This window comes from Cervus elaphus, chromosome 1 (genome assembly GCF_910594005.1).
Source record: "Cervus elaphus chromosome 1, mCerEla1.1, whole genome shotgun sequence".
Classification (NCBI taxonomy): Eukaryota; Metazoa; Chordata; class Mammalia; order Artiodactyla; family Cervidae; genus Cervus; species Cervus elaphus.
The window spans coordinates 71681973-71970330 of record NC_057815.1 but is presented as its reverse complement, the minus strand read 5'-3'; the positions used below and the strand labels follow the sequence as shown (position 1 = coordinate 71970330).

Below are 288358 nucleotides of genomic sequence, written 5' to 3'. Positions count from 1 at the left end.
ACTCTAATTCAACAGAGGGATTCTGCTGATGTCACCAGCACTTGAGCTGTGTGTTCCAGTGTGGGCTTTTTAAGGGTTTTGGTTGTCTTTTTTTTTTCCTTCCACAAACAGCCATAGAGCCTTGAGAGTTAATTCAGCCTTGTAGTCACTCCAATGCCATCTGTTGTTCAAATTAAAATACATATTTTTAACTTTAACCTTTCAATCTCTAAAGTTTTAAACCTTTGCAATAGAAACAGTCATTTTTGCAACAGCTTTTCAGCTTCCTGATTCAGTGACATCAATGAAAGGGTAATGTCAGTTTCGAGGACGTCAGTAAGGAACTTGGCAGGGCTGACATCGGTAGGGGGACCTGGAGAATTTACCAGGCTATTTTCTGTTCTTGCATGACATGGTAACGTGCTCTGCTCTTGTTAGCTGGAGTTAATGGAAACTCTGAATAGATTTCATGAAGGATAATTTAAGAATTCACATTTATTCTGAGACATTAATAAATAAAGAATGATCTAGAAAAAACACTGCAGAATTTAGGCTCCTTTGTTAGTTCTACTAATCTGTTGGTGTGTTCTAGGGTAGACACCAGAATAAAATGTAACTGAAATGTTAATTTCTTTGTGAATGATTTTTATTCTCTTTTTAAAAATCATGCATGTTTAACTGTAGAAAATATGAAAAATGCATAAAACTACAAAGATACTCATAATCCTGCTGTCTAGAGATAAATGTTTTTAAGGTCTTGGTATATTGTATTTGTATTTTAAGAGATTAATTTAAATGCCTTCTGAGTGCAGAGATGACGGGGTTCTTTGTAACCTGTGGTGCAATGTATTTGAAGTGAAAGTGAAAGCCGCTCAGTCGTATCTGACTGCTTGCAACCCCATGGACTATACAGTCCAAGGAATTCTCCAGGCCAGAATACTGGAGTGGGTAGCCTTTCCCTTCTCCAGGGGATCTTCCCAACCCAGGACTCAAACTCAGGTCTCCTGCATTTCAGGCAGATTCTTTAACAGCTGAGCCACAGGGGAAGCCCAAGAATACTGGAGTGGGTAGCCTATCCCTTCTTCAGCAGATCTTCCAAACCCTGGGATCGAACCAGGGTCTCCTGCATTGTAGGTGGATTCTTTACCAACTGAGCTATCAGGAAAGGCCCTGTATTTGAAGATGTTATTGCTAATCCCTGACTAAAGAGGCATATGTCTTGAATCTATTTATCTTATTTCTTCCAAATACCACATCCACCAAAATTCATGATTTTTTGTGCCGTTCCATCTACTTCATCTGCAACAAATGGATAAATTTGTTATAACTATTTGAAACAACACAAATTAAAATGGTCTACTACCATTCTCAGTTCAGTTGAATTCAACAACCCTTTTTACTTACAATAGTTACTGTGTGTTTTGCACTGTGCTGGGTGAAGTGTAAGGATGGAGAGTGATAAGGATATACAAATTTTATGTGTCTTTTACTTTTATTTATTTGTTTTTTGTGGAAACAGTGACAGATTTTATTTTCTTGGGCTCCAAAATCACTGCTAATGGTGACTGCAAGCCATGAAATTAGAAGACCCTTGCTCCTTGGAAGGAAAGCTATGACAAACCTAGACAGCATATTAAAAAGCAGAGACATCACTTTGCTGACAAAGATCTGTATGGTCAAAACTATGATTTTTCCAGTAGTCATGTACAGATGTGAAAGTTGGACCATAAAGAAGGTGGAGCACCGAAGAATGGATGCTTTTGAATTGTGGTGCTGGAGAAGACTCTTGAGAGTCTCTAGGACTGCAAGGAGATCAAGTCAGTCAATCCTTAAAGGATATCAATCCTGAATACTCATTGGTAGGACTGATGCTGAAGCTGAAGCTCAAATACTTCGTCCACCTTAAGTTGACTCATTGGAAAAAACCCTGATTCTGGGAAAGAATGAAGGCAAAAGGAGAAGAGGGTAGCAGAGGATGATGTGGTTAGATAGCAACACCAACTCAATGGACATGAATCTGAGCAAACTCTGGGAGGTAGTGAAGGACAGGGGAGCCTGGCATGTTACAGTTCATGGGGTTGTGAAGAGTCTGACATGATTTAGCAACTGAACAACAAGATACAAATGTGCAGACCACACAGTTTCTGACTCTGGAAGCTCATAAGTATTTATTCATGCAATAAATATTGATTGAACACCTACTATATACCAGGTATTGTCCTAAACACTAGCAATATAGTAAAGAAAAATAAGAATGATGTTCCCACTTCCATGGGACTTACCTTCTATTGGAATAGGCAAAATAATGCATCAATAGATGAGATTATTTCAAGATGTGCATATTAATGATGTTTTTTGTTTTCTGTGCCTTATGATTTTTTCCTTTTAAAATTGATTAATTTTTATTTAGGTATAATTGACTTATAAGATCTTGTTAGTTTAAAGGGTACTACATAATGATTTGTTATTTGTACATATTGTGAAACGATCACCGTAATAAATCTAATTGCCATTTGTCATCATAAGTAGTTATAAATTTTTTTTTCTTGGGATGAAAATATTTAAGATCTGCTCTCAGCCTCTTCAAGTATGTATTACCGTATTATTAAATATAGTCACCACGCTGTACATGATATCCCCAAGACTATTTATTTTATAATTGGAAATTGGTACCTTTTTTTTTTTATGCAAACCATTTTAAAGTCTTTATTGTTACAATATTACTTCCATTTTTTTTTTTTTTTTCCTGGAGTAGAAATGGCAACCCACTCTAGTATTCTTGCCTGGAAAATTCCATGGACAGAGGAGCCTGGTGGGCTACAGATAGTCCAGGGGGCCGCAGAGTTGGATGTGACTGAGCATACATGCACACTTCTGTTTTATGTTTTGGTTTTTTGGCCATGAGGCATGTGGGATCTTAGCTTACTCCCTGCATTTGAAGGTGAAATTTTAACCACTGGACCACCAGGGAAGTCCCTGGTACCTTATCTTATGGTGTTGTAGTATCTTAAAAATCACTCAGTGTAGTATCTTAAAAATCACTCAGTCACCTCCAGAAATTAAAATCATTGAGACACGGTGATAAGTGCTATGAAAGCAATAAAAAAGAAGTGTTCCAGAAAAACCGGAGGTGTGCCACTTCCGAGAGACAATAAGGAAATATTTTGCTGCTGCTGCTAGGTTGCTCAGTCATGTCTGACTCTTTGTGACCCTATGGACTGTAGCCTGCCAGATCTCTCCAGTCAAGAATACTGGAGTGGGTTGCCATTTCCTCCTCCAGAAATATTTCGCTAAGAAGGTGTTATTTGTTATTGAGGAGTGAGTCAGCAGAGAATGTTTAGAACATACTCTATAGCACAGGGAACTCTCCTTAATGCTCTGTGGTGACCTAAATGGCAAGGAGGCCTGAAAGGGAGCCCATATGTGTATATGTGGGCTTCCCTAGTGGCTCGGTGGTGAAGAATCTGCCTGCAATGCAAAAGATGCAGGTTGATCCATGGGTCAGGACGATCTCCTGGAGAAGGAAATGGCAACCCACCTCAGTATTCTTGCCTGAAAATTCCCAAGGACAGAGGAGCCTGGTGGCCTACAGTGCATGGGATCTCGAAAGAGTCAGACACGACTTAGCGACTAAACAACAATGACAACTATGTATGCGCACGGCTGATTCATTTTGCTGTGCCGTAGAAACTAACACAGTGTTGTAAACCGACCATAAAAGACTGATTTAAAAAAAAGAAAAGATTGCAAGTGTAAATATCCTGAGGCAAGACAAGCTTTACTTCCCTTGAACTGGAAGGCCTGGCTGGCTGGAGCGCGGCAATCTGGGGCGGAGTGGGACAGAAGAGGTGGGAGGGGGAAGTGGGGCAAAGTTCACGGAGGGCCTTGGAACCAGTGGGCCATATATACATGCATGTAAGTGTTCCCATGTATTGTGAACAGTGCATGATATTTGCACTTGCCTCAAAGTCTTTGCAGGTACTAGTGAACCTAAAGGTTTGGATCTCAGATGCAATTCCAGGAACCAGAGCATCAAGGAGAGTGACGGTTCTAAGTGAATGCATTTGGTAGCAGTCCTTAAATCTTACTCTGGCCTTCCTCTTATATTTCTTATAAAGTGGGCCTTTGTAAGTTGAGAGAGGATCACCTTCATCCAGCCAGGTTGAGTGAAGTTATAAATGTCATGATGTGTGCATAAAAAGGGCAAGAACCAAGTGCTAGGTGCAATTCCCATGTGAGTGAAGTGTGGAGGAGGGGTGGTTTTCTTTAATAAAGTTTTTGTTGAAGCTCAGCTTACCACCTGTTGGGTTCAGAGCCTGCAGGTGAATCATATTCACTCATATTCCCCAGCTAGGCTTGAATCCTGATTAGAATGACAGCTAACTGGCTTAGTCCTCACAGCTTTTTAAAATCAGACACCAAGAGGTCATAGCCACCTTTTTGGTTTAGAATGACATAATTGTGTTTTCATTTACCTCTGAAGGTCCTAAGAATATTTAATTTCGAGATTCAGAAAACAGACTTCAAATATTATAGGGAAAAATTTCATCTAAATTCCTCTTTTCACATAACACAAAATATTTTCTTTTGAGCCATGCTCGGGTTGTAGATTTACTCACGTGAGAGGGTGTGGGGGGGGGAGTAGTTTATTAATGAGAAGATGGGTAAGGGTGCCACAGTTTAATACCTTTATTATTAGTAAAACTTAGTTTTGTAGCTGCTATTATTTTCCCCACTTTGTAGATGAGAAAACTGAGACTCAGAGAGTTTAAACTGCCCAAGACCAAACAAGTAGTGTGGCCCCGGATACCTTGGGGAACTGCCCTCAGTTAGGTCTGTTTGCCTCTAGCCTGTGCCTCCCACCACACACGTCTCCCAGGGCCTGCTTTAACCACCCGCCCCAGAAGAGCAGGCCTGCCTCACCTCACACAGGTGTGGGTAGGAATTGAGAAGGCCAATCAGGTTTGCCGAGGACTCTACAGGTGACGATTGTAAAACAGAGAGAGTAAAAGGAAGCCACACATTGGGCTGCACCCCCTCACGGACAGACCTCACCTCAGAGGTGGGGCAAATGGCTCTCCTGGTGCTGAAATAGGTGAGCCCGCTCCTTCTGGGGACAAGGACTCTGCAGCAACTCCTGGTGAATTTTCCTTTTTACAGAACTGGGTGAGGCATGTGTCTCAAGGTAAAGGAGTTCCCCAGTTAGTAGAGAAAGTAGCACTTTTAAAGTGTTTACAGAAAAGCCTAGATCAGAATATAATATAGTATAATAGATTCTATAACATATTCCCTAATATATTCTTTCTCTAATATAGTCTCTATACAATATATTTTATATGTAATGTATTCCATGCATAATTTATTTTCTGTATAATATATTCCATGTATAATTCCCCTAGTATGTTTCCCCAAGACAACAGTAATCATAACTATCCATTAAGTATTTTGTGGCTGTTTATATTTATTGTACATCATATTTCAAAAAGAGTAGGATGCACCTTGAAATGTATGATTTAACATTATACAGAAGATTGTAAATAAGTTTTGACATAATACAAAGAAAATTAAAGGCAGGAAAGTAAAACTGAAGCAGAGATGGGTCATATTACCCCATATATGTGCTTTAAAGCCCTTCATCATTACTAAAATTTATGTGCATTATCCCATCTGATCCTTGAGAGAGTCCTACAAAGTAGAAAGTTTAGGCATTTTTAACCCAGTTTTACAGATGAGAAACTGACATATGATGAGCTTAAATGATCTTCCCAAGGTAACTGAACTAGTAAAGATGAGCCGGGATCAGATTAAGGTTTCCTAATATGCAGATGGCACCACCCTTATGGCAAAAAGTGAAGAAGAATTAAAGAGCCTCTTGATGAAAGTGAAAGCGGAGAGTAAAAAAGTTGGCTTAAAGCTCAACATTCAGTAAACTAAGATCATGGCATCCGGTCCCATCACTTCATGGCAAATAGATGGAGAAACAGTAGAAACAGTGACAGACTTTATTTTGGAGGGGGCTCCAAAATCACTGCAGATGATGACTGCAGCCATGAAATTAAAAGACACTTACTCCTTGAAGAAAAGTTATGACCAACTTAGACAGCATATTAAAAAGCAGAGACATCACTTTGCCAACAAAGATCCATCCAGTCAAGGTTATGGTTTTTCCAATAGTCATGTATGGATGTGAGAGTTGGACTATAAAGAAAGTTGAGTGCCGAAAAATTGATGCTTTTGAACTGTGATGTTGGAGAAGACTTTTGAGAGTCCCTTGGAGTGCAAGGAGATCCAACCAGTCCATCTAAAGGAAATCAGCCCTGAATATTCATTGGAAGGACTGATGTTGAAGCTGAAACTCCCAATACTTTGGCCACCTGATGTGAAGAGCTGACTCATTTGGAAAGACCCTGGTGCTGGGAAAGATTGAAGGCGGGAGTAGAAGGGGATGACAGAGGATGAGATGGTTGGATGGCATCACCGACTCAATGGGCATGAGTTTGGGTGAACTCCGGGAGTTGGTGATGGACAGGGAGGCCTGGCGTGCTGCAGCCCATGGGGATGCAGAGTCGGACATGACTGAGCAACTGAACTGAACTGACTGAATATCTAGCCCAGCACTCAGTGAATTCTGATGCCTGAGGCAGCCGACTGGGGGAGATCCCAGGGGACGCAAGGTCAGCCCACTGGACCTTTTTTCAGCCTGTTTCTGGGTATCACCCAGGTCTCTCCTGCTGCATGCTGGCTGCCCGCCCCACTGCAGAGCTGTTGCCCCCGCCGCTCCCGCAGGTTACCTCTGCCCAGTCTCGTTTAGACCTGTTTCCTGCAGCAGCCTGAACCCCTCCTGCATCATGGAAACCACCCCACCCCATTTTCAGGTCCCTTTAAATCCTGGCCAAGTGAGGACCAGCTGAGTACATATATTTAGGATTAGATATGTATTGTGACTGAAAAAAAATGCACAATCTGAAACTTGAGAATTAGGTTTTATTTGGGGGACAAAACTTTGGACTTGAGCCTGGGACACAGCCTCTTAGATAGTTCTAAGAAGCTGCTCCAAAGAAGGGAAGGGAGGGCCCAGAATATTATAGGAGTTTTTGCAACAAAGACCAGGTAGCCAGAAAGAAGTTACAGAGTTTAGCACTTTTCTATGTATGAGAAGATGCAAGAGTCTGGGCTCACTGAAATCATTTCTTTGATGTGCACCTCAGCTATCTAGGGCCAATATCCTGTGCTTTCTCATCCTGAGTCTTCTCAGGGTGCATTGTTGAGGGACGGGGTTGGCTGCAGTCACTGATGGCTTGATGGCGGGCATCCTGTTTCCATCCTGTGTTCCTTCAGGGCTCACCATTGACATGTACCATGATGGCTTGATGGCTGCAGCATCCTTTGTTCACTAATATGGCAGGCAATATTTTTCATTCACAGTATGTTAAGGCAAATCACAATGCAAAGGCGATCATCACAGAGAGTGATGCTTCATTCTCAATAAAATAGACTCTTCTAACCACAGGGCTGACTCCCATCCTGGCATCAGCTCCTGCAGAGGATGGAAGCCACTGGACAGTGAGAGGTCGCCTTGGCCTCTACCAGTTGGATTAGATGCCTCTGAACTTGCTTCCAACTTCTCCAGAATCTAATGGCTTCTAGGGGAAGCTGTGTTGCTGTGTGGCTCTAGCCCAGCCTCACTCCACCCTAGCAATCGTTTCACAAGAGCTTTTTGGAGTTAACACCCTCAATCAAAAGTGTGGCTGCACGTGGGAGAATTCCCCAGGCCTGCTGCAACAGAAGTTGGAAAGACTTTTAACACGCTTTAATTATACGTGGCAAAGTCATCAGCCTCGTCTAACCTCACCTCCTGGGACAACCTGGCTCTCTATACAGGTTCTTTGCAAAGCTTCTTTTTTTAGGTTGGTGTTTAAAGGTTTTCCCTCCAAGTGTGGAATTGGATCTCTATTTTTTTTTTAAGTTTAAAAGCATTTCTCAGTGAATTTGAATATTGGGAAATGTCTGAACGTTAAAGCAGCCATAAGCTTAGACTCCTCTGATACCACAGTGCTTGCCCCTCCAATCCCCCTGCCAAGATCAGCAGCGAGGCTAGGAGAGGAAGGAGGGGAGAAGAGAAAGCCATTCCTCAGTCTGTGTGCTTCCTCCTTGCCTGTTTTAGGACAGTCAGCCCTCCTATCTGGTGTTCATGTCTCCAGATTCAACCAACTGTGGATTCAATGAACCGTCTACGGTAAATATGGGGGGAGGGACCAAGAAAGTTCCAAAAAGCAAAACTTGATTTTGCCTAGAGCTGACAACTATTTACATTGTATTTAGAACTATTTACATAGTATTGACATTGTATTAGGTATTATAAATAATATAGAGATGATTTCAAGTATATGGGATGTGTGTAGGTTATGGGTTTCCCAGGTGACACAGTGGTAAAGAACCCACCTGCCAATACAGGAGATGTAAGAGATGTAGGTTCAGTCCCTGGGTTGGGAAGATACCTTGGAATAGGAAATGGCAACCCGTTCCAGTATTCTTGCCTGGAAAATTCCATGGACAGAGGAGCCTGGCAGGCTACAGTCCACGGGGTGGAAAGAGTTGGATACAACTGAGCATGTGTGCACACACAAATTAAACGTACCATTAATTTTTTTAATGCATACCACAGTTGAAGACAAAAAATCAAATACTTTTAGGGAGCAAACAGGTAGCATACATATTTCAAATGACAAATGGGTATGTTTGTGGCAACCAAGAGACTGTATCTTGGAGAAGAAAATGGCAACCCACTCCGGTATTCTTGCCTGAAGGATCCCATGAACAGAGGAACGTGGTGGGCTACTGTTCATGGGGTCACAAAGAGTCGGACACGACTGAGTGACAAGGCACATAAGCACAAGAGACTATAGGCCTGGCCTGAAGGCATTCAGATTCTATTTTTAAGAAACCCTAACTAAACAAATAAAATATGTCCTCAGCCTCAGTTACCTGGAGGCAGCATTTAGTCACATGGACATCAAATGTTACTGGTTGGGTAAGAGGGCCTCACAGATTTGCCTCCAGCTCTCTAGCAACTACTGTGAAAAGAGCAAGTTAGCCAGTTACACAGTTCACAGGGTGGTGAGATCAACACCAAGCAGTTATTCAGAATTGTACTTGCTGTGGAGACTGAGATAGAAAAGAAATTTCCCCTGAGAATCTCAAAGAACACAGAAATGTAATGAACAGAGGTTAAGACAAATTCCCTGGGCATTTTTCTCATCCCATTGCTCAATGAAGCCCTTCATTTCATAGAGCAGTGTCACAAAAGCAGTTCCCCCAAAGAAAATTGGGTCCAGGGAGAGGCAAAGTGGTGCAGAGTGAAAGGTTGAGGCAACACACACACAGTTGGTGTTCAAAGGAGGGCCACTAGCTGAGGGTCCCTCAGTAGGGAGAGGCTATCTAAAGGCTGGGGGGCAGCAGCTTAAGCTTTTGGAAAGGGGGAGTTAGATTCCTGTCTGGTACATAGTAGATGCTCAGGAAACTATTGTTGCATGATGAGTGGGTAGAGAAGAAAAATGCAGGCATTTCAAGGCCAAAGGTCTAGAGAAGTTATTCTGGGGAATGATCTGGCTGGAGGATATTAGTCAGAGCTTTCTTGGTGGCAAGTGGTAAAAATCTACCTTGACCTTGGTTTGGCAAAAATCAAAATGTGTTGACAGCATAATGGAGTGTGTCCCATAATCAAAAGAAAGAGTTGAACATCAAGCAGAAGGAAGATAGACTGAAGATGTGCCTCTGGTGGACCCAAGATGTATGGCCCAGATTCCTTTCAAGGAAGGATGTGTTCCAGGTGCTGGCAGTGTGATCTGTAGGGAGCCTTCAGCTGTCAGCTTCTTCTGAGCTACGCAGAGTTGCCTCACCCAAGAACATGCAATTTTCCTGGGCGGCCCATGTCCAGTGACCAGTCACTGTGGGAGTATAAAGCCCAGGCCACCTCAGCCAATGCTGGACAATTCCAAGGGATGACATACGTTACAGAGCTCTCTGGGGTCAGCCAGAGCTTTCTTAGACTTGAGTTGCAGTTCAGTTTCTCCCTCCACCCAATCCTGCTTCTTCCCCTCCTTTCTATAAGTGATGCTTCCTAGTCAATGTACTCCACCCCAGCTCCATCTCAGAGCCTGCTTCCATAGAAGGCAACTTTTGACAAAGACATATATAGAACCAGGGGTTCAAAGGCCACCAGGATGCTTTTTGTCTCTCATCTCCCTTTCTCTCTGTGTCTTTGCTTCTATTTCTTCCACAGTTTTCACCCACAGAAAAGGACTGATTGTTACTGTATTGTTTGTTTTTTAAAAAATGTTTTAAATCCCAGGAAAGGATAATGAAGAGCTCAGCTGGAGTCAGGTGCCCAACCCCAAACAAATCAACTCTTGTCTGGATGTCCAGGATTATAATTGGCCAGGCTTGACTCAAAACCTGTTTCTCAGGGATAAGATTATATAGGAACAAACATGGCAGCCGTAGGGCCATGGGGTTTAGGGGAGGGTTGCTGAGCAAAAAACTGATGTTATCCTCTACATTTAATTTTAGAAGGTTTACTTGAGGATCTGAATATAAGAGATAAGACATTTTTATCTAGTTCATTGATTTTCCTTTTTAAAATTGGAATATAATTGCTTTACAATGTTATGTTAGTCTCTGCTGGACCTTGAAGTGAATCAGCCATATGTATACATATATCCCCTCCCTCTTGGACCTCCCTCTCAGCCCACCCCGAGTCCATCCATCTAGGTCATCACAAACCACTGAGCGGAACTTCCTGTGCTTTATATCAGGTTCTCACTAGCTATCTATCTTACACATGTCATGTCAATCCCAATCTTCCAATTTATCCTACCCTCCAGTGACAGATGAATGGGTAAAGAAGATGTGGTACATATATACACAATGGAATATTACTCAGTCACTATCAGGAGCAAAACAGGGCTATTTGTAGACATGGATGGATCTAGAGTATGTCATACAGAGTGAAGTTAAGAAAAAAACAAATCTATATAATGCATATATGTGAAATCTAGGAAAATGGTACAAATGAAACTGTTTCCAAGGCAGGAATAGACACACAAAGTTCATTGGTTTTCAAAATAAAACAAAAAATTTGAAACAATAGGACTCTTTCAAACAAAATTTAACTTGGGACTATCAACATAATTAGTAGATAATGAGGGGGCTTTTGATTTGAGAGGAAATCGGGGGCCCAGATTCCAGTCTCTTGGTCTTCCCTAATTCCATTTCCTGGCAATGAAGAGTCACTTCATTATTCATTTATTTTAGTAATTATTATTGGACATTTATCCTGCCCCAAGTATTGTGCTAGATGCTGGAAAGACAATGGCTAAGTAAAAATAAACACAGTTTTTAGTTCTGGAGCATACTAAGTGTATTACTTGGCACACAGTTTGAAGCCTGCTTGTTCTGGGCCATTTTGTGGGAATAGGGAGAAGGAGAATATGGCGTTGAGATAGAAGAGTGACATAATTAAAGAGATGCTTTAGAAGTACTGTCTTGGAGGCATTAGGTGTGGTCAGTTTGATTTGGTGAAGATTGACATGTTGATTAATTGGGAGACTATTGCAAAATTCATGCCAAGACATGAAATGTTGGGTTTAAACTATGGAAAAGGAAGAGGAAATGAAAAAGAAGCATGGATACAAGAAATATAATGTAAGAAAAATTGATGAGTCTTGGTGACAACCTCTTAATGGATCTGGCTAGTGTCTATTAATACATGATATTAAAACAGACCCATGTACACGTATACATACTGGGTTCCCCCTACACACACGCTTTTTCCACTCAATCAAATGTGCGATATGTTCTGATCCACATCACTGCACTTACACATTAATCATTCATGCAATCTTGACAGCCCATTTCAGTTCCATTCTTTCAGCACCCGGACCACTCACACGTAATTCTCATGGCTCCAAGCATAACACACTCTCCTGATTGAAAGCAGCCCATGCCCTTCCTTATGTCTTTCTTGTATTCAACTGTAATCATCATTAAATTTCTGAATACATACAGTTCAACTAATATCAACTACTCCTTTCTTTAGCCAAGATATTGTTCTCTAGTTTCTCAGGGATTTATTTTGTGTTGTATGAAAACTTCTTAAATATTCCTTTTACATGTCTTAGGTTCACATATAGTTCAATATGTGATTATGTGAGATATAGTCCATTTTGGGGGCAGCCTTGTGATGATGTGTTTTTGAAACATCTTTGGGCTGAAAATGCTTGCTCACCTATTCTCTTTGTATATTCACCTTGCAATTTACATTTTCTAAGAATTTTATGAGAAAGTTTCTTATCAGTCATTACTCCAGTGTCCAACTCCACTTATATTCCACAGATGAGGAAACAGAATCCTGGAGAGGTTAAGAGACTATATCCTGGACTTTATTTCAGTCCTATGTTCTTTCACTACTAGAAGATTTTTTTAATTTAATTTTTATTTTACGTTGGAGCATAGTTGATTTATGTAATGTTAGTTTCAGGTATAGAGCAAAGCAATTTATATATATATCTCCATTCTTTTTCAAATTCTTTTCCCAGATAGATTGTTACAGAATATTGAGTAAAGTTCCCTGTGCTATATAATAGGTCCATGTTGATTATCTATTTTATATATAGTAGTATGTACATGTTAACCCCAAACTCCTAATTTATCCCTCCCCCCACCTTTCCCCTTCAGTTCAGTTGGGTTCATTTGCTCAGTCTGTCTGACTCTTTGGGATCCCATGAACCGCAGCACACCAGGCCCCCCTGTCCATCACCAACTCCCGGAGTTCACCCAAACCCATGTTCATAGAGTCGGTGATGCCATCGAATCATCTCATCCTCTGTCGTCCCCTTCTCCTCCTGCCCTCAATATTTCCCAGCATCAGGGTCTTTTCAAATGAGTCAGCTCTTCACATCAGGTGGCCAAATTATTGGAGTTTCAGCTTCAAAATCAGTCCTACCAATGAACACCCAGGACTGATCTCCTTTAGGATGGACTGGTTAGATCTCCTTGCAATCCAAGGGACTCTCAAGAGTCTTCTTCAACACCACAGTTCAAAAACGTCAATTCTTCAGTGTTCAGCTTTCTTTATAGTCCAACTGTCACATCCATACATGACCACTGGAAAAACCATAGCCTTGACTAGACGGACCGTTATTGACAAAGTAATGTCTCTGCTTTTTAATATGCTGTCTAGGTTGGTCATAACTTTCCTTCCAAGGAGTAGGCGTCTTTTAATTTCATGGCTGCAATCACCATCTGCAGTGATTTTGGAGCCCAGAAAAATAAAGTCAGTGCGGCCAAGAGGAGCTTCCCCACGTCCAAGGTAAGGGGCGGCGGCTGCGCTTTGCTGGAGCAGCTGTGAAGAGATACCCCACGTCCAGGGTAAGAGAAACCCAAGTAAGACGGTAGGCACCGAGAGAGGGCATCAGAGGGCAGACAGACGGAAACCACAATCACAGACAACTAGCCAATCTGATCACACGGACCTTTCACCTTAGGTAACCATAAATTTGTTGTCTAAGTCTGGGAGTCAGTTTCTGTTTTGTAAATAAGCTCATCTGTATCATTTTTTAGATTCAAGTGATATAAGATATCTCTCTTTCTCTGACTTATTTCACTTTGTATGATAATCTCTAAATTGATCCATGTCGCCGCAAATGGCATTATATTTTTTTTTTTTGTAGAAGAGAGCAGTTTTTATTGGTCATGGAAGCACTGGTCACAGGCAACTCACTAGGAGCAAAGGTTTAAACTTTTTACCTGCTGCGAAGTCTCTTTTGAGCTGTGTATTAGAGTTTTGTGTGTTCCTAAATATCCACACCTATGTTGCAGGCTACTTGAAGGTGGAAACCGTATGTTATGTGTCCTGATACCTCACATGCTACTTTACTGGGCACAAAAACTCTAGGCCACATTTTATTCATTTATTTGACAAATATTTATTGAGTACCTAGTATGTTCTAGACACTATTCTAAGTGTTTGTGATATAGCAATAAGTAAAGAAGACATAGTCTTCACTCCCAGGGAACATATTGTATAATAGGAAAATAAGACATTGAACAAGATGATACTTAATAGGTCTAAGGGAACAACTATTAGAGACCACCACCCATCCCTCCCCTTTCTTCCCAACCTGCCTCTTTCCCTGCGTCAGACCTCCCTGGATCCATGAGTGAACCTGGCATCAATGACAAAAAACACGAGTGTAACTCCCATGACTTCTGTGTCTCCTGGGGTCCCGTTTATTGGTCACCTTGGAGCATGTGACCTGAATACTAAATTGACAGTGGCTTCCAGAAGGGAATAACTGAAGAATGACAAGCTTGCATGCATTCATTCGTTTATGCAGCAAGCGTATATTGAGAATTTATTCTGTACCAGGTACTGTGAGCAAAACAAACAGTCATCACCATGAATGGGCAGCACTCATGGTGAGGGAGACTTTTAAAACTTTTTAAATTTTATATCAGAGTACAATACCCAGTTATGGATGTGACGGGTGATAGAAGCAAGGTCTGATGCTGTAAAGAGAAATATTGCATAGGAACCTGGAATGTTAGGTCCATGAATCAAGGCAAATTGGAAGTGGTCACACAGGAGATGGCAAGAGTGAATGTCAACATTCTAGGAGTTAGCGAACTAAAATGGACTGGAATGGGTGAATTTAACTCAGATGACCATTATATCTACTACTGTGGGCAGGAATCCCTTAGAAGAAATGGAATAGCCATCATGGTCAACAAAAGAGTCTGAAATGCAGTACTTGGATGCAATCTCAAAAATGACAGAATGATCTCTGTTCATTTCCAAGGCAAACCATTCAATATCACGGTAATCCAAGCCTATGCCCCAACCAGTAACGCTGAAGAAGCTGAAGTTGTATGGTTCTATGAAGACCAACAAGACCTTTTAGGACTAACACCCAAAAAAGATGTCCTTTTCATTATAGGGGACTGGAATGCAAAAGTAGGAAGTCAAGAAACACCTGGAGTAACAGGCAAATTAGGCCTTGGAGTACGGAATGAAGCAAGGCAAAGGCTAATAGAGTTTTGCCAAGAGAACGCAAACACCGTCTTCCAACAACACAAGAGAAGACTCTACACGTGGACATCACCAGATGGTCAACACTGAAATCAGATTGATTATATTCTTTTCAGCCAAAGATGGAAAGCTCTATACAGTCAGAAAAAATAAGACCAGGAGCTGACTGTGGCTCAGATCATGAACTCCTTATTGCCAAATTCAGACTTAAACTGAAGAAAGTAGGGAAAACCACTAGACCATTCAGGCATGACCTAAATCAAATCCTTTATGATTATACAGTGGAAGTGAGAAATAGATTTAAGGGACTAGATCTGATAGACAGAGAGCCTGATGAACTATGGACGGAGGTTCGTGACATTGTACAGGAGACAGGGATCAAGACCTTCCCCATGGAAAAGAAATGCAAAAAGGCAAAATGTTTGTCTGAGGAGGCCTTACAAATATCTGTGAAAAGAAGAGAAGTGAAAAGCAAAGGAGAAAAGGAAAGATATTCCTATTTGAATGCAGAATTCCAAAGAATAGCCAGGAGAGATAAGAAAGCCTTTCTCAGCGATCAATGCAAAGAAATAGAGGAAAACAACAGAATGGGAAAGACTAGAGATCTCTTCAAGAAAATTAGAGATATCAAGGGAACATTTCAGGCAAAGATGGGTTCAAAAAGGACAGAAATCGTATGGACCTAACAAAAGCAGAAGATATTAAGAAAAGGTGGCAAGAATACACAGAAGAACTGTACAAAAAAGATCTTCATGACCCAGATAATCACAATGGTGTGATCACTCACCTAGAGCCAGACATCCTGGAATGTGAAGTCAAGTAGGCCTTAGAAAGCATCACTATGAACAAAGCTAGTGGAGGTGATGGAATTCCAGTTGAACTACTTCAAATCCTGAAAGATGGTGCTGTGAAAGTCCTGCACTCAATATGCCAGCAAATTTGGAAAACTCAGCAGTGGCCACAGGACTGGAAAAGGTCCATTTTCATTCCAGTTCCAAAGAAAGGCAATCCCAAAGAATGCTCAAACTACGGCACAATTGTACTCATCTCCCACGCTAGTAAAGTAATGCTCAAAATTCTCCAAGCCAGGCTTCAGCAATACGTGAACCGAGAACTTCCAGATGTTCAAGCTGGTTTTAGAAAAGGCAGAGGAACCAGAGATCAAATTGCCAATATCTGCTGGATCATCGAAAAAACAAGAGAGTTCCAGAAAAACATCTATTTCTGCTTTATTGACTACGCCAAAGCCTTCAACTGTGTGGATCACAATAAACTGTGGAAAATTCTGAAGGAGACGGAAATACCAGACCACCTGACCTGCCTCTTGAGAAACCTGTGTGCAGGTCAGGAAGCAACAGTTAGAACTGGACATGGAACAACAGACTGGTTCCAAATAGGAAAAGGAGTACGTCAAGGCTGTATGTTGTCACCCTGCTTATAGAACTTATATGCAGAGTACATCATGAGAAACGCTAGGCTGGAAGAAGCACAAGCTGGAATGAAGATTCCTGAGAGAAATATCAATAACCTCAGATATGCAGATGACACCACTCTTATGTCAGAAAGTGAAGAGGAACTAAAAAGCCTCTTGATGAAAGTGAAAGAGGAGAGTGAAAAAGTTGGCTTAAAGCTCAACATTCAGAAAACTAAAATCATGGCATCTGGTCCGATCACTTCATGGGAGATAGATGGGGAGACAGTGGAAACAGTGTCAGACTTCATTTTTTGGGGCTCCAAAATCACTGCGGATGGTGATTGCAGCCATGAAATTAAAAGACGTTTACTCCTTGGAAGGAAAGTTATGACCAACCTAGATAGCATATTAAAAAGCAGAGACATTACTTTGCCAACAAAGGTCTGTCTGGTCAAGGTTATGGTTTTTCCAGTGGTCATGTATGGATGTGAGAGTTGGACTGTGAAGAAAGCTGAGGGCCGAAAAATTGATGCTTTTGAACTGTGGTGTTGGAGAAGACTCTTGAGAGTCCCTTGGACTGCAAGGAGATCCAACCAGTGCATCGTGAAGGAGATAAGTCCTGGGTGTTCATTGGAAGGACTGATGCTGAAGCTGAAACTCCAGTACTTTGGCCACCTCATGCGAAGAGTTGACTCATTGGAAAAGACCCTGATGCTGGGAGGGGTTGGGGGCAGGAGGAGAAGGGGACAACAGAGGATGAGATGGCTGGATGGCATCACCGACTTGATGGGCATGAGTTTGAGTAAACTCTGGGAGTTGGTGATGGACAGGGAGGCCTGGCGTGCTGCGATTCATGGGGTCGCAAAGAGTCAGACACGACTGAGCGACTGAACTGAACTGATAGTTGATTTACAATCTCTGTTAGTTTCAGATGTACAGCAAAGTGATTCAGATATACATGTACACAAATCTATTCTTTTTCAAATTCTTTTCCCATTTAAGTTATTACAGAGTACTGAGTAGATTTCCCTGTGCTATACAGTAGGTTCTTGTTGGTTATCTATTTTTTATATAATAGTTTGCATATGTTAATTACAAACTCCTAATTTATCACCCCTCACCTTTCCCCTTCGGTACACATCAGTTTGTTCTCTAAGTCTATGAGTCTGCTTCTGTCTTGTTAATAAATATATTTTTTAAGATTCCACATATGAGTGATATCATATGATATTTGTTTTTATCTGTCTGACTTAACTTCACTTAGTATGACACTCCCCAGTTCTCTCCATGTTGTTGCAAATGGCATTATTTTCTTTTTTATGGCTGAGCCCACTGTGTATATGACCCACATCTTCTTTATCCATTCCTCTGTTGATGGACATGTAGGTTGCTTCCATGTCTTGGCTATTGGAAACAGTGCTGGCATGAACACTGGGTGCATGTGTGTTTTTAAATTATGGCTTTATCTGTATATACGCACAGGAGTGGAGTTGCTGGGTCATATGGGTAGCTCTATTTTTAGTTTTTTTAAGGAAGCTCCAAACTGTTCTCCATAGTTGCTTTAGGTATAAGGTAAGGTTGTTTATTTGAGATTTTTCTTGTTTCCTGAGGTAAAACTGTATTGCTATAAACTTCCCTCTTAGGACTGCTTTTGCCACATGCCATGGGTTTTGGATCATCATGGTTTTGCTTTCATTTGTCTCTAGGTATTTTTCTATTTCCTCTTTGATTTCTTCAGTGATTCATTGGCTGTTTATTAGCATATGGTTTAGCCTCCACATGTTTGTTTTTCAGCTTTTTTCCTTGTAGCTCATTTCTAATCTCATAGTGTTATGGTTGGAGAAGATGCTCGATGTGATTTCAGTTTTCCTAACTTTACCATGGCTCACTTCCCCAAGATAATCATAATCATAATAATCCATTAAATATTTTGTGGATGTTTATTCCACATCATAATCATATTAAACCATATCTCATATCATTTATATTAATAAACTCCAAATGGATTAGGTCTCTAAATGTAAAATAATGAAATCATACAAATACTGACAGAAACCACAGGTAAATTCCTCTTTAACCTCAGTGTAGGGAAAGGCTTTGTATGGATTATTCAAAACCCAAAGGCAATAGCATAGATGCTGTAATCTAGTTAGTAAAAGTGTTTCTCACAGGGGTAAGGTCTAGAAATTCTGAAACAACTTTATGCATACACCAGAATTTAACAAATAAGTAGATAAATTGTAAATGAGAACTGTGTTTCTTACTGTTGGGAAAAGAAGTTATAAATAAGGACAAATGAATATAAGAATAAATCCTGTGGTTTGGACTCTCATCAAGGGTATCAGCATAGATTCATGGGCTTTACTATATATGTAAGCAAATAAATACAGAAATATATGTATGTATGTTGGTTCATAATAAATTTTCTAGCTCTGTCTGCTGAGAAGGCCTGGAAGCAATAATAGCCCAGGACAGAGGAGCCTGGCGAGCTCTAGTCCAGGGGGTCACAAAGAGTCAGACATGACTGAGCACACACACCATGGAATAATGAACACACCCATTGCCCAAATCTTGATCTCTAAAAACACAAACTCTTAGGAGAGCAGTTGATTTCAAATTGGGGGCAGGGTAAACACAAGATGATCCTGGAACTTATGGTGACAGCTAGTAAGAAATTGTTGAAATTAAGATGGGAACATATGGAAGAAAACAGGAGGCAACTTGAAGAAGCTCCCAATGGCTAAAGCATAATTTGAACAACAAATAATGATATTGTTGTTGTTCAGTTGCTAAGTCTTGTCTGGCTCTTTGTGACCCTATGGACTGCAGCACACCAAACTTCCCGGTCCTTCACTTTCTCCTGGAGTTTGTTCAAACTCATGTCCGTTGAGTCCGTGATGTTATCTAATAATGATATTCGGTGCTCAGTCACTTCAGTCGTGTCCAACTCTTTGTGACCCTATGGGTTGTAGCCCACCAGCCTCCTCTGTCTGTGGACTTCTCCCAGCTAGAATACTGGAACAGGTAGTCATTCCCTTCTTCAGGGGATCTTCCTGACCCAGGGATCGAACTCACATGTCCTGTATCTCCTGCATTGCTGGAGGATTCTTTACTGCTGAGCCTCCAGGGAAGCCCAATAATGTTATTATTAGATTTTAATCCATAGAATAAAATAAAATACCTATGTCTCCATACAGACATAATAAATAAACGGCGGAATGAGCTTGCTGTCTCTCACAATAAACTCCAATTGATAAACATGGAAGGAAAGAGGAAAATAATAGAATCACCATTAGACAAACATCAGAGAAATTGTTTCAGACAAGACACACTGATGGATGCCAAAATTACTGGGCAAAAGTTTGAGGAGGAATAAAATTTGCATAATCTGAAAGTATCTCTCCCAAGATGCTTATTAATTACAAAGGGAAAGATAACAACTTGACAGTGAAAGAACTGGTCAGACACCAACTTAACCAAGTAATCAAGGTAAAAATGTCAGGAGCAATAAGACATATTGACATCATTGAACCCCTTGATAGGATGCACTGAGAAAAGATACGAAAGCATTTTTGTAGTATTCTTGCCAAAAATGCATGGCCTCAATCTAATCATGGAAAAACAGCAGACAAATTCAAATTGAGTGACATCCTACACAGCCGCTGATTAGTACTTGTCAAAAATACCGAAGTCAGAAAAGAGAAGGAAAGACCAAGGAACTGTTACAGACTAAAAGAGATGAAGAAGTACCAACTAAAGAGAGGGTGGGATCATCATCAGGATCCCTGGGACAGAAAAAGGACATTAATGGGAAAAATTGTTGTTGTTATTGTTTAGTCATCCAGTTGTGACATTCAAACAGGGTCTGACAGTTGAGCTGCCAGTATAGTGCTGGTGATAATACTCTGTTCTTGATCCTTATACTATGTTATATAAGATGGTTATCTTAAGAAATGCAGGGTGAGGGGACTCTGTATGTGGTTGCAACTCTTCTGTAAATTTAAAATTCCTTTAAAGACTTTTTCAAAGAACCCCCATGGTAGACAGAGGAGGCCTTTACAGATTAGGAATGCCCAGCAGGGCAGGTATCGCAGTCCTTGGCAGCCTGTGGCCTTCTGTGCCTCTGTGCATACACAGAGCGTCAGCCTGAGCCTGTCGTGGTGTGGAAGAGCATTGCCTCAACTCTAGTGGGGCTGGAGCAATGGTGAACCCTGGGCTTCCCTGCTGGCTCAGTGGGCAAAGAATCCACTTGCAATGCAGGAGACACAGGAGATGTGGGTTCAATCCCTGGGTAGGAAATATCCCCTGGAGGAGAAAATGGCAACCCACTCCACTATTCTTACCTGAAAAATCCATGGACAGAGGAACCTGGCGGGCTACAGACCTTTAGAGTCCAATGGTATTAAACACACATACAGGCTCCCATTTACTGTTATGCATCATCATGACCTTGAATAATAAGAAGAACCTCTTACTCCACTACTGATTTATAATGAATGACCATTTGACCTGAGCTGAAATTTTACCATATAAAGATTTTACTAAGGAAATGTGAAAAAAAAAAAAATACTTAGCTCATTTTTTAGGTTAAAAAAAAATGTGTTGCAGCATTATATATAATAGCCAATGTGTGGAAAAGATTACTGCCCAAAGCTAAGGGACTGGTTAATAAAACTTATGTTATATTCATATATTAGAATGCCAAAGAGCAATTAAAAATAATATTGTAGACTATTCAATAAAAATCTCTCATATTCCCCAAAAGCTAAATAAATAGGTTAAAAAATAACATGTGTGTGAAAAGTGTGTATATATACACACATAAATTCTATTTATCAATATACTTATAGATAGAGAGATTGAAAGAAAATTTGAAAGAATGTTCTCTAAAATCTTAACAGAAGTTTAGACTGGTAAAATTAGTAATTTTCCCTTCATTTTTTAAAAAATTTTTCTGCATTTTCTAACATTTCCATAAGGAGCATACATTCTTTTATAATTTATAAAAATATTATTTTAAAAATAAAAGCAAAGAGACTTCTGGTTTTAAAATAGAGGAGTAAAGGACTTCAGTGTACCTTGTTTTCTGAGAAGTTGCCCTCCAGCAAGAAATAGGATAATAGGAATGCAAGTTCCATCTCTGACAAAACTAGGAAACAGCTAGAGATCTGAACCAAGATATGTGAGGAAGGGGATTCTCAAAGCAAAAACCACCAGGGAGGCCAGTAACAAGATAAGGCCAGGACCCACCTGGAAATGCAAGCTAAGGCAAAATCTTAGAGCACTGTTCTCCTAAGAAATGGGAGACCCTGAGGAGAGAAGCCAGCAGTTCCTTGTTTGAACAATAAACATGGAACATGCAGGCTTGTAATGGAAGCTTCTTTGGTCCTTCATTTGTCAGCTTGGAGAAGTAGGGAAATGGGCTGAAAGCAGAACCACACAAATGTGACCTTTTAACAGGAAGCAATATATGGTAAGATGAAGCAAAGTAGAGAAGATGTAAATGGCCAGCTATCAGCTTTTCCTAGCAGTGAAAAAACAAAGGCAAAATCTACTCTTGTGCATAGCCACATGCATTCATTCTTTCAAACCTGAGGGATGTTTTACTACTGTTATCAATTAACATAATGCTCAGCTATATAACAGAAACCAACTTTAATATGACAGATGATTATTTCTTTCTCATTTAAAGAATTTCAAAAATAGTGTTTGTACAACATCTTCATGGTCTCATAAGGGAACCTGGTTCCTAACTTTCTGCTCTGCTTCCTTCTGTGGATTTTGTCTTCAAGGTATCTCATGGTTTAAGATGGCTTCTGGAGCAGCAGTCATTACATCTATATTTCAGGCTACAGCAGTAAGGAAGAAGGCCTTATTCTCTTCTCACTTTTAAGGAGCTTATCTGGAACCCACACTCAACACTTGCTTTACATAGATAGAGCTTTCGTCTATCTGTCTGACCATAGCCAGCTATAAAGAAAGCTGGGAACTTAAGAGTTTTGGCTGGGCACAATGACAACGAACAGAATCTGGTTCCTGTTATTGCAGAAGAAAGAAATGGATGTTGGAGAATGCAGTTAGTAGTTTCTACCACAACTGTGAACTAGAAAGAATTCTTTATAACTCAAAAATATAACCTTGTTTTGTCTCTATGAACCTCCTGCAAGTGGCTAGTCCAGAAAGAACTGAATCTTGTTCAGAGGTAACTAGTCATTAAAAAGGAACCAGCACACAAACAACATAAAGATATTACAAGAAAAAAAAAAAAAGGAAAGAAAGAGAAAAAAATGGCAGATGACTATCACTTACCAAAAAAGTTGCTATCAAGCAGATAAACTTATGATCGAACATATTGCCATATACCCCAAGAATTTAATGACTTTTAGCTATCTTAAAGCAGAATGCAACAGTCAAGGAAGAAAAGAATAGATAGAAATATTGTGAATACTGTTGGGTATACTGAGGATGGGGGTAAAAAATGAGCAAAATAAAATAAATTTGAAAAAAGACAGCACCATAAAAGCCAAAGTTAGATAAAAATGTGTATAATTGGTCTTTTTGGATTACAGATGTTCAGTTCTGTATACAAACAAGATAGCATTAAAAAAAATAAGCAAAAATGAGTCAAATATAGTATTCCAAGAAAATAAATCTTAAAAACTGACACCAAGACATAGCCTAGAATTTACTGGATTTCAAAGAAAAGTATCCTTTGGGCATCCAGACAAAAAAGCCCAATCATGTAGGTAAAGGAAGTGTGGATGGGAATGAAGTTGACCTCTGACATCCCCACAGCATCATTTAACATTAGAAGATAATGGAGTAATGCCTACAAACACCTTGCTGATCAAGGAGTTAAAACCAGCTAAAGGAGGGGTCAGAAAGCATTTTCAGTAAAGGACTAGTAGTAAATACCTTCAGCTTTGTGGTTCATGCAGTCTCTGTCACAACTCTACTCTTATGCCTGAAAGCAGTCATATACAATATATAAATGAATGGGTTTTGTTGTGTGCCAATAAAACTTTATTTACAAAAAGCCAACTGGATGTGACCCATGGGTCATAGTTTGCCAACCCCCAAGCTAAACTATCACTCAAGCATAAAGGTAAGAGAAAATTATGTTTGAAGTTGTGAGATCTTCAGGGATACAATCCACATAGTCTAAAGTGTTAAATGACAAACTTCAGTGGACAAAAAAGATACATAAAGAAATTGAAGCAAAAGCTCTGGCAAGAAATGAAAAGCTAAAATATGCTCTACTACCTGGAAAATGAAAAAAAGAGACATACCTTCCGGCTCTTTGGCAGCAAGTGCCTTAGAAGCCCCATGACGCGAAAGGATAATTCAAGAAACCAAGACATCTGTTGAAAGCCATAAAAATTGTGATCAGTTCTAAATAAAGAAGGTGATGTCACATTCACAGAGCCCTTTTGAAAACCTCTCACAATTCACAGGGATATGTGGATTGTTAACCCACAGTGACAGATGAAGTAAGAGGGCCTCAATTTTCTCAGGTGGAAAATGAAAAAGTTGAATGAAATCAGAGGTCCTTGTTCCCAACCGTTCATTTAAATCCCCCCGGGCATTTTTTTTTTTTTTTTTTTTAATGTCTATGCCTGGGACCCATCTCAGACTGCTTAAATCAGAATTTCTGGAAATAGGAAAGATGGAAGTAATTTTTAAGCTCCCCAAATATTCAGCTATGGGTTTTCCCCATGACTCAGCTGGTAAAGAATCTGCCTGCAATGCAGGAGACACAGGAGACACAGGTTCGATCCCTGGGTCAGGAAGATCCCCTGGAGGAGGGCATGGAAACCCACTCCAGTATTCTTGCCTGAAAAATTCCATGGATGGAGGAACCTAACAGGCTATAGCTTACGGGGTTGCAAAGAATTGGACACGACTGAGCAGCTGAGCACACAAATATTCAGCTATGCTGCTGTGTTGGAGATTAAGATGGTTTGGGGGGTACATATCAATTTAAACACTCTATTAGTATATATGTGAATATAAAGAATCCTCCTAAACTTAGAAGTCTGGAAATTGCTACACAAAAGAGGCTAAACTACTTAGTTAATTTTTAATGTATGTTTCTATAAAAGAACTTTAAATTACAGTCCTTGCTGGACCAAATTACAGAGGCTTTTCAAAAGAAGCTAAGGTTTCATGTAAAGAAGCTGATAATTACTCGTGAATGAAGAAAGAAGTATTTAACTCCTTCTGACACTATAATCAATTCTTTATTTTAAAAAGAAAAGTGTCCCTGTCCAGTAACTAATGAAATGTCAAATGTTCCTCATTTTTGAATGTCTAAGGCCCTTGGAATGGTTCTTTGTTTGCTTTTAAAGAGCACTTCAAAAAGTCTGGTCCTTAACCTATTTCTTAAATCACTCGTTTCCAAAAATTAGCAAAGTCCAAGAGAGGCAGCAGCCGCAGCAGCAAGAGAGATGTAAACACATCAAGAAAAGTAAATGAATCTCAATGGAAAGTTTTTTTCTTAGAGGAACCAGATGATCACCAATGATTAGGGTAACAAATACTTCCAGTTTACCCAGCAACCTTGACGGGTACCTGTTACTCCTGAGCAACTGTTACTAGTGCTTCCTTTCAGTCTCAGATATTTCCTAGTGGAGGCAATACATTATATGGTAACTCTGCCATTGATGTTAATAGTAATAAATGAGCTGTATTTCTTCATTAGAGCAGATACAAGAACACAGGCTTGGGACTATGCTAATGCTTAATACTGTACCCTCACAAGAGGGGACTGAATTTGTCACAAGAATGTGTGATCAGAAACCAGTCTTCATCTGTAGCGTGGGAGGAGGAGCTAACTCATGTAGTTGGGTCACAATTAGTATTTTTGCAGAAGGATGCCAAGAGATATTTAAAGATAAGTTCTAGAGAAAGAAACTAGAGCTGAGAATAGAACTGCAAGAGTTTAGAAATCAGAAAGGACTTGATAAAGATGCTGAGAATAGCAGGTCCATGAATCAGGGTCCCAGGGACCAAGCCTGATCAGGAACAATAGGTGGAGGAAGAAATCTGAGACAGGGAGGATTTGATATGACAGTTTTGCCAAGGAACTACTTACTGTTTGTTTGTTTGTTTTGTTTTGTTTTTCTTTTTTTTGCTTACTGTTTCCTCCAGCTTTTATTGACCTTGTCTCACCATCAGGGTGTCTTAAAGCATTAGTTTTTTGGCACTCAAGTAGAGTTGGAATTTGTACCATCTAGCTTTTTTAACGAAGTTTACCCTTACAAAGATTTCCTTAATTAAAATCTTTAATTCAAACTGTTAAATTATTAAAAAAAAAAACAACAACAAAAAACAAAAATCATTTTTTTTTCAAATCAGGAAGCCTCGTTTTCAAAGAAAAATGATTTTCTAAGATAATTATCCTGAACTAGTATTATTTGATCTTCTAAGACTTTCATGCACTATATGGAAAATTAAGATCTGCAGGAAACACAAAGATTCAGTGCCAGATCAGTCAAATAAATCCTGTCAGTCAATGGAGTGACGAATGTCACTGTCACATCTTTTTGACATCCAAGAAGGAATATGCAACAGCACTGTAATAGGTATAACATTTATTTATTCAACACACATTTATTCAGTATATATTAGGTAGATGACATTATGCGTGTTATTGTTCAGTTGCCCAGTCATGTGCAATTCTTTGTGACCCCATGGACTGCAGCATGCCAGGCTTCCCTGTCCATCACCATCTCCTGAAGTTTGCCCAAGTTCATGTTCATTGCATCGATGATGCCATCCAGCCATCTCACCCTCTGACGACCTCTTCTCCTTCTGCCCTCAGTCTTTCCCAGCATCAGGGACTTTTCCAATGAGTATCCTGTTTGCATCAGATGACCAAAATACTGGAGCTGAAGCTCCAGCATCAGTCCTTCCAGTGAATATTCAGGGTTGATCTCCCTTAAGGTTGATTGGTTTGATCTCTTTGCTGTCCAAGGAAATTTCAGGAGTCTTCTCCAGCACCACAGTTTGAAGGCACCAATTCTTTGGCGCTCTGCCTTCTTTATGGTCCAGCTCTCACAACCATACGTGACCACTGGGAAGCCATAGCCTTGACTATAGGGACCTTTGTTGGCAGAGTAATGTCTCTGCTTTTCAACACACTGTCTAGGTTTGTCATCACTTTCCTGCCAAGAAACAATCGTCTTCTGATTTCATGGCTGCAGTCACCATCCGCAATGATTTGGAGCTTAAGAGGAAGAAATCTGTCACTACTTCCACCTTTTCCCTTCTATTTGCCATGCAGTAATGGGGCCAGATGCCATGATCTTAGTTTTTCGAATATTTAGTCTTAAGCCAGCTCTTTCACTTTCCTCCTTCACCCTCATCAAGAGACTCTTTAGTTTCTCTTCAATTTCTGCCATTAGAGTGGTATCATCTGCATATCTGAGGTTACTGATGTTTCTCCTGCCTATTTTGATTCCAGCTTGTAACTCATCGAGCCCGGCATTCCTCATGACGTGCTCAGTGTGTAGGTTAAACAAACAGGGTGACAGCAGACAGCCCTGTCATACTTCTTTCTCAATCTTCTATCAATCAGTTGTTCCACACAGGGTTCTAACTGTTGTTTCTTGACTTGCATACAGGTTTCTCAGGAAACAGGTAAGATGATCTGGTATTTCCATCTCTCTAAGGGCTTTCCACAGTTTGTCATGATCCACACAGCCAAAGGCTTTAGCGTAGTCAGTGAAACAGAGATAGATGTCTTTCTGAAATTCCCTTGCTTTCTCTATAATCCAGCAAATGTTGGTAATTTGATCTCTAGTTCCTCTTCCTTTTCTAAACCCAGCTCAGACACCTGGAAGTTCTTGGTTTGCATAATAGTCAAGCCTAGCATATAAGATTTTAAGCATGACCTTACTAGCATGGGAGATGAGTGCAGTAGTCCAATGGTTAGCACATTCTTTGGTACTACCCTTCTTGCGGACTGGGATGATGATTGACCTTTTCCAGTCCTGTGGCCACTTCTGGGTCTTCCAGATTTGCTGAAATAATGAATGCAAAACCTTGATGGCATCATCCTTTAGGGATTTGAATAACTGTCCTTTAGGGATTTGAATAACTGTTGGAATTTCATTGCATTCACTAGCTTTATTAACAGCAGTGGTTCTTAAAGCCCACTTGACCTCGCACTCCGGAATGTCTGGCTCTGGGTCACTAACCACACCATCATAGTAATCTGGTTCATTAAGATCTTTTTATACAGTTCTTCCAGGTATTCCTTTCATCTCTTCTTGATCTCTTCAGCGTCTACTAGGTCTCTACCATTTTTATCCTTTATTGTGCCCATCTTTGGGTGGATTTCTCCCTTGATGTTTCCAAGTTTCCTGGTGAGATCTCTAGTCTTTCCCCTTTTGTTGCTTTCTTCTATTATTAAGCACTGTTGATTGAAGAAGTCCTTCTTGTTCCTTCTAGCTATTCTTTGTAAATTGGATGCATCTTTCCCTCTCTTCCTTCCTTTTTACTTCTCTTCATTCTTCCACTATTTGTAAAGCCTCCTCAGATAACCACTTTGCCTTCTTGCTTTTCTTTTTCTTTGGGATGGTTTTGTTTGCCACCTCCTATACAATATTAAGGACCTCTGTCCATAGTTTTTCAGGCACACTGTTAACTGGATCTCATCCCTTGAATCTATTTGTTTCCCCTACTGCAAATTCATATGGGGATTTGATTTAAGTCATACCTGTCTGGCCTAGTGTTTTTCCCAGTTTTCTTTAGTTTAAGCCTAAATTTTGCTATGAGAAACTTATGATCTTAGCCACAGTGAGCTCCAGGTCTTGTTTTTGCTGACTGTACACAGCTTCTCCATCTTCAGCTACAAAGAATGCAATCAATCTGATTTTGGTATTGCCCACTTGGTGATGTCGCTGTGTAAAGTGGCCTCGTGTTGTTGAAAAGGGATGTTTGCTATGACTCGCACATTCTCTCGGCAGAATTCAGTTGGTCTTTGCCCTGCTTCATTTTGTTCTCTATGGCTGAACTTGCCTTTCTCTGGGTATATCTTGACTTCCTACTTTCCAATCCCTGATGATGAATAGAACATCTTTTTGAGGTGATAGTTCTAGGAGGTCTTCTAGGCCTTCCTAGAACTGATCAGCTTCTTCAGCACTGGTTGTAGGGGCATAGACTTGGATTACTTGATGTTGAATGGCTTGCCTTAGAAATGAACCAAGATCATTCTGTAATTTTTGAGGTTGCACCCAAGTACCAGATTTTGGACTTTTGTTGATTATGAGGGCTACTCCATTTCTTCTATGAGATTCTTGCCCACAGTAATAGATATAATGGTCATCTGAATTAAATTCACCCATTCCCGTCCATTTTAGTTCATTGATTCCTAGGATGTTGATGTTTGTTCTTACCATCTCCTGCTTGACCACAACCAATTTTCCTTGATTCATGGACCTAACATTCCAGGTCCCTATACAATACTGTTCTTTGCAGCATCAGATTTTACTTTTGTCACCAGACATATCCACAACTGAGCAATGTACCTGCATTGGCCCAGCTACTTCATTCATTCTGGTGCTAGAGGTAATTCTCCTCCGCTCTTCCCCAGTAGCATATTGCACATCGTAAGACCTGGGTGACTCATCTTTTGGTGTCATATGTTTTTGACCTTTTATACAGTTCATGAGGTTCTCATAAGAAGTGTGCTGGGGTGGTTTGCCATTCCCTCATCCAGTGGATCACTTGTTGTCAGAACTGTCTGATATAAGCCATCCATCTCGGGTGGCCCTGCATGACATGGCTCATAGCTTCATTGAGTTACACAAGCCCCTTCACCACAACAAGACAGTGATACTTGAAGGGGGACATTATGCATATCTAGTAAATTATTGGAGGTCGTGAAAAATTAACAATGATAAAAATATTCATTTACAAGAATAATGGAAAAGCATCCCATGAGATCTTTGAACCATTCTGAGAATGGCTCATTGGTTTTGGCTCCTATAAAAGCAAAGGACCTAACCACCAAGTTAGTAGCCCGTAACCCCACAGAGATAGAGAGCAACTACTTGTCTCTTGGTTTTGCAAGTGCTGGTTTTGGACCCTCAAAAAGTTCAGCTTTACTTCTTATCCTAAGTTTTAGTGAGCCATTCCTGTTCCCTTCCAATAAGCCTTTTCTTAAGCAATGTGTTAGTTGCTAATAAATAATATTGACTAAAACAGATAACAAAAATGTGATTTTTAAGAAAGTAATTATAACTTATAGGCATTCTTGATATTTGGTAAAACACATGTCAAGAATATGAGAGCCAAAGGGAATATCTTCTTGGAAAGAAATGGATGAAATATAAAAGGAAGGGAGAAAGTCCCAGGATAAATGAGGCACAAGATTAGTGGGGATTCTTAAACTTGACAGTAGAAGAGGGAAAACCATTTCAGTGAGGATAATAAGAAACAATTGATAGTTTTGGAAGCATGCTATTACTTGCTTAATAGAATGGAAGTTACAGGTAATTATGCCTTCTTAAAATAAACTAGCAACCCTGGGTTTTCATAATTACAGTTTGAGACTCTTCACCTTACCTTTATATGTTGAACTTGGACATTTATCTATGAGTTTTACAACAAATGTTGCAAGCTATCACATTGCCTGTTGGTTCACCAAAACAGCCTAGTTTCAGCTATGTAGCCACCTTTGCCCTTACTAGAGTGTTTGTGCAATTATTTGAGTATTCTATTATATCTTTGTGGTTATCCTCTAAAATGTGAATGGGAAATAGAAAGATTAGTATCAATGCTACTAATAAGTATATTTCTCATAAGCTTAGCACAACTAAAACCAAGATTGAAGCCATGAATCATTTCAGAAAAATAGCAATTCTTGGACTTCCCTGGTGGCTTAGTGGTAAAGAATCTGGCTATCAATGTAGGAGACGTGGGTTTGGTCCCTAATCTAGGAAGATCCCACATGCCACAGAGCAACTAAGCCCATGTACCATAACTATTGAGCCTGTGCTCTAGAGCCTAGGGGTGCAACTTCTGAGCTCGTGTGCCCTAGAGCCCATGCTCTGTAACAATACTGCAATGAGAATCCTTTGTGTGTAGCTAGAGGGTAGCCCTTGCTCACTGCTGCTAAAGAAAGCACATACAGTGAAGACTCAGTGCAGCCCAAAAATAAATAAATAAATAATTTTTTAAAGTAGCAGTTCTTTGCATTCAGTTGAGATCATGGGGATTAAGCTCTCCAGTTGATGCTTAGTTGTAAAGGAAAAAAAATATTAAAATATGTAAGAAAGCAGAAACGCTCAACTTTTAAAATCAAAAACTGTGGTATAATTAAGAATTTTTTATTATTCTGGAAATAGTCCTCCATTTTAATGTCCAAGTCTGCTGTTTAATATCTGTCCATCTGATTTCCTGCACAGTCTTAGGGAACTATCATATACTAAAATGATGGACTGCCTCCATGACAAAACTCACACAGAGGCAAGTTTTACATTGATGAGAAATCTCAACTCTCTTGACATTTACTGGGATTCTTTTACAGCTCAAAGTAAGGTGGTTAAACATTGTTTTACTTACCGAAAGTATCTCAGAAATAACAGAAACAAAGAGACTAATATTTTGGACCACCTTTTCTCTAACAAGGAAGAACTAAATGGTTACCACATCATCTTGGAATTTGTAATAAGGGAAGGAAATACAGGGAAGAGGCTGATGTGCACTGAAGATTTTAAGAAGCAGATGTCAAAGCTTCAAAGGAAAAGAAGGAGTTATAGCACAGAATGTAAGAACTCTGACTACAGACTCAAGAAAAATATAGGTTTGGATGCCAGGTATGCCATTTGCTAGTTGTGGGACATTGAGCAAAATGTTTAACCTCTCCAAATCTCGGCTGTCCTTTGCAAAATGAGAATAGTATGAAAAGCACAAGGTGCCTGGGAAAATCGTTTAACTTCTAAACTTGTATTTAAAAAAAAAAAGAGGTAGTAATTATATATGCCATAGTTTTCTTGGGAGAATTAACTAAGAAAATTCATGTAAATTACCTAGTACTGTGTTTGATAAATAGTAAGCATTTTTTAAAATGCACACACACACACACACACACACATTCTCAAATTCTAAGGAAGAAGTAAGTTCATGAAAGAAACTAGACAGCTCAGATTTAAAATGAATAGAACGTGGAATAAAGGAGGATATGACTAAGAATGAAAACGAAAGGCTATCACAAACCTCTAAGGATGGAGTTTTAAAAGGATAGTGCTCAGAGGAAAATAAGTTATATTTCTAAAGATAAGATTTCTTCAGCTACATTTTTTTGGGAAGAAGATGTGGAACAGAATACGTGTGCTCTTTGGGGACTATTATACAAAGTTACTGGGCTTACCTGGTGGCTCAGACAGTAAAGAATTTGCCTGCAACCCACTCCAGTATTCTTGCCTGGAGAATTCTGTGGACAAGAGGAGCCTGGTGTTGCAAAGAGTCGGACATGACTGAGAGGCTAACACACACACACACACACACACACATACAAAGTTACCAGATGAAAAAGAGAAGGCAGAGCTGTGTGTTTTCTCTTTGAAACCTACATTTCCCAGCAAGAATGGTGTTCAGCTGGAAAGAGAAGAAGAAGCCAGGCCAAGAGAGTATGTACCAAAAGATGGGTTAGAAGAGAGATAAGACATAGTTCCTACTTTACATGGACTCAAATCTCCAGTTCCATTGACACAGTGTTGTGTCAGGTTTTTTTGAGGATGATAAATGCAATTGCTTAACATAAAAAATTTGTTGCAGAAATCAATTGCTGAAGTTATTCTGACAAAGAAACACTGATATGAAGATAGAGATATGCTCATTTAAATAAATTGGCAATCCACGTCTTTATAGATTTTATTGTGTTTTATAAATCATATGTAGTTTACTTTGATGCTTTCTTGTGAAGAATATTTAATTATTTAAGCCAAATAAGGTGCTGCTGAAGCCAGTCAACCATTAGTAGACATCATCCACTATAAAAATTTGCTTTATCCCTCTGAAGACAGACAAGTAGGCCAATGAAACTACTTCTTAATCATCCAATAAGGATTTGAGCATTTATTATGTGCCTAGTGAACTGAGACTCTAAAGATGACCCCTTCTTTTTATACAGTGAGGAAGACAATCATGTGAGCAGGTTGAAGTCCAAAATATAGTTTGAAATACTAAACATAGGTTCAAGAAAATTGCTACAGGAACACAAAGAGAGGAAATAATAATTTTAAGTTAAGAGATCAAAGAAAGGGAAGGACTGTAGGTAGGATTACTAAAACCACAACCACCTATACTACCAATCAGAACAGACCTCTGATAAATCAGAATATACACAGTCATTGAATATGCAGTGTGGTGATAGCAGTGGGTGCCAGCTAAAGATTTCCACTGGTCAGAGGGAAGGTCTCATAAAGGCTGAGCCTCAAATAATCTGTGGAATTTGGATAGCTGTAGAATGGCAGAAAGAAAATAAACACTGGAAAAAAATGGATTGCCTAATATGAAACCAAGAATTTCAAGTACATTGATTAGACTGGTGTGGCTGATGAGTGTAATTTGTGGAAAGATATAGAAGGAAATGTGACTGAGAAAGTTATTGAAGATCATCAATGACTCTTAATACCAGAATAAGGAGTTTGGATTTAATTTGATAATAACCACAATGATAGTTATGAACTGAGCACACATAGCTAATAGAAACTATATGCATTATCTCACTTAATTCTTACAATAACCCTAGAAGAATGATATAATTAGGATTTCCACTTGGCAGACTGAGACTTAAAGAGATTTATTAACATACCCAAGTTCACACAGCTAGTTAAATGTGAGAATTTAGATTCAAATCCGGAGTTCTCTAAATCCAAAACCTATGGCAAAAGTGACTAAATTGTACATCCTTGATTGTGGAGAAAGTGGGAGCAAGGAACATTTTTTGAGAGGGAGACATAATCAAAACTTTCTGGAAGATAAAATATAGGGGCAATAAATTTCCTGGAAAACTGAGAAGCTGATAGCCGAAAGACTAGTTAGGAAGTCCTTAGTTCAGATGACAGGCACGAGGTCAATGACAGTACAGAAAAGGGGATCAGTAAAGACATTGGAAAGGGAGAATTAGAGGAACTGGGGGATCATTTTCTCTGCTGTATAACAAATTAAGGCAATTAGTTCACTTAAAGCAATACCCATGTGTTATCTCAGTTTCTATGGGTCATGAGTCTGGGCATGAGACCCAGCTTAGCTAAGTCTCTGCTCAGGGTCTCACGGGCTACGGCTGAAGTGTCAGTTGGTCTGTGTTCTTAGCTGGAGGCTCAATAAGTTCTTATCTGGGAAAGACTCTACCTCTAAGGTCACCTGGATTGTGCGTCATCCCTTCAGTCTGTCTGACTCTGCAACCCCATGGACTATAGTCCTCCAGGCTCCTCTGTCTGTGGGATTCTCTAGGCAAGAACAGTGGAGTGGGTTTCCATGCCCTCCTTTAGAGGATCTTCCCAACCAGGGATCGAACCTGCATTTCTTATGTCTCCTGCATTGACAGGCAACCACTAGTGCCCCCTGGGAAGCCCTGTGCCAATATAATGTAAGCTAATCAGTGGAGTGACATCCATCTATTCATAGGTCCTCCCTACACTCAAGGGATTATTGTGACTTCCCTGGTGGTCCAGTGGTTAAGATTCCACACTTCTACTGCAGGGGCGTGGGTTCAATCCCTGGTCAGGGAACTAAGATCCTACATCATACATGCCATGTGATGCAGTCACAAAAGAAAAAAAAGGGGGGAAAGGGTAGAGAATGTGTTACACCATAGGATAAGAGTTGGGCCTGCCAATGTGCCTACCATGTTTAACAGCTGATTTAAAACAGGAGACAAATCACTCAAAGTTTTTAGCCTCAGCAGTGAAGAGAATGGTGATGTCATTAGCTGATTTGACACACAAGAGAAAAAATTTTTAATGATAAATATGAATCTTGCTAGGAACTGCCCATCTTGAAGTGTCTGCAGTATATCCATTTGTCCTAAACTAATTGCATCAGTTTCAACAGCATCTAATGTTTTATTAAATGGTGTAGAGGAGTTTCTGACATCTGGAAGTGATTCTATCATAAAGTATACATTTTTTTTTTAATGTTACAAATGGCCATGAACTTGAGAATCAATTAGCAAGTTGATTATGTTTTAGATTCATGTCTTCTTTTTATCTCAGCAACCAATCACAGAGATTTTTTTCAATTGTTTTGATAAACGTTCCTTTTGGACTCTGTTATTTCTGAGAAATAGCCAAACATCTTTTTTCCTCCATGAGTGTTTATCTTAAAATATATCCAGTAATAGCCAAATGAGTTGTTAAGCAAGCAGATAAATGAAACACCCCCAAGTAACCAAGGAAATAGTAAGGGCTAGTGCTAATAAAAAGTAGAATATGTATTCTACAGTCTAATTTTAAACTATCTCAATTATTCCATGGCATTGGGGTTAATGCAGATCACATGTTCCCTGGCACACAGTGAAATGCAAAATATTATTTCTTGGCATAGTGTAGAAAAGAAACAGTTACCAAGTATCTTCCTAATGCCAAGCCCTATGCTAGAACTTTCAAGTATGCTGTCTCATTTCAACAATCCTCAAGTGAGGATAATATCAGCCTCATTAGATAAGGCAGTTAAGGCTGAGAAGTCAAAACTTCACCCAAACTAGGCAGTGGAGATAGGCAGGTTTCAGACCTAAATTTATCCTATTTTTCAGGTCTTATTCTTTCCACTATCAATCTTTCTTCAGTTCTCAGATTAGCTGTAACTTCGTCTAAGAAGCCTTCCCTGACCACCCACTGGATCTTCCAAGACTGTGTTAGCTGCACATTCCCATCACCGTGTTTTCCCGCACAACTGATTAGCGTCAAAGTTCTCAAATTCTATGACTTCTCAGACAGAATCCAAATTCCACGGGCCAAGATCCAAATTCCAGCTTGGCACTTGCTAAGTGCATGAACTTGCAAAATTGATGAAACCTCAAGCTTTTCACTAGTAAAATAGGAATAGTATTAGTCCCTGGCTCAAGACATAGTTGAGAGGATATTTAATGAATTTAAATCCTTATTGTTGTTATCATTATCCTCATAAGATGCTGTTCCACTTATTACTCTGGGTTGCAGTTGCTTACTTATTTTTCTGTATTTCACTCTGGATAATAAAAATTGTCCCTTGGACAGAGCCTGAATCTTGTTAGCTTTGATTTCCCCAGAGCCTAGCATGATACCTATCCACCACGTAGCTGGCACTCAAAAAGTTCTGCGGAGGGAGGGAGAGAGGAAGGAAGGAAAGAAGACGGATCATTACATCGGTGTCCTCCCCTTTTCCTAGCACAGCCTTAATAGAGTCCTGAGCTGCCGTGTTTCTTGCAGCATTATTTGAAATATGGAAACAAATTAAGTTTCCATCAACAGATGAGTGGACAAAGGAGATGCGGTATATATACATACAATGGAAAACTACTCAGCCATGAGAAGGAAGGAAATCCTGCCATTTGCCACAATATGGATGCAACTTAAGGGCGTTATGCTAAAACTTAAAATAGAACTACCATATGCCCCAGCAATTCCACACCTGGGTATGTATCTGAAAAAAACAAAACAAAACACTAATTTGAAAAAATACACACACCTCAATGTTCCTAGCAGCACTATAAACAGTTGCCAAGATATGGAAGCCACCTCAGTGTCCATGGATGAACTTGGAGAGCATTATGCTAATTGAAATAAGTCAGAGAAAGACAAATCCTAAATACTGTATGATATCACTTACATATATATGGACTCGAAAAAAGCCAAAGTCATAAAAACACAGAGCAGAGTGGTGGTTTCCAGGGACTGGGGAGATGAGGAGATTTTAGTCAAAGTACAAACTTTTGACTAAAGGTTAAGTGAAAGTTATAAGATGAGTAAGTCCTACGATCTAACGTACAGCATGGTCATTATACTTAATAATACTCTATTATGGGTTTGAAAGTTGTTAAGAGAGTAGATCTTAAATGTTTTCACCACAAAAAAAAAAAATGGTAATTATGTGTAGTGATAAAGGTGTTAGCTAAACCACAGTGGTAATCATTTTACAATGTATAAGTTATCAAATCAACACCTTAAACTTACACAATGTTACAGGTCAACTATATCCAAAGAAAACTGAAAAAAGATAAATAAAGGCATGAGAATATACACAGATGAAAATAAACCACTACTTTCCTTGAATTATATTTAAGGATCAGAAGCCTTAGAAAGCAGAGTTCATTACAACATCCTTAATGCCTGGAAATTAACATCCCTAACATCTGGAAATCCTAACACTTACATTGTGCCTAGAAAAAGCCAAAACCCAGGCAGTCCCTTCACAAGTGAGCATTCTCCTTCTGCAGGAAAAAAGCTCGTCACCCTTACCCCTACAGCCTGAGAGTAATGTGCTCCAAGGAATGACCTCCCTATAGCATCAAAACCACTCACAGGACAGTAGGCAGTTCCCAGCCACACTTGCAGCAGTACTGTTTTGAGAAATGCCCCAGGCTCCCACTATTTATTTTTTCCATTGTTTCTTTCTAATGTCAAACAACCAATTATTTTAACTTAGATGTAATTGACACATAACATTGTGTAAGTTTAGGCTGTGCAATGAGTTTATTGGATACATCTATATACTGCAATATGAGTACAGTTTTACCACTGTAGCATTAGGTGTTGAGAGCACTTAAGGTCTAGTCTCTTAGCAACTCTAACGTATACAATATAATATTGCTGACTATAATTACTATGCTGTGCATTAGATCTCCAGTGTTTATCTTCTAACTACAAATTTGCACCCTTTGACCAACATCTCCCCAAGGCCCGACCCACCAGCCCCTGGTAACCACCATTCTACTCTCTGTTTCTATGTGCTTGGATTCCCACTTTTCATTTGCTCCATCTCAGCTACACCTGTTTCCATTTTGTCACCTTCAGCTCCTAGCAGGCCAGTGCCAGTTTTTATTCTTCCAAGCAAAAGAGCACATTTGAACTTGACTGGATATGACTTGTATATTTGAAGCCCTGCATTCAAGTGAGAACAAAATACCCAAACAAGCATTTTAATTAACATAGGATCAACCAGTTTGGGCACTATTGCACCATGGTCATAAGAGAGAATTCTTCATATTTTCACATTTCTTATAATAAACCCAAAGTCACAGGTGAAAATGCAAATTAGGCAGAAGTAACCACAGGAAAGAGAGATGACTATAAAGCCCTATTCATCTGTGATGCAAAATCCATTATTAAGAGCAAATCTCCTTGGACAGCCTGTGGATACTGCATAATTCACTGAGCCCAACGGTACTTCGGAGGTGATGGTTAAATATTGAAAATCTGATTGGAAGACAGAGGTGGCTTCCTGCTCTTTTCTGTAATTGCCTTGTCTGATTTTTCTCATGAACAATGTATCACTGGAATTTTTGACTATGATGGAGTGTACCCCCTCCCCACCCTTGGAGAGTTCTTTGCCCTGAAGGCTAGGGCTCCAACCCCATGAGACTCATCTGATGGAGGACTTCATCTGTCTCCACTGCACCTGTCACCCCCTCTTCCCTTGTCAAGCCCCAGGGTGTCATGTGGAAATTACAAGCCTCCCCCTTGCCTGCCCACACCCCACCCCTGCCACCACCCTCCTGCCTCTTGCACTTTACAGCCGCCTAATGAGTTGAAGAGACAGAGCCAGCCCTGGCTTCTTATTAAAATCACATTCCATTTTCTTCAAATAAACCCAACTCAGAACAAAAGCGGGGCCTTCTGGGCACAGCCTTTGTTGTGGCTGTTTAATCATAACATTTTGGTGGGACCCAGAAAATTATGATGATTGCTTTCAAGCAATTTGTGATATACATGCTTAGCAGATGATGTAACTGCATGCTACTTTTTGCTATGACACTCTACAAATGCAAACAGATGTATTTCCCATGACCTGGACCCTGACAAACAGAATTGTTTTATGTACTTCCCAGTTAACATTTTTTGAGAGCTTCACAAAGCGGGCTCGCAAGGTCTCTCAATACTGTGCTTTTTACACTTCTAACTATTTTAGGTATCTCAGGAATGTGATAACGCTAATGAGGTATTAGGGTAAGAAAAATAGTGAAAAGCGTGTCGGCTCCAACTTTTACAAAAGCTTATTTTAAACATGTAGGTTTCCCTTCAGTTTAGCTCTCAATTAACTGACCAAAATGATAGCAAAGAGCTTTTTGAAGCATGATATTGTAACAAAAATAATATTCAAGTGAAGACTGCCTAGAATAAGGTGTTGTATGAATATAGATGTGAAAACCTAGCAAGAAAAATTCATAATACAATATGAGGTCATTCTACAAGGAGCAAATGGGATTTATCCTCAGAGAGTTGGTACATAAAAACCATCCTACCTCAACTGCCATAATTGTCTCAAGCAACCATTTCCTCTTTTGTGCTTTATTCTCCTAAGCTCTAAGCAGACAAAAAGAATGTTGAGTAGCTAGGACAGGCCTTTATTTCTGCCTCTAGGTACTTTCCCTGCAGATATTTTCTAGTGTTAGATAGCAGATAAGAGCAGTGGTTTTCCAGGTTTGAGACTAGAACATTTATAAAAATTTGTTACAATTGATTTTTTTTTTAAATTACAGCTTCTTATTTTGGAAAAGGTTTACACTTACAAGAGATTCTAGAAGCAGTGCATAGAACTCTGATGTACCCTTACCCAATTTTTATCTTACATAACCATAGTGCGTTACCAAAACCAATAAATTAACATGGGTACAACACTATGCTCAGGAAAATAACTTATTTGGATTTCACCAGTTTTTGCATGGACTTGTGTGTGTGTGTGGAGGGGTGGGAGGTGGGTACAAGTGTGTGATTCTATCAGTGATGTAACCATCACCATGTTAAGGATACAGAACAGTTCTGTCAATACAAAGAAACTCCCTTGGTTTATGCCTTAGGTTAGTCATATCCTATCCCCAAAGCTAACACCTGGCAAACACTACCTGCTTCACCATTATGATTTTATTGCTTCAGGAATATTATATAAATGGAAATTCAACATATATTGCCCTTTGAGGTGGGCTTCTTTCACTCAGCATAGTTTCTTTAAAATTCACCTAGATTGTTAAATGTATCAGTAGTTAATTCCATTTTCTTGCTGAGTATTATTCCATAGTATAAGCCATACCACAATTTGTTTATCCATTCATTTGCTGTAGGACATTTGGAGTTGTGAATCTAACTTTTCTTTTGCTGAGTCATATGGTTTGTATATGTTTAACTTGACAGAAAGCTGTCAAACTTTTCCTGAAATGTCTATACCATTCTATACTTCCCATCAGCATATGGCACTATTGGTATTATTTGTTTTTGTTATTCTGATATGTGTGTAATAGTGCATAAAGCTTTAATTTGCAATTTCAAAGAGGCTTATGATGTTGAACACTTTTTCAGTATGTCCTCTTCAGATAAGTGTCCATGCAAGTCTTTTACTGATATTCTAATTGGATTGTTTCTTTTCTTACTGTTAGAGAGTTATTTTTGTATTCTGAATACAAATTCATTAACAGAGATGTGATGGGAAGATATTTTCTCTCAGTCTGTGGCTTGCTTTTTCATCCTTTTTAGCAGGCATTTTACAGAAAACAAAAAACTTTATTTCTGATGAAATGAAACAACAATTTTGTTTCCTCTCTAGTGCAAGACAGGGATGGAGGTCAGGGTTCCACAGACAGGTTCCACTGGGGAGGGTCACCTCTTCATTACTGAAGAACAGTGTGTGTTATGGACTGAATTGTGCTCACCCACAACCAATATGTTGAACTCCTAACCCTCAGTATAATTGTGTTTGGAGATAGGGCTTCGATGGGGTAACTGAGGTTAAGTGACGTTGTAAGTGTGGAACCCTAATCCAATGGGACTGTGTGCGTCAGTCGGTCAGTCGTGTCCAACTCTTTGTGACTCCATAAACTCTATCCCATCAGGCTCCTCTGTCCATGGAATTCTCCAGGCAAGAATACTGGAGTGGGTTGCCATTCCCTTCTCCAGGAGATCTTCCCAACCCAGGGATCAAACTTGGGTCCCTGCATAGCAAGCAGACTCTTTACTGACTGAGCCACTAGGGAATCCGATATGACTAATGTCTTTTTAAGAAGAGGAAGAGACTCCTTTTCTCTCTGCACATGCATGGAAGAAAAGTCATGTGGAGACACAGTGAGGAAGGCAGCTTTCTGCAAGGCAGGAACAGAGACCTCCCAGAAACCAACCCTGCTGGCATGAATTTGCACTTCTAGCCTCCAGAAGTATGAGAAAATAAATTTCTGTTGCTTAAATCACCCAGTCTGCAGTATTCTGTTATGGCAGCCCAAGCAGACTAATAGAGGGGTGAAAGTCCAAATTCTACCCACAAGTTTGCAGGGGAAGACCACTGCCTCCTTATTGCAAGGTGTCTGGACAACAGGGTCCTGCCCATGGACTCTCCCCTGCAGTGCCCGTCAGGGTAGAAGAGGGGCATGGGTTGCTCAAGGTATGCACCTTGAGAGCAGACAAATATGGGCGAAGGTTTCTGACCCTCAGGCCTTAGTTTTCATAAAGAACTTTTCACAACTCTTTGGCTGGAAAGTCCCAGCTGCACTTGAGGCTTTTTTTTTTTTTTTGTCTGCACCTGTTTCCAGGTTGTAGGCTTTTTCTAGTTCCAAGGACAGGACAAATAGGAGGCAAGAAAAAGCCACAGGGGATTCACTTTCAGGAAATTCCCCAAGTCCTGAGGTCCCTAGGCAATCTACCATCTCTTCCTCCATTTTTCAGGCTTATATATTTTTTTCTATTTTTCTAAGTCTTTATTCGATTTGTTACAATCTTGTTTCTAGGATTTTTTTTTTTTTAGGTTTTGGTTTTTTGGCCACAAAGCATGTGGGATCTTTGCTCCCTGACCAGAGATCAAACCCACACTTCCTGCATTGGAAGCACAAAGTCTTAACCAGTGAACCATCAGGGAAGTCCCAGGCTTATGTATTTTGTCAGGGTTTCTTTTTTGTGACTAGTGGGAAGAGTAAAATGCAATGTCTCCCCTATCATATCCAGAATTGAAGACTACAACTGATTTTTTTAAAAATAGAGTTAAAAATAAGATTTCAAGAGAGTAATCACAAAATTCTTAGGGTTTCTAGAAATGTCTTTGACTGGAGGACATCTCCGGGATTTATTGACTCAGTCTGATGTAGAAGAGGAAACACTGGACTTGGTAAGCTTAGTTCTCTGTTTTTATGTGACCTTGGGCAAGTTGCCTCACTTTTCCCTGTTCCAGCTTCTTCCTCTGTCAAAGACATAATTGGACTCTATCTGGATTGGTAAATAGGTTTCATCTCTCAAGCCAACAAAATCAAATAGGAAGACATGTTGAGAAGTCCTCTAAGACCATGATTAGTGAGAAGAAACACTATATTTAATTAGTAATGTCAGCCGTAAGCACAGGACAAGATCACAATACTGTATTTGCTTTGCTTTTTAATCCCTGGACAAGAATGTGCCTAAGAATTTTCCCAGGTCCAAAATTCTATGATTTTAATACAAAAAGAAAATTAACTTGAATATGTAGATATTTAAAATGAAGGTTAAAAAGATGAAAATTTATTTTGTAGAAGGAAAGACAAAACATATTAGGAACACAGGATGAAATAGTTGAGAAAAAAAATTTATCTTGGCTTCCTGACAGCCATGGAAAAAAGGGAAACACTGGTTATCTAGCTCTACCCTTTCATTTTTCTTCTAGTTACTCTGGTTACCTTTCCTACTTTCTGATGAACTACTAAAATTTTGTTTTCTCTTTTTTTTCTCAGTGAATTTGAAAGCTGTCAAGACTATTTCATCCCTTTAATTCAGTTCAGTTCAGTCGCTCAGTCATGTCCAACTCTTTGCGACCCCATGAACCACAGCATGCCAGGCCTCCCTGTCCATCACCAACTTCTGGAGTCCACCCAAACCCATGTCCATAGAGTCTGCGATGCCATCCAGCCATCTCATCCTCTGTCGTCCCCTTCTCCTCCTGCCCCCAATCCCTCCCGGCATCAGGGTCTTTTCCAATGAGTCAACCCTTCACATGAGATAGCCAAAGTATTGGAGTTTCAGCTTCAGCATCAGTCCTTCCAATGAACACTCAGGACTGATCTCCTTCAGGATGGACTGGTTGGATCTCCTTGCAGTCCAAGGGACTCTCAAGAGTCTTCTCCAACACCACAGTTCAAAAGCATCAATTCTTTGGTGCTCAGCTTTCTTTCTTTCAGTCCAACTCTCACATCCATACATGACTACTGGAAAAACCATAGCCTTGACTAGAGGGACCTTTGTTGGCAAAGTAATGTCTCTCCCTTTAATGGTAGTTCTTAAATTTTAAAGATAGTTTATAAGTGTTTCAAGAAGAGTATAAAATCATTCAGCATCAGTATCTTTATCCTCATTTCAAACAAGACAAAAATATTATTATAAAACACCAAGTATCCAGTGAAGATTCCATTTTCTATTACTGTTGTTTACAGATTAATTTCACTTTTTTGGATTCTGCTTCATTGACTCTTTTCAGTTTCTCTGTTTGCATCACAGTCTTCCTCTCTGAGTTCAATTTTCTTCTTGCTAAATCATATCTTTCCTAGTTCTTTCAGGATGGCTTGTGAGTGAAAAATTTCCTTTATCTTGGTATGTAGAAAAATATTTGTATTTCTTTTTAATGAGTGTATATTAGCAGTGATCACAAGTTAGGAAATCAAACTCACATAACCCACATAACACAGTAAGATTGAATGTATTGTTACATTTATTTAGATTTATAGAACAATTCAGGAGAGATAGTTTTCTTCTCATTGGGGAGGCCCTGAGCTATATATGTACATAGCTTCTTATTTCTCCTCTTACCTGAACAGGATGTGTGCAACAAATAGGGGTACCTTCAACATGCATGTGGTTTAACTTGGGTCAGAGAGGCTAGTGCCTTGGTTTCCCATCGGTCTTTTATTTTGTTCCTGTCACACAGACCCAAGGCTTGTATACTCATTTACAGGAACCTCAGTCCAGATGGACTCCCACCAATCAAAAATTTCACAGTAAATAATGCAGATAATTGTCTCTTAATATGTAACATTCCACATATATCTTAACTCAGCATGTATCCAAGGGAATGATGCTGTGAGAAGACATTACTGAGAAGGAAATTTTTTTCTTTCCAGGAAAGTCTTTTTTTAAGCAACTATTTTTATTAGAATTATTTACAATGTGTATTAATTTCTACTGTATAGCAAAATGATTCAGTTATACATAAATATATGTTTTTTTCATATTTCCATTATGGTTTATCAGAGGATATGGAATCTAATTCCCTCTGCTCTACAGTAGGACCTTATTATTTTTCCATTCTCTATATAATAGTTTGCATCTATTTGCATCTCAAAAATTGCATTGGCCGTATGTATCATCTCAAATTTGCATCTCAAACTCTCAGTTTGTCCATCCTCCACCCCCCACCTTGGCAACCACAAGACTGTTCTCTATGTCTGTCTATTTCTGCTTCATAGATGGGCTCATTTGTGTTATAGTTTAGATTCTACATATAAGTAATATCACATGGTATTTGTCTTTCTCTTTCTGAATTACTTCATTTAGTATGATAATTTCTAGGTCCATTCATGTTGCTACAAATGATATTTTTTATTCGTTTTATGGCTGAGTAGTACTCCATCTGTACCTTATTCTCATCATCTATTGCTCTGTCAATGGACATTTAGATAGTTTGTATATCTTGGCTATTTGTAGATAGTGCTGCTTCCCTGGTGGCTCAGAGGTTAAAGCATCTGCCTGCAATGCAGGAGACTTGGGTTCGATCCCTGGGTCAGGAAGATCCCCTGGAGAAGGAAATGGCCACCCACTCCAGTATTCTTGCCTGGAGAATCCCATGAATGGAGGAGCCTGGTGGGCTACAGTCCATGGGGTCGCAAAGAGTCAGACATGACTGAGTGCCTTCACTTTCTTTCTTCTTTCTTTTCTTTCTGCTATAAGAATAGCAGCTTTCTATAAACATAGAAAATTATAGTTTTCTCTGAATATATGCCTAGTGATTGCTAAATCATATAGCAACTCTATTTTTATTTTTTTGAGGAACCTCCAGAATGTTTTCCATAGTGGTTATACCAATTTACATTCTCACCAACTGTGTAGGAGGGTTCTCCTTTCTCTATATCTTCTCCAGGTGATACCTCATTGTAGTTTTGATTTACATTTCTCCAATAATTAGTTATGTTGAGCATCTTTTCATGTACCCATTGGCCATCTGTGTGTCTTCTTTGAAGAAATGTCTATTTAGATCTTCTGCTCATTGTTTGGTTGGGTTGCTTGTTTTTTAGTCATTGGGTTGTATGAGCTCTTTGTATACTTTGGAAATTAGGTCCTTGTCAGTTGCATCATTTGCAAATATTTTCTCCTAGTCTGTAAGTTGTCTTTTGGTTTTGTTTATGGTTTCCTTTGGTGTATAAAAGCTTATAAGTTTGAAGAGGTCCCAATTGTTTATTTTTGCTTTTATTTCTATTGCCTTGGGAGATTGACATAAGAAAACATTGGTACTGTTTATGTTAGAGAATGTTTTACCTGCGTTCTCTTCTAGGGGTTTTATGGCGTCATGTCTTATATTTAATTAATATATTACAATATATAATATAATATATTATATATTTGAGCTTATTTGAGTTTGTTTTTGTTTCTGGTGTGAGGGAGTGTTCTAACTTTATTGATTTACATGCAGCTGTCCAGCTTTCCTAACACCATTTGTTGAAGAGACTGTCTTTTCTGTATTGTGTATTCTTGGCTCCTTTGTCAAAGATTAATTGGCCTAGCTGTGTGCAGGAAAGTTTTATTGTGTTTAGGTCTCAGAACTGATGTTGATATTTTACTCTCAGGTATTTTAGCCAGGCATGAGAGTCTAGATTGAGAGTGATTTTTTTTTTTTCCTCAGCAATTTGTAAATATAGCTCCACTTTTACCTGGTATCTGTAGTTGCCAGTGGGAAGTCAGCTGCCTATCTAATGGTCATTCCTGTAAGAATCTGATTTTTCACTAATAAATTTTATTATTTTCTATATATTTTTAATTTTGTTACGATACATCTAGGCACACATTTATTTTAATGTATCCTTCTTAGAACATGGATTACATTTTTAATCTGAGGATTTTCAGCACTGAAAAAATGCTTACCAGAATCTATTCATCTATTGCTTCTCCACTCTTTTCTCTATTCTAATTTTTTTGGAGCTTCTTCTAGACCTCCTCAGTCTACCCTCCATTTATTCAAACTGCTTTTTTCCACAAATTTCTCAGTTCTACTTTTTTGCTTTACTACTTAATGGCTTTGATTGTGCCTTCTCTAAAGATTATGCAATTTTATTTCCAGAATTTCTAATAGACTGTATTTAGATATGACTGTTATTGTTTCAGTTCAGTTCAGTTCAGTCGCTCAGTCATGTCCAACTCTTTGTGACCCCATGAACTGCAGCACGCCAGGCCTCCCTGTCCATCACCAACTCCTGGAGTCCATCCAAACCCATGTCCATTGAGTCAATGTTGCCATCGAACCATCTCATCCTCTGTTGTCCCCTTCTCCTCCTGCCCTCAATCTTTCCCAGTATCAGGGTCTTTTCAAATGAGTCAGCTCTTCACATCAGGTGGCCAAAGTATTGGAGTTTCAGCTTCAGCATCAGTCCTTCCAATGAACACCCGGGACTTATCTCCTTCAGGATGGACTGGTTGGATCTCCTTGCAGTCCAAGGGACTCTCAAGAGTCTTCTCCAACACCACAGTTCAAAAACATCAATTCTTCGGCACTCAACTTTCTTTATAGTCCAACTCTCACATCCATACATGACTACTGGAAAAACCATAGCCTTGACTAGAGGGACCTTTGTTGGCAAAGTAATGTCTCTGCTTTTTTATATGCTGTCTAGGTTGGTCATAAAAAACTTTTTCAGTTGTTCTATTATTTTCACTTCATCTGGAAAAGAATGAATGGTTTATTCAGTATAATTATCAATATTTTGATGGCTATCTTTTCTTAGCATTTTTTTCTTCATGAATAATGAAATTTAGGTTTTCAGGCTTCTCTTGAGTAGGAAGAAGTTTTGTCAGTTATTTAGGAGTTTCTTCCTCCTTCTGTCCTTCTTTATTCCCCTACCCTCCCCCTCCCCCACTGCTGGTGGTTTTTCAATTGCCCCCACCCAATCCTGGTAAGCTTCCAAGCTAGAGCTAGATCTTTATCTAGATCAAGATACATCAGGTATTTTGCCCTATAGGGACATACTAATGGGATAGGGGTAAGCACTGGTCACTGAGGCAAAGGTCTTTTTGGCTAACATCCTGGCTTCAAAACTGTGTCTGCATCTTACTTTTCTGGATACTCAGGTGGTGGTAGGCAAGATGGGTTATTTTTGTAAGCTTCCTTTCATGGAATGATACCCTATACCTTAACTTGAAAGAATGACCCCAGGTCTGATCCCCCTTGCTTGACATCTTAATAGCTTATGACTCCATGGGAGTTACTCCAGTTGCCTCTGCCTTTTTACAGAGCTAGAATTCAGCAGAACCTCAGGAGTGGCCGCACCTGTTGGTTTGTATTTCTGTTCTCTTTCTGATCCAAAGAAACATTTCTTTGATTCTCTAGAGTGTTATTGTCATTTAAATTTTCTCTTTTACTATTTTTTTTTAATAACTGTTACTCCTAGAAGAAGGGAGTGGATCAAAGATCAAAACTTTGTCTTGAACAGAACCAATATAGCTCTAATTACTTAAAATAAAAAAATTCCACTTCTTTAGAAACATTTTTTTGTTAATGAAACATTTGTAAGATAATTGAAAAATACTTTAGAGGTGGATCTTCAAAAGTAGACATGTCTTTACCATCCCTGCCTAAAACCAGATAGCATATTACTTAAATGTTATCCAGTGATGACATTTCTAATGAAATTAGAGCTGTAGTCCAAACAAAATTTTAACTTGGTTTAAGGCTAAAATGTAGAGACTAACCAGCTCCAAATATCCCTCAAATATCACTCTTCTCAGCTAAGCTTTTTGACAGGGCTGAGTATCAGTCAGGCCAAGATTGAGCTCTTTAGAGGAAGTGAAGACACTGTGTTGATTGAAAAGAGATCCATATGCTTTAGGCATATGTTTTAGGCTGTCAGGTGGCAAGACTGACATTCCGTCATGAAAATTCAGGAGCCTGACTTGTATTCTCACCCCAGCAGAAGGCCTTCCCACCTCCCAAAGTGAGCCATAACAGTGCTTGTGGAAAAGCTACAACTTTTTATTTTAAAAGAGCTTCCAATCTTCTCAGAATCTTAATAAAAACCTCATTTGAGGGTCTTCCATAGCAGAGGTCCTCCACCCCTAGGCCATAGATCAGTATGCCAGTCTTCAGCCTGTTAGGAACGGGGCCACACAGCAGGAGGTGAGTGGCAGGCAAATGAGTGAAGCTTCATCTATCACTCCCCATCTCTAACATTACTGCCTGAACTGTCTCCCCCACCCACCCTGGATCTGTGGAAAAATCGTCTCCCATGAGACTGGTCACTGGTGCCAAAAAGATTGGGGACCACTGTTCCATAGCACTGGAGGAATTCTCTAAAACCCAGAAGGAAAATATTGATAAGAGAAAACCTTAATTCAGAAGGAGTATCAGAAGGAAGAGACACATGCAGCCCTGACTGTCCTCTTTATTTAGAAGTGAATGTATATTCAACAAGGAATCTCCATATGGCCACCTCACATCAGTTCCTAACAGAGGATAGGAAGATGATGGTCAGTTGGTTCTTTCCTTGAAGGATTAAGTCATAACAAGACTAAAGCAAAGGGAGAAGCCAGGAAATGACTAGTCATTGTGAAACCTAAAAAGACTGAACTAAGGAAGGAAGAATGTAGGAGAGATAAGGAATTTTAAAAATGTATTTAAGAGACAGAATCCTGATAGACTGTAGCATAAAAATATAGGAAGATTTTATGACTTCAGGATGACTCTCACACTTTTGCTTATTTGAAAAGGTGATTGATGGGGCCATTCATCAGTACAGAGAATATGGGAGGAAGAAAAGGAAAAGGAGCAATAAAGCAAATGGTTCAGTTTTTAAATAGATTGGACTTTAAGTATTTGGGGAATATCCAACTGGAGAAATTCAGTGGGCAGTGAATACACTGTGGATTACAGGATGGAAACTAAATTTTGGAATCATCAGCACACAAGCATACAGGATGAACAGAGAAAGAACTCTAGAGGGGAGAGTAGGAGAGAGTTATTACCTCTCATTCCATGAAAATATCCTCAAAAAGTTTAGATAAGTGGAAAAAAGCACAGAATTGGCATTTTTAAGATCATGAAGCCACAGGATAGCTACCTACCTTTCTTTATGTTTGTTATATCTTGGAATTGGCTCAGCACATCTTAAGTACTGACAAAATAACCATGTGAACTGAAAGGAAGGATTTGGAACTAAATTTGTTCTCTAAAATATGGACTGATGCTGAAGCTGAAGCTCCATTACTTTGACCATTCAATGCAAAGAGCCGACTCTCTGGAAGAGACCCTGATGCTGGGAAAGATCGATGACAAAAGGAGAAGGGGACAGCAGACGATGGGGTGGTTAGATAGCATCACCAACTCAATGGACATGAATTCGAGCAAACTCTGGGAGGTGGTGAAGGACAGAAGAGCGTGGTGTGTTGCAGTCCGTGGGGCCGCAAAGGGTTAGACACGACTTAGTGACTGAACAGCAACAGAGGGCTTATCTTGTACAAGAGTCCTTTCTTTTTTTAGTTCATATTGTGTGGGGCTGACTCCAAGTTCAAATTTCAATGTTGGCCTTTGACCCCCAACATGGTCAGTTAGAAAATGCTGTTCCCTATTCACAGTTACACAACTGGGAAACTGAACAACAACATCATTTCCTATACGTAGTACTTCTCCACTGATGGTCACAAGATCATAGACGGGCCAATGGGAGCCTTCCAAGGACTTCTGCTGGAGTGAAAATGAAGTCTTTATGGAGAAAATGTAAGTTAGCATGGAGAAGTTTAAATTTGAGATCTACCTAAATATACAATAATAGAAGAGTTGTTAAATAAATAATGAAAACCTTTGAAGCAATAATATCTCTGATTTCAATGTTCAGTCAATAAAGTTAGTCATGTTTTTATATGAAAATGTTACACAGATGTATATGTGTATATGTAATTCAAATTATGTTTATGTAGATATGATACATAAATGGATAGATAGTAAGGTAGATGACTGGTAACAAAACTATTAACATGATTGTGTTAACATTATTGCTCATTCATACAAAAAGTACAAATAACAAGGTTGCCATCGATAAGACTGAAAAGCACAGCTTTTAGAAAAATCATCCATTTTCAGAATGAGATTGTTAAGTGGCATCCATAAGACAAGAACATACCTTAGCAAGGAGGAATATAATTTTCCACTGAAGGAAATGATGCTCATACTGGGCTGAAGTAACTCTCCAGGCAGAAAAATGGCAGACCTAATGACTAAATAAAGAGCTGGCCAACTTTTTCCTGTAAAGACTCAGATAGCAAATATGTTTCGCTTTGCAGGCCGCACTGCCTCTGTCACAACCTTTCCATTCTGCCACTCTAGTGCGAAAGCAGTTATAAACAATATGTAAATAAAGGAATGTAGCTGTACTCCAGGAAAATTTTATTTACAAAAAACAGACAGACAATGGATTTGGCCCCTGAGTCATAGTTTGCTGACGCCTGGACCACAGCAATAAAAAGCTTCCTCTCTTTCTGCAGAGCCAGTTGGACTGCAATTCTTTGTGTGGAGACAGTCAGAGAAGTTCCATTGCTGAGAGCAAGTTGCCCTGGTACAAGGCAGGAGGCTGGGAGAGGGTAGGAGGCACCTTTGCTTTCAGTGGGCATCTGTGCTGGTACTAGTTACATCGGCTGCAACTGTAGATGCAGAGGGCAGATGATGGTAGCTGGCGGGGAGGCCCAGCCCAAGACCACCCTCTAATCTCAGGAGGTAATGCCGGTCTTCCAGTACAAGCAGGAGGCAAATTATTTGAGCCTTTGCACCCAACAGTAGTGATGCTGACATGACCAATGGGGATGAGCGAAGAGAGCAGAGGAGACATGAATGATGGGAAGACATCAAGGTGGTGGTGGGGTCGTGGAAGATGGGAATGGACAGAGTTGGGTTGGAGGTGAAGGGAACCAGAAGGGAAGCAGAGCAGAATAAACAGTGTGGAGACAAGATGAGAAACACAAGAGACCTATCCTGTTCCGATGCAAACACTCAGAATAACTGGATGTATTTTGAGTAGGGCACTTTTCAAGCCACAATTTGTAAAGCAAAAGGAGTTGCAACTGTATTTGTTGTCACAGGCCGATGAGGCCAAAGACAGAGGATTCTTACACATACTAACTCAAAGCTCCTAACAACTCAGGAGTCCTTTGAAATGAATTTTAGTTTTATTCATTATAGTATCTTTATTTGTTTGAAAAAATAATACATAAAAGTGAAGAGTGTTATTTATTCAGACTGATTGGTGTCCAAAATAGTTATGTACTTACGATAATCCCATGTCCTCCCCCAAGCCTGCCACCAGTGACTCAAAGGTTGGTACCATTTTCTGTAACAAAAGACCCAAGAAGAGAGCTTGCTGATGCTATTTAGGAGGGAATCTGCTGATGGAGACAGGTAGGTCTAGCTGAGGAAGTGGAAACTAGCCCTCAGGAACCCTCCCAATCTGTCCTTTGCTACATATTTTAGCCTTAACTCACACCAATGTCATGTGGCTTCCCTTGCTCTAATCTTACCAGCTTGCTGTTGGATCTTGGAAAGCATCAGCTTCCTCCTTCCTCAGGGCTTTCCAAGGGCTGTTTCTTCTGCTTAGAACACTCTTCCTTACTCACACTCGCACTCCTAGACAGTCTCCAGACCAGGAAGTGCTGTTTTAGGTCCCTAAAGGCATTAAGACACAGAGAGATAGCCCTGACCTGTAAGGTGGACTTGTTTCTAGTCTTGGACCAAATTCTATCAAGCTGCGTACTTTGGGTGACTTTACCTTCTCTGAAAATTAATTTACTCATTAGGAAAACAGAGCTAAAAATATCAGCTGCACCTCACCCACAGAGAAGTCAGAGGATTGCATGTTATTGCAGTAAGAACATGCATCAAAGAGCACAAGGCACTATCTTTGGAAACCTCCATGAGAACCTTTCTATTACTCAGCCCAAAGCTCCTTCCTAGCCTTTCCTTACATTCTCTTTCCTCTTTACGGTAGGGGCCAGAGATTCAACCTGCTTTCCTCTCCTGTGATAACTGTCACCACCCACTCCATCCTTTGAATCATGTTGCTTCAAGGATAGTCACTCTCCCTGCCCACAATCATATTTGGTGACCTCAAACACACAAGTTGTTTGACTGCTAATTAGCTCCAGGAAACAAACAGAGTCAACTTGGTATTGTGAGTCACAGAGCTCCGGAGACTTTTTACGGTTCTTCATCCATGTTTCATTTCAGAGTAACTGAAACACCCTCTGTCTTCTAGCTTCCTTCTCAAGATGAAGCTCAACAAAGCTTCTTTATCCTTTGACCCTGATAAGAGCAAAACACTAAGATCTTTTCCTCCAGGATGCTCTTCTTCCCTGACTGAGAACGTCATCCAAGAAGAAAGATGATCTCCTTGTCCTAGATACAATTTGCAACTGGAAGCCTCCAGCTCAGGTAATTCCATGAAATTTTGACCCACATGGGAATGGTCTGAAAGAAGAGAGAAAACACACAGCCTGTGTGCTCCCACTACCCATAACAATACCCACACTCAAATGGCTAAATGAACACAGTGTTCTTTCCAGCTGATCCCAGTCAGGTCCCAGAGTTCTACCCAGGCTAGTCTTTTAGACAGACATCATCAAGCAAGAGCTGGCAAATGAGATGAAGCTGATTAGCTGTAAACTCCTCTGAGGCAAAACCTTTCTTCCAAAGTTCATTCTTAAAGGCTTGGAGCAACCTTGTCCATAAAACCTTCTGTTATACCAGAATTGGAAATTGCCTCAACTCTGTAATTTGTACTTACTTATTCTAGCCCCCTGGTGTCCAGTTCAGGTTGGTAGATTGCTCTAAGAAAAAATTATGAAATGGAGCAATTCTCTTTGAGTTGACAATTTATAGGCTGGGATGACCCTTCTGAAGTGACTTAGTCTTTCCAAGTGGCTCAGTGGTGAAGAGCCAATGTAGGAGACACAAGAGACATGGGTTCTGTCTCTGGGTCAGGAAGATCCCTTGGAGTAGGAAATAGCAACCCATTCCAGTATTCTTGCCTGGAAAATCCCATGGACAGAGGAACCTGGCAAGCTACCGGCCATGGGATCACAGAGTCAGAGAGAACTGAGGACAGCACTCACACCAAAGCAGTTCTGTGCTTTCTCTCCTCTGATTTCTGTTTAGGTGCCAGGAACAGAGGATTTTGCAGCCATCCTTGAGGACCTGCACAAATCCACTTTCATTTCCTTCCTTGTTGGCTGAATCAGATTCCCCTTGGGTATCCATAGGGTTTCATTTGCTCTGATTAGGCAGCGTCTCCATTCTGATTGGTAGGTGCCAGGCTATATCTGATGCTGAGTATTTTGAATAGCACTCTTGTTTTTCACACTCCATAGAAAAGGATAAGGGAAGGAACTCCTTACCCCCAAGGAATGAACTACAGTTTGTATAAGACAATCTAAGTGACATCATTCCCCTTGTCAGTGACTGGTTTAGGTTTTAGCAGGTAGCCCCATTCTGACCAATGAAAGAATAAGTCTAGTGGGGAAATTTCTGGGAAAATGTCTTCATTCTTAAAAAGAGATGTCTTACAGGATTCTCCATAAAGTTGGTGGATTGAACACATGTATTCACCACTGGTTACTTCCAAAGTCCCACTAAAAAGACAATAATGAGGTACTTCCCTGGCTGTGCAGTGATTAAGACTCTGTGCTTTGAAATCAGGGGGTTCCAGTTGAATCCTTTGTGGGGAACTAATATCCCACATGCCATGTGGCATGGTCAAAAGTGTCAGTAAAGAAATTTTCTTTAAAGGATAAATCTGTAAGAACAAGGAAAGTAGGATAGAAGACCAACAAAATTTTAAATGCTAAACATTTAAAAGTAGGAACCCACTGCACATCTAAGAATCCTAAGAATCCTAAGCCATTAGTGGAGAAAGTTAAGAAAAAAAATCAGTTTCACAAGAATTCTCAAAAACATCAGAAAAAGGAAGAAATTCTGGTCATAGAGGTAAAGACCAGGCTGAAAACAAAGGAAGTTTGAAAAATCTGTTAAAGGGGGAAAAAGAGACATCTAAAATCCCCTCTGTACATCTAATTTCCTCTCCCTACACTAACAGGTTACTTTCCAGAAGGGGACAGAGAACCTCTCATTTAGGGAACACCAAGCAAAGTTGAAGATGGGGGTGAGGTGGGGCATACCAAGGAAATCAAGTGAAATTCTACATACTCATTCTTGAGAGTCTCAGACCTCTTCCACAAGTAGTGTTCCCAACATGCTGGTAGCCCCAGAATTATAACCTCCAGGCAGGATTCTTCTCTGGGTAATCTATCTTGCCAAGAAAAAGGGAAAAAAAAATCATATTATCAAGGATTCCTCCAGTAAATCTTCCCTGCCAGATCACACAGCATTGAAGCTCTCAGTTAATAAGATCCAGTTATGTGTAAAGAATTTCAACTAGCTTTTTAGCAGCCCACACTTAACTAAGCTTAGACTGTAAAGGCAATGGCACCCCATTCCAGTACTCTTGCCTGGAGAATCCCATGGATGGAGGAGCCTGGTGGGCTGCAGTCCATGGGGTCTCTAAGGGTCGGACACGACTGAGAGACTTCACTTTCACCTTCACTTTCACGCATTGGAGAAAGATATGGCAACCCACTCCAGTGTTCTTGCCTGGAGAATCCCAGGGACGGGGAGCCTGGTGGGCTGTCGTCTATAGGGTCACAGAGTTGGACACGACTGAAGTGACTTAGCAGCAGCAGCCTGTAAAGGATCATAAGAGGAAGTCTCTAACATGAAGAACAGAGTTCAAAGCAAATATGGAAACACAGTTTGGAAGAGACAGCTATGATACAGGGAGAAAACTTCGAGGAACTGTAACTGATGTCCTCAGAGAGGTAAGAGTATATTTTGCCTCTAGATAAAAAGAACAAAATTCTATTTTTTACGAAAGAAATGAGGGAGAGATTCGAAGGACAAAAAAATACCTCTTGAAAATTAAAAGTGAGAGAGTTTTCAATAAAAGGATTAGATTTTAAAACTGAGGAAATCTTCCTAAAAATAGAGCAAAAAGTGAAACAAAGGTGGACAGAGGAAGGGCAATAGTAGAGCAAAAAATGTACAGTGCCCAAATAACAAAGTTCTAGAAAAGAGAAAGAAAACTGAGTGGGCTATAACATGAAAGAATAACTTTTTAAAAAATCCCATTATCAGAGGTTATAAGTTTCCAGGGTCCTGTGCTGGGCTGGGCTGGGCTGAGTCACTCAGTCATGTCCAGCTCTTTGTGATCCCATGGACTATGACCCACCAGGCCCCTCTGTTCACGGGGATTCTCCAGGCAAGAATACTAGAGTGGGTTGCATGCTCTCCTGCAGGGGATCTTCCCAACCAAGGGATCGAAGCCAGGTCTCCCACATTGCAGGCAGATTTTTTACCGTCTGAGCCACCAGGAATACTGGAGGGGGTAGCCACCAAGAACACTGGAGGGGGTAGCCTATCCCTTCTCCAGAGGATCTTCCTGACCCAGGAATTGAACCAGTGTCTCCTGCATTGCAGGTAGATTCTTTACCAGTTGAGCTACCAGGGAAGTCCAGTGTCCTACTAAGTGCCAAATAATAAAAATAGGTCCACGCTAAGACATTGACATATCATCATGAAATTTCAAAGCACTGGGGATAAAGAGAGTTTGTTATAGAGGTGGAGGAAATCATATTATATATTAAGGAACAAGAAACAAAATGACATTAGATTTCCCTACAGTAACATAGGAAGCTGGGAGGTTGTAGAGTCTTCAAATCTCTCACTGAAAATTACAAACTGTATACCCAGCCAAACTATTAAATATTAGAATACAACACAATATTTGCAACTATTCAAAGTCTCAAAAAATGTATTTCCCATGTACCCTATCTCTGAAAGCTACTAGAGGATTTACTCTACCAAGGGAATAAACCAAGAGATTTGAAGACAAGAAATCTGGAAAGCAGGGTATTCAATACAAAAAATAGACCCAGGACACTCCAGGATGATGATGGAGACAGACTTCAGGATGGCAACTGGGTGGGGGAGTCTAGAGAGAAATTAGTCCATATCGGTGCCATTTAGGAGGTTCTGGAGGATTTATCTCTGAGAAAATAAGGTTGATAAATGGTGCTGTTAAAGGAATCTGGCATCAATGATGGAACAAGGCTTGACATTCAACATCAAGCCAAGATGTTGAGTATAGCAAATAGCTATACTATGTATTCTGTCTTTGTAGAATGAAATTCTGTCTATGATGACATCACAGAACCATCCCTAAAAACATCCTGGTCTCCAGACATTGTATTATGTGAGATAATAAATAGTCCCTAGCTTAAATCAACTTCAGTTGGCTTTTCTATTCCTTGTGGCCAAAATCATCCAACTGATACAGAGACTCAAGTTCCTTCAGGAGGAAGGGGATAGGGTGCTTGACAATAGTCTGGAAAAAGCATCGTGAATTAGGAAGCTCTCTCAGTCACATGAACACTCTTATTCCTTCATCTATTCAAACTCCTTTTTTTAGCCATCATTTCCTCTGCTTACTCATTGCCTGCTTTTTTTCTTTTTCTTTTTCTTTTTTTTTAAAGTAAATGGCTGTCCGGGAGTTGGTGATGGACAGGGAAGCCTGGCTGCTGCGGTTCACGGGGTCGCAAAGAGTCAGACACGACTGAGCGACTGAACTGAACTGAGCTAGAGAACTGAAGCTGGAAGGGCTGTGTTTGTGAATATTCTTTATGAGATTGAGAGAAATTCTGAGGAAGTTGATATCTGGTTCTTTCTCAATTTAATTTTATTTAGATTTAAATATATTTAAAGAAGCAGATTCACAGCTACAGAGAGCAAGTGGTGACCAGTGGAGGAGAGGAAAGGGAAATGGACAATACAGGGGTAACAAGCTAAAGGTACAAACTATTATACATAAAATAAACTACAAGGATACATTGTACCAAAAAAATAAAAATAAAGTAAATGGCTGGTCACAACCCTCATCTATTTAATGGCTTCTTTTCAACTTCTGCGGCCATTGTTAAAATGCATGTCTTCTATTGTGTTCTTTTTTGCCGTTCATAGTTGTTTTATTTATTGTTTTCTTTTTAAAATTTTATTGGAGTATAGTTGCTTTGCAATGTTTAGTTTCTGCTGTAAAGCAAAGTAAATCAGTTACACATACACATATATTCACTCTTTTTTAGATTTCCTTCCCATTTAAGGTCACCATGGAACAATGAGTAGAGTTCCCTGTGCTAAAGAGTAGGTTCTCATTATTTATTTATTTTATACATAGTAGTGCATAGATGTCAATCCCAATCTCCCAATTCACCCCCCTCCTCTTTCCCTCCTTCATGACTGTGAGTTTGTTCTCTACACCTGTGTACTTATTTCTGCCTTGCCAATAAGTTCACACTGTACCAATTTTCTGGATTCCACCTATAAGCAATATTATACGATATTTGTTTTTCTCTTTCTGACTTACTTCTCTCCATATGACTGTCTCTCAGTCCATCCACATATCTGCAAATGGAACTATTTCATCCCTTTTTATGGGTGTTATTCCATTGTATATATGTGCCACATCTCCTTCATCCATTTGCCTGTCGATGAACATTTAGGTGCTTCCACGTCCTGGCTATTGTAAAGAGTGCTGCAATGAACATTGAGGTGCATGCATCTTTTCAGATTATGTTTTCTCTGGATATATGCCTAGGAGTGGGATTGCTGTGTCATATGATAGCTCTATTTTTAGCTTTTTAAGGAACCCCCATATGCTGTTCTCCATAGTGGCTGCACCAAATTACATTCCCCAGCAGCAGTGTAGGAGGGTTCCCTTTTCTCCACACCCTCTCCTGAATTTTTTTGTTTATAGACTTTTTGAGGATGACCCTTCTGACTGGTTTCAGGTGATAACTCACTGTAGTTTAGATTTGCATTTCTCTAATAATTAGCAGTGTTGAGCATCTTTTCACATGCTTTTTGGCCATCAGTGTATCTTCTTTGGAGAAATGTCTATTTAGAACTTATGCCCAGTTTTTGATTGGGTCATTTGTTTTTTTGATATTGAGTTGGTTGAGCTGTTTGCATGTGTTGGGGATTAATCCCTTAATTGCTTCATTTGCAAACATTCTAGCAATTTCTTGAGAAAGTAAATAGGATAGGTCCAGCTCATATTTTAATGCCAGCCCACATGATGTCTCAGACTTTTCTGATTGGTTCCCCTTGGTTACTATTCCCACCTCTGATCCCATCAGCTGGTGTTCCTGGGGGACAAGAAAATAGTACCAGGGTCATGGTGACATAAAACTAGCCTCCTACACCCACCCACCACCTCAACAGAGATTATTGAGAGAAGGATGGAGACATTTCTTCTTAAAACAGAGCTGCAGAATAGGCTGACTTAATTAATCTCAGATAACTGATTGCCTTTTTGAGACAGAAAAAAAAGAGAGAGAGAGAATACATAAATTCCTTTTATGCTACCTCACAGGAAAGGCATTTTAAAGCCCAAACCACAACTTCCTGCTACAATCATGTTCTTGTGGCTTCATTGGAAATGAAATACAGCAGCTTCCCACCACTTCTATAATATCCATTCTGGAAATATTATACCCCTCGGGTAGTTTCATCTTCAGGCAAAAGAAATCCCATTTCCTTACACTGTCATTTTAAGGACTGAGGGGGAAAAAACTCATTTATCACATTTATAAAACTTATTTCCCCAAAATGAATGTATAGATCAGTTTTTATTCAAAAATCATGAAGGCATTATGTAAATGTCAAAGGCTATATTTTAAGTTATGTCATTTTTATTCATAGACTATGTACTGATGCAATTTAAATATATAAAATCTTTTGTACTTGTATTGGTCATAAATACACAGACCATTTCCTGTGGTAGCCAGAAATTCATGATTGGTGAAAGAATAATATATAGATTTACATATAGACATATAGTACATTTTAGAGAGATATACCTAGATAAAACTCATGTGGCCTTAAGTACATATAAAATTGATGATAGCTTAGTATATGTGTATCTACTTCTAGATAATGCAAACATGCCTTGTGCATATATAGGAGATTTGAGTGTGTATGTATACATGTACATATGTTGACAGAGGATGATAAAGCAACATTTTTAAAGGCAAGTATTAATATGTTCTAAAAATATGTTATCATTGTATCTTTAAAATATATTTTGATATGCCTTTAGCTCTGTGTCAGCCCCACAAAAACACAGAATCAGCCTAACAATGGGGTCATGGCAGACTTATTAAGGCTTATTCAAGTGTAGGGACTCTCTCACTTGTGCTGGTATATGTCCAGTCTGTGGTTAGTAATAGCTCCTGTGTACCAAGGCTCTACCAAATGTTAGGGATGGTGCCAAGGGCTTTTTATTTCATTTAATTTAGCAAAGAACAGAGGAAGCTGGCCTATATCCAAATGTGGTAAAATCTTCCCTTACATTCTCATAGTGGGCCCTCTCTCCCCATCTGAGCCCCCATCACCCCAGGCTGACCTGGTCACCCCACACCACACCCCTGTGCTGTTCTGCTCCCCTCAATCCCTCTCCCCTGCCATTTCCCCCTTTTTTTTTTCCCTCAGTGACTACTCTATGAGATCTCACATCAGCCCTTGAGTTTGGGGGGACAGACACTGTCTTCCTCCCTACAGTTCTGCCCGTTTTCTGTATGGGGGAAAGAAATCACTTGAAGAACATGGGCTTAGCAAAATCTGAATTCCATCATTCCTACTCTGGGTGTTCTTGGCTAACCTGGCGCGAGCTTCGTCATCTGGGAAGTTACACGAGTAGGCAGATGATTTCCAAGATTCATCTTCAACAGTCAAATTCTGCCCTCGCCAAAGCTCACCCAGTCTCCACTCGTGGGGTGGTAGTGACTGTGGGGAGGTGAGATTGGGGAAGTTATCAGCAACTCTTCAAGGTATCAGCAGAGGCCCACCCCTTTGAGATACACCATTCCCTTTGAGATACACCATTCCCTTTGAGAGAGGGGTCATGGGGGCTTTCTGGTTCCATCAGTTTGGGAATAAGCTGATCTCCACATACATAACTAAGACTGGTGTTCCAGTGGCTAAGACTCCCTGCTTCCAATGCAGGGGGCCTGAGATTTTATCCTTAGTGAGGGAACTAGATCCCACATGCCACAGGGGAGGCCTGGCTCAGCCAAATAAAGTATTAAAAAAAAAATTTTTTTAAACATATACAACTAAGAAGCGTATATCAATACAAAGGAGTGAGAATATGTTCTCATTTTAGCCTACAAAGTTAGTAAGATCAAGCACTCCTTATTTCCTCTTCTCACACAGGACAGGGTATGCCCTCAGACGATGCAGCCTTGAACTCATCCTTGGCTTCTTAGCTGATCTGAACGCCAGTTGGTTTGGGAGAAGGGAGTGTGCTCATTTTTATTAATATGATTGTTTACATCGATTGCCCAGTCAATTAACATTACTGTGTTTTCTCAATCTAATGTTGAAAGGCATTTTATAGGAAGATGTTAATGCTCTACCACCACATCCAGTTCTCCCACAGGATGCTTCACTTTCGTGTTTTAGAGTTTAATTTATTTATTTATTTTGCTGCACTGGGTCCTTGTTGCCATGTCCAGGATATCTGTTGTGGCCTGTGGGCTCTTAACTGTACCTTGTGAGCTCTAGTTCCCTGACCAGGAATCAAACCTGCACCCCCTACATTGGGAGTGCAGAGTCTTAACCACTGGATCACCAGGGAAATCCCCACTTTTGTGTTTTAAAGCAGAATACTATTTAAAAAATAAAGTAGACATATATAAATTTGCCAGCCCTCCTTATCTTTTCTACCCATTTCTTCACTACAAAGATAGATGTAACTTCCAAGGGTGGGGAGTTGACAGGAGGAAGAGACCTTGTGAACCGAGCAGCTGTTCCTAATTACAAATCATTAAGGAAGAAAGCAGCCTATTAATTCAGAAAAACTGCAAAAACCAATCATGGAGCATAAAATCCCATCTTTCTCTGTCTTTGCCAAATTAAGTCACTGTTCCAGACTCTCCATTCTAAATCAGGGTGATGTTATGGATCTGCCTATGATTACCTTCAGAGAAAATTCTAAGTAGCTCAGTTCAGTTCAGTCGCTCAGTCGTGTCTGACTCTCTGCGACCCCATGGACTGCAGCACACCAGGCCTCCCTGTCCATCACCAACTCCCGGAGTTTACTCAGACTCATGTCCATTGAGTCAGTGATGCCATCCAACCACCTCATCCTCTGTCATCACCTTCTCCTCCCGCCTTCAATCTTTCCCAGCATCAGGGTCTTTTCAAATGAGTCAGTTATTTGCATCAGGTGGCGAAAGTATTGGAGTTTCAGCTTCAACATCAGTCCTTCCAATGAATATTCAGAAATGATTTCCTTTAGGATGGACTGGTTGGATCTCCCTAAGCTGTTACTGTAAGGTAATTTTACCTGTGGAATCCATCCACACAGGTAACATATACAAAATGAGAAATGTGAGTTACTTTAAACACGAAGTGAGTGACTCCACAGAGCAATGTTTTCATATAAATCTCCTTTAGATTTCTATAACTGTGTTTGACTCAACAACATTTTTCTCATCATAAAAATAATATTAAGATTTTTTCTCATTATAAAAAACAATCTATGCTTGATGTAGAAAATGTTAGGCCTAGAAGACTATAAAAATCATCTTATTTTCCATCTTATCATCTTACAAATGTTACTATTTTAGAATATATTCCTCCACTTTTTTCTATTTATATAATGTCCTTTTTTACAAAGTACTCCTCACTGTACATATCACATAACATCTTTCTTTCTCTTAATGGAATTGTATGCATCTTGTATGTATTAAGTATTTCTCATAACCTTATTTTAATAGCTGCAAAGTAGCCCATTAAATGGTTGTATCATAACTTAAAAAAAAAAACCTCCCATTGTTACACATTTAAGTAGTTTACAATTTTTACAATTAACGTTAAAAACATGGCTTCAGTGACTCATGGTTGATAAATTTTTGCATGTATCTAGGACCATTTCCTTCTGCCCTGTTCTTTAGAACTGATATGCTAGGTCAAAGTTTGCAAAATTTTAATACTCTAAAAGTTATTCAGGGAAGATTCATTATACCAAGAATTTTGTTGTAAGAAACAGAAATGTTATGCCAATTCTATTTTTTAGAATCTTAGATTCTTTGAGTAAATTAAAGGAAATTACTTCTGGAGAGTCTAATTTAAATGTTCTGGAGGGGAGCCCAGGCCAGGCACATATTTTTTTAAAGTTGTAGAGCTGAGTTTACAGTCCAGTTAGGGCTGAGGACCACTGGGGCTTCTTAATGAGCTCCTGATCTACCCAGGAACTTTACTTTGAGGGGAGAAGTAACTGTGCTGACACACAATTTTTTACAAATCCCATAAAAAAAAACTTAAAAAAACGTGACTAGGCCAGACATTTTTCTGAGCAATGCAACTATGAGCCCTCATAAATGAATTTTGTAGAACATCTTTTGTCCGGGTACATCCATATGTAAGCACACATACATTAAACTTCCAAGAGAGAGCAGCGATTGATGAAAAGAATACAAATTTCACTCCCTACCCCATCACCTTCCTACTTCAGAGTCCAAGAACAAATCTACAGCAAACACATGAAGTGACCATATTCACCTCTAATCTTGTCACCTTAGTTTTCAAGGAATTTTTTTAAAAGGAATGGATGAATAAAAAGAATTGGAAAGAGACTTCCCTGGTGGTCCGTGGTTAAAACCCCATGCTTCCAATGCAGGGGGTGTGGGTTCCATCCCTGGTTGGGGAGCTGAGATCCCACATGCCTGGAAGCCAAAAAACCAAAACACAAAATGGAAACAATATTGTAACAAATTCAATAAAGACCTTTAAAAAAAACTGGTCCACATAAAAAAAAAATCTTAAAAAAAAAAAAGCACTGGAAAGGTGGCATCCAATGCCATAAATTCTCAGGGACAGGAAGATGAGATCTGGCTACTTTCTCTCTGGAAGCTGGAGTGATCTCTTAGAACATTATAATCCTCATCATCCTAAAGAAATTAGATCAGCATCACCCTGCTCTCTGCTTCCAGGCCTCTTTGAGAGTAATAACTGCCACCCCATCTCGCCTCCTCCTGCTGGCCCAGTCTACTGGGGACATTGATGTTATGTGTCAAATAATGCCTCTGCCCCACCCCCAGCCCCCTAGTAGAGTGTCTGTCCATTTATATCTTTAGTATTCTCTCATCATTTATCCCATTTGAGCTCAGGCTTTTGTATTCAACTCTAAATACGTCTCCAATTCCCAGTGAGAAGCCTAGCCATGCCAACTTAACTCACATAAAGATCCATTACAAAAAACAGGAACTATTTGTGTCCAAAAATGTTGGCTTATATCATCTTCAACCATTTCCTACAGAAGAGAGCTGCAGTCCTGATTAATAATAAAAATAAAACCTAATATTCATTAAGTCAGTCATTTAATAAGCCTGGTCCTATATGAAGGACATCCTATGTAGTCTTTTCAGTATTTACACATTATCTATGTTATAGCAGAGCAAACTGAGGCTTAGAGAGGTCAGGACATTTATTTAAAGTTATGCATCTTGTAGGCACCAAGGAACTCAAGCAAGAGATCCACCATTTAACTTTAATTCACACGTGTATTCACTACACTTATCAATATAGTCTGTCATTGAGGGTTATCCATTTCCCCTCACCAAGATATCTTTTAGCAAAATTCTTCCAACAATGTTCCCCCCAAATACTATTTGGAATTGCATTAAAGGAACAACCTCTCTTATGAGAGTAAACCACAGAAACTTTCAGTGTTTTAGCAAAGATGGATAGAAAGATAGTATCCAGTTAGGGGGAGAATTGGAGAAGGAAATGGCAACCCACTCCAGTACTCTTGCCTTGAAAATCCCATGGACGGTGGAGCCTGGTAAGCTACAGTCCATAGGGTCGCGAAGAGTCGGACACGACCAAGAAACTTCACTTTCACTTTTCATTTTCATACATTGGAGAAGGAAATGGCAACCGACTCCAGTGTTCTTGCCTGGAGAATCCCAGGGACAGGGGACCCTGGTGGGCTGCCGTCTATGGGGTCACACAGAGTCAGACACAACTGAAGTGACTTAGCAGCAGCAGCAGCAGGGGAAGAATCAAATATCTGTTCATGTATACATATCATTCACAATATTTTTCTGCCAAAGGCCTTGTTTTGCTTTCAAAAGGCAGTCTGGGAACTTCCCTGAGATCCAGTGGTTAAGAATCTGCCTCTCAATGCAGGGGACACAGGTCCAACCCCTGGGTTGTGAACTAAGATCCCACATGCCACAGAGCAACTAAGCCCACGCCACAGCTACTGAGCCCACACACCACGACTAGAGAGAAGCCCGCACACTGCAATGAAGAACTTGGATGCCAACGAAAGATCAGGCATGCCACAAAAAAGATCCTATGTGCTGCAACTAAGACCTGGCATGGCCGAATAAATCCATCAATACATATTTTTTTAATATTATTTTTTATGCTTGTCCATATCCTTGCACAAGCTTACCCCATCTTATTACACTTTGCTTTTTGCACTTCACAGATATTGCATTTTTTTTTTAATACAAATGGAAGGTTCATGTCAACCTTGCATTTTCAGATGATGGTTAGCATTTTTTATCATTAAAGTGTTTTTTAATTAAAGCATGCAAATTTCTTAGACATAACGCCGTTGTATACTTAATACACTATAATATAGTGTAAACATAACTTTTATATGCATCAGGAAACCAAAAAGTCATGTACTCACTTTATTGTGATATTTACTTTATTGTAGTGATCTGCAACAGAACCTGCAATGCTTCTGAGTGTACCTGGACCTCTTCTTCCTGTTGATACCAAGTCTATGAATCCATCAGGGGCTTCCCGGGTGGCTCAGTGATAAAGAATCTGCCTGCCAGTGCAAGGAATTGCGGGTTCGATCCCTGGGTCGGGAAAATCCCCTGGAGGAGGAACTGGCAACCCATTCCAGTATTCTTGCCTGGAGAATCCCATGGACAGAGGAGCCTGGTGGGCTACAGTCCATGGAGTTGCAAAGAGCTGGACACGACTGAGCAACTGAGCATGCACCCATGAATCCATCAGGACTACACTCATGCCCTGTCCACACTGAATCTGTTGCCCATTTACTGCCAGAGACAGTAATCCCCTTTTCCCATAAATTTCTGGTTCACCCAGCTACACAAAATCCACTTAGAAAAGGACCAAAATAGGCTATGAGTATCTACTGTATGTATATACTATACTTGTGGTGGAGAAGAGCGTTATGTAAAGGGAAAAATATAAGAACTAGCAAAATACATAGTGGGAGAGGAGGGAAGCAGATTAAGCACAGTCTTGGCCAAATTGCTTCATTTCTGAGTCTCCGTTTCTTCATCTTTCAAGTGAAGAGGATAGGTTAAACAAACTGGGCTGTAATTTCTTGTACATCTTTAACATCTTTCATTGTCTGCAACACTGTCAGTGCTCAATTAGCAGTGCTGAATTGACTGCTAATTCAGGAAAAAAAAGAAAAGGATTGTGTCTAAACCCTAAACACACATAATTATTACTTGGCTTCATGTTTTGCCAGAAATGCAAAGCTTCACTGAAATTCTGATTTAGCTTGGCTTGGTGATTTGAGATGAGAGTAATCTTCACACCAAAACCTTATTCAAGAATCCAAACTGAAGTAAGCCAAGACTTTCTGAAGATGCTCCCTTACTTTTCATTCACTCCTAAAGCTATGTCCCTCTGGCTCTTACTCTGGAAATCTTTTCACATTACAGTGATGTCCTAGTTGTCGAACACAATGTTGACTTTACATCCTGCAATCTACTTAAATTCACTTACTAGTGTAGGAATTCTTTTGTGGATTCCCCTTGGAATTTTCTGCATGGAAATCTTGGCATCTGAAAATATGCTTGCCTTTATTTCTTACCTTATACTGACTAAGATATCCAATACAATGTTGAGTATTGAAAATGAATATCTTTCCATAGTTCATACTTTTACAGGGAAAAGCATTCAGTGTTTCACCATTAAGTATGATGTTAGCTAGGCATTTCTCTAGGTGCCTTTTATTAGGTTAAGAAAGTTTCCTTCTCTCAACATCACTCATTATCAGAGAAATGCAAATCAAAACCACAATGAGGTACCATTACATGCCAGTCAGGATGGCTGCTATCCAAAAGTCTACAAGCAATAAATGCTGGAGAGGATGTGGAAAAAAGGGAACCCTCTTACACTATTGGTGGGAACGCAAACTAGTACAGCCGCTATGGAGAACAATGTGGAGATTCCTTAAAAAACTGGAAATAGAACTGCCATATGACCCAGCAATCCCACTCCTGGGCATACACACCGAGGAAACCAGATCTGAAAGAGACACATGTACCCCAATGTTCATCGCAGCACTGTTTAAAATAGCCAGGACATGGAAGCAACCTAGATGCCCATCAGCAGACGAATGGATAAGGAAGCTGTGGTACATATACACAATGGAATATTACTCAGCCATTCAAAAGAATTCATTTGAATCAGTTCTAATGAGATGGATGAAACTGGAGCCCATTATACAGAGTGAAGTAAGCCAGAAAAATAAAGACCAATACAGTATACTAACGCATATATATGGAATTTAGAAAGATGGTAACAATAACCCTATATGCAAAACAGAAAAAGAGACACAGATGTACAGAACAGAATTTTGGACTCTGTGGGAGAAGGCGAGGGTGGGATGTTTCGAGAGAACAGCATCGAAAGCTGTATATTATCTATGGTGAAACAGATCACCAGCCCAGGCTGGATGCACGAGACAAGTGCTCGGGCCTGGTGCACTGGGAAGACCCAGAGGGATCAGGTGGAGAGGGAGGTGGGAGGGGCGATCAGGATGGGGAACACATGTAAATCCGTGGCTGATTCATGTCAGTGTATGACAAAACCCATTACAATATTGTAAAGTAATTAGCCTCCAACTAATAAAAATAAATGGGGGAAAAGAAAAACAGAAAGTTTCCTTCTATTCCTAGCCTGCCGAGAGTCTTTCTTATGAATGGATGCTGAATTTTGTCAAATGCTGATTCTGTATCTGATATGATCATATGATTGTTCTTCTTTATATTCAGTTTCTTAATATGGTATTTTATGGAGCTTTATTGCATTTATGGTCATGAGGTATATTTGGCCTGCAGTGGTTTTTTGTTTGTTTTATTGTAGTACTATCTTTGTCTAAGTTTGGTAACTTGGTAATGCTGGCCTATAAACTGAGCTGAGAGTGTTCTCTAATTTCTGGAAGAGATCGTATAGAATTGGCATTAATTCTTCTTTAAATATTTGGTAGAATGTGCCAGTGCAACCATCTGTGCCTGAAGATTGCTTTTTTTGAAACTTTTAACTATAAATTCAATTTTTTAAACTTGTATAGAATTACTTGAGTTATCTATTTCATCTTGAGTGAGTTTTGGTAGTGTGTTGTTTTCAAGGAATTATTCTATTCCATTTACGTGTTCAAATTTATGTCAGTAGAGTTGTTTTTAGCATCCCCTTAATACCTCTTTAATGTCTATGGGATCTGTAGTGATATCCCTCCTCTTTCATTCTTAATATTGATAATTTATGTCTTATCTATTTTTTTTTCTGTTAGTTTCACTAAAGGCTTGTCAATGTTACTAATCTCAGCAAATCAGCCATTTTTTTTTAGTGTCTTCCTCTATTTTCTGTTTTTAATTTCATTGATCTCTGCTCTTACCTTTATTATTTCCTTCTTTCTGCTTTCTTTGGGTTTATTTTATTCCTGTTTTTCTAGTTTGTTTTTTTTTTAACGAAAGTCTAGGTTATTGATTTGAGAACTTTCTTCTTAGATGAGAATATAATGCTATTTGTTTTTAAAAACTTTTGTGGAAAATTTTGTGTGGTAGAAAAATACTCAGACCTGGTCTTAGGGTGCATCATATTTAATTTGAACACAGGCAAGATACTGGTAAATTAATGAACCCATCACCTCATTTGAAAGAGGAGAACAAAGTGATTCCAAATGGGAAAACTCTAGATAGTCCAGTGCAAAATTAATTAGAGTTATAATAGATAAGAGTTGTTTGGGAGCAAAGGACAAAGCATTCTCTGCAGCAGAGTGGTGGCCTCGTCTGCAAGGCTTTCTATCTTTTTTACGAAAAGGCACTCTGGTAACCCCATGTATGATCTTCAGTCACACACACTCCTACTTTTATGTCTCTTCTACTAGGAAACACCCATATTCATTGTGAAAATGTCCATGGTATGTTGTTTGTAACTGTTTCAGTCGCACACTTTGTGATTCACTCAGTAACTATTAATAAATATTTCTGGTGTGTTTGAGGCTACAAAAGAATTACTTTAAGCCTTATGTTTTAATAAACTTAAAACAGTTCCTTTGGCGGAAACACAATATGTATACAAATGAAATCTACATCAATCAGCAATAGTCATCCTTTATTTAAAACTTACAATGTGTCAGACATTGTATGTACTGGGTACATACATTTAATTTCTGCCACTATCCTATAAGGTAGTAGTCCCCAACCTTTTTGGTCCCAAGGACCAGTTTCGTGAAAGACAATTTTTCCACTGACCAAGGGGAGGAAGAAGGGTTTTTGAATGATTCAAGGGCATTACATTTGTTGTGCACTTTTACTTCTGTTATTATTACAACAGTTCCACCTCAGATCATCAAGCATTAGATCCTGGAGGGTGAGGAGCCCTGCTGTAAGTTATAGATAATAGGGAGGATAATTTCATAGAAATTATAGGCGTGAGAGTCAAAAATCAAATTTGAATCCCTGCTTTCTCTCTTAACATGGCTAAAGCCAGTTACTTGATCTCTCTGAACTTCAGTTTTTTAAACTGAAAAATGGGGATAAAGTCATTGTGAGACTTAAAAGTGATAATGCATATATGAGAAGGGCCTAGTTGGGTAGGGGGTTTGACGTCTAAAATACTTTAAATGCCAAATCACTGCATATTAGCTATGAGACTATCAGCAAATTATTTATTCTGTATTTTGATCTCATATATAATATTGATCTTATTAGACAGATAGGCAGAGAGATAGAGACAGACACATATCATCTTCCTTTTCACCACAAATCCTCTCTGTTGGGTGTTTTCATCTCAATTACTGGCAACCCCATCTGTCCATCCCCTCAGCTGTTTAGATCAAACAACTTGGAGTAATTTTTAATGCTCCTAATGACCCAGTCAATCTGAGAGCAAATCCCATTACTTCTACCTTCAAAATGTATCCAGACTTCTTCCTTCTCTACTACCTCCACCTCCTCCATCGTCATGGTCTGGGCCACCTGTACTATTGACATAACTTCCTAACTGGTTTTCTCACTTCCACCCCTACCCTCCCATCCACTGTTCTTATCACACAGCCAGAAGGATGCTTTTAAACATCAATCAGATCCAGTTCTCCAATGGCTTCCCACGTCAGTCAGAGGAAAAGGTATTATGAGTCAGGTACTACTTTATTTAAGAGAAATAAGATGTAATCTGTGTCCTCAACTCATTGTGTAGTTTGCAAAAGAACCCAGGAAATATATAATAGATAAAAGCAAGGTATTCACACACACACAAATATTTTACTTAGTGAGGAGGGAATTGTAAGAGTTTTAAAAATATATCTGATGTGGTCAAGACAAAGCTGGCAGTAACAATCAGAAGACTAATAGCACAGTATGCGTTTGGTGCAAAAGTTTCCCCATCCAATGAATCTAGGGGGTTGACCAAGATGATTCAAGAGTTCCTCTGACACTGAGTCATCCATAATTTCAGGATTGCATTTGCCTGTGTTTGCCATTATGAAATGATACTCACGCTACCATTCCTAATATTAGAAGATTCCATTCTAACCAGTACAAATTGTTAGGCCAAGGAGTGGGTGTTTATGGTATGGGTTTATTTGTTCTCTATTTGTTCTCCAGTGGGCCTGGGTTACAGTGAACTCAGCATTTACTGGATAATAAACACATACTAGAACCTGCCCTAATTTGCTGAATGGGACTAAACAAGAGGTGTTTGGGGGCACATTCAGGGGAACTCGAGCTAGATGGAGAATTGGGGAAGGTGAACAGTGATAGCTAAAGTGTTCCTGTATTATGAAAACAAAATTGCCCTTCTGAGTAAACATTTAGCAAACTGGCAGATTCATAACTCCAGTGTGCTGAGCATGCTGACAGCAATAGCGAAAAGAAGCCTGGAGGACATCCTTCCAATCTCCAAACCTTCTTTTATGAGTGGAAACTTACACAGATGCAGCTCTGCTCCCTAGAGGTCTAACTCTCTGTAAGGTTGAGGATGGGCCCTTCAGACACAAAGGGAACAGCTGGTGAAAAGAACACATCTTTAAAGGCGCTCTTTGGAAAGTGATAGGAATAGCTGATAACTGGTGGTACCTTGTGACTTCGTGCCCATTATCTCATCTACTTCCCCTTGTATCTCTGCAAGGAAAGTACTATCATTTTCTGCATTTGATAAAACAGAAAACTGAGACTCAGAGATGAAGTGATTTTCCCAAAAGGCAGAAACAGAACTTGAATGCTGGTCTTTTCACTCCCGATTCTACACTTGTCTTTCCCTACTTGCTGTGATGAAATTCAGGGAAAAAAGAGTTTGTAAAATTCTGGTCTAGAGTAGTGTTTCCCAGGCTTGGTGGCACATTGAAATTACCTGGGAATATTTGCAAAACCTGATGTTGGGTACCAACACTAGAACTTCTGTTTTGATTGGTCTTGGGTACAATCTGAACAAGAGGATTTATTTTTAAAAGCCTCCAGGTGATTGTAAAGTTTAATCAGAATTGAGAACACCTACAGGGAAATTATTTTAAATGACAGATTCCCCGAGCTCCAGTTCTTTTGAGTTAGAGGCCCCCAGGTGAGTTGAGGTAATTGCATTATTTTATAATCTTACAAGCCTGTTCTAGTGAATAGGCAGATCTGAGGACTCCTGGGATCATATGACCTTAAATGCTGCTCAAGGTGAGTAATACCTGAAGATCCAGGTACTAGTCCCACCTCGGTTCTTGTCCTTGTGCTCTTGGGGAACTGATTCATCAACAGCATCTCTGTTGTTTCTTCACCCTAAATGAGGCTATCGATATTTGTTCCATCAATCTCTTTGAAATGTACAATGGAAAAGTGATGAATACCCAAGTGTTTTAAAAGTTATAACACATCCTACCCTTGCAAGGTATTATTACTGCTCCCCACTGGTACTGTTGGTTTTCATCTCTAAAACTGACTGCCTTTGGAACAAGCTACCTTCATAGGAGAAGGATTCTCATCTTTACTACCTACTCCTCTTTTGCCTTCTTACAACTCACAGAGAGGCAGCCTATAGCTAAAAAGAAGGGTCACTGCCAGTTTTATCCCCATCGGAGGAAATAATACATAGAGGTCACAGACTTAAAGAATGAACCTATGGTGACCAGGGGTAAGGATAGAGGGAAGGTGTAGTTAGGGAGTTTGGGATGGACATGTACACATTGCTATATTTAAAAATGGATAAACAACGAGCACCTGCTATACAGCATGTGGAACTCTGCTCAATGTTATGTGGCAGCCTGTATGGGGGGTGGGTTGAGGAGGAATTTGAAGCAGAATGGATACATGTATATGTATACTGAGTCCCTTTGTTGCTCACCTGAAACTATCACAACATTGTGAATCGTCTATACCCCGATACAAAATCAAAAGTTAAAAAATTACATAGAGGAAGCTTGTTCTGGTGAGGGGAAATGGAAAGAGATGAGAATTGTGTAGCCCCAAGAGCCAGCATTTGTTGTTAAATATATAGATTCAACCAAAGGACTGAAACGTTAGCCAATATGCTTTCCCAGCACTCAAATTCAATTCAGGAATGAGACTGCCCATTACCAGTAATGTCTCATCCAATCGGAAGCATTCAGCTTCTTTGCTGGGGCTACGCCAGGGCTTCCTGTGTCTAACTCTATAATGGTGATATTAGGAGCGACTGGGGGTGCAGGCAAGATACTTAAAGAAACAGGGCATTTTACAGATGCTTTCTCAGTTCAGACCCAACCCTTCTAATAGGTCACTACTCTTCACATTTTCAGAAAGATGACTAAGTGGTTTTAATTCTTTCAACCCTAGGGAAGATTTTGTAAATCACTAATGCCTGGTGTCCAATCCCAGAGATTCTGACCTAAATGTTTCCAGGCGGCATCATGAAGTACTTAAACCTCCAGGGAGATTGCATTGGGTAGTCAGTGCTGAGACCCCAAGGAGAAAGGGTGGTAAAATCTGAGTTCACAAAAGCAATATTTTTTTAATAAATATTTTTCTATGATATGTCATTATGAATACCTATGTCATCTAAATTTATAAATTAAATAAGTAGAAACTATTTCACTCATCTCCAAATTTTACATATGTGAGCTTCCCTGATAGCTCAGTTGGTAAAAGAATCCGCCTGCAATGCAGGAGACCACAGTTTGATTCCTGGGTCGGGAATCTCCGCTGGAGAAAGGATAGGCTACCCACTCCAATATTCTTGGGCTTTCCTTGTGGCTCAGCTGGTAAAGAGTCTGCCTGCAATGTGGGAAGACTTGGGTTCGATCCCTGAGTTGGGAAGATCCCCTGGAGAAGGGAAAGGCTACCCACTCCAATATTCTGGCCTGGAGAATTCCATGGACTGTATAGTAGACAGTATAAATAGACTCATTATTTTGCTCATCTCCAAATTTTATATATGTATGTTGCCCCAAATCTTTTTAAAAACATTTTCATGGGGAAAATGAGGAAATTCCTCATGATTAGGCATAAATAGAAGAAGGGTTGATTCCTACATTACGTTAGAGCCTTAAATGTCTCAAATGCATTATGACTGCCTAATGTGAGAAAGGAATATAGCGTGGTATATTTCCCATGCTTACTTGACCATGGAAACTTAATCTACAAAAGACAAGAAGTCTGCAGAATGCATATTAGAAGACACTGCTCTTGCCCAAAAGGATCCAACTCACCTCAAAAATACACCGTTAGCACCTTCCATTGATCTTGAAGCACAGTGCCTTCATGAGTGGGTGCCATCTTAACCCCCACCATAATGAAGCTACCTCCTGGTGAGCTAGTACATTTTATCCAAGAGAAACTTGCCCTTTGTTCTCTGTCATTCCCTGGGATACCAGCCTTACTGGGTGACTGACATAACAAAGGAGCTCAGATGATGAAACAAATATGAAACAGATGTGATCCTAATCCCTGCAAGAGAGAATGCTCTGGTCATTTTTAAGCTCAATGATATAATAAACCCCTAACTATACAAGATCCAAACCACCCCAAAATCATACAGCAAGGCATGGGGAGTCAAGTAACATTTCTGCTAGGTGATGTGTGAATATATTGATACAATGATGGACAATAATATGAATTGTAATTATAAGGAATTGATCATCCCCTCGGCTGTGATACCAATTTTAAAATGAGTAATAATAACTAAGAGTGATATTAATGACCATGTTTGGAGTATATATTATATGGTGGACTCTGTACTAAGCTCTTAACATTTAATTCTCACTATGATGATCCCCACAAGATTGGTACTGTTATCTGCATTTTGCAACTAACAAAACTGGGGTGAAAGTCAACATAAATTGTCCGAAATCACATAAATACTAAATAGCTAAATTCAGCTACTTAACCCTCTTGTTTGCTTGCTTGGTAAGTCGCTTCAGTTGTGTCTGACTCTGTTTCCCTATGGACCATAGCCTGCCAGGCTCCTCTGTCCATGGGATCTTCAAGGCAAGAACACTGGAGTGGGTTGCTGTACCCTCCTCCAGGGGATCTTCCCAACCCAGGGATCGAACCTGCATCTCTTAGGGTTCCTGCATTGGCAGGTGGGTTCTTTACAAGTAGTGTCACCTGGGAAGCTACTTAACCCTCTATGACACTGCGCTTCTCAATGTGATTTTCCAGGGTTTATCCCAAGCTATTTGTAGGCAAAGGCAGTCTAGCTCCATATTCCAGCATTATACCTTGACGTCTAAGTGACTGGCTTTTATACAGTAGCTCCAGCTGACGGCAGAAGGGAGAAAATAGAATGAATTGGTAAGAGGCCTATATAATACTAACCAAGAACTTCAAAAAAGTCCAACAATGGGCTAGAAATTATTTCCATAAACATTTTTTATTTTCATATTACTATTTTTAATTGAAGTATAGTTGATTTATTCCCTGATAGCTCAGTTGGTAAAGAATCCATCTGCAATGCAGGAGACCCTGGTTCGATTCCTGGGTCAGGAAGATCCACTGGAGAAGGGATAGGCTACCCACTCCAATATTCTTGGGCTTCCCTTGTGGCTCAGCTGGTAAAGAATCTGCCTGCAATGCAGGAGACCTGGATTATAAAGAGAGAGATACACAGGAATATGTATGATATATATGTATTCTTTATATATGTGTATTCTTTTTAGATTCTTTTCTATCATAGGTTATTACAAGATACTGAATATAGTTTCCTATGGTACACAGTAGGTCCTTGCTGTTTCATATTATTTTCAAAAGTTACTTGTTCTATCGTATTTGATAACTCTTCTATGAAGAAAATCCTGATAATTGTTCCCCCCCAACGAGGAACTACTGATATATATACCTGTAGCAGAAAAATACTACTGATCTCGGTTAAAATCTGGGCCTCCATATAACTTTTGAGTGAGATATTTAAACCACTTCTTGTTGAAAAAAATGGGGATAATTATATCTTCCTTGCAGGATTGTTATGAGATGTAAATCAGGTAATGTCATTTGGAAAGCCAGGCACGGAGTATTTGTGCAACAAATTATAGTTTTCTCTTCCCCTCCCCAGGAAACAATTGAAAAGGTGGTAGTCCATCTGCTTTTCTGCCCTTCAGTTTCTAGGTACAGGTGTCATTTGCAAGTTTCCGCTAGCGGGTGACGGCTCAGTGCTCAAAGTGGTTAAGTGGCTCGGATTTGACTGAAAAAGATAACACTAAGGGCTTACCTTGAGCAAAGATAATACAACCTTCTCATCTGGGAAGAGGCAGATACAAACACTGCTGGGACTTCAGAAATGAAGGCTTCAGACCGCAGGACTGTCTCTGTACTGCCTCAGTGTACTCTCATCAGCGTGCATTCTGGTAGTTTCCCAGCCACACGGGAAACTTTGTACCCAGGGAATCTTTTAATTCAAGGAATAATGATAAGTACTATTGCATACTCTATTAAAACCATAAAATGCAGTCTGAAATATTTAATGTGAATCATAATTAAAATGGCTAAGTCTTCACAAAATGATATATGCAGGACCACTAATATTTTGTCTTTGTATTTGATGAAAAATTATTAATAAATTATTTGTATTACTAGCATTTTTGCAGATTTATATTTAACTTTTAAAATATAACTTAAGTCTCTACTTCTTGCTCCTTGGAAGAAAAGTTATGACCAACCTAGATAGCATATTAAAAAACAGAGACATTACTTTGCCAGCAAAGGTCCATCTAGTCAAAGCTATGGTTTTTCCTTTAGTCATGTATGGATGTGAGAGTTGGACTACAAAGAAAGCTGAGCATCGAAGAATTGATGCATTTGAACTGTGGTGTTGGAGAAGACTCTTGAGAGTCCCTTGGAATGCAAGGAGAGCCAACCAGTCCATTCTAAAGGAGATCAGTCCTGAATATTCATTGGAAGGACTGATGCTGACACTGAAACTCCAATACTTTGGCCACCTGATGCAAAGAACTGACTCATTTGAAAAGTCCTTGATGCTGGGAAAGATTGAAGGCAGGAGGAGAAGGGGACAACAGAGGATGAGATGGTTGGATGGACACGTGTTTGAGTAAACTTTGGGAGTTGGTGATGGACAGGGAAGACTGGTGTACTGCAGTCCATGGGGTCGCAAAGAGTCGGACATGACTGAGCAACTGAACTGAACTGAACTACTACTTTGTAGACGGAGGGTATACTTTTTTTTTTTAAATCAAAGACAGTGGGGTCTGTCAAGTGGGGAGAGATGTAACTATAATTTTGAAAAGATTAGAAATAGTTCAAAATGTAAATGCCATAGACCAGAACATCTAGGGAATTAAAAATTTCATAGGTAGAGAAGTCCTAGAGATGTAACTTACTAGCCTCAGTGCACTTGTCAGTAAAATGAAAATACTTTTACATAATTTGTGGAGTTGATGTGAGGATTAAATAAAATGACCTGTCTAATGAGCCTAGCATGACCCCACATAGAGTAGACACTGAGAAATACCGCTTCCTTGTGCTTTTTCTTGTGTCAGAACACACTTCACCCAGCAGATCTGACTTGGTAGAAGTGGTTAAATATTCTTTTCAGGACAGAGAATGAAGCTTTTAGCAGGTAACTCTAAGTCCTCAGAAACCTACAGTGAACACTAACCAAAAATAAAGTAAAAGTCAGCGTGAAAATTGTAAACATAGCCTTCATTATACTTTATCAAGCTTGTAGAAAACATTCAAAATGTGTAAACGAAGAAGGAGGTGAGAAGCTGTCATAGCTCAGCCAATAATTCTACGGCTTTGGAGACTTTACATTCATCTTCATGCCCTCAGTTTATCCATCTTCCACAAGGGGATAAAATAGAGAAAACAAAGAATATGCTACAATGGCTCAGAATGCTTCCCCTTGAAACTCATTGGTATGATATAAAAGCAGCTATTTGTAAAGCAATGCTTAGAATTCCTGTTGCTATATAATTAGAACAAATCACATTCTGTTGTTCTCCATTTATTGAAAATCAAGGGGAAATCCAATTTTGAGTGGTGGCCATTTGGATGGAAAAGCTTGATCCCCAAAGGACTTATGATGCTGCCTTTTATTTCCCAGTCCGGGCAGCCACATTCAACCCATGCCTGGGTGAAAAGAATATAAATAACATGCATAGTAAGTGAATGAACCATGCAACAAGAAGTTTTTTTATTTGCTTTCATATCTGGTCCTTTTCTCAGGGCTTTGAAATGGCCCTCAACTTACCAGGACCCATAGAGCTTCCGCCTTTGTAACACAAGGTAGGCTACATCATGGAGCTAGTGTAGGTGAGCAAAGTTTGCCTCCTCAAAGTGTTTCTTTGGCATGTGGATTATTTCACATGAAAACCCAAAAGGCTCAAGAAGAAGATTTGACCTTTCCCCTAACTGCCGAAAGAATGTAGATAGAGGACCTTTTCCAGGAAGGGAGCGGTCACAATATAATACTATATAGCTGTGGTCCCCAACCATTTTGGCACCAGGGACTGGTTTCATGAACAACAATTTTTCTACAGAACGGAGGGTGGGATGTGGCGTGTGGTTCAGGTGGTCATGGGAGCGATGGGGAGCAGCAGATGAACCTTCATTCTTTTGCTTTCTGCTCACCTCCTGCTGTGTGCCCCCCATCCCAGTTCCTAACAGGCCAAGGACTGGTACCCATCTGTGGCCCAGAGGTTGGGGACCCCTGCACTATAGCATAAATTAAATATATAGACAGAAAGGAACCAAGCAAAGTCTGCCTGTTAAAATCCCTCGCTGTATCCCATCTTCTCTTCATGCCGAGCAAACATGGGTTTACCAAACATTTGCTTTTCCATCTCCATGTCAGTTGTCTTCTTCCCCTTTGAAGTCCTAAACCACTAACCCCAATATGGTCCTTTGTCTTCAGCTGAATATGTTATTTAAGGTAAGAGTTTCAGCCATTTTGCAAGTTACCCAATTCTCTTGGGTCTCTCCCACGCATTTGTTGTTGTTGTTCAGTTGCTAAGTCCTGTCTGATTATCTGCAACTCCGTGGGCTGTAGCACGTTAGGCTTCCAGTCCTCCACTGTCTCCCAGAGTTTGCTCAGATTCCTGTCCATTGAGTCAATGATGCTATCCAGCCATCTCAACCTCTGCCACCCCCTTCGCCTTTTGCCTTGAATCTTTCCCAACATCAGGGTCTTTTCCAATGAGTCACCTCTTCACATTAGGTGGTTGAAGTATTGGAGCTTCAGCAACAATCCTTCCCGTGAATATTCAGAGTCAATTTCCTTTAGGATTGACTGGTTTGATGTTGTTAAACTTTTATCTGATTTTCTCCCATTAACCTGTCTCATGTCAGTTTAATTCTTAGAATAGCTAGAAGAACCCCAGAAGGGTAGAGGAAAATTTCTTCCTGTCTAATACTGGCTAACAAAGAACAGTAAGCAAATGATAGTGACAGTGGTTTACATTTGTAGAAATAAAGCACTTTCATAGCCATGATCTCATTGGATCCTCAACAACTCTGTGGCATGTAGCATGCCAGTTATTTCTTATTATCCCTGTTATTCTTATGAGGAAACTGAGGCTCAGGTTGTAAAGCAAGAAAGTATGAATGGGAGGGTGTGGTAGGAAAGGGGAAGTGTTGACTCCCTCTCAAAAGAGGGAGGTGATGGGCAAGAATGATATTAGCATCTCATCAGCTCTCTGTGACAGGGGTCCCCAACCCCCGGGCCATAGACCAGTACTGCTCTGTGGCCCATTAGGGACCAAGCATACAACAGGGGGTGAGTGGCAAGCAAGTGAAGATCCATCTGTATTTACAGCCACTTCAATCACTCACTTTACTGCCTGAGCTCCACCTCCTGTCAGATAAGCCAGGGCAATAGATTTTCATAGGAATGCAAACCCTACTGAGAACTGTATGTGCAAGGGATCTAGTTGCACACTTCTTAAGAGAATCATTCCCAAAACCATCCCCCTTCCACCCACCAGTCCATGGAAAAATTGCCTTCCAAGAAACTGGTTTCTGGTGCCAAAAATGTTGAGGACTGCTGCTCTGTGGGGATGGGGCAGTATGTAAGAAATGCAAGTGTTTAGCAAAGAAGGGAGTGGCTAATATGGCAGCAGTGACATCCCCATGCAAGCCCTCTTCCAGGGGATTTTTGGCTCTCGAACCTGGAATGTTTTGCAGTTCCTTACAAAAATGTAAGCACAAGGATGCAAGCGATTTGATCCATTCTGGCATCATTTAAACTCTAAGTCCAGCTCAGATGTAACGACAAAGGAAAATATGCCACCAGCCTGGCTGAGTTTGGTGAATATAAAAGCTGATCACCCAAAGCTTAAAAAAAAAAACAAACCTTAAGTGGATTGCTTTTCTTACCCCACCTTTAGGGAGTGTTGGCTAAAAGAACTTACCTATTGTATTAAGGAGCAGCAGAGAAGGGGAAAAACAGAGCAAGGCAACCTAAAGGCAAAATCAACAGCCTTTGTGAATCTGAGCCATGGACTCTTTGCCTGAAGGGGATGAGGGAGGAACAGAGTTTCCACCCTCTTAATGCAGAAATGAGAGTAATTGTTGAGAGAAAAAGGAAAATCTTTTCCTTTCCTCCCTCCTCAGAAAACGCATGATTAAATAACAGCATAATGGGGCTAGTCCAAACCCCCATATCCTAATAAGAAAAAAAAAATGGCATGCTTTTAAAAAGCATTAAAAAAATAAATAAAAATAAAAAGCATTTTTATACACATCTCAGATCCCAAATGATAACAAAGTAGGGTGTCTCCAAACTTGGATCTGCTGTGATTACACTCTGTAATTAACTATGAATTTGTAACCGGCTCTGTTGGCTCTGCTCCGATGCCAAGGATCAGAGTCCAGTGGATCATCATTTGTGGGTGTAGATCCCTAATCTAAAGGCAATGGAACTTCTCGGTGATGAGAGATGAATTCCAAAGGGCTGAAGAGACTTAAAGGAAAAGAACAAGCCTTTTGAGACTGAAAACCAGCCAGACACCTGGGTTTCTATCTCAGTGCCAAAATGTCATCCTTCTGGTCTGCAGACATCTATGGGATAGAATCAAACTCAAACCCAGCACATGCAGCAAAGCTGAGAGTCAGCCCAGTCTTCAGCCCTCTACCAGGCTGCTATTAGGCCTGAGGACATCTGTCCCAGCCAGGAAAGGAAGAGTGCCAGAAAGCTTGGATTCAGCCTGCTGTCCTGAGTTTGCTGGGACTTGCAGCATCAGTATCAGCAGAGAGAATTTTGATGCTGGATGGCAAATCCCTCTAGGCTTGGTTTTGAACAAGGCTGAGCAGCAAGACTTTCTTAATGAAGGATTTGGATGATGGATTATGGTCCCGTGATAATCAAACTGTTTCAGTCATTCCCACACAGAGGGATCACATCACCACCCGTGGATGCAGGCCAGCTCTGGGCCAAATTAAAGACCAGGTCAGATCTGTCTCTGACATGCTCAAGGTTGGGGTCTCTATCCACTTTTCTCCTTTCCACACGTCCCACCTTCCCTGACTTCCCCCTACCTTCCACCTGTGCAAGGCCAACACTCTCTCTACTACCTCTGGCTCTTCAAGGTCCCTTTCAGTAAATCGCTTATCTGAAGAGAGGTCTTGCCCCACACCGACAACAGTTATTGAGTTTCAATTAAGAGACAGACAAAATGTAAACATATAAGAAAGACAAATATGTGCAAAAATTGCTTTTGAGCCTTGATGAGTAGAGCCTTATAATGCACTTGGCAATACACATTGAGTCTTGATATCACTTTGCCGACAAAGGTTTGCTAGTCAAGCCTATGGTTTTTCCAGTACTCATGTATGGATGTGAGAGTTGGACCATAAAGAAGGCTGACTTCCGAAGAATTGATGCTTTCAAACTGTGGTGTTGGAGAAGACTCTTGAGAGTCCCTTGGACTGCAAGGAGATCGAACCAATCCTAGAGGAGATCAGTCTTGAATATTCATTGGAAGGACTGGTGCTGAAGCTGAAACTCCAGTACCTTGGCCACCTGATGCAAAGAACTGACTCATTGGAAAAGACCCCGATGCTGGGAAAGATTGAAAGCAAGAGAAGGGGATGACAGAGGATGAGATGGTTGGACGGCATCACTGACTCAATGAACAGGAGTTTGAGCAAGCTCTGGGAGTTGCTGATGGACAGGGAGGCCTGGCGTGCTGCAGTCCATGGGCTCACAAAGAGTTGGACACGACTAAGTGACTGAACTGAACTGACTACCAACTGAACAACAACAAATTTGAGCAGGACACAGTGCTGGGCATGGGGGAGGATAGAGAGATGAGGAATATTCATTTTTGACCACCAGAAATTGCTTGTACTCAGGAAAAGACTTAGCACAAAACAGGTAGAGCTGTGCCATGGGAAGAGCCATAAAGTCTTAGCCAGTTACTGGAAAAGCTTCTGATTGTTCTCCTTGCTTTTACTTTCATCCCCTATAATAAGAATAATGACAATAATTAATGTAATATAATATAAATCCATTCACCACTTAGGAGCCAGAGTTTTCTTAGTGAAACATAAATCAGATCATGCCACGTCTAGCTTGAAACCTCCCAGAAGCTTCCCAGTGCACGTAAAACAGAACCCCAGCTCCTCCACCACATCTGACGAGGTGCTGGATGGCTGCCCCCACCCCCACCTCCATCTTTCCATTGTACTCACCTCAGACGCATTGTCTGTTTTTCTCTTCCTCAGACGTTCCTGCCTCAGGATTTTTGTTTTCACAGTACCCTCTGATGGAAATGCTTTTCATTCAGATTTTTGCTTCATCATTCCAGACTCAGCTCAACTGCTCCTGACTCAGAGATGCTCCCACTGATAAGCCCACCCAAGGAGCACCTCCCTAGTCATTCTACAGCTGTTCTCTTTTTTCATGACATATATCACTATTTGAAACTATCTTCTTCTCTTTTCTATTTGTCTAATAGAAAACTCACACTTGACAAATCCAGAATTGAGCTACCAATCTGCCTTCTCCAAACATGCTCATCTTCAGTTTCCCTTCCCCTTGCTTAATGGTCTGTCCTTGCCATTCTTCCAGCAGCTCAGATCAAAAACCCAGGAGGGACAGATAGATTGGGAGATTGGGATTGATATATACATACTACTATATATAAAGTCCCTGAAGAAGGAAATGGCTACACACACCAATGTTCTTGCCTGGAGAATTCCATGGATAGAGGAGCCTGGTGGGTTACAGTCCCTGAGTTTGCAAAGAGTTGGACACATAAGTAATAAAGGACCTACTATACAGCACAAAGAACTCAGTACTCTGTAATGACCTATGTGGGAAAATAATCTAAAAAAAGAGTGGATCTATGTATAACTGATTCATTTTGTTGTACACCTGAAATTAACACAACATTGTAAATCAACTATACCGCTATTTAAAAAAACGAACCAAAAAAGTCCAGGAGTCACTCTGGTCTCCTTACTTTCTGTAACATCCATCTGAAAATCGTTTTTGTTCTACCTTCAAAATATAACCACTTGTTATATTTCCTAAAGTATAATTTCCCCAGTGTCCTCCTCTTTTTCAAACATTTAGCCTCTTACCTGATCTATCTGGTTCCTCCTGGCTCCCATCTAGTCTATTTTTAACTCAGCAGCCAGAATGATCTTCTACAAAAAAATCAAGTTATTTCCCTCCTTGAAACTTTCCAATGACTCTTCATCTCGCTCAATAAAAGCCAGTATTCATCATCTATGGACAACCATGCTGTTCAATACAGTAGCCACTGTGGTTACTGAGCCCTTAAAATCTGGCTTGTCCAAGGGATAACAGTGGGGAAAAGGGGTAAATTAGAAGTTTAGGATCGACATAACACAATACTATGTATAAGACAGGTAAACAACAAGGACCTACTGTTGTTGCAAGGGGAACTATATTCAATATCTTGTAGTAACCTTTAATGGGAAAAAATCTGAAGAGGAATATATATGAATCACTTTGCAGTACACTTGAAACTTGTAAATTAATCATAATTTGATTAAAAAAACAAGTCCTTAAAAAAATATGGCTCATCCAAATTGAGATGTGCTCTAAGTGTAGAATGCACACTGGATCTCAAAGTGTTAATATGAAAATAGGAATGGAAAACATCTAAATAATAATTTAAGATTGATTACATATTGATATGTTAAAATATTGGCCACAATTTAGCTAAATAATATATGTTATTAAAGTAATCTAACCTGTTTCTTTTCACTTTTTTAAAAGAGGCAGCTAAAAAATTCAAAATTATATCTAAAACAATTTGTAGCTCACATTCTATTTCTATCAGACGATGCTAATATAGCTTAGGATGTAGTTATAAGCCTGTAGAAGATCATCTAGACAGTAAGAGTAGACAAAGAACAAAAGAAGTTTAAGGGTAGAATTCTAGGGAACCTACAAAATTAACAGCCCAGGGAGATAAAAAGGAACCATTAGGACTTCCCTGATGGGGCGGTACATGAGAGTTTGCCTGCTGCACCCTGTAATAAAGAGTAGCCCCTGCTCGCCACAACTAGAGAAAGGCTAGCAAAGCAACAAAACCCAGTGCAGCCAAAAATAAATAAATAACTTTTTTTTTTTTAATTTGCCTGCCAACACAGGGGATATGGGTTCAATCCCTGCTCCAGGAAGATCCCACATGCTGAGGGGCGACTAAGCCCATGCACCACAATGACTGAGCTCATGATCTATAGCTTGAATGCCACAACTACAGAGCCTGAGTCCTGCAACTACTGAAGCTCATGTGTCTAGAGCCTCTGCTCCACAACAGGAGAAGCCACCACAATGAAAAGTCTGTGCACTGCAACTATACAGTAGACCCCGCTCTCGGCAGCTGGAGAAAGCCTGGATGTAGCGACAAACACCCCTCGCAGTCATAAGCAAATAAATCTTCTTTTTTTAAAAAAGGGGAACCATTAAAGATGACTGAAAGGTGTCCAGTGAGGTCAGAGAAGACTCCAGAGGTGATGTCCCAGAAATCAAATGAAGAAAACATTCCAAAAAAGGGAATGGTCAATTGTTTCAAGTGAGATGAGGGCCGAGCATTGACAATTAGCTTTGACAACATGAAAACTGCTGAAGATATTGACCTGGGCTGTTTTGGTAGAATGGAGTAGGGGTGTGTGTGTGCGCGCACGCACACGTGCACATGCCTGCCTGTATGCTTAGTTATATCCAACTCTTTGCAATCCCATGGACTGTAACCCACCAGGCTCTTCTGTCCATGGGACTGGGAATAAGAGAAAAGGGCAGGTGGCTGGAGGGAAACATTGAATCAAGGGAGAGCATATTAATATGAAAAGTATAACATGTTTATATGCTGATGGAAATGCACTTATAAAGAAGAATAGAGAGCATTTCCAAAACTTCTGGAGAAAAATTACCAAAGTAATCTCCTTGAGTAGATATGGGGTTCTGAGACTGGTGGCTAAGGGGAGGGGTATGCTCAGAGTAACGGAATGGCAGATGGAACATGCGCATAGATGCTAGTAGGTTGGCAGAAGTGGTGGAAGCAGCACATGGAAAACCACTTCTCATTATTTCCATTTTGTCGGTGAAAAAAGAATCAAGGTCATTAGATGAGAATGATGAAGAAAGAGAAAGTGTTGAGCGTTTGAAGGGAGAGAAGGTTTGAAACCTTGTTTGTGAAGTAAAAGTGAATAGGCTGGGGAAATGAGTTAGAATTGCTGTGCCCACTTGAGTTTACTGATTCATGAATTTAAAGTAAGACCATGCAGCAACACTGGGTGTTTTCCTCTAGCCAAGTTCAGCAGCCAGGGAACAAGTGCAGAGTGGGAAAGAGTTGTAGATAACCAGGACTGGAGTTTTGCCGAAGACGGACAAATAAGTAAGAGAAGTGTCCAGGAGCTGGTGTGTAATATAAGTGGTTATTAGGATAAACTATAAAATCTAGGATGGATGAAGAGGTAAATTAGGATATGTGGGGCATGGACAGTGAGTAGGACAATGAATTATCTGGTCTAAGTATTTTCAAGTCAGAGTGGGAGGGACAGAAAACTGAAAGGATATGAAGTGGGGGTCCTAGAGTGGGATGCTTGGGAGTGAAATATGGGAGATAGCAGTTACTGCTAAGAACAATGTCTAGGGGAGGGAATGAGAGGTCCATTCTGGGGGGAGGGGGTCGGAATGAGTGAATGAGGTTGAGAGAGAAGGAGGACATTAGAGGAGAAGAGGTCATGGGAGTCAGAGGCCAGAGTATCAAAATGATCATTTACTTGGATCTAAGAATTATGATAGGCTTATTATTGGAATAAGCGAGGGTGAGCTCAGAGCTTAAATCTGTAAGGAATGTGGGAAGTGTCCTCAAGTCAGCAGATGACAGCAATAATGAGGGGTACCTAGTAATGATGTCACAAACTTCACACCAAAGTTATTTAAGGGAAAAGAAAACTTGATCTGGTAGAAGCAATGACAACGCAAGAGACATCTCCCCTACCTCTAGCTCCAGAATTCCACTCCAAATTCACATTCCAAATACAGGTTGTTGATACCACAAGAGTTATACTCTAATCCAAAAGGCAGGGATATGACTAGAGGCTTCATGCTTTAACTCAGTGGAAATATTTGTGTTGAGACCAGAGAACCTGCATGCCACCAGTGGGGAAAGATGTTTTGGGAAAGGGTCTTCAAAAACCATACCTGGGCACTGTCCCAAAGGTACAGCAGCTGTTCCTATATAGAACCTTCTTTACATCATCAACAACAAAAATACATAAAAATCAGCCCATGGATAAATGTTTACTAATGATTAGAAAAAACAAAATTTTACCTACTACTCTGAATGGGGGATATTCAGCCCAAGCTCATTGAGAACCAGCAAGATGACTCAGTGGCTTAGATTTGTAGAAATGTTCTTAATGATTTTTACAATCGTTTCCTTAATAATGGGATCTTAATAAGCAGGTCGATGTTAAATTAATAACACGAAAGCTTTCTAAAAAGCATATTGAAACATGATTTTAGTCCATTCACTCAGGCTTAACACCATACTATGGGTTTTTTCCCCCTGATAGAATATCATCCATTGGAAGGAAATATTTAAGCTGGGAGATGAAGTTCAAAACAGAAAATTAATAAGAAGGGAAAGTATCATTTTAACAACAGCCATGTAAAAGCAAGCTAGGTCCAGAGCTACAGTCTTTCTACCACTCACCAGCCTCACCCACATTTCATACAATGAATGATCACTGAGCTTGGGTAACAAGACAGATACTTTGCGACCTGCTGGAGAGTCAAAGAAGAATGAAATACCATTCCTATCCTCCTACTGAACCTAAGCATTAACTATCTGATTGGAGAAAACAAATATGTTGGTAAACACAATACAATATTGGTAATGTAAAAGTGCAGTACCGGGACTAGACCTTTAGAAGTGGGCTTCAAAGGGTGATCAGAGAAGAAAAGCAAGTCATGGAGAAAGAAGGGCAGGTAAACATTGGACTGTTAGGGGAGCATGAGCAGATGTGAGCAGCAAGACTATAGAACATGAAAGGAAGGAGTGGGCAATGAAATTGCTTATTACAGAGGCATCCAAATCCTTTGCCCCTTTTCTAGCCACTGGGGTCCCATTCTCACCATCCTGTGCTTTCAACCCCCCCAAAAGTCATCTTCCACAGGAAATCCAAAGGTAACAAGCATGTTGTGATTTTTGTAAATATTACTGTAGCTTCAGAAGCCACGGGGAAGGATTTCAGAGTAAAAAATTCAGCAGGGTCTTTCTCCCCCACCCTTTTGTCCCTTCTCATCTCACTGCCCATCCTATATCACCTCATACCATCTCACCCTGGTCCAATTATGTGGAATCTCTCCGTTCTTGCAGTGTTGGCACTTTCTAAAAATCGGAGCTTGACAGACAATGCTCAAAGGTGACCCTCTCAAAGGAATTTTCTTACTATCTGCTATGAGAATATAGGTTTCTTCCTCTGTTTATATTTCTAAAATATAGTTTTAATTGTAGTTGTTCAGCTTTTAAGATCTTCTGATGGCTCACTCTAGCTCAAAAAATAAACCCAAGCATTCAGGAGCCCCCACAATCCACCTCAGCCTAAATCTGAGTGAGGAGCGGCCATGTGGCTTGCAAGATCCCTGTGGCACAGGGATCAAACCTGTGCCCCCTGCAGTAGAAGTGTGGAGTCTTATCCATTGGACCACCAGGGAGGTCCCCACCTCAGCCTAAATATTAGCCCTTATTTTCTTCCACCCCCACCTAACCCCAGGTGCATATCCATACTCCCACTGAAGCCCTCCTCATTTCCTAAACAGGGAGTATGTTTTCTTCCCTGCCTGACTCTGTTCACATAGCCCTCTTTCATTCCCATTCCCCATTTACCCACTTGTCAACATTCTGATCCTTTCTCAACAAACGCTTCCTTCTTGCTAGAGCTGAGTTTCTCGGTCTCACACCATTCACATTTTGTGCTGGATAATTCTTCATTGAGGGGGCTGTCCTGCACATTGTAAGATGCTAAAGCAGCATCTCCGGCCTCTACCCGCTAGATGCCAGTAGCAATCTTCACCCCCATCCCACCATCTGCAGTCGTGACAATTAAAAATATCTCCAGACGCTGTCAAATGTTCTCTGGGCTCCAAAATAGCCTCTGTTTGAGAACCCCTGCTCTTCGATTTTTTTTTTTTTCTGGTTATCCTTGATGAGAAATCACTTTATCCCACTCTTTACTATACAACATTACTCTATTAAAACCCATGCAACTAAAGCAATAACAGAAATGATAATATTTAGGGAACTTCCCTGGTGGTCTTTTCATACTGTTCATGGGGTTTTCAAGGCAAGAAAGCTGAAGTGTTTGCCATTCCCTTCTCCAGGAATTGATGCCTTTGAGTAGGAGAAGATTCTTGAAAGTCCCCTGGACTGCAAGGAGATCAAACCATCAATCCCAAAGGAAATCAATCCTGAATATTCATTGGAGGGGCTGATGCTGAAGCTGAAGCTCCAATACTTTGACCACCTGATGTGCAGAGCCAACTCACTGGAAAAGACCCTGATGCTGGGAAAGATTGAAGGCAAGAGGAAAAGGGGATGACAGAGGATGAGATGTTTGGATGGCATCACTGACTCAATGGACATGAGATTGAGCAAGCTCTGGGAGTTGGTGAAGGACAGGGAAGCCTGGCGTGCTGCAGTCCAGAGTCACAGAGTCGGACACAGCTGGGTGACTGCACAACAGCAACAACCTAGTCTAGGTCTGGTGGCTAAGACTCTGCACTCCTAGTGCAAGGGGCTTGGTTCAATCCCTGGTCGGGGAATTAGGTCCCATACATCACAACTAAAGATCCTGAGTGCCACAACTAAACCCTGGCACAGCCAAATTAAATTAAGAAGGAAAAAAATGAACTGAGAGGAGGCCTTATTACAAAAAATAAAAACATTTAGCACCATCTGTCTTTTGATTCTGGGTTTGATCTGAAATCTATGCCGATATCCCATTTCATTGGGTTTTGTGACCTCTGCGAAAGCAGGATGCATCTTCCTGGTATCTCTAGGACTCAGTATAATGCCTTACTATAGTGCCTTGTTGTTGTTCAGTCACTAAGTTGTGTCCAACTCTTTGCAACCACATGGACTGCAGCATGCCAGACTTTTCTGTCCTTCACTATCTCCCAGAGTTTGCTCAAACTCATGTCCATTGAGTCAGTGATCCATCCAAACATCTCATCATCTGTTGCCCCCGTCTCCTCCTGCCTTCAATCTTTCCCAGCTACAGGGTCTTTTCCAATGAGTCAGCTCTTTGCATCAGGTGGCCAAAGCGTGAGAGCTTCAGCTTCAGCATCAGTCCTTCCAATGAATATTCAGGGCTGATTTCCTTTAGGATTGACTGGTTTGACCTCCTTGCTATCCAAAGGACACTCAAGAGTCTTCCCCAGCACTCCAATTTGAAAGCATTAATTCTTTGACTCTCAGCCTTCTTTATGGTCCAACTGTCACATGCGTACATGACTACTGGAAAAACCATAGCTTTGACTATACAGACCTTTGTTGGCAAAGTAATATCTCTGCTTTTTGATGTGCTATCTAGGTTTGTCATAGCTTTTCTTCCAAGGAGCAAGCATCTTTTAATCTCTTGACTGCAGTCACCATCTGCAGTGATGTTGAAGCCCAAGAAAATAGAATCTGTCACTGTTTCTACTTTTTCCCCTTCTATTTGCCATGAAGTGATGGGACTGGATGCCATATCTTAATTTTTTTCAATGTTTAGTTTTAAGCCAGCTTTCCCACCCTCCTCTTTCACCTTCATCAAGAGGCTGTTTAGTGGTAATCGGGACATGTTTGCAGACTTGATGTGATAAAGGCTGTAGTCCCTAACTAGCCATTTGATGGACACATCAGTTGAAAGATTGAGAAGCTAATTATTCTCACGCTGTTTTGCAAAGTTCTGTCCATACCTAATGAGTTAAAAGAAGTTTTACAAACAATGGATTCTGGAGAGTTTGGGGTTTTTTTTTTTTATTTGTTTTTAAGTCTTCACATTTTGGAATGGTTTGTGATAGAATAAATGTTAATTTTCAGACTCAATTTTTGCTAACATAGTAATGTGGTTCATTTCAATGAAAATTTTAGTTTAAGTCAGTTTGCTGACTAAATGATTTTTTCAAAGCTTAAATGTAAATATATAGTGGGCCAAATCGTAAAACATAGTGCTTCAGTAAATGCTGGTAGAAAGCGTTTCTGGATTGTTTCATTTGTGTAGATTTCATTGTCCAAATTGCTTGAGAGTTCCTTGAGGGTAGGAGCACATCTGACCTTTTTTTCTTATATCACTTGCTGAGTAAATTCTTTTGAATTAATTACTAAATTGAATTAATTATAAATTTTCTAATGGGGAAAAAATTAATCTATCAACCCAGAATACTCCGGGAACTAAGTTTAAAGTTAAGTTTTGAAAGTTGCGGTATGCTTTGGCAAATTTTCCAGCCTAGGGGTCCCCAACCTCTGGATCTAATGCCTGATAATTAGGTGGAGCTGATGTAATAATAATATAGACCGCACAATAAATGTAATGCCCTTGAATCATCTCAAAACCACCCTGCACCTCTCAGTCTATGGAAAAATCATCTTCCACAAAACTTGTCCTGGTGCCAAAATGGTTGGGGACCTTTGTTCTAGAGGCTTATCCCAGCACTTTTTCCTCTTTTTCCCAAGGGGACACAGTTGAGATTTTTAACTGGGCCCTTTGTCATTCAAAATAAAACACTTGCCCCAAATTACATATTTCTGGATTTCTTTTACTTACTTTAAATGCACAGCTATTTTGAAGTTTTGTGTTTATATGTAGCTGCACCTATATTAACTAATACATATTCAATTGTAATTCAACAATATTTTTGAATAACTACTATGCATTAGTTCAGTTGTTCTCAGGAAAGAGAACACATTACAAAAACCACCAAATAAAAATGTTCCTTTTGTACTTGAGACTTTCTGAATCAAAATTTATGTGATAGGCCTCTAGCATTGAAAAAACAGATATATACACATACACACACTCATCCACACTGTTATACATATCATAAATTAGCTAAATTAGATGGCATGAATAAAGATATTATTTCTACATAATATACAGTAAGTAAATATGTATATGAATAGTTGTTCATAGTATTCTCTTTACTCTTTTATAAGGTCGATGGTAATGTTCCCTCTTTTATTCTTGATTTTAGTAATTTAAATCTTCTCCCATCTTCTCCTATCAGTCTACCTAAAGGTCTGTCAACATTCTTGATCTTTGCAAGGAGCCAGATTTTCATTTATTTTATTCATATATATGTATATATATATACATATACATGAACACATATGTGTGTATATATGTATATTTTTAATTCTCTAATATTTATTTTTCTTTCCTTCTACTTACTTTGGATTTAGTTTGCTCTTCTTTTTTGAACCTCTTAAGAGAAAAGGTTAGGTTTTTGATTTCAGGTCTTTCTTCATTTTTAACATAAGCTTTTATAGCTATAAATTTCCCTCTAAGTACTGCTTTAGCTACACAACAGATGTACTATTTTTAAAGCCCTGCAGATAATTCTGATGTGCAAACTTGGTATTTCTTTGCCAACATAAATTTTTGTTTTTCCATCTCCCAGCAGGGTTGCTGACTCTTTTGTGTCCACAAAGCTTTTCTTATAAAGCAAAATGTCTTGGTTTTGGTTTAGTTTTGAGTTTGCTTGCAGCTCAAAGATTTGTTTTCAGAGACTGATCAAAAAAGTAAGGGCATGTTTGTTTTCAATGATCTTGTCTGTGAAGTGAAGATTTAGTTTATATAGGACCTTCTTACAAAGTCCTTTTAGTTGGAATTTTCCTTCCCAGCTTGTATTTCTAGAGTTTATTCTTGGCAGCCCTGACACAATGTTTATGTCATTTGAGCAGAGGTCAGCTAATAGTGAGAGCTTCCTGTGCTACCTAAATCCTCTCCCCTGGCCTCTGTACTTTGTTATTTGCCTTTCTTTGTCCATAACTTGGCAGCATTATCACCCAGTCCACGTGACAAGTGACATCATTGCTATAATGAGAATTCCAAGCAGCACCACTGGATCCAAGCCCATCTGTGTGCTTGCTCCCACACTTGAGAAAACAAATTCCAAATTCATTCAGCATGCCGGTGCCATTTAGTCACTGTGACATATCCCAAATTTTGGACTCTATGCAAAAACCGATCTGTGCCCACAAAATTAATCATGGAACACATTTTATGACGTTTGACAACAACTTAAAAGGTTCTTATCTTTGGCAGGTGGCTCTGCCAATCTGCAAGTTTGTGCACGACAAATTCTGAACAATATATTGTGTGCCTGAAAATACATTGTGCAGGATGCATACCCTGGAGAGAGCCAGAGTGAGTCCAAACAATTCTGAAGTCTGTCTCAGTGACACATAAGCCAGACTGCTGTCTTGTGAAGGAAAGATGATGGCCTTAGGTACACATAGAACGCCAAAGAAAAGGCAACAGCTCATGTGCCAGTAAATGCTGAGAACATTGGCACAATTGCCTGTGTTGGCAGGACCAAGAGTGAGATGGCTAATTTAAGCGACAAGATCCTGGCAAACAGATTTATTTAGGGCAAGGGTGCGTCAGGAAGATGCCAGAAAAATGCATCAATCTGTGCCTTTACATGTACTGTAGAGTGATGATGAAACAACTGACATTAAAAAAAGTAAACCCTTACATTTTAATATAATCTGCAACTCATTCTAATAACAAGTAGGGTTTACCTTAGATTTCTGGTACTCTGAGATGGGGTTTTTGTGTTCTGAGCTAAGATCTGTGACCAAGAAAAATTCCTTTCTAAAAGTATTCTTGAAGAGATTTCCCCATATTGTGGTGTTTAATTGATTAGACCAAGTGTTTTCATATATTGTTTATTTAAAATGCAAGCTATTTCACATATGACACTTCACATTCACTTCAAATAAAGGAAGCCATTTGTCTAAAATTTTGCTTTTCTGAAGTGTGTATTATAGAAACTCAGTTAGAAAAAGAAAGAAAACTGAGACTTTAATTGTACCTATAGAAGCCTGAATAGGTCGCTTTAAGTAAGAGTAACGTTTTACTCTGTAATAAGATGTAACTCTTTTAAATATGTATTCTATATAGTAGTGCCTATTTGTATACAATTCAACAGGCAACGAAAAAGTAAAACCTTCCACTGGGAGTGTCTGACTTCTTAATACTACTTTCTACTTTCCTAGGTTCCCCAGGTAGCCTCCCATCCCCAATGTTCCCACCCACTCCAGCTTTCTCTTAATTGATGCCGTCTTAGTACATTCTTCTTGCAGTGTCTTAAGAAAGTTCTCATACCTACAACCTACTTAGGACTTTCATTTCTTATACAAACATGATATTTGCATAACTTAGCTTTCACTGGGATTTGTCTAGACTCAGACTTCCTATTCTAATTTGAGTGTTCCTCTTCATCTGTAAGACAGGAAGTAATGTGAGCAAGCAACAGGTGATGAAGAGTGCTTCCACAGGAAGAGTAATTCTTGATTAGGAAGCTGGCTGATTTAATAATCAGCAGAACCATAAGAACAAAAGCAGCTCTGCCTCCTTCGCGATGCAGAACAGTGATCAGTCTTCTCTTCGGTAAAGTGTAGGAGTTGGAACTCTTTAGACCTCTCCTAACTCTAAATCTCAAAGATATATGAATTAGGGAAGGATATTTTAGAGCCTCACATATTAACTGATCCTTTCATTTACTTTGTGTGTTGAATATAAATGTGTTAATTAATTTGAATCATAGTTTCTCCACTCAGAAGTAGCTCCTAATACTTTTTCTTCCTTATCTATGCTTCAAATAATTAGCAATCTGTAGTGTTCTGAGTCCCAGGTCTTTAGAATGTGACTTTTTATTCCTTTCATTCTCTCTGAAAACTTTGAGGATCTTCTACTTATCCCTGGAATTCAGAAATTTTATGATGATGATATGTTATTAAGAAATTACCAAGGGCAGGGAATCATTCAAAAGGAACAAGGCAAACCAGCCACAATTCCAGCTCATGCGACTAGTTCCTACTCCTGCTAATCTCTGTGTGTGTGTGTGTGTGTGTGTGCATGCGTGTATGTGAATGCGTGCTCAGTCATGCCCAACTCTTTGTGACTCCAGGGACTGTAGCCTGCCAGGCTCCTCTGTCCATGGGATTTTCCAGGCAAGAATACTGGAGCAGGTTGCCATTTCCTTCTGCAGAGGATCTTCCATACAGAGGGACTGAACCTGCATCTCTTGCATCTCCTGCATTGGCAGGCAGATTCTTTACCACTAGTGCCACCTGGAAAACCTCTGCCAATCAGAGTAGAACCTCACAATTCATGTGGCATGAGGTAAAGAACTTAGAAGGGTATTTATTTCCTCAGAGGTGGAACACAATTAGCCCTTCACAAAAGACTGTACTGGTTCCATTTAACAAAGCTTAATATTAAGCCTCAAAAAACAAAATTATTTTTAAGTGTCCCATCTACATTTCAAAACAAATCTCAAAAAATATTTATACAAATATAAAAATATCTAGCTGCCCCAAATGTAAATTTCACAATGTTTAGCCTTACTTATTTAGTGAGTTACCAATCATGCAAGAGGCAAGAAACTATGGGCTTCCTAGGTTTGGCTAGTGGAAAAAGAACCTGCCTGCCAATGCAGGAGATGGAAGAGATGAGGGTTCAATCCCTGGGTCAGGAAGATCCCTGGAGGAGGGCATGGCAACCCACTCTAGTATTCTTGTCTGGAGAATCTCACGGACAGAAGGCTATGGTCCACAGGACAGCGAGAGTTGGACATAACTGAAGCAACTTATATGCATGCATAAGCCATAATTAAGAGAAAAATCAATAGAAATAGCACAGATGACAGACTTAGTAGACAAAGACATTAAAATTGTCATTATAATTTTACTTTTATATGTTCAAGAAGCTAGAGGAAATATTGAGCATGTTAAGTGAGTACATGGAAAATCCAAACACACACCACACACACAAACCCCTAAATCAAACTGCTGAAGATAAAAAAGACAATATCTGAGATTAAAAATGAGCTAGATGGGACTAAGAATATTTTATGTTGAAAAAAGGAAACAGAAACCCTGAAAAGCTAAAATGAACAGAGTATTAGTGAGCTTTAAACAATGTCAGGCACGGGAATATACACGTAAATAGAGTTATCAAAGGAGAGGAGTTAGAGGATGGAAGAAAAGAAAATCTTTGAATGTCTGCATTTGTCTTTCTCCACATAGCATTCTTAGTACCTAGCAAGGTGTCTGACAGACATTAAGCATTTAATAAACATTTGTTGAACATTTGTGACAACAAATAACAACAATGAATAAGAAATAAATATGTGAATGCTTTTGCAGGCTATAAGAGCCATTAGGAACCAATAAGGAGAAGAGGATGGAGAAAGGGAAACTTAGTAGAAGTGACATGTCTTCATAGCCCTGGAGGATGGGTTCAGTCTGAGGATGTATATAGCCTAGAGAGCCAGAGGAGATGGGGAAGGGCAATCCATTTAAGAAAACACAAATGAAGACTTGGAAACAAGGAGAAACATGGTTTTGAATATTCCTCCTCTACTGGAGTGTCTACTCCATTTGAGGGATAAAGAAAAATTAGGTTTGACAGATGAATTAGGCTCATAGTACACAAAGCTTTGGGCTTCCCAAGCAGTGCAGTAGTAAAGAATATGCACGCCAACGCAAGAGGCATGGGTTTGATTACTGGGTCCCAAGGATCCCCTGGAGTAGGAAATGGCAACTTGTCCCAGTATTCTTGCCTGGAAAATTCTGTGGACAGAGAAGCCTGGCAGGCTACAGTCCATGGGCCTGAAAAGAGTTGGACACGAATGAGCACACCCACAACTTTAGAAACAGGAAACAAAGGTAGAAGCCACTGAAAATTTTGAAGGGGAAAACAAAACATGTGATGGTGGCATTCAGGATGGACTAGAAGAAAATATTATGTTGAATGGAAACAGTGGATGGGGGCAACTAGGAAGTTGCTAAAACAATCCTGTCAAGAACTGTTGAAAAGCTGTTTGTGAAAGCACCCAACTGATTATCAGCATAGACTAGCACTCGAATAAATGTTAGTGGAATCTAAATACTGAGCAAATTAATATATCACTTAAGGACTAAAGCTTTCTTGGTTCAAGAAAATTTCAAAAGTGGCCCTAAGAATCTATAATGTATTAAGAATATTACTTGATTCCCAATATGTCATTTTAGGGGCTTCCCTGGTGGCTCAGTGGTAAAGAATCCAACTGCCAATGCAGGAAGCTGCAGGTTCCATCCCTGGGTGGAGGAGATCCCCTGGAGAAAGAAATGGCAACCCACTCCAGTATTCTTGACTGGAAAATCCCATGGACAGAGGAACCTGGTGGGCTACAGTCCATGGAATTGCAAAGAGTTGAACAGGACTGAGCAACTAACGACCACCCAATCTCATTGCTTAAGAATGTTAAGAACTCAGACACAGAACTCCTATGTAGGACAGAGGGATAAACTGAGGCCAAAAAAAAAAAAAAAAACGATAAGTGAGCACTCCAAGCTCACAGAGCCCCGAACAGTCAAGCTGGAACTAGAGTCCAGACTCTACCTTGTGAAACCAAGGGTTCCAAGGGAAAAGAATATGGCTCGAATCCCCAGGAATGGGGCAAGAGCCGGGAAAGGGACTCTTTTCAACTATACCTGGCCGATGGATTTCAGAATCTTAAGACTACTTACGTGCAACACAAGATTAGCCTGGGAAGCCCACTACCCACCCATTCTCTACCTCGGGAAGACTCGACGAGGCCCAGAGCCACCTCTCCCGCTCTCGCGATACTGTACGGCCCTGCTCCCGGCTCCGCTAGGCTCCGCCCCTCCACCGCAGCCCCTCTGTCGTCACTTCCTGTGGGTCTGCAGGCAGAGGGAGAAGATGGCGGCCCTGGGGGAACCCGTGCGACTGGAGAGGGGTGAGTGGGGCCGAGCCTGGGACCGACGTGGGCGGAGGAGGTAGGGGAGTGCCTTGTCGTCCAAGCGGGCGAGTGGACCAAGCTCCGAGACCCCGAACCAGGCTTTCCCTCGCTCTGGCGCCTGTGGCCACAGATGTCGATGCGCCGGGCCTGGGGAGGGGGCTGGACGCTCTTGCCTGATCCTGAGACCCCCTTTGTGTTCACATGGACTGTCCTGGAGTACAGCATAGCTCACCACCACCTGTCTGCATTCGCAGACACACACTGTATACCCGCTCCCTGGGTTGTTACGGCCTACTATGCGTTCAGAGACGTGTCAAGCTGAGCAAATATCCCACGCCCAGTTCGGGCAGACTACCCGCCCTGCCCGTATTGACGCGTTCATACACAGTGTCCCCGCCTTCACTCACCCAGCCGGAACACGCAGCGCGTTCCCACCAAACCCCCTCTCATTTAGGCACAAATGCCATCATTACTTCCACCACAACCTCGCTTGTATACATATTGGGGATATTTCCTGACTGTGGTGCCCCTCCGGGTACGGAGAAGGTGCTTTATAAACAATCCTTCTGCTGTGGTCCTGGAAAGAAGGTTGCATAACTAGAAAGAATAGTAATTGTAAATTACGTTAAAGTGCAGCAGCATTCTTCATTACAAATCCTAAGATTGCTAACTGGTTGATTGCTTGCTTTTTAGAGCAGGCTGTCAAGGAAAATAAAACCTGTTCTGCTAAGTAATTAAAAACCGAAAAGCCAGTGAAGTAAAAGACTATGAGCCTAAAAGCGTACTGATGCAGTTTTTTAGCATTCCACTATTCCCCAAATTCTTTATTTCATATAATTTCAAGTATACTCTTGGCACCTGCATTAGAAGTCATCAGTAAGAGTCAAAAAGTAAAACTAGACATTTCGAGTACTAGTAGTAAACAAAGTATAAGATGGAGATGGACAGTATCTTGTAAATATTAACATTTGCATTTACAGTCTGAATATTTAAGTAGCTTCTGCTCTAAAAAGAGGTACATTTTTAGAACTGAATTTTGGAGTCTTTCCTCATATCTTTACACAGACCCATGCACACTTAACATTATTTATTCCTTGTGGTATTCACTATTTGTAAGTCTCTTTACAAGTAATGTTTTCCTCCAGCCCACCAGACCATTAATTAAAGTATCCTTTTGACAGAGTAGCAGCTTACTCTGGGAAGATTTGCTAAGTTAGGCCTAAGACTGTGACATGTTCTTCCAAGCACAATGACACTGTGCTTTGTAGATGGGAACAGATTTGTCTGGTGTTAACTGGAGTAGGTGTTTTTCTTTGAAAACTAGTTGTAGAATTCTAGCATGTTGGCAGTCTTTTGTATTGTTAAGTACAGTACAAAATGTGAAGCTTCACCTCTGGCATTTAGTTTTGGTAGTCATGACTTTTTGTTTTCTCCTGTTTCAGAGTTCATTTCAGTTGCACAGTAAGAGTGCTTAGAACCTGAGGATAAGCTATTAGTGGATGCCATTTAGTAGGATAAGAAAGATTACATCCACTCTGATTCTGACTTAGCATTCTGTTTAACAGATTCTATTAAGAAGCTCTCCCAGCAATCCTATAGTATAAAATTAGTTCATATGATCAAGATCCTGAATGCCTTCACAGATATTGAAACAAGATTTAGTGGAACACATTTGAGAACATACTGGGTACAGCTTAGGTTCGGTAAAGACTATTTTACTTTTTCAATTTTTTGTTAGTTGGAAATTTTCATATAGCTTGTGTATTATAATTTTGTAGGTCAGAATATTTGATGAACCAGCACTCCCCATTCATCAGCTATTCTGATGGTGGGAGATGAGAATGGGGAAAGTTTTTTTCCACTGCATTGGATTAACATCAGTTTAAGCTTCTGTTCGGAGAAGGCAATGGCACCCCACTCCAGTACTCTTGCCTGGAAAATCCCATGGATGGAGGAGCCTGGTAGGCTGCAGTCCATGAGGTCGTGAAGAGTCGGACACAACTGAGCGACTTCACTTTCACTTTTCACTTTCATGCCTTGGAGAAGGAAATGGCAATCCACTCCAGTGTTCTTTCCTGGAGACTCACAGGGACGGGGGAGCCTGGGGGCTGCCATCTATGGGGTTGCGCAGAGTCGGACGCGACTGAAGTGACTTAGCAGCAGTGAGCTTCTATTACCTGAAATTGAAAAATCTACTTCTTGCTTCACTACATTTATTCCTAATTTTCCAGTTGCAAACAAAGACAGCCATACTGATTCTATAAAGAGAAGAGTTCCAATCCTCTAGTATAATAGAAAATTTGGAATTTCTTCCGCTTAATACAAAAGGAGGGAAGGAACTTTAGAATAATAAGTACTCTAGCCCCCTGTGGTACAAACACTGTTAAAAAAAAAAATCAGGGGAGAAATAGTATGAAACATGATGAATCTTGTAAAAGTTTCTTAATTTGTAAAACACTTTTCCTGACACTTCCCAATGAGAACTGCCTAACATGCTTAATATATGTCTATAAAAGTGTAGAACATCTTAATGTTTCTTATTAATTGGTGCTAATGTAACATAACATTTATGCTTGCCACATGCCAGGCCCTTACCATGTTTTTTTGTTTCATTGGTCATGTAATTCTTATAAAGGAGATACTGTTATTTCCATTTTATAGTGGAAAACAGACACAAGGAGTTTAAGTTACTTGCCCAAGATCACCCAGCTGTTACTGATACCAGACTCACAAACTAATTGCTTTGTATTTTGTAAACATGTATTTGATTGAGCTTGTCTTAATTAAAACACTGTGTGATGATCCTAAATTGAAAGCAGACCAGTTAGTTTTACTCATTTGTAGCATTGTTTTAAATTGTGTTGCTGCCAGTAACTAACTGCACATGTGATTGAAGAGTTTTTGTATGTACATATATATTAAGTTTTCTTTTGGGAAATAGTGACTTCATTAGCACATGGCGTTTTATACTGCTCAGCACTTTGGTTACTATTGATGGTAGGTAAATTTTTACTAAGTAGCTTTTGATAATGCTGTCAGCTTTTCTGAAGTACTACAGTGTTCATGTGTCTGTCACATTTGAGCTCCAGTTCTTTCCTGTGACGTTTAGGACTTTATATTTGTTTTCCTGTGTCTCTTAAAGATATGGTTTTTCAGATTTTATGCATGTTCAGCATCAGTTTTTCTTCCTAATCTGCTGTAAAATTTAACATTCTTCTCAGGCTTTACATTCCCACCCTCCATACATGAACCCCCATACACACAAGTTCATACTCTTAGGCTTTTTTTCCTCTGTGTTCTATATATTTTTTGTTAGCCATTGAGGAACAAATCCTAATGCTGCGCTGTTACAGAGGCATTTAGAGAAAATTGTCTATCGGTGTGTGTTTGTTTAACTCTAGATATTTGTAGAGCAATTGAATTGTTGGAAAAACTGCAAAGAAGTGGAGAGGTACCACCACAGAAACTTCAGGCTCTACAAAGAGTCCTTCAGAGTGAATTCTGCAATGCTGTAAGAGAGGTAAGTAAATGGGATTAAAATTGACTATAAACTTGCATTATTTAGGGTAAGATAACATTCTGCAATTTGAGTTTGTAGTTTCTTAAAGTTAACTTTAGAACCTACCCTTCTCATTTTTGGAATTTCTAACAGAAAAACGTGGTACAAAGATGCATAACTTTTTCTGAAATTTTGACACATTCATTAACTTTAAAAAGAACTCAAGCGTGTTATATTTTGAGATTTAAAATCACAGTGATACCTTTGGGTTTTGCAGGTATATGAACATGTCTATGAGACTGTGGACATCAGTAGCAGTCCTGAAGTAAGAGCTAATGCAACTGCGAAGGTACATTTTTTTCATTTACTGAAAGTGAGAGGATTCATCACAAATTAGAGGTTTAAAATGTGAAGTTATTAGTTTCATAATAGATTTATTTTAAAAACTTGCCTTTCAAGCTACACTAAACTCAATTACTGAAAAGCAGGACTTTTTAATTGGCTTTACAAAACACATTTTATGCAGTCTAGATGATACATTAAAATATATTTGCACACAAATAATACATATATAATATGTGGTTGCTGTAGGTAATATATATCAGTTCAGTTCTGAAGTTCAGTCGCTTAGTCATGTCCGACTCTTTGCGACGCCATGAACTGCAGCAAGCCAGGCCTCCCTGTCCATCACAAACTCCTGGAGTTTACTCAGACTCATGCCCATCAAGTCGGTGATGCCATCCAGCCATCTCATCCTCTGTCGTCCCCTTCTCCTCCTGACCCCAATCCCTCCCAGCATCAGGGTCTTTTCCAATGAGTCAACTCTTTGCATGAGGTGGCCAAAGCATTGGAGTTTCAGCTTCAGCATCAGTCCTTCCAATGAACACCCAGGACTTATCTCCTTCACGATGCACTGGTTGAATCTCCTTGCAGTCCAAGGGACTCTCAAGAGTCTTCTCCAACACCACAGTTCAAAAGCATCAATTTTTTGGCGCTCAGTTTTCTTCACAGCCTAACTCTCTCATCCATATATGACCACTGGAAAAACCAGAGCCTTGACTAGACGGACCTTTGGCAAAGTAATGTCTCTGACTTTTAATATGCTATCTAGGTTGGTCATAACTTTCCTTCAGAGGAGTAAGCGTGTTTTAATTTCATGGCTGCAATCACCATCTGCAGTGATTTTGGAGCCCAAAAAAAGTCTGACACTGTTTCCACTGTCTCCCCATCTATTTCCCATGAGGTGATGGGACCAGGTAATATATATATCATTATGTAAATATTCATCAAAATTCTGAGGTATGGATTATTAGTCTCATTTTATTGGTGAGGAAGCATCAAATTTGATTACTTGCTTCAAATCACACAAATAGTAAATGGTAGATCTGAGGTACTCCCCTATGTTGCCATTCACTTAACCTTAACTCTGCAAATAGCAGGTTACCTCCTCAGAGCTACAGGGAGCAGGTTTTATGTATTTTTCTGTACCAGTGTTTTTCCTCAAATAATTCAAGCACTGATCTCTGTCCATCATCTGTGGTGGTGGTGGTTCAGTCACTCAGTTGTGTCTGACTCTTTACAACCCCATGGACTGTAACATGCCAGGCTTCTCTGTCCTCCTCAACCTCCTGGAGTTTACTCAGATTCATGTCCTTTGAAGCCATGATGCTATCTAGCCACCTCATCATATGTGGTTAGAATAAGTTACTGTCAGTAGTAGGTGACTTATACTAAAACTAGTCATTAGCAGGTAACTATTCATTGATAGTTAACTGATTCACAAAAGGCAATATTGGATTCTCTGTTGAGTCATGTGGGTATTGTTTGACCGAGTGGGAAAAAACAATTAAAACTTGGGTTTAATTCCTGACTTTCACAGCCTCCTGAACTTCTGAGCCTTAGTTCCATTATCTATAAAATGAAGCCTCTTTAAGAGCTTAGAGTATTCAGCAAATCTTGATTTTCTCTCTTCCTTCCCATGTTTCTCATATACCCTGATCTAATACACAAAAAAATAGTACCAGATTACTGAATTACATTTAAAAGCAAAATGAAACCCGAATCCTCAGCCTTGTGTTAGAACTCCTCTGAATTGGTCTAGATTTGAAAGATGCTGCTCCGTACGGGTTCATACACAGTGGGAATAGCACCACAGCCAGAATGACTGCATGAAAGGGCACCTGCTGCATTCAGGTCACACACAGGTTGTGCCAGCCCACACCCCTGAGCGTACCAGGCCGACCAGCCCGGAGGGTGGCGGCCTGTGAGGAGAGGGGTTCTCCCTGTTAGCGTGCACAGTTCATCCCCAGCGAGGCCTGCTTGCCAGGCACTGCACAGCAGTTCTGGGCACCGGCGGGACCGGGAGTGATCTGAACGACCTCAACACTGCATAGTCCCAGAGGAAGCTTTCCAGTCGTCCTCTTAAAAACACTATCTACTTAGCTTACATTCACTCTCAGTGAATTTGTGGACATTCAGACATCAAAAATACTTACTTCAAAAGTGGTTTTTAATTTGATACTGATTTCTAATTATCAGTATCACTGTGATTCCATAGTGATAAGAGAACACACTCTTACAATTTCAGTACCTTTAGACCATGAAATTTTTATATTTTGTTTTATGTCCCTGGATATATTTCAGTTGTCTACTGGTTTATAGTCTATGGGAACTTGAATAGAATTTATATTCTGCTATTGTGTGAAAATTGTATAAATCTTAATTATGTTCAATCCATTCATAGTGCTTTTCAGGTCTACTATCTCCTACTTTTCTATCATTTTATTAATTTTTGAGAGGTTGATACTGAAACTTCAACTAAAAATCTTAATCTATTTTAAAAATATATAGTGGGACTGTATGTAACTTGGTTCTATATTTTTCAAATCTGTTGTAAATGTGTTACCATACCCGCATAATTTAAAAAAGAAAGAAGAAAAAGTGGTTTTTTAAAAGGGACAAAAGAATGAAGTAAACAAAGGTCCTATTTTTTTAAATATATAAAATTTTCTTTCAGGCTACTGTTGCTGCATTTGCTGCCAGCGAAGGGCATTCTCATCCTCGAGTTGTTGAGCTACCAAAAACAGAAGAAGGCCTTGGGTTCAATATTATGGGAGGCAAAGAGCAAAACTCTCCAATCTATATCTCTCGAATAATTCCAGGTGGAATTGCTGATAGACATGGGGGCCTCAAGCGAGGAGATCAGCTCCTTTCTGTTAATGGAGTGGTAGGGATGCATTTTATTTCTACTTGACCACTTGGGGGTGCATTTGAGTTATAGAAACAGTTGTGCCCGACTCTGTGACCCCATGGACTGTAGCCTGCAACACTCCCTGTCCATGGGGATTCTCCAGGCAAGAATACTGGAGTGGGTGGCCATGCCCTCCTCCAGGGGATCTTCCCAACCCAGGGATCGAACCCAGGTCTCCTGCATTGCAGACAGATTCTTTACTGGAAACTCAGAAGCAGGACATGCAGGGAAAGACCAAGAAGCTTTGTAGTTTAGAAACCCCTTGGAAGACTCTTAGGCACTGCTCTTTAGTGAAGTGATACTTTTTGAAGCACTTTGTGTGTGTTTTGCTTCTTTCCAATGTAAATTAGCAGTGCTTAGTGTGATTTTTATGAAGTTACTAAGTTCTTTAGTAGTTAAGGTAGTACATTGAATCGGAAGCCTCTCCTCAGTTTAACTTTATCAAATAGCAATTGCTTGATTTACTTCTTGACCTAGTGAAATAATACGGCATGTAGGTTGATATGCTAGGTATTTGGAACTTAAAAACCGGTTCCTGGACTGCAGACAGAATATGATTTAGCAGACAATTTTACACTGATTAAAGTGACAAAGCAGGACTACTTCATAGGTTTATAGTTTGAAATGCTATAACATTAAAATTTTTTTACTTGTATGTGTTTTAAACATTTTTCATTTTGAGTTAACGTACAAAACATAGATATTAATTGTGTTTCTGTCTGTGGTTTGTTTTTTCGTAGAGTGTTGAAGGAGAGCATCATGAAAAAGCTGTAGAACTGCTGAAAGCAGCTCAAGGAAAGGTTAAATTAGTAGTGCGGTACACACCCAAGGTCTTGGAAGAAATGGAATCACGCTTTGAAAAAATGCGATCAGCAAAACGCAGGCAACAGACCTAATGCAGTTAAAACCTTTCTGTTCCATTTTGCTTTTAGCTAGAGAAGTTTTACTTGTGACCTACTGATGGCCACAATGCCAATGATTGTAAAAACAACAAACTTCCCGTGAAATCCTCCTTGCCATTTTATAAATACCTATTTTAACATCATTTATGGTTCCAGAGATGCATACACTTTTTTCTGACTAGAAAAAGTAAAAAGGTAATGAGGGCAGTTCTGTCCTGCTGTTTTTACAGGCCTTTTTCAACAAATGCAGATTTTGTCATAAAGTTGTTATAGATTTTTAAAAATGCTTTTTTAATATTAAAATGTACTTTTACATTCTTAAATCTTTTTTTAGGAAAAAAGATTTTCTTTATTTGCTTATTTAAAAAGAACAGTTCTCCATTCTTTTTTTTTTTTTAACCTGTAACATTTCTTTATGCTTTTCCAAGAAATTACACGTAACAGTCTCAGCAGTTCATTACACTATCAATTCATTGTTAACATCACTGCTGCGTTTTGTATTTGAAACACGCACATAATATAATCAATGGTAAATTATAACTCAGCACAGTGGAAGTTTTTTACTTTTATTTAAACATAATATATAATGAATATTTGTTTGTACTGATTTATAAAAGTTTTTAAACACTGATACAATCATTGCTAAAATATGTATTCTTTCATAATATTTGAGCAGTGAGGCAAGAGAATGTAATTTGATTGTTTGCATTACTGATTACATCTTTCTGTTTATATTCAACTATATCATAAATTACAAATGCAAAAAAGGTTTAGGTTTCTTTTGCAAATTTTTTTAATGCTATTCATTGTTACTTAAATATATCTTATTTTTCATCCTTCCATTCCTAGAGATAAGCCAGTTGGTTTGTGATGGGATATAGCAAAGGAGAAAAAATAATACCTTTAACCTCACTAGCCTCAAGAGTTATAGCTCAATTTAAAGAATTGATACTAAGTAAGAAAAAGAAAGATATGTCTAAGATATATAGAAATTATGATGTGATGCATTTCATAAGAATCTGCATATGCTTTGTGAAAATGAGTAAGAACTCATTCACATTAAAATTGTTGGATTAAAGTCGTGATTCTTATGATTGAAATGTAATGATGAGAATTCTGAGATACTTGCATTTGTCCACTGGATGTCACTGTTTTACTGAAAGGCAGCTATCGGTGGATGACTGTGACTGAAGTCTTTAAAGGCAGAAATTAAGAGTTAAGGAACATATTCAGACACAACTTATAGGAACATTTGGCTTTTAAAAATTTTAAGTGACAGGTGCTAGAAAGAAAATAATGGATTGAAATATATAAGGACTTTAGAATAATTATCAACCCTGTGTAAAGAGTGGGCATTTTGTGACATTCCTTCAGGAAGAATAGAAATGTGTATCTTTTTCTGCATGTTTGTGAGCACTGTGAGTCTTAAAAAGATTATTCCAGTTTTCAATGATTTCAGAATTAAAATCAATCAGCATTGTTATTTATCTTTTAGGTATTGAACACTGGATTGCATGGTTGAATGTGTCTTTAGTCCACTACAAAATGTGCTTGTTATTGATAGGATCATGTTGTTGAATTGTATATTTCCAAAATTAATTGATGTTTTTAAAATGTTGAGACCAAAGTAGGGTAGAAGAATTATGGGCTTAATTTAAATGTAAAATTATTAGAGGTATTTGTTGTAGAGCTTTATATATTAGAGGTATTGGTGCATATAAAAACTAATATTATTGTTGTGCTTGTATTCTTGCATTACAGGGTAAGTAAACCCTGAAGAAATCTTATTTTAGTATTGCTACAGCTGCAGTAGCTTTTAAGGGTGTGTCAACATTTCATTATAAATTATAGCTTCCTGGTTCAGTATCTCAGCTGTTTCAGAACTTTCAGCCAAGTTAAATCTTTTTTGGTGTTGAAACTTAGTAAGTTGAGTAAGCTATTTTTTGTTTCTTCTACAGTAATCCACAATCTGTTCTTTGTGTGGGTTGGCACTTATTTATAATTTTTAAAATATGGATAGCTTAAAAGAGCCAAATACAGTAGTTTTGCCTGCTCCTGTTGAGCATGAGTAGCAGTAGTTTATTTTCTTTAACGCAGTTTTCATAGTGTATCCCAGAATTTTAAATCATGACCATAGAAAAATGCAGTCATTCAGTGGCAAAGATGTATGGTAGTGGTTTAGTATGATGAGGAAATGAGGGGAGTTTTCATCTTACAAATGTATGGTTTGTGAACATAACTAAGACATAGTAAGTAAATAATAGGTATTTGATTTATAAATTATAAATATAAATTATCTTCCCTCCCCAGTTTCCATTTATTTTCTTGGTATTTCAAAATGAGTTGACTTAGTGATTCTCAACCTTAGCTGCATATTAGAACACCCTGCAGGCCTTCAAAAAGGCAATGACACTTGAGTCCTACCCCATACCAACTAAATTGTAATCTCTGAGGTGGGGCCAGATGCTTATTTTTTCAAAGCTTTCCAAATGGTTCTAAAGGATATCCAGGGTTGAGGACCACTTGTTGCCCCCTTTTAACATGCTTTCATTACACTGGACTCTGTTTGGAAGCGTCAGAATAATTCAGTTTACAGCTACTACTAAACAGCTGCACAGGTAAGGGTCAGTTGTATTTCTCAGTCGTCTCTTTAGGAGTAAAAGGTACTTGGCATTCCTTAATGGGGAAGTCACTACAGCCTAACTTTTTCTTTCTTTTTTTAAATAAAATCTGCTAGTAGTTTAAATGTAAGTTTTTAATGTCTGGCACCTTTCTGCCCTCTTTGCCTTTAAAACTTTCAAAAATAAATGTCTGTTATTTGAGAAAGCATGTTTAAAAATTGCGGATGATATTTAATAATATTTTCATTGATAATTACAAACTGTCTTAATATGGCCATTTTATCCATTAGTATAACACTAGGTTACAGTGGCCTCATTCTTTGGGGTTTGATGATTCAGATGTGTTTTTTTTAAAATCGTTGTCTTCCTTCTAAATTTTTGAAAGTTACTTTGCTCAAGTACTTAAATAGTTTGGCTCAAGTACTTTGTTTACAATATAAGTGGATATTATAGCATTTAATAGAAGAAATGGCTATGGCTTATCTGAAAAGAATGTCAGCATGACTTGGTGTAGACTTACAAGACTATGTGTTGTGAATATTTTATTATGTGGAATGATCATTGAAATATCAAGGACTCTAGTAATTGTATTTCCTGAATAAATGTACATTTATGAATTTTCTAACTTACATTTTGTTGTTCCTTTGTTAACAGTCTGGTTTTATACTTTTTATTGTCCAAAATGTCACTAATAGTGTTTCTTCAGAGGTTGTTGTAGTTCTGTAATGATGAAATAGTGGAAAAGTGCTTGTTCATTAATTTTCAAGAACTTCCAAACTAATTTGTATATGGATATAGTTTTTAAAAGCATCAATAAACAATATGCTTCTACTTTAAGTTTGAAGTAAAGGAATATAGTAGCCAAAATAGATTTAACACTTTTTCAGTGGGTGACTTCATTTATCAGTTCTGATTCTAGGGCTTATTAAAATAAATTTATATTAGTTATATTTTTGTTCTTTGGATTTAAAAAAAAATGATGTAACTACACAATCATCGTGTTTCTGAAAGATACATATACAATAACGTAAAGGAGATAAAAGCATACTCAGGTGGTTACTGGAATGAAACTTAAAATTCCTACATTTTGCTTTGCCTTTCCTAAAATATAACTGGAGAGAATAAGGATTCTGTTGTATTATTTTAAGAGAGCTGTCTGGCATGTGATTGAAGCACAGAATCTAGAGCCTGACAACCCTGATTGGAATTGTAGATTCACCACGACTGTAACCTTCTGCAGGTTACCGCTCTGTGCCTTATCAGTTCCTTCATCTGTCTGTGTAGGAGGATGCCTGTGTCCTATTGTGACCTGTAAGGCCCTTAGAAAAGGGCCTGCATAGTAAGTGCTGTTTCTGTTTGCTGTTACTTTTGTGTATGATAGCTTTGGGGCCTTATCTAGCTAAGGGAGACATTGTGGCCAAATAAATTTTTTTTTCATTTATTTTTATTAGTTGGAGGCTTAGTATGGTTTTTTGGCCAAATAAAAGTAGCAAGTTCTTAACTTTTTTCGGTTGCTCTAGGTGTTCATTGCCTGCGCGCAGGCTTTGTGTAGCTTCCAAGAGCAGGGACTGCTCCTGGCTGCAGTGTGCAGGCTTCTCATTTCGGTGGCTTCTCTTGTGGAACATGGGCTGTAGAGCACCGGCTCAGGAGTTGTGGTGCCCGGGCTTAGTTCTCGGCATGTGAGACCAGGGATCAAAGGACCAGGACCAGGATCTGATCAGACCAGGGATCAAACCTGTATGCCCTGCATTAGCATGTGGATTCTTAACCATTGGACCACCAGGGGAGTCCAGCAAGTGCCTATTTTTGATGCCTGGAAGATTAGATAACCTTTAAATTATGCTTGAAAGTAAACAAGATTTACAGGATTTTCAGATTTCACTCTGATCAAAGAAACTCATGGAATTCTAAAATAAAGTGGAGTTTGGGGGATGTAGGGTTGAGGTCACATTCAGAATGAAACTTGTAAGAAATAAGTCCAGTAAGAGATTGGTTAATCAGAAAAGCAATTTGTAGGGAGGATATGACCTGAAGATAAATGAATTGCTGGAATGGGCCTCAGACAATACAAGGCATAATTCACCATAGTGAACTTTTTAAAGGCATAAAAATATACGGGCAACCGAGGGTACAGTGAACACATTGTTAGCCCTCAATTTCTTCAAAATTTCAGTAGACCAGAATAGTGTTCTCTATAAATCTTTAAATTCTGGTTCTATTATGTTCATTATCATTGATTATTCTACCTTTAATATGATGAAGTGGTGACCCAGTTTTTTTTTACATTTATTTCTTTGTTGGCAAAAAACCTGATGAAATATTTAGGACTTACTTTATATACAGAGCAAAAGTAAATTCATACAGATTCCATTTGTCAACTTTATTTTGATTTAAATATATTTTAAAAAGCACAAGCACTTCACACCAACAAGTTGTGTGTAAGCTCTCCTGATTCTTTTCAGCTATAAAAACGTGTGTTTTGGACACAGTCAGGATCTGATTTGGTCCTTTTAGAAGTTTAGGAGAGAAAGCTTGGAAGGATTCTAAGTCTCTCCGGAATTGTTCTAAACAATCGGATTAAAAAATTGTAGCCATTGGTGACACATGAGTCCCTTTATGTGACAGTTACTGCATTTCATCAGAGAGTAACAAAAACTCAAACCTTTAATTTTGTTTTTATTTGGCAAGGAAGTGCAAGCTGAAAGCATGAAATAGCCCTAGGAAAATTTTTATTTCTGGTATCTCTCATTTGATGTACATTGAACCCAGAGTTTAGATGCTAACTTTTGACTTTATGTTATATTATGGATTGAATTGTCTGTTTTCCCTACCCTCAAAAGATATGTTGGCACCTTAATCCCTCAGAATGCAATTTTATTTGGAGATAAGGTCTTTAGAAATGATTAAAGTGTGATGATTGGGGTGGGCCCAATTCCAGAATGGCTGGTGTCCTTATAAGGAAAGGAGAATTTGGACACACACAGGGAGAACACCATGGAAAGATGAAGGCAGAGACTGGGGTGATAGTTCTATTAATACAACTAACCACAGAAACAAGGAGAAGCATGAGCAGGGTCTCTCCCTGAGCCCTCAGAAGTAACCGACTCTGGATACCTTGATCTGGGACTCCAGCCTCCAAAACTGAAACAGTAAATTTCTTTAAGGCACCAGGTATGTGGTACTTGATTATGGCAGCCCTGGAAAGCAGATACATAAGAACCCAGATTCTGGTGGCCTCGCTATTAAAAATGGGTGCTGAAGCAAAATGTGGCTCCTCTGTACAGTCAGAGGGTCTCATTGGAAATGGTTTTGGTGAAGAAAGGGTAAGACTCCTGGCCTCTGGGAGCGAGGGAAGGGGTTCTCTGCTGTGGTTGAAATGCTTTCTTAAAACATGTATGCATCTGTAATTGACCTGTGCCTCAAGTGGCCTGGGCTCATCAGCCCCTCAGAACTTGGGTTTTTCCCCATTTTAGGTTGCCAGTTATTGCATTGGCTGTATCTTTCTCAGTTCAAGGACTTTCCAGGAGTTTGCAGTGGCAAAATATTCAGCACTGAAGAGAGGCATTTCTGCATGGCCCTTGTTCTGATGGGAATGTGATGAGCATTTGTCTCTGGCCAGGGGTGTTTCACCCTGTAAAGGTTTGTGCTGGCTCCTTATGCATGCCTGATGCAAAGCATTATTTCAGTCATAACTGATTGCGTTCTTTCCTTAAAACTTTCTGTTGTGCTTAGGATAAAATCCAGATCCCTTGCCATGATTTAAAAGGTCTTGCATAATCCATTCCCTCCTTCCTCTCAAATCTCATCTCATCCCAGCATTGCAATTGCTCTATTCCATACCAGTTCCCTCATTGGAAAGCTCACTCTCTGGTTCTTCTCCTGGCTGGCTGCTCCTCATTCAGGTATAAGCTGGAGTCACTATCTGTTCCATCTAAAGGTAGGTAGGTTCCTCATCCTCTGCTAATATGGCAACACTTTGTTTCCTTGTTTATTATTGTTGTTCAGTTGCTAAGTTGTGACCAACTCTTTGCAACCTCACAAACTGTAGCCTGCCAGGCTCCTTTGTCCATGGAGTTCTCCAGGCAAGAATACTGGAGTGGGTTGCCATTTCCTCCTCCAGGGGATCTTCCTGACCCAGGGTTTGAACTCGTGTCTCTTGCATTGGCAGGCGGATCTTTTAACCACTGAGCCACCTGAAAAGCCCTTCTTTGTTTATATTATGTGCTTCCTCATGCTTTCGTATTAGAATTTAAGTTCCAGTGACAGCAAGAAGGATCACTACTGTATTGTTCACATTTATTCCCCCATCTCCTAGCACAATATGGTGACTTGTATACCCTGGTGAATTGACTGACTTTTCATAATTCTGCAAGTAGAAAAAGAACTTACCCTGGAACCATATAAAAACGATAACAGTGATGGCATGCATTAAGATAGGTGCACGTAACTTTCACAGAATCAGCTCAAATAGTTTTTCCAAAATCATAGTTAGTGATCAACATGGCCAAGATTCAATCTCAAATTTGTTTTCAAAGCCCATACTTTTTCCACAGCACCACAAGTGCACTTTTAACTGGTTTTTTCCTCTCACCTATTCTTTCTATTTTGACACACCACACGGCATGCGGTATCTTGGTTCTCCAACCAGGGATTGAACTCCTGCCCCCGGCAGTAGAAACAGAGTCAGCCACAGGACCACCAGGGAAGTAAGCCCCCTCCTTACATTCATTTTTAGAAAAACTTATTGTAGTTAATTTACAATGTTAATTTCTGCTGTACACCAAGTGATTCAGTCATACATATATGTAAAAAATTTTCATTCTTTTCAATCATGGTTTATCACATTGAATATAGTTCCTGTGCTATATGGTAGGATCTTGTTTACCCATTCTATATACAATTTTTTTTTTTTTTTTTTGACTGAGCCATGCAGCTTGCAGGATCTTAGTTTCCTAACCAACCAATTGAATCTGGGGCCATGGCAGTGAAAGTATAGAGTCCTAACCACTGGGACTGCCAAGAGAATTCCCAATAGCTTTTCTTTTAATTGAAGTATAGAGTAATGTGGGCTTCCCTGATAGCTCAGTTGGTAAAGAATCCGCCTGCAATGCAGGAGACCCCTGGTTTGATTCCTGGATCAGGAAGATCCACTGGAGAAGGGATAGGCTACCCACTCCAGTATTCTTGGGCTTCCCTTGTGGCTCAGCTGGTAAAGAATCCGCCTGCAATGCAGGAGACCTGGATTAGATCCCTGGGTTGGGAAGATAGCCTGGAGAAGGGAAAGGCTACCCACTCCAGTATTCTGGTCTGGAGAATTCCATGGACTATATAGTCCATGGGGTCGCAAAGAGTCGGACATGACTGAGCGACTTAAAAAAAAAGTTAATGTACAATGTTGTTAGTTTCAGGTGTATAGCAAAATGACTCAGTTATACATACATATATATCTTTTTTTCTTTTTTGAGCTGGAGTCCTGTGTCATACACACACACACACACACCCAGGAACAAGAAAGCAACATACTTTTGGGTGGTAATCAGTGTTAAGAAGTCCAGGAGGGCAAGAAGGATGAAAGCCAAAGAGAAAAGACTCAGCAACATTAAACCACTTGTTGAGGTTCAAAACCATTGATGCTACCATCCCTTCTCTCTGGGCTGTCCGAGGTGGGCTGAGAGACATGGGCCCACCATACCTAAGCAGCTAGTTTTTTAAATTTTCCTTTGAACTTCTATACTGCACCAACCTCCATACAGTATTTCACATAATGCTTGCAATGACTGAGTACTAGTATTAATTTTTAAGCACCTGCTCTGTACTGATGATCCTCTTCTATAAAATTACCCTTAACATAAACACTGACTCCCCACCATAGTTAGAATATAAATCTAAGCACCTCACCATAACACCCCCAGTCCATACTATATGCCTCCCTCTGAAGTCCTCCACTCTTTCCCCTCTCCATTTCAACCCTTCCCTTTCTTCAACATGACAGGCCTTTACACTTGATGTTCCTTCTGCCTGAAATCTGATGACGTATTTGTCTATTTTGTCAGCCCACTACTTCGGCAAAATCATAAACTTCTTGAGGGCAAGGTAGGCCTCTGTTCTGTTTCCTCCATATACTCAGCTGAGAACAGTGCCTGGCATGTGGCAGACAGTCCAATCCATACTTGCCGAGAGAATGACATGAAAGAACACGGTGGTGCTATTTTACAGAGAGGACAGGAAACGCCTCTCTGAAGAGATGACATCTGAACCTGAATGGTGTGAACTGAAGAAGTCACCCATGTAGATATCTGGGAAACTAGTGTTTTGATAGGACCCAGTAAAGAGTGTTTCTTTTCCCCTCTATGGTTCTGAATGTGGCAGGAATTAAATGAATTGGCAGATGTGGGCCAAGATACCACCTTTATTATTTATTTGTTCTTACTTCACATATTTATTGAATATCTTCTCTGTGCCAGTCACGTTCTAGAGGGTAGGGGTGCAGTCGAGAACAAACACAAAGCCCTTGCCTCCAGGAGCCTACTTTCTGTTAAATACGGGGCAGGCATACATACCTTAGGCTTAAGAAAATGTGCTTCTCAAATTCGCCACATCAACCCTCTGCATCTGGACCATGACTGAATTCTCATCATGACCATTCTTCAGGGGCAGAGCTTGTTTGTGCCCTAGATGCCATCCCCAGAAGGGCAGATATGAGATAGAAATGCTTCTTCCTTCTTCCCACTTACCAATCTCCCATGTTGTGAGTGCTTCCAATGGAAGCAGTTAGAAGTAACCACTAGAGATAGAGGTAAAACCTCGAAAGTGTGGTGTCATTCTAGCCAGATAAACATGTAAACACGTAAGTAATGTTGGAAACAATTAAAACACAACATTTTAAACCATGTTAAACAATTAATTCTTAAAAATTGCAAACATTGGCAAAATTTGAATTTTTAAAATCCGATGTGACACTTTATAATATGAATACTTTGATTAAGGGAGTCATTAACACACACATCCCTCTTTTTTTCCCCTCCTTCTGTAACTAGAACCTTTTCCTCCTACCTTTTTATGTTCTACCACAAGGTGGCACCAAAGTGCTGTTGATACTATTTAAGAATTTTCTAGTATTAATAGTTATTGCTAACTAAAGATTGGTGAAGTGAAGCACTGGGTCATATCCGATGACTCTCTGCTACCCCGTGGACTGTTGCCCACCAGGGTCCTCTGTCCATGGAATTTTCCAGGCAAGAGAACTGGGACAAGTTGCCATTTTTTACTCCAGGGGAATCTTCCCAACCCAGGGATCAAACTCAGGTCTCCCACATTGCTGGTGGATTCTTTACCATCTGAGCCACCAGGGATCAGGCCTAAGTTTTAAAATGTACTCAACCTTTTCTTTAAAGCCCAGATTAGTATTTCTATGTATTTTATGAAATCAAAGCCTTGTGGGAAGAAAACTTTCTAAACACATTCTAAAAGAAAACAAACCTAAATAAATTACATAAATATCTACTCTTCAGTATAGGTTTTCTGGGGTGGGAGAGGATTACAATTGATTCAGCATTGTTTTGATCCTTCTACTAAGTATGAACAACTTTAGTTGGCTGGAAATTATTTTCAGCTTTACAACTTTTAATTATCTTCACCCAAATTCAAACAGCATGTTTAATCAAAAGAAAAGTTATTTCAGGGACTTCCCTGGTGGCTAAGATTTCACACTTCAAATGCAGAGGGTGTGGGTTCAATCCTGGGTTAGGGGACTAAGATCTCACATGACATGAGGTGTGACCAAAAGATTTTTTTTTTAATTCATTTCAGAGGCACCTGGTAAGTTCCTTTAAATAAATCAAAAACTGAGGTATTGCGATTAACCTGCTTTGTATGACACTAAATTTTTTTTTTTTAATGTTCTCCTTTCCTTGCAAATTAACAATACATTGTCAAGCCAAATATAGAGTGGAATGAGCAATTGACCTAGATATTAGCTCCAGTTCTGCTGGTGACTAGGTATGCTGCCTCTGGTAATTCAGTTATCCTTCGTGGGTCTGATTTCTCTCTGGTAAATGAGATTTAATTGGTAATCTCCAAAGTTCCTTCTATTTCTGAGGATTTCACAAGTATCAAGAAGAAAGTTTGGCACAACATAAGACAGAACTTTCTAACAGCCAGAACCATTCAAAGATGAAGTCAACCCCCAATGAGGATGTGAAGACGCTGACCATGTGTGAGGTGTTAGTCGCTCAGTTGTGTCCAACTTTTTGAGACCCCGTGGACTGTAGCCCACCAGGCTCCTCTGTCCATGGAGTTCTCCAGGCTAGAATACTAGAGTGGGTTGCCATGCCTCTGTCTAGGGGAATCCTCTGGACCCAGGGTCTTCTGGATTGTAGGTGGATCCTTTACTGTCTGAGCCAACAGGGAAGCCCTAATGCTGACTCTAGACATACCCAGAAGAAGCAGAGATGCTGTTGAACATTTTTAAGCCTTAGGTGCTTAAACAGATGTTAAGGTCCTTTTTAAGCCTAAATTTCTTAATTCTATAAGTTGAACTGTAAGCTGCTTAACAGGTGGGACTCCAAATCATACCTTCTATTTTGAGGCTGCCAAGAAAATGCACCTTACCAATCTCTGACCATAGGGAGACTAACTGACTAACAGTCCTGCTGGGAAGTTCTTCACCATAGTTCCTAGAGGCTGGTCCCAGTCAATGACTGAGTGCAGCAGAAATACTAAGGCAGGAGGCACAGGACTCCTCTGATGGGTGAGTTGGTCTTAGGGTCTCCCCATTGGACTTACGGAGCTTTGATGAAACTGCACCGCCATCAGAGACTCATCCAACCACTCTTCCTTCCTTTCCTCTCTGACCTGGAGTCAAACTTGCATCATAAGATCTCAGGGCTCTAAAAGTCTCACGTACTTCCCTCCCCATGTTTCTTCACTAACATTTCCCCTCATGAATCTTTTGCATAAGCAATCCTATATGTGTGTCTGCTTCTCAAAGGACCCAAACAATCCTGTAGCAGAGACTCATAAATTTGGGTGGCAAGTTACATCAGAGTCGGAACTTTTAAAATACTGAGACTCTCAGGCCCCATCCCAGACCTACTATATCAGAATCAATGGAGGTGGAATTTGTATGTCTGAAGTCTTCTCCAACTGACTTACCTGTGAATTGTTCGAAACTGCTCAGTCCCGAAGACAGTAGAGTCTGAGGTGTTAGATGTATGGTAACTATTCCTTGCGGGGGGGAAACTCCCCACAAATGTTGAAAAGCTTGACAAGTTTGTGTTATTTTGGACTAAAAGGAACAAACTGGAAAAGTGAATATAATGTGTTTCCCTAACACCTCAAGGTCCTCCATTTTCTCTTTCATATTGAAAATTTTTAACTTTCCTCATATGTATTCTATGAACTGAATTCATATATTTTAACACTAACCTGAGGCAAAAAAAAAAAGTGTGTAATAAATAGTGCCAGATTTTATCAACCAGACCCCAAGAAAGCATTTTTGTCATCACCCTAATGTCCAACCCCCTCGATCCAGTCTCCAAACCCTCCCTTGCTTTGCCTCTTTCCAAGGTAATCTTGAGAATTATAGATGGTTGGTAGGTTGTCTGAATTTTTAGAGCAATTTTCTCAGAATTTTTATTTTTGAAATTATTTTAAAGACATTTTCAGAAACCTTGGGATTGTTAAAATTTTCATTCTGATTGCCACTCCTTTTAACCTGAAGAGAGTGATAGTAGCTGTTGTTAGACAAGAAGAAAGGAAATTACCTAAGATGTGTTTACCCAAGAAGTGTTTTTTGAGACAGCATTAGGAGCCAGAACAGGAAAAGAAAGACAATCTACAGAATGTATTCTTTCCACCTCTTCCCACAACTTCTCCTGAGTCTACAATCTCTCACTGCCTTCTTTCCTAGATTTCTTCGCATATATGTTCTTGTAGACAAGGAAGAGCTTTCGAGGATACACTTCAGCAGTAGAACTGTCTTCAGCCCCACACCCCACCCCAAGTGCTGGTTTTCTGTCCATGTCCTTTATGGGTTTCAGAGACTTTGCATGTAGTTCTTTGAAATAATTGTCTCATGTTACGGTCTTTCCAAAATATTTCAAGTTCTATTTGGAATTTTGAGGGAGTGAAAAGGAACCACATTCTATGTCTGAACTCTGTGTTCAAACTTTGGCCCGACCAAATGCTCAGCATGACTAGGTGATACTCTTCACAGTTTTCTACTCTGATATATCTCCCTTTACTTTTCTGTGATAATGCCTGGCTGCTTTAATGCTCATTTAATTTTTTTTTTTTTTGCCTCATTTTGTTTATCATTAGTAGATTATGTAGATTAGTAGATTATTATTACTCGGACCTCGGGATCTATGAGCAGTTGTGTAATTCAGAAATTGTTGCACTGACTCTCATTCTCTTCTTGGGTTAGATTTGAAATGGAAATACCAGGAAAAGAAAATCAGACTTAGAAAGGGTTAAGAATATATATTAGGTATATTATGTATAGGAAAATATTTCTGATACTTGTCCTAATATTTTGAAGTTTAGGGTCAATACAAGTCTTTTAAAGTACTGAAAAGGACATCTGACTTCAGGATATTTGACCAGGTCAAGAAACTAAGAAATTTTGGGGTGACGTTTTGAAAAGGGCTGGTTTCAAGAATGGTCTTCAGTCACACCAGAAACCTTACTGCCAGTTGTCACATGCCAAAGTCCATCAGTTCTACACAGGTGCCAGAGGAAGGAGGTCCCAGAAGCCCAAGTCTGACCACTTGTATAGCTTAAAAAGATATTTTTAATTTTTCAACGATTTGTTATTTTTATTTTCTGTGTGTGATTCAAGATAATCATTGTAGTTTAAAATTATCCCTAAAAAAATAGATGCTATTTCCTGTGCAAAACAGGACCACTCTAGAGACATTTGAGACTCCAAAGAAAAGGACAAGTAAGTGAGACACTAAGACTGCAAGTCTCTGGGGCCCATTGTGGGAGTTCCACCAGCCCAGAGCCCTAGATGCAGATGTGGAGGCAGCAGAGCATAGAAACAAGCATTTACCTTGAGGACTCAGTTGTTAGAGTAGGGACATATCAGTTGTCTGAGGGGTAGGGATTAGACTTGATATTCTTTCCTTATTTCCTGAATCTATTATGTTTTGAAGTGTTTATGTATGTATGTGTACATATTAAAAACCCATAAATATGTATGTGTAGATACATACATAATTTTAATAACATAAACAGCTTCTGGGGCTTCCCTGGTGGCTCAGTGATAAAGAATCTGCCTGCACTGCAGGAGTTGTGGGTTGGACCCCTGGATTAGGAAGATCCCCTGGAGAAGGAAATGGCAACCCACTCCAGTATTCGTGCCTGGAGAACCCCATGGACAGAGGAGCATGGTGAGCCCAGTTCATGGGGTTGCAAAGAGTCAGACATGACTTAGCAACCAAACAACAACAACAAAACATTGGGTGTTGCTAACATTGGGTGGTGGGTTTGGCATGGATGCTTTCATAAAGTCAACAGCTTTTATTCACCCATCATGTGATTGCATCAGGTCAATATTTGGGGTGTCTTTTGGATGGGAGGTACGATAAACCCTAAGCATCCAGGACAACTTGTACACCATTCATTCTAGAAAGAGGGGCATGTTTAAGCTTGCAATGGACTCTTCAGGGCTCATTCTGCAATATAATCTTCACCATGAGCTCACCACGGAGACTAGAAGTTTAAAAGTGCTTAATGTCAACAGGCAAGGAAAGATGGTTACATTTGAGGTGTGTCCTTCTGAATTTTACATAATCCTACAAATGGTTTTAAAAAATAATTAGATTTCAATAAAGGATTAGCACCTATAAAACAGGGTTGGGAAACTATATGGCCCACGGGCCAGAACTAGTCCAACATGTGTTTTTGCCCAAAAAAAAAAAGTTTTATTGGAACACAGCCACATCTATTTGCTTACGTATCATTTATGGTTGCTTTTGTGCTACAATGGCAGAGTTGAATAGTTATGACAGAGACCATGTGGTCCACAAGGCTCCAGATATTTACTATCTGGCCCTAAACTAGAAAAACAAATACAAGCAACTCAACAGAAAACAAACAGGCAGAGGAAACGAATAGGCAGTGCATAGAAGAGCACACCAAATGCCCAATAAATACATGAGAAGATGCAGCTGTAGTCAGGGAAATTCAATTTAAACTACACTTTGATTTTATTCGGTGTGCATCAGATTCACAAATATTTAAGTCTTAAAACATTATTATTGGTAGGAAGTAGAATAATGGGGTCTCTTATTCTCTGCTGAAGGAAGGACAAGTAAGTACAGTCACTTTGGAAAGCCATTTGACATCCAGTAATGGTGAGTGTGTGAGTGTCCCTAAGCTGCTGCTGCTGCTGCTAAGTCGATTCAGTCTTGTCCGACTCTGTGCGGCCCCATAGATGGCAGCCCACCAGGCTCCTCTGTCCCTGGGATTCTCCAGGCAAGAATACTGGAGTGGGTTGCCATTTCCTTCTCCAATGCATGAAAATGAAAAGTGAAAGTGAAGTTGCTCAGTCGTGCCCGACTCTTAGCGACCCCATGGACTGCAGCCTACCAGGCTCCTCTGTCCATGGGATTTTCCAGGCAAGAGTACTGGAGTGGGGTGCCATTGCCTTCTCTGGTACCTAAACTATGACCCAGCAACTCCACTTCTAGACACACACACATATATAAAGGAAAATACCTTTTAGAGAATCTCTTGCATATATGAAAAAGGAAACTTGAACAAGAATATTCATGGTAGTATTGTTAGAAAAAAAACACAAATAAGTTTAAATAGAATGGACAAATAAATACTCAGTATATTTTTAAATGGAATACTATGTAGTAATGAAAATGAATTAACAATAGCACATAGTTCATGAACATGGACAAAGCTCACAGGTTGAAGAAAACAAGTTGCTGAAGAATACAGAATGATGTTCTTTTTAGGGATGCACACATACAAAAAGCATGAAAATATGCATGGGCATTAATGATGAAGTTTAAGCAAGGGCTTACTTCCCAGGGAAAGAAAGAAGGAAAGGAATATGATTGGGGAGGAGTACAAAGGGAACTTCAACTACATTTGTAACACTGTATTTCTTAAGCTGACTGCTGTGAACTTAGATTTTTGTTCTTTTGTAATTTGGAAGCATTTTATAAAAAGTGAAATTCTGTACATTCGAGGACTTTTAATTCAGTCGTGATTGTACTCCCAGAGAACACTCACAATCTCTCAGTTTTTGTTTCCTTAATAGAGCAGCCTGCAGAAGCATACATTTGAATAGGTCTGTATTTGTAAGAATGGGTGAGAGTGTGAGTGGGACCAAAGTCCAGCTTGCCCATGAGTCAACACACCCTGTACCCTTTGCCCAAAAGCCCCAAGATAAGCATCACCAGGAAGGGATGCCTCCTTCATTGCTCCACTTCCTCTTATCAAGCCAGTGGATGCTACCTAGTTACTCATCTATGGCATGAAAAGCTAGAAAGAAGAACCAGTCTGCAGGCAGAGTCTCTATTAAGTTTATCTCTTGTCTGTCATCAAATTTTGGTTCATCTAGATATCTTTCCAGGTCCTTAAGGGTTATGGAAAAGCTGATCATTTTTCTCTAGTTATCTGGGATAGTATCTTAAAAATCAGGGTGTGTTTTTTTCCTCTCTTGGGGCATCTTATCCAAGAAGCAAAGACTAATTGGCTAGTTTAAAGCAAAGCATACATAATGTAGCAACTATACGAAACACTAAGACTTTAACATATCTTACCTCTTTTTTTTTTCTCTATCCATGTTCTTTGTTCCTGGTATTTTGTCTTCTTGGACAAGCTGCAAATTTGAATCGTCTTTTCTTACCTTCTTCATCTCCTAGATAATAGAAATGTATTTGTCAATAAAATCTATATCTCTCCCTTTTCCAAAATCCAAATCTCTCTTTTCACTTATGTTCCCAGCCCTAAGATCTTATTCTGTGAAAGCAAAGGATAAAGTTCCCAACTTGACATCCATCAAAATGTTGATTTCGAGGCATCAAAGCCTATTAGGATGCTTTGCAGTTTTAATCAAGTTTTGCATGTGATTCTTATGCTTACCAAAGTTTAAAGAAAGGAAACAAGTTATTTGGCCAAAATAAGATCAATCAGTATAACATATTATTGTTATTAAAAAAAAGAGAAGATAATGATATCTTGGCAAGAAAATTCTGTTGTAATGAAAGAGAAGTGTTAAAGGAATCAAAGAAACAAAATTAACAGTTTTCACTTGCTCCTGAGAGTTGCCAGCAAATAATGGAAGTTATTTAGACAATGGAATCCAGTTTAGAGAAGGCTCCAAGGGTACCATACAAGGAACCAGGAGCCCAGGAGCTGTTCTGTGATTATATTGGACAGAGCACAGTACCTTTAAGCTTCCGATTTCTTATCCATAAAACCAGAGGGTTGTCCATCTACCTTTAAATTCTCTTTCAAACCTACAACTATAGGAAACAGGTCGTTCCTAAAACTTAAATTCAAGGCATATCTGTATTTATTTGACTGTCAAGCATGTCAAACAAGAATTTATTGTTACTCATATGCCCAACTGGCATTATTTTAAAAGATAAACTCCTGAATGTAAAGATGATGGAAAATTTTCATGTAAACTTCTCAGGTCTGCATCAACTTATTTCCAGTTTCTTTAATTTTACTTATATGACATGAGTAATCAACTTGATGACTGAAATTTTTAACTCTGCCTACTTTAAAGTATTTGTGGGAAATGTCTTCAAAATTGAGAAAAAATAACTCAAAATCATAGTGGACAGCAAGAAAGGAGGTGCCTATAAAGCAGTAGTTGGTACAAACAACAATACTAATAACGTGGGGTCTATTATGCCACAAAAGTCCAGAAGAGGAAGGAATGCTGATAATCACTTAACACCAAAGTTGTTGCTGGCTTCTCAAGGGTAGTTACTAGCACTCAAATGTTTCGTTGTCTGGAGAAATTGTCCAGTGTTCAGAAACATCACTTCTGTTGACTCTAACAAGATTCCTGTGTTCCAGGATTTTAAAGCAGTCTGAGTTGGGCGTCACCAAAACTCTATATCGTGGATGGCTAATTGCTAAGACTTAGCTACCCGGTGCATATGGAGATAGGTATCAAGATGTTAGGTGAAGGGAGAGGTTCGTGGGGGATACACTGTTTTAATTTTAGTATATAGGTGAAACTTAAATATTTATGCCAGATTAAGAGAAGCTTTTTCCCTTCTCTTTAATCTTTTTCCCATTTGCACAGCTCCCAGAGTCCTCACCATTTGGAGCAGCACAGAGTCATTTGAAACTTAACAATGCTGGAGTCAAGTTCTACTTTTCAGGTCGTCCAATTTAGGAGATCCAATTTCTGCAGGGGGAAGAAAACGAGTGGGGGAGGGAAAACCCAGATTCTACGTCTTCAGATCCTTCTACCTTCAATCCATAACCTGCAACGCAAATCGAGCCAAGTCAGGGATTTCTGCGTAGAACCACCACCACCACCACCTTGTCACTCACGCCCGATAAACACGCCCTTCTGGTCCACTCTCGGCCAATGGCGGCTCCCCTCCTCGCATAGTAATGAGCTAGAGACCTCCCCCGGCCAATGGCGCTCCGGGAGAGGGGTTAGTTTTGCATGTACCTAAGTGATTTGCATAACCCAGCGGCTGGGGGCTTGGGAACCCGAGCGTGCAACCCTAGAAGGGAAAAAGGACGGGAGGAGATCGAGCCGCGGCTGCGAGAAGAGCGAGAAAGAGCCCGGGTGTTTGTGCGAGAGCCGGGCGGGGGCTGGGGCGAGGGGCCGGCATGGCTGAAGTCTGCGCTCCGCAACCTTGAAGAGCGGCTGCGGCGGGAGGCCGGGGACCGGGAGGCGGGTGCGATGGCAGAGCGCGGCCCCCGCAGCTGCGCCCGGCCGGGCCGGCTGGCCTGAGCCGCGGGAGGACCTGGGGCTGCCTCTGCGCTTCCATGGAGCAGCGGGAAGGGCGAAACTCCGGAGCGCCGCGTCCCTGCGCTGCTGCGGCGGACTGTTGAAGGAGCCGAGCCCGCGTGACTGCCGAGAGAGGAGAGCCCCCGGCCCAACCCGCAGGCCTGCCGCCCGGGGCGGCGGGGGGCGTCGGAGGGCGGCGGAGGCGCGCCGAGCGAGCTGCGCCGCGGGAGAGGCCGGCGCGGGTGGCGGCCGCAGCAATGCCGGGCCCGCTGGGGTTGCTCTGCTTCCTCGCCCTGGGGCTGCGCGGCTCGGCCGAGCCCAGTGGCGCGGCGCCGCCTCTCTGCGCGGCGCCCTGTAGCTGCGACGGCGACCGTCGGGTGGACTGCTCCGGGAAGGGGCTGACGGCCGTGCCCGAGGGGCTCAGCGCTTTCACCCAATTGCTGTGAGTGCGGGCTGAGGGGGCGCCGGGGGAGGGGGCGCCGGGGGGCGGAGCCAGTGTCCGATCGCATCCCACCCCCCCACCCCCATCCCGAAGTGTGCCGAGGTGGGGCGGGGGGCGCCGGCACCTCCTTGGCACTCACTCCGGCGCCACGGGTTTTCCAAGCTTTGCCAATCCGGATCCGAGACCTGTGTAGCTCTTTTTCCCAGACTTTAAGGGCACGATCACCAGCCCCCGCCCCCCCCCCCCCAACTCTCAAGTGCATCTGGGGCCGAGGAGGAAAGAGGAATCTGGAAACGCTTGCCCTTGGCAACCTTTCCACGCGACTTTCTTTTCTCACCCGGGCCCCCTGCTCAGCTGGCAAGAGCTTTGCAAGCGTTAGGGGTGAGGGCGCCTCGAACTTGGCCCGAGTCTGAGACCGAGGCGGTTTTCGTGGGGAAGCACCTGGAGCTTCCCGGGTTCCAGCATGTGGGGAGAAGAAACACCTGTACGGTAGTCAGGGCCAGTGGCCTTCCTGTTTGGCCCTGTCCGGGGAGAGCAACCTGGCACCTGGGTCCACTTACACTCCGGACTCATCAGCCAGCGCCCTGGGTTCTGGAGCGCGCGGGGAAGCCAGGCCAAAACAAGGGAGAAGGAGGGGAAATTGCAGGTTTCTCTGGACGTATTAGTCTTCTTACCCAACAAGGCCTTTTAGAGAAGGAATGCTGACCTGAAGTACAGGATATTGCAGGAAAATGAAAGTGCCAGAGCATAAGCTCTGCCCGTCTCGAAAGGTAGCCGTTTTCTGTTGTTGCTTAACCAGGAGAGTTTTTCTTTGGAGCTCTCGGAGGTTGGGGAAGTCGCTCAAATGATTCTGACTTCCACAGACCCTCTCCGCAAATGGGGACAGTCTCTGCTTTTAGACATTCGCTTCAGAAAAGAAGAATCTGAAATAGGTGCTGGAGGTGGCGTTGGCAGATGGCCCCCGCAGAGAAAGAATAGGATAATTGAACGCTGGGGTTGGTGTAGGCTCCTGTTCTTCCTTGTGTTGTGCTGTGTGGCAGATTAAATCAAGGGCAGGGAAAGAACTGTTTGAGAGAGAAAGGGGTTCTGAAAGGCCTTGGGTAAAGGGGATTTCCTTTTACCTTATAGCTCCGGAGGGAGATCTCTTAGACCTAGACAGTTGAAAAGAAAGAGCAGACCCCCATGGAGAATCCTCTCTATTCAGGCCAGAGTATTGCTGCCTCCAGGTGGGTGGTGGGAACTGTTCTGCTTGCCCGTCTGCCAATGGGTGTTTTTGCTTTGTTTTTTGAGTATTGTGGCCAGTTGCCTTGGAACCTGTCTCATTCTTTGGCCACCACCACCCCCTTCTCTTTTTTTAATCCCCCTCCTTTCAGGTTGAAGTTACATATTTGAAGTCATTTTCCTGCAATAAGGTGAAATTTAACTTTTCAGTGAAAAATGTTCACTTTGCAGTGAGGAGCATTTAGCCTACAAAAGATACATTATGTGGAAAAGTCTGGGAGGGAGTGGGGAGACCAGAAGGAAAGAAGACTAGGTGGAGGGGATGGGGCTGTTTTTATCTCCCCAAGACCTCTTTAAACTTTTAGGGAATTCATTGCAGAAGAGGTGCCTTTCCCTGAAACTTCTTTCAAGCCCCAGAGAGAAAAGCATAATTTTACAATTTTGACCAGTTGGAAAGAACTTGTTGAGCAGATTCCTTGAGTTTTAATGACTAGACTTGCCTGCTCTGTAAGGAAAAGGGCTGTTTTACATTATTACCTAGAAAGCACAAAGAAATATCACATTTTTATGAGAGCACACTCCTTGCTATAGAGCATCAGACATCTTTCTTTAGAATTCACCATAGGTAGTGAAATGTTCTGTTTTTGACTTTGAGCCTTATGCAAGTGACTGTGGATGGCTTGGGAAACATGAAGATAATTGGCATCAGTCCAGATCAGATTGCCTAAACTAGCAACATCATAGCACTTTCTGAGTTGTGGTAGTGGGCACTTGTGTTACATTTTCTTCTTCCCTTCCTGACCTGTAGAGTAGTTATACACCCGACAACTCCTTATTTCACCTGAATACTCTCCATTTCATCCTTAAAATTATATGTTATATGACCAGTGCAAATAAAGGGCTTCTCGAGGGCGGTATATTTGCATTTTGGAAAATCAGTGACCTCAAAAGCCACACTGGGGAGGGGCGGATGCCATGATCTGCCCGTTCCAGTTGATCTTACAAGACATCTTGCAATTACCTGTGGTCTGTTTGCAAGTACTTCTGATTTGCTGTCCCATCACAGCTTTGGTGAGCCTAAGCTACACACCAAGGGACTAGATCAAGTGTCCCCAACTTTGATTGACCAATTTTCTAATTTCTGGAGCAGGGGCACCAAGGCCTATTTGGTTATCCGTAAAATGGTAATCACAAAAATAGAAGTCAAAATGATGAGACTCTAATTTTAAATCACTTCTTGTATTTTCTTGTCCCTCCTCAGTGGTGTCTCATCTTCACCTCACTCAGGGGTGTACACATCCCATATTGGAGACTCTTGGTCGACAGAGCAGGGATTTTATTTTATTCAACTTGGAGTGCACAGAGCTCAGAACACAGGAAGCTCTTTAAAAATGTTGCAGTGAATAAATAAGGACTTCAGGGCACACCAAGGGGCAGAATTGGGGATTGGAATTCAGCCCTCATTCCCACATGGGATTGCCAAACTCCGCATTCTCAGCATTTAGCCTTTTGTCCAGATCTGAGAAGGCCCCGGAGTGAGGCTACCTGCTTCTTCTCCTTTAGGCTCGTTTAAACTTGTTCAGTCTAACAGTGTCTATTTCCTGCCGAAAGCTGCTTTATCCAAGTCTAGGGGCAAAGTCAGATGTAATCCTCAGCATTGTTGATGAGATTCTTGTGTTCACAGCATCGGCTGCACCTGTAGTGATTATTTATATTTCACAGCAGCAGCTCCCCATCCTGTGTCACAGTGCAATGGCTTGGCACACTTCACCCTGAGATGTTTGAAAGGAAGTCCTCTGACTAGTATTAAAATTCCAACGTGTATTTTTAATCAAAAAGATTCAAGGTTATTCCTCTATTAGATCTAATAAGGTCCGTCTTAGTCACCTGTGTTCCAAGATTCTTGATGGGGAGATAAAGAGATGAAGTCACAGTGGAGGTGGGGAAGGGATTGTGAATGTAAGTTCTCTGGTTTGTGTGGCCACAAAATTTGAGACCTGTAGGGACACAAATTTCCACATCCTACATTATATCTGGTGCATAGTTTTAGGATTATAAAGGCTGTTTCTGGCTTTGTGGAGAGAGTGGTAGGTTTGAGCCCTTGACTGTAGTTCTTACCATGCTACTCAGTAATTGGGTGGCCTTCGGCAAGTCATTTTACCTTTTTTTTTTGGGAGGCAGGTGACAGTTTTTCATTTGAAAAATGAAGTCACTGGATTCGTTAGGTCCTATTTAGGCTGCTTGTAGCTTCCAAATGTTCTGTGATTTTTAATCCTTTCACAATTTTAGGATGGCAAGGTGACTATAGCGTTCTGCTGCTTTCTTGAAAAGATCCCAGAAGGATCTGAATATCTTTCTAGTTGAAGTTGCACAAGCCTATTTATTGCCACTCACTCTGAGGAAGAGTTCTTTGTGTTTAGAAGTGTGTGTTAGGAAATTTGCCATGGAGACTTGTTACAGAATGCCTGACTAGCTAAGGCACTTTGCTGGGGTAGAATAGCCCCGCTTGTTTCCTGTCGGTATGGCTTCCCACTTGGAAAATAAAATCACCCTGTTTCAGTAATTTGGATACTGTACAAAAAGTTACTCAACGTCCTCACTTCCATGTAATTAGTCATAATCTCTCCAGCCTTCTCAGTGTGTGTACCCTGTTCAGAGGCAGGTTAGCCAGCTTTCTGTATAAAATTGATGGTTACCTGAGGGGCTTTGAAGGGTTTTAAAAAATAATCTGTTGTTTTTTCTTCTTTGGGAAGCATCATCTCAAATTCTTCCCTAAGGTGTACCTTTTTCATGATACCAAGCACCTTTCTTTTAATAGTATTATTTGAAAGTATTTTCTTATGTTTCCTCTAACATTAGTTGTATTCCCCGGCAGGTCAGTAATCAGTGGCTAAATGTTTATGCCTTTTTTGATGGTCAAGTCTTGCTATCTTGATGTCTCAATTACTGTCTGTAAATTTCACTGTTAGCTTATTTTCTGTGGTCTGTCTTTCTAGAGAAGTATTTGTGTTATATACCAGGGAATTCTGTTCTAAACAAGGGCAATATATGAATATCTTTAAGTACAAGTCCTTCATTTCACAAACTAGTGAACTGCTGGATTCTCTTTCAATTCAAGAGGAAAGAGCATTCTGGGAATACGGAGAGTTGGTTTCCAGATCTGTCAGTAAATCACACAGGTGACCTTGAGTAGTGACATACTTAACCCTTCAGGGCCTTGGTTTCTTCACCTGAGAATAAGGAGGTAAACAACTCTTACTGCCAAGAGTTTTCTTTCTATCTGATTTGACTTTTTCCCCCAGTATATTTGTCTCATTCCCTCTCTCCTGTTAAGAGCAGTGTAGGTGTCTCAATCCTGGAATCTTCCCCCCTCTCCCCCCTAGAAAACTTCTCCAATTGTCCAACTTGACTGGAATGTATCCATTGACTGGGAAACTCACTGCCTCACAAGGCAACAATGTGCTGGGTGTGGTCTGAGTTGTACCCAGGATTTAAACCAGTGACTCTCCTGGGGCTCCTGAAGGCTTGTGGTAACCACGAATATTTTATGATTCTCAGTCCAACTCGATGCTAATGACAGTCACGGTATCACAAGCATTCAATGTCCAGGCACTTGGCTCTTACCAGTAGAGTCATAAGGTAACATTTGACAACTTAATCTCTTAGGGAAGATCAAAGTTCTGTACTAGGAGGTGGATCCAGGCAAGTTTGGGCATTTTCTTGGCCTCTGTCAGGTTATCTCTCGGATTCTTATTTTAGTCATCTTTATAGTGGTAGAAAGCACTGAGATAGCCTGCAAGTTTGGATTTCGGTCTCTGGTCTCCTTGGTTATGCTCATTTATCCTTTTATTCCCATTTTTCTTATCAAGAAATAATGGATATTGGTGACTAATGGCTCTCACTGCTTGCAATCTCTCTGAATCTGTGTAGATTATCAAGCAAGTAAAGTTGTAAGACTCTTTTAGTGATTCTTTGAAATTTTCCTAAGACTGTTTCTCACTTTTTCTCTTTAAAAAAAAGATATATTTCCATAAAAGCTCAGTATTTATCAGTACACCTGGGTTAAAAGTTTTAAACCCTCCCCAATGTGCCTTTAACTCTGAAAAATGTAACTAATGTAACTTGATAAGACAGCTTTTCTTTTCTTTTTCTTTAAACTAGAGATCAAGGTTTTGAGTTTAGAAATGTATTATCTAGCTTGCTGTTTAATTGCCTCCTGCAGCCTTCAAGTTTTTGGCAATGCCAAAAGCCTGTTTTTCTATGTAGACAAGGGTATGGCTAATTTTTTCCTCCCCACCCCACCCCCCCAGTTATGTTCAGTGAAGTGTAGTTTTTCGAAAGATTCATTGAGGATAATAAAATACTTTAGCTTTAAAGTCTGTCAGTGAAGAAAAAAAAAAGCTAGGGCATTTAACAAATCAGTATTCTTACACAATAACTAATTTTTTTGCCTTTCCAGACATTTCTTTTGTGTTTCAACACTTGATGGGCAGACAGCAGGCCAGGTATCTGCTCTGTTGTTTGAAATTGAATGAATTAAAAACTGAGTTTAAAAATGATTTTCTAGTTCATATACATTTAGTAACATCTCAACTTTCTAAAGACTTGAGTAAGTTACTACTCAAATACCCCCTTTAAATGGCAAGATGTGGTTATCTTGTAGTATACTCTGAAATCACTCACCCATAGACAAATATTTGTGATTAAACTTTGTATATGGCTGGGACTGTTTTTAGCAAATGTATAGAAGTATTGTGTGTCATGTACAGGCAGTTAAAACTCTGAATGGGTGGTTGTTTTTAGTCTCTAAAGCATGTTTTGATATCGTTGCATATTTTACTAGTTAAAAGAGCATGCTAGCCTAGTCCCTCCACCCCTGCAGTAAGATTTGTCATTTGGCATCTCTTATTTTAAATGCAAATGATTGGGGTTCAGGAATGCCCATCTAAGAGTATAGGTTTCAAAAACAAACATTAAAAAAATATATTTTTATAGTTCTCTTAGCTTTACTGTCCTGCAAGATCTTGTGGGAAAAACATTGAACCACCCCTCTTGGCAGAATGTTGGCCCATTAAGAATATAAGAATATCCTTGTAAGGAAATGTAAACCATAGATATTTTGGGAGGCAGCTGGACCAAGGCTGGGTATACGTTTAGATCCCAGTCTCGTCTGCTGTCTGTGCTAGTGAGAAAACATGTAGTGGGAAAGCATATTTAATCTATTATGGGATAAAAGTTAAGTAATCCTCTTGAGTTAGCTTCCCCCGCCCCCCCCCCCTTTATTTTTACCCTAGGAGAATATAGCTTTTTAAGAACAAAGTTTTAAATATAAAGTTAACCATTAAAAGAATGGAAATGCACACTTACGGCAGAATATTTTTATTCTTTGAATCTGAATTTCAGAGCCTGGGATCCAGAAAAATCATAAGTTGGATTCTCCCTGTTCCTGTATATTTTTAAAGTTTTCTGTGGGGAAATTTTCCTTCCCAGGTAGAGCAACATAACTGTGGCAAGGAGATGGCATCTTTCCCTTGGTGCTGTGGGAAGCATGACTAAGGAATGGGCCCAGGATTGCTTGGGGCCCCACTTGTCCATTCCCCCCAGGGTCTGAGCGCCCACATGGAGCTCTCAGTACAGGCCACAGAGTCACCGAATACAAGTGACATCTGACTGCCCTCAAGAGCTTGACTGGAGCTGTTTTCCAGCGAGGTAGACAGTTGGCCATTAGAAGTTTCACTCTTATTCACGCTTCTTGTTTGGAAGTGCAAGGTAGGAGGTGTGCTTCCAATTTGTCAGTCTTCTCTCTGAAACAGTGGGGATTGGGCTATGATGTTGATTAACTTCTGGCTTTACCTATTTACCTACCGGGTAAGCTTCATGCTAAAAGGCCCTCAGAGAAAGTATATAAATATATAAATATGGATACTATGAGAAGGGCTTGGCAGACTAGATTTTTCTCAGGAGAGAGGAGACCTCCTCTTCAGGCTCTCCTTATCTCATATCAAGCATGTACAGAATTCTACAATTTGATCAGAGTTAAGACAGGAATATTCAATGCATTTTAACATTTAGTATCATGTTTTAAAGCTTGATTTCCCTGGTGGCTCAGATGGTAAAGAATCTGCCTGCAAGGCAGGAGACCAAGGTTCAAACCCTGGGTTGGGAAGATCCCCTGGAGAAGGAAGTGGCAACCCACTCCAGTATTCTTGCCTGGAGAATCCCATGGACAGGGGAGCCTGGTGAGCTACAGCCCATGGGGTCTCCAAGAGTCAGTCATGACTGACTGGCTAGTGCTTTCACTTTTTATAAAAACATTACACGTGGATTTACTAACTGGTACTTAGCGGTTTATCATAATCCCACTTCTCATCTATTTGGTGCTACTGCTAGTTCATCTTGTTTGATTAGTGGGGTGTGTTTTAAAATCTTAATGTTTTCTTATCTTTGTCACAAAGGAAAACTTTTCAGGTTGGCTTTCTGTTCTCCCCCAGGTCATTTTGAATCCGTGGTCTCGTAATCCAACATTTTATGTCACTGTCTACTCTCCAGTATTCTTTTTATGCACCTATTTTTATGAACAAGACTTCAAAAATGGTTTTATTTTTGAGAGTGTGGTTTCTAGGAATCAAGACCTCTAAGATCCTCAATCTGCGCACTTGGAGAGATCACTTTTTTTTTTTTTTTAAGAATTTTAAAAAAATTATTTATTTATTTTTGGCTGCACTGAGTCTTAGTTGCTGAGTGGGCTGTCTCCATTTGCAGCAAGTGGGGGCGACTCTTGGCTTCTCTTGTTGCAGAGCACAGGCTCTAGGCATGCATGCTCAGTAGTTGTGAAGCACAGGCTTAGCTGCTCTGCAGCATGTGGGATCTTGCTGGACTAGGGATCAATGTCCCCTGCATTGGCAGGCAGATTCTTTACCCCTGGAAGCTTCCCTGATATCCACCAGGGAAGTCCTGGGGATATCACTTAATCCCTTGGGACATCGGCTTTTCCATCTGCAAAAGGAGTTCACTTGACTTCAAGTGTCATACATAAGAAATTTCAGCATAACCTATTTGAGTGACTGCAAGAGAATCCCTTGGACTGCAAGGAGATCCAACCAGTCCATCCTAAAGGAAATCAGTCCTGAATATTCATTGGAAGTAGTGATGCTGAAGCTGAAACTCCAATACTTTGGCCACCTGATGCGAAGCACTGACTCATTTGAAAAGACCCTGATGCTGGGAAAGATTGAAAGCAGGAGGAGAGGGGGATGACAGAGGATGAGATGGCAGGATGGCATCACCGACTCGATGGACATGGGTTTGAGTAAACTCCGGGAGTTGGTGATGGACAGGGAGGCCTGGCATGCTGCAGTCCATGGGGTTGCAGAGTCGGACACGACTGAGCGACTGAACTGAACTGAAGGACCCATTACATTATGTTGTCATTTCTTTGGGGAGTGACTAAGCAATTGTCTATGTGTGCTGTCCCTTTAAGTCATTTAGATTTAGAATTCTAAACTCTGCTTCTCCGGTTCTTTGAATGTATATCCGGTTCATAGCCTGTTGGAGACTTCACAGTGAGCCCTCATACTAATGGGAAAACGTCTCCTTGGCTGGCCAACTTTTCATCAGGAAACTGTAAAGATCCTGGTGGAGAAAGAACAGTGCGTATGTTTTTATCAAGATCCCTTCTTGTAGGTGGTGCTGTTCCCTTTGCAACAAGAAAGCAATGGTTGGAGGTTACAGTGTCTCTAGAGGAGAGAGCGCAGGGAAAATCATGCTTTTCTTGCCTTAGTCTCTGGCTGGCCATTGCTTCCCTGAGATGGCTGGTCAAGTCAAAGGATGCTCTCCTAATAGGGGGACACCTTGTTTCTCCTCATAGCAAATGGGCAGGTAGCCTGAGACAGTGTCAGTGTGATCTTTATTTCTGTTTTAAGATTAATTCATTATTGGCTGCAGGGCCTTCCTTGCTGCATGAGGGCTTCCTCTAGTGGGGGCTCCCTTTGGTTGTGGTGCGTGGGTTTCTCACTGCAGTGACTTCTCGTGTTGCGGCCTGCGGGTTCAGTGGTTGTGCACTGTGGGCTTAGCTGCTCCACCGCGTGTGGAATCTTCCCAGACCAGCGATCCAACCTGTGTCCTCTGTATTGGCAGGTGGATTCTTAACCATTTGACCACCAGGGGAGAAGATGTAATCTCTAGACACTAATTTTCTACTTCCAGACTTCTGAACACTGAGCATTTTCATGCAGGAACGCTTAACTTGTTAAGAAACCTCATGCCAGTGAGGGCCCAAGCAGTTTCTCATCACTTTCCATGTTAGGGATGGATAAGATTTGTTCAGGTTTGACAGTTAAGCTGGATTCTTGTCTCTTCATATCACTTTGGAACAATATGCAGATTATAAGATTACTTTCTCTTTTAATTACTTTGATATTTTACTTGTTATTGGATACCCGTGTTTTGTTTTGTTTTTTTTTAATGTTTGAGACCAATGCTTGTGTTTTATGGATAAAGAAAAGCTTATTATCCTTGAAGTAATTTTAGAACTAAAATCCCTTCCTTAAAATCTTTCACACATTGCTCAAAAGTTATATGACATTCTTGGTAAGCACACTTAAATCTTTCTCAGAAACCTTAAAAACTTTTCTGGGTTTCAGTTTAGCTCTGATTTGAAAATGAATTGTAAAGCCAGAGCAGCAGCTAACACATGCAAAAGTGCTAACAACCTATTTAGATTGGCTGAGTGTTTCAAATACAGTTGTGCATTTTCTACCCAGTCTGTTTCTCTAAAAAAAAAAAAAAAATGTTTGAGATGTTTTTCCCATTACCATCTTGACATCTGCCTGGTTACACATGAATAGCTTGACCCAGTCCCTCAGCAGGGAGACTACCATGGCCTTGCTTTCAATAGCCATGTCACTGACAAAGAAAACATATGGAATATTTCATCCCTGCCCTTTGCAAACAGTCTGGGGCTGTGAGGGCATGCAGCAGAAGGCTTCATCCTTCATGGTAAGTTGGCAAGTTTGTGTGCTAACCACAGGCTCTGCTGTTAGCAATCAGACTGTGTTTTCCAAAGTCCCATTACATTCTGTGGAAAGGAAATCTAGTGTTTCGGATAAATCAGTGTCTAATATTCGTTTGAATTAAGTTTATATGACCAGCTTCCATAGTGGGGTTTTCTACTGGATCAGTTATTTCACCAAAGGGAATCTGTGTGTGTGTTCGGACTGTTTCAAGGCTGTTCTCCCAGGTTTGATATGTGGCGTCCGTTTGATGGATGGAACGATAGAACGTGCCTTGAGGACTGTCTGCCTTGATGTTTATCTTCTTGTCAATCTGCAGAAGGAGGTCCATTGATCATTCTCCTGCTAGCCAAGGCCCACCACATTGACCTTTAAGGTTTCTGTTGCATAGCGCCAGCTTCTACTGAGGCCTTGGTCTCAGTTCAGCGAGCATTAACGGCTTTGCTTTGTAGCATCTGAATCCACAGTGTGGAGGCTTGTCAGCAGGTGTAGCAGGAGAGGGCCAAGAATGTGGAAAAGAGGGGTAAATCAACTGCTGTCTTTTTCAGGTCTTCTTCTGCATTAAAAGAATTTGCCCTTGGCACTACCCTGGCTGATGTGGCATTGCAGAAGGGGGTTGGAAAACAGCAACACCCTATGACACCAAAGATGAGAAGATTCATGAGTTCGGCGGAGGAAATAATGACATACATTTCATCAGGGTCCTTTCCAGCCCTTAAGTTACCCGAGCTTGAATTTCTAGTTCTATTGTTTCTTAGATGTGCTGGCTGGTTTTGTCAAGAGTGGATGATAGCTTGAAAAGGAAGTGAGTTTTATCCCTGTTTTATCCCTGATAGAGGCAAATGTTTAAATGTATACATCTCATCTAGAAGATATTTCCTTTTTAAAATTTTTTTTTATTTTATATTGAAGTATAGCCAATTAGCAATGTTGTGATAGTTTCATGTGGACCGCAAAGGGACTCAACTATGTAGAAGATATTTCTGATGGTTCTTGCGCTCATTACTGAACATTTGCTGTAAAACAGCATGCTAAAAGACATTTCTGCCTCTCACATTTTCTTATATTAATTCCTTTTGTAGTTCTTGATTATAATAGATTTCCTTTAAATTTGGAAAGTTACATTTAAAAAGTTCTTGGGAGCTTATATTTTAAAAAGTTTTGGTTTTCCGATTATTCATGTATGAGTCTATTTGAGGTTCCCCTTGCTTTCTGTTAGTGACTCTGTATGTTTCTTCTAAAATAACTGGTATAACCTCCAATGTTCCGTTGTCCTTCTTTGACTGCTTAACTGATCTTCATAACTGTGAATTCATAGGGAAAACTCTCCTAAACCTCTCAACCTTAAAAGCTCACCCTTTCTAGTATACAGGAATACAACCACCAACACTGTTCAGATCTAGAACATTCCCGTCACTCACCCCGTGCCCTTGGTAGTCAACCTCTCTCCCCACTTCTGGTCCCTGGCAACTGATGATCTCTCTTCTGTCTTGGGTCGCATATTATTTTGCATTTACCAGAACATCACATAGATGGAAAGTAACAGATTATAGTCTTGTGCCTGGCTTCTTTGACTTATCATAATGCATTTGAGATTCTACCATGTTGTTAGCGTCTTGTTGCATATCTATATGTAATATTCCTTTTTATTGCCAAGGAGTATTCATTATATTTAGTAGAGTAGTGTATTAGTCACTCAGTTTTGTCTGACTGTTTGCAGCTCCATGGACTATAGCCCGCCAGGCTCCTCTGTCCATGGAATTCTTCAAGCAAGAATACTGGAGTGAGTTGCCATTTTCTTCTCAAGGGGATCTTCCCGAGCCAGGGATTGAACCTGTGTCTCCTGCATTGCAGTAGATTCTTTATCATCTGAGCCACCACAGCTTCCCTGGTATTCCATTATATTGATGTACCACAATTCTTTTATCAATTCCACAGCTGTTTGTCCAGTTCTTGACAGTAAGGAGAATAAAGCCATTATGAATATTCATATAGAGGTTTTGTATGAACATGTAGAGGTTTTCATTTCACTTGTATAAATACCTAGAAGTGAACTTCTGGGGCATATGGTAAGTATATGTTAATAAGAAAACATTGGTCTAGATTTTAATGTCTTAGAGATTTGATATCCCTAATTACTTATAGCCTCAATATATTGTTAACATGGTGTGTATGTGGCATTTGCAGAAGTCACTAAAGATTGGTTATGTTTAAATGTCTGTGCTTTACCAGAGTAGAATTCTTAGCTTTCTTTTTGATACCCGGCAGTTAACTATGATACCCCAAGGATTCGTGTAGAAATGAGACCAAAAGTGGAGCGTTTTGCTGACAGTGAAAAAACTTTGCATTATTAGTGCATTTGTGTTTGGAAAGTCTGATTCAAAAAAATGGAAATTTGGTAAGGAATTGCTAGGCCTTCTTGTGTATTTGGCATGTTACACGTGGCTTGGTTCCCATTTTATGGCTGAGCAAACGAAGTTGGGAAGGGTTAGGTAACTTGTGCTGACATCCCAGTTCGTGGGTGGTAGTTGGTGTTTGGTATTTACTTGTCCATCCTGTAGTTAACTTGGAGAGTTCACAGTTTCAGAAAAGGGAAAGGTTAAAATTTATAAGAAATGGTGAGAAGCTCCAGATTATTACTGGGGGAAAAAAACAGAATTGAAAATTAAACATCCTCAAAAAGTGTACACATGTACATGTGTACATGCAGTGAGAGACTGTCACTTAATTTAGGAGTAACTTATGTTCAGAAGTCAATTCAGGACTTCCCTGGCAGTCCAATGGTTAAGGTTCCACACTTCCACTTCAGTGGGCATGGGTTTGATCCCTGGTCAGGAAACTAAGATCCTATATGCCATGCAGCTTGGCCAAAAAAAAAAAAAAATCAATTTACCAGGTAAAATTATGTTTTATTCATAGCAGAATTTAAAAAAAAAAAGTCTCCCTCACTTGGTCTCCTTGCTTTTTGTACATCTTTGTTTAAAAGCTTTCACATCGTTTTCTATGTTAATAGTGTTTTTCCATGTCAGAAAAATAAATATTAGTTGTGTGTCTTTTGGCTTGATCATTTTTTTGTGGAATTCCCTCGAATGGTATATGAGGATCAGATCCGTTAGCATACTCACTTTTTGGTTTCTTAAGGAGAAACAAATTTCTGAGTGTGCTTCTTTAAACCAAAACCCTGAAGTAAATTAGAAAGCAAAGTGTGCAGTATGATGGTTTCCATATAGCTGCCCCCTTTCACTCACTGGAATTTCCTGCCTCTCCTGTTGAAGATGTTTTTATAGGGAAGTCAGCATAAAAGTGAATCACCCATGAGCCTTTTTTTCCCCCCTCAAGGCATTTCATGTAGTCAGCTTGGTATTAATTTAGCTGGTACTCTTCAGTTGAATTGAACACCGTGTTTTTGGATTGTGAGCTGATGTTTATTAAGCTGTTAATATTTTACAGACTGAATGGGTTCCTGTTTGAATTTGTGTGCTCTATCCTTTAGCAGCAGGGCTGCTCACGACCGAATCTGTGGCCACAGTTTTGATTTTGAATGTACCAGCCCCCAGCTTGGAGAGTCATTTACCTGGTAACCCTGCAGGTGGTCTTCTGGAAGCATTTTGCAGTTTTATTTCGCTGAAGTTGCATTCTTTGTCATGAAGAGCTGCTTCATGGTCTGTCTTGCCATACAAATAAACCATTATCATCATCTTGTTATGAACATAGATGCTAAAAATAACAAATGTCATTGAATACCAGACATTGGGTAAAGCACCTTTGCATGTGTTATCTATTTAATACTCCTATCAGCCCTCTAAAGCACATGCTTTTATTTTCCATTTGATAGATGAAGAAACCCCGGGGGTGGGGGGGAGGTGAGGGTGCACAGGTAATAAATGAGGTTTTGGATGAGATGTTGGATCTTGTTTTTTCAGACCAGGATTATTTGGTTGAGTGGGTTATATAGGACAGTGTCCTTTAGTCCTCTTCTTACATTTATCTTTGTATGGTGGATATCATAACTACTTGTTTTATAGATGAGGAGGTAGTTCTGGAGAGATTAAATCTGTTTGTTCTCTGCTTGAAGTGTTCTCAGCTCCTTAGCATGTAGATTCAGACCCTTCTAAATCTTAAAGGTCTCTGGTGCGATGGTCCTAAAAATCTTGTGTGTTTTATGAGCCACTCAGCAAAGAGGCTGCATTTACAAGTATTTATATGGCTCAGATAGTAAAGAATCCACCTACAGTGCAGGAGATGCAGGTTTGATCACTAGGTTGGAAGGATCCCCTGGAGAAGGAAATGGGAACTCGCTCCAGTATTCTTGCCTGGGAAATCTCATGGACAGGAAGCCTAGCAGGCTACAGTCCATGGGGTGGCAAAGGGTCAGACAGGACTGAGCCACTAACACTTTCATTTTCACACACATATATGTATATTTACATACACACACATATATTTACATGTTTCAAGCTCTTGTATCTATTTAGTATTTTTTCAGCATTTCAACTACATGAATCATAACCAAATTTTTGCTGATATTTTTCTGACCTTCCCTCCTTTCTTGAAAGTTCACTTCTTTTAAGAACTGGTAGAAGACAGTTGGTCTGGCTCACGTTCTCCATTTAACCTGGAAGAAATCCAGTTGCATTTAGTTGTATGACTTGCCGAGAACCATTGGTAGCCTTCCAGTGTATGTTGACAAAACAAAGGAGAAGGAAGTATGTTATCAGAGTAGATGGTCTTTTCTTTGATTATGTGAATCTTTAACATTTCATGAGACTTGACTTGTGTTACCTGTGGCTTATGCTTGTTGGATGGTAAGGTGGTCTGTGCTTCTCCCTTGCTTATTGTCCAGTCTTTCAGGGTCCAGCACTTGACTGAAATTGTAGGTGAGGTGACTGAAACAGTTTTGTGTGAATAATTTTATCAGTTCAAACTATTTTCTGAGAGCTGTTAATATTGGTATAATGGTTCACGAAATAAGCTCTAAAGTAATAATTACTTATTGAGATAATAAGTCATTGCTTTAAAAATTAATTTGTTCAGCACGTATTTCTTAAATATTAAGAATTGTTCTTGGAGATGGAGACTCAGATATTGTCAATATCTGACAGTGTCCCTCTCTTTATGTAACTTAGCTGTCTTGGGCTGGGGTAAGGGGTGGTAGTAGACAGTAAAAAAAATAAACACAATGAATATATAAGATCAGCTAATATTAAGTACTATCAAGAAAAATAAAACTGGATGAAGGGGACTCACTATTTAAGGGTTGTCAGGGAAGCCTTGAATCCCAGGGTGATTAAGGTAATTACTGATTAAGGTGATTACTGATTAAGAGTCAGACAGTATCTGTTGGAATATGGATCCATCTTAAGCAATGGCAAAACTAGATTTTAAAAGTTCCTCCCCACCCCATAATTATAATTTAGTTAAAACATAAAAAGATTATGTGCAGTGTGTGCATTTGCACATGCTATAATAAACTGGTATATCAATACAGTGGACTACTACACAGCAGTGAGATAGCCAACTGTTGATACATGCACCAGCATGGACAGTTCCCATGGGTGTTATGCTGGGCAAAAACCAATCTCAAGGTTACATCTGCTGCATGATCCCATTTAAAACAGCCTAGAAATGACAGAATTTTAGAGTGATGGAGAATTGGTCAGTGGTGGCTTGGGTTAGAGGTGGGAGAACAGTGAGACTAAAGAGGTACAGCAGGGAATGGGGGGCAGTGATGGCAAAGAGAAGTCTTTATTTCATTTAGTTTTTAGCATAGGTGTAGTTGCATCTGGGCTTCCCCAGTGGCTCAAGTGGTAAAAGAATTTGCCTGCAATGCAGGAGACACAGGTTTGATCCCTGGGTTAGGAAGATCCCCTGGAGGGGGAAATGGCAACCCCTCGAGTACTCTTGCCTGGAAAATCCCATGGACAGAGGAGCCTGGCGGGCTACAATCCATAGGGTCACAAAGAGTCAGACATGACTGAGCATGTAGTTATATCTAGTGCCCTAAAGTGAGGATTAGAGGTGAGAGCAGAGTTTTCCTTGACAATATTTTTTATTGCACAGCCACAACATTATGGGAGGTTTTAATATTCATTTTCCAAGTTTGTGGAATTGAAAGTGTCTATTTTCTGCAAGGAATTGGAAATATTTTACCGGGAGGAATTGAAAGTATTCATTCTATCCAGGGCTTTGTTTCAAGTAGAGTAATATGCCCATATTTTTGTTTTTATGTGGTGAGGGAGCAGTTCCTTATAGTGACTGCAGTGGTGATTATATGAATTCATACTTGTGGTTTAAAAAATGAGTGCATATAAAAAGTTGTGGAATCTGAGTAGGGTCTGTCGTTTAAGATAATAGTGTTGTGACAGTGAAAGTTGCTCAGTTGTGTCCATCTCTTTGTGACCCAGTAGACTGTAGCCTGCCAGGCTCCTTTGATGTCCATGGAATTCTCCAGGCCAGAACATTGGAGTGGGTAGCCGTTCCCTTCTCCAGGGGATCTTCCCAACCCAGGGATTGAACCCAGGTCTCCCACATTGCAGGCGGTTTCTTTGCCATCTGAACCATCAGGGTTGCCCAAATGGGACTTTTTGAGTTCTGAGATGTAGGACTTTCTGTGCTAGAAATCAAGATGTCCCCTCCTCTAGGGGATCTTCCCAGCCAAGGGATGGAACCGAGGTATCCTGCATTACAGGTGGATTCTTTTCCATCTGAGCCAAGGGAAGCCCAAGAATACTGGAGTGAGTAGCCTATCCCTTCCGGTTATCTTCCCAACCCAGGAATCAAACCAGAGTCTCCTGCATTGCAGGCAGATTATTTACCAGCTGAGCTACCAGGGAAGCCCGCTATAGTGTTGTACCCAAGTAGATTTCCTGGTTTAGCTAATGTATTCTGGTCACGTCAGATGTTGCCATTGGGAAATCTGGGTGAAGGATGCATAGGAACCTCTGTACTATTTTTGCAACTTTTGGTGAGTCTTAAGATTATTTCCAACAATAACAACAACTGCACCAGATCAGTTTAGAATCTTGAGAAACCTTAGTAGAAATCTTGGTCTTCTCCTTCCTTCTGAAATAAGATAAGGAAACTGTCTCTGAGGTGACATAATAACCTGAGATTGCAGAGCTGAAGTCTGAATCTAGACCTTTTAACCGTCAGATCCACAGTATTTTGCTCCCTTTGGAGCTTAGCCAGTTTAAATTGCTGTTGAGCAGTTTTTGGATATGATGAGCCTGTCCTCCATGTTTCTCCCTAAGCTTGTCTCCCCACTTTCCACCTCGCTCTGTGCGTGTGTTTGTGTGTGTGTGAATGCTCTTCTATGCCCTGCAGCATAGGAAGTGTAATATATAAAGTATGTGTTAGATTTATCCCTTAGATGGTTTTAGCCATCTATTTGAATAAATCCCATATGCGTCTCCTGTTATCAAGGTCCTTCATTACTGAGCACTTGGTCCATTCTAAGCATTGTGGGGAATCATGTTGGATTTCTGCCTGTGAATTAGTAGCTGAGTGGTGTTTTACTTCAGATGATTCAGTATATTTGCCTTAATTGCTGGATTAACCAATTTCTTGCCTCCCACAAAAAGCACACACATTTGTATAAAGAGAGGATAAATGAATGAAGTTTTCAGGACTAATTTTTGTGGTATTTAAGCAATAATAGTTTAGATTACCCACAACCGTAATTTCCTTTCATGAGTCCTATAGATGGGCTTTGTCACCATTTACACTTGATTACTTCATTGTTAACCCCAGTGATGTGATTTAGCATGCAAAGGCTTAATTATTCCTTTCTGGCCTAGTGGAGAAATTTCCTTTCAATAATTGCCTCCACTGCCCTTTAGCCTCTTAAGCATTGGGTTTGTTTGAAACAACATGGTTGCTCAGCAAGCAATTCCAAGCTCAGCAGTGCCTGGAGCTGTCTTTGGATCATAATTTATACCTTTGACATAGTGACTTAGGCCTCAGTTCTTGTGTGATGTGCCTGGTAGATGCTCTTCATTAGAGCAGTGGTGTGATGCATTTGTCTGAAGTTGCAGGCAGAGAAGTTGATGACTAAATGGCACTAAATAATTCTCTTGCAGCCTCTCTTTTTCAAGTTAACATTCTCTTATTTTAAGTGAGCGGTTATGCCAACTTTGAAAGTAAAATTAGACTCTTAAAAGCAAACTTGAGTACTTTTAAGAAGTGTTTTGTGAGGCAGTCATGTGTTGTTGTAGTCACAGTATAGAGATCATTATGTAACAGGTCACTGTCAAGATGAGGCTCAGACCTTCAGGATGAAAACTGTGCAGGGTTGGCAAAGAGATGTCTTTGTTTAGTTTTTAATATGTTTAGTTATATCTAGGACCCTAAAGCATGGAATGGAGGTGCATGAAAAATTTTCCACGGGAGTATTGTTATTATTTTTAATTTCATAGCAACAACAGATACGAAGTTCTGTTTCATTTCCCACGTGGAAGTTTGTGGAATTGAAAGTGTCTATTGGTTGCCAGGAATTGAAAATATTCTGCCAAGAGAAATAGTATTAATTCTACCTAGGACTTTGTTTCATGTAGAGTAATATGCCCATGTCTCTATAGACACTTACCAAGGCTTAAATGGTTTAATGTCACTTTGGTGTGCTTCCCAGGTGGTGCAATGGTAAAGAATATTCCTGCAATGCAGGAGACACAGGAGATGTGAATTTGATCCCTGGGTGGGGAAGATCCCCTCTCCAGTGTTCTTGCTTGGAGAATTCCATGAACAGAGGAGTCTGGTGGGCTATAATCCATGGGGACGCAAAGAATTGGACGTGATTGAGCGACTGAGCATGCACACAGAGGGCAGCGTGGTTTTATTTATTTATTTATTTATTTATTTTGGGCAGCATGGTTTTAGAACTGTCCTCCCTGGGTCCCTGTCTCCCAGCTTCAAAATTCTACCCCTTCCCGTTTATGTAAACAATGTTAACTGCTCAGTTTTTCTCAGAGAAGTTCTCAAATAACAATGGTATCATGGGCCTTTGGATATTTTACAATAAATTTGTTTGTATGCCAGTCTGTTTTGGGTAGGGCTATACTGTTAGAACAGAGAATATCACATGTATCTCACTAGTTAAAGATGTTTTTAAGGGAGGTTTATGTATCAATAAACAATTTCAGTTTCCATTTAGGGAAGTTTTTGCCCTAAACGGAAATTTTTGCCCTAAATGATCCGTTGTTAGGAGAACCAACTCATTTTGCTAACAGAAGGAGTAAGTAGAAGGAATACTTGTTCAGTCACTAAGTCATGTCCGACTCTGCATCCTGATGGACTGCAAGGCTTCCCTGTCCTTCACTATCTCCTGGAGTTTGCTCAAAGTCATGTCCATTGAGTTGGTGATGCCATCCATCCATCTCGTTCTCTGCTGTCCCCTTCTCTTGTCCTCAAGCTTTCCCACATCAGGGTCTTCTCCAGTGAATCAGCTCTTCACATCAGGTGGCCAAAATATTGGAGTTTCAGCTTCAGCGTCAGTCCTTCCAATGAATATTTAGGGTTGATTTCCTTTAGGATTGACTGGTTTGATCTCCTTGCTGTCCAAGGGACTTTCAGGAGTCTTCTCCAGCACCGCAATTCAAAAGCGTCAGTTCTTCAGAAGGAATACTTACTGAATAGCTAATAAAGCCATTCCAACTGTTAAAAAATTGGTCAGGAAGCATGGCAGAAAATTGAAGCCCTCCTGCAGTATAGTTTCTAGAGTTTTTTGAGAGTTTAAAATAGTTTAGACATTTACCATTTGATTTCTCTTAAGTAGCATCTCAAGTAACAAAATTTTGCTCATAAATGATATTTTCAAAATTTCACATGACAATTCAGATAGATTTCTGCTAAACTTTGATTATCCTGCTACTATAATAAATTCAACAGTACTCATTTTAAACTCTTAGGAATTATTAAGGATTCATTATATTTAAGCAGGCATTGATTATTGTACAGACAGCCAGTAAATATCTGGACAGTGTTAAGATGCTGGACACGACTTTCTCTTGGATGATGAAACTAAGGCTTGACACAGTTTGATTTATTAGTAGAAATTAGTTAACCTGTCATCAGATATTGTCAACTAGGTTGAGTTTTTCCCCATAATTTGCATATTTCCATGGAAAAATAAGAGAAGCACCAAAATTAATTATGGTGGGTTGTTTTGAGTTTGCAATATCCATGAGAGAGTGAAAAAAGATGTTTGCTAGTGGTCTAACCTGGTGACCAAGGAAGAAGTAGTTAGTGCCCCTGCGTGCTTGCAGGGGGCTTGCTCCAGTGTTTGGTTTAAGGAGTTAATTTCTGTTTCTCAGTTATTACTCTCCTTTAAAGAGAATGGGATACAGGAAATCTGCCTGACATTGTCACATGCAGGCATTTGTTGGTAACTGTCATGCATTTATTCAGACTCTCATGAAGTTAGTGTTTTACAACAGAAGAAACTGGGTCTTGGGCAAAAGTGTAGCAAAATCATTTTGTTTCCATAAACTTCTTTTCAGCTAAATGACAACTAGCACACTGTTTTATTTTAATTTAATAGTGGTTTTTAATTAGCAATGATTTCACTAAAGTAGGTCTTCCTAGAATTACAACACTTAAACAAGTGATTCTGTATTTAACAGTGAAGTCTTTGAAAAGAGCCTGACGGAAACAATAATTTTGCTATGCATTTGTTCCTGACCCGAATTTTTAAATTGCATGCCTAAGTAGTTTTGACTCTTCCAGGGCTCCAGAGAGCAGTGTCTATTGTCTTAGGACAGGCCGTAGACCCGGAACCAGCGCACGTGCTGTATTAGCATGAAGATTAGTGAGAATTACAGGCTTCATTGAAATATGTGAAATACAACATCCTTCTTCCTTCCTCTTCCCTTCTTAAAATGAGACACATTGTTATACATAAGTCTCTTAAATACTGGATGATGTAATACATGCTGCACTGTTGAGAAAATTCGGGTCAGGCAAATATATTGTGAAAGCATAACCTCGGCCATTAGTATCAGAGAGATGTATCTCCAGATGCCTCATGCTCAAAATTGCTTATAAGCTCCATGAAGGTAGGAATCAAGTCTCACTCATCATCTCTTGAGCTCTTCCCTTGCCTATGTTTGTGCCTGGTGCATAACATACTCTTCAATGTTGAATACGTTGAAAGACTTAGAAAGATTGCCTTTGGAAATTGACATTTTATTAGTAAATTAATACGCTTAGCAAAAGTTGATTCAATGAACATTGAATGTGTGCGTATGCTTCCAACCATGCCACAGTCTTCATGGGGGGAGGAGAGAAAATAATGATGTTTCCTGTTTTAACATTGACCAGGCTCCTGTGTGTGCCAAGCATTTAGCAAACTTCACATCTGCAAGTTCACTTGATGATCATCACAACAGCTGTATGGAATGGTATTCTTTATCCCAGTTTTAAGCTCAGAACACTGAAGAGCAAAATGCTTAAGTCACTTGTTCAAGGTCATATGTTTTCTCATCTCTAACCAGGATTTGAACTCAGTAGTCTTACTGCAGAACATGCACCCTCCTCCACTCAACCACGCTGGCTTGCAGATCAACCATGGGTGATCCGGTTTGGTGGTGGAGACAGACATAAACACAAATAAAATACAGCGTGGGAGTGCAGTGGCGGGGGCGGGGGGTGGTGAACAAAGGGGTGTGGGAGCGAAAAGGAAGGGATCTTGCTCTGCCTTGGGGAGCTGGAAGGCTTCGCAGGAGAGGTGACATTTGAGTTGGGTCATTTAGTCTTCTGTGGGGCAGCTGCCCGAGTTCTGCCCTGTTTGAAATAAGCACATTTACAAGAGAATAGTGGAGCACATTCGACTTGATGGATTGGATTGACAGTTTGGAAGTAACTCCCCAGAATGATGGCTTTGTTAGGTATTTGTTCTCTGAGAACCCTACCTGCCACTCCCCTTCAGTGAATTGTGGCGAGAAAGCTGTCACATTAAGCTGTCACTCAGGATATTTGTGAGAGGGGGAGAGAAGGGGAACAAATTATGGGCAGGACTAGGTACTTTGAGAACAGCCTCCAACCCGGAAAGATTATATTTCAGAGCATTTAAAAATGAACACAACGGCCTTTTTTAAGTTGTGCAAGAAGAAAATTGAATAATGAAAAGTTAATTAGGCTATGGAGATTTTTAAAAAGCTAGACATTCTGATGCTTATCCACCATGATATGTGAAGATTTGTTAAAGCCAGGATAGGGGGGGAAAATGAGGGCGAGAGAAAGGCAGAGATCAGTTATAGAACTGCACAAAGTTCTTACCCAGATTGCTTAACTGTAAAAAGGTTTTATCTTTTCCTCTGTGATGTTTAAGGAGTTTGTAAGAAGCAGTTTCAATTCCAACTTTTTGTCTCTGTTGTCTGGCTGTTTGCTTTAAGAATACCTCTTGAGTTTTGCTGTTTCCTTCAGTGTGTATATGTGAAGCTAATGAAAGATTTGGGAGTCCAGTCTAGATCTTTCTAAATGAGATCTGCTAACGGTTTTATTTCTGGAGAAATTGTTGCACAGCACTTCTGCTTCAGCCCCTGCTTTCCACACATCTGCCCCCCCCCCCCCCATCCCCTCTAAACAGCCCCTCCTTCAGCCTCCATTCCCCAAGCCTGCAATGCAAAGAACTTGCTTTGTTACTGATGATAATATTTAAGCTCTAAAATTTTAACAGTATTTCAGTTGCAAATAAATGGAAATTGTGTATTCTGTTTAATGTGTCTCAGAAAATCCCTGCTATTTTTTTTCTTTAAATACAAGAAAACAGGCGTGTAATGCCTCATTGAAAAAGGCCTGCAGGGGAGCTTTGTGCAGGTCTTAATTAAGGGCTTTGAAAGACCTAACAAAAGGAAAAAGGAAAATGCTACAGGGTTATTGTTATTCCACCCCATTGGCTCAGCTAGCTGACCATCCATTGGAGCATTTTGTCCATTTTGAAACTGAATGACACTTTTGTTCGTGATTAACAGAGGTGAAAGAAGCCAATTATTGGGCCGTCTTTTTCCATAGAGCAGCTGCTGTTGGATTTAACTGCAGGCAAATATGGCCTTTTACTACCACAAGGATGTTGTGATGACAGTTTATTTTTATAGAACTATGTGCTGGAAAACAAAATCTGTCTGACTCCTGTGATGAATATGCCCTGGAATTTATCATGAAAGGGTGATTTTCATGTTCTAGCTGTTCCTCAGTTCTCTTTTTAAAAATAATATCTATGTGTACTTGTGTGTGTGTGATACATGTACATGTGTGTGCAGTCGCTCAGTCATGTCTGACTCTTTGTGACCTCATGGACTGTAGCCCACCAAGCTCATCTTCCATGGGATTTTCCAGGCACGAATACTGGAGTGGGTTGCCCAGCGTTTTTTTAGGTATGAGATTGCAACATTAAAGTTATGTCAGCTATTTGTTAACATGTACATATGTAGGCTGCTTCAACTCTTCCCTATTTTAATTTTAATAACTCCTCCCCCTCCCTTATTTGTTAAAGTTGCAGAGTAATTAGTGGAAGATGGAGTGGTGTTGCCTGGATCTCAAGCTATTTTGATACATCAGCTACTTAAGTGGGGCAGATGAGTCTTAGAGACCACCTACTCATTGGTTTAAACTTCCAGGCTCTCTTACTTCCTGTAATAGTAATGTAACTTGGGAGGAATGTCCCATGAGCCTTGGTATTAAATGAATGTGAAATAATGGGGTAGAGCTAGGGAAGGGGCACAGGTGTCAGCACTCAGGATCCACTTTCTCCTGATACACTCTTAGATAATGGGGCAGGAGATGTGACTTGGGGCACCAGGGTCAGCTCTGATTTCCTTCATTAAGACTCTAGGTCTTCATTTTTATCTTTTCAGGATCCTGGTGTACTGGACAAGTCACCATCTCCAGTCTCCCTAGGCAAGTTTCTTAAACTTGGTGAACCTCAGTTTATTCCCCTAGTTGGAGTTAACAATATCTGTCTCTCAGAGTAGTTGTGAGAATGAAATGAATTGAGCCTCCTATGTGTCTAGTACAGTGCCTGGTCCATAGGAAATGTGAAACTGAGTCCCCCTAAAACCTAGTCCTCCTGCTGAGTTTATGATTAACTTCTCGCTCCAAAACTTTATGCCCTTTCTTGTGCTGCCCTTGAATTTCAGAGTATCAAAGAAAAGGGGCTCCAAAATCACTGCAGATGGTGACTGCAACCATGAAATTAAAAGACACTTACTCCTTGGAAGAAAAGCTATGCCCAACCTAGACAGCATATTAAAAAGCAGAGACATAACTTTGCCAACAAAGGTCCGTCCAGTCAAAGCTGTGGTTTTTCCGGTCATCATGTACGGATGTGAGGGTTGGACTATAAAGAAAGCTGAGTGCCGAAGAATTGATGCTTTTGAACTGTGGGGTTGGAGAAGACTCTTGAGAGTCTCTTGGACTGAAAGGACATCCAACCAGTCAATCCTAAAGGAAATCAGTCCTGAATATCCATTGGAAGGACTGATGCTGAAGCTGAAATTCCAATACTCTGACCACCTGATTGGAAGAACTGACTCATTGGAAAAGACTCTGATGCTGGGAAAGATTGAAGGCAGAAGGAGAAGGGGATGACAGAAGATGAGATGGTTGGATGGCATCACTGACTCGATGGACATGAGTTTGAGTAAGCTCCAGAAGTTGGTGATAGACAGGGAAACCTGGCGTGCTGCAGTCCTTGGGGTCGCAAAGAGTCGGACACGACTGAGCAACTGAACTGAACTGAAAAAAAAGTGGGGACTGAAACTGAGCAGGACTCTTCCTGGCCCTCCTGGATACAAAAGCCCCTCCTTGTCCCCCCTTTCTTATTTGTAAGAAAAAGACTTTAGTCTCCTAGGCCTTGCCTGAATTCCAAAGAACAGACTCAAGCAGTCACTATCAGGGAAGTGAGGGAGTGCAAAAGCGAAGGAGAAGAGATTAAACTAGAAAAGTATTGGTAGCTTGAACAATCGTGAGCAATAAAACAGAGTCCTAGTTCCTCCTCAAGGGATATACATAACAATCTGACATCTATCTTTGAGTTGTTCTGTAGAAACTAGACTGTCATTCAGGTGGAACATGGTGACTATGTGCTAACCACAACCACTTAGACACCAGACTGGTTGGAACCAGAAGGTTGATGGTGAAGATTCCAAAAACATCACCACCCCGTTACCTTTTCATCACCAGCCAGTCAGAAGAAAGCTCACAAGTTGCAGCCTTCACTCCAAATATTGCTTTAAAAACCCTCCTGAAAGCCAGTGGGGAGTTTATGTCTTTTGAGCACTATCTGTCATTCTCCTTGTGTGGCGCCCTGCAATAAACTCTGTACTTTCCTTCACCACAACCTGGTATCAGTAGATTGGCTCTGCTGCGTGGCGGACCAGCAGACCCAAGTTTGGTTCAGTAATACATGTTTGATCTGCGCTAATTCTCTTTCCATTTTTAGTTCTGAGGAGTCACCTCATACCTAAATCTGAAGCCAAGGGGCAGGAGTTCAGTAACTGCTTTTTACCCAATTTGTTTTTTTCTTAGCAGATTTTCTAGTAGCAGAGGGTTGAGTTTTCAAGGATAATTTGATGAGAATAAATGGCTTCCTTCTGCAACGCTCTCTTAATCCTTGGTCTAGGACAGAATCAGTGTGACTCCTCCCTGCTTTATAAACCATCTGAGAACATCCTGGAATATTGACTCACTGTTTGAGAACCATTGTCGTAATTCATTTAGAAGTCCTTTCAGGCCTGGCTCTGTCTTGCTCAGTAACCCCGGGAAAGTCACTTAACTTCTGTGCTTCTTTATTGGCAACATAGTGGTAATAACACTTAACTCACTTTCCACTTTGCAGGTTTGTTTGGAAGATGATTACCTCATAGGTGGTTCTGAAGAACTATGTAGAAATCACTATATTAAAAAGGAAGGGTGAGGTCCCCCACATTGTGCCACAAAATAAAATACAATTTTATGGCAATGTAGATAATCTCGTTGTGTAATGAGATTAAGTTTCATTTGGACAAGCTTTTTAATATTGAAGTTTGGTTTGAGGTCCGCTGGGTTGTTGGCATAGATTTTCATCCCCATGGGAGAGTAATTTTGCTGTGATTAGAGACTTCTCCGAAGAGGTGGTGTTCGGGCTGGGTCATGTGTCTCTTCTCCCATGACTTGGTTCCCCATTCCTCTGTTCCATTCTGAACCTTTGCCCCATGTTCTCTCTAGCTCTCCTTCTCAGATTGATGCACTTTCCTGCATTCTCAGCCTCTTCACTGGTTCTCTCCTGAGGACCCTGCTTGCCTGCAGCATTTTGGTTAGATGCTGCTCATCTTCCCACACCATTAAGAGAGTAACATTGACGTTCTTGCCTGGACTGGAGGTCATCAGGCTTCCCTCTTCACTTACAACCTCTGTTCGGTCTGTGGTACATGACCTTCAGTTCTGAACCCTCCCTTAGGACTGTCATCAGCTGACTTCTCTCTTGGCTCCCTCTAAAGCATTAGGTGCTAAGCTCAGGGTCTTCTCATTTCTGCTACCCCTACACTCTCACAAGTCATCATTTATCCCACGTAGGCCTTCCAACACCCTTGCCTCTCATTTCATTTCTCCCCATCAAAACAGTGATCCCTGATCAGCTCCACTGTAGCCATTCCGTCCCATGGCCACAGCCTGGACCTTGCTAACACCCCAAGTTGCTAAATACCTCTTGACCATACCTGTTGTTATTACAATATTTAGCTGAGTGTCTCCATGACTGTCACTACTCAGATTTTTCAACCTCATTAAGTTCTCAAGTTCCTGGATCCTTTTACTTTTTTCTCCATCATTTATTCATTTCTGATTGGATTAAGGTCCACCAGCCATTCAGTCCCTCTCTTCAGTCCCTCTCTCTATCTTTTTATCCTGTTGTCTTATCAAAGGTGACTTTTTGTTTAATGATGAGAACAGTTTATTTAGTCGTCAGTGCTGGGCTTTTTTTTTGTTTTTTGTTTTTTTTTTGTGAAATACCTAATAGGTCTCAAACTAAATACTTATCACATGAACCTCAGGGCAATAAAAAGCGACTCATCATTTGAGGAGCTGCGTAATTATTAGAGGCTCACTGTTTGGATGGAATGGCTTGATGGAGAAGGAGCTCTCCATCGTGATACTGTGTGGTCTTACTTAGATGTCAGAACTGCTCTGAGCTCTTGTTGCCTCATCTGTATAATAAGGCTACTTGGCTATGTGATCCCCAATTTTTTTTCTAGCCTCTCACATGTATGATACTAATTATATTACCTATAATATAATTCACATGACTTGATTAAAAAAAACTAATTTATTCTAACCATTTCCTGAACTGTATCACTTGAGGTAAATCAGGTGACTGCTCTGGGCCTCAGTTCAGTTCAGTCGCTCAGTCGTGTCCGACTCTTTGCGACCCCATGAACTGCAGCACGCCAGGCCTCTCTGTCCATCACCAACTCCTGGAGTCCATCCAAACCCATGTCCATCGAGTCGGTGATGCCATCCAGCCATCTCATCTTCTGTCGTCCCATTCTCCTCCTGCCCTCAATCTTTCCCAGCACCAGGGTCTTTTCAAGTGAGTCAGCTCTTCGCATCAGGTGGCCAAAGTATTGGAGTTTCAGCTTTAGCATCAGTCCTTCCAATGAACACCCAGGACTGATCTCCTTTAGGATGGACTGGTTGGATCTCCTTGCAGTCCAAGGGACTCTCAAGAGTCTTCTCCAACACCACAGTTCAAAAGCATCAATTCTTCATGCTCAGCTTTCTTTATAGTCCAACTCTCACATCCATACATGACCACTGGAAAAACCATAGCCTTGACTAGACGGACCTTTGTTGACAAAGTAATGTCTCTGCTTTTTAATGTGCTGTCTAGGTTGGTCATAACTTTCCTTCCAAGGTGTAAGTGTCTTTTAATTTCATGGCTGCAGTCACCATCTGCAGTGATTTTGGACCTCAGTTTCACCATTTTTAAAAAGGGATACCATCCCAGCTTTGTCTGCCTCACAAGGTTGTTGTGAAATTTAAACGATATAAAAGTAAGATCTAGGCATTGGTTCTTAGTGGTGCTACCCAAATGTGCATTTGAATCACCAGGAGGGTTAGTAAAACTCAGATAGCTGGGCTGTACTCCCAAAGTTTCCAATTCAGCAGACGTTGGGTGTAGCCCAATAATTTGCATTTCTAATTCATCCCTGGGTGATGCTGATCCTGAGAGCACACTGGGAGATCCTCCGCTTTCAGGTAATCTAGATCCGTGAGAGACTGCCTTCTTACCCTTCCAAACTGGGCTTCCCAGGTGGCACTAAAGAATGGTGAAGAACCCACCTGCCAGTGCAGGAGATGTAAGAGACATGGTTTCGATCCCTGGGTTGGGAAGATCCCCTAGAGGAGGGCATAGCAACCCACTCCAGTATTCTTGCCTGGAGAATCCCATCAACAGAGGAGTCTGGAGGGCTGTAGTCACAAAGAGTTGGGCACAACTGAAGCGACTTAGCAGGCACACACACACCCTTCCAAACTGTTCATGTAGGTATGTTTGACTATACACTTTAGTTGGAAATCAGGACAAGTCTAAGGGTCTTTGTGGGAACAAAGTTACAAAATAATTGGAATTCAGCCTCTTCCTAAGCATCTTGGACCAACTACTATTGTCTAGTGTGCAAGTATGTAAAACTCCATTTCTCCAGGAATTAACTCAGGGCAATGACTGTAAAAAAGCACCCATTATGGATATACATTGGTTGGAATGGATGCACCACTTTGAAACTTTTTTCAACACTAGAAAATAGCAGTGTGTTGTGGATCTATCCACCACACATGGCTAATTATGATTTCTTTTCAAAACAGCAATTTATTTTAAAAAATTGGCCAAGACCTTATGGTGTCTTGGCTATTTTTAAGGAAGAGATTACTAAGATGTAAAATCAGTTTTAAAATAAAGAGGAGTGTGTGTATATTTGGACTGACTTACATGTTTACATTGGTTGTCCTGGTGCAGCCACATAAGTGGCAGTTTGCACGCTGGGCCAAGCATTTCATTTTTGCCATCCCCCAGATTTTAGATCCATCCCAACTTTTTAATGGCTTGTGTTGCTGTCTAAATATTGGGTAGAAATAGCAGAAGAACCAAAATAAAGCACGGGGGGATTATTTGAAATTAAAACTAGTTAGTAATCAAACCAAACAGACAGATGTGTGCCAAGTTTTTAGTGTCACCCGACTTTCACCCCGTCAGCCTCCTTTCAACACCCTGCCCCACCCACCCCCTTCTTCTGGTTGCAGTGGACAGCCAAGCAGGAAGTCCATCATACAGATACAGGATTTGCAAACACATGGTATGTAGGCCTGGAGTTACTTACAGGAATGTGATTTGCATGATAACATTTTGAGCAAACAATATTAAGTTAACACCTGTGACAAGGGCAAATGCTTCTCTAGTGATTTTCACTACAGTGTTGTAAATTGTAATTATGAAAATTGTAGGACTCTTAGAAAACATCTTTACTGCTCTCATGATTTATTTTCCTGAGATTTTTCTGTTTGTTTGTCTTTTTTTCCCCCACATATATGATGAAGAACTATGGTGGAAAAACAATGCAGTAAATGTTTTAATTATGAAGTGCCTTCACCTTCTACCAAACCAAAGGACATTCCCATTCTTATAGGATAAATTCCCTGGATAAGTAAATGGTTTTAGAACATTTCTTAAAATAATTTGTTAGTGCCTGATAGTTGTGTGTATGTACTTAATTTTTTAATTTTTATTGAAGTATAGTTGATTTACAATATTGTGTTAGTTTCAGGGCGTGTGTGTATTTTAAGCCTTAGATGGTGTAGTGATTTTGGAGACAGGGTTTTGGAGACAAGCTGTCTGGGTGTTCAAATCCTGGCTTGATACTCAGACAGTTGCATTGCCAATTCTGGAAAATGAAAATAGTCATGGTACCTGCTTCTTAGGATCGTTGTGAGAATAAGGTGTCCAAATCATTTGTTATAGCTCCTGGCACTGAATGCCAGCTCTTTTTATCATTGGAAGTAGTGCTGATTAGTAAAAGTGGCATTTGGTCAAAGCGTATTATCTAAAAAGGGTGATACTGTTATTAGAATTTGATCCTTGAAAAATTGATCCTTTAAAAACTACTTAAAAGTTGTAAGTAGTCAGAAAGTTCATCTGAGATAATGGTGTTGGTCCCCCCCAGCCTCTGTGACAAATTGCATGGTGAAATATGAAAGCTAGGGGTAATTCTCTGATTTTTAAGTAAGTCTTTTAGCCATCTTAAAGCAGTGGTCCCCAACTGAGGACCAGGGACTGGTTTCGTGGAAGGCATTTTTTCTACAGATGGGGTGAGGGGGCTGGTTTGAGGATGATTCAAGACTATTAAATTTATTGTGCACTTTATTTCTATTATTGTTACATGAACACCTTAGGTCATCAGGCATTAGATCTCGGAGCCTGGGAATCCCCATGTTAAAGGACCATCTTTTATTCTATGATTACGTCCTTTTGGCTTATTTTGTTATTAAATGCCCCCCATATCCTTATAATAGATGTTTTATAGATAGTTGCATGGGCTTCAAGGGGTAGAGTTGGAAGTTCTGCTGATTTCAGGTACCAGAATTCTGAGAGTTGAACTCATGGTAGGCATCCTCTCTTGTGTCTTTGACAGATGGCCTTCTAGCCATTGCCCAAGGTCTCCAGCAACGATGCAGTGGCTTCTCTTACTGAGCAACTCTAAAGCATTAGCAGTGACCTTTTATGTTATATGTTGTGATATTCTCTGCCTCACAGATGTAGTATAACGGAAAGACTGAAGGCTTCTACTCCAAATTTTTTTTTTTTTCCAAATTTTATTTTACCTTGGGTACTTAAGGCCAGAGTTGTTATAAATATTACAAGGGGACACCACACTAAGCCTATATAAGACAATTGGAAATTTTCTTTCCTCCTTCCTTTCCCGTCTATTGCATCTGTTTGTTGTACCTACTTCGCCCATCTACATCTTCTCTGATCTCCGTGAGGGCTCTTCATTTCCTCACTTCCTGCTCATCTTCTCCAGACCCAGATAGCCTGTATTTTCTGTGGCTCCCCTAGTCAGAGTTTTGAGGCCCCTCACCATCCCAGCCTTCAGTTTTGGAGGCAGGCTACATGAAGTCTCTGTATTTAGCTCATGCATTCTGCCTGGGCACCTTAGTATACACAGAGCAATAGTAGTAATCCTCAAGTTCACTCGGCCTCTATAGTTTGCAAAATGCTTTTGTACCTCCCCAGCCTTGTGCAGGCAGACGCCTTCCCATTTGCCCGTGAGGAACCTGGGAGCCTTTCTAAGAATAGACAGACATCATTTAACTTTAGAGTTGGGAAGGCTTTGCATACCATGTCGGCCTCACATCCCAGAAGAGAAACCGGAAATGCAGAAGAGTTGAGGGACTTGTCTTGGGCCATGTGGCCGGTGTTTGGTGATGGCCCTTGGGAACTGGGTTCCATTTTGAATCTGGTTTTGGTCCAGATGTTGAACTGCAATGCTGTGCTGCCTCTGTGCTCTGCACTGGTGCAGGGAAGTGTTAAAGAAATAAAACAGGGCTCCTCAGCGCAAGGAATTTACAAGTGATTAGTTTTGTCTTTCTGTTTAGTTCCTTACAGAATTTCCAGCAGCTGAGACAATGATGGGTACAAACTTTGGGAAGGAGGTCTACATTGAGTGGGATTGTTCAGGGAGGGTATTTTATAGGTGACCTTGCTGATAATTAGAGTAGGTTGTAGGAGAAAAGAGTAGAAATGTGTCCCTTGGTGCACATTACTGCAGCATTTCTTAAAATATCTGTGGTGGTAGGCCAGTTTTGTTCTTTAAATTTCCACCAATTCAGTGTGGCTCAATACTTTTATAATGATTAACTTTTAGGAAAATAGCGAATCCCTCGGCAGTCCAGTGGTTAGGACTGCACTTTCACTGCCAAGGATGTGCGTTCAGTCCCTGGTTGGGGACCTGAAATTCTATAAGCTGCACGCAAAAGTCGCATGGAGCACAAAAAAGAAAAAAAACTAAAATGGAAAATTACAAACCTAAAGTTGTTATTGTTTGATTGAAAGCATGAAAGTACTTTGTCAAGTTGCTCCAAGGTGAACTTGAGTATCTGTGGTCTCACTGTGTCTCGCTGACAGGTTACATGCTGGCCCCGTGTTTTGAGAATCACTGTCCCCTGTGGACAGAAGTGGGAAAGGTTTAGTCCCCAGTGGCGGGGAGGGGATGGGGCTCAGGGGTCTGAGCACGAAGGACATAATCAGAACAGGTGTGTGTAGGTGAAACGTGAGAAGAAAAAGAAGGTGAAGGTGATATCAGCTGATAGAGAGTCTCAACTTCCAGTGGGCAGAGGAGAGTTTAAACCTGGCACCATGAGGGACCTCCTGCAAGGTCTTGAGCAAGGATGCTGGCTTGTCAGTGGTCCGCTGAATGATGCTCTTGGATATTCTCAGTGACTAAGATACTTGCTGCTCTGTAAGTAAGCTGTGTGTGTCTATAAAACTCCTTTGATGCCTGCCAGTTAATCTTTGGGGAATTAAGATCCCACATGCCACGTGTTGTGGCCAAAATAGAATAAATGAAAAGATAAAAAATGAGGTTATTTAAATGATAAGAGCTAGAAAGAGAAAATAAACTGGGTGGTGAGAGAGTGAACTGGCAGCCACTGTCATAGGGCTAAGGGTTGACCTTTGAAATGAACCCAGAAGATGAGATTAAGCCTGCCCTGAGGGGAGCTGGGAAAGCGCCTTAGAGTGGTGAATAGAAAGGAGCTTGGGTGAGCTGGTGGCAGAGGAGTGAATCTTTTGGGATGAGGTTGGGGAGGATCCAGGGGACAAGTCATGTAGGGCTCTGTAAGGAGACAAGTGGCATAAACTGTTTCCTTGCTTAGGCTGCTAAGTTGCAGGTTGAATTGGAAAAAGAGAAGCATGGAGGCAGGGAGACCAGATTGGAGGCTGCTGCAGTGGTCTGTGACGGATGGGGGTGGCTTCGATGAGGGTGAGGAAGAAACAGCCAGGAGCTAGAGGAATGTGTCTGTCTCTTTGTGTCTGGTGGTTTATCCTGGCAATGGATGCTCATTGCAGAGTCCCATGAAACAGTTAAATTATATCTTATATGTGCTGTTTGAGAAAGCAGAGAAGGACAAGGAATATTTTAAAAAGTCATCATCAAAAGTTATTTGAATGCTGGCATCCCCTCCCCCAAATGCCCTGTTCTCCCCAAGGGCAGACCCTCAGCTATCTGGAAAACTTGGCTATCCAGGACAACTCATTCTCTGAGATCTCTTGGTGCAGCTATATTCATGTGGAGTATAATCTGTGTGTGTGTGTCATTGCTTAATTGTTGGCATGTAGTGACTCAACTGGTAATTTAAATTAATAGACTGTGCATATAAGCACACTATTGTTCTTCTTAGATCTCGATGGAGCTTTGATTGGCACTTAAGTGATGGTGTGTTTGAATTAATTACTGTAGCTGAGAAAGAGCTGGGAAAACACATGAGGAAAGAGAAGTGTAGTTGTGAGGTGCTTGTAGGAGTGAGAGGAGTACACTCAGCCTGAGAGTGAGCCTGGAATCAACGCTTCTGGACTTAGAGGATGAAGGAACAGATGCCAGCATGTCATGGACATCTGGGGCTCTGTCTACACTGTTGCACCCCAGAGAATGGCCAGCCAGGAGCCCCACCTGCTCTCTGCTGGGGGATCCCACCCTCCTCTCCTGCCCCTTCATCCCAGCGGGAGGAATAGTCATGTTGTAGGTCCCCTGTCCTCATCTCCCAGCATCCTAGCCCAGTCAGTTCCACCTCAGGCGGTCTCTTTCTCACATGTTTACACACATCCTCTCTACACCTTGTGTTTCTTTTCCTTTTCTCTTTTAAATCTTGCCCAGTTACCTCAGGAAATTCTTTCCCTTTCTTTGTTCTATTCCTGGAGCCAAAATTAGAAGAAGAAAAAAAAAACAACACTACTTCTAGTCATGGTTAGTATTTATGAGATTTATGCTATGATAAGTCTATTGACAAATGATCTAATTACCAAATCCTGTGGCTAATCTATTTCCTGATTACGTAGCAGCATCGGACAGTGTGTTTACTTGATCTCTTAGAAGCTTTTCCTTCAGATTCTTTCCTTCTCTTCTCGATCATTCCCTTCCTCCTTCTGTTCCTCCAGTTGAGTTATTTATTTTTTTTTAAACTTTTTATTTTGTATTGGGGTATAGCTGACTAACAGTCATGATAGTTTCAGGTGAGCAGCGAAGGGACTCAGCCGTATGTATACATGTCTCCCTGAGTTATTTCTAAACCCTTGTCTCTCAGCCATTTTTATTTCTGTCCATCCTCTCTGGGCAGTGTCACCCACTCTGGAGTTTCCATTCTCCCTTGTCTTTTCCCCTCCCTGACATTGTGCCTCAGTTCTAGGCTGGCATTTGTTACCATCCAATACAGAATACCACACAACCTGATAGAGCCAACACGCTACCCTCCTGTTAGGTCCCCAACTGATGGCAGGACCCTTCTCCCAGATCCATGAGTGAAAAGGAAAAAACCTCAGTGTCCTCTTCAAGGTTCAACTTTTCCTTTCCCCCAGCCTCTACTTGGAGAAGGCGATGGCACCCCACTCCAGTACTCTTGCCTGGAAAATCCCATGGATGGAGGAGCCTGGCGAGCTGCCATCTATGGGGTCGCTAAGAGTTGGACACGAATGAGTGACTTCACTTTCACTTTTCACCTTCATGCATTGGAGAGGGAAATGGCAACCCACTCCATTGTTCTTGGCCTGGAGAATCCCAGGGATAGGGGAGCCTGGTGGGCTGCCGTCTATGGGGTCGCACAGAGTCGGACACGACTGAAGTGACTTAGCAGCAGCAGCAGTGGCAACATCTAATCACTGTGTTCTGTTGGTTCTGCCTCTGAGGGGGCTCTTTTCTTGGTTTTCCTCCTGGCCCTTGTGCTGTTGTGTCTCTCCCCTTCAACCTTCTCGCTTCTGTGATCACCCTTTTACAAAACCACCCAAATGGGCTTGTGCATTTGTTGACTTCTGAGTGCCAGATACATAGAGACATGCCAAACACATGCTCACCAAATACTAGTGTTAGCCTCCTTTTTCCAAAAAGTATCCAAGATAACTTTTACAAAAATGCTTAAGAGAAAATATAAAGTAAGTGGCTAGAAGACTTGTCCCCTACCCCTTAGTTAGGAATGGAAAATACCAACTGAAGACAGGAATTCCTGAAGCGACCCATCTACTGTATACACATTTGCGAAAGGGAAGGTTACAGTTTTGGCTCAGAGAATCTTAGTAGCTGATGGGGAGAGGGAGAGAGAATCCATTTCTGTGGTTGCACATTGTCTATATGATAGAAAGGATGCCCTGTGCAGGAGAATCACAGCTGTTCTTGGAATGGAGCTCAGAGAGAACTTTTTCCCAAGGGCTCTGATGAAGAGAATACTGTGTGGCTTCGTGAATCATAACCTCATCGAATTCTTACAATATCCATAGCAATCCGTTTCATGGCGATGCTGCTTCTGACCCCATTAAGCACGGGCCAGCAACAGTGTGACAGTGTACAATTTCAATAAAGGTCCTTGGAAAGGTCTAGAGATAGTAAACATGGTGCCCATCCACTAGAATTTCTTTGCAAAGCAGCCTTCTTTATGTTCCTTAAACAATTTTCCATGACTCCTTGTTTCTGTCCTCAAATTCCTTAGTATATGGACATTCAGTGTGCTCTGTAATGTGAGGCTGTGTTATTATCCTTCTGGGTCTGCCCCGACCTGTGAACTCTGCATCCCAGCCCGGCCAGCAGATTTGCTGTTTCCGGAACAGCTCTGCCCTTCACGCAGGCTGTTTCTTTAGCATCCAGGAAGTCCTGCCTTCCCTCCCCTCTTACATGATTTGCATCCAGCTCCTTCCTCTCTCCCCAAGTTAAGAGGGAATGTTTTAACCAGCAAGCCAGTAAAGTTAACAAACTGTGAGCTCTTTACATAAAACTGAACATATCAACCCAGCCAAAAAGGTGTCCAGAATTTCATTTTACAATTTTGCTTCATTTTATTTATTTATTTACATACTTGTTTGCTTGCCTGCTTACGGTGCAGCAAGGCGTGTAGGGTCTTAGGTCCGTGACCAGGAATCTGACCCATGCTCCCGGCAGTGGAAGCACGGGACCCCTGATGACTGGGATCTCCAGGGAATTCCTGGCCTCATTTTAAACTTACGACTTCTTCAAGGACTAGCATCCTTAACATATAAGAAGAGACTTTTCACACGTTGGTTTGTCTCTTTCTGTGTTTTGGTTGTCTCACTTGCTCCTTAGTTGAGCTACAGTTGAGGGGTTCAGTCAGCTTTTACCTGCTAACTTTAGAGTCTAAGCACCATTGAATATGTTTCTGGGGAAGTTATTTTCCCCAGTCCCAGAGCATACAGTTAAAATATTATAGCAATATTTTCCAGTTTAGAGTAGTAAAAGGAACCCTGAATCAGGATTTATCTTTTTAATTCTGATCTTGGTTTCTTTGATGAATTAAATTTAACCCCTCTGGGCCTTAGTTGCCTCATTATTAAAATGAGATGGTTAGATCAGATGGTGATGAGAAATGATGATAATAGTAAAAGTAATAATGGCTGACTTTCATTGCTTGCTGTGGGCTAGGAAACTGCACTGGGCCCTGGCTAGAGGTTCCATCCTTTAATCTTCACAGCGACATTCTAAAGTCAGAAGTGTTATCCCCACTGACGCTTGAAGAAAGCAAGGTACAGAGAAATTAAGGGATTTTGCTGAGGGTTATACAGCCAGTGAGCTAGCAGAGCTGTGTTCAAACACAGGGCTCTTGGTCAGGCTTCTGGGAGAAACTTTTAACCACTCTGCTTTCTAGTTCAGTGGTTCTGTGAGATGCTATTTATAGGACAAAGCCTGTATTTTGAATTTTTGAGGAAGAAAAATTAGTTACTGAAATCCAATTTTAATCACTCTTCCCAAGCTATTTTTATTTAATTTTTTTAAATTTATTTATTTTTTCAGTGGGTTTTGTCATACATTGACATGAATCAGCAATAGATTTACACGTATTCCCCATCCTGATCCCCCCTCCCCCCAAGCTATCTTTAAACCCAGGGACTTGTATTGAAATGAACGCCTTGCTCTCTTTCCCCCGAATGTGTTTGCATGTAAGGTTATTACTTGTTATAGCAGTAGACTTTGGGAGGAAATCTGTCATTAATGCTCTTTGCTGGCCATAAGCAGTGTGCTCGTGATGTCTGTCCCAGGAGCAGATCAAATGTCAGTTGTCAGGATGAACATATTTTATGTGCCTCCTCCTTTCTTTTCTCCTGCAGCCAGCCAGGTCTTTGACTATCTTTAGATAGTTGGGAAATGAAGCCTTCTTAAACATTTCTCTTTTCTGGGAAATGCTAAGTAAGGGCTTGTTACACGACTGATAAAGCATTTAATGTAGTGTCTGCCATGTCATTCATTAAACCATGACCACACATTGAACTCAAGACTTGGGATACTGTCATGAGCAAAACACAGGCCCTGCCCTCATGGAGCGTAAGGTCTAGGTGGAAGAGCAAGAAATTGATCAAAGTGATAATTTACAAATGCTACAGATGTTCAATGAAATGTTTTCCATGTTATTATTTTTCTCATGACATTATACAAATGAGGAATTAGCCTTTTATTTAAGCCCTCCCCAAGGCAAACCAAGATTTCCACTTCTTCCCATCGCAACTCATTCAACACTGTTCACTCATACCTATGGCTATTAATGGATGATGATTCAATTTATCATCCAGATGACCTTACCTTTGAAAGTGAAAAGGAGCACTATTAATAATTATGCTGAAACAATAGATGTAAACTGGAATTGTCGAAGGCAGACTGGAATGTGTTGTCAACCACCTTATTGATATCTGAATTGACCTTCTAATCTTAAACATGCCTTAATTATGGTTAAGCTCTTTATGCAGAGAGAGTGTGTTTGTGTGTGTGCATGTGCGTGTGTGTGTGCACGCCTGCACTGATGTACAAATGAATCAGAAGTGTGTGCCTGATTTCCCTGGAGGTCAAGGGCATTAAATATCCTCTTCCTTATAGGAATTTATTTTCTAAGACATTATTTCTTCTCAACTTTCCAATGTAGTAACAAAACTGCTTCAATAAAACATCTAGTCAACTGTAGAATTGAGAGATTTTATTAGATGGACATTCTAAAGCAGTAACTTTTTTTTTTAATTATCCATCATGCCTTTGTTTTTTTGTTTTCTAATTTTTATTTGAGTATAGTTGATTTACAATATTGTGTGAGTTTCAGGTGTACAACAAAGTGAATCAGTTATACATACACATATATCCACTCTTCTTTAGATTCTTTTCCCATATAAGTCGTTACAGAGTATTGTGCTTTGGGGTTCCTAGTGTGTGTGTCTCTCTTGTTTTGTTAAATAGATTTCAGGGTAGCCCATTGTTTTCTGTCCAAGTTAGAAAAACAAAGGACCGTATTACCCATAATGATTGCAAAATTCAAAAGGACAGTCAAGTGTTTTGTGTCCCAGATTTTTTAGAACGTGAAGACTTGTAAAAAACGGAGCTGTCCAGAAGTATTACAATACCTCAGAGTTGAGAGTATTTGCTCCCAAAGATCCAGGATCATCTCAGGTTTGATTGCCTGGCTTCTTCTGTATTGACTTTTAATAACTTGTAAGTCATTCCCAAGGGAATATCTTGAATGACTTTTTATAAACCGTCATCATCAATGTCTGTTGTCTAATAGTCCAACAGAAATGATTGAGTCATCCCAGTTACAATTTTGAGTCATTCCTCTAAGGATAGAATACATTTTACAAGCCTTTTAAAAAAATGGCCATCAGAGAGGAGAAGAGAGAGAATGTGTAGTGTGTGTTTGGGGGTGGTATTGCGTGCCTCCTGGCTTGAAGGGAAGCGATTGCCCCACAGAACCATCATTGTAGGGATGGTGAAACCCCAGCGTCTGCCCCTGGGTTCAGGCCTTGACCGTTGGCAGCTGGCCTTGGGGTGTAAGCTGCCTCATGGTTTGAAATTTTCCTCTTGCCTCAACATAATGAGGTCAGTGCCTCAGTGTCTTGGAAGTGGGAGTTCCTATTGCCCAGGCTGATGACTGGATGTGCAGACAGTGCTTATTGGGAAGTGCCTCTTGGATTTGGGGCCTTGGAAGGGATTTACTGGGGTGTAGTTTTTTGTTACTGTTGTTTTAAACCTTTAAATCACTACATTAGTAAAGCATGGTTTTGTCAGATTGTTTATAAACTTCTTGTGCACAGTAAGTGAAAATTTATCGTGCTGTTATCTACTTCTAGAAATCTGGATAGAGCCCAGGGTATGGTTTGCTGAGGTTGTTTAGCCGCTCAGTCATGTCTGACTCTTTGCGACCCCATAGACTGTAGCCCACCTGGCTTCTCTGTCCATGGAATTCTCCAGGCAAGAGTACTGGAGAGTGTAGCCATTCCCTTCTCCAGGGAATCTTCCTGACCCAGGGATTGAACCTGCGGATTGAACCCATCTTCGGCACTGGCAAGCGAATTCTCTACTGCTGAGCCGCCAGGGAAGCCCCAGAGCCCAGGGTGACCAAATAGAAATTTAGCAAACTCAGCTGATTTATGGACAGTAATGTTCAAACAGTTGAAAAGTAATAGTGTAATATAGTGTTTTAAATGTGTGCCAGTATGTATTTTTAATTTTTAAAAATTTATTTGTTTATTTTTATTATCCCTGGTTTATTATAAAGGATTTAAAATGAAAAGCCAGATGAAGAGGTACACAGGATGAAGTTCCTAAAGGCCTGGAGCACAGAAGCTTCTGTCCCCGTGGAGTTGGTGGGAGTCGTGACCCTCTCAGCACGTGGATATGTTAAAAGCTCAGAAGCTTTCCAAACCTCCTCATTTAGGGGTTTTTTCGTGGCTCCGTCACATAGGTGTGATTGATTAAACCATTGGCCACACATGGTTGAACTCAAATCAGCAGCCCCTCTCACCTCCCCAGATAGCAGGGGGTGGGGCTAAAAGTACATTTTTTTTTTTCTGATTTTGGTAATAGAATTATTATTTTTAAAAAATCTTTGCTACTTATCTATACTAACAGCCTCTCCCCGCCCCCTTTTTTTTAAATGAAGAAAGTTCAGGGTAGCCCATTGTGACATTCTCTCAAACTGCTACTGTCTGTCTTAGAAAACCGGTCACTAAAGTATGACGGTACTGGGGCGTACTTAAAGGTACTACTTTAAAGGTTACTTATATCCATTCTACCTGATGGTGCTGGGAAAGCCGCTGTAGTTTTGAATCCATTTGGCAGGAGGAATAAAAAGATTTGGCTTGAATAGCCAAGTTCTTGAACTGATGGTTCTCACTATATCACACGGACAGTATATGTGAACTTGAAACTAAAACTATGTTTATGAATCAGGAAGATCGAAGCCCACATCTGCTGAAACAAAATTTCCTGAGACAGTACTTACCTTTATTACATTTGATGCATTCTGATGTTTTTCTATTTTATTCTCTATTCCTTCATATTTTAGTTGAAAAAAAAAAAGTTGGCTATGGCCCATTAAAGTGATTTCACCATCCATTAATTGGTTGTGAGCTGAAGTTTTAAAAAATACGCGTCTAAACAGTTTTCGTGGGTGGGTGTGCATGTTTAAAGGCAAGGACCATGAAGTAATGTTTTCCTATCAGTGGTGTTAATAAGTGTAGCCATAATAAAACACAACCATTTAGTTAATTAGAATATTTACCATAATAAATGCTGTGGGATTGATTTCTTTATGAATAGTGTATTTTGTCTGCTAGGATGAAGTAATTGAGTGTTTCCAATCAGCCCAGACGACAATCCTTACAATGCTTCTTGTTGATGTTAAATGGACTATTGAAATAGCATTTTGTTTGTGTGTCTTGGCTGGTAATGAGCACTGTTTTGTCATCGTTAGGGTTACCAGAACAGCTGTTGACACCCAGAGAATGCCTGAGAATGCCCGTTAAGTAGCAAGAAAACAAGGAATATTACAGTTTAACCCTTGTCTATTCCATGTGATGCCAGATGCTAGGGGTCCTCATTCAAACTATACAAAAGAAAATAATGTTCTTTTTGTCTTTGGTATTCAATTGTTCTTTGCCATTTAGTAAACATTGCTCTAGATTTAGAAAATTTTATATTTTCCTCTTTAGGACACATCTCACACTTGAAAACAGGCTGTGTTTAAAATGATAAAAAGCAAAAAACCTCAAAAACAGTCAGAACTTCTTTCAGTATTAGAAAAGATATTGAATTAGCCTAACTGGCTTTATTTTTTAAAGTTACTCTTTTGAGGATGCGTAACGTAACTGAAACATGACTTGTTGCAGTATGATACTTACACACTACTGTTTTGCTCTGTTTGTCTTCTACCTTGTTGGGTTAGCATCTCCTTGAAGAACACACCCTTCAGTGTCTCCTAGACTGTATTGCTTCACCGAGACCACAAACAATTACGGCATAAAATATTACCTTTGGAAATGAAGTCATGCGTCTTTCTTAACTGCTGAACCCTTGTAATTCTGAAGGGGGTATGTTTAAGTCTGTCCTGACACACACACTTGCTACACACACTTGCTAACATAAGCAAATGTAGCCTGCACATATAGGAAAAACGTGAATCACAGGGTTTCTTATTTTCCACTAATTATGCATGGAATGTGCAGGAGCAGGATTGTCGAAGTAGAAGTCATAATGATAGATTTTAAAAGGACCTTCGAAGTTAGCAAGTACAGGATATTTTACAGAAGAGGAAGCTGAGTTCCAGAGGAGCTGGAATTTCTTCTTCCTAACTTCCCTTCCTTCCGTCCCATGGCAGTAGATGGCTGCTAGAATGATCTTTCTACAGCAAATGTGACATGCTAATGTGACAAAATGTGACATTTTTCCTCTGGTAGCTTCCCATGCTTTTGGAATAAAGTTGTGATTCCTTGAAGTCATTCACAAAGGCCTTTGGGGATGTATTTTCTGCTTGTCTTGGTAGCTTCTCTTGCCAGTTACATCCATTCTGCTTTAGTACTTCAATTCCTGTATAGTTTTATCTTGTTGACCCCTCTAGTTTTATCTCATTTAACATATTCCCACTGTCTACCAACAAAGCTAGTGGAGGTGATGGAATTCCAGTTGAACTATTTCAAATCCTAAAAAATGATGCTGTGAAAGTGCTACACTCAGTATGCCAGCAAATTTGGGAAACTTAGCAGTGGCCACAGGACTGGAAAAGGTCAGTTTCCATTCCAATCCCTAAGAAAGGCAATGCCAAAGAATGCTCAAACTACCGCACAATTGCACTCATCTCACACGCTAGTAAAGTAATGCTCAGTATTCTCCAAGCCATGCTTCAGCAATATGTGAACCTTGAACTTCCAGATATTCAAGCTAGTTTTAGAAAAGGCAGAGGAACCAGAGATCAAATTGCCTGCCTCTGCTGGATCATCGAAAAAGCAAGAGAGTTCCAGAAAAACATCTATTTCTGCTTATTGACTATGCCAAAGCCGTTGACTGTGTGGATCACAATAAACTGTGGAAGATCCTGAAAGAGATGGGAATACCAGACCACCTGACCTGCCTCTTGAGAAACCTGTGTGCAGGTCAGGAAGCAACAGTTAGAACTGGACATAGAACAACAGACTGGTTTCAAATAGGAAAAGGAGTAGGTCAAGGCTGTATATTGTCACTGTGCTTATTTAACTTATATGCAGAGTACATCATGAGAAACACTGGGCTGGAGGAAGCACAAGCTGGAATCAAGATTGCTGGGAGAAATATCAATAACCTCAGATATGCAGATGACACCACCATTACGGCAGAAAGTGAAGAAGAACTAAAGAGCCTCTTGATGAAAGTGAAAGAGGAGAGTGAAGAAGTTGGCTTAAAGCACAACATTCAGAAAACTAAGATCCTGGCATACAGTCCCATCACTTCATGGCAAATAGATGGGGAAACTGTGGAAACAGTGGCTGACTTTATTTTTCTGGGTTCCAAAATCACTGCAGATGGTGATTGCAGCCATGAAATGAAAAGACGCTTACTCCTTGGAAGGAAAGTTATGACCAACCTAGACAGCATATTAAAAAGCAGAGACATTACCTTGCCAACAAAGGTCCATCTAGTCAAGGCTATGGCTTTTCCAGTGGTCATGTATGGATGTGAGAGTTGGACTGTAAAGAAAGCTGAACACCGAAGAATTGATGCTTTTGAACTGTGGTGTTGGAGAAGACTCTTGAGAGTCCCTTGGAGTGCAAAGAGATCCAACCAGCCCATCCTAAAGGAGACCAGTCCTGGGTGTTCATTGGAAGGACTGACGTTGAAGCTGAAACTCCAGTACTTTGGCCACCTGATGTGAAGAGCTGACTCATTTGAAAAGACCCTGATGCTGGGAAAGATTGAGGGCAGGAGGAGAAGGAGACGACAGAGGATGAGATGGTTGGATGGCATCACCGACTCGATGGACATGGGTTTGGGTGGACTCCGAGAGTTGGTGATAGACAGAGAGGCCTGGCGTGCTGCAGTTCATGGGGTCACAAAGAGTCTGGCACGACTGAGCAACTGAACTGAACTGAACCGAACAGATTGAAACAGCAGCTCTCTATAAAGTAATATCTGCCCTTTCTACCTCAGTACCACTGCCCTGCGTCTGGAAGCCTCTCTCTGGCTCCAGTTAGGCTGACCATCTTCCCTTGCTGTACCACGCAGATCAGGTATTTATTTGTTGCTTTGTTATTGCAGAGCACCCTTAGGGTAATCTTACCTGTCTTTATCTATCTGGGACCCAGCACACAGTCAGTCACAATCCTAACAGGTGCTCAATAAAGAAAGAATGAAGAGACTTGGTCCAGTGCCCTCCAGGTAGAAAGCCGAGGCTGGAAAAACAACCAAAACCACACCAAAAACGCAAATCAGAAACAAAAATCCCGTAGGTTTCCTGACTGTCAAGCCAAACCAGTGCTGTGCATCATGTTGTTTGGTTTTGGGGCAGGGCTGGAAAAGAGGACCTCTAGCCTCAGGATGAATTCTTTGTCCTGTGGGAGAAACGTGAAGAGATAATATCATATACATATACTTCTTCGTGAAGGCCAACACAGGCCTTGAGGTTTAATTTACATACGGTAAAGTATGTACTTCTACTTTTCAGTGTACACTTCCGAGAGTTGTGATAAATGTATACAACTATGTAACCACACCATGCAAATCAAGATATAGACCATTTCTATTGGGACAAAAAAGTTCTTGCATTTCCCTTCGTCGTCAACCTTTCTCCTCTCCCATCCATTTATACCTTGTTCATGGTCATAAGTATATGTTTAATTTTATAAGAAACTGCCATACTGTTTTCCAGAGTGGTTGTGCCACTAACAGTGTGTGAGAGTTCCAGTTTGTCTATATCCTTGCCAGCACTTGTTACTGTCAGTTTATTTTTTATTTTTTTGCATTTTCAGTTCAGTTCAGTTCAGTTGCTCAGTCGTGTCCTATTCTTTGCAACCCCATGGACTGCAGCATGCCAGGCTTCCCGGTCCATCATTTTGCATTTTAGCCATTCTAATAGCTGAGTGCTATCTTATTGTGATTTAATTTGCATTTCGCTAATGACCAACGTTGAACATCTTTTTATATGCTTTTTGCCATTTGTGTAATCTTTTGTCATTGTGTAATAGGTGAAGTGCCTATTCAAACCTTTTGCCCACTGAAAAATCAGATTTTTTTGTTGACTTTTGAGAGTTCTTTCCAGGTTATAAATACAATCCTTTATCCCAGATGTGTTTTGCAAATGTTGTCTTCCAGTTTGTTTTGTATTTTTTAATTTTCTTAACAGTGGCAATAGAGCTTTGAAAGTCTTTAAAAATGCTGAAAGGGGTTTTCATCCATGGAAGTAGATGATTATAAGATGAATTCAGCATTTTTCTCTACATCTCCTATAGCCAAAACTTTTTACTGTATTTTTATTTTATTTTTTTAAGATTTGAAGACTGTATACTAGGATATTCAAGTACCTTATATAGACAATGACTTTACAAGACGGTAACTCTTCTTGGCGATCATTAACATCTATTTTTGTGTCAGTTATGGTTGTGGGCTGCCCTCGTGGCTCAGACAGTAAAGAATCTGCCTGTAATGGAGAAGACCTGGGTTCAATCCCTGGATTGGGAAGATCCCCTGGAGAAGAGAATGGCAACCCACTCCAGTATTCTTGCCTGGAGAATTTCATGGACAAAGCAGCTGTGGGCTACAGTCCACGGGGATCACAAAGAGTCAGACACATCTGAGCAACTGACAGTTTCACATAGTTATTTTAGCAATTCACCTCTTAAGGACTGCAAGGCTCAAGAAATCACATTTTGGATTCTTTCTGCTGGGAAGCACTGAGCCTTTGTGCTTGAAACACCAGGGAAGATGCCAGATAATATGGAGCCAATTTATCCTGCTGCCCAAAATGGGAGTGGAAACATTTTACGCAGCATCAGAAGGGTGTCCATGATGCCATCTAGCAGTGAGAAAACACACAAGGTCAAAAAATATCTCAGTGCAAACTCTGACTAAAACGGCTCCCATCCCATTTTGGCCCCATTTCTGCAGTGTAATTAGAGAGCAGTATCTTTACACATATGTAGCTGTTCTTATTGTTTCCAAAATGCAAGAATGCATTTTAGAAAGGTTAAATTTAATTGCATGTTGCAACAATGTCTTCAGCAGTAATAGCCAGGTAAGAATAGAGCAGACTGATGAATTTTAATTAAAAGAAAGTAAGAGAACTGTGAACCTATCTTTTGATATAAAAACTTCACCATCCTAGCACAGTGCCTTGCCCTTATATGGGTGCTTTGTACATGTTTGTTAAATAGGTTTCCTTGTCTCTGGAAAAGAGACTTATCTCTTTTCTTTTTGGCACAGTGATTTCCAAGTGCAAAGGGGATCCCTCTCAAGATGTATGGCCTGCCAAAATAGCATCAAGATATGTATTAAATAGGCTTTCCTTAAAAGATATTTTCAGAGAATTTTTTTCCATTTTGCAAGTGAAGAATCATAAGTGTCAAGAGATACACATGTTTAGAATGATAGCATTTCATATTGGTGAAAATATATACCATCCATAGAAATAGAACCTGTAATGTCTCCCATAAAATAGGACAGTGGTTATTCCTGGGTATTGATATTGTTGATGGTTTTCTCTGTATTTCAGTGCTTTAAAAACAGCGAATATAGGTTACTTTGTTGTTATAAAAGTGGTGAGTGAAAGAGATCACTTGCCCAAAGGTTCAGAATCCCGTCAGAAAAGAAATTAAACTTGGGATTTCCCTGGTGGTCCAATGGCTATGACTGAGCTCCCAATGCGTGGGACCTGGGTTCAATCCCCGGTTAGGGAACTAGATCCCACATGCTGCAACTAAGGCCTGGTACAGCTGAATAGATAAACAAACCCTGAGGGAGAAAAAAAGGAAATTAAACTCTTCATATGCCTTGTCTAGAACCTTGGTGGTGTGTGTGTGTCTACATTGCTTCTGTGTGAGAGTGATCTTCCCCTCCAGTGTGTCCCAACAGGGACATTTAAGTTTAGTTTTAATTTTTTGGTTTTGTTGAAACAGTAGACATCTGTGTGCCTGAAACTTTTTGGTGGACGATAAAACCCTCGAAAAGTCATTGGAATAGTATTAGTTCTTTATCATTATCAGCATATGTCTGCTGAGTTTCAGGACATCACCACCATTTTCTGGAGAACATATTAGAGAATGATGTGTTTTGTAGAAGCTGTTTGTAATTTATTAAACATGATTTATCGACTTCTCATATGGCCGGGTAATATTTGCATTATTACTAACACCGAGGCAGCAAAAGTGCAATTTTATCTAACACAAATAGGAGGGTTTATTCAAAGTTAGATAACATTGGGTCAATCACAGTATATTTAAAATTAAATAACCCCATGGCAAAAGGCCCAGACCAGCAAGCTTGCGGTGGCGAAGTCCGCGGTGGTACACTCTGGGCCATCAGCAAACAGGTTGGGCTCGCTTCGGGAGCATTTTACAGGGATTTTAAAAGGCACCTTGTTGAAACATGATGTTCCTCTCTACTCAGTAGATGCTTTAGCATTAGTGAATTTTATGAGCGGAAAAAAGATAGTTTAACCACTGGGGAGATTTAGCAGTTTCAATTAAACAATTGCACCCTTTCAGTGTTAATTTTGAAGTTGGTGGCTGCTGGTGTTGGAGGTTTCACCTGTATTTTCCTAGTGGGGTGATGTGCTTTTGCAGTTTTGATCCGTGTTGTAAAAATTGGGGAGTATTACATTGGCTGTGATATGCATGTGCCCTGTCCCAGTTGGTATACCTTGAGAGGCCAAAATTATAAAGAAATCTGTTATGGAACCAGTATGTATAGAAAACATGCATTCAGGCATTTCCCCCATTAAGTAAAAGTTCTGGGTTCTGTCCCCTGCTTCATCGCTTATGGTGCAAAGTCCTCCTGGCGCAAAGCCATTTAAAAATGGCTCTTATCTTTCCTGTACTTCTAACAATTTTCCTATGAGAAGGTAATTTCCTACCTCCTTCTCTCCCTGTCTCCCTTCCTTCTCTGTCAACAGCCAAGCCTCAACAATTTACTTTTTTTAAAACAGAGTTCTTTGATCTCAAAGAGCTCTTCTATCTCAACATCTTTGACTCCTGGAATTCTGGAGTTTAGAATCCAGTTTTGTAGTTAGGAACAACTCCAGGTTCTCGACCTTCTGCACCATTTAGTATTTCCATTGTGTAAAAGTGATTTCTTTTCTGGAAAAGAAGACCACCAAAGGCAAAGTGGTGCTCGGCTGCTGGCTCTCGGTCCAGTGGATTCACATAGCTTCCAGGAGCAGTAAAACATGGACAATGATGACATAACACCTGTTACTTATTTAGCTTTTTATATGTGACTTGACGTGGGGCTTCCCTGGTGGCTCAGTGGTAAAGAATCCGCCTGCCAATGCAGGAGATGCAGGTTCAATCCCTGGGTTAGGAAGATACCCTGGAGCAGGATATGGCTACTCACTGCAGTTTTCTTGCCTGGGAAGTCCCATAGACAGAGGAGCCTCGTGGGCTACAGTCCATGGGGTCGGACACGACTTATTGGCTAAAAAACAGCAACGTGACTTGACATTTTCTGGTCTTCACAGGATGCTCTAGGCTTTAGTTACTACTGCCTCCTTTATCTAAATGAAGAAGCCAGGGCTCAGAAAAGATAACCAGCTTGCCCAAGATCACACAGCTAATGCTGGTGAATCCATAGGAAAGCCTTAATCTTCGAGGCCTGCGTCCTTCCATCTATGCCGGGTTGGCTCCAAGTAAGGCCATCTGTTCTCTTGAAATCACTCTTTGGAGGCTTTTGGGTTGGTGGTCTCTGACCTCATAAGATTATTTTCTTTTCTACCTTATACTTATTTTCTTCATAGGAACCCAGGATTGCAAATCTCCGGGTTTAACTACAGATGTTCCTGGCAAGATTGTGTTGCTCCTCATGAATGTCAAAGCACTGACCTAGGGGTGTTATCTTCTAGCTAAAAGTTTTCTGTACCATTTTCTTTTACTTATGTACTTTAGTAATTTATAGGCCTATGAGCCCAATATATTTGTAATTATTGGCTTAGGGCTTCCATTTGTAAATTGTTACAGTTAAGTCATCACCCCCAGAATCCGAAGCCTTGAGCTCTCTTGCTGGTGTTGGTGATGTCAAGTCTGGAATCTACTCTTGGGGCTTGTAGGTTGTTTATCACCATTAGCCCTCATTATTTTAAATGAGTACCCACCCACCTTATACTCTGTAACCACATGTTTCCAGAGCTTCTCTGGAGATTACATCTTGCAGGTCCCCCCTCCCTTTCTTTTCTTTTTCTCCTCCTTACTTGCAAATGCTTTGTAAGTGAGGCCCAGAAAATATGAAGGAAAACACCTAAAAAGATAGTATATGAAATTCAGATCAGTTTGGAAACAAGTGTTGCTTCTGACTCTGAAGTTTTGGGAGAAAAAAAAAAAAACCTCACCAAGTGTGTTTAACACATATTAGTTTGTAAATATAGAGTCCCACTAATTGCATTTATAGCTCACAGCAAAACTACCTGTTATGTCTTGTTACTCTGAGGGGGGGAAAAATAAGAGAGTTATATAGGTGTATGCATTTTACAAAATTGGAATTCAGGGAAGAGTGTGGTGTAAATTCTTTTATAATTATGTGTCTTTTTCTGCTGAGGCAATTAGTCAGTTTTTCTGTTGCTGTGATGCTCACCTGAATTCAGGTGTCCCAAACTTAGAGGAAGGGCTTCCCAGGTGGCTAAGTGGTAAGAGAATTCACCTGCCAATGCAGGAGACATGGGTTTGATCCCTTGTTCGGGAAGATCCTCTGGAGGAGGAAATGGCAACCTTGTCCAGTATTCTTGCCTAGGAAAACCCACGGACAGAGGAGCCTGGTGGACTGCAGTCCACGTGTCACAGAGTGTCAGACACGACTGAGCACATGCACATGCAAATTTAGAGGAAATGGTATGGAGTACCTCCTTCCGGAAAGAAATAAATTATGGTTGTCCTCCTTTTCCCTTTTATTGGAATGACTAAAGAACACCAAATTTGTGATATTTTGCAGAATTACTGCTTACTTATTATTTTGCTTTTCCGTGTGATTAATAAAAGTTTTGTTGTATTCTTAAGAATGATTTTATTGGTTAAAGGTAAATGTGTTTTGGTTAAAGGTAAATTGGTTAAAGGTAAATGTGACAGAGGATGAGATGGTTGGATGGCATCACTGACTCAACGGACATGAGTTTGAGTAAACTCTGGGAGTTGGTGATGGACAGGGAGGCCTGGTGTGCTGCGATTCATGGGGTCACAGAGTCGGACACGACTGAGTGGCTGAACTGAAGTGTGTTTCCAGTGGAAGTGGTTCAGTTGTTTTCTAATGACAAACCAGGAGTCTTTAAATGTTGCCTTATGGTCACTTTTCAGAAAGCTTCCTTTTCTATCAGGTGAACCTCCTGTATTTTGATTAGGGAGGGTGAGCCCCTCCATCAAAACTACCAAAAAAAGTGAATCACAGAAGTATATGTCAGGACAGGATGCACCCCAGTGCATCCTGGGGTGCATCAGTGTAGCTCCCCGCCCCCACCATTTTACAGATAAGCAAACCAAGGCCCAGGATTGAACAGTATTCCTTCTGATCCCTATTGGGGTGCTGTTTCTAGGATGTTGCTCCAGTGTTTATGAGAAATGAAAGGTTCCCCGTTCCCCTTCCCCAGGGATAATAATAGCTAACTAAATTAGTATCAGGGCCTGTATTTAAAAATAATAATTCCTAGAAAAGTGTATTAATTTTGTTTTCTTATAAATTATCTTTAGTATAATTTGAGTTGTTTTTAATGATAGACAACTTTGGAATGCATGTGAATCCCTTTGGTCAGAGGATTCATCTCCAGAGAATTTTCAGAATTTTGTTTCTTCAATAGCTAATGCTATTTATAGTTTTATTATTATTATTATTTTCAAGCAGAAGCGCTCTTCCTGAGATCCCCTGATTATCTTGCCAAGGTCTTGGGGGCAGTGTCCCCCCTCTTTTTAACCGTGGTTGGACTCAGGATTTGCTCTATGTCCTGACTACCACTGGAGTGAAGTAGCAGGGTCCAAATGATGTTTTAGAAGACTCGAAGTTTGGAGTTAAGATCTTGGACTCGAACTCACGTGTCCTGTTACACCACTTGCTGGTGGCCTCAGGGAGGTTCTTTTGCCCCAGGAAGCCTCAGTTTCCCCCTTCGTAGAATGAGATCAACGTGCAGTCTTATCCTCTGATCGGTATTTGCGACATGTCAGCTGCTACTGCTGTTTTTGCTCCTGCATTGTTATTTTTATTCCCAAGCCAAGACGTTTCCCAAACATGCCTTGAGAAAGGCTAGTAAGAAGGAAAGCAAATTCCACTTTTAACTGTTGGTGAGAGGAAAGGTGGGGAGAAGGGACTGACCTATATTGACACTCACTGTCCTTTAAAGGAAAATTTTACCTGATCAGAGTAAGGAAAAGAAAGTGGTATTATTGTCAGCTGGTTTCTGGGTGCTTGATTTCTCGTCCACCTTCTTAGACCCATTTGTCTGATCCAGTCATGGGAAAGTCACATGGGTGAATTTTTATGGTGCTTTATAGAAAGGAGAGACCTGTGGGCTGAACCTCAGAATTTAACAGCAGATAAAAAGGCAGGGGCAGGCTTCCTTGGTGGCTCAGTGGTGAAGAATCCACCTGCCAATGCAGGAGATGCAGTATTGACCCCTGGGTCAGGAAGATCCCCTGGAGGAGGAAATGGCAACCCACTCCAGTATTTCTGCCTGGAGAATCCCATGGACAGAGGAGCCTGGCAAGCTACAGTACGTGGGGTTGCAAAAGAGTCAGACATAACTTAGCGACAGAGCAGCAGCAACAACCACAAAAGAGGCAGGGGCACCTGGGTGAGGCGGGCAACCCAGAGCCTGCAGGGACTGTCCCTGGTGAGGCTGCCTTCACCTGCGTATCACACTGTCCAGATAAAGCAGAGTGTGGAAGGAGAAAGCCAGTCCAAAAGGCAGCTGTCAGAGAAGAAGAAAATAGTTAATAAAGGGTTTTTTCCAGCTGCTTGAACTAGTTAATTTTTGACTTATATTGTCAAGTGGGTACCCTCCTTGCTGCTGTCTCTTTAAGGAAAAACTGGAAGTGGACCACATACCTGTCATGTACGCACTTGTTTGCAGCCCGCGTCTATTCATAGGCTAAAAATGAAATCTACTTACAACTATTACCTGGAGGACTTTTATAGGTTTTGCAGAAAATATGACTGGGGTACAGTTAGGACCTGTTTTATTATCCCTGCCAGTGGCTTAAGAAGCCACCCGTACCCGTAGATCTCTTTTATCAAGTTCTAGGTATTCATTTGTTTATTTTTGTCAGGTATAGAGTACTTTGAATACCCGAGCCCTGAAAGGCCACACCAGCTCACTCATTGTAGGTAGTTGGAGACATTTTTTTCCAAGAATACTTAAAGGGCAAAAGCTCAGGATCTGGATATAGCATAAATGATGGGGTATACTTTTTAATAAAACATTGAACTTTCCTGTTTTCTTAACACTGCATTCTGAAGCTAAATTATGACTATTCCTATGTCTGTCTTCTACACTCATTTTTCTTGCTTCTTTACAAAATTTTATCACCTAATTATTTTTCTGTTGAATTAAGTGCTTTAAGTCTAATATCACATAGTTAACCATCTTCTTAACTTTATGTTTTCCAGGGATATCAGCATGAATAACATTACTCAGTTACCAGAAGATGCATTTAAGAACTTCCCTTTTCTAGAGGAGTTGTAAGTATCCTTTTGAGAACTGTTTTTTATTTGAGTATTTCTCATTTTCTCTTTGGAAATTCTCACAACAGAGATTGTCTGCTGTTTCTCAGGGGACACTCAGAGAACTGGGTTCAGTGGCCTCAGTATAGTGGAAACCATGTGTTTTGGGGAAAAAGACTTGAGTTTTTAAGAAGTGTGATCACTGAAGTTATTTTTGAAAGTCAGGATGAAAAATGCTACTTCCATGGGCCTTTTTTGCTGCAATTGTTATGACCACGAATGAGGCAGTGACACAGGTTAATTACAGCGCTATCCCAAGATAACAAGGCTGCTATGTAATTACCATGATTGCCGCAGGAGTTGCTGTGTGGGCAGCAGAACCGTAAAGAATAATCTACAGCATTTCAGGGTCTTGATGCAGCAGATGACCTCAACTTGAGCCAGCAGAAAACTTGTCTCCTTGGACATGGGCAGGTGGTCTTTGGGAGTGGGGTGAAGACATGGAGCCTCCTTCAGGTCTCTGAGAACACCTTTCCTGTTAAGCCTGTGTCTGAACTTGGCAGTGTCATCTCGTATTTCCAATTTGACAGCTTACATGGGGGAGAAGTTCTTCCCACCTGTAACCTCCATTTTGTTTTTCTCGCCATACTTATTTAAAGTTCATCAAAATAAGCACTTTTAGATTTTATAGGAATTGGCAATGATCAATAGTTTTTAAGAATTCAGAAAAATAAAATAAAGTCATAGTTGACTTGAGTTAAATGGAGGGCTTTAAAAACAGCTAAGCTAATGGATTATGTAATATGTAGAGGCAAGAAGGTGACAGTTTGATGGTAAGAACATCAAAGAGCTGTAGCCCTGAAGGAATCTAAATTCATATTACAGATTGTGCCCTACAGCCAGCTGTTGAGTTTTAGATCCAAGTCAGGGACTGTCTCTCCTATCTTAGGTTGGCCCCTCCCTACACGTGGGGACTAGGAATCAAAAATAAGACAAGCAGGTTGTGCTCCCAGTTTCTGACACTGTTGAAACAGCAGTTAAGGATTTAGTGAGGTTAAGGAGAAGTTTTTCTTCCCACACTACTTAATTGAACGTAATGTTCCCACAGCAAAAGTTGGACAGAGGTTCTTTGCCACTTCCAAGCTTGTGAACTGGGTCAAGTTATTTAACCTCCCTCGGTTCAGTTTCTTTGTCTATAAGGTGCAGATAAGACAGAATGAATTAAAATAGATGTTAAATACTTAGGACAGTGCATGAAGCAGAGTGAGTGTTATGTAAATGCTGGCTGGTATTTATTTCATCATTTTAAAAGTGCTTAAGGTGGGGGGAGGCGGGGAGCAGCAGCTTGTATACCAGTTGTTGTCATGGGTTACAAGGTTTCAATGTATGTTTTACTTTATTTTTGCCTGTTTGTTTGTTTTTTTTCCTTGAGTGAAATTAATTCTTTTGTAAGAAAAAGCTCTTCGTTTTTAATTAGACATTTGCAGTGAATGAAAAAGCAGTGAGCTGTGTATTTGAAGCCCCCCAATTCCCACCCTCCCAATCAAGCTCAAGGATGCCCCACCCATTTCTTTTCATTTCACATATAGTTTCAGCCTTTAGGATTAGTCTCCCTTTACAGAAGTAATCACACAGTGAAAGGCCATTCATGAGCACGGGTTCAGCTGTTGGATCACCCCCAGAGATATGAGACGTGCTGGGTGAGAAATGGAGACGCCCTCCTTGTTCTGGGAAACCATGTGTGTGCACCACGTCGTCAATGCCTGTGACTGTCAGCCAGTCCCCTTGGAGGGATTGGTGGTGAGCGCCTGGATATGGAGTCCACCCTGGCTAATCTCTGCTTTGTGAAGTTCGCATCTTGGATTTCGTAAAAATCTCAAATGACCAAGCATATATCAAGCTCACAAATTCTGTCAACTGAGAGTTTTAATTGGAACCAAATTGGATTTGACTGCCAGCCCTTTGTTAGCGAGGTTTTGTTCGCTTCACATTCTGCTTATGGCAGCGAGGAAGCCCATCCCGTGAAGTCCGTACAGCTTCTCCAAATACTGTATGGGACTTCAGAAATGAATTTGGTCAGGAGCGCTGATGATTAATTTTAAAGAGTCCTTCAGAATAGTCTTTCATATGCTGGGAATACTTACAGGCATTTGAGGGAATTTCTTTTCCATGTTAATAGAATCAGGGTAAAAAGCCCGTGTTTTTTCTTTACAAAACACCGTAGCTGAGTTTGACATTCCAAAATGATGCTGCCAGGAGTATTGTAATATTTCAGAAACAGCATCACCCTTTGTCCAAAAGTCATCTGGAAGTCATTTAAGAGTGATTGTGAAGCTGAAGTACCCGGAACAGAAATGAGTGATTTACTGAGGGCTTTTTTTTTTTTTTCCACAATATTTAATGAGGTGTGCTTTGCATGATGTGACCGGTTTGGCTGAATTTTATATGATAATCCAGAATGCTGGGAGTATTGGGTGGAATCAGTTCCCAACTTAAGAAGTGTTTATAGATGTTTACGCATTCAGTTGTTCTTTTGACAAACACGAAATCCTGCTCTGTGCTGGGTCCTATGGTGGGTGTCAGGGACACCAAGACAAGTTAAGTGTGGTCTTTGCCCTTGGAGTTGACAGTTTGTCTAGAGCTGTGCTGTCCAGTACCATAGCCACTAGCCACAGATGGTTATTTAAATCTAGACTTACAATAATTAAAACTAAAATAAATGCTCAGTTTTTTAGCGGAGCCAGCCATCTTTCAAGTGCTCAGTAACCACCTGTGGCTAGTGAATCTTGTGATGGTCCGTGCAGATGTAGACAGTTTCCATCGCTGCAGAAAGTTCGTTTGGACAACAAGGGTCCAGAGGAAGAGGTGGCGTGAACACTTGGCGTGGCGTGGTGAAGATGGTCCAAGTGTGTGCAGGGTCAGCGGAAGCCTGAAGCAACCTGTTTATTGAGACTGGAGGATTAGGGAAAGGCTTTCCAGGATAGCTTCAGCTGAGTCTTGAAGGACACATGAGAATTAGCTAGGTGAGGATAGGTCGTAAGGGTGCTCCAGAAAGAACCTTACAGCATGTGCAACGGCGCCAAGGTAGACATTTCAGAAGCGTTAGGACACAAGATGATAGTTATTGCAACTGAAATAGAGAAATGTGAAGTATTGAAAGGTAGAGAAATGTGAGGAGATGAGGCCAGATCCCCAAGGGACTTTTTAAGCTAAGGAGTTTAGACTTTATCCTGAAGGAGCTGAATTGGGTATGAGGGTAAGTGATAGGGAAGTAACTAGGATTTTTTTTCCCTGAATGACTAGATGCCATTCACTGATTCCCACCCCCCCCCTCTTTCTCTGGGAATCCAAAAACATAGGATCTGACCCTAAATTCAATACATAAAATGTGTAGTCTTGAGACAGTCTATTGATTTTCATATCTCAATTTCCTACTCTTTGAAATGGGACTCTTCACAGTAGTATTATAAAGGGAAGTGGGAATTATTTATGTAAAAGTGCTTTGTGACCATGAAGTGCTACATTGACATGAGTAATGTAAATTTCACTAATCCTATTAAACATTGCTGTCTTTTTGAAGTATTTGGGGGAGAGGTTGTTTAGCTTGGAGATGGGAGTTAGAATAGCCCCATGTAGATTTCTGTTAGTGATGTGAAAGGAAAGGCAGAATTTTTGGAAAATATTAATTCAGCATCCCAGAGTTGGTGTCTGATGTGATGCTGTGTGCTGTCACTCCATCATATCTGACTCTTTCTGACCCCATGGACTGTAGCCCACCAGGCTCCCCGTCCATGTAGTTTTTCAGGCAAGAATACCAAAGCCGGTTGCCATTTCCTACTCCAGGGGATCTTTCGAACCTGGGTCTCCTGGGTCTCCTGCATTAGCAGATGGATTCTTTACTACTGAGCCACCAGGGAAGCCCCCATACTACACGTTAGTGTCGTAGTATTTTGGCTGTCCTTAAGACCTGTCAGGGCATTGGTGGCCATTTAGGGAATGGCTGAAATGTGGAGTTGTGAAATTGATTTAATTAGAAACAGCAGAAGGAATTTCCAACTGCTTTTCCATAGGCTCCCACTGAGAAATCCATGAATGTTACTTTGAGCTTAGATGTTGCAACAGCAGTGGAAACTGTTGCCAGCTTTGGCACTTGCACAGTTATTGTTTAATGCATACTGTAAGACTAGGCTAGTTCTGTTTCAAAATGTACTTTGACTTTGGAACTCTTCACAATGCTAAAGTGAAAATTAGGTCTCCGAGTACTTGTGTTTTTGGGGCAGGTGGGTCTGTAGGACAATTAATTCCTAGTAGAGATATTACTTTACAGAAGAGAACTAGTAAGTAATTTGAACAGGAAAATAAAGAGTGGGTTAAAATTAAAAGTTATAAATACTTTAGCCAATAGTTGTGTACACACATACACACGTACATGCAGACAATATAAAATGTGTGTACATTTTTTTCAGAACCATTTGAAAGTAAGTTGCAATCATTGAATTCTCCTTTACTTCTAAATAGTGCATTGTTTATCCCCAAACCACAAGGATATTTGTTTAAATAACTGCAGTGCAGTTGTCAAACAGAAAACTAGATTCCTATGTATTATTTGGTTTGTAGTTCTTATTCAGATTTGATAGCTAATCCAGTAGTATTCTTTAGCAAAAAGGAAAAATATAGAATTCTGGTTCAGGATACATTTAGAACCACAAGTTGCACCTGGTTGCTATGTCTTGCTAATCCATTTTGATTTTCTAAGACTATGTTTTATGGTCTTTATTTGAGTTACTGCATATAATTAAAATTGGTCAAGCCTGGCAAAAGGAAGTTATTTTAGGTTTCAATAGCAATAATAATGGCAGCCAACATTTATTGAGAGTTTATTATACACTAAAAAACTTAGAGCATATAATCTGGTTTAATGCTCACAAGATTCTTATATATCATCATGCTAATTTATAGATGTGGACAAGGAGGCTTTAGAGAGGTGAAAAACTCACTAGGTCATATAGTAAATAGCAGAGCCAGGGTCTGAATTCATGTCGATCTGATTCAAGTATTTCGTCTTAATTTCCAAGCTGTGATACCGTCTCATAGGATTGGAAGGAAGCTTAAGAGTACACCTATTTACTCTCATCTACAATGCTAAGTGTGTCCCAAGATAACTGTCAAAGATGGTTGGCTACCCAACATATCCCTTAGTAAGGTCATTGAACAGAAAACTTATTAACAAAGAGATCTTCCTATTATGGGGTTTTCTGTTCTATCCATGCCATTTTATAGATGAGACTATTAAGGCTCAGCAGTAGATGAGTGACATGTGCCAAGTACTACAGTTAGTATGCCTCTGAGCCAGAATTAGACCCACCTAGTTCAATGCCGTGTCCACTACGTCCTATCATCTTTCATATCTGAGATGCAGAGTCTCAAATAGTCTTACTGGGTTGTCTAGAGCTCTAGAAAGTAGCAGACTCTGTTCTCTTCCAGTATTTACAAGGAGTTTCCTTTGCTTCTAAACTAACATTTGACTCACTTAACGTTGACTCCCTTGATGAAGGCTGCTCAGATAAGCTTTTTCAACTGCAATAATTTCCCCCTGTGATTTTTGATAAATTTAACTGTGGTATTTAACAGTTAAAAATATTTTCTTGGAATTCTCTTGTTCCACTTTATAGTGCCTTGGTAGGATGAGTTGGTAGCGAAGATCCCTACATTTGCTGCTGGAAACTACGTAGTCATCTCACAGAGGCACAAGGGTGCTCTCTGAGTCACACCGTTCCCCGTGTGTAATGTGGGGACCTCTCAGATTCTGTTTAAGGGTGAGAAGAGAAATGGGAGGGACCCGGTACTAACTGGACCTTCTGTGTACTAGACAGGTCCTCCTAGAGCAAGGATTGTTTGGTTTGAACTCATAAAACTCCGTGGGCTATATGTATTCCCATTTTGGTGATGAGGAAGCTGAGTTTTTCCTGAGGTTGATTTCCCAAGGTCACATAGCTTGTTAGTAACGGGTCTGATTTCAGTCCCACATCTGACAGTGTAGATGTGAAAAGGACAAGGAAAGGCTTGATTAGACAATTCATTGATTCATCAGACTTGTGTTAGGTAAAGCTCTGTGTGCGTTGTTGGAGTCAACTGGGGTTCTTGCCTTCAAGAGAGATGAATGGTGTAGTAGAGTTGTGGGAGTTCAAAGGAGAAAGGAAGGGAAATAACTTATAGCAAAAAAAGATTAAGGAACGCCTCATCAAAGAGTTGGCATTTCTAGGGAGAGCCCCCAGGGATGGCAGGAGTTAATCATGAGGAGATGTGGAAAGAGGAGGATGAGCAAAGATATGGAAATAGACTGGGACAGGATGTAGAAGTGCTGTGTTTGGTTTGATTTTAGAAAGGATTTCTGAGAGGAAATTCTGGGAAGGAAACCTTGAAAGGAGTCGAAGGCCAGGCCGAGGACATTTCTTGGCAGACCCGTGGAGGAGGGTCAGGTGTTATGTGGCTATGGAATTTTGAGCTAGGAAATGACTTGGTCAGATGTGACCTTCCATCATATCAATGTAATCTCATAGTACAGAGTAGGATGTGTTGGGACTCAGTGAGTGCAGGGAAACAGATGAAGATGATAATGGCGGTAGTCCAGGTGAGAATTGTGAGACTCTGAACTCAGGTAGATGAAAGATAGTAAGACGGAAGAGGGAACTTGGCCTAAGGTGTTATGTGAATAGACTCAAGAGGACATCTCACCTGGGGTGGCAGGGGGTGTCGTCAATACATTTCACTTTTATTGTATTTATTTATTTTTGTGGTTGCAGCATGTGGGATCTTTAGTTGCAGCAATCAAACTCTTAGTTGAGGCTTGTGGGATCTAGTTCCCCGACCAGGGATCGAACCCAGGCCCCCCTGCATTGGGAGCATGGAGTCTTAACCACTGGACCACCAGGGAAGTCCAGTCCAGCACTTCACTTGTAGATTATCAAGAGTTTGGTGGTGTTTTGATAAAACTAAAGGCCATGCAGTAAGAGAAATTGGTCCAGAAGAGAAGATAGTACATGCAATTCTGAATATACAGCTTGATTTTAGGTGAGAGAGGCATAGGGACATCTGGAAATACAGATGTGGAGTCAAGACTTGAGATGGATGGGTGGGGATTCTAGGATGGAGTTTCACCAGTATAGATTTTAGAGTCTTTTATTTTGAGGGGATTACTGGAAACATTAGGTAGAAGAGCTTGCCAAAGGAGAGAGGGCAGAAGGAAAGGGAAGGGGGCCAAAGACAACTCATTGGGCAACACTTGAATCAGGGTGTGGGAAGAAGACCAAGAGCCAGAGGAGCAGGATAACTAGGGCAGAACCGAGCTCTGGGAGCTGTGGGAGGGGAGGTTTTTCACAAGAAATGAAGGATCAACATTGACATGCTGGAGAAAGGTGCCCACAGCCAGATCATGACAAAAGGCCTTGCATTTAATTTTTTTCTTTTTTTAAGAGTCCTCTCTACTGAGGTTTGTGAGAGTGCCTTTAGGGTAAAGAAGTTCATCTTAAAGCAGGCGTTTGGGGATGGCTAGTAGGTAGTTCCTAGTTTTTAGAGAGAAGACGCTGTTTGACATATGTCTGTTACCTGACAGGAGTCTACAGGGTGTAAGAGACGGAACCCCAGCTGAGGTATCATAGTTTATTGTTTCAGGGGAATCTAGGAAGTCTAGAGATGGAGTTGGCTTCAGATGGTCCTGGATCTCGGGGTTTCACAGTTGTGAGAGTTTTCTCATGCTTTCTATTTCTCAGCTTCAGTTGTCTCTATGTTTGTGTTTTTTATTTTGTTCTTTCCTGTGGTAAATAGCCTGTGTCCATATAGTGGGTAAAATAACCTTCAACAGCCCCACATAAGTCTTTTTGCATCTTGAGATCTGAGATGAACATGTAAAATCTTCCTTTTTGCTTTTAGCAGCAAAATCCCCGGAGGACTTTAGTTGGCCAGACCAGTCCCACATGCCTGTCCTTGAACCAGTCACTCTCCTCTTTGGGTTGGTATGGTCCATCCTGGGTCCTCGACTTATCCTCGCTGGGACCACCTGGAGTGGAGAAGAAGCCTCCCAGAGAACTTACAGTGGAACCAACAAGCTCTGAAACTTTGTCTTACAGTGCTTACCAGCTTAGAAGTAGAGGCAATAGGACTTGTGATATACGCAGAATTGGGGTTTAAATTAGTATTTCATAAGCAACTAGGGGAAATCAAGCAGGAGAATCAACGGTTCATTGTTACAGTGTTTGACATGGAATTCAGAAAGTGTAGAGAGGCTAATGAAACCACAATTTGCTGGCGCATTTACCTATTTTAATCAAAGCTAATTATTTGTTCTTTGACTAGAAGTAGTACTGTCTACAAGTAAGTGAAAATGTCTTTAATATTCTACGATCATGATTGAATTTTCCAGTAAGGAAATAGGCACAGTCATTTCTTTCATGTATTGTCCACTCTTAGCCAAGCCATGATTTATTCTGTAGTAGAATTTTAATTCAGAATTTGTTCATTATTTGCCCCTGTTGGCTTTTATGTATACATCAAAGAAGGTTATATTAGATATGCTAAAAATACTTATATCATTGAAGTACTTGGCTTTGTAAGGAAATAATCCTAAAATTAATGGATAGTCAATTTTTAAAATCTGGACACACAGAAAGATAAGGAGAAGGGAGGAAAAATAATGACCTGTATCTTACCACAGGAAATACCTATGGTTAACATTTTGTTGTTTATACTTCTCTTCTCTTAGTATATGTATGTAATTTCTTTTCTCAGCATGATTGGTTAAGACCAATCAGAAATTTACTCACGGAGATGAGTCACATTTGAACAAACCTAAGCTCTGCCAGGAAGGCATGGCTGGGTATTTGGTAGGCAACCAACAGTACGTGCCATGGTTCCTCTCTCTCCTAGTCACATCTTACTCATTTTATCTAGTCTATTTGGAGCCCCTTCTGCTATTAAAAGGCCTTCCTTGGTCTTGCTTATCCAGATTCCTCTTGTACCTTCTCTGCTCCTCCCCACTTAGCGCTGGATTGAATGCCTTGTTATTTCGCTTTCTAGGTGTCAGTCCACACCTGTCTGTCCAATTCCACAGACTCTCCTTTAAGCACGGCACCTATTGTCACTGTTCTGCTGCATGTGACCTTTGGTGACAGTGACCACATTTTAGAATTTGAAATTGAGGGAGGGGTTAAGACAAAGGATCTCTTCTTATTTTGAGTTTACTGAGTAATAAACCTTATCAGCCTATATAAAAACTTCTTTCCATTGAAGGTTTATGTTTAATGCATTATCCTTATTTAAAAGAAATGAGAAATGTCTTGGGAAAATTCAGTCCTTACTTCGCCCTACCATGGTACTTGGCTTATAGTAGAAGGTCAGCATTTGTTGGTTATGTTAGCGATCCATTTTTTTCTTACGCTATAACATGTTTCCTCATCTGGGTGGATATTCTCTGTTTAGTGCCAGAAGATAAATGACTGGGTTGTCAGGATAAACTTTGCTCAGGAAATTGTAACTATTGCCAGGGTTTTTATTGATTTGCCTATAAACTAAAGCCATCTATGGGTTACTGACTACACAAGGAAGTGGCAGATACAAAAGGGTCGTGGGTGCCGGGAGAACTTAAGTTTCTTTGAATTGAATAAAGCTCTTTTAGTATATGGTGGAGTTCTAAATGGGCTGTAGCCTGAGTTTTAGCAAGGACAAGCTTATTTTTGATTAAGCATTGCTGCTTTTCTTTTTGTGCATTTAAACACAAATGTGTAATATCACATATATATATATATGTATGAAATAGTTTTCCCCTTCTTTGTGAAGGAAGACTACATTAAAAACCTTGGGAATTTTCATAATGAGAGTTCTTAGTACAGGCATGTTTATAAAACATACTTAATTTTTATATATATTTCCATGAGAGTTGTATGAAAGTATAAAATTCTTCCCTGGTATGAGAAGAAATAGGGTAAAACTTTATTAGTGGGTTCAGGACTCTCTGCTCAACTGTATCAAATAACATTTATTTAACCTTGGTAGGAAGCATGTCCAAGGAGACCTATCAAGGATGCTAGTCAATTGCTGGCCTTCTGTATTCGCTAGGAAAAGAGCCATATACTTTGGTCCTTTGAAAGTCATTTGTAGAAAATAACACAAAACAACATGGTTCTGTTTCTAGAGTTTCCATTATTTTATTTTGATTACCTTATACTATTTCTAAGATTTACATTCTTTAGCTATGCTGTAGGAATTTAGACAAAGCACAGAGGAAACAGAGGCTCACTTTTCTCATCTGTTTAAAAAAAAAATAAGAGCAGGCCCACTATGGCATAGTAGGGTAATGACAATGTAAACTGTTACACAAATGTTAGTTTTTGTTAAGATGTACTGATACCAAATATCCCTAACAGGGAACAGTCTGTTTCTTTCTTCTTTTTTTTAATATTTGGCCACCCTGCTCAGCATGAGATCTTAGTTCCCCAGCCAGGGATTGAGCCTGAGTTCCTACCACTGGAGTCGTAATCACTAGATTGCCAGTGTTTTGTCTTTTTTTTTTAACTATAAGGAAGTCTCCACCGCCCCCCCCCCCACCCCACTTGAGTTCTTAATTTTTCACAGGAGCCAGCAGAGTTCTGAGCCCATAGAAGGGCCTTAAGAAACAAATAAATAGATGATTAAGGACTTATTAGAGGTATGCATTATAAGTTTTTTTTTTTTTTCTTTCAAAACTGTTGCATACATTTTGGGTTTTGCTGATGTCCAATTATATTTAATAGGAGACGGTTGCTCACCTCCTGTTGGATGCTCTCCCGTGGCCTTCCTTGCCCAGTTCAGTGTTGAACTGGAAACGCCATCTCCGAGGGCAGAGTCATGGGCTGGTGGTTGCGTCTGTTGTACTTGGCACGGAGCGTGACGCCGTGCAGATCCACCCACTTGAGAGAATTTAATGGCATCGCGGGAGGGGCAGCCTGGAGGTGTTTGGGTCCCATCTGCGAGAGATCGTGTATGTGGCTTTGAATGCAGCTCTGTCAGGTGGGGACCCATAGCCATGGAAAGAAATGGTGAGGGAGGCAAGGAGCCCTGGCCGCGGGGGGAGGGAGGGTTAGATCAGTGGGAACCCCCCTGGAGGGAAGGGTGGTGCTCACAGTTGTTTTCTCTCAGGACTTGCCACAAGGTCAGACCATCTGCTGGCCACCTCTGCGGAGGAGCAGGAGGTACAGGAGTGGCTGGGAGGCTGTGGCTCTGTACCCTCCGGCCGGGACCTGTCCTCCAGGTGTCAGAGAGATTGCCACGAGCCAGGCTGGCTATTGTCTGCGTGCGGAGCGTGCTCGGGCCTGGGCCTTCCTGCTGCAGTTGGTCTGCCTCCCTCTGCACGCTCCTCCCCATGGCTCCTCACAACAGCTGCTGGAAGCTTCTGACCCCTTCTCTGCCCTCCCCCAGCTCGGTCCATGTGTCTAGTGAGTGTGGATAGCGCAGTCCTTACCCGACTGTTTCTCGGCTGGAATTCCAGCCAAAAGGCTACAATGACATTTCTGTCCCAGACAAGAAGAAACCTAAATCCAGGCACTTCTCAGAGACATAACACCAATTGGCGTACCCTCTCGTTCACACCCGCCTCTCGTGTTTCTTTTAAACCGCTTCCCAAGTGAAGAAATCCCAGTCTAATTCAGCACATCTCATGAAGGTATGAACCCCCTGGCATGGATGACCGTGGATCAGTGTCCATTTAACCAGGGTCAGTCCTGCTTTCCTACTTCTGGGAGGGTTGGCAGATAGAAAATATCATGTAACATGTGCATTAAGAATCAAGAATATAATTGCCAACTCTAGCCTCCCCTGGAAGGAGCCCCTAATGTGAATCCTTGGTCCTTATGAATAATAAATGCACCCAAAACAGACTCAGAAAGACATTATACACTGAGCCACTTGTATCCTGTTTCCTGGAACAGTTCCAAGTCTGATGGGAGTGCGGAAGGCTAATGGGGGCTGTTTCCCTCTCCTCCACCCTCTCTCTGTCCCTCTCCTCTCCCTCTCTGCTGCTGGGACTGTTGTAACAAGCAGAATAAATAGGAGTTGCCTTGAGGTAGACTGTGTCCCCATTGGAAGTCCTGCTAGACTCGTTTTAATTCTGTGTGATCGTGTGCACAACCCCAGCCTGTGTTGAGATAACACTATTGATCAGGGGGCCGGTGTTCTCATGTTCAAGGTCCACCCCTCTTCCTTAAGAAAATATACCACCAGAACATGTTCAGAAAGAACATTGTTACCGTAACAGTTTCAGATCAAGCCAAGTAGTTCTGTCCTGTTAGAATGGAGGGGGGGGAGGGTAGCAACTAAACAAGAGAATAAAACATGCAGAAAAGTGAAGATCATGAGTCAGCTTTTCCCCATACCTAAAGTAGCAGTGTTCCCTTTTCTTGAATCTGGTCTTAGATTGGGGCTTAGTTGAGGCATTACAGCAAATACCAAGTGTCTATTTCATCGACGGTCCCACACAAGAGGATCCAAAATGAATATGACCTAGTCCTGTCCATAAGGTCCCTAAATCCAGTTGAAGGAGATGCACCAACTAAATAATAGCCAGAGGCAAAATAAAATGCACCCAATGAGAGAGCTTCATCTAAGATAATCTGTGGAATCCAGGGAAGGGGATATCGTAGTAGTTCCACACTGATGGTAACATCCAGCTTGCAGTGATGATGAATAAGGATTTCAGCTGGCAGAGACTGGAGTGGGGATATTTCAGATGGAGGCAGTGCCGTGAGCAGATCTGAGGTGGGAAAGCAGGGTGTTGCTAAAACGTAGGCTACAAGGAACATTCAGGAATAAGGTGAGAAAGGAGGAGAGGATCATGCTGAAGGTCTAGCTGATTCAGTTGTAGGGGGCGGGGGAAGCATTTGGGGAAATGCTCAGTTGTGCTTTTTAAGATTTAGATCTCCCAGTATTACAATGAAGTGATTTGAGGCAACAATCTCATGGAGGTTCATGGCAGTAATCCAGGAGGAAGAAAATGAGGGTCTAGACTTAGGTGGCAAAGCAGGAAAAGTAAGAATGGATGGATTGAGACCTTCCATGGGGTCCTCTGGGTTTTGGAGACTGATGAGCTGCAGTGGGGGGAAGAGGGTGCAGACAGGGGGAGGAGGGGTGGTGATGTCTGGGACTGCCTACCATTAGCAGCAGAATATGGTACCACTTTTCATTTTATTCCTCTGTTCTCGTGGTAATGAAGTTGTTTTTTCTTTTTTCTTTAGTGCCTCATAATCATCACAATAATAGTAAAGGATACAAATATCATCATTTTCCTAATTAAAAATTTTATGGAGCCAGCCAGTAGGTCCTCATGAAGTGAGATGCAGAGAAAACTGTTGGGTGTAGCACAGACCAGTGCGGATCAAGAAAGGGAAGGAGCCGGCCTTTGCTTGTAGAGGGTCATGGGTGACAGATATGTCCTCAAGATCAGCCTTCTCTCTGTCCTCAGTGTGCGGTGTGCTTATTCACTCAGCGGTGCCTCTTTGCAAGCCTTTGGACTGTAGCCTGCTAGGCTCCTCCGTCCATGAGATTTTCCAGGCAAGATTACTGGAATGAGTTGCCATTTCCTCCTCCAGGGACTCTTCCTGACCCAGGGGTTGAATCCATGTCTTCTGTATCTCCTGCATCGCAGGCGGATTCTTTGCTGACTGAGGAAAACTACAGTGGAGAGTGCTTTGTATCCTAAACAGAGTCGGAGTGAGTTTAGGGCTTGCTGCCTGCCACTCTTAGCCACCCAGGGATCCCATCTTACCCCACTTTGCCACTGCTCATCTCTGACTGTGGGGAGGATGCCCCGTTGATCTGTTGGAAATTCCTCCATTATTGCAGTTCTGAGCTCCTGATGCCGCCGTCCCTGCTGTGAGCTCTGCTCTGCTGAGAGTTGTTGCTCCTCAACCAAGACTATTAACTCGCCCAGGTCCACTGTGTTTCACCTCTGGGAATTATTTCCCAACTTCTTGGTGACACACCAGAGGCATCGAATTGCCGAAGCACGCAGATAAGCCTCGGAGCCAGCCAGGCGAGAGAGAACTGGAATGCTGGGCCCTCTGCTTACCCGCTGTGTGACTTCTGCCGAGTCACCTAACCTCTCAGGGACCCAGAGAAGTAGGGCCCTGTCTGGAGAAGATTGAAAGACAAGAATGTAAACCACCTAACTACTGTGGGCACAGGACATAGTAGGCTTTTCCTTCCAGAGTTTGGGACTTTGTCCCTAACCCTGTTCTTTATTCACTTTGGTCTCTCCTGGGTGTGAGTTTTTGGACATGAGGCATCCATAGGGTCTACTATAAGAAATACTAGGGGCAAAAAAGAAGTACTGGCTTTGTAAAATAAGCAAAATGTAAAGAGACTTGGGAGGGAACAGTTGCTGAAGCTGCAGAGGCTTTATTAAGCTGCTGTGTTTATTATTCATTAACCCAGCTGCTTGGTAAACATGGGTAGATGCATTCCCGAAGGCTCTACTTGATCTGTTTATTCTTGTAAGGAACCAAGCAATCAGAGTAGTGTGAGGAGCCTGCTTTTAGAGGTTAGGCTCCTTTAGTTTTCCCAGGGTTTATAAAGAGGCAGATCGTTGGGGAAGGGAAGCACATATTTTGGCTGTTGTGGTTCAGCACTCTTTTCTGTGGACAAGTAAAGGTAATCACACTTTGTAAAAACCCTCTTTTCAATACAATAGACCGAACTCCTCAAGGAAAGCCAATAGATAGGGGAACATTCAAAACCAATATTAGAGATAAAATTCTATGACAGCCTTGGTCTGTTTACAGAGTGTGTTTTTTGGTGGATTCAGCTTTTTAAAGCTGATCTTTCAGATAATGGTTACTTGCCACCCTGGGGACATGGAATCTGTTCTCCCTTCTAGTCCTTATGGTCCAATTCGATCTTATAAAGTGTGACCTTTTGAACACTGCCTTACAGCCCTGAGGATTATCAGTTGAATGTAATGCGTGAGTCTGGGGTATAGAAAGCCTGCCCCCCCCCCCCCCCCCCCCCCCGCCCCCAGAGGGCTTGTCCTAAGCCTGCACTCAGGTAGACTCTGGGATACTGTCTGTTTTCAGGGAGGACATGCTGAGAATGCAGTTTCTGACTATTGGGTTGACACACTTGTGGGTGGCGACAGAATTGTGAAATGCAAGACCTGTTCTTGGAAGCTTTTGTATTTGGCCTATAAGACTAACGCGCTAGAAACAATGAGTAGAAGACAGCCTGTTTAATGACCACACAAGGCTTGTTTATGGTAAGAACTGAAGTTTTTGAGGGAAGTTACACAGGTGGTGCTAGTGGTAAAGAACCCACCTGTCAATGCAAGAGACACGAGACGCAGGATTTGGTCTCTGGGTCAGGAAGATCCCCTGGAGAAGGGAAGGGCTACCACTCCAATATTCTTGCCTGGAGAATTCCATGGACAGAAGAGCCTGAAGGGCTACAGTCCACGGGGTCGCAAAGAGTTGGACACAACTGAGCAACTCGGCACCACTCACACTGGAGTCAGGAATTTAAGGGGTGAAGGTTAGGTCATGAGGTGAAGCATTTTAGGTCATGAGGTAAAGCATTTAAAGATACAGTGGTGAAGCTGGCTAGTTCAGAACTCAGACCGTTTGCTGGGGAGGGGTGGTTTTATTTTTTAAACATTTATTTATTTGGCTGCATTGGGTCTTAGCTGTGGCATGTGGGATCTTAGTTTCCCAACCGGGGATCGAACCTGTGTCCCCTGCATTGGAAGGCAGATTCTCAACCACTGGACCACCAGGGAAGTCTCCAGGAATAGTTTTAAATATAAGCATTGAAAAATCTTAACAGCATCTTCTCCAGTCCTTTTCACCTGAGAGTTGAAAGGCCATGAGGCTGATGGTCTGCAGTAAACTATTGTGAGCCTGGATTGAGGGTTGCCCTTGAAGGGCATGCAGTTTAGAGCTTAGGTGCTAGGGTGCCTTGTGAGAAACTATGCAGGATGAGACAGCTTCCTAGGGAGGATTTAGTTGAGGAGCATGAACTTTGTGTTCAAACTGTAGCACTGCCTGGGAACTTGGCATGGTTGTCCTTGCCATTGAAGAAATAATTCTACACACTCACTTTTTGGGTTTCTGAGTCCTCTTTCACTTTCCCACTCCCCCCAACACACGCACATCTTCCATCCCAATTACTGTGTTAGTACTAAGAAACGATCAAGTGTTATCCTTTCCAGGGCTATTTGTATTTTAACTGGGACGAAAATTTCAAGAGAGAATATTGCATCTAAAAAATAGTTTCACATCTGTGTGACTTCAAGGTTACGAAGGGTAAAAGAGCCATCTTTATGTCCTAGAATCGGGGTGTCTGAGAGCAAATTGATGTGGGGAGAACCTGAAGTCTAAGAAGAGGATGTCATCTCCCTGGGGCTGAATAGCACTTGTTTGTTAATCAGTGAATGAATTGCTGACTAAGGCTCAGGGTTAGGGGGGGCACTGTGTTTACAGAAAGAAGAGAAAAGACAATAGAAATAGACCCCGTCAAGGAGAAAATAATATGATTTGATGACTGTGATCCCAAGATGTGAAGGGGAGAGCATTTAAAAAAAAAAAAAATCATACATATAAAATCTCATTGCTTGGGAGAGTCCCCCTGATGGAACCAGGAAATTGGAAAAGTCCTATGTTTAATCATCTGGGCACACAACTATCTTTTTTTTTTAATTTATTTTTTTACAACTATCATTTTTAAGTCAGTACAGCTGACCCTTGAATGGCATGAGTAAATCTACTGATAATTTATAGTCACCCCCACCCCTTATCCAAGGTTCCTCCACATCCAAGGATTCTACCAACCATGGGCTATGAGGGACAGTAGTATGTACTATTGGAAAAGAAATGCATGGATGGGGACCCATGCAGTTCAGACCTGCTGGTTTTCAAGGGTCAGCTGTACTTAAATCTGCTTCCAATTCACCTGTTTATAAGTTACTCATATGAGTTGCTGTCCTGCTTTCTGCTTCTCCCTGAAGTTTTCTGTCCAACTTTTCCTCCCATGTCTGAGTATCTGGGAACATGGCAGAAAAAGTGAGGCTCAGTCTGAATTGTGGGGCTCAGTCTGAATTGTGTGCGCCTTTCTTACCAAAGGACTCAAGGAACTCTTATCCTTCTCTTACTTCACTCTTAACTCGCAGTTAAATTTGTCACTTTGAAATTTCCTTAGGAAAAAATTTATTAGTTTTTTAAAATATGCTTTTGTTTGGAAAGCTTAGAGTGACTTTCAGTTTTTGCTTCTCTTTTGCATGGAATATGCTGCCCTTGGTTATGGAGAGGTAACAGGATGCCTCCCGAAGGCATTCATTCCTCCTTGCTCTGATGGTATAAAGCTCCTGTCTGCTGCATACCAGGGGTCTGTGTTTGTGAGGCACTTGGAAAACACTGCAAGCTGCAGAGAGTGACCACGAATAGCAAACTTAATTTGGTCTAATATGTTTTGGCTTGCTTGACCTCACCAGAATAAAAATGTGCCTGTTTAAATTATTGTATTGGAGTTAAAAAAAAAATTCTAGAGGCATTTATCTCGTTGGAAGAACCTTGGGATCGCTTTAGCAAAGGTTTAAGTCCATGTTTAATGTCAGTTAGGTTTGAAAGATGTTTAATGTACAGCTTCAGTAGCAGATTGGGTTATTGTGAGTTGTGAATTTTAAGAATCTGAGTTACTATTTTTCTCTTGCTACTTTTTTTTTTCTAGACGATTGGCTGGCAACGACCTTTCTTTTATCCACCCAAAGGCCTTGTCGGGGTTGAAAGAACTCAAAGTTCTGTAAGTAATGCAATTTTAGAGTTTCACAGCTGGCTGTGTATTTTCTTTCTGCGTAGTCAACATGCTTGGAGCTAGGTTAAGCACAGTTTCTTTAGGTTCAGGATTAAAAGATTTAAGGAGAGGCCAATGGGTAGTGTGGGAGGCTAGAGGGTGATTTAGGCAAACTTGGGTCTAGATAACAGAAGTTAACGTCTAAATAATAGGTATTCTGACCTCCGGTGCATTACAGTTGAATGTTAGGCTTTATGTGTAGCTAAAGCATTGAATCAAAATCATATTTAAACTTCACTGGCAAGCTTTGTTTCAACTTCTCTCCACCCCCCGCCATTGTTTCTACTTTTGTTATATTAATAGCTATAAGAATTTTGAATTTGATGACCCTAAAGGCAAAAAGGCTTACAAGAGCTCCAAATGGTAAAAATCGTTTTAGAACTAAAGGAAATTGAGGTGCCTATGATTTACATAGCCTGTGAGGGATCAGGAAATACATTCCTGGCAGTGGGCAGGAGCTTGGAGGTTGGCAGATTGGAGAGCGGGTGAACCGACTACCAGCCCCATTTTGCTGCTACCTCTCTGGATAAGCATCTGTAAGTCACTCAACCTCTCTGGTTCAGTGAGTTAGATGGGCCTTTTTCCATTCCATTCCGTGGTGGTGATTCTAATCAGATAGTCATTTTATTAATGTGACCAGGAAGGGCATTAGGCAAAAATAGTAAAGACTTCATTTTCATTACTGATCTATACCTCCATTCTCCAGGTTGGCGATAATTAGATAATCAAAGCTTTAGTTCTGCTTCAGCCCTGTATTCACTGAGGACATGGCCACTGTTCATAAGAGTTCAGAATCTGCTGTCCTCTTTGCAGGATTGTTGTTTTCTAATGTCCATGTTTCTGGACTCTGCTTTCTTCCAGATGCTTTTTTCTGGAATAACGCTTTATTCCAGGCAGTAGGGATTCTAGTGGGTTTGCTTGCTCTGTTGTTGTTTAGTCACTAAGTCCTGTCCAACTCTTTTGCAACCCTGTGAACTGTAGCACCAGGCTCCGCTGTCCATGATTTCCCAAGCAAAATACTAGAGTGGGTTGCCATTTCCTTCTCCAGGGGATCTCCCTGACCCAAACCCACTTCTCCTGCATTGCAAGTGGATTCTTTACCACTGAGCCACCAGGAAAGTCCTTACCTCCCAGTTAACCTGTTATATGTCCCAGTTAACACTCAGTGATGAATATTAATTAGGGTGTCTTAATTTCCAAGAAAGAGTGACAAAACAATCCCAGATGATCCAGCAGGTCTGTGTTAGGAGATGGCTTGAGACAGCAGTCTATTATATTTCTGGCTTTAACAACAAATGCTTCTTACTCTTTGGCAATTTTCTTATCTTAGATGCGTTCCACCTTGACTCCTGGAAAGATTTTTTTTTTTAAAGAAATGGTTTTAAATTCTTCTAAGAAAAAATGGTCACAATTGCTTCTTATTCACTAACCCAAGTTTTCCTTCCAGAACCCTCCAGAACAACCAGTTGAAAACAGTACCCAGTGAAGCCATTCGAGGACTGAGCGCTTTGCAGTCTTTGTAAGTAAACTTTTTTGTTTTCTGCATCCTTGCATCGTTAGGAGACCACTGGCTGCTAAATATGTAAAGAACTGGAATCCTAGAGAAAGAAGAGATGTACCCTCTCATTTGGGATAAAAATGGGAATGACTGGTTGCTGTTACTGAAATGTCCTTTGAAATATCCTATCATCTCCAAGGCTGGGAGAAAGCTACAAGGTTGCATGTGGCAGGTTATTACACTCTCTTTGGAGTCAGGGTTATGTGTGTACTGAAGTCCTGGAGTTTTGTGCCATGACACTGAAGAAACAGCCACAGAGAGGTTTCTCTTTCCGGTGGTAATGATCATTAGAGCACAGTGATTATAGATCTTTATCTGTGGACCTTGAACACGTGTAAGGGAGGGCAGTTTAATTGCCTGTGTGTCTTCTTGCTTTTTTTTTTTTTCTGAGGCAAAGTTGGCTTGATGTGGAATATTCAAGATTTCAGCTCTTCAACAACAAGGTCCTGCCATATAGCATAGGGAATTATATTCAATATGCTATAATAAACCGTGCATGCTAAGTTGCTTCAGTAGTGTCCAACTGTTTGTAACCCCATGGACCATAGTCCACCAGGCTCCTCTATCCATGGAATTCTCCAGGCAAGAATACTGGAGTGGGTTGCCATTTCCTCCTCCAGGGGATCTTCCTGACCCAGGGACTAGATTTTAGAAAAGATTGAGAAGCACTGAACTGAACTAACCCGCATCTCTTACATTTCCTGCATTGGCTGATGGGTTCTTTACCACTAGCGCCACCTGGGAAGCCTAATGGAAAAATATATGAAATGTATATGAATATGAAATATACGTATATATAACTGAATCACCTTTTTGTATACCAGAAGGTAGCACAACATTGTAAATCAGTCATACTTCATTAAAAAGTATTGACTTCCCTGGTGACTCAGATGGTAAAGCGTCTGTCTACAATGTGGGAGACCTGGGTTTGATCCCTGGGTTGGGAAGATCCCCTGGAGAAGGAAATGGCAGCCCACTCCAGTACTATTGCCTGGAAAAATCCCATGGACGGAGGAGTCTGGTGGGCTATATAGTCCATGGGGTCACAAAGAGTCGGACACAACTGAGCGACTCCACCACTTTTCAATAAAAAAAAGATTTCAGCTCTTGGTTTTAACCATGAAAATAGCCACTATTTTCAAAAGCTTTTTCATGTAGCACTTCACTTTATTCTTGTTTGCATTGTTTCACATATAAATGTACGTGTGTGTGTATATGAACCTGGAGAATGGGAGTCATTGACTCTGGTTTGGGTATGCATACCCCAGTTCTTGCTAGAGGCGGGGATCAGGTAAGCAGCAGTAGTATCACGGACCTGTGCAAACCCACAGAAGAGTCTAAAGAAACAACCATATTTATGTTAAATAGACAAATATTTATTCATAACTAGAATGCATTCATAACTAGAATGTTGTGGACTAGTGTCCAGCCTCCTCATTCCTGACTTAAAAGATCTAGTTTCTCTGTCTTCAGTGACTAGATTTTAGAAGAGATTGAGAAGCATCGAACTGAAGCATGTGGTTATTGTAGTCTTTTCCCAAGATTAAGAGAAGCTCTTCACGTATTTATCTGTCAGAATATTTATATTGCTCTCAAAGGGAATTCAGATAAGTTCAGATTAATTAGAATTCTGGAACAGGCCTGTCTGGTTTTGAATCCCCACTCTTGCCACTTGTTAGCTGTGTGATGTTGGACAGGTTATTTAAAATTCTCTGTGAGTCGTTTGCTTATTACCTACCATGTACTTTCATGCGTGAAAAGCACTTTCAACAATATATGACCTGTAGTAAGTTGCTCAATAAACATTTGTAGAATCTATTAATAGTAATCATGGTGATGACTGTTTCATCTGTTCTTTCGATTGCTAGATTACCCAACTTGCCTACCTAGGTGAAGGAATCCTCTGAAAGTAATGAAGAAGTATTCTTTATAACAAGCAATTTCATTGTTTCTTATTCTACTACAGTAATGAACACAAATTTGCATTGCTTCAGTTCATGTCCTAATACTAAATACAGTGGGACTAAGGCCTAGTTTCTCGAAGTGTGGCACTTGGACCACCCACAACAGAATCACTAGGGGGATATAGCTAGAATACAGATTCTTGGGCCCTATCCCAGGAGTCACGATATTGGGTCTCTAAAGGTAGGATCCAAGAAGCTGTATTTTAAAAAATTTATCCTGATCATCCTTGTGTATACAGAAGTTCTGAGAATCACTAAGTGAAAAACTGGAGTAGAGACCTTACTTAGGTGTTCTGGGCTATAAAATTAGGTTGTCACCACATCACATATTTGTAGACTAATCTATCCCATAGGTTTTTAAATTGCCCTTTGAAATAACTATGAATGTAAGCATTAGTAGAAATGCAAGTGAGCTAGGGAAGACTTAGGTGAAAATGATTGACCGGCTCGTCCCCTCCACTGGCTAATATAAAATAATTTTTAACTGAACCAAAAGCATATCACTGGAAATTGTACATTATGGATTACCTTTGACTTTAGGTATTTTGATAGTTAATGGGCAGTGAATGTAAAAATGAAAATATATACTAATAAAGCATAACGTATGCTATAAAGGCCAAACTTTAAAATATATCTAATATCATAAAAAAGTATCTGGGGTACTGACCATTTAAGTTTTGGTTTCAATATAAATTTATTGAGGGTAGAAATTTGTTAAGTACCTCATTTCACCCATATGCTAAGTTATGGAATATAAGAATTTGTCATAACTAATTGAATAGGATTCTGAATAGATCTTTTAGTGAACAGATTGGAGTGAGTTCCTTTAAAGAACGTGACTTCACTGCCTCCACACCATTTCTAACCTCAGACAGAAGTATACAGAGAGAGCCATCTCACCTCCCTTGGATCTGAATTCATTAGACATTTTAAATAGTTCTCATTTTCTCTTGCTTCTTCAGAATTGGTTTTCCTTCAGAACCTTCATACAGAATTGTTCTTATTTCCCAAGACTTAATGATCAAAATATTCAATCCTTTTGTCTAGCTGGAAGGCTGAAAAAGAAAAGGCTAAAATCTTTGAATGTTAGAAAAACTACCAAGAAAATATGCAAATAGATTTTTTTTTCCTGATTTGTCGTCCGTAAGTGCATTAAAATATACATGACATTTTTGGTAATTTAGATGGTTTAAAGCATTTTTCACAGAAATTGTAGGTTTTTCCCTCTAAAAGTAATGTTTTAAACCAAGCATACTGTGCTCATCACCACTAAGTGCATTGCATAGTTTAAATTATGTCCAAAATTGGGATGGGAGGTTGGGGTAAGGAGAGGAGTTAAACTATTTTTTTTAATAAAGACACTGGGGCTTTTTTTTTTTTTTTTTTTTAAATTCATAGCATATCAGAAATACAAGGAGCTATATGTCAGGGCTGTTTTATTTAAGAAGGAAACATTCATGGGTTTGTTAGCATAGTGGGTGTAGTGGTCAAGTTAGATACAATTGAAATTCTGTCCTGGTGTAAAACAGTCTTATCAGCACTTGAGTCAGTTTGAAAATCTGATCTTCAGACCTGAATTACATGAAAGATTTCCTTATGGTTTTGAAATAGTGCTTAGAAGGAGCAAAGTTCATTAGGGCTTGAAATTGACCAGAAGTGGTTTGATTCAAGTGGGTGATGATGGCTGTAAAAGCTGAAAGTGAATTGTAGATATTAATGAAAAGCTCACCTAACAGCCCTCCATGAAGCCATGAAAATGGCTAAAGCATTGCCTGAGTAGGATATTTAAATGACAAGCCAGAATTTGTTCCGCTAGAATTTAGAAAAATTTTTTCTTTACAGTCATTCTCACTTATATTAACTATTAAAAGATTTCAATGACTAAATTTCCTAGGTTTTCTACCATAACAAAAGTTCTTAAATATTTTAAACTGGTAACAGAATATAATACTTTAATGTTTATATTATTGGTAAATGAGGAGTAGAGAGAAAAAGGGGGAGCTTTTGATTATATAGAACACGTATATGTTTATGGTAGCATAGACATTCATCAGAAAATACACATAGAATTGTTACTGTCATTTCATTTAAGGCAAGAGAAAAAAACTATGTGAGTCTCAGTAAAATATAAAACAGACTTTTGAGAATAGGGAATAGAAGCTCATTTTAAAGACAAAAATAGTAAGGGAATTCAGTCAATACATTGTTAACTGTTTAACAATTGAAGTGCACTTAAATAAAGTAATAGTTATCTTGTCAAATGGAGTTGAAATGGTAAAATAACTTAAGCTACATAATCTCTTCACTTTGTGAGACAGCTAATGCTATTTACTGCCACTATTGAAAAAATTAGGTTTTTTTTTTTGGTCTATTAATTATGATGAATTTTAATAGCGTAGATCATTGGTACAAATGCACACTTTTCTAAGACCATTTCTCTGAGAAACATTGATCTTGGTGTAAGTGCAAATTCATTATATTTCTGGGTGTGCCACCAACACCCATGTGAATTGAGGCATAAGGATTAACCATTGAGTCACCCCAAATCCCTTTTTCTCATTAACTTTTTATTTAAGGTTTCCATTTCCCAAAGTTCTTCCTTTTGATCTCTTATGGCTGACTTTATAATTTGGGGAAATTTTTAACAGAGGAAATTGTGTCTGTGCATTTATTGTTTATAGTTGCTTTGCATAGAAGGTAGTTTCATTACTGTTCTTAGCTCAAAACTCACCTAGTTATCTTGCTCAGTGAAGACCACCCCTTTTCTTTGGTGGGGTGTGGCACAGAATTTGGTGGGAGCCTAAGTGGTGTGTGTAACACTGGACTTTTATTTATAAGGCCTGGACAACTTTTCTTATAGTGTTTTTCCACATCTTTTTTCCTTCCAGTTTTATTGAGATATAATTGACATACAGCACTGTATAATTTTAAAGTGTACAGCATAATGATTTGACTTAACATACATCTTATGGAAAACTCAGAGTCAACTTTTGGCCAACCCAATAATACCCCAGTAAGTTTAGTGAAAGTCCATCATCTCGTATAGATACTTGAAATAGAAAAAATGTTTTTTCCTTGTGATGAGAACTCTTAGGATTTACCATCTTGACAACTTTCATATATAACATACAACAGGGTTAATTATGTTTATTGTGTTGTACATTTCATCCCTAGTAGTTATTTTGCTTAACACTTACAGAGAGGACTTAATGCCAATGGAGTGTTGTATGTGTGGGGAGCATTGCTCATTATTTTCGTGAATGTTAATGAATATTATCTCATTATTACAACATAAACAGTTTACACTTTTAAACTATTACGATGCTAAGAAACCGGGGAGGGATCTCAATTTGTGCTTAAAATATAATCCAAACTCCTCACCTGGCCTCCAGGGGTCTGCGTCATCTGGTCCTCATTTGCATCCCATCTGGGTCTCCCTGGTCCCACCACTCTCTTCCTGCTGTGTTCTAGTCACTAGAACCTTCTGGGAGTTGCTGGGACCACACCAGCTGGTTTCTGCTACTGAGTCTCTGCCCTCACTGTTTGCATTGCCTCAAACACTCCTTGCCCACCTTTCTTGACCCCTTGGTCTGAATCTGTTTATGGTACCTTCTTAGAGATGCTTTTCCTATTCAATACAATCAATACAATCAGAAGCTGCCCTCCCCTGCAGCCCCTGCTAATCCTTATCTCAGTACCCTGTTTATTTACTTCATAACACTTTGTAAGCACTTTGTAATCATTTTTCAGTGTGTTAATTATATTATATAATCTTCCTCATGCATGCACCATTTTTACTTTTTTGCGCCTAACAAGATGCTCAGTTTACATGTGTTGAATGAATTGCAGACAAATTAGCTACAAGGAGAATTTAATTGCATGATTTAGTGACATTATATGGTTAATTATATGGTTGTATTTCAGTTCCACCTTATTTATAGAAAATGTACAGATGTCTGAATGTGAAATAAATGTCCTTAATTCCCCTCCACCCAAAATATATATCTCTCTCCCTAAATAGAAGTACCTTGAGTCTGTGAAATGTGTGCATCTGTGATTGTGTGTGTGTATGTGTGAATGTGTGTGTTTGAACACACTGCTGTCTACTCAGTAAAGTGGATCTGCTAAGCAATTCTGTAGCCAGTACTTTACCAGTCTATTACATAAAGGATGCCTGTCTCTTCTCAAGGGTAGGTTCTAGAAACTCCATGGAATAAACAAGCCTAAAACTCTTTGTTTCTAAGTGGATTCTTAAGGCAGCTGCTCAGTTTCTGGAGCTCTCCCCTTTATAGTGCTCTTCCAGTTATCTTGACTACCAAAAAGGAAGCTTCCATCAGATCCTCACCAGGACCAAGGGTCTTTGACCTCGACCAGTCTGCCTTTGGGAAGGAGTCTGCATCTGGGTCTGGGGCACTTAGTTGGGAGCAGGGGCTCAGCACTCACATGGAGGAGAAGGGACAATTATGGCAGGATCCGAACCTAGAGCTGCATAGAGAAACTGGAAGCATGAAAACCACTCTGAAGTCAGAACTTCCTGAACTTGAAAGCTGCCAAAGTTGATTTAGTCAAAAACAGGCTGCCATTTTGACCTTGCACCCATTTTGTGTGTGTGTGTGTGTGTGTTCACTAATTTTCACCAAGAGGTCTAAGCCTCTAAGACATGGATTTAAGTAGTGAAGATATATCAACAAGGGATTTGTGAAAAAAATTGAGATTTGCCCAGGGCATGCAGTTCCTCAACATATTAATTACTAGCTTATCTTTGTGTTTAAAAGCAGTTATTCCAACAATTATGCCTGATTGCATCAACACTAACACTTAGGACTAGTTTTCTCAGATTTTCAGATGGGAATTTAACTTTTAAAAATGAGTAATCCTACTAGTAAAGTGTCCTTAGTTCCAAAATTTGGGGAAAAATTGAAGTGACTCAAAAGCCACAAGCACAATAAGGATTGTTGAGAATCTAATGAAATTGTTTGTTGATACAGAAAAAAAACTTTTTAAAATTATGTTCTTTTTCCCCTTTGGTACCAAGTCAGAATAGCAATTTAATTTAATATCAAATATTTTATTTGTAAGTAAAGTAGTTTATTTGCTCAGCCTAGTTTCGTTCTTGTTTTTCTGTATTTTTGATAAAGTGTCTTCTGTAACATAAAATTCAAGCTTGAGATTTATGGTTCCTTTCTTTTTCTTTTTCTGAGAATTGCAATTTAAGTTTTATTTGGGGCAAAATGAGGACTGCAGCCCCTAAGACAGCACCTTGAGATATATATATATATATATATATATTACATATAATATATATATATATATGCATGTCTTTCTTTCATACAATTATGCTTAGCCAAAAATTCAGATTTTTACACATCTCTTTATTATGAAGGAAGGGAAACAACTGACTCTCACATCCCGGTCTTAGAAACATTAGATTTGGGAAGAACTTCTAGTAAAATGAAAGAAATCAAGAATGCGGTGGCTATGGTCATTTTTGTAACTTATTTTTTTTGGAACTCTGAGTGGTTGTGTGACTTGGCTTGACTCATTCCACTAGAATCATTGCTGAAGGCGGTTGTTGTTTCTGTCAGGCGTTTGGATGCCAACCATATCACCTCGGTGCCCGAGGACAGCTTTGAGGGGCTCGCTCAGTTGCGGCATCTGTGGCTGGATGACAACAGCTTGACGGAGGTACCAGTGCATCCACTCAGCAACCTGCCCACCCTGCAGGCGCTGACCTTGGCACTCAACAAGATCTCCAGCATCCCCGACTTTGCCTTTACCAACCTGTCCAGCCTGGTGGTTCTGTAAGTATCTACCCTTTTTAACACCATATATTTGTGTTAAATTGGGGGCAGAAGCAGAGTTCTTGTGGAAAATTGTTTTGAAAGAACCTCACTGAATTGTATTCTTGGAGAGTTGGTGTTTGGGGAAGCTGCCTTTTTTACAAAATTACATGTGCTGGCTTTTTAAAATACAGATCAGGATAATTTAAAAATGAATGGCTGATGAGAACAGTTGAATCTCTCTAAGTTAAATGGCCATTTGTAGTCAGGAGAAGAAAGTGGGTCATGCAGCAAACCCTTGTATGGCTTTTTGTGTCCCAGCTGTGCAGTCAGTGATAAAAGAAGCAGAATTCTTTTGGAGACGCGCATAGAAAACAAGTTTCAGTGATATTTCATGTTTCTTTACCAACTTGTCTATTCAAGGAGTATGTGAGTCTCTGTTGTTTTTAATCTTCGGAAACTTGAACATAATTAAGTGGCATTTCTTGTAAAATCTGTTTCTAATTCTTCCTTATGAAGCTGACATTTGCCCCACCTCCTCATGGGAGAATTCATCAGAATTTCACTTCATATAATTAAAAGTGCATCAGAACTTTAGTTTTGGGTAACTTCTCAAGAATCTTCCATGTGTGTAACCTTTCTGCCCTAGAGCGATGTTTCTTTTCCATTGGCCTCCTGTGTTCAGTGAATCTGAGTTTGTATAGTGTTTATCAAGAGATATCTACTCAATGCTGTTTGTTTTCTATTAGTGTTGCAGTGTTTAGCTGCACCATTCCTTTAAGCACTACCAATTTAGACATCTAAACATGATAATAGTTGCTACTAGGTCATGAGAAAGTCATGCTTTTTTCTATAGACATCTTCATAACAATAAAATTAAAAGGCTGGGTCAACACTGTTTTGATGAACCTGATGCTTTTTTCCATAGGCATCTTCATAACAATAAAATTAAAAGCCTGGGTCAACACTGTTTTGATGGACTTGATAACCTGGAGACCTTGTAAGTTTATTTCTGCTTTGGATAATTACATTTGAGATGTTGATGGTGCAATTGGGCATTTCACTGCAGAAAAAAGTAATGGTCTTGAGTTCAGCTCATTATTAATTTGCTATAATAATTAATTTGTTTTAATGTACGACTAAAGTCTTGCCTTCAGCTAACACAGTCATGAAAGCTAATCTAGGTTTCTGGTTAAAAAGTTGCACAAAAATGAGCTTGATATTTCTTCCAAAAGGACATGGTAAAAACAGCTGAGTTTGCCAAGCTATATACCATTTCAGAAATTTTGGTTCTTTTATAATGTATGATAGACAGTTTTGGAACTTGGAACCTTATAAAATTGATTCTGGAAAAGCTGGTTTGTTTCTTTGTTTTCTCCATGATCTCAGCTGTCTTGCTAATTGTTAACAGTGGGCTTGAATACTGTCTCGACTTTTATCTGCTGAATGCAATAAAGGTTTCCATTTTGCTTAGGATACTTTTGTTGTTGTTTCTGTTAGAGCATTTGGGAATTCTGGCTGTTTCAACTGTCCACTGTACCATGATATGAGCAAAAGACATGACGCAGCTGTGTGTAAACAAGACTAGGACCTTTATATTTGTTGTTTTGATTTTATTAGTGGCCTTTATTAGGAGATTTTTAGTATTTCCCATTGTGGTACAGTGAATGATTCAGAGAATGTCCCAGCTAGATGGTTAAGTAACACCTGATTGAAATGTTTAGGGTTTGTAATATCAGTATTTTGTTTAATTGACTTTTTGGTTAACTGTCAATCAATGAGAAGACTTAAAATCTTTTAGTACTTTATTAATTCACTTTCCTGTTTAAACCACTAAAGGATATAAACATCAGTGGATATTTGAAAGTGAAAGCTCTTGAAGAACTGATAAACCCAGTTCTTCTTTCCTAAGTATATAAATGCCAGTGGAAAAGAAGACTGGGCCAGCCTTTTGATCCTAAACTGTGTATATTATTCCAATTATATTAAAATTAAACATTTTCTTCCCAGTTGATTTTTTTAATTTACCACTTTTTTCTATGTAGTAAAGGAGAATAAAATAGGTCTCCAAGGAGCTGGGTGTTTGTTTATTTTCATTCTGAAATCAGTCGCTGATCATATGTGAACATTCTCTCTAGGTTAAATGAAATGAAAGTTTAAATACACTCAGAATTAAGATTTTTTAAAAGTACAGATCACTATGGCTATTCTCTCTCCTAATTAATGCAACTTTTTCAACAATTTTTAACGTACTTGAGTACTGTAGTTGTATGAACCCATCTTAGTCCTTCTCCTTATCCTGCTGATAGTAGGGCTGAGGTCAGTCAGCTACCCACCCTCATACCAGAATTTTACTCTAAACCTCAAATAGAAACCTCAGTTTCAGGCTATTGTCATGTATAAATGGATAGTCAATACATTCTATTTTATGGAAAACTGCCATTCAGTTGATTTGTTTATTTAATGCACCAGTAATATGTGATTCTGAGAATTCTTTGAACTTTTAGAGTTGTTGACTTAAAGCATCATTATCCTTCAATTAAAAATAAGTTTAAAAAATAAAAAAGACACTAGAATCCTAATATTTTTATGGTAAATTAAGTGAAATAAAGTTGTAAAAAATGTTTAAAAGTAAAGAATTAAGATTCTTTTCTGTATTCAATATTTAAGAAAAAGTGTAAATTTAATTAAATGGAATGACAGTTGTTGGCAAAGAAAGATTACCATCCAGAGGAAGTGATTTAAAATATATATATTTATTTATATCAAATTGCCTTATAAATTGTGACCCCTCTTCAGTGTGCTTACATATTTTCCTAATTTTTTCTAGGGACTTGAACTATAATAATTTGGGGGAATTTCCTCAGGCTATTAAAGCTCTCCCCAGCCTAAAAGAGCTGTGAGTATTGCTTTCCTCTCTCTATGCCTTAATATCCCTAGAACTCACAATTTAGACAGTGAGATTTTAGAACATTGTTGTTCCATTGCATGTTCCATAATACACACACACACACATATAATGATACAGACTGGATTATGTCAGCTAACCTGGACAGTTTTGAGCATATATTACTGTGTAAGTCTGGATTCTAGTGAAACAAGCCATAACATATAGTCTCTGCTTTGTGGGAGCTGTGGTCTTGGTCCCATTGGGGAGGCTGACTATGTAAGACAGACAAAGAGTAGTCTCTAGGTGGAAATAAATGCTGAATGAATAGGATCAATAAATCACTCCAGAAAAAGACCTCATTGAGGCTTGGGGTCATTGGAAAAGACATCACCAAAGAGAAGGAATTTGACTGGACTTGAAAGAATGGAAATGTTTAGATAAATGAGAGATGAGGGGGCATTTTAGATGTTGGATTTGTCAAGGTCAGAGATAAGAATGCCCATGGTATAATTGAGATTGTGTGTCATCAGTTGATGGCTAATATTCCGAGATGCATTGCTTAAAAACTAAATGGAGGCAATGATGAGAGGGATTTTGAGGTTAGAGTACCTATGATTATTGCAGTCTAAAGTTCTTTGAGGATGAAGCAAGCTAAAAGTATATAAGAGAAAGAAAGTGAAGTCACTCAGTCGTGTCTGACTCTTTGTGACCCCGTGGACTGTAGCCCACCAGGCTCCTCTGTCCATGGGATTCTCCAGGCAAGAGTACTGGAGTGGGTTGCCATTTCCTTCTCCAGGGGATCTTCCCAACCCAGGGATCGAACGTGGGTCTCCCGCATTGCAGGCAGACGCTTTATCGTCTGAGCCACCAGGGAAGCAATAATAGGTTAAGCAGTGGGTTTAGAGAGAATTAGGTATGGTCCTGAGAAAGATGAGCTGGAATTAAAAGTTTGGTTTCATCACATTGTTGAAATTTTTATGTAGTTGTTAATGTAGTTGTTATTAGTTATATTTTATATACTACTGAATAGTAATAGATATTTGGGTTTTAACTTATTTCACAAGAGGATAAGCATTTCAAAATATTTTTCTTCTATCTTTGTAGGTTATTTCATAGTAATTCTATTTCTGTTATCCCTGATGGAGCATTTGATGGTAATCCACTCTTAAAAACTATGTAAGTAGTTTGAAATTTTCTTTTGATATGTAATCATGTAAAGCAGTGTCTGTATAAGGCCAAACATCTGGATGAAGAATGAAAATTCAGGCTGTTGGATATATTAACTTTGTGAACATAGATTTAGTGTTGAAGTGCTTGTGAACACATGGAAACTTTGTTTTTTTGGCTATTTTTACAGACATTTGTATGATAATCCTCTATCTTTTGTGGGGAACTCCGCATTTCACAATTTGTCTGAACTACATTCCTTGTAAGTATTATAGAAATTTAAAAACAACCTGAATATTTATACCATTGCTTTAATGGAAAACTAGAATTTATTATTATAACTCCAGAAAACAGTATCTTTTATTTTCTTTGCCTTGGGTGGAAATCCAAAAGACAGTTCCCCAAATTTACAGTGGTTCTTATTTATTCATGAACACCTGGTCAAAATGATCACATTTTCAGAAACTAATCTTCTTCTTAGGTATAGTGGTATTATAATTTTAAGCTGGCTCAAAAATAAGTTTAAAATATTATCTATGAAATTTCTTTATTTTAAATCACTTTTTCTCTCGCAATTTCTTAGAGTCATTCGTGGTGCAAGCATGGTGCAGCGGTTCCCCAACCTGACTGGAACTGTCCGTCTGGAGAGTTTGTAAGTGTGGCTCTTTGAAGCGAGCGTGTGTAAAGATAACACCACACTGGCCTGCTAGTAGGTTGCCAGTGCTTTTTGGTGATGATAATGAGTTAATGTTGATTCCTACATCCTTGCTTTGTGAATATCATGCATAGAGATGGAGGGTATTGGGTTTGGAATCAGTCAACTCAGGTAGAGTTTTGCCTAGTATGTGGAGGTAGAATCTGCAAAAGTCTCTGAGAATATAAGGCAGTAAGTAAGCACCAGATTAGAAGCAGTGCTTTAGGAGTTCAGAAGTGGAGTAGTCCATGTAAGCTATCAGAAAAGGCTTTATGGAAGAGGTGAAATGCTTCAAAATTGGATTTCACCAAGCTGGGTCTTTTTTTAGAAAAGCAAGCCTTAGTGAAATGGGGAATACTGAAAATTACTTGAGTATGGCATGCATGCCATCACTTCATGGCAAATATATGGAAAAACAATGGAAACAGCGAGAGACTTTATTTTTGGGGGCTCCAAAATCACTGCAGATGGTGACTGCATCCATGAAATTAAAATATGCTTGCTCCTTGGAAGAAAAGCTATGATCAACCTAGACAGCATATTAAAAAGCAGAGACATTACTTTGTCAACAAAGGTCCATTGAGTCAAAGCTATGGTTTTTCCAGTAGTCATGTATGGATGTGAGAGTTGGACTATAAAGAAAATTGAGTGCTGAAGAATTGATGTTTTTGAACTGTGATGTTGGAGAAGACTCCTGAGAGTCCCTTGGACTGCAAGGAGATCAAACCAGTCAATCCTAAAAGAAATCCTGAATATTCATTGGAAGGACTGATGCTGAAGCTGAAACTCCAATACTTTGGCCACCTGATGCGAAGAACTGACTCATTGGGAAAGACCTTGATACTGGAAAAGAATGAAGGTGGGAGGAGAAGGGGATGACAGAAGATGAGATGGTTGGATGGCATCACTGACTCGATGGACATGAGTTTGAGCAAGCTCTGGGAGTTGGTGATGGACAGGGAAGCCTGGCGTGCTGCAATCCATGGGGTCGCAAAGAGTTGGACACAACTGAGCAACTGAACTGAACTGATAGCCTACGTGTGTGCTCAGTTGCTAAGTCATGTCCAGCTCTTTTGTAACTCCATGGACTATAGTCCACGAGGGTCCTCTGTCCATGGGATTTCTTGGGCAAGAATACTAGAGTGGGTTGCCATTTCCTTTTCCAGGGGATCTTTCCCACCCAGGGAATGAACCCGCATCTCCTTCATCTCCTGCATTGGCAGGCAGATTCTCTACTACTGAGCCATCTAGGAAGCCTAAGTATGACATACAGATGATCAAATATAGCTAGACTTGTTTATAATAGTATGGGGAATGATATGGAGAAATTTGGAAAATTGTTGGGCTTTTAATTTTAAAATGACAAACCTTGAACACTGATTGTTTGGTTATGGCGGAGCTTCTCAATGGGTGGCCTATGACTAGTTTGCAGGTGGATGTAAGATCTTGATGACCTCAGCCCTCCAGAAGCCACGGGGGGTCTGACGTGGCTAGGGTCTCTGCCACAGGGACCACAAGTATGCTGCATAGGTTACAATTTTCATGTGTGCCAAAGTGTAAGAAAAGAAGTCAGGAAGCATTGAGCTAAGGAGTTTAAATTCAACTCTCAAGGCAGGTTGGAGTTGTTAAAAATGTTGGATGAGGTGGTGTGAAGAGGGTAAGAAGAGAATACTAGAGCTAGAATAGTGAGGAGGCCATGGGAATACTCTACTTCGCTAAATGAGCACATTTAGCTATGAGAGTTCTGTGTCTTCAATCCATCCCTGGAATTCCTCCACGTGGCCTGAGATTCCTCCATTCCTGTCTGCATCATTTCACCCTTGATCTGCATAGTAGCAGTAAAAATGAAAAGGGTCAGATGCTGAGATCTATAGAAGAAGATAAAACAGAAACTGATGGTTGAGTGCAGATGGGGACATAGAAAGGGAGGATGGATTACTGGGCTGCCCCCCACAGGTCTTTAGGGCCTGCACTTGCCCAGCTTCAAGACTGAAGAAAGAGCCCAGTGTCAGCAATAGAGACATCAGTGGTTTAATGAATGGGGGGAGCTTACATGTCTGAAGCAGGATCCTGGAGCAACACCCCACCAGCGCCCAGCTGACAGGACATGATGCAGTTTTTGCTCCCCAGGGTGGTAGAGGGGAAGGGGAGATTACCAGTTATATTGATAGGAATAGACATCAGGTTGGCTCATCCGTTACCAGGGAAACCAGCAGAGGGGCACGCCCTTCACTGTCCCAGGCCTGGGACAAGTATGTAGGAAGGCCAGTTATGTGAGTAGCGTGTAGGTGAAGCAGGTACTGGTTGGGCTGGGATGATATAGAGAGCAAGAGAGCAGCCATCTTGAGGAGCCTGATCATACAGGGATTAAAAGAAAATTTCAGAATACTGAGTCAGGTTGATTGAAATAGTAGACAGAATCAAGATTTGGGGGTCAGGATAATAACTTAGTTTCAAATATTTTGGGTGTGAGGGGGTGACAGACTTGCAGGTGACCATGGTCAGCTATAACTATGGATTTGTTTTTTTCTGTTGAACCACATGAGAACTCAAGCTTATCCTCTGGACACTATGAACATCTTATCACAAAACTTTTCTGCATTAGAGGGTTCGTTCCTTTTCCCACTTTAGGGAGTAGTTAGGCAGTGGGATACATAGACTATGGTCCATATGGAAATATGTGAACATGTACTTTTCTCTCTGAGAATAGCATTTTGTTTATCATCTCAACTTGAATCATTTCTTAGACAAACAATGTTTCTCCACAGGACCTTGACAGGTACGAAGATAAGCAGCATATCCAGTAATTTGTGCCAGGAACAGAAGAGACTTAGGACTTTGTAAGTTGGATTCCTCTTCCCATCTCCTGCTTTTCTTTTATGTATTTCACATAAGTTGAGTTTTGTTTTTAATAAACTGTTTTCATTGGGTGACATTATGGTGTAATTATTTCTTATTCATTCCCTTCATGGAAATGAGCAGGTGTTCTGGTATCCCCCTGGGTAGGTAAAGTTTATTTGAATTTTGTTTTACAGTTATGTGTATATCTCCCATCTTGTGACTCTACTTTGAATAAAGTGAAACCATACTGGGCTCTTTCTTGATTTCTTTTCTTTTATCCTGACCCCTCATCCTTATTCTAGTTGCCCCAGGGTAGTTACCTCTCTGTATGCAGCTCTTTCACCATAACCTAAGTAAGAGCCCAAATCTTTTTTGGATTGGGAACCAACTAAGCAGTGGAGCTTTCCAAAATCTCGAAGCTGCCCTGAAAATTAAAAGTAAATAAAACATGTAAAAATGTCACAAAAACAGTTGTTACTAAGTTGTGTTCAGTGGCAAGAGATACTAACAAAATAAGTGACTGACCAAGCAAGCAAGTAATTAAATGGTGTCATGGGGTATCAAACACAATGATATCATTGAGGGAAAACTGCACTGGGATTAACAGAGCTAACTAGTCCCCATTTTTTATTTAATATAAGTATTTTTTAAAATATGAGTGCACACACCACTCCTCTTCTAGCTTTTTAATTAAATAACATGGGCATTATTTATGGTATAACAGTATTATAAAATTATAAATTAAAAAATCCATATCTCTACCAAGTGAACATAATTTTTGTATATTTCCTGTACTGTATTTTTCATATTTATTTTATATTCTTAATGTTTTAAAATATTTTATAGTGTCTATACTCAATACTATGCACTCAACGTTTGCCCATCTTAAGCTTGTTCTATCTCTAAGGTACTCTGGAAAGCTTACAAGTATAAGGAAAACAAAGTTTCTTTTCTTGTTCAGCCATATCTCTTTATAACAGATCTTAGCATTGTTTTTGATGCTTCTGAGTACAGCTGTCTTAATATAGTATTCTGATAACAAAATTAATTGATCATTTTCCGTTTGCGTTGTTTTAAGGGACTTGTCTTACAACAGTATAAAAGACCTTCCAAGCTTTAATGGTTGCCATGCTCTGGAAGAAATGTAAGTTGGTCTTTGACTGACTCTTTTTGCTATGGTCTACTGTTAATTCATTGAGCCTTTCCTATTGTAAATAAATGACTCACATTAAGGTCTTAGAAATTCATATAATCAGGTGTTCCTGTGAATAAATGTTCAGTGACACCAGGTGTGTTCATGTGGCTAGCACTGGGCACCTGTCTGTCAGGCAATCTGTGGGACTGTATGGGAGGAGGGCAGTAGGAAAAACCAGCCAAACAAAAGCTGGTCCAGGTGTGGATGTCTGCCATGGAGCTTTATAATATAGCTCTGGCGGGAGTTGACTGGGAGGTCGAGAAAGGGAGGAACTAATACTCCCATGTTTTATAATATCTCCTCCTTCCTCTGACCTTCTTTCTGCAGTACTTGACTACTTGACATGGTTATGTTGTCTTGGGTCCTTTTTTTTTTTCTAATAGACTTTATTTTTTTGAGCAGCTTTAAATTCACAACAGTATTGAACAAAAGGTACAGAGATTTCCTATATTCCCTGCCTTCATATGTACATGGCCTACCCAGAGTCAACATTCCCCACCAGAATAGGACTCTGCTATAATTTATGAACCTATACTGACACATCCTTATCACCCTGAATACATAGTTTAATTAGGCTTAATTAGTATTGCACATTCTGTGGATTTGGACAAATGTGTAATGACATGTGTTCATTATTGTAGTATTATACAGAGTCATTTCACCACCCTAAGATTTGGGAACAACTGTTTTTTTTTTCTTGACTCCATCATTTTGGCTTTTCCAAAATGTCATTTCATTGGAATCATAGTATGTAGCTTTTCTAGACTCTTCTTTCACTTAGTCATGTGCAATTAATGTTATTCCATATCTTTTGAAGGTTTGATAGTGTCTTGGGTCCTTTCTCACTGTGTTGTTTTCCTGCTCTCACTCCTGAGTGGAGTTGGTGAGGGATTTAGATAGTGTACCTTAACTGTTAGTTTCATTTGGGGCGTAATACCAATTAGTCTAATCCTTTCATCCTCTGGATGAGGCAACAACAGTTCTCTTTACTTTCAACAAGATCAGTTAGTGTTACTTGTAAATCAATATTTAAACTTCGAAAAAGTTAATTAAGAAATGTTATTTTCAAAATAGGAAATGTTTTCTCTTGTTTTTCTCTCTTTTTTTTTAACCTTTCATCTTATTCTTTTTTTAGTTCTTTGCAGAGAAATCAGATCCACCAAATAAAGGAAGATACTTTTCAAGGCCTGACATCCCTAAAGATTCTGTAAGTTCCTCTATGATTATCATCAGAGGCAGATAAAACTGTTGTCAAGCTGTAAATTAATATATCATTACAATTCCCATGTTAGTAAATATACTTAAATATAAGATTTATTATGGATAAATACTATTTTTCAAACTTTACCATGTGGTACTTTAATTTCTTTTCAGTGGTTTTTTTTTTTTTTAAACCTTAGCAAATTTATGAGATTTGTGAGTCAAAAGAATATAATGTGTATAGCTTAAGAAATGCACCTTGCGTATTTTCAAGTCATAGAAATGAAGTTTGCCAGTTCTTTGGGTGATGGGTGGGCACCGTAGCCTGTGGGTCACAGTCAACCTGCTTACTGTTTCTGTCAATTAAGTTTTACTAGAACACAGCCATGTCCTTTGGTTAAGTATTGTCTAAAGCTGTTTTCACCATGCTATGGCATAGTCAAATAGTTGCAGTAGAGACCATGTGACCCCCAGAGGTGAAGAATATTAACTATCTGGGCCTCTACAGAAGAGGTTTGCTGACCCCTGTGCTGGTGTCACATCATGACAGACACAGCTAACAGACAGCAGACACATTCATTTAAAAGGTGATTTGTATTTGAGGACATATTTGTGCCTCATACTCTATTAAGCACTTGGGAATATAGAGATGACTAAGACAGACCGTGTCACTGCCTTCATGCAATACGGAAGACACAATACACTTAATTAGGAAACACTTTTTTTTAATATAGAAAAAAACTGGAAACATTGACAGTGAATTGAAATTACAGATACTAATATATCATGTTTTCCGACAGATCCCCATTAAGAAATCACACGTGTTCTACTAGAAAAACGCTTTCTTGGTAGTTGGGTTTCTGGATCTTGCCTTGTGGCAGATAGGCTTCCTGGGGGTCAGGGCAGTAGTAGGCAAGGGGACTGACTCGCAGATGCAGTCACTTCCAGAGCACCGGTAAGTGACAACGTGCAAAGCTGCCTGCTTTGTCACGATTTGGAACCAAGTCTGTCGAATTTTCCTGTTATCCAGGAGATGTGTCACGGAATGAATTTACCCTATCTTTAAATTTCCATTAAGGCTCTGTGTAAGTGTGACTGCAGATCACTTCTCTGTTCTATTAATTCTGTAATATCAGAATTCCACAGGGTGTGTTCCTGAATGTATGTGGTTCTGGTGTTGATACGGACTTTTTTTCCTGCTTGGGGGAAGAATGATATCTGAAGCCCTTCTGGAATGCTCTTGTTTGCATATTGATTCTTTGTCTTCCCCATGGGCCTTATCACTAACCTTTGAGAAGGCAAACAACACTAAGCCTGTTTTTATTTTCAGCTTTGTCAGGAGCTGTGCTTCTCCTCACCTAGTTAATAGTACCAGAAGCTATATCATATCATTTGTATTTTTGAACTGGTACCAGAACGATAAGGAGGAGAAAATTCACAACTGTTTTGAAACAGATGCCAACTGAAATCACTCCTCCCTGGAACACATTCCAAGAAATAGATTGTTGTTAAGGGGAGGCCTTAGACATAAATATTAAAAATGTTGTTGAACAGGATTAAAGATCTTTGTGATTTTATCAGGGAAACTATGACTGCAGCAGATCCTAAAGTGTAGTCAAAGTAATTGCATTTCAAGTTTATTTGAAAGGAGTTAACAATTTATTTTTGTAATTGCAGAGATCTTAGTAGAAACCTGATCCATGAAATTGATGACAGAGCTTTCGCCAAGCTTGGGTCAATAACGAACTTGTAAGTTTCATGCAACAATATCATGAAAGTAGTGAACAGTCTACAGAAACTTGTGTGTTAGCATTGCCTTCCCAAATTGTCTTTCTGTTGTGTTCCTTTGTATAAAGGCTAACCTGCTATGATGTAGTGACAGCTTCTGAAATGGTTTTTCCTCACCTAAACTTCCTTAAAGCTCTAATATTTATGATGTTAATACATGTACAGACTTGTGTTATAGGAGTTAATTTGAAGTCTTATTCACATTTTAGAGATGTAAGTTTCAATGAATTAACTTCATTTCCAACGGAAGGCCTAAATGGGCTAAATCAACTGAAACTTGTGGGCAACTTCAAGCTGAAAGAAGCCTTGGCAGCAAAAGACTTTGTTAATCTCAGGTGTGTTTTCCTTATTTTTCTTTTTTCTGGAAGGATTGGTAGGCCTTCAGATTATAGAGTATCCTGTTTTGTTTTGTTTTTTTTCTTGCTGTGGTTCCCAGATTTTCAACCTCAGTCCTCTCATTGCTGTTGAGAACATGAACTGCAGCCTGTGATGCTGTCAAGGAGATAATATAGCTCTATAGAATGGTTTTATGTATAATGGGATTTATCATTTGCAACAAGATAGCAGAAACCACTAGTGAGCCTACAGAAAACTGATACAATGTGATAATACTTCATAGAGACAGAGCGGGGGACCTCCTTAGATATAGTAGGGAGAGCGCTTGGGAATATTATCATGGGAGAAGAGAATAAATATTTTCATTATACTTATATGAGAATGTGAATTCGCTTAATGGTGTAAAGTCACAAATGACCTGGAACATTAATTTTAAATGAAACTACCAGTTTCATATGATACATTGGGTGTGGTTAATTCATTTATAAAAGGAGTCTGATAAGATTTTTCTTTAAATTGCAGTATTGCTATTAAGCTTTAAAGATGGCTTGATTCAAATTCAGTTTTTCAAAGCATACCTTATCTAATTGGAGAAACTCATGGTGTCCCCTGATACTAGAGCCTTTGTTTTTAACAAATGAGGAAGCTAAGTCCAGAGAGGATAAGGACCAGTTTAAAGTATTTACTTTTCACAAAACAAAAGCATGTCTGTGAAGTTGGTATTTCAGTATAGATTTTGCCATTTTTTTCCAGGTCTTTATCTGTACCATATGCTTATCAGTGCTGTGCATTTTGGGGTTGTGACTCTTATGCACATTCAAACACAGAAGATAACAGCCTGCAAGACCACAGTGGCTCAAAGGATAAAGGCAAGTGCATGAACTTTTAAAAACAGAACACTCTTTACGGCATTAGTCAAAGTCTGTGTAATTGTAATCAGTTTGTGAAGGATCAATATGAAATCTGTGGAGAAAAAATGGCTTTTGTGTACTGTGTTCCTGACATCTTTAATATGTTATTAAGTGTGGTGCACACTGAACTTAAATCACGCACAACAGAAAACACTGCCAGAAAAGTGTTTTACTCTTTTAATCTGACTGCAGCTTGAATTGAACCGTTTGTATTATATGCTCAGGTCTCAGTGATGTGGCAGGTGTCACCAGCAGTGCTGAAAATGAGGAGCACAGTCAAGTCATTATCCACTGCACACCCTCGACAGGTAAGCACAGTTTCTTGCCTTAAACGAACATTAGGCAAATGTATCTAAAACTTCTGGGGATAAATGTGATTTCTGTAATAGGAGTAGGACCAGATGATTTCATAAGACCTGGTTCACCTGTGGTCTGTATACCAGGAGCTTAGGCATCTCTTGCAGAATCTTGGGCCAGACCCAGTGACTCAGAATCTTCGTGTTAACAAGCTTCCCCGATGGGGGTTACACACATTGAGGATGGAGAGGTACTTTCTTCATGCAACCTTAACCCTGGGATAGTTCTAGAAGTTACTGGTCTATAAAGACTTTCAGTGTTACCCTTTTATTTTTTAAATGCAACCTTGTCTACTTTTCTATTTTATTTCACTGAACTTTAGTAGACTTGGGAGAGTTACTAAACTGACACCACAATTTAGTATTAGGTCATGACTGTGATACCCTGCCTAATCTACCAGAGAAGATGGATTTATAATTTTACTGTTAAAAAAATTTTTAATGGCTAAGTTGTGTGCTATGAAGTAGATTCCTGTTTAATCACACAGGATGTTCTGAACATTAATTTTGTAACTCAGAATCATAAGTATTATGGATTCTTTAATGATTACTACTGTGAGCTTCTTCAGAGGCTGTGTATGTGTTCCTTTAATACTTAGCACAATTCCTGGTGTAGAGAATAAGTTTATAGCAATCAGATAAGTGAATGGGGTTGACCAGAATCATTTATAAAATCTATAAAAGGTAATTGATTGTTACAAGTCCAGGGCTGTAGTTCACTCACTTGTTTGCTGGAGTTTTTGTATTGGACTTAAGGAATGGGAAGTGTTTTTTTTTTTTTAGGAATGGAAAGTCTTTATTAAAGGGGAGTCTAGACCTGAATATGCAGAGATTCCATTTCTTTTTCTCGGATTTTAAACTTTGGGGGTCAGCCAGGAGGAAAGTTGCTCTGAGCTCATCTCCCCAGGTAGCGGTAGGAGTGAATGGCAAACCTATTTCCCCAACTCCACTCCGATGTAGTAACACAGAGACAGCCATGTGCTGACACAGAAGCAGGAAGTGAGGAGAGCAGGGACCTTCTTTTAAAACTGGAGGAGGCAGCGGGTTTCCAAGACAGAGGAGTGGAACCGACTTCCCAGGCCTTTGAGGGAAAGTAATTCCACCCACTATTCAAACACTTTCTAAAGGGTGTCCTATTCTCCCGGGTGATGTGAGCTACTCCTTGTTCCTTGTAGAAGGATGAGTTCAGATTCAGAGGTAAAGGTGAAAGCGTCCTCTTCACACTTCCCTGAGGGGGCAATAAATTAACTAGAAAAGAATTTTTTTTTGTAAGTTTCTTCAGTCAAATCGATATAAATAGTGGAGCTCTGGCTTGTTAGGTCTGTGACTATCTCGGTGATAAAGATGCTTTACAGATGTATCAAACACATTTTCTTGTGCTCTGTGGACAACATTTTGTTTTTCTTTACTAACCTTTAAATGAAACAGTTGTCATTTGGGACATAACTAGCATGCCAAAGTCAGTTGCTAGAACATGCAACTCAGCTACTAAATTACTTCTTGCAGTTCTCGTTTAAGTGATACAGGGTGTTATTGGACATAGTTTTACATGATTTGTTAACATCAATGTAATTTAGCTCTCACTGTACTATTTTGTTCAATGACCTCTGTCAGGTCTACCAAACACTTTGAAATCTCTGCATGAAAAATGGGAATAATTCTATTTGTCTTAGCCTGCTTCATCAGATTGCCTTTGAAGGCTGTAAGAAATGTGTATAAAATATATGTTACATATACATATCATATATAATTAGTATAAAGTATATTAGGAACTAGGAAGAAAGAAGATAAGGACCTAACATTTTTTGAATTCCAACTATGTACCCAGTAGCCTGTTACCTTGTGTGTGTAATTTTACTTAAGCTACACAATGCTATGAAATAGGTGTTATTATCCATAAGAGGGAAAATGAAATTTATAGAGGTTTAAGCTGCCCTCTTAAAGGCGGCAAGTTATAAACCCTAAACTCAAACCCTAGTTTATCTGATTCTAAGCCCCATATGAAGTAACTTTCACATACTAGTCACTGTGCTATGTATATTAACTTCAGTATGAGAAAAAGTGAAAAATTTCCTTTAAATATCACTGTATGACTTTGCCAAGTAGTTAATAAAAGAAATAAATATATATTAAGGTGACATATTAAAATAAATTTTTAAATAGCCTAGTCCAATGATTAGATGCCTAAGAAATGATAATCTTTTCAGTTTGGGTCAATTCACTTTGGTACTAGATTAATTATTCTATTAATAGTTTCTCAAGCCATATCTTATGGAAGATAGTCTTTTATAAACTGTCTTTTCTCTCTTTGATTTTAGGTGCTTTTAAGCCCTGCGAATACTTGCTGGGAAGTTGGATGATCCGTCTTACTGTGTGGTTCATTTTCTTGGTTGCATTGTTTTTCAACCTGCTTGTCATTTTAACAACATTTGCATCTTGTACATCAGTGCCTTCCTCCAAATTGTTCATAGGCCTGATTTCTGTGTCTAACTTATTCATGGGAGCTTATACCGGAATCTTAACTTTTCTAGATGCTGTGTCCTGGGGCCGATTTGCCGAATTTGGCATTTGGTGGGAGATAGGCAGTGGTTGCAAAATAGCTGGGTTTCTTGCTGTTTTCTCCTCAGAAAGTGCCATATTTTTATTAATGTTAGCCGCTGTCGAAAGAAGCTTATCTGCAAAAGATATGATGAAAAATGGGAAAAGCAATCACCTCAAACAGTTCCGGATTGCTGCCCTTTTGGCTTTTCTGGGGGCCGCAGTGGCAGGCTGTTTCCCCCTTTTCCATAGAGGGGAGTATTCCGCATCCCCTCTGTGCTTGCCATTTCCCACCGGAGAAACCCCATCGTTAGGGTTTACCGTAACTTTAGTGCTGTTAAACTCACTAGCATTTTTATTAATGGCCATTATCTACACTAAACTCTACTGCAACTTGGAAAAAGAAGACCTTTCTGAGAACTCACACTCTAGCATGATTAAACATGTCGCTTGGCTCATCTTCACCAACTGCATCTTTTTCTGCCCCGTGGCGTTTTTCTCGTTCGCGCCATTGATCACTGCCATCTCGATCAGCCCCGAAATAATGAAGTCTGTTACTCTGATATTTTTCCCATTGCCTGCTTGCCTGAATCCAGTCCTCTATGTCTTCTTCAACCCAAAGTTTAAAGAAGACTGGAAGTTACTGAAGCGCCATGTTACCAAGAAAAGCGGATCGGCTTCGGTTTCCATCAGCAGCCAGGCTGGTTGCGTGGAGCAGGATTTCTACTACGACTGCAGCGTGTATTCACATCTGCAGGGCAACCTGACTGTGTGTGACTGCTGCGAAGCCTTCCTATTGACAAAGCCCGTGTCCTGCAAACACTTAATAAAATCACACAGCTGTCCTGCCTTGACGGTGGGTTCTTGCCAAAGGCCAGACGGCTATTGGTCCGACTGTGGCACGCAGTCCGCCCACTCTGATTATGCGGATGAAGAAGATTCCTTTGTTTCCGACAGTTCTGACCAGGTGCAGGCTTGCGGACGAGCCTGCTTCTATCAGAGTCGAGGATTCCCTTTGGTGCGCTATGCCTACAATCTCCCAAGAGTTAAAGACTGAATCCATGTGTTTGTAACTGTTTCTCCCATGAAGCAAAATCACGGTGTTTATAAGCATGAACCCTAGTCTGATCTCTCATCTGGGAAGCACTTCAGTGATCACTGCCTGGTGTCACTTGGAGGGAGGAGAAAGGTGGCAGGTTATTTCTCCAACCAGACCTTTGCGAAGGACAAGTGCCTGAACTGCCGATTGATGGCAGAATGCAGTGTCCAAACAATGTGTAGCCTATTTGAAACAAACAGTTAACCTGAAAACGATTTTATGTATATCGTAGCAATATAACGTTGGGTTTTTCTGATCCATAAGGAGCAAATTTATACCTGTTTCTGAATTAAGCACAAGATAGAGAACAGCTGTTAATATTTTTTAAGAATATTTTAAACGGTGATTTTATATAATTGAAGAACAAGGCTTGCTAATTTTACCTAATGTTTCATCATTAATCTCAGGACAACTTACTGCAGGGCCAAAAAAAAAGGGGGTGGGGGGGATTGTTTCCCAGACAGGACTGTGAGAGTGGATGTAGGCACTAAATTCTTGCATTTTTCTAATCCATCTCTGACATAATAGAATCATCAATTTTGTGTAAGAGATTTAAATCTAAAACCTGAAGATGTTTTTAAAACAATATTAACAACTGTTAGATTTTTAAAAAAGTAACTGAACACATTTGTCTTCAGTCATTGTGCATTGCTTTGTTTCGATCACAGTAATTTTTTCTTCAGTGCTTTGTGATCATACTATTAGAAAAAAGTAAAGGGCTCATTGCTGTGTGATTTTCGTAGATTTGGCTAAACTACTAACAGGATTTTAAAAGTATCTTAGGGATTTGATGACTCCGTATAATGTTCTTGTGGATAAAACTCTTCCTAATATCATTGGCTCTATCAGTATTTTCCAGTTCAGTTGGTATGTGATCTACCTGTAGCTTGAATTGTACAGAAAGTAAATTGTGGCAAATGGTTTTACTAAGGTGGAAGAAATCAGGAGGAATTATGACCCAAAGCACTTACCTTTATTTCTTAGTGAGCTGGATTCTCCTGAACCTATGCTCTTACCTGGAAGCTACCATATATTTTCCCTTCCTTTGATTTACAAGAGCCTGTGCAACAGCTCTGAAACTGTTCTTGTGAGACAAGATAAATATGTCACTAAGGGAAAAAAAAAGGCATAAAGCTTAGGCCTATGTCTTTAAAAATTAAAAATTCTACTTGATAGTCATCTATGGACGTTTGATTATATGGAGTCTTAACATTATAAATGTCCAATACATTTTTTGAACAGTATGCTAAATCAATAGCAAATCCACTGCCATATTAGTTGCTCATGAGATACTAAAAAACATTAAGCTAGATTGCAGTTTAATAATTAAACTGTATATAATGTGCATATAATGAATTTTTATCTTATGTAAATTATTTTTAGAACACAAGTTGGGAAATGTGGCTTCTGTTCATTTTGTTTAATTAAAGCTACCTCCTAAACTATAGTGGCTGCCAGTAGCAGAATGTTAAATTGTGGTTTATATACTTTTTGCATTGTAAATACTCTTGGTTGTACATTGTCAGTGTAATAAAAACAGAATCTTTGTATATCAAAATCATGTAGTTTGTATAAAATGTGGGAGGGATTTATTTACAGTGTGTTGTAATTTTGTAAGGCCAACTATTCACAAGTTTTTTAAATTGCCATCATGTTTGTATATTTACACATCTGATAAATATTAAATCATAACTTGGTAAAAAAAAATCTAGCTAAAAGTTTTTTTCTTCAAAAGTCATGTTACTGAATACTTTCATTGCATTCATTTAAATAATAGAATAGCAGATATTTAAAATATGTGGTAAACTGTTATACATATGATAGGAAATATTGTATGCAGTGTGTTGAATCATTAAACTTTCTGGAAAGCAATCTATTTTGCCTTAATTTATAACTAAGTATATTAATGAATTTGTTTTAGTGTTAAACTAAGCAAGTTGAAGTAAAATATTTTTAAGCGTTCTAGAAGAAATGTTGGAAGAACACTGCTGAAATTTAGAAGTAAGGTTTTATTGTATCTTAAGTCTGAACAATACTCATGGAAAACAAACTATGAAATTTAAGAGGATACCTTCAATTAGATGTTATTTAAAAGCAAATGATTTTTTTTAAAAAAAAAAGCATATTCCAGATACAGTCAATTGCCAAAATGCAACAGTCCTCCCTTTCTTATCTTATCCAAGGTTTCATTTTCCATAGTTTTAATTGCCCATAGTCAACTGTGGTCCAAAAATGGAAAATTAAAATGGAAAGTTCTAGAAATAAACTCATAAGTTTTAAATTGTGTGCCCTTCTGAGTAGTGTGATGAAATCTCGCACTGTTCTGTTCTGAAACGAATCATCCCTTGTCCAGGGTTTGCAGTCCGTTAGTCACTTAGTAGCCATCTCTGACTCTCAGCGCTTGTGTCCAAGTAATGGCCCCAAAGCACGAGAATAGTGATGCTGGTAATATGGATATTCTCTTACGGTGCCTAACTAATAAATAAAACTGCTATATTTAAAATGGATAACCAATAAAGACCTACTCTATAGCACAGGGAACTCTGCTTGATGTTATGTGGCAGGCTGGATAGGAGGGGAGTTTGAGGAAGAATGGATCCATGTATATGTATGGCTGAGTCCCTTCAGTGTTCACCTGAAACTATCACAACATTGCTAACTGGCTGTACCCCAATACAAAAAAAAAAAAAGTTTATTTAAAAAAAAAACTGCAGGAAAAAACATGGTATTTGTAGGGTTTGGTACTATCTGCAGTTTCGGGCATCCACTGGGAGTTTGGGACCCCCGTGGATAAGGAGGGACTGTTGTGCTTAGAACTAACTCAGTATTCATAAACATCAAGCCCTCATTTTACAGATGGGAAAATAGACGGCCTAATGAAATTTAAGTGAATACCTGACACATACAGCAAATTAGAGCCCAAACCAGCACCCAGTTCCCCTTAATTTTTTTGTTTTTGTTTGTTTTGTTTTTGTTTTAAACTTCAGTATATATTTGGAATTTCCATAACCAAAAGTAATACTGTAATTACCCCTCCTCCTACGCTCTTGGCCCTCACTGCCCATACCCATCATCCAACTTTGGCAGTTGTCAAGAGCACGTGGTAAATGTCATTTCTTCTTCATCCCATTCACTCATCTTCTGGAATCCCTCTGCCCCTTGGATTACACTGAAGCAAATCCTAGACATTTTGTTTCATCTGAAAATGTTTCAATATGTCTAGGGCTACATTTTTTTAAGAGGTATAATATATTGCCTTAGGACTCACTGGTAATAATGTTACTTTTGTAACAGATTTTCAAGCAAAGGTTTCTCTTTTCACTTACACAAGATTACAATGCCAATCAAAAAAACAGAAATTATACCCAATATACCATGAAAGTGAAAATAAATATATAAATAACTGAGGAGAGAAGTAACTAAGTCAACATCCTGAAACTTAAGGGAGAGGCCTTCTTTTGACCTTATTTATACATTTTATATAATTCTACCAAACTTGATTATGGTTTCTCAGTCCCAGTAATGAAAAGGCACTGTAAGAAACAAGAACACAGGGTTTGATTATGTTCAAGCACCAACACTAGTGGCTCTTTGCCTCATAGTTCCAGAGTTGTTACAACATAATGCAATACTTGGTCATGAATTGAATGATTCTGAGGCATCCAGGAAAGGGCATAATTTGTTTAAAACATTTTAGATTCCCATAGTAAAAGGTTAGACTGGGAAAGTTTTGGAGCTTATATGACACAAGTTACCATTGACCATTTTCTCTTGTCTGATCCTGCGCTAGTTTTGAGAATTAATAAGATGATATAACTGGGAAACAGATTACAGAATTTCCCTATTTTACAGAGGAGTGAGTAAGGACTTGGAAAGGCCAAACAGCTTATTTAGGTGATGTTGTGTGTTAGTCGCTCAGTTGTGGCCAACTCTCTGTGACACTATAGACTGTAGCCCACCAGGCTCCTCTATCCTGGGATTTCCCAGGCAAGAATATGGGAGTAGGTAGCTATTTCCTTCTCCAAGGAAACTTACTGAGGGAAACCTAGCAAATAAGAGAAAAACCACAGATTCAAATCCAGGTCCTTCATACTGAAACTTGTTTTCCTACAATGCTTCCGTAATATGGGGTGATGTTTGTTGGGAACAGCTTCTCAAATTTACTGCCTTATGAAGCCCTAAAGTGACCCAGGGTGATGCTGTTTTGCATCAATCAATTAATTTATTAATTCCAAAGATCCTCACCTAAAAGGTTTTAACCAGCCATGACACTATTGAATAATTAGGTAAGAGAATGAAAACTCAAGCCATTTTTCCTCCATCAATTTCATCACTCATTTAAATTGCTCATTTTCTTCCATTTTCATTATTTTTACTGAAAATTTTAACAAAGTTTACATTCTATTTAAATAGTTTTAACCATATCATATTTTATTAACTATAAATCGCCCTCGGTTACTATTATTTCTACTGTATATAATTCTTTGGTGTCAATTTTTGCAGATCTAAATGTCATCAAAGATTTTGTATCACTCCTTGGTCAATGACAAATCTTGTGTGCTGTTTTAGCCACTGTCTGTTTTCATTGTGTGATATTTCCACTAGCAATATGCATTATGACCTGGACAAAGCCCGTTTATTAGCATGAATAAAGCAACTAGCTTTAGTGTCTATTACCTCTCCCTTACTACCTTCATCCCCACCCTCAGTCCCTGAGAGGAGAGTGCTCCTAAGTCCCACAAATTTTTTTCATTCCTCATAGCATACATATCACATGATATTTTAAAGGTATGACTCTTCACTAGGAAAGAGTAAGGACTGCAGGGCTTTTATTTTTTATATCTCCAGTGCTTACAGACCCCAGTACACTAGATGCTTCAGAGAGGCCCTGTATAAGCAAGGACTTAAACATATATATGTTTATATATATTCACCTGAATAAGCAAGTTCCTGTAAGATGCCAGGAAGACGAGGTGATGCTAGGCAGACGAGGTATGACCAAAAACAATGAGAAACTGTACCAGAAGTGTATCTTTAGATACACTTGTAAACTTGGATAAATTTCGCCCCCCACCCCTTTTCCTAAAATACAGCCGTGTGTGGCCATGTGCTGAGAGAAATCGTGACCGATCCCTGTAATCCTGACCTTGTAATGATATGGGGGTAGTTTTGGCTTCTGCCACTTTCCCCTTTAAAGAATCTGCCTTATTCAGTAACAGCACATTTTCTGTACCAAACGAACCACAGCAAACAACGGACGGGCCCTCCTGGCTGTGAGCCGGGAGGGGGGACCTCGTCTGCGAGCGAGAGCCGAGCGCGAGGTTAATTCACAAGAAGCAGCGCAGATCCAGGCTGGGAAGGAGGGAGGGCACCCAAAAGACTGCCGGGAGCAGGAAGCCACCCTCTGCAGGCCGGGACAAAGCCCAGGAGGCCTCCACGCGTCGCCATGGCAACGCGAAGTCCGCGCCCTCCCGGATTGGCCGCGCCGGCGCGCGCAAGGCCTTCTGGGAGAGCACGTCCCGGCCGCCGCTCCGCCGGTTTGAACTTGGCGGGCCAGATGTGGGCCGCAGGGCGGTGGGGGCTTGCTTCTCCCCTTCTCGAACCCCGTTTCATGGCCGACTGCAGGTCCGGGTCTCGGCCCTCCTCGGGCTTCTCTGTTCTCATGGCAGGCCCCCGGGGGCCGGGCCTGGAGGCGGTGGAGGTATGCTCGCTGTCGCCACCGCTGAGCTGCAGCAATTCCACCCTATCGCTGTTGTCTCCCCTCGGCCACCAGAGCTTCCCGTTTGACCACGACGATGGTGACGGGGAGGAGGAGGAAGATGTGGACGAAGATGCTTATGACTCAGAGGCCAAGGTGGAGAGCCTGAGAGGAGTGGAGTTACAGGGGTGCACCAGGTAAATCCGAGATACAGGCCCCTCAAGATTCCTTAGACCCCACTAAGTACCTTCGTCTGGCGACCAGATACCCTCCTGTCTTCCCTCTCAAAAGGCAGCGCGGGCACTTGCAGCCGCAGGTGCTGCTCCTTTTGGCCCAGAGTCTTGGGCCGGTTCTTACTCATGACTACAGATTTTTCCATCGTTCTTAGTCCCTTTTCCTGAGTGTGTGATGGTTGCTACAATCTTCCTCCCCAGAGAAATACACCTAAACACACAAGCAGCGAGCACTAAACACACGAAATTGGTACAGTTTCAGGCATTTTATGAAGACTCAAAAGTCAAAGTGGGGACACTAGAACTCTTGTTCAAATCTTTAACACCCACATGTGGTTTACTGCATCTTAGTAGTACCTGTAGCGAGTATGAAAAAAGTCTGGTTGTCAGTGAAGTAGGTTGTAGTAAGCAGTATACTTTTTATGTCATAGATTAAAAGCTGAAGCTTTGAGGTTAGCAATGACTTAAGCATACAGAGACAATGTCAGGGCTGCTCTTAACAGTTACTAAGAGTAGAAGCCATTGAATGCTAGAATCAAAGGGATTATTAAAGTCATCTTAATTTATTTCTACAGTTCTTTCAGCAAACATTTAGTTTGTGCCATACATACTTAGTCTCTCAGTCATCTCCCACTCTTTGCGACCCCATGGACTGTAGCCCACCAGGCTCCTCTAGCCATGGGGATTCTCCAGGCAAGAATCCTGGAGTGGGTTGCCATGCTCTCGTCCAGGAGATCTTCCCAGGGATCGAACCCAGGTCTTCCACATTGCAGGCAGATTCTTTAGTGTGTGAGCCACCAGGTAAGGGCCTATAAATAAGACAGGCGTGGTCTCTACTCTCTTGGAATTAAAGCCTAGGTCAAGCCATTCATTTTACAGATAACAAAACTGTGGCTCAGAAGACAAATAAAAAGTCTAATTCGAAGGCTTCCACCTAGTCGTTAGAGGAGCTGGGCCTAGTACCAGGGTATACTGATCATGTTTTCTCTTGCCTATGCTACATGCCTATTGTTGGGAAGAAATACGAGCAAAGGGCCTATCCTTTCAGGAATATCTTTTTCTGAGAGAGGCTTGGTGATGCAGGTGCATTTGGAGGTAGACTCATTATGTCAACTTCAGAAAGCATTTACAAGGTTCTGATTGTCAGGCTGCACAAGGCACTATACAGGAGATCTAAGAAACACAGACCAGAGAACCCATGCTTTATGTGTAGGCAACCATTTAGCCTCTGTTGCTGTAAGGCATGCATGCCTGGGGTGAGTAAATTGAATATGAAGCCATATGAAATGACTCACGTACACAGTTGTAACAGTGAGTCTCTTAAGAAGGAGAGTAATAGTAAGTACATTGGTAGGAATGGAGATCAGTAACAGTAAGCAAGCAAGCCACTTGTCCACACAGTTTGTAGCAATAAGAAACAGTTTCAAAGGAGTCCTTTTTCATGTGGGCCTTTGTACAGATTCTTCAGGACTGAGTTGGTCCCAGTAATTTTTATGAAGATATTTATTATTTATTTGGCTGCCCTGGGTCTTTGTTGTGGCACAAAGGATCTTTGATCTTAGTTGCAGCATGTGGGATATAGTTCCCTGACCAGAGATTGAACCTGGGTCCCCTACATTGGGAGTATAGCTTTAGCCCCTGGACCAACAGGGAATTCCTGGTCCCAGTGATTTTTAAAATATATTTTAAGGTTTTGGAAAATAACTCCTGAGCTTAATCAGCAGGACTAAGCTATGTAGACAGTTGAGCAACCCAGGGAATGATGGCTATCCAGAGGCCATCCACAACTCAGCTGCTGAGACCTTGCATTAGCTTTCGAGAGCCAAAGCCCTGACCAAATGGAGCTCACCACGGGAGGAGCTAGTTGTATTTTTTCTTTCTTTCTTTCTTTTTTTTTTTTGAGCTAGTTGTATTTATGTGAAACCTCAGCCAAAGCCCAAATGAACTGGTAACACCCCAGGGCTCTAGCTGCCTTCCTTATCATAGTTCATCCCCTCTGATTCAAAGCAATAGGTAGGACGTGGTCTGGAAAAAATGCAGGCGTTGTCAGGCCTGTGTGTGGGAAGTGTCAGATGCCTGTGAGGTGTTCACTAAATGCCTGCTGAAGGAGTGTTTATTTCCCACTTCCTAGAGAAGAGATAGATGTGGTGATTGTTCTCAAATGCTTCAGAAAATCAATCACCTCTTTTCAGGAAAGAGAAGTGTTTAGAACATTTCCTTATTCCACCTCTCTACCTCTTACCTTTGGTTGGGGCCCTGATAGTTGGGGCCTCCTGAGAAATCTGTATGCAGGTCAAGAAGCAACAGTTAGAACTGGACATGGACCAACAGACTAGTTCCAAATAGGGAAAGGAGTATGGCAAGGCTGTATATTGTCACCCTCCTTATTTAACTTATATGCAGAGTGCATCATGAGAAACACTGGGCTGGAAGCAGCACAAGCTGGAATCAAGATTGCTGGTAGAAATATCAATAACGTCAAATACGCAGATGACACCACCTTATGGCAGAAAGGGAAGAAAAGCTAAAGCGCCTCTTGAAAGTGAAAGAGGAGAGTGAAAGGCTGGCTTAAAACTCAACACTCAGAAAACTAAGATCATGGCATCTGGTCCCATCACTTCATGGCAAATAGATGGGGAAACAGTGGAAACAGTGACAGACTTTATTTTCTTGGGCTCCAGAATCACTGCAGATGGTGACTGCAGCCATGAAATTAAAAGATAAACATCTTTCTTCTCCTTGGAAGAAAAGCTATGACCAACCTAGACAGCATATTAAAAAGCAGAGACATTACTTTACCAGCAAAGGTCCGTCTAGTCAAAGCTATGGTTTTTTCCAGTAGTCATGTATGGATGCAGGAGTTGGACTATAAAGAAAGCTGAACGCCAAAGAATTGATGCTTTTGAACTGTGGTGTTGGAAAAGACTCTTGAGAGACCCTTGACTGCAAGGAGATCCAACCAGTGCATCCTAAAGAAAATCAGTCCTGAATGTTCATTGGAAGGACTGATTCTGACGCCGAAACTCCTGGCCACCTGATTGGAAGAACTGACTCATTAGAAAAGACCCTGATGCTGGGAAAGATTGAAGGCAGGAGGAGAAGGGGATGACAGAGGATGAGATGGTTGGATGGCATCACCGACTCAGTGGACATGAGTTAGAGCAAGTTCTGGTTGTTGGTGATGGACAGGGAAGCCAGGTGTGCCACAGTCCATGGGGTCGCAAGGAGTCGGACACGACTGAGCAACTAAACTGAATTGTATAGGTGTGGGAGGGAGCGGTGCCAAATGTGGTTGGGGAGCAGGAGTCAAAGATCTGTGTTTCCGGCTTGGCTAACTGGGTGAGTGTTGATACTCTTCTCTGAGGTAGGATTATAGGAGGAGGGTAGTGAGTGAGTGGTAAATGACTAGATTTGTTTTGTATTGATTGAGTTTGATATTTAAGTGAAGCCATCTATCCAATGGTAGAAAATACAAGTTTGGAGCTCAGGAGTAAGATCTAGCCTGAAATGCCTTTGAGTGGGCCTCATCAGCACCTTCATGACCAATGAAGCCATGGGAGGATGAGGTAGTGTTCTGCCAGACAAAGATATATAGGATGTAAACAACATACCAACAGTGTTCCATTCCCACTAGAACACAAATTCCATAATTGCGTGAATGAATGGAAAAATAGGGGAAAACACCACCACCACCAACAAGTAAATGGAAGTTACAAGGCAGAAAAAGCTGAGCATGCCGTAGGGGAAGCAGTTGGTTGCCTGAAGCAGGAATGTTAAAGAGACAAAGAGGGGCTGAATCTATAATAACCCAGTCTTTCTCTAGCTGCCTCATGTCCTGAACAACCTATCTTTCCATGGGCACTCATGGTTCAACTTTGCCTATGGGGGTCTTGTACCTGGCCAAGGCCTTGTGTTCTTTATGTATATCTGTACTCACAAGTACTTCCCTTTCCCCTTGCTGTTGAGCTTGAGTGAATGGTTACTTTTCCATGTACCCAGAAGAGAGAGACTGACAACTTTGGGGAAATCGTGGCCATTTTGTCTGAGAACTGGCAAAAAGGAGTCCACCAAACCATTAAAGAACACAAGGCCATATATTTTATGTACCTTTTTATTTCAAAACAACTTCAAACTTACAGAAAAATTGAGGGTATAGAGAGCTCTGTCCACCCTTCACACCAAAACCGTAATTGTTACCACATTGGCATTACCATCCTCACTGTGTAGATATGTATTCTTTCCTTGTGAACGACTTAAGGGAGGAAAAGGGAAAAGTCTGTACCAGGATTTGGTTAGGATCATGTGTTGTAATTAGTTGTCCAGGCATAAGATGTTTAAGAATGAAAAAAATGACTGTAATTGAGGCAAATGGACGGAGTGTGATTTTAGAAGATGAGAGAGTTCAGAGGCTGTCTAAAGGATAAACTAATTTAAACAATGGGCTCTTTTGTTTTTAGTTTCTTAAGTGTATATTTACATATAAAAATCACAGTATTGTCAGTGTATCATGGAATTCTACTTTTATTGTGCAGCTAAATAATTTTGACTGCTAAGTAAAAGAGCTTTGAGTACAGGGTCTATAGTATCCTCTCTTTTGTAATAGTACGGTTGGATCCGAAGATAACCAAGAAGAACAGAAGCAGGTGCACTTACCAGAAAGCAGCCTGACACCGTGGGAAGTGTGGTTTGTTGGCAAAGAAAAAGTAGAACGTGACCGTCTGCAACAGAAGGCTCTAGAGGTAAAACTAGACAGTCTTCTTTCTATTTAATCCACAGGCTCACAAAGTTGAGCTGCTGTCAAAATCAGAATGTTATTATCAGGATGTTATTATCCCTCACCACAAAGTTTTAGCATATTTTGGTATCAGTTTGCTATATCCATATTTATAGCTTACTGGGGAAATGATACGTGTTGCAGATTATAAGAACATTTGGAAAATACAGCTAAGCATAATTTGGAAAATTAAAATCAACCTCGTTCCCTGAAAACAACTAATGTTAGTAGTATGGCATGTAGCCTTCCAGATTTTCTTCTCTGTAAATTTTTTTAAAACATATGTGCAAATGTATATTCGTACAGAGAGTTACCATATGTATGTTTAACTAAGGTACCGTCAGCCTCATATATTAGGTAAAATTTTTAAGAGAGGAGAGAACTAAAAACTGAGGTAGAGGCAGGAAGTCTACCCTATACGATTCAGAGCTTGTGCCCCAGAGTGATTTGTGCTGGGAGAAGGAAGTGTGAGGGGCTTTCAGGTTTTCTTAGTTTCTCTTTACCTCCCTGCCTCGCTTCTGGACATTTTTCTATTTTTAATTCTCTCTGAACTCTCCCTCTCCAAACTCAAAAAAATACATTTTCACATGAATCCGTCATTCTTTCAACTCTTACTGTTTGCTCTTTAGAACCTAGCAGCCAAATAGATTTGGGTAGTTTGAAATCCTCCAGTATCTAGGTTATCTGAATTCTCTCCGTCCAAACACAGAAACCAGGTAGATGCGCATGGTGAGGGATATATCTTGTTTTTAGTAAATAGGATCACTCTTTTGTAACTTGTTTTTTTTCTGCCTATTACATTATTAATATGTTTCTATATCATTAAATATTTTCATATCATTTTTAAATGGCTGATTACTAAAATATATTTAAAATGTATCATATGTATAATAGAACATAATTAACCTGTTTGCTATTGTTGTGTGTTTAAGTTTAGTCTCATCTATTAGGGGCGCCCTGGTGGCTCATCCACCTGCCAATGCAGGAGACATGGGTTCGATTCCTAGGTTGGGAAGATCCCCTAGAGAAGGAAATGGCAATACCCACTCCAGAATTATTGCCTGGGAAATCCCATGGACAAAAGAACCTGGTGGGCTACGGCCCATGGGGTCGCAAAATAAAAACACAGTGATAAAAACAACAACTAACCTATTAGTATCCCTATTGCTGTAAAAATCCTTGGATTTAAAGCTTTGCCCTCCATGATCTTTTTGGAGTAAATTTTCCATTTCAGTTTTGAAACTAGTTCTTTCTATGATGGCTTTCTAGCCAGGCTCTTGACATAATTGTAGAAACCAATACATTCTGCTTTTTCCCTACTGCAGTATACTTTGTATTCTAAATACAAATTTATTCCTGGAAAAGTACACTGTAGTACTTGTTTCTACTTAGAAGGGCTAGGACTTGAGAAAAACCTAATGGTTTGATGTCAGATAGGCTTATTTAAACTTTTACACTTCAATTTCCTCATCTTTACAGTAAGGATAAAATAATACTACCCGGTCACAGTTTTTTAGAAGATTAAATGAGACAAAGTGTAAGGATTGCTGGTGATTTTATTGGTATTGTTGTTGATATCATTGCTAGTCACAGTCTTTTTTTCCATCTTTTAAATTGAAATATAGTTGATTTACAGTGTTGTGTTAGTTTCAGATATATAACAAGCTGATTCAGTTTATATATATATGCATGCATGTGTGCTCAGTTGCTCAGTGGTATTTGACTCTGTGACCCCATGGGCTGTAACATGCCAGGCCCTTCTGTCCACGGGATTTTTCAGGCAAGAATACTGGAGTGAGTTGCCATTTCCTCCTGCAGAGTATCTTCCTGACCCAAGGATCAAACCCATGTCTCCTGCATCTCCTGCATTGGCAGGTGGATTCTTCACCACTGAGCCACCTGGGAAGCCTCTCTTTACACACACACACACACACACACACACACATATACATATATACATTTTTAGATTCTTTTCTGTTTTCAGTTCTGTCGCTCAGTCGTGTCCAACTCTGTGTGACCCCACGGACTGCAGCACGCCAGGCTTCCCTGTCCATCACCAACTCCTGGAGCTTACTCAAACTCATGTCCATTGAGTTGGTGATGCCATCCAACCATCTCATCCTCTGTAACCCCCTTCTCCTCCCGCCTTCATTCTTTCCCAGCATCAGGGTCTTTTCCAGTGAGTCATTTCCAGTGAGTCATCAGATAGCCAAAGTATTGGAGTTTCAGCTTCAACATCAGCCCTTCCAATGAATCTTCAGGATTGATTTCCTTTAGGATGGACTTGTTTGATCTCCTTGCAGTCCAAGGGATTCTCAAGAGTCTTCTGCAATACCACAGTTCAGAAGCATCAGTTCTTCAGTGCTCAGCTTTCTTTATAGTCCAACTCTCACATCCATACATGACTACTGGAAAAACCATAGCTTTGACTAGACGGAACTTTGTTGGCAAAGTAATGTCTCTGCTTTCAATACGCTGTCTAGGTCGGTCATAGCTTTTCTTCCAAGGAGCAAGCATCTTTTAATTTCATGGCTGCAGTCATCATCTACAGTGATTTTGGAGCCCAATAAAATAAAGTCTGTCACTGTTTCCATTGCTTCCCCATCTCTTTGCCATGAAGTGATGGGACTGGATGCCATGATCTTAGTTTTCTGAATGTTGAGCTTTAAGCCAACTTTTTCACTTTCCTCTTTCACTTTCTCAAGAGGCTCTTTAGTTCTTCTTCACTTTCTGCCATAAGGATGGTGTCATCTGCATATCTGAGGTTATTGATATTTCTCCCAGCAATCTTGATTCCAGCTTGTGCTTCCTCCAGCCCAGCATTTCTCAAGATGTACTCTGCGTATAAGTTAAATCAACTGGGTGACAATATACAGCCTTGATGTACTCCTTTCCCGATTTGGAACCAGTCTGTTGTTCCATGTTCTACCTGTTGCTTTTTGACCTGCATACAGATTTCTCAGGAGACAGATCAGGTGGTCTGGTATTCCCATCTCTTTAAGAATTTTCCACAGTTTGTTGTATTCCACACAGTCAAAAACTTTGGTGTAGTCAGTAAAGCAGAAATAGATGTTTTTCTGGAACTCTCTTGCTTTTTCGATGATCCGGCAGATGTTGGTAATTTGATCTCTGGTTCCTCTGCCTTTTCTAAATCCAGCTTGAACGTCTGGAAGTTCATAGTTCACAAACTGTTGAAGCCTGTCTTGGAGAATTTTGAGCATTACTTGACTAGCGTGTGAGATGAGTGCAATTGTGCAGTAGTTTGAACATTCTTTGGCACTGCCTTTCTTTGGAATTGGGATAGAAACTGACCTTTTCCAGTCTTGTGGCCACTGCTGAGTTTTCCAAATTTGCTGGCATATTGAATGCAGCACTTTCACAGCATCATCTGTTAGGATTTGAAATAGCTCAAATGGAATTCCATCACCTCCACTAGCTTTGTTCATAGTGATGCTTTCCTAGGGCCCATTTGACTTTGCATTCCAGGATGTCTGGCTCTAGGTGAGTGATACCATTGTGGTTATCTTGGTCGTGAAGATCTTTTATGTATAGTTCTTCTGTGTATTCTTGCCACCTCCTCTTAATATCTTCTGCTTCTGTTAGGTCCATACCATTTCTGTTCTTTATTGAGCCCATCTTTGCATGAAATGTTCCCTTCATGTCTCTAATTTTCTTGAAGATATCTCCAGTCTTTCCCATTCTGTTGTTTTCCTCTATTTCTTTGCACTGATCACTGAGGAAGACTTTCTTATTTATCTCTCTTGGCTATTCTTTGGAATGCTGCATTCAAATGCTTGTATCTTTCCCTTTCTCCTTTGCCTTTAGCTTTTCTTCTTTTCTCAGCTATTTGTAAGGCCTCCTCAGACAAGCATTTTGCCTTTAGGTTATTATAAGCTACTGATTATAATTGCCTCTGTTATATAGTAAATCCTTGCAGTTAATGTGTTTTGTATATAGTAGTGTGTATCTATTAAAATTAAACTTCACATCTTTCCCTCCCCCTGCTTTCCGTTTGGTAACTATGGATTTGTTTTCTGTGTATTTCTGTTTTGTAAATATTGTTTTGGCCAAAAAATTTCATTTGGTTTTTTCCATAACATTTTATGGAAAACCTGAATAAACCTTTTAACCAGACCAATACATTCATTTGTATCATTTTTCAAGATTCTGCCTATAAGTGGTATCATATGATATTTGTCTTTCTCAGTCTGTCTGTCTTCACTTAGTGAATCTCTAGGTCCATCCATGTTGCTACAGATAGCATTATTTCATTTATTTTTAATTGCTGAGTAATACCCCCTTGGTGTGTGTACACACACACACACATCCCACATCTTCTTTTTCCACTCATCTGTTGATGAACAATTTAGGTTGCTTCCATGTCTTGGCTGTTGTAAATAGTGCTGCTGTGAACATTGGGATGCGTTATCTTTTCAGATTTGAGTTTCCATCTTTTCTGGATATATACCCAGGAGCGGAATTGCGGGCAACTGGATTTTTAATTAAGGAACCTCCATACTGTTCTCCATAGTGGGGACGCCAATTCTATTCTCCCCAACAATTCTATTCTCCTCTCTATTCTCTCTCTCTCTATTCTATTCTCTCCTTTTTCTCCACATCTTCTCTAGCATCTATTATCTGTAGTCTTTTTGATGATGGCCATTCTGATCAGTGTGAGGTTATGTGTTATTGTTGTTTTGATTTTCATTTTTCTATAATTAATGATTTTGAGCATCTTTTCATGTACCTGCTGGCCATCTGTATATCTTTGGAGAATGTCTGTTTAGATTTTCTGCCCATATTTTGATTTGGTTATTTCTTTTTGTTTTATATTAAGCTGTATGAGCTTTGTATATATTTTTGAAATGAATCCCTTATTGGTTGTATCAGGTGCAAATATTTTCTCTCATTCTGTGGGTTGTCTTTTCATTTTGTTTGTGATTTCCTTTGATGTACAAAAGGTTTTAAGTTTAAACAATTGCTTTTGCTTATTACTACATTTTGCTTAGTATTTCCATTACTGTAAAAGATGGATCTAAAAACATATTGCTGCAATTTATATCAAAGAGTGTTCTACCTACATTTTTCTCTAAGAGTTTTTATAGTATCTTGCTTTACATTTAGGTCTTTAATCCATTTTGAGTTAATTTTTGTATATCGTATCAGAGAATGGTCTAATTTTATTTATCTACAGATAGCTATCCAGTTTTCCCAGTAGCACTTATTGAAGGAATGTCTTCTTCTTTGTGTATTCTTGCCTCTTGTGTCATACATTAATTGACCCTAGGTATTTTGGTTTATTCCTCAGTCTCTCCTGTTCTGTGGATCTGAGTCTGTTTCTGCCGCAGTGCAGTACTGTTTTGATTGCTGTGGCTTTGTAGTATAGTCAGAAATCAGGGAGCACATTCGTCGAGCTCTGTTCTGTTTTCTCAAGATTGTTTTGGCTATTCAGGGCCTTTAGTATTTTCATATAAATTTAATTTTGTTGTTGTTGTTCTTTGAAAAATGCCACTGGTAATTAGATGGGGATTGCATTGAATCTTTAGATTCTGTAAGGTAATATGGTGATTTTAACAATACTGATTCTTGCAATCAAAGAACACAGTATATCTTTCAATATGTTTGTGTCATTTTAGTATCTTTGATCAATGTCTTATACTTTTCAGAATACAGGTCTTTTGCTTCCTTAGGTAGGCTTATTCCTAGGTATTTTATTCTTTCTGATGTGATGGAAAGTGAGATTGTTTCCTTAATTCCACTTTCTGATAATTCCTTGTTTGTGTATAGACATGCAACAGATTTTTGTATAATAATTTTGTGTCCACAACTTTACTGAATTCATTGAGCTCTAGTGGTTTTCTGGTATAATAGCATCTTTAGGGTTTTCTATGTATAGTATCTTGTCATTAGCAGTGACAGTTTATGTCTTCCTTTCCAATTCAAATCCCCTGCCCCTTTTTTCTCTTTCATTTTCTTGTCTTATTACTATGTCAAGGACTTCCAAACTGTGTTGAGTAAAAGTGGCAAGAATGGACATCCTTGTTTTCTTCCTGATCTTCACCATTTTGTATGATGTTAACTGTGGGTTTGTCATTCAGCTCAATTCTGTCACTCAGTCGTGTCCAACGCTGTGTGACCCCATGTACTGCAGCATGCCAGGCTTCCCTGTCCATCACCAACTCCCAGAGCTTGCTCAAACTCATCTCCATTGAGTCAGTGATGCTGTCCAACCATCTCATCCTCTGTTGTCCCCTCCTTCATTTTTTCCCAGCATCAGGGTCTTTTCCAGTAAGTCAGTTCTTCCAATCAGGTGGCCAAAGTATTGGAGTTTCAGCGTCAGCATCAGTCCTTCCAGTGAATATTCAGGACTGATTTCCTTTAGGATGGACTGGTTGGATCTCCTTGCAGGGAGTTCAGGGGACTCTCGAGAGTCTTCACCAACACCACAATTTGAAAGCATCAATTCTTTGACATTCAGCTTTCTTTATAGTCCAACTCTCACATCCATACATGACTACTGGAAAAACCATAGCTTTGACTCAATGGACCTTTGTTGGCAAAGTAATGTCTCTGCTTTTTAATATGCTGTGTAGGTTGGTCATAGCTTTTCTTCCAGGGAGCAAGCGTCTTTTAATTTCACAGGTGCAGTCACCATCTGCAGTGATTTTGAAGCCCCCAGAAATAAAGTCTGTCACTGTTTCCATTGTTTCCCCATCTATTTGCCATGAAGTGATGGGCCTGGATGCTGCCATCTTTGTTTTTTGAATGTTGAGTTTTAAGCCAACTTTTTCACTCTCCCCTTTCACTTTCATCAAGAGGCTCTTGATGAAAGGGTTTGCCATACATGGCCTTTATTATGTTGAAGGTATGTTCCCTCCATGCCCAGTTTCTAGAGAGGTTTTTTTTTTTTTTAAAGGATGTTTTATTTAATCGGAAGATTTTTCTTCATCTACTGAGATGATCATAAAGCTTTTATCATTTAATTTGTTAGTGGGGTGTATCAAATTGATTTGTGGATATTCGAAAGTCCTTGGATAGCTGGGAAAAGTATTACTTGATTATGGTGTATGATCCTTAATTTTTAAACTTTGTTTTTTATGGGGTATAGTTGATTTACAACGTTGTGTTAGTTTCAAGTGTACAGCAAAGTGGTTTAGTTATACTTTATATCCGTTCTCTTTCTGATTCTTTCCCATATAAATTATTACACAGTTTTGGGTAAATTTCCCTGTGCTATACAGTAGGTGCTTGTTGATAGCTATTTTGAATATTCTAGCGTGTATATAAATTAGGAGACTGTTAACCCCAGTCTCCTAATTTATCCCTCCCCCTGTTCTTTCCCCTTTGGTAACCGTAAGTTTGTTTTCAAAAGACTGTGACTCTGTTTCTGTTTTGTAAATAAGTCCATTTGTATCATCTTTTTTATTAGATTCCACATATAAGTGATATCATATATTTCTTTCTCAGTCTAACTTGCTTCACTTGGAATGATAATCTCTAGGTTCATCCATATTGCTTCAAATGGCATTATTTCACTCTTTTATGTAGCTGAGTAATATCCCATCGTGTATATGTACTACCTCTTTTTTTATCCATTCATTTGTCAATGGTGGAGAAAGCAATGGCACTCCACTCCAGTACTCTTGCATGGAAAATCCCATGGACAGAGGAGCCTGGTGGGCTGCAGTCCATGGGATCGCTAAGAGTTGGACACGACTGAGTGACTTCACTTTCACTTTTCACTTTCATGCATTGGAGAAGGAAATGGCAACCCACTCCAGTGTTCTTGCCTGGAGAATCCCAGGGATGGGGGAGCCTGGTAGGCTGCCATCTATGGGGCCGCACAGAGTCAGAGATGACTGAAGTGACTTAGCAGCAGCAGCAGCACCATTTGTCAATGGACATTTAGGTTGCTTCCATGTCTTGGCTATTGTAAATAGTGCTGCAGTGAATATTGGGTGCAAGTATCTTTGTAAAGTATGGTTTTCTCTGATTATATGCCTAACAATCGGATTGGTAGGTCACGTGATTATATTTTTAGTTTTTTTTTTTTTTTTTTTTTTTTAGTTTTTTAAGATACCTCCATTCTCTTTGTGATAGTAGTTGTACCAATTTACACTTCCACCAACAGAGTAGGAGGGTTTCCTTTTCTCCACACCCTCTCCAGTGTTTATTGATGATGCTTCAGCCTGTTGATGATGGCCATTCTGACTGGTATTAGGTGATACCTCATTGTAGCTTTGATTTTGCATTTCTGTAATAATTAGTGATGTTGAATATCTTTTTATGTGCTTTTTTAGCTTTCTGTATGTCTTTTTTGGAGAAATGCTATTGAGATCTTCCACTCATTTTTTGATTGGTTTATAAATTTAGTTTTTGTTATTGAGCTACATGAGCTGTTTATATATTTTGGCAATTAATCCCGTGGTGGTCAATTTGCTTACAAATATTTTCTCTCATTCTGTGTGGTTTTTTGTTGTTCATGATTTCCTTTGCTGTGCAAAAGTTTTTAAGTTTAATTAGGTGCTTTTTGTTTCTTTTTGTTTTTATCTTCATTATTCTAGGAGGTGGATTGAAAAAAAGCTTGCTGCAGTTTATGTCAGTAAGTGTTCTGCCTTTCTTTTCCTCTGAGAGTTTTATAGTATCCAGTCTTATATTTAGGTCTTTAATCCATTTTGAGTTTATTTTTGTATATGGTGTTAGAGATTGTTGTAATACTCTAAGGTATTTTATTTCTTTTTAATGGGATGGTAAATGGGACTGCTTCCTGAATTTTTCTTTCTGATAGTTCATTGTTAGTGTATAGAAATTCAAGTGATTTCTGTGTATTAATTTTGTATTCTGCAACTTTGCTGAATTCCTTGCCGAGCTCTAGTAGTTTTCTGGTAGCATCTTTAGAGTTTTCTGGGTGTAGTCTTGTGTCATCTGCAGTGACAGCTTTACTACTTCTTTTCCAGTTTGGATTCATTTCTTTTTCTTCTCTGATTACTATGGCTAGGACTTCCAAAACTCTGTTGAATAAGTGACAAGAGTGGTCATTCTTATCTTGTTCCTAATCTTAGAGGAAATGCTTTCAGCTTTTCACTGTTGAGTATGATGTTAGTTGTGGGTTTATCATATATGACCTTTAGTATGTTGAGGTAGGTTCCTTCTAAGCACATTTTCTAGAGGATTTTTTTTTTTTATCATAAATGAATGTTGAACTTTATCAAATGATTTTTCTGCATCTGTTAAGATGATAATATGGTTGTTAGTTTTCAATTTGTTAATGTTAACACTATTTGTAGTTATTGAAAAATTCTTGCATCTCTGGGATAATCTTAGTTGATCTTGGTGCATGATCCTTTCAATGTGTAGCTGGATTTGGTTTGCTTATATTTTGATGAGGATTTTGCATCTATGTTCATCAGTGATATTGGCCTGCAAGTTTTTTTTTTGGTGGTATCATTGTCTAGTTTTGGTATTCGGTGGCCTCATAGAATGAGTTTGGGAGTGTTCCTTCCTCTTCAGTTTTTTTGGAATAGTTTGAGAAAGATTAGTTTAACTCTTTACTCTCTTTTTACATGTTTGCTCAGTGGCAAAGAATCTGCCTGCCAATGCAGGAGACTTGGATTTGACCCTGTGTTGAGAAGATCCTCTGGAGAACGAAATTGCAACCCGCTCCAGTATTCTTGCCTGAGAAATCCCATGGATAGAGGAGCCTGGTGGACTACAGTCCATTGGGGTCACAAAAGAGGAGGACATGACTTAGTGACTAAACAACCACAAATGTTTAATACTAAAGAATTCACCTGTGAATTCATCTTGTCCCGGCTTTTGTTTGTTGGGAGTTTTTAAATCATGGTTTTGAATTTCAGTACTTGTGATTGATCTGTTCATGTTTTTTATTTCTTCCGGTTCAGTCTTGCAAGATTGTACCTAAGAATTTGTTCATTTCTCCTAGGTTGTCCATTTTATTGACATATAGTTAGGTGCTTATTGTAGTCTCTTGTGATCCTTTATATTTCTGTATTGTCAGTTGTGATTTCTTTTTCTTTTCTAATTTTATTGAATTCAGCCCTCTATCTTTTTATTCTTTCTTTCTTCTTAAAAAATATTTATTTATTTCAGCATGCCAGGTCTTTATTTCAGCATACAGGATCTTTAGTTGTGGTATGCAAACCCTTTACTTGCGGCATGTAAACTCGGCGTATGGGATCTAGTTCCCGCCACAAGTCTGCCTGTTTTGGGAGTGTGGAGTCTTTGCTGCTGGACCACCAGGGAAATCCCTCTCATTTTTCTTGATGAGTCTGGCTAAATCAATTTTGTTATCTTTTCAAAGAACCAACTTTTAGTTTCATTGATCTTTTTTTTAATTGATTTCTTCATGTTTATCTCATTTATTTCTATTCTGATCTGTTTAATTTCTTTCCTTTGTGTTTTGTTTGTTGTTCTTTCTCCAGTTGCTTTAGGTGTAAGGTTAGGTTGTTTGAGATATTTCTTGTTTCCTAAGGTACAGTTGTGTTGCTGTGAACTTTCCTCTTATGACTGCTTTTGTTTCAGCAGAAAGCTTCAGAGCTTTTGGATCATCATGTTTTTGTTTTTGTTTGTCTCTAGGTTTTTTTCCCTAATTTTCTCTTTTATTTATTCAGTGTTATTAGTTGTTTAGTAACATGTTGTTAGGCTTCACGTATTTGTGTTTTTTTGTTTTCTTTCTTATAGGTGATTTCTAATCTCTTAGTGTTGTGACTAGAAAAAAATGCTTGATATGATTTCAGTTTTCTTAAATTTACTGAGGTTTGCTTTTTGGACTATCATGTGATCTACCCTGGAGAATATTCCATGTGCCCTTAAGAAGAATGTGTAGTCTGATGCTCTCAGTGGAATGTTTTATAAATATCAGTTAAGGCTGTCTGGTCTAATATATCTTTAATGGTCTGTGTGGATTTTCTGTCTGGATGATCTGAACTCCACCTGATATAGGTGGAGTTTCAAAGTCCCCACTATTATTGTGTTACTGTTGATTTCTCCTTTTATAGCTATTAACAGTTGCCTCATATGTTAAGGTGCACCTATTTCGGGTGCATATGTATTTTCCATTGTTATATCTTACTTCTGGGATTGACCCCTTGATTATAATGTAGTATCCTTCTTTGTCTCTTTACTTTTAAAGCCTGTTTTGTCTGATATGAGTACGGCTACTCTGGCTCTCTTTTGATTTCCGTTTGCGGGGAATATGTTTTTCCATTCCCTCACCTTCAGTCTGCGTGCATCTCTGATTCTGAAATGAGTCTTTTGTAGGCATCATATGTATGCTTCTTGTTTTTGTATCCATTCAGCCACTGTGTGTCTTTTGGTTGAAGCATTTTATCCGTTTACATTTAAGGTAGCTATTGATATATATGTTCTTATTGCCATTTTGTTAATTGTTTTTGTTTTTGTAGGTCTTTTTTCCCCTTTTCTTTTGATTTGATGACTGTTTTTAGTGTTTTGTCTGAATTCCATCTTATTTCTTGCATATATATCTATTATGCATTTTTGGTTTGCAGTTACCATGAAGTTGTTGTGTAGCAGTCTTTTTTAAGTTACAGATTTTTAAATTTCAAATGCACTTAAAAAACCCTGCATTTGTACTCTTCCCTCATGATTACTGCTTTTGATGTAATATTTTACATCTAATTGTTTTTTTGTATCCCTTAACTGCTCATTGTGGATACAGATGACTTTATTACTCCTGTCTTGTAACCTCACTACTGACTTTGTGAATGGATTCTTATCTTTACTGTATGTTTGTCTTTACCAATGAGCCTTTTCATCTTGTAATTTTCTTGATTCTAGTAGTGGCCTTTTCTTTTTTGCCTAGAGAAGTTTCTTTAACATTTGTTGTAATGCTGGTTTGGTAGTGCTGAATTCTCTTAACTTTTGCTTGTTCTGAAAAGCTTTTGATTTTGCCGTCTAATCTGAATGAGAGGTTTGCTGGGTATAGCATTCTTGGTTGTAGGTTTTCCCCTTTCATTACTTTAAATATATCATGACACTCCCTTCTGGCCTGCAGAATTTCTGCCAAAAACTCAGCTGATAACCTTATGGGAGTTCCTCTGTATGTTATTTGCTACTTTTAATATTCTATCTTTAATATTTGTCATATTGGTTACAATGTGTTTTGGTGTGTTCCTCTAGGTTTATCCTGTATGGGACAACTCTGCACTTTCTGGGCTTGTGTGACATTTTTCTTTCTGAGGTTAGGGAAGTTTTCAGCTATTACATCTTCAAATATTTCCTCTGGCCCTTTCTATCTTATCCTCCAGTGACCCCTATAGTATGAGGATTTGTATGCTTGATGTTGTCCCAGATGTCTGTTTAGTGGCAGTGATTTTCACTACTCAGTCTTCCAGCTCACCAGTTCATTTTTCCATATAATTTAGTGTACTGTTGTTTCCTTCTAGTGTATTTTTTATTTCAATTATTGTATTCTTCATCTCTGTTCAGCTGTTCTTTATATTTTCTCTTTGTTAAAAAAAATTCTGACTTCTCTCTCTCTCTCTCTCTCTGTGCATCCATTTTCTTCCCGATTCTTTCCCTCATCTTTATGATCCTACTGTGAACTTTTTATCAGGTAGATTGCCTGTCTCCTCTTCACTTATTTCTTCTTTTGGGGTTTTATCTTTTTCCTTCATCTGGAACATACTTCTGTGGTGTCTCATTTTGTCTATGTTGGTATTTGTATTTTTGTGTATGTGGCAGCTCTGTTACCTTTCTGGACTTTGGAGCAGTGGCCTTCTGTAGGAGATGTCTTTCTTGTTCCAGCCGTGCCCTCTCCTCCTGTTAGCTAAGCCATATACCTGGACAGGCCCTTCTGCTGTGGCAGGCTGACTGTGAGTGGTCTGGTAGGCTTGGTTGGCTGTTAGTCTGGTTGGTTGCCAGGCACTGCCTTGTGTGAATGCTGTTTTCTTAAAACAGCTCCTCTTTAGTGTCAGCTGGCCATGAGGCAGCTGTTGCAGAGCCCTAGGGAGTGCTGGCTCACTGGTGGCTAGAGTTAGGATCCTGAAGACTCTGGGGCTGTTGCCCACCTATTGGCAGGTGAAGCCAGATCCTGGAGTTAGTGCAGGACCACTGGCAGGCAGACCTGCATCCTTGAGCCTGGTTTTAGGGCCCAGGGATCCCAGAGCTCATTTTAGATGATTGGTGTTGGAGGCTGGTTCCTGACACAGTCAGTTGGATATGGGGCCTGGCTGTCCCAAAGGTTGTTGGCCTGCTCGTGGGCAGGGCCAGTGCCCAGCTGGTCCCAGGGTAGGGTCTGACCTGCTGTTGCTGGACTCAGTGTGCAAGCTGTGCTATAGTTTTTTGCTTCTGGTGTCTGCCCTCCTGGTGTGTAGGGTGGTCGAGAGGCTCGTGTGAGCTTCCCAGTGCAAAGGGCCCAGACTCAGCTCTTGGCCCCCTGGTGAGGAAATCTTTGTTTAGGGCCTTGTCTGATGGTGACTGTGAGCTCAGGAAGTCTTTAAGCAGCCTGTTGGTGGGTGAGGCTGTGTCTCTGTTCAGTTAGTTGTTTGGCCTAAGGCATCCTACAGACCGTTGGGTGGGTCCAGGTCTTGGTGATAGTGAGCCAAGATGGCAGCCGCCATCAGCTCATGCAGCTGAATGCCCCAACTATGCCTGTCACCAGTGTTCATGTCCCTGGGTTAGTCACAGCCACCTCATGCCTGCCTAGAGGACTCTCCAAGACCAGTAGGTAGGTCTGGCCCAAGCTAATTTCAGATTACTGCTTTTGCCGTTGGTCCCATTGTACATGATATTTTGTATGTGCCCTTTAAGAATGAAATCTCGTTTCCCCCAGTTCTGTGGGGCTCCTGCAAGTAAGCCCACTGACCTTGAAAGCCAAATGTTCTCAGGACTTGTCTTCCTAGTGCTGGACTGCAAGGCTTGGAGCCTTAAATGGGGCTCAGAACTCTCATTCCTGTGAAAGAGCCTCTGCAGTATACTTATTCTCTACTTTGTGGGTTGCCCATCCTCGGGGGTAGTATGAGTCTGTCCCTCCTACCGGTCTCATTATGGTTCCTTCTCTGTGTCTTTAGGTTCCAGTCTTTTTCATCTACAGTTTTTCTGTAGATAGTTGTGGTTTTTGGTGTTCTCATGAGAAAAGGTGAGCCCAGGGCCTTTCTACTCCACCATCTTGGCCTCTCTCTTTAGTCATAGCCTTCTTAATGCTTTTTCATTTATTTTCAGAATTCATTTGTTATTAAGGCCCCAGACTTTTAATTTTCTTACTTCAATCTTAAGTTTTAACGTTACTAATTCCATTGTTTAGTTTGTTGTTGTTATTCAGTTCTTAAGTCCTACTCTTTGTGACCCCATGAACTGCAGCACGCCAGGCTTCTTCTGTCCTTCACTGTCCCTGAGTTTGCTCAAACTCATGTCCATTGAGTCAGTGATGCCATCCAACCATCTCATCCTCTATTGCTCCCTTCTCTCTTGCCCTCAGTTTTTCCCAGCATCAGAGTCTTTTCCAATGAATTGGCTCTTCGCATCAGGTGGCCAAACTATTGGAGTTTCAGCCTCAGCATCAATCCTTCCAGTGAATATTTAGGACTTGATTTCCTTTGGAATTGACTAGTTTGATCTCCTTGCTGTCTGAGGGATTCTCAAGAGTCTTCTCCAGCACCACAGTTCAAAAGCATCAGTTCTTTGGCTCTCAGCCTTTTTTATGGTCCAACTCTCACATCCATACATGACTATTGGAATTAATTAATTTAGTAGCTTTCAAAATATTTGTTCACACTGAGAAATCTACTTTTCTTCATGTCACACAAAGGCATACATAAATACACTTATGTACATATCTGAAATAATCTTAATTTTGTGGAGAACTTGGAATATTCTAATTTTTTTTTAAAGCTAATCATAACCTATGCATTGATTGTAGACTCACAGTTTTGCAAAACACTGATCTAGTGAATCAGTGGTATTGTGGAGCTCAGTTTATGTTATTTAGCTTTGTCTCCAGCCTCACTAGAAGTCACTTGTTATCCTAAGAAACGGAGGGTCACTTCAAGCCATTTTTAGAGTCAGCATACCATGAATGAATGTAATTAAATTACAGAAATTATAAGAAACTCTGAACTTTGAAATAACATGGAACTAGGCTGAAATTCTAGTCTTGCTTCTCTGAGCCTCAGTCTCTTCATCTATAAGCCGGATGTTAGACAATATTAAGAGTGGTTAAAAGCATGAATTCTTGAGTCGTGCATCCTGATTCAAAACTAAGATCTTGGATCTTTAACCTCTCTCTGCCGAATTATCAGTGAAAGGGGAGAGTGACATTCACCTCATAGTGTTTTGGGAACTAAGTGAACAGCAGGATGTGGCCTAATATATGGGAATCACTTAGTAAAAGTCAGTTGTTGTTATGTGTTAAAGGAGATGATAATAACTGCTGAAGATTTGAGAACAGTTTAGAATAATGGATAAGAAAAGTTCCTACCTCAGTGATTAAGCATGTAGCAGAGTATAATTGGTTGAAAGATTAAAACCTTTTCACATATTTAGTAGCTGGACATTTCTTATGGCTACATCATTACTTAATTCTGAAGCAGTTAAAGTATGTTAGCATGAGTCTTAACTATTAGTCATTCCAGAGATATCGTAACATACAGATAAATTACTCACTTTGGTATAAACTTATTTTGAGCTATTGTGGTATTCACATTTTGTTTCATGACTTTCCTTTTAATTTTCTAAGTCATGCTTTCCTTACTTTTCTGTTCTTATTTACTGTATTCTCTGGTTTATTTATAAGTCATATCATTAAAGTCTCAGATTTTTAACCACAAGGAACAATTCATCTCAGAACCCTATTAAAAGATGAAGGCCAGAGAGTAGCTTTGCCAGTGTTTCAGTTAGTGACAAAACTGGGACTGGATCCTGGTTCTTTTGACTTCCAACTTAATAAGTGTTCTTTCCACAATACCAAGGCACATTTTAGAAATAAATGGGTCAGACTCAGTGTTTAATTTTAAGTGTACACTGGCTTTCATATATTCTTCCTTGAAATCTTAAAGGAAAATTTAAAGGTAGTTAAATCATTAAAAAGTTCATCGCCTTTCATAAATTTGATTTCAGCAATATTTTGATTTGTTTCACATGTCCCTGTAAGATTGAGTTAATGCATCAAAATTATATTTATGGGTTTTTTAAATATTTGTAACTGTTGAAGTGACAAAAATAGTAAATATTTAACATTAGTATTGTGAAAAGCTAGTATATTGTTTTTGTAGGGCATATAAATTTTACTTAAATTTTTATTATTTAAAAAAAATTCTTTAGCAGACTGACCTAAATTCTCTATGGCCTTTGGATAATTTTTGTTTTTAACATTTGCTTTAACATTTTAGTACAGTCTGTTCTAAACTATAAAAGTTATCTAATTTGTGAATAATCCAGGTTTTTTTTCCCCACCATCTTGCTTTTGCCCTTTTCATTCATCAGTGCTTAAGGAATAGAGCAGGATATAGAGTTGGTGAGACTTAGAAACTCAGTTTTTCTGATTGTTACCTTAGTTGGCAAAAGTTATTGAAATAAAAAATCCATGTATAGGATCCTTTTTGGATTTTGGTTTCCTGTAATCAAGTGTTGACTCTGTGGGAAGATGCATAATTCTGTTGAAATTCAGTGGTGTACCAGAAGACGACATAGGGCCTTATGAGAGAAGGCTCCAGCAGTGTCTGGTAGAGACTTGCTTTGGTGGCAAACAGATGGAGGCATTCAGGGTGGGAAATTCTAAGAGGGGCCAACCTTGGAAGGAGGATTGTTTCTCAGAATGTGATGTGTATTCTGAGGTGGCAAATTACTTGAACAGACACCCTGAGGTTAGAGCACTGTTTGGGTCAATGGCAGCATTTTCTAGATACTTCTGACCCTTCCTTCATCTTTAACTCTTATAGCAACTTTAAAATTTGTGAACCATAAATTCAGAATACAAAGTCTGATTTTTTTCCTTACTTCTGAGCTTAATTATATGAAGAATCTGAAAGGGTTCATAAAAGTAATCAATCCTATTTTTAGTTGTATATTTAAATCATTACTTTTCTTTATAATAAAATTTTAAGACTTTTTTTGGAAAATGTGGTTGTCAAATCTATATCTGGCCTCTCATACACATAGAAGTATATCCTCTCCTTATTTTCTGACCCAAGTCCAGACTCATATATATCTCCTTCTGACTCATATACTGTGGCAACCTCCTAGTCTGTCTCCCTCAGAATAGTTCTGATCCCTTCAAATGCAGTTTTCATCCTTTCTCATTAAGAGTTCTGAATCATTCCCTTTGCCAAATATTCCTGCTCCACAGTGTTTAATTTACTCTTCCTGTCTCAAAAGACCTTTTCCTGTCTAGTTAGTATTAATACCACACTCTGAGTTTCTAGTCATCACTCCTCCCCCTTGTAGTCAAGCTATTTCCTCATTGTTCCTCTCATGGTGCTTTTTTTTTTTCTTTTACTACTTTGGACCATACTCTCTCCTCTCATCTTCCTTTTCCTTTTCTGACCTCTTATTCTACACAGTACCTCACAACATAGCACTTAATTCTTTTGTGTATACAGAATCAGATTAGGTCAGAGACTTCTGGAATTTCATCCCTGCACCTCAGTTCTTGCTATCATTATAGTAGGTGCTCCATTAAAAAAAAAAAAAAATTTAAGTGGATAATCAAGGGATAACAGCCACAGAGGTAATGAAGAATCCTTTAAAAACCAAGATGGGTATTTAACTTGGGGGGTAGGGGAGTACAGTGTTGAAAAGTTGGAAGACTGAATGAGCGAGGACAGCTGTTACCTATGCTGAAGGATTTGGGGATGAGAGATCATGGAAGACAGGTATCCTGAGACCAGTTGTTCTAAAATGCATAAGAAATGTTCTTGGTGTCAAGTTTTATCTTCATTTCATTTAACACACTGGAATTGTCTGAGAGTTGAAAAAATGTCCTTCCCACTGCCACCCATTGCTGAGGTAAGTAGGTCCTTGGGAAAGGGAGGCATGAGGATGGGGAGCGAGGTCCAGTGGAAGACATGTAAAAGTATCCAATTGCTGGTATCTAAGGAGAGAGAAGGAAAATAACTGGTAATTATGGTAGTAGAGTCCTAGGAGTCTAGTTTGAACAGCATTCTCAGCTAATGCAGTAATTTAACTGATGAGTGACAGAGTGGTGGCATTCAGCTTGTAGTTTTATTTGGCCATACTTCCCACATTCTTTCTCCTGAGGAAATGCCCAAACGTGTCGATTCGAGTGACAGCAAGGCAGTTAAATCATCTAGGATATGAATGTGGTTTTGTTTTACACTCCAACAGCTATAAAATCAGTGAACGAAAATCTGGATCCTTTTTTTTTTTTTACTCCCTTTAAAAAATTGAATGGCTTCTTTACATTTCTTCTTTGGTATAACTCTGAATTAAAAGTTTAATTTAGGGATTATTTAATTCCTATCCTTTATCTTCATCAAGAATCTAGAAGCTTTTTATAACTGTAAAAAAGTTGTAACTCTCTTGAGCTTCTGCCAGTAGCATACGGTGATGCCAAAATTTATGTGTGGGAAAGTTGATTTCAATGAGGGTAATTTAGCTGAAGTTTAGTCTAAGAAACTAGTGTTTTGCTGCCAAGCAATTATTTGCATTTCTAAAAAATGACTTATACTTTTTACCAGTGCTTTCCTTTCATCATAAACTAGTTACTTAAGTAAGTTATTGTCACTAATGGTGTATTTCTATAAAGGATACTATATTCTTGTTTAATTCGGTTAACCTCAGACTTTTATTTTTAATATGCAAGGTTGAATACTTCTATTAAATGTTGCCTTTTGTTTGAATAAAATCTATAGGAATTAAATCAACAGCTAGAAAAAAAGAAAGAAGTGGAAGACCGTGAAAAGAGAAAGATAATTGCTGAAGAAAAGCACAAGGAATGGGTTCAGAAAAAGAATGAACAGGTAAGGAGAAAAAAGGGCACACACATACTGCATCTCATTTATAGTCTTCATCCTGTTACTGCTAGTCATTACCCACGTATTTCTCATTTTCTCTTAGATTCTTTCTTTTCTGACCTAGTTTCTGCCCCCTCCCCACCCCACCCCAGCCCTCTCCCCGCCAGGGACGTCTGTCAGATCTTTTGTTCTTTGCTTTCTGCTCTCTCCCTTTTCCATCATGTGGCTTCCATTTGGATGTGGTTGCAGGTAGTCATGAAGTCTGTTATCTCTAGAACTGACCTCCCAGAGCCTTGGATTTTCATCTCTTCAGTAGGTAGGCACCTCTGGGCCTGCAAATCTAAAACAACCCATTTTTACCCATTCTCCTCTGACAGAACCATCATCCTGACTCCTTGATTTCTGATCTTAGTGTAGCTTCTCAGGCACCAAGACGTAATTGGAATTCTCTTGTTTCTAATTGCCGATGCCTTTCCTTTATGATCACCTCTCTCCTGTTTGTGCTTTCTTCTTGCCTGGACTCATTACATTTTTCAGTTTATTTATTGTTTATTAGCTTGCCTGGTGGCTCAGATGGTAAAGAATCTACCTGTAATGCAAGAGACCTGGGTTGGATCCCTGGGTCAGGAAGATCTCCTGGAGAAGGGAATGGCTACCCACTCCAGTATTCTTGCCTGAAGATTCCATGGACAGAGGAGCCTGTGGGCTACAGTCCATGGTGTCTCAGATTCGGATACGACTGAGAGACTTTCACTTCACTTCGTTGTTTATTTCCCATACTGGAATGTAAGCCCCATGAGGGCAGGGATTTGTGCCTCTTTGTTCAGTTATCCAGCAGATAAATCAGTATCTTGATGCTTAAAAGCCACCCAAGATTTGACTTCGTCCTCTGTATCCTTGCCAGAGAAATCTTGCCAAAAAGCCAAATGTCATTCCTCAGTTCAAAAATACATCTTTTGTCATTCCCTACTCTCCTCTGAATAACATTTGAACTGTTCTGGCCTGGCTGGTTAAATACCTGGCTGGTTAAATTCTGCTCTCTGAACCATGTCTCCTTCACCTGTGCTGTTCTTCATTCCACACTAGCAGCCTCTGACTGGCATCTCTGGGGAGCACGTTCAGGATAAGCATGGCCCATCTTCTTGGCGTATTAGTTTTGTTGGAAAATATTGAGAAGAAGAATGTTATTTTTATGTTAAAGCAAGCACAGATATTTAATAGTATAGAACATAAATTTTATAGTATTTTTAAAATACACAATAGAATTCAAAGAAATATTGGGCTTTGGATTGTGCTCCCCAGCCCCTAGGGATATACATTCACAAGAACTTTGGAGAACATTTCTGTTCTATTTCTCACCTTTTTAAATAATTATCTCCTCGATGTGGGATCTCATCACATTTTCCCCCCTACCTTTGGTGGCTCAGATGGTAAAGAATCTGCCTGCAGTGCAGGAGACCCGGGTTCAATCCCTGGGTTGGGAAGTTCCCCTGTAGAAGGAAGTGGCTAGCCACTCCAGTATTCTTGCTGGAGAATTCGGTGGACAGAGGAGCCTGGTCCATGAGGTCACAAACAGTTGGAAACGACCGAGCCGATTTTCACTCACCTCTTTTTGTTATCCAACTCAGAGTATTTCCTACATGAAGTATTCTCTGATCACATGCTGGAAATTCTTTTCTTCTCTGAATCCTTGTTTAATTGACATCACTTTATCATATACTCCTTGTATTGTGTATATATTTTGTGGCTGCTTTGTATTATGCATATGTCTTCACTTCTCATATAATTTTAAGACTCTTCAGGATAGGAGTTATTTTTTAGGTGGTTCCCCCTCTTTTTAACTTTCTATTTTGTATTGGGGTATAACTGATTAACAATGTTGTGGTAGTTTCTGGTGAACAGCAAAGGGACTCAACCATGCATATTTAGGTAACCATTCTCCCCCAAACTCCCCTCACGTCCAGTCTGCCACATAACATTGAGCAGAGTTCCTTGTTCCCTATACAGTAGGTCCTTGTTGGCTATCCACTTAAAATACAGCAGTGTGTGCATGTCCATCCCAAACTTGCTAACATCCCTTCCCCCCATTCATCCCCTCCAGAGGCCATAAGTTTGTTCTCTGAGAGTCTCTGTTTTGCAACTAAGGAGTTATTTTTGTATTACTTTTTATCTAGTGTAAGATCTGACATAATGCTTTTTCTGCCATACATCAACATGAATCGGCCACAGGTATACATATGTCATCTCCCTCATGAACTTCCCTCCCGTTTGCTACCCCATCCCAGCCCCCTAGGTTGTCACAGAGCTCTGGGTTGAGCCCCCCGTGTCACACAGGAAATTCCCACCGGCTGTCTGGCGTACAGAGAACAGACCTGTGCACACAGTGGGGAAGGGCAGGGTGGGTCAAATTGGGAGAGTACTATGCAAACATATACAGAGCATTTTGGAGGTGATAAATTATTGAATGAATGAATGTATCATCTTCCTTTGAATTTTAATACATTCTTGGATCACAGGTTAGAAATTTAAAACATATTTATCTTGTCACTTTGTTTCCTGTTGTGAGTTTTTGCATATTTGGAATGGTACTGCTTTTATTATTGATGTCCAGCTTCATGAATGCAGTTAGATGTTGAAATTGTAAACCAAAAGTTTTAACTTATTTCTAATTTTTGGTTCCTAGCTATTGTTGAATGTAATGCCTAGTGTTATTAATAAGAGTACCTAGTAAATACTTCCCCAGTAAATTGAAGATTGCATAGCATTCTTCATCCAAGTATTGTAAGAAGGAATTGACTAGACGTGTGTGTTATAACCATAAATATATCTGTTCTTAAGTAAATTATTTTTTAAAGTTTGCTATATCCCGTAATACAATAAGAGAGTTCTTTGTGAATAAATGCCAAAATCAAAATAAGCCTGTGTGACCACTACTAAGCCTTGAGTGATACTTTTTTGAAGTGTATAATTATAAAACAGTTTTGTGTGTATTGTATAAGTATATTCTCTCCTCTAAAAGCTTCTCTTATCTTCTGACTCCATTAAGCTCATTTTACCATGCCAATCAAACATAGTTGTTGTTTGTCTAAGAATGCAGAGATGATACATTCCCTGTTTTAATTAGTGGTGGTAGATCTAATCCAATTATTTGAGAAAAAAATTTCTTTCTTTTGGAGGGAAATGGATTGTCCTGACATAAATCACTAATTAGCAAAAGTAAGATTCCATAAGGTTGAGAAGAGTTTAAAAATGAACCTTGAGAAATTAAAATTAAATTATTCTGCAGAATTCTTATGCATGCTAAGGAATAATTAGGATACTCTTTTTTTTTTTTCTTTAAGAACTCTCAGATTTCTTATTTCAGGCTTGGTTACATTTACCTCTATTTGTAAAGACTGCTCTCTGGTTCTTCTCTTCCTGTCTGGCATCTAGCTTTTTTCTCCTCTGTTTACATTTCATGGTGTGTGGTCCTCTGCTGCCTCCAGCCTCATTCACGTTTTAGCTATATCTGTGGCATTATTTTCTCTAAGTCATTTTCACTGTGTTCTATCAAAAAATCAGACAAAAAGAATTTATGTATCCATTAACAAAGCTGGTTTCTTTTATTGTGACTGGTTTCTTTTATTGTAAATCTTTTTTCAAATAAAGGGCTTCTCTCATCTGGAACTCTGATATTTGTGTTGCCATACTAATTTATTTTTTAGATTGTTTTTTACTGTGTGTTACCACATATTTTGTAAAAGGGTATTTGCCTTCATTGAGAATTAAAAGTAAATTTATTTTTAAAGTTTTTTTTTTTAAACCAAGGAACTGCTTTTTAATGTAAAAAATTAGTTCAAGCCAACAAGCATATGATTGATAACTGTCATCAGTTCTCATTCATGCCTTCAACACTTTTATTATGTGCCAGGTACTATTGAAGGAATCAAAATAGAAATTCAGGTTTGTTAGTTTCCTTTAGTTGGAAGAAACAAAGGTTCTCTCAAGGCACCATCTTTGAAAAAAAAAAAAAGGAAGATTGATTGTTGTGCTCTGTGTGGTATAGAAATGGAGTGCCAGAAAATCTGAAGCCACTTAGTGGCTGGCTGTTCCCTCTCGGTACTTCTCTCTGAGTGCCTGTTCTGGTATCCTTTTGCTAACTAAAGACATTCCATTCCCTCTTCTGCAGTTTAAATGCTGCAGAGAGCCTGATGATGTTTTAAAATCAACTTCATTGAGCTATAATTTACATACAATAAGATACACCTATTTTAAGTTTGATGAGGTGTGACAAGATATGTACCTGTAAAACTAGCACCACAGTCAAAAGAGAGAACTCTTTCTTCACTCCAAAAAGCTCCGTTGTGCTCCTTTGCATTTAACCCCTGCTTCCTAACCCCCAACTAACCCCAGCTCCAAGGAAGTCATCGATCTGCTTTCTGTTCCTATAGATAAGATTTGCCTTTTCTAGAATTTCAGATAGAGTCACTAAATGTATATTCCTTAGCATCAGGCTACTTTTTAAAAAAATATATTTTTATTTTTGGTTGTGTTCTGTCTTCGTTGCTGTGCACGAGCTTTCTCTAGTTGTGGCAAGCAGGGGCTACTGTCTGTTGCAGTGTATGGGCTTCTCATTGCAGTGGCTTCTCTTATTGCAGGGCGCGGGCTTTCGGGCGAGCAGGCTCAGTAGTTGTGGCTCATGGGCCCTAGAGCTCAGGCTCAGTAGTTGTGGCTCATGGGCTTAGTTACTCCTCTGCAAGTGGAATCCTCCCGGACCAGGGGTCAAACCTGTGTCCCCTGCTGGCAGATTCTTATCCACTGTACCATCAGGGTAGTCCCAGGCTACTTTTGTTTTTAAAAAATTGCTAATATTTCTTGTATTAAGATTGTTCCTTTTTGTTGCTCAGTGTCACAAATTATGTATCCATTCACTAGTTGATGGATAATTAGGTTGTTTTCAGTTTGGAGATATGAGTAAAATTCTGTGACTACTTATGTACAAGTCTTTTTGTTGATACTTGCTTTCATTTCTCTTGGGTAGATGCCTAGGAACTGAATTGCTGGGTTGTATGGTAGGTTTTTAGGTTTAAAAAAAAAATTGACAATTTCTTATAAAGTGCTTCTGCCATTTTATATTCCTGCCACTAATATCTGACAGTTCCAAGTGTACCATATCCTTGCCAAATTCTCAGTCTTTCTCATTTTAAATCATTCTGTTACATGTAGTATGTCAGTGGGCTTCCCAGGAGGCACTAGTGGTAAAGAATCTGTCTGCAAGTGCAGGAAATGCAGGTTCAATCCCTGGATCAGGAAGATCCCCTGGAGTAAGAAATGGCACTCCATTCCAGTGTTCTTACCTGGAAAATTCCATGGGCAGAGGAGCCTGGCAGGCTACAGTCCATAAGATCACAGACAGTCAGACATGACTGGCTAAGTAGCAGCAGTATGTCATTGTTTTCATTTCTATTTTCCTGAGATCTAATGATATTTAGCATCTTTTCATAAGTTTATTCTATTAGTCTACTGGGGCTGTCATAAAAAAATACCACAGATTGAATGACTTAAAAGTCCTATCTCAAAATACAACATCAGACCAGGGGATCAAGATTGTGGAGGAGTAGTAGGGGAGCTCACCTACTCTCACAAAAATACTAACACATCAGTAAGTGGAATGATTTACTCAGAACATCTAGTGAATGCCAGCAGAAGACCTCAGACATCCAAAAGGACAAGAAAACCTCCACGTGACCAGGTAGGACAAAGGAAAAAGAGAAGGAAAGGAATCAGGACAGGCTTGCACCCCCAGGAGGGAGCTATGAATGAGGAAAGATTCCCATACCCTGGGGAGAGCCTTCACCAGGGGATCAGCCTGGGTGGAGAGGGACACTCAAGCCTAGGAGGAGAGCGCAGCAGCTGGTTTGCAGAAGGCAAAATGGAGAGTACCCTGCACAGAAGGTCAGCATCTCAGCCCTGTGTTCCGCAACCTAATATGCTCCTCTGTTGATACAGGAGAGGGCTGGGGGCTGAAGCCCAGGCTTCAGAGATCAGATCCGGGGAAAAGATCAGGGTAGGCTGTGTGGAGACAGCCTGAAGAGGGTGGACTGTGGTACCTGAGGGTGTGCTCAGTAGCAGCCAGCACCTGCCAGAGAGGCAAGGTGCCATTACTAGCATCACACAAAGGTGGGGGGGGCGGTTACCATGAGAGCTTTTCCCCCTGTAAGTGCTCCCAGGCAACAGGACACCACCTCACAGAAGCTCTGGGAGTGGGCGCAATTATCACGGCCATGGTAGGCTCCAGAGGCAGGCTTGGGCAACCACTATGAGATCTGCAGTCTGATGCCAGGCACTGCCCCTGCTGTCCCGGGAGTGTGCAAGGGCTGCTACGCCTGCACCCCCCATATCAAGGGGATAACATCCAGCTCATCCTGAGGAGAGAGACAGCAGACATCCAAACTAAAAGCAGCCCCTTGATTCCGGAAAAGATGGCCGAGCAGAAGGACTTGAGCTCACCTACTCTCATGAAAACACCTAAAGCACAACAAACTGTTGAGCAACCACTAACAAAGAAGACTGGAAACTACCAGAAAGGGTATTTTACATTCAGAGACACAGAAGAAGTGAAAAGAGACAATAAGAGATGCTTTAGTGACATCATGAGTGAGAGACCCACAAACTGCAAAATAGTTACATTGCAGAGGTTCTCCTGCCAGAGTGAAAGTCCTAAGCCCCATCTTGGCTCCTGAGGCTGAGGGTCTGGCATCAGAAGGGGGAACCCCCCCAGAGCACTTGGCTTTGAAGAACAGCAGGCTTGAGTGCAAGAGCTCCACAGGACTGGGTGAAACAGAGACTCCACTCTTGGAGGGCTCACACACACTGGGGTCCACACAAAGCAGAAGAGGTTGGGCTAGACCTCCCTGTGAGTCTTGGAGAGTCTCCTGGGGAGGTGAGGGTTGGCCACGGATCACGAGCTGGGGGCACGGACACTGGAGGCAGTGGTCTGAGAGAGTATTGATTGGTATGAGCTCTCACAGAGGTCACCATTGTGACATCAAGACTTGGCCCTATCCAAAAACCTACAGGCTCCAGTGCTGGAATGCCTCAGGCCAGACAGCCAGCAGGATAGGAACACATTGCTACCCATCAGCAGACAAATTATCTAAAGCTGTACTGAGCTGACAGCTCCCTCTAAACACAGTTTGACATGGCTTTGCTCACCAGAGAGACACACCCAACTCTTCCCACCAGTGGGCAAGCCCCAGAAGTAAGACGAGCTAAAATCCTGCAGCCAGCAGAATGGAGACCACAAACACAGAAAGTCAGACAAAAATGAGAGCAGAGAAATATGTTCCAGATGAAGGACCAAGATAAAAACCCACAAGACATCTAGATGGAGATAGGCAACCTACCTGAAAAAGAATTTAGTGTAATGATAGTGAAGATGATCCCAGAATTTGGAAAAAGAATGGAGGCACAGATTAAGAAGATACAAAAAGATATTTAATGAAGAGCAAGAAGATTTAAAGAACAGAGATGAAAAATAGAATAACTAGAATGAAAAATACAAGAGAAGGAATCAATAGCACAATAATTGAGGCGGAAAAATGAATTTAGTGAGCTGGAAGATGGAGTGTTGGAAATCACTCTTGTGGAACGGAGCAAAGGAAAAAAGAATGAAAGGAAGGACAGTCTCGGAGACCACTGGGCCAACATTAAAAGCATGAATATTTGCATCATAAGGGTCCCAGGAGGAGAAGAGAGAGGGGGCTTGAGGAAATATTTGAAGAGAAAATAGCTGAAAACTTCCCTAACATGGGAAGGAAACAGCCACTCAAATCCAAGAAGCACAGAGAGTCCCAGCTTATACCAAGGAGGAACATGCCAAGACACCTATTAATCAAACTGATGTAAATTAAAACAAAGTGAAAATATTAGAAGAAACAAGGGAAAAGCAACAAGGGAATCCTCATAAGGTTGTCAGCTGATTTTTCAGCAGAAACTCTGCAGGCCAGAAGGGAATGCCATGGTATATTCAAATTGATGAAAGGGGAAAACCTACAACCAAGAATATTCTACCCAGCAAGGCTGTCATTCAGATTTGACAAAGAGATCAAAAGTTTTACAGACAAGCAAAATTTAAGAGAAGTCAGTACCACCAAACCAGCTTTACAACAAATGCCAAAGGAACTTCTCTAGGAGAAAAATAGAAGGCAACAACTAGAAACAGAATTATGAATGGGAGAGCTCACCAGTAAAGGTAAACTACAGTAAAGATAGGAAATCATCCACACACAAATATGATACCATAACCAGCAATTGTGAGGACAGTACAAATGGAGGATATTGGAAATGCATTTTGAAATTAAAAGACTAGGAACATAAAACAATCTTATATATGTATAGACTGCTATATCAAAATCTCATGGGAATCAAAAACTGAAAATTTACAAGAGATATACAAAAAAGAAAAAGGAATCCAAACACAACACTGAAGTTAGTCATCAGATCACAAGAGAACAAAAGAGGAAGGAAAGAAAAAAGACCAGCAGAAACTCATCTAAAACAATTAACAAAATGGCAATAAGAACCTATTAATACATGTTGATAATTACCTTAAATGTAAATGAATTAAATGCTCCAACCAAAAGACAGCCTGAATCAATACAAGAATAAGACCCTTATATATGCTATCTATAAGAGATCTGCTTCAGATCTAGGGACACATACAGACTGAAAGAAGATATATAGATGGCCCCAAGTGATTCTCACAGACCTGAGAATCACCTGTGCCAGCCACATTTCTCCCAAGAAGATACACAGATTGTGAAAAAGCACAGGAAAAGATGCTTAACATCACTAATTATCAGAGAAATGCAAATCCAAACTACAAATGAGATATCACCTCACACCAGTCACAATGGCCATCATCAAAAAGTCTACAAATAAAAATACTGAAGAGGGTGTGGAGAAAAGAGAATTCGCCTACACTGTTGGTAGGACTGTAAATTGGTACAACCACTGTGGAGAACAGTACGGGAGGTTCCTTAAAAAAACAACTAGTAACAGAACTACTGTATGATACAACAGTCCCACCCCTGGGCATATATCTGAATAAAATCATAATTTGAAATGATACATGTACCCCAGTGTTCACTGCAGCACTATTTACAATAGCCAAGATGTGGAAGCAACCTAAATGTCGATTGACAGATGAATGGATAAAGAAGATGTGGTATATATTTACAATGGAATATTACTCAGTCATAAAAAAGAATAAAATAATGCTGTTTGAAACAACATGCTCGGACCTAAAGATTTACATATTTTCGTATGTTGAATCAAAATTTTTTTAAAAGACACAAATGAACTTATTACTAAACAGAAACAGACTTACAGATTTTGAAAACAAAGTTGGGGTTACCAAAGGTAAAACCTGGGGGTTGGAAAGTAAATCAGCAGCTTAGAATTAACATACACGTGCTACTATATATAATAAGGACCTACTGTGTAACACAGAGGACCATACTCAAATTCTGTGATAACCTGTGTGAGAAAAGAACCTAAAAAACGGTGTATGTCCATGTAGCGCTGAATCACTCATCTGTTCACCTGAAACTGAACAGCATTATAAATCACTCGTACTCCAATTAAAACAAAAGCCAGTACATTGAGGATTAGAGCTTTAATATATGAATTTTGGCTGGGCAGATTTCAATCCATAACACTGTTGACTATTTCTATGTCTCTTGTGGAGTTTCTGTTTGTTTTGTGTTTAAACTTTTACCCATTTTGTGTGTCTTAATAGTAAGTTGTAAGAGTTCTTTTCATATTCCTTTAAGTCCTGTAACATGTAATGTAAATATTTCCTCCATTTAATTTTTAATGGTATTTTTTTTAAGAGCAAAAACAAAATTTTTGGTAGGTTCTGTATTTCTGTTTTTTCTTTTATAGTTTGTGGGTTTTGCTTTCTGTTGAAGAAATGTTTGCCTGTGCCAAGGTTGTAAAAATATTCTCCATTTTTTCTTCTAGAGGTTTTATAACTTCAGCATTTGCCTGTGTATTTTGAGTTAATTTTAATGATAGCATGCATTAAGGGTCAAGGTTCATTTTTTTAGAGTGTGGATATCCAGTTATTCTAACACTATTGAAAGATAATCTTTTTCCCTATTCAGTTATCTTGGCACTTTCATTTAAAATTAATTGAGCAATATATTTGGGTCTATTTCTAGACTCTGTTCTGTTCCTTTGATCTATGCCAGTATTACACTGTCTGGTTACTGGAGTTCTCTTTATATGAAAGTTTTTAATTCTGAATTATTTTTACTAAGTAGAATTACTTATAATAGTTACTTCAGTTACTCTATTTCTTTTTGAATCAGTTTTGAAAAGTGGTGTATTTTTAAGGAATTTTAATGTCTCATTTAAATTGGATTTATTGGCCAAAAAAAAGTTGTTTTCAGTGTTATCTCATATGTTTATGAGAGATCTGTAGTGATCTTTCATTTACCATTTGTGTGACCTTGGGCAAATTACTTAACTTCTTTGTGCCTTAGTTTCCTCATTTATAAAATGAGATTTTAATAGTATCTTCCTCATACTGTGGTTTTAAGAATTAGCTGACATAGTGTATATGTATACAATGTACAGAATAGTAACAGGCAGAGTTAGCACTGAATAAATGTTAGCTGTCAAAAATTGAAAATAGTGTAGAGACTGGATGACTCCTTGTTGATGAGCTTGTGGAGGAGTCTTATGAGTCAGATAGAGCTGCAAGATCCTTTTTAATCTTGTGGATTTTCTGACTGTAGGAAGTAGTTAAATTCCAGTGTTATTTCAATGGATATTGAGTTCTCAGCAAGAAAGGATTTCCTTTTACAGGTATTGGCTGCCCAACAGTAAGGAAATATAGCAACTTGGGGAATGATGGGCTTTGATTTTCTTTCCTTTTTTTGACCTTGCCGCGAGGCTTGGGGGACCTTTAGTGCTCCAGCCAGGGGTTAAACCTGCACCCTCAGCGTGAAAGCTCAAAGCCTTAACCCTGAACTCCCAGGGGATTCCTGGGCTTTGATTTTTAATCCTTGCCTTTCTTGCACAGGAGCTTCCCTGGTGCTCAGCTGGTAAAGAACCTGCCTGCAACACAGGAGACCCTGGTTTGCTTCCTGGGTCAGGAAGGTCCACTGGAGAAGGGATAGGCTACCCCCTCCAGGATACTTGGGCTTCCCTGGTGGTTCAGCTGGTAAAGAATCTGCCTGCAGTGCGGGAGACCTGGGTTCAGTCCCTGGGTTGGGAATATCCCCTGGAGAAGGGAAAGGCTACCCACTCCAGTATTCTGGCCTGGAGAATTCCCTGGACTGTGTAGTTCATGGAGTCGCAAAGAGTCAGACATGACTGAGTGACTTTCACTTTCACTTTTTCTTGCACAGCACTGCACATTTGTTGAATATAACTGATGTTTGTTACTTGGATCTTATTTGAATTGCTTGTATTGAAGTATTCTACAAGATGCTTTCAAGGGAAGAATTTCTTGGCTCATATTTCTCTGCTCCATGAAGGGTGATATATATGGCATTCATATTACGTACACTTTATGCCTTGCAGATTATTTTCTAAACCTTTGATAAAGAGAGCTAGCCATGTTATTAGTTGTTTAGAATTTCACTGTGTTGGAAGATTATCTTTTGAGTGAGAAAAGGAAAAAATATTCAGTTAGAATCCGTGTCAGGTTTTTTTCTGCAAAGGGTCAAATAAAGTTTTAGGCTTTGTGGACCATACATTCTCTGTTGTAACTATTTAACTCTGCTGTTGTGGTGCAGTAGCAGCCATAGACAATAAATATGTAAATAAATATATATGACCACATTTCAATAAAACTTTTATTACAAATACAGGTGGTAATGGACCATATTTGGCCTGCAGGCCATAATTTGCCAACCCTTGATCTGTGTAAGACTAACAAGAATTGCATAGCCAGAGATTTGTCTGTATGTGCCCTTATAACAGTATTTAATGGACTAAAATTTGTCCTCTGTAACTCTTTTGTGGTGACGATTTATCCAAGTATTCATATTGGCAAACTGTCTGGGAAATATATACCTATGTGGCTCCTATATTAGAGTGAGGGTAGACATCCATTAAGAAACACTAAGATTCAGGCTTCTGGTTCAAGATGGCAGAGTAGAAAAATGTGCACTCATCTCGTCCTGCAAGAGCCCCAGAATTACAACTAGCTGTTGAACGACCATAGACAGGAGGATGCTGGAACCACCAAAAACCGATACCCCATGTCAAAAGACAAAGAAGAAGCCGCAGCGAGTGATAGGGAGGGCACAATCACAATAAAATCAAATCCCATACCTGCCAGGTGGGTGATCCACAAACTGGAGAACAATAATACCAAAGAAGTTCTCCCACTGTTGTGAAGGTTCTGAGCCCCACATCAGGCTTCCCAGCCTGAGGACCTGACAAAGGGACTGGGAATCCCCAGGGAATCTGGCCTTGAAGGTCAGCGGGATTTAATTATGGGATTTCCACAGAACTGGGAGAAACAGACTCCAGCCTTGGAAGGCATGAACAAAACCTTGCATGCACCAAGAGCCAGAGGAGAGGAGCAGTGACCCTCAGGAGACTGAACCAAAACTACCCGCTTAGTGTTGGAGGGCCTCCTGCAGAGGCCTGGGTCAGGAGGGTCTCACCCCAGGGACAGGGGCACTGGCGGCAGCAGGCCAGGAAGGCCCCCCTTGGTGTAAACCCTCTTGGACTTCTCCATTAACCCTACCGTTCAGCCCGTAGACCCCAGGGCTGAGTTGCCTCAGGCCAGACAACTAACAGGGAGGGAGTGCAACCCTACCCATCAGCAGATAATTGGATTAAAGCTTTACTGAGCGAGGTCCTGCTCAGCAGAGCAAGACCCAGTTTTTCCCACTGCCAGTCCTTCCCATCAGGAAGCTTACACAAGTCTCAGCCTCATCCATCAGAGGGCAGACAGAAGAAGCAAGAAGCACAATCCCACAGTAGCTAAAACAAAAACCATATTACAGAAAGTCAATCACTATGAAAAAGCAGAAAGTTATGTCCCAGGTGAAGGGCCAGGATAAAACCCCAGAAAAGCAACTAAATGAAGTGGAGATAGGCAACCTCCCAGAGAAAGAATTCAGAATAATGATAGTGAAGATGATCCAGGATCTCGGGAAAACAATGAAGAACATGCAAGAAATGTTAGACCTATAACAACTAAAAAACAAATAGAGATAAATAATACAATAGAAGGAATCAACAGGGAAGTAACTGAGGCAGAAGAATGGATGAATGACCTAGAGGACAGAATGATGGAAATCACTGCCACAGAACAGAATATAAAAAAAAAAAAGAATGAAAAGAAATGAAGACAGTCTAAGAGACCTCTGGGGACAACCTTAAACACACCAACATTCATATTTTAAGGGTCCCAGAAGTAGAAGAGAGAAAAAGTTCCTGAGAAAATATTTGAAGAGATAATAGCTGAAAAATTCTGTAACGTGGGAAAGGAAATATTCAACCAAGTCCAGGAAGCACAGAGAGTCCCAAGCAGGATAAACCCAAGGAGGAACACACCAAGACACATAGTAATCAGACTGACAAAAATAAAAGACAAAGATAAAATGTTAAAAGCAACAAGGGAAAAACGACAAATAATTTACACGGGAACTCTCATCAGGCTATCAGCTGATTTCTCAATAGAAATGCTAAAAGCCAGAAAGGAATAGCATGATATATTTAAAGTGATGAAAGGGAAGAACCTACAACCAAGAATACTCTACCTACCAAGACTCATTCAGTTTTGATGGAGAACTCAAAAGCTTTCCAGACAAGCAAAAATTAAGAGAATTTATCCCCACCAAACCAGTTTTACAATAGTTGCTAAAGGAACTTCTCTAGGCAGGAAACACAAGAGAAGGAAAAGACCTACAGCAAATAAACCCAAAACAATTAGGAATATTGTAACAGGATCATACATATCGATAATTACCTTAAATGTAAATGGATTGAATGCACCAACTAAAAGACAGACTGGCTGGGTGGATGAAAACATGTGCATGTATGCATTTCCACTTACCACATTGTTCTGCTTGACTTCCCAAATGTATGTAATTATTTTATATTGTTAAGCTAATCATGTTCCTATTATGGCTTGCAGTTGTAATTACCTTTTATTTTTTTGTCTGGCTATTGATTGTGAAAACTGATAAACATCTTTACTGTTGTGATTATGTAGCTATTACTTAATACCATTGTATCATGATTGGTCAACAGAAAAATAATAGAACCTATATCACCAAAACTAGGATTCAATAGAAAAACCTGTAATCACTTTTTAAAATCAGAATTATCCATTTTTTGAAAAATACAAATGCCCAGGTATTGCTTTTTTTATCTCCAGAGCTCCAGATATGTTTCTAATAAGCAGTCATGTTTAAAAGCAACTGGACTATGTGATGATCTTTTACTTTTATCTAGTTTGTTCACTTTTTCTGTTTCATATTCAGTGTTCCCATTTCATTTAGTTTGTTTTCCAATTTCTTCATCTCCTCTTTTTTTTGAAGTTCTTTCTCAAGCATGGTAGGAAAGCTTTTGTATACATATATATAAATAATATGTATAATATATATATTTTAGAATTACAAATTTTTGCTGAACTGAAAAATTTATGCCATTTTGATTCCACTTGTTTGACTTAGTATGACTAGAATGCTAGATTTCTAATTTTAAAAAATAGATATGCAACAAGCAACAAAGGTTTATTGTATAGCACAGGTAACTATAGTCAATATCTTGTAATAACCTACAATGGAAAATAATTTCAAAAATAATATACGTGTATATGTATAGCTGAATAGCCTTGCTGTGCACTTGAAACATGTTAGTCAACTATACTTTCATAAAATATATATATTAAGATTTACACTAAGATTCAAGACAGTCTAACAAGTTGTCATTTCTGTTCACTAATTTATTCAGCAAATCTTTATAGAACACCTACTGTTTACTTAACACTGTTCCAGGCTCTGAATATACTTTGTTGAACAAGATCTTTGTTAGGCCATCATGAAATACATACTCAAGCTGGTACACTAAAATTGGTCAGGTAAGTTCATGCATCATGTTATATATTTTCATAAGCCACGTTGTGTCAAGCACTATGTTACCACCTGTTTTTAGAAAATTACTGTCTATAACACTTTCCTTGTATGAGAATGATTACAGATTACAATGAAAATTCCTTCATTTTTATTTAAGAAAAGAAAAGAAAGGGAACAAAAAATTAATAAAGAAATGAAAGAAAAAGCAGCAAAGGAACTGGAGAAAGAACATTTACAAGAAAAAGCAAAGGAAAAATATCAAGAATGGTTAAAGAAAAAAAATGCTGAAGAATGTGAAAAGAAGAAGAAAGAAAAGGTATTTTCACTAAGGTGCTCAGTTGGAATACATGACTTGGTGTTTATATGTGCCAACTATATTGTGTAAAGAATTTCTAATGGAAAATTGGCATTATCTTAATAATATAAATACATGTAGCTAGACTGAAAATTGTTAATAAGCCTATTGATACTCCTGCAGTCAGGTGCAAGCTTTTTACTGTTTATGATTTTAAATATTATTCAGTGTACTTTTATGGAAAGTTTTATTACATTATTGTAAATTACTGTTCTATTTTAAAACAACAAATTGCTTTTTTCTTCTTGGATTTTATATCATTGTTGAGAGGCAGCCACTTTCATATCACATCCCTGATCATGTTAAATTTTGCTCTCTATAGAAATATGATTCAGTGTTTCTGATCAGTAAGCCATTGGGATGGGGAGCTACTGGGGAGCAAGTCAGTAGACTCTGAATAGAACTTTTAGTTACAGAATATCCCTGGAGATTCTTTGGTCTTGTCATTTTAAGGAAAAAGAAAAACAACGGCAGGCTGAATTACAGGAGAAAAAGGAAATAGCAGAAAAAAAGTTTCAGGAATGGTTGGAAAATGCAAAAAATAAACCTCGTCCAGCTGCAAAGAGCTATGGTTATGCCAATGGAAAACTCACAGGTTGGTTTTTATGTTATGTGGCTTACATAAATATGGCTTGCAGGAGCGAATATTATACATTATGTTTCCTTTTGACAGAAATAGAAGTGTGTAAAAATCATTTTTCTTTCAAATTACTATTTTCTGGAAGATTATAACATATTGTGTTCCTGTGGAGATACTACAAATTTGTTGTCATTCTCTAAAATCAGATACATTTTAAAGGCAACAGTGGCAAAACTGCAAAGTAATGATTTCTAACGTTAAGAAATAAGTAAAATTTTTACATTCCTTGGATCTTAAAGCCTTAATCAGGATATATTTAAGGGGTCATTTTCTTTCCCTTTTCTAAGCCTCTCTGAGGCAGAGTTCCCAGTGTCTTTGGCTCATTATTTTTGCAGGGTGGAATACTAGATGGCACACCAGCCAGACACAGACCTGGTTGGCTTTTTTGGCTGGGTCTGATTATAAATGGCAATGTGTGTTTTCCTTTGTACTTCCACGTTGGAAGCTCATTCCTTGCTGACAGCTGCCTTCACTTGTTTAAGTGATTTATTATTAAAAATACTCCCATTCTGTTTTGTTCACACAATAGAACATATTCCAGACTTTGTTTTGACCATCGTGGTGAAGTGTGTGTTGACATATGTATGCAGTCAAAGTGGGTTGCCAGTGTCTGAATGACACATTCCTTCTGTCAGGATTTAGGCCTCTCCCACATGTCACAGAGGTCATCAATTACAGCTACTGAGCAGAGTCTGCTCCTTTATTTTGCTCTCTTGTTTGAAATAAGTAGTGGTTTCAACAAAACGATTGGATAGTAAAGTTAAAACCTAGATGGAATATATGTATTGGCTAGAACTTAATTGCTAAATAATGGATTATTTTACCAAATTTGTGTTTAAATAAGTATTATAATAAACATCATAGTCTGAAAATGCCCTATTGCTCTTAATTACAAAACTAGAGTGTATGAAATCTGCTTAATGAGTGACAATGATTTAGAATTTCAGTGGTTCTGAACCACAGTCTTGATTCACTTTAGCTACATATGCAACATACATTTTTTCCTGCAAGCTTTAGTGTCCATCTAGGGGAAACTAGTACATAATCAGAAGTTTCCCAGACTGAAATAAGAAAATGAAGATTTTGTTCAATTTAAGGGTTCTAAAATTAACTTCTTAGAAATTTTATATGAGTTTTTAGTTTTGAACATTAATGTTCTTTGAATTTTCAGAATTGTCATTTATATTTTAACTTATACTACAATATTAACTGTATTTGAAAAGTATTGTTTGAAAATATTTGAGTTCAAGTTTTAAATGAGTCAGGTTTGTCAGTGATATTTTTGCCCTTTTAACATTTTAACATTTTTCTATGAATTTTAAAATAGTTTCTTTGATCTCAAAAAGTTTTTCTTGTTTTATTCTGATTTTTAAATAATTTTAGGTTTTTACAGTGGGAATTCTTATCCAGAACCAGCCTTTTATAACCCAATTCCATGGAAACCAATTCCTATGCCTCCTTCTAAAGAAGTGAAGGATCTATCAGGAAAGAAGACTAAAAGGCCTGTGATAAGCCAGCCTCATAGGGCATCCTCTCTGGTAATGCATAAAGCTAGAAGCAATCTTTGCCTTGGAACTCTATGCAGAATACAAAGATAGTAGATGTGGGAAATTGCATGCTTTTACCTGGAGCCACTTAATTTTAACATCAGAAATTGTTGTTTTGTTGCTCTACTATTAGTAGCTCAGCATTTGATGTATTATTGTTAAGTTCACATTTTTGCATTTGTATATGGAGTCCTTAGAGTTAATTTAGGAAGATATTTTATTCATTTTTATTTTTATAAATGCTTCAAGGTTGATCTTGGAATATTGTTTTGCAAGATAAGTGACAGAATATCTAACAATTGTGTTTATATTTAGCTTATATTAAAACTACCCTCTAAATACCAATAAAACAATTTTTCATGTATTCTTTCATACACACATTATGTGTTTGTGTTGATGAACATAGTAAGAATAAGTCATTGCAACAAGCATTTCTAAACTGTATGCTCAAAACAATTCTTAGAAGAATCTAAAATGAGTTAGAATCCTGGAGCAATCAAAAACAGCCTTTGTTGATGACTTTTAGTATGTTTTTCCCTCTATAAATATTTGTAAATCACTAACTGGAATCATGTTTGGTAATGGAGAGTTGGGTTTTGAAAGGACATTTACAAACATTGTTTTGGGCTCTCAATCTTAATTGATTGTAGTAATCTTTGGACACTAATATATTTTGCTATACTTTGTACATATACTTACACATTATAATTAGGTTGTTAATTTTGAAATTAGGAATGTCTGCTTTATTTTTTAACGTAAAATGTTAAGTCATGTTTTATTAAAGTTGAAATAAAAAATCTTTATTAATAAATACTTGTTAAGGAAAGTAGATCAAAAGATTACTAAAATAACACTCAGTCCTTATTAAATTTTAAAAGTCTGTATCTTTTTTTAGGGGGCCATCAAGAAATGAAAATTTGTGGTGGCAATATAAAAGTTCAGTAAGTTCATTTAAAAGCGATTCTTATTTAGAATACATTCCATGTTTCTGTGAGGTTAGTCATCTACCAAGTTTTTGGTGATTAACCTGCAATGGTATTGGTCAATGCCAGGAAACAGCAATGGGATCTTTTGGAGGGTATTCGTATCATCAGAAATCTAGAAAAATGCACTTTTAAAAAAATTTCTTGTTCATGTACGTCTGTGAGCCCCATAAGGATTGAGCACTCAGCCTGAATGATCATTCAATTCAGCCATCTTCATTTGGTTTTGTTTTATTTTTTTCACTTCTAAGTGGAGAACAGTTTAGGAGGAAATCAGTCAAGTTTGTTGCGTCAAAATGTTGCTGAAATTTAGAGACCTGACCATCCTTCTCATAACCTCTTAGATACAGTGCAACTTCCAGGTGATCATTCTACTCAACTAAATTCACCTGTGTACTGAGGCTATAGAATTTGCCAGGGTAGCAATAAACTTGCATGTGAAAAATAGCATACATAGGCCAGTATTCCTGGGGGTTTTAGGTATAGTTGTTCTATCTAAAAAAAATCTTTATTTTCACACAGCAGATTAAGTCGTTTAGGCTCTTTTTAGATATAACATTAATCCTACTAACACTTTCCATTCAGTCAGTATTAGTTTGACCAATATTAGTTGAACATGTGAGGCAGATGTTTGCATATTGATTTAGCAATTGGAATGATATATTTTATCCAGCAAACATTTGTAACCTAGCCAGGAAAACAGAGTAAATGCTATAATACTGTTTACTTAAAATCATTCTCAGAATTCAACTGGAAACACAGATAGAAGATAGTTCAGCTTGAGACAGGATTAAGAAAAACTACAGAGAGAAGGTAACATTTGAGTTGGTGAAAGATAAGCAGGAATTTTCTAGATGGTTATGAGGCTGACCACATTCATGAATATGTGATGAGAAGTAGTTGGGGAAGAAGCAGGGCTCAGAGTAAAAAGGCTCTGTATACTGCAGAATTTGGACTTGATCCTGTGGACTTATTATAACCTGTTTTATTACCCAAATGGTTCATTTTTAAAAGATGTTTGACTGCCAAACATTTATTACTGAAAGTCCATTTGTGTTCAATCAAAGACTTCTTCAGTCAATACACTGAATACTAGATTAGTGTTTTTTAAATGGAATCAATTTTTCTTAAAGTCAAGATACTTGGTATAATAGGCATTCTAAACTATAGTAACAATATTTGAAAGTTCTATTGAGGTTTTTAAACTGTCTCTTTGACTTCTACTACTACTTTGATTGGAACTGCTCTAAAATATCTAGATAACCTATCGCGTCAGCAAATTCGTGATCTGATAGAAAAGAATACAGGCATTACAGACCTGGCTTTATGTTTGCTTATCTCAAAGGTACCTTGTTTTTTTCAATGTTCAATACCTTATCTAATTTATAGAAGCTTACTGTGGGAATGTAAAATAAGTGGAAGTACCAAAAAATGCAAGTTTGTTTCTTTTTGGATGGTGACAATTCTGATAAGATGCACCAGTATTCTTTCTTTAGTGATCATTGATTTACGTAATACCTGACTTTGGTTAACATACCAATCTTGACTCTTGATATATCAAAAAATAAGTTAACTTGTTAGCACTTAGGGTGAACTTCATTAACAACTGTGCTAAGGGCAAAAAGTGAAGATGTCTTCAAATTGCATTGGTAAGTATTTACTGAATGTTGTGCAAGTTAGTATACTGGATGTCAAAGGTTCATCTGTGAATAGGAGAGGATCCCTGCTGCCCAAAAGTTATTATATGACAGTGATAGGGAACAGATATTAAAACATGTAAACAAATTATTTGTCTCTGGGTGCTATAAAAAAAATAAAACAGAGTAGTGGGATAAATCCCAAAGAAAGGCAATGCCAAAGAAAGTTCAAACTACTGCACAGTTGCACTCATTTCACATGCTAGCAAGGTATGCTAGCATGTTCAAAGGCCTTCAAGCGAGGCTTCAGCAGTACGTGAACCAGGAACTTCCAAATGTACAAACTGGATTTAGGAAAGGTAGAGGAACCAGAGGTCAAATTGCCAACATCCACTGGATCACACCAAAAGTAAGAGAATCCTAGGAAAACATCTACTACTGCTTCATTGACTATGCTACAGCCTTTAACTGAGTGAATCACAACAAACTGCAGAAGATTCTTAAGAGATAGGAATACCAGACCACTTTACCTGCCTCCTGAGAAACCTGTATGCAGGTCAAGAAGCAATAGTTAGAACTGGGCATGGAACAACAGACTGGTTCAAAATTGGGAAAGGAGTACATCAAGGCTGTATACTGTCACCTTGCTTATTTAACTTATATGCAGAGTACATCATGGGAAATGCTGGGCTGGATAACTCACAAGCTGGAATCAAGATTGCCAGGAGAAATATCAACAAGCTCACATGCAGATGACCATTATATCTACTACTGTGGGCAAGAATCCCTTAGAAGAAACAGAGTAACCCTCATAGTCAATAAGAGTCCAAAATGTAGTACTTGGATGCAATCTCAAAATCAGCAAAATGAGCTTGGTTTGTTTCCAAGGCAAAGCATTCAACATCACAGTAATCCAAGTCTATGCCTCAGTCACTAACGCCAAAGAAGCTGAAATTGAATGGTTCTATGAAGACCTACGAGACCTTCTAGAACTAATACCACAAAAAGATGTCCTTTTCATCATAGGGGACTGTAATGCAAAAGTAGGAAGTCAAGAGATACTTGGAGTAACAGGTTTGACTTTAGAGTACAAAATGAAGCAGGGCAAAGGCTAATAGAGTTTTGCCAAGAGAACGCATGGGTCGTAGAAGACACCCTCTTCCAACAGTGCAAGAGACAACACTATACATGGACATCACCAGATGGCCAATACCGAAATCAGATTGATTATATTCTTTGCAGCCAAAGATGGGGACACTCTGAACAGTTGGCGAAAACAAGACTGGGAGCTGACTGTGGCTCAGATCATGAACTCCTTATTGCCAAATTCAGACTTAAAGTGAAAAATGTAGAGAAAATCACTAGACCATTCAATCTAAATCAAATCCCTTATGATTATACAGGGGAAGTGACAAATAGATTCAAGGGACTAGATCTGATAGACAGAGTGCCTGAAGAACTATGGATGGAGGCTCGTAACGTACAGCAGGAAGTGACCAAAACTATCCCCAAGAAAAAGAAACACAAGGCAAAATGGTTGTCTGAGGAGGCCTTACAAGTAGCTGTGAAAAGAACAGAAGTGAGCAAAGGAGAAAAGGAAAGATATACCCATTTGAATGCTGAGTTCCAAAGAATAGCAAGGAGAGATAAGAAAGCCTTCTTAAATGTCCAATCCAAAGAAATAGAGGAAAACAATAGACTGGGAAAGACGGGAGATATCTTTAAGAGAATTAGAGATACCAAAGGAAGATTTCATTCAAAGATGGGCACAGTAAAGGACAGAAACGGTATGGACCTCAAAGAAGCAGAAGAGATTAAGAAGAGGTGGCGAGAGTACCCAGAACTGTGCAAAAAAACACCTTATTGACCCAGATAACCATGATGGTGTGATCACTCACCTAAGACCAGACCTGCAGTGTGAAGTCAAGTGGGCCTTAAGGAAGCATCACTATGAACAAAGCTAGTGGAGGTGCTGGAATTCCAGGTAAGCTGTTTCAGATCCTAAAAGGTGCTGCTGTGAAAGTGCTCTACTTGGTATGCCAGCAAGTTTGGGACACTCAGCAACGGCCACAGCACTGAAAAAAGTCAGTTTTCATTCCAGTCCCAAAGAAAGGCAATGCCAAAGTATGTTCAAATTACCACATAATTGCACTCATTTCACATGCTATTAAGGTAATGCTCAAAATCCTTCAAGCTAGGCTTCAACAGTACTTGAACCAAGAACTCCTACATGTGCACGCTGGATTTAGAGGAACCAGAGATCAAATTGCCAAAATCGTTGGATCATAGAAAAAGCTTGCAAGAGAATTCCAGAAAAACATCTGCTTCATTGACTATGCTTAAGCCTTTGACTGTGTGAATCACAAGAAACTGGAAGATTCTTAAAGAGATTGGAATACCAGACCACCTTACCTACCTCCTGAGAAATCTTATGTAGATCAGGAAGCAACAGTTAGAACTGGACGTGGAACAACAGACTGGTTTCAAGTTGGGAAAGGAGTACATCAAGGCTGTATATTGTCACCCTGCTTATTTAACTTATATGCAGAGTACATCATGAGAAACGCTGGTCTGGAGGAAGCACAAACTGGAATTAAGATTGCTGGGAGAAATATCAATAACCTCTTCTCCAACGCCACAGTTCAAAAGCATCTATTCTTTGACACTTCGCCTTCTTTATGGTCCAACTCTCACATCCATACATGATTAGGAAAAAGCCATGGCTTTGACAATGTGGACCTTTGTTGGCAAAGTAATATCTCTGCTTTTTAATATGCTGTCTAGGTTGGTAATAGCTTTTCTTCCAAGGAGCAAGCGTCTTTTAATTTCATGGCTTCAGTCACTGTCTGCAGTGATTTTGGAGCTCAAGAAAATAAAATCTGTCACTGTTTCCATGTTTTCCTGTCTATTTGCCATGAAGTGATGGGACCAGATGCCATGATCTTTGTTTTTTGAATGTTGAGTTTTAAGCCAGCTTTTTCACTCTCCTCTTTTACCTTCATCAAGAGGCTCTTTAGTTCCTCTTTGCTTTCTGTTGTAAGGGTGGTATCATGTGCATATCTGCAGTTATTGATATTTCTCCCAGCAGTTTTGGCTTCAGCTTGTGCTTCATCTAGCCTGGCATTTCACATGATGTACTCTGCATGTAAGTTAAAGAAGCAGGGTGACAATATACAGCCTTGACGTATTCCTTTCCCAAATTTTGAACCAGTTCATTGTTCCGTGACTGGTTCAAAAATATTCATGCACATGAATAGTAGGGTCAACATTGCAGGAAAGTGTAGATCAAAACCACAGTGAAATATCACATCAGATCAGAACAGCTTTTATCAAAAAGAACACAAGTAACAAATACTGGTGAGGATATAGACAAAAGGGAACCCTAGGACACTGTTTTGGGGAATGTAAATTGATGCAGCCACTATAGAAAACTGTGGAGGGCCCTCCAAATACCATTAATTTCTAAATATACCCAGCAATTCCACTCCTTTGTGTATATTTTTGAAAAAAAAAAAAAAAACCACTAATTAAAAAATAAACATGCCCCTGAGTGTTCACGGCAGAATTATTTTCAGTTGCCCAGGTATGGAAGCAACCTAAGTGTCCATCAAGCAGTGATTGGATAAAAATATGGTATACACACACATAAAAAAACCATAAAAAATGAATAAAATTTTGTCACCTGTAGCAACATGAATGAAATTGGGGGCACCATGCTGTAAAATTAGAGAAAGGCAAACATTGTATGATATCACTTATGTGTAGAATCTAAAATATACAGCAAACTAGGAACTATAACAAAAAAGGAGGTAACTCAGAGATACAGAGAGCAAATTAGTGGTTACCAGTCAAGAGAGGGAAGCGAGGAGAGGAGAAAGAGGAATAAACCATTACGTATAAAATAAGCTACAAGGATATATTGTACAGTATGCAGGATATACTATACATTTCATAATAACTATAAATGGAACATAAAATTGTGAATCACCAGATTGTACACCTATAACATTATGCATCAACTATACTTCAATTTTAAAATGTAGGGATTTGGATATAAAGAAGAGGAGAAGCCACTGGGAAATCAATGGGGAAGGCAGGAAGAGGGTACAAGGAGGTGCTCTCACTGTGAGACAGGAAAGTTTTAAGGCAGAGTTCATGGTTCTATTATATCAAATGCTGTGGGGCTTCCCTGGGGGCTCAGTGGCAGAGAATCCACCTGCCAAGGCAGGAGACACAGGTTCAAACCCTGATCCAGGAAGATCCCACATGCCCTGGAACAGCTAAGCCCGTGCACCATAACTATTGAGCCTGTGCTCTGGAGCCCAGGAACCGCAACTATTGAGCCCATGCACCACAGCTGCTGAAGCCCAAATGCCGTGGAGCCCCTGATCCACGACAAGAGACACCACTGCAGTGAGAAACCGCAAACTGCAAAGAGTAGCCCCCACCCACCACAACTAGAGAAAAGCCCACACAGCAACGAAGACCCAGCAGAGCGGTAAATAAAGATAAAATTATTTTTTAAATGCTGCCTAAGGGTTTGGATGGAATATGGGAAGCCTTCTGTTTGCTTATTACACTAGTGTTTATTGCATTTCTAGCACTGCTAGATCCTGGGATGCAGTGGTCAACACCTAATTCAAGGCCTAATCTTGAATCTGTCAGAGCTTACAGTCTAGTGGAGATGACCAGTAAACCAGTCCTTATCCTAAAACACAAACTATGAGGCTACCTCAGGAGGAAGCTAACCTTTATTGGGGTCAGGAAAAACTACCAAGAGGAAGTGATTAAGCTGAGACTCAGTTTTGACTGGAGGCTCAAATAGCCCGAATAAACAAGGCTCAGCATTTAATCATGTTGGCGCTGGAGAGTAAGAAATGGGTTTAGAACAATGGTGATTCCATGTGTAACCTTTCTTTCCAAGACCAAGGACAGGTGATATGAGAGCTTTTGAACATCAAAGGGCTTTCAGATGGCTCATATACATGAACACACAGCTACAAGGTTACAAGGGAAATTTCTAAAATCTTAGTCATTTCTAAAGAAAATCTTTATACTTCCACGGGAAAGTAAACCTTAAAGTTTGATGATAAAAATGCACCCTCTGTGGCCTCAGCATCTGAATACAGATGGGGCTGTTTATTTAAAAAATAAATCACTGGTGATCTCATTAGCAATTCAAAGACTGGACTTTCAGACTTTCTTGTCCTGCTACCCATGGCCCAGGTGCATAACAAAGCTTCGAGTAGTTTATGCTCATAAATTATACTTTATGTCTTAAACTAAATTTTTTTTTGATCCAAAAAAGAAAACACAACATATATTCAAGTGTTTACCATGCCCATTAATATTCTAAGTTAAATTCATAAGTTGGCTTGAGAAAAAAAAAAACATACAAAGTAGCTTTATAGTGAATATTTACCTACTACTGTTGATAATGGCAGCCTGCCTGAGAAAGAAAATTTTTCAGAAAGGGTGGTGGTATCTTGAATTTCCTTTTAAAATTGGAAGGGGAGGTAGGAGCAGTGGAGAAGGGAAAATACTCAATTATCTGTCAGTAGGGAGAAAGCTCATGGGCAGGAGAAAAAAGTCAGCAAGGAACACTGCCCTTTTCTTTCCCTGAAACCACAGAGCCACCTCCCTTCCTCTTTTCACTCTTATGCTCTCAGCTGATAGAAGTAGCACAGGAACCTGGAAAAAAGGAGGAGCTTGCCCCTGCCACCAACTCCAGAGTCCTGAGAACCACCCAAGGGCCAGAAGGAGATTGGAGCCATCTTTGTTTCTCTTTGGTGGCCACCATGCAGGGTAGCGTGGGAGCAAAATGTTTCCTTAGTTTGAATAAATTTACCCAAACAGCTATCCAGCGCCTACCGGTTTGTACCTTCCACTCCATCAGCCAAGGGCTTTCCCCTCTGGGTACAGGCTGAGATGCAAAGTGTTCACAGAGGTAAATCTAAAAGATGTCTGTCTCATAATCTAGAGGAAATTCTCAGATTCTTTCACTGTCTAACATTAGATGATCTTGAAGGCTCTTTTTTGCTCCAGGCTTCTGTTATTCTGTGTGGTTCATTTTTGTATTTTTAGAGTGTGGACCTAGGTCACTGCTTATTCCCTGGTAAGGATGATGAGGGCAACGTCCCTTCCCTCTTAGAATGTGACCTAGAAACAACTGCTTTCAGGAAGCCTTCCTATGGGTTATGTCCAACTTCTGCCAGAAGGCAGCCTGACTGCAGGGAGCAATAGAGACCCCCCTGAGTTTGAGTATATGCTCTGGTACCTAGGCCATGGGAACTAGATGTATCTCCACCTCTCTAAGCCTCAGTTTTTTCTTCTTAAAAAAAAAAAAAAAAGGACTTAATAATCCTTTCTCCATAAGTTGGTTGCTAAGATTAGTATACCATGTAAAGTACCTTGTACAATGTTTGACACATGGAAGATGCTTCATATATCATTTACTTATGTGTACTTATGTATGGGTAGAAGTAACATACTTCCTGGCAGTATATGAGGCTACAAATTTTCTAACAAGTTGCATAATTAAGGAGAATTCTTCGTGGAATTCTCCCTGTGATGTTTTCTGCATTGTGGTGCCATTTTTTGCCAATGCTTTATGAAACATTTGGTCTTTGAAAGTTGCAGAAGTACTTTCAGATACGTGTATGTTTTATGGGATGTCAGTCGTTTCAAGATGTGGAGACTTTAATGTAATTGGTTTCTTTGTTAAGACTGCAGAAATCTTCCATGTGACTCTGATGAGGGAAAGTCTTGGTATGTCTTGGTTTTTTTCTGGCTAGGTTGGTTTGCCTAATTAAATTTGAAGTGCTGCCAATGTGCTCCTTGGAAACTTATTTAGGTTGTCTTTGGCTGAAATGAGGGAGAGTTGTTTCCCGTATTTCATTAAGATTCAAAGAGAAAAATTAAAATTTAATAAAGTTATAATCTTATGTTAGTTTGGATTCTGAGAAATAGACACTTAGACATAATTAGGCAAGGGATTATTTGAGTAATAGCCTATGAGAGAAAACAGGGAAGGATTCAGAGTTGGCCAGGAAAGCTATCACACCATGATGTAGGTCTGACCGCTGTGGAGGAGAGAGGGAAGGAAGGATCTTAGGTTGCACTGCAGTTCTAAGAAAAGTTTAATGAAGACAATGAATCCCCCACTCCTAACTGCCCTGCAGAGAAGTCCACAACTGCGGTGACTGATCTGCCTTAGAACCCCTGCCATGTTTGGTCAGGAGGGACCAGCATGTGGGAAGGGTGGCCTTGGCAGTTACTGTTTTCCCCAAGTGTTAGAGTCACAACACAATTGAAAAGGAACATACATTGCTGTATTGTGACATGCTTGACAATTCTAAAAGCACTTTCAATTGCAAGCTGAGGCTTGGGTAGGGATCAGGCCTTGGTCCTATTCTCCCAGCTCTGCCAGCTGCCCAGTGCTAGAATCCCAGGCTTCAGCCATCCCTCACATGCCTCTCCCACATTCTCAACTCTGTCTAATCGGTCACTGATTTCTGCTGATTCTACTCCATGAATCAACCATTCCCGTCTTGTGTCTGTACATTAGAATCATCCAGGGAGCTTTTAAAAATTCCAAAGTCCAGACCAATGAAATCATAAGCTTTTTATGAAGCTCCGCCAAAGATTCCAATATGAAGAAAAGTTTGGAAACCACTGTCTTGAATATTTTTCCAATCTGACATCTCTCATCCCTTCTTCCAGTCATTTCTCATGTGAATGACTGCACCCACCAGTTTCCTATCTGCTCACAGTGCTTGTAATCTTATCCCCTCCTGTTTATCTTATCCTCAGTGACTGTTGACCCCTCAGAAATGCAAATCTGACCATGTCATAGGTCTGCTTCTAGCTCTCCCATGGGCCCCCATACCTCCAGCATTGCCTTTAACTCCCCCCAACTCCCACCATCACCACTGCCTCTGTAGTGTTCATCGCATGAGACATGTCCTTCAGTGAGCAATGTACGTGGTGATTTGCAACCTATTTGGACATGTTCCCCATGGAAGAAGAGTGTCAGAGTATTGGAAAAGCATTCCATGTGGGCAATTTGGGGAATGTGTTTGCCACACCACTGCTTTTTCTCCCTGTCCCCTTCCCACTTGACTTCAGAAGTCAAGTGGGCCTTAGGAAGCATTGCTGTCAATAAAACTAGTGGAGGTGATGGAATGCCAGCTGAGCTATTTAAAAATCCCAAAAGATGATGCTGTTAAAGTGTTGCATTCGATATGTCAGCAAATTTGGGAAACCCAACAGTGGCCATAAGACTGAAAAAAGTCAGTTTTCATTTCCATCCTAAAGAAGGGCAGTGCTCAAGAATGTTCAGACTACAGACAATTGTGTTCATTTCCCATGCTAGTAAGGTAATGGTGAAAACCCTTCAAGCTGCTTCAACAGTACTTGAATCAAAAAACTCCAGATGGTTTCAAATTGTGGTACTGGAGAAGACCCCTGAGAGTCCCTTGGACAGCAAGGAAATCAAACCAGTCAATCCTAAAGGAAGTCAACCCTGAATACCCATTGGAAGGACTGATGCTAAAGCTGAAGCTCCAGTACTTTGGCTACCTGATATAAAGAGCCAACCCACTGGAAAATCTTTCAGGAGGAGGACAGGAGGAGAAGAGGACAACAGAGGATGATATGGTTGGATAGCATCACCAACTTAATGGACATGAACTTGGGTAAACTCCAGAAGCCAGTGAGGGACAGGGAGGTCTGACGTGCTGCAGTTCATGGGGTTGCAAAGAGTCCGACATGACTTAGCAACTGAACAACAAGAGCGACCGCTTCCGCCATCCTGATGTGTGTTTTCCATCCAAGAGGTTTAACCCTTAATACAGACTACAGGACTACCTTTCCATCTTGCCCTATCTCCCTAATCTCATCTTTCACCTTCGTACTTTTACTCCTTATACTCCCAACTTCTGAAAGTTCCCAGTATAAACCGTGTTATTCCTATCTTTTATGCCTTTGCTTATTTCATCACCCCCACCTTTCTTTTTTTTTTTTTAAAGAATGCCTCACCTTTTACTTTCCCTTGCAATGCTGTCCCTTAAACTGACTTCAAGTTTTGAAAGCAGCCATTAAATCTCAACTTGGGTTATAGCAGCAAAGCCTCCCTTGACCCCCAATTTGGCTGAGTTGGGACCCTTCTTTCATCATCCAGGACCCTGTGTACTTATCTCAATCTTGCAATGTTTTGCTGTCATTAGATGTTTTAAGGGGTCTCAATTCACCATTCTGTATGTTTTCTTGATTTAAAATTCTTAAAATACTTTGATGTCATTTACTCAGATTGAACCCAAGTCATTCAGAATAGGGCATTATAATTAACAGAAACTAGAATCATAAAATATCAATATTGGGAGACTTTTAACAGCATATTAAAAAGCAGAGACATTACTCTGCCAGCAAAGGTCCATCTAGTCAAGGCTCTGGTTTTTCCATTAGTCACGTATGGATGTGAGAGTTGGGCTATAAAGAAAGCTGAGTGCCAAAGAATTGATGCATTTGAACTGTGGTATTGGAGAAGACTCTTGAGAGTCTCTTGGACTGCAAGGAGATCCAGCCAGTCCATTCTAAAGGAGATCAGTCCTGAGTATTCTTTGGAAGGACTGATGTTGAAGCTGAAACTCCAATACTTTGGCCACCTGATATGTAAAGCTGACTCATTTGAAAAGACCCTGATGCTGGGAAAGATTGAAGGCAGGAGAAGGGGATGACAGAGGATGAGATGGTTAGATGGCATCACCGACTCAATGGACATGAGTTTGGGTAAACTCCAGGAGTTGGTGATGGACAGGGAGGTCTGGCGTGCTGCAGTCCATGGGGTCGCAAAGAGTTGGACACAACTGAGCAAACTGAACTGACTGAAGGTAATTTTATTCAATCAGAGAATTTTATTGTTGTTTTACATTTAGTGAACTTGAGGAAGGTGCAATGTATCCAGATGGAAATATCCCAGCATGGAAATACAAAATTACAGCACATCCTGGAGAAACTAACAGAGAAGGATGGATAAATGCTCCAAGGGAAAAAGTGTAGAAAGAAAAAGGATAGATAACCCATTACTAGACAACATTGGGCTTCCCAGGTGGCTGGTGCTAGTGGTAAAGAACCCATCTGCAAATACAGGAGACATGAGAGATATGGGTTTGATCCCTTAGTTGGTAAGATCCCCTGGAGAAGGAAATGGCAACCCACTTCAGTATTCTTACCTGGAGAATCCATGGACAGAGGAGCTAGAGGGATACAGTCTATAGGGTTGCAAACAGTCTGACGCTACTGAAGCGACTTAACATACAACTTCAGCTTTCAGGAAACATGAAGTGGTTAAGAGATGCCAGTTCAAGAGACAGAAGGTTTGCAGAAAGAGTGTTATAAAAATCAGAGTCAGGAGTGTTTTAAGAAGCAGGGAGTGGCTGTGGGGCCAGTTCTCCAGGAAAGCTCAGACTATAGTGGTCCTGGGATATTCCTGTAAGTTCAGGTGGCACACCTGCTCCTGGGAAGTAGCATCCCAGGAAGAATCAGGTTGGACATCTTTATGGAGATCCCAACCCCTCCAGCCAGAACTTAAACCCATGTATTTCTTAATATTTTTTACACAACTCAGAAACTTTTGATAATTTGATGAATCCATCAGATCTGATGAGTCCTCAGAAAAATGCACACAGGCACACACAATTTTATATACAACCTCTCCTAGTCCACTCTACCACCCCCTACATGCATCCCCCACTCAAGTGTATACATGAATTCCCAGATAAGCATGCATAGTTCCACTGTCAGTTACCACAGCTTGCTCAGGCAGTGAGGACAGGTGATATATTTGAGGACTAAGAGTTATTCCTCCCCCTACTCATATCTTAGCTGGTCTAAGATTTCTAGTAGAAATATTCTACTTTACCCATCTTAGGAGCAATAGGTTGAGTGGAGGTTTTCCTTGGTGCTTTTAATTTGCCCATTCTAAACAATTGAATATTTTCTGGATTCCTCTCTGTTGACTAACCAAGTCACTAATTCAGGCCAGCTAGCCACTGTACTTCTCTGTGCCTTGGCTTCTGAAAAGTCCTCTTGTAGAATTTTAATCAGCAAGCATGCCTTAACCTCATTTCTACCCGTCTGGCTTCTGACTTCTACCTCTTTTAAATGGCTCACCCTCATTTATTCCTTTTTCAAATTAAAGAATTTAGGAAAGCAATGAAAACATTTCAGCTTTCAGAAATAGAAACATGGTTGTTAAAATTTTATGAGGAAAGGGAGCAGTGTTAAAGTCAACTTTTGCCAATCTCAGCCCAAAAGAAGAGCAGCAATATGAAAACTTCAAAAAAATACTGGAGAATTTTTAAAAATACTGTATTTGTAATTTATAAAGTTATTTTTGTACCTATTTTTCTGATTTTCTTTGACTCACCATGGAAAGGTTTTTGCACTGACTCTACGGAGAATGGATGAGGCACATTGGGAAATGGACTTGGGTTATAGAATGTACTTTGGTTAATCCATATGTGTCACTAGCAATTGAGGTTTAATATCTCTTCAAGAGAGAATTTTAGAGTTTGATAAATAATGGAGATTTCTTAAAGTATAACATCAACTTTGGGTAGAAAAAACTAAAGATAGTATGAAAAAATATTAGTCTAAAAATGATTTTAGCCTCTTGCATATTTGATTTTTAAGAGGTATGAGTCTAGATAAATAATTAAAAATGCTGTCCCCACAGCACAACAGAATTTTTAGGATGATGGGCCTGGTCTGTATAGTACTATGGTATTAGATAATATCGCTATATACATTTTTCAAAACTCATAGAATTATATACCATAAGAAAAATTATTACTGCATGCAATAAAAACACAAAAACTCAGAATACCAGGGGAATCCAGATGGAATGCAGACTGTGACAAATGAATCTAACTATGTTACAAATACAGGACAGAGTCTCTCTGAAGTGGAAGTTGAGTGAAAGGAGTTGGCCTAAATAACTGGAAAACAGTGTTTTGCATAGATCCTGTAAGGATGAAGACAAAAAAGAACTGTACAAAAACACTAGTAAAAATTTCTTCTCTTGGGGGTAGAGTTTGGCAATTCTGACACCTTACATATTTGCCAGGGTTGGACCAGTAATTGTAGATAATGGGAGCCAGGTGCCAGGTTTTGGTTGTTTTTTTTTTTTTTTTTTTAAGAGAAAGAAGTAGAGAAGGAAATGATAAATAAGTGGGATGAAGGTGAGAATTAGAGTTTACTATACAAACAAATAGGTATATATATAAATGTAGATAGGTGTGTTTGCATTGGTTAGTACCATAGATGTAATTCCCAACCCTGTTCCTTGAGAGGGCTGAGAAGCACTGACACCCAGTAGCAATGAACACACCAAATACCTTGGTTTCTGAATGCCATTCAGCAATTTTAAAAAGCCAAAATTCCTTGGAGAAATGGCTGTTTGATTCTAGGGCTAGGCCAAAAAGCATACTAGAGAAGCCTGGAACACCATATAGTATTACAAAGTAAAAGGGTGAGGAAGAGATGAGAGCATGTCAGAAGGACACAGGGGCTAACCTTAAAGAGCTGCTGATGGCCAAAACTGGAACAATGTGAATGACAAAGTAAATGAAAATAACATTGAATTATAATCTAGAGAATAAAGTAAATATCCATGGATCCATATACATAACAGATTGCTAAGTAAATAAATAAATGTGCAGGGTAGGGATGGAGAAATATTCCTATGAAAGAATTCCAGTTACAAATAAATATTAACTGACATAAAGGAGAAATCAACAGTAACCAATAATAGTAGGGGACTTTTACACTCCACTTATACCAATGGACAGATGGTCATCCAGATAGAAAATCAGTAAGGAGACTCTGGCCTTAAATGATGCACTAGATCAGGTAAGCTTAATTGATATGTAATAGAACATTCTATCCCAGAGCAGCAGAATACATGTTCTTATCAAGTGCATATGGAACATTCTCCAGGAGAGAACACATGCTAGGCCACAAAACAAACCTCCATAAATTTACAAAAACTGAAATCATATCAAGCACCATTTCTAACCCACAATGCTATGAGACAAGAAATAAACTACAAGAAAATAACTGCAAAAAACACCAACACATGAAGGCTAAACAATATGCTACTAAACAACTAATGGATCACTGAAGAAATCAAAGAGGAAATTTAAAAATTACCTAGAGACAAATGAAACACAATGATCCAAAACATATGGGATGCAACAAAAGCAGTTCTAAGAGGGAAGATTAGCTCAGGAAACAAGAAAATCTCAAACAACCTAATCTTACACCTAAAGAAACTAAAGAAAGATGACCAAACAAAATTGAAAGTTAGTAGATGGAAAGAAATCATGAAGATAAGAGCAGAAATAAATGAAATAGAGGTTAAAAAAACAAGAAAAGATCAATGAAACTACAAGCCAATTCTTTGAAAAGATAAAGAAAATTGATAAATATTTAGCCAGAATCAAGAAAAGGGGGAGGGCCCAAATCAATGAAATCAGAAATGAAAAAAAAGTTACAACAAATACCACAGAAATACAAAGGATCATAAGACAATATTATGAACCAACTATAAGCCAATAAAATGGACAACCTAGAAGAGATGGACAAGTTCTTCAAAGGTACTATAGTCCAAGACTGTACCAGAAAGAAATAGAAAATATGAATAAACCAATTGCCAGTAGTGAAATTGAATCAGTACTTTAAAAACTCCCAACAAATAAAAGTCCAGGACCAGATTCACAGGTGAATTCTACCAAACATTTAGAAAAGTGTTAAAACCTATGCTCCTCACACTATTCCAAAAAAACTACAGAGGAAGAAACACTTCTGAACTCATTCTATGACATCTGTATCACACCGATACAAAAAAAAAAGAGAAAATTATAGGCCAATATAACTAATGAACGTATATGCTGAGATCTGTAACAAAATATTAGCAAACCAAATCAAACAATACATTAAGAGCTCATATACTGTGACTGAGTAGGATTTATCCCAGGGATCCAAGGATTTTTCAGTGTATGCAAATAAGTCAATATGATACACCACATTAACAAGTTGATGAATACAACCCATACGATCATTTAAGTAGATGCAAAAATCTGAAAAAATTCAACATCTGTTTATGAAAAAAATTCCAGAACATGGGCATAGAGGGAATACACCTCAACATAATAAAAGTCATATATGAGAAACCGACAACTAACATCATACTCAATATTGAAAAGCCAAAAATGTTCCCTCTAAGATCACCAACAAGACAAAGATGCCACTCACCACTTTTTCAACATATTTTTGGAAGTCCTAGTCACAGCAATCAGATAAGTGAAAGAAATAAAAGGAATCTAAATTGGAAAGAAAGTAAAACTGCCCTTTTCTGTAAATGGCAGATACTATACTTAGAAATTCCTAAGAGGTCAACAGAAAACTGTTAGGAGTCAATTAATTCAGTAAAGTTCATATGATATAAAATTAATATACAGAAATGTGTTGCATTTCTACACACTAACAAAAACCTCTCAGAGAAATTAAGGAGACAGTCCCATTTACCATCACATCAAAATAAATAAAATACCTAGGAACAAGCCTCCCTAAGCAAGTAAAAGTCCTATACTCAGAAAACTATAAGATACTGATGAAGGAAATTGAAGATGACACAAACACATGGAAAGCTATACCACATTCCTAGATTACAAGAATTGACATTGTTAAAATAACCATACTACCCAAGGAAATCTACAGATTCAATGCAATACCTATCAAAATACTAATGGTATTTTTCACAGAACCAGAACAAATAATTTAAAAATTTGTATGGGAACACATAAAGCCCTAAATAGCTGAGTCAGTCTTGAGAAAGAAGAACAGAGCTGTAGGAATCAAGTTCCCTGATTTCAAACTATACTACAAAGCTACAGTAATCAAAATAATATGGTACTGGCATAAAAACAGACGCATATTAATAGATCAAGAGAACAGAATAGAGAGCCTGGAAATAAACCCACACACTTACAGTTAATCTATGACAAAGGAGGCAACAATATACAATGGAGAAAACACAGTCTCTTCAATAAGAGGTGCTGGAAAAACTGGTCAGTTACATGTAAAAGAATGAAATTAGAACATTCTCTAACACTATATACAAAAATAAACTCAAAATGGATTAAAGACCTAAGTGTAAGGCTAGAATATAAAACTCCTAGGGAGAAACATCAGCAGGACACTCTTTCACATAAGTTGTGGGAATATTTTTTGGATCCATATCCTGAAACAAAGGAAATAAAAGCAAAAATAAACAAATGGGACCTAATTAAACTTAAAAACTTTTGCACAGCAACTATCACCAGATGAAAACACAACCGATGAAAATATTTGCAAATGATATGACAAATAAGGGGTTAATATCCAAAATGTGTAAATAGTCCATACAACTAAGAAAAAAAACTGATCAAAAAAATGGGCAAAAGAAATGAATACACATTTTTCCAAAGAGGACATACAGATAGTCAACAGGAACATGAAAAGATGCTCAACATTAGTCATCAGCAGGGAAATGCAAATTAAAATCACAATGATATATCCCCTCACACCTGTCCAAATAGCTATCCTCAAAAGAACACAAATAGCAAATGTTGGTGAGGATGCTGAGAAAGGAGAACCCTCATACACTGTTGGTGGGAATGTAAATTGGTGTAGCAACTGTGGAAAGCAGTACAGAGGTTTCTCAAAAAACTTAAAATAGGACTGCCATAATACCCAACAATTCCATTCCTGGGTATATATCTGAAGCAAGCAAAAATACTAATTAAAAATATATATGCACCCCAGTATTCACAACAGCATTATTTATAATTGCCAAGATATGGAAGCAACCTAAGTGTCCATGGATGGATTTGGAGAGCATTATGCCAAGTGAAATAAGTCAGAGACTGACTTATATGTGGAATCTAAAAATTACAACAAACTAGTGAATATAACAAAAAAGAAGCAGACTCACATATAGAGAACAAACTACTGGTTACCAGTGAGGAGAGGGAAGTGGGAGGGGCATTATAAGGGGGAAGGGAGTAAGAGGTACCAACTATTATGTATAAAATAAGCTGTGTGCTGTGCTTAGTCGCTCAGTCATGTCTGACTCTTTGCGACCTCATGGACTGTAGCCCGCCAGGCTCCATGTCCATGGGGAATTCTCCAGGCAAGAATATCGGAGTGGGTTATCTCCTCCAGAGTATCTTTCCAACCCAGGAATCAAACCCAGGTCCTCCGTATTGCAGGAGGACTTTTTACCATCTGAGCCACCAGTGAAAGTGCAAGTTGCTCAGTCATTTCCAACTCTTTGCAACCCCATGAACTATACAGTCCATGGAATTCTCTAGGCCAGAATACTGGAGTGGGTAGCTGTTCACTTTTCCATGAGCCACCCGGGAAGCCCATAAAATAAGCTACAAGGATACAACATGGGACAACAAGGGAAATATATTATTAGCTGCATCTGGGTTTTAATATAATCACTTGTTTATAATTAATTATTTATAATAACTAGAAATGGAATATAACCTTTAAAAATTATGAATCACTATACTGCACACCTATAACTTATTTATCAAATATACTTCAATTTTAAAAAGTGGCTCAGCAAGTAGAGAATCTGCATGCAATGCAGGAGACGCAGGAGGCATGGGTTCAACCCCTGGATCAGGAAGATTCCCTGAGGGAAGGAAGAATGGCAACCCACTCCAGTGTTCTCACCTGAAAAATCCCATGGACAGGGGAACCTGGTGGGCTACAGTCCAAAGGGTTGCAAAGTGTTGGACACAACTGATCACACATGCACAGAAAAGGAATGCCAGTTAATAAACGTAGAAGGAATGAGGGAAACAGAAAATTCCCATTAGAACACCACGGTAGCAATTGCTACAGGCAAGATCCACTGCTGAGTGCTAATGTCAGCAGATGAACTTTTAGGAGAAACAGGATATTTGCATAGTTTTACACTACCTCCCCACAAAGTGTCATTCATTACTGTAGTAGTTATAAATGTTTTAATACCCTTCCCTCCACAGTGAAAGTGAAGTCGCTCAGTCGAGTCCAATTCTGCGACCCCATGGACTGTAGCCCACCAGGCTCCTCCATCCATGGGATTCCCCAGGCAAGAATACTGGAGTGGGTTGCCATTTCCTTCTCCAGGGGATCTTCCCAAACCAGGAATCAAACCCAGGTCTCCCGCATTGCAGGCAGACGCTTTAACCTCTGAGCCACTATGGAAGTTCCTCTCCCACTGAGTGTGGGCAGGACTTGGCATCTCACTTTTGGGGAAGAGAATATAAAGACATCTGACCGCACCTTAATCAAGTGATCAAGGTTAATATCACCAGTAATGACATAAGTTGACATCATAGACTCCTTGATAATGATACAACTAGACAACAGGAAGGGCACTTCATCTCTGTGGCATTTTCCCCTCACATCAGTAACTACAGTCTACTCATGAGAAAATGTTGGACAGACCTTCATAAAGGGACATGGTACAAAAACCTGACCATGTCTCAAAACAGTGGAAGTTATAAAACACAAGGAAAGAGGGAGGAGCCTAAACACAATTGCAGTATCCTGGGTTAGATCTTGGAACAAAAATCTGAATAAAATCTATAGCTGAGTTCCTGAGTTCATGGTATTGTACCATGGTATTGTACTGAGCATGGCCCTATCAGAATACCAGAACATCAGTTTCCCCCTCAGTCAGTCTCTCCCATCAGGAAGTTTCCATAAGCCTCTTATTCTTCTCCATCGGAGGACAGACAGACTGAAAACCACAATCACAGAAAACTAACCAATCTAATCACATGAACCGCAGCCTTGTCTAACTCAATGAAACTATGAGCCATGCCGTGTAGGGCCACCCAAGATGGACGGGTCATGGTGGAGAGTTCTGACAAAAGGTGGTCCACTGGAGGAGGGAATGGCAAACCATTTCAGTATTCTTGCCTTTAGAACTCCATGAACAGTATGGAAAGGCAGAAAAGGTAGAGGACACTGAAAGATGAACTCCCCAGGGCGGTAGGTGCCCAAAATGCTACTGGAGATCAGTGGAGAAACAACCCCAAAAAGAATGAAGAGACGGAGCCAAAGCAAAAACAACACCCAGTTGTGAATGAGACTGGTGATGGAAGCAAGGTCCAGTGCTGTAAAGAGCAATACTGCATAGGAACCTGAAATGTTAGATCCATGAGTCAAGGCAAATTGGAAGTATTCAAACAGGAGATGGCAAGAGTGAACGTCGGGATTTTAGGAATCAGTGAACTAAAATGGACTAGAATGGGTGAATTTAACTCAGAAGACTATTATATCTACTACTGTGGGCAAGAATCCCTTAGAAGAAATGGAGTAGCCCCCATAGTCAACAAGATTCTGAAATGCAGTACTTGGATGCAATCTCAAAAATGACCAAATAATCTCTGTTCATTTCCAAGGCAAACCATTCAATATCACGGTAATCAAAGCCTATGCCCCCACCAGTAATGCTGAAGAAGCTGAAGTTGAGAGGTTCTATGAAGACCTAAAAGACCTTCTAGAACTAACACCCAAAAAAGATGTCCTTTTCATTATAGGGGACTGGAATGCAAAAGTAGGAAGTCAAGAAACACCTGGAATAATGGCCTTGGAATACAGAATGAAGCAGGGCAAAGGCTAATAGAATTTTGCCAAGAGAATGCACTGGTCATAGCAAACACCCTCTTCCAACAACACAAGAGAAGACTCTACACATGGACATCACCAGATGATCAATACCAAAATCAA

The 288358-nt window shown here is 39.9% G+C and overlaps 3 protein-coding genes and 1 long non-coding RNA gene across 4 annotated transcripts; 3 read left to right on the top strand and 1 right to left on the bottom strand.

Moving 5' to 3' along the window:
* Positions 1–74250: 74250 nt before the first annotated feature.
* Positions 74251–96087, bottom strand: LOC122697517. The gene is made up of 3 exons (XR_006342073.1): positions 96002–96087; positions 74937–75113; positions 74251–74312 (listed from the first exon to the last, which is right to left on the bottom strand). It is a non-coding gene; the product is annotated as an uncharacterized LOC122697517 (long non-coding RNA).
* Positions 96088–96115: 28 nt separating this feature from the next.
* On the top strand, positions 96116–107086 carry LIN7C (lin-7 homolog C, crumbs cell polarity complex component). Its single transcript, XM_043908341.1, has 5 exons — positions 96116–96182; positions 99587–99705; positions 99962–100033; positions 102701–102910; positions 103675–107086. Exons 1-5 carry the CDS (start codon positions 96146–96148, stop codon positions 103828–103830), a joined length of 594 nt encoding a protein of 197 aa, XP_043764276.1. The 5' UTR covers positions 96116–96145; the 3' UTR covers positions 103831–107086.
* A 15576-nt stretch (positions 107087–122662) lies between these two features.
* On the top strand, positions 122663–221484 carry LGR4 (leucine rich repeat containing G protein-coupled receptor 4). The gene is made up of 18 exons (XM_043908330.1): positions 122663–122848; positions 175383–175454; positions 193173–193244; positions 194743–194814; positions 202403–202618; positions 203526–203597; positions 205428–205496; positions 206592–206663; positions 206845–206916; positions 207238–207306; positions 210117–210188; positions 211268–211333; positions 212520–212591; positions 214262–214333; positions 214582–214707; positions 215462–215577; positions 215844–215927; positions 218294–221484. Exons 1-18 carry the CDS (start codon positions 122664–122666, stop codon positions 219568–219570), a joined length of 2856 nt encoding a protein of 951 aa, XP_043764265.1. The 5' UTR covers position 122663; the 3' UTR covers positions 219571–221484.
* A 3638-nt stretch (positions 221485–225122) lies between these two features.
* On the top strand, positions 225123–268164 carry CCDC34 (coiled-coil domain containing 34). The gene is made up of 6 exons (XM_043908319.1): positions 225123–225507; positions 230147–230282; positions 249166–249273; positions 264517–264675; positions 265168–265309; positions 266738–268164. Exons 1-6 carry the CDS (start codon positions 225170–225172, stop codon positions 266950–266952), a joined length of 1098 nt encoding a protein of 365 aa, XP_043764254.1. The 5' UTR covers positions 225123–225169; the 3' UTR covers positions 266953–268164.
* Positions 268165–288358: the final 20194 nt, after the last annotated feature.

What these genes read in the sequence shown, in the direction of transcription:
- LIN7C (XM_043908341.1), top strand. Translation starts at nt 96,146, where the DNA reads ATGGCGGCCCTGGGGGAACCCGTGCGACTGGAGAGGG. An exon ending in TCTGCAATGCTGTAAGAGAG is followed by an intron (nt 99,706 to 99,961) that starts GTAAGTAAATGG and finishes TGGGTTTTGCAG; the next exon opens with GTATATGAACATGTCTATGA. An exon ending in TCCTTTCTGTTAATGGAGTG is followed by an intron (nt 102,911 to 103,674) that starts GTAGGGATGCAT and finishes GTTTTTTCGTAG; the next exon opens with AGTGTTGAAGGAGAGCATCA.
- LGR4 (XM_043908330.1), top strand. Translation starts at nt 122,664, where the DNA reads ATGCCGGGCCCGCTGGGGTTGCTCTGCTTCCTCGCCCTGGGGCTGCGC. An exon ending in TTCCCTTTTCTAGAGGAGTT is followed by an intron (nt 175,455 to 193,172) that starts GTAAGTATCCTT and finishes TTTTTTTTCTAG; the next exon opens with ACGATTGGCTGGCAACGACC. An exon ending in CTCCCCAGCCTAAAAGAGCT is followed by an intron (nt 205,497 to 206,591) that starts GTGAGTATTGCT and finishes CTATCTTTGTAG; the next exon opens with GTTATTTCATAGTAATTCTA.
- CCDC34 (XM_043908319.1), top strand. Translation starts at nt 225,170, where the DNA reads ATGTGGGCCGCAGGGCGGTGGGGGCTTGCTTCTCCCCTTCTCGAACCC. An exon ending in GAGTTACAGGGGTGCACCAG is followed by an intron (nt 225,508 to 230,146) that starts GTAAATCCGAGA and finishes CTTTTGTAATAG; the next exon opens with TACGGTTGGATCCGAAGATA. An exon ending in AAAAGAAGAAGAAAGAAAAG is followed by an intron (nt 264,676 to 265,167) that starts GTATTTTCACTA and finishes TGTCATTTTAAG; the next exon opens with GAAAAAGAAAAACAACGGCA.